The 287401-nt window shown below is 40.6% G+C and overlaps 8 protein-coding genes and 1 long non-coding RNA gene across 20 annotated transcripts in view; 6 read left to right on the top strand and 3 right to left on the bottom strand.

The window, feature by feature from the left end:
* LOC141951288 (glutathione S-transferase theta-1) overlaps positions 1-220 on the top strand; it is an 11670-nt gene extending 11450 nt beyond the window's left edge. Inside the window, exon 6 of the mRNA XM_074887338.1 lies at positions 1-220. This exon is cut by the window's left edge and continues 2006 nt beyond it. The gene's annotated coding sequence lies outside the window, so the exon portion shown is untranslated.
* A 2665-nt stretch (positions 221-2885) lies between these two features.
* DDT (D-dopachrome tautomerase) lies at positions 2886-5588 on the top strand. The gene is made up of 3 exons (XM_074887140.1): positions 2886-3073; positions 3148-3323; positions 4150-5588. The coding sequence occupies exons 1-3, from the start codon at positions 2966-2968 to the stop codon at positions 4220-4222; spliced, it is 357 nt and encodes a 118-aa protein (XP_074743241.1). The 5' UTR covers positions 2886-2965; the 3' UTR covers positions 4223-5588.
* A 2257-nt stretch (positions 5589-7845) lies between these two features.
* CABIN1 (calcineurin binding protein 1) lies at positions 7846-127780 on the top strand. Of its 4 annotated transcripts, none has more exons than XM_074886821.1 (38): positions 7846-8037; positions 9048-9185; positions 10778-10842; positions 11304-11396; positions 11727-11840; positions 12015-12149; positions 12414-12594; positions 13537-13666; positions 15382-15531; positions 16593-16876; positions 17941-18109; positions 18554-18690; positions 19082-19299; positions 21122-21200; positions 21435-21622; positions 22877-23026; positions 24221-24415; positions 25518-25754; positions 27247-27400; positions 27637-27752; positions 34655-34816; positions 36405-36611; positions 37005-37150; positions 39060-39321; positions 41407-41667; positions 42315-42466; positions 43017-43108; positions 53710-53892; positions 55982-56319; positions 62247-62360; positions 93975-94138; positions 96144-96240; positions 97479-98117; positions 98576-98650; positions 112270-112561; positions 123730-123894; positions 125662-125888; positions 126385-127780. In XM_074886821.1, the coding sequence occupies exons 3-38, from the start codon at positions 10840-10842 to the stop codon at positions 126526-126528; spliced, it is 6453 nt and encodes a 2150-aa protein (XP_074742922.1). In that variant the 5' UTR covers positions 7846-8037; positions 9048-9185; positions 10778-10839; the 3' UTR covers positions 126529-127780. The 4 variants fall into 4 exon arrangements, with proteins under 4 accessions (XP_074742922.1, XP_074742920.1, XP_074742921.1 ...); XM_074886819.1 differs by having other exon boundaries at positions 43017-43195; XM_074886820.1 differs by having other exon boundaries at positions 16593-16885.
* A 21221-nt stretch (positions 127781-149001) lies between these two features.
* LOC141951372 (T-box-containing protein TBX6L) lies at positions 149002-162626 on the top strand. The gene is made up of 10 exons (XM_074887492.1): positions 149002-149080; positions 149218-149544; positions 154095-154239; positions 155230-155332; positions 155780-155944; positions 156287-156433; positions 156943-157013; positions 158187-158278; positions 159014-159206; positions 159837-162626. The coding sequence occupies exons 2-10, from the start codon at positions 149529-149531 to the stop codon at positions 160261-160263; spliced, it is 1359 nt and encodes a 452-aa protein (XP_074743593.1). The 5' UTR covers positions 149002-149080; positions 149218-149528; the 3' UTR covers positions 160264-162626.
* Positions 162627-174787: 12161 nt separating this feature from the next.
* On the bottom strand, positions 174788-193418 carry CRKL (CRK like proto-oncogene, adaptor protein). The gene is made up of 3 exons (XM_074886867.1): positions 192557-193418; positions 188549-189011; positions 174788-179590 (listed from the first exon to the last, which is right to left on the bottom strand). The coding sequence occupies exons 1-3, from the start codon at positions 192868-192870 to the stop codon at positions 179456-179458; spliced, it is 912 nt and encodes a 303-aa protein (XP_074742968.1). The 5' UTR covers positions 192871-193418; the 3' UTR covers positions 174788-179455.
* Positions 193419-199190: 5772 nt separating this feature from the next.
* Positions 199191-217727, bottom strand: KLHL22 (kelch like family member 22). Of its 2 annotated transcripts, none has more exons than XM_074887330.1 (7): positions 217463-217727; positions 207289-207558; positions 206226-206391; positions 204304-205022; positions 203068-203260; positions 201405-201638; positions 199191-200352 (listed from the first exon to the last, which is right to left on the bottom strand). In XM_074887330.1, the coding sequence occupies exons 2-7, from the start codon at positions 207513-207515 to the stop codon at positions 199975-199977; spliced, it is 1917 nt and encodes a 638-aa protein (XP_074743431.1). In that variant the 5' UTR covers positions 207516-207558; positions 217463-217727; the 3' UTR covers positions 199191-199974. The 2 variants fall into 2 exon arrangements, with proteins under 2 accessions (XP_074743431.1, XP_074743432.1); XM_074887331.1 differs by having other exon boundaries at positions 207289-207541.
* A 138-nt stretch (positions 217728-217865) lies between these two features.
* Positions 217866-247906, top strand: MED15 (mediator complex subunit 15). 6 transcript variants are annotated; one of them, XM_074887324.1, is made up of 18 exons: positions 217866-218032; positions 224626-224713; positions 225923-225974; positions 226443-226472; positions 227693-227908; positions 228481-228743; positions 229514-229894; positions 231094-231183; positions 236097-236216; positions 241972-242114; positions 242428-242555; positions 243418-243552; positions 243951-244014; positions 244183-244249; positions 244696-244856; positions 245060-245226; positions 246094-246192; positions 246343-247906. In XM_074887324.1, exons 1-18 carry the CDS (start codon positions 217965-217967, stop codon positions 246474-246476), a joined length of 2406 nt encoding a protein of 801 aa, XP_074743425.1. In that variant the 5' UTR covers positions 217866-217964; the 3' UTR covers positions 246477-247906. The 6 variants fall into 6 exon arrangements, with proteins under 6 accessions (XP_074743425.1, XP_074743424.1, XP_074743430.1 ...); XM_074887323.1 differs by having other exon boundaries at positions 246340-247906; XM_074887326.1 differs by lacking the exon at positions 217866-218032 and adding an exon at positions 223889-223932 and having other exon boundaries at positions 246340-247906.
* Positions 247907-253026: 5120 nt separating this feature from the next.
* Positions 253027-271188, bottom strand: SMPD4 (sphingomyelin phosphodiesterase 4). Of its 3 annotated transcripts, none has more exons than XM_074886983.1 (19): positions 271009-271188; positions 270617-270703; positions 269975-270117; positions 269749-269824; positions 268776-268884; positions 268118-268170; positions 267406-267557; positions 265945-266077; positions 265236-265307; positions 261607-261696; positions 259009-259154; positions 258448-258538; positions 257322-257422; positions 256898-257061; positions 255991-256196; positions 255194-255427; positions 254326-254457; positions 254031-254159; positions 253027-253565 (listed from the first exon to the last, which is right to left on the bottom strand). In XM_074886983.1, exons 1-19 carry the CDS (start codon positions 271045-271047, stop codon positions 253239-253241), a joined length of 2484 nt encoding a protein of 827 aa, XP_074743084.1. In that variant the 5' UTR covers positions 271048-271188; the 3' UTR covers positions 253027-253238. The 3 variants fall into 3 exon arrangements, with proteins under 3 accessions (XP_074743084.1, XP_074743086.1, XP_074743085.1); XM_074886985.1 differs by having other exon boundaries at positions 255991-256082; XM_074886984.1 differs by lacking the exon at positions 261607-261696.
* Positions 271189-278357: 7169 nt separating this feature from the next.
* LOC141951297 (uncharacterized) lies at positions 278358-279751 on the top strand. The gene is made up of 2 exons (XR_012631315.1): positions 278358-279211; positions 279534-279751. It is a non-coding gene; the product is annotated as an uncharacterized LOC141951297 (long non-coding RNA).
* Positions 279752-287401: the final 7650 nt, after the last annotated feature.

Genomic DNA, 287401 nt, shown 5'->3' with positions numbered 1-287401 from the left:
TCCAAAGGCTGAGCATGTTTGAGAGTACTTGCGGCTGTGCTGTCCTATCCTGGTGGTATGTTCATCCCCCTACAAGCACTTTAATTGCCTGCTCCAAGACAGAAACAATTTTTAAAGTGTCTTTAGTTTAAAAACTCGGAGGCTGTAAACAATCTGCCATTCACATGGTGAACCATCAAGAGCGAAGGACGTCGCATATCATTAAAGATGTTTGTGAACAGCCCCGTGTCCTGTTGTAATTACTGACATCTCATACTTGAATCTTCTCTTTCCCTTTTGGAGGCTTTCTGATAAGCTGGTTTCTTGTCATAGGGGTTCTTTGGCCTTGGAATAGGAAGAGATTTTTACTATTTGAAGGAATGAAAGAGAAATAGAAAAATGGATCCTAAATGGTATCTTACCCGGAGGCAATGACTCCCAGCCATCAGGCCGTGGTGGGCTTGCACCCGCAGTTTGCAAGGTGGCTGAATGCCCCCACTGCCTTTGTTTCAGTCACAAACTTGGGATGATCTATTTACAAGATTATATCTTTCTGCAAATTTACCCTGGAATCGAAAATAACAGTTTTCCTGGGTTATTTCTTTGGCTGCTTTCCTGGATTTGAAGGGAGCATCTGTATTACTGCTTACCACTGCAGGCAGCCGCCCCCTGCCAGCCTGCCATGCCCCGTCCCTTCTCCAGTTGGGTCTCTCTCTTCACAGTCTCTCTCCTAAAAATCTTTTTCCAGCCTAATTGAAGGCTGGTTTATACACACTGCTCCTCATGCCAGGAGAGTCCTCGTTATCAGCAGTGAAGGCCAAGCAATTCCCCCAGCAAAAACATGAGCAATTCCATCAGTTTTCATTAGGATTGTCTAGAACTGTAGAAAACCGAAGTGTCACATTATATAGGGCCAATTTTCACAGCAGTGCTGTGCCTTAAACAAGATGATATTTTAATCTAGCTCGTTCGTAACCTTTTGCTGTAAATGATTACATGTAACCCTCATGGACAGTATCTCAGCTTCTGTGAAACCTCTGATCTCTAGATTAGACACCTCTGATCTGTAGATTAGACTGTCCCTGTGAGCCAGCCTACCGGGGTCACTTTTACCAACTTGGGAGCTCAAAGTCCTGATTGCAGAAGCTAGTTTGGTAATCATATATATTGGATAAAACAATACACCTCTCTGCTTGCCTTTTAATTTCTTGTAGTGCTGGTTCTGAGAAATCACTGCTCTTCCATTCTTAATCCTACCTGCACAGACAGGCACGGTGGTGTCCGTTGCAGTGACCAGAAATTACTTCCCACTGGCAGTAAGGACCTTCACAAAGCTCATCTTACCCTTCTGTCCATGAGATGTGCTTTTTTGCTCTTACGGTCTCTAATACATATCCCAGCAACGCACACTGTAAAAAGCAAGGGCCGAAAGCCAGCTGATGCAATTCAGGGAAAACAGAGAAAACCTAAAGCCCTGCATGGGTGAAGGAGAGTGCAAGACACTCATTGTCATAAAAAGGAAACCTACAGAGGGTGGAAGCAAGGACAGGTAGCTTGGGAGGAATACAGAGAAACTATCCCGGTAGCCAGGGATCAGGTTAGGAAGGTCAAAGCCCTTATTGAATTAAATCTGACAGGGATGTCAAGGGCAACAAAAGAAGCTTTTATAGGTAGATCATGATGAAAGGAAGACTAGGGAAAATGTGGGCCATCTCTGGAAGGAAAAGGGAGACTTGGTCACCTAGAATATGAAGAAGGCTGAGGTACACCATGACTTTTTTGCCTCAGTCTTCACTGGCAAGAGCTCCAGCCACACCGCCCAAGACACAGAAGGTAAAGGTGGGCACTGGGAGAAGGAAGAACCACCCACTGTAGTAGAAGATCAGGTTTGAAACCATCTAAGTAACAGTGGGATTGAGGCACCCTCAGTCAGTTTGCCAACAACACCGAGCTGTGTGGTGCGGTCACACGCTGGAGGGAAGGGATGTGCCATCCAGAGGGACCTGGACAGGCTGGAGAGGTGGGACACTGCCAACCTCATGGAGTTCAACAAGGTCAAGTTCACGGTCCTGTCCATGGGCTGGGGCAATCCCAAGCACAAAGACAGGCTGGGTGAGGAGTGGATGGAGAGTAGCCCTGCGGAGAAGGACTTGGGGGTATTGGTGGGTCGAAAACTGCCTATGAGCCAGCAATGTGCGCTCACAGCCCAGAAAGCCAACCGTGTCCTGGGCTGCATCAAGAGAAGTGTGGCCAGCAGGTCGAGGGAGGGGATTCTCCCCCTCTACTCCACTCTCGGGAGACCCCACCTGGAGTCCTGTGTCCAGCTCTGGGGGCACCAACATCAGAAGGACATGGACCTGCTCGAGTGGTCCAGAGGAGGCCACGAAGATGATCAGGGGGCTGGAGCAGCTCCCCTGTGAGGACAGGAGGAGAGAGTTGGGGGTGTCCAGCCTGGAGGAGAGAAGGCTCTGGGGAGACCTTAGAGCGGCCTCCCAATCAAGGCAGCAGCTACAGGAGAGCTGGGAGGGACACTATCAGGGAGTGTAGTGATAGGATGAGAAGTAATGGTTTTAAACTGAAAGAGGGTGGATTTAAATTAGATATAAGGAAGAAATTCTCTCCTGTGAGGGTGGTGAGGCCCTGGCACAGGTTGCCCAGAGAAGCTGTGGCTGCCCCCTCCCTGGCAGTGTTCAAGGCCAGGTTGGACGGGGCTTTGGGCAACCTGGGCTAGTGGAAGGTGTCGGTGGCCATGGCAGGGGGTTGGGACTGGATGATCTTTAAGGTCCTTTTCAGCTCAAACCATTCTGTGAGTCTGTGATTCTATGACCGTGTTGCCGCGGGCGGGCCCGGGAGCTGCAGGGACGGTGCACGGCCCAGCTGCTCCCCCCCGCCGGGGCTCGGCTGCCCAGGCCGCCCCGGGGGCGGAGCGGGGCCGGGCCGGGCGGGCCGAGGCGGTGCGGGCTGCGCTGCGCTGGGCCGTGTCGCCATGCCGTTCGTGGAGCTGGAGACCAGCCTGCCGGCCGGCCGGCTGCCGCCGGGGCTGGCCCAGGAGCTGTGCGCCGCCGCCGCCGACATCTTGGGCAAGCCGGCGGAGGTGAGCGCGGGGCCGGGGCGGCGGGGCGGCGGGGCCGGGGCCGGGGCGGCGACTGACGGTGCCTGTGCCGGCAGCGGGTGAACGTGACGGTGCGCAGCGGGCTGCCCATGGTGGTGGCGGGCTCGGCCGAGCCCTGCGCCCAGCTGCTCGTCTCCTCCATCGGCGTGGTGGGCTCGGCGGAGCAGAACCAGCGGCACAGCGCCCGCTTCTTCGACGTCCTGACGGCGCAGCTGGGCCTCGGCCCCGAGCGGTGAGTGCGGGCCCGGCCGGGGGCTCGGCTTGGCCCTGGGCTCGGCCTGGCCGGGGGCTCGGCCCGGCCCGGGGCTCTGCCGCGGCACCTCTGCGGCCCCGGGGGTTACACACCGTGGCCGCCCCGGGGGCAGGGAGAGGGAGAGCGCCTCTTCTGTCTGTCTGCTGTGGTCTGGGAATATGTGGAACGGCAGAAGAAGTACAGGAAGGTGTTCAAAGAGATGGTGGTGCGGGTTCCCATGGCCCCCGTGACATTGAGGTGTCATACAGATCCGAGAGTAGATCGCAAACACTAAGTGCTCCTGGATGCCGAATAAGGTTTAGGTCCAGATAAAACCACGGACTGGTGTGCACTTGTTAAACGCTCTGGGAAGTACTGTTCTCAGAAGATGAGCAGTTCCAGTTGCTGTAAGTGGGGCAAAACCCCGTGGGAATCGGTAGAGCTCCCCTGTGGGATCGCCACGCCAAATGCTGGAACAAGGCTGTTCCTGAAGGGAAGCCATGGCCCTCTGCCCCTCATTCCCGACTCCCCAAGGACAGTAATAGCATTTCCCTGCCTCTTGGGTCCTTCTGAAATGGACAAGTATCTCGTATAAACGGTGTTGAAATTCAGTCTGCTTTTCAGCTTGTGTGGATGAAGCCTGGCGCCTATTTGTACCCTGCCCATACACAGCTTATTTTTGCTTCTGTTAAATTAGCACTGTGAAGTGTGAGCCAGCAAGAGCTTAGTGCAGATTTTCTACCTTGTTGCAAACTGGGCAAGGATAATATTTAATCGTAAAATAATGTTTCCTGTCCACTGCATTTTTGCTCTTATACCCAAAAAGGATTGTCATCCGCTTCTACCCACTGGAGCCCTGGCAGATCGGGAAGAACAGAACAGTCATGACATTCCTGTGATCCCTTGAGCAGCCGGTTCGAACAAAGCAATGATGAAGACAACCCAGAGATGACCAGCTCCATCTATCTACTTGTTTCCTCTTATGATCAAATCTGTGTAGCTCTGCACATTCTTCTGTATGATTCACTTATGGTTTTGCATCCTTTGCACACAAAGCTGAAGAGTGGGGCAATCAGCTGTACTGATGTTACTAAAATAGTTAAAGGTCTTTGTCTCAAGCCTGTCTCATAGCCCAAAGGCTCTCCTGGTGCCAATGGCTAAGCCATTGCAGTCTGGTGATGGCCATACATGGGCCTAGACAAAGCTGTCTTTTATCAGCAAAAAGTTTAATTCCAGAATACATTTGGCTTTATTGAGGACCAGAGAGGTTCTTGCGTTCATCCAGATTTCCTCATACTTTGCAAGGCAGAACGATCCTTCTTTCTGTTTCTCTGTGGCAGCAGAAGGGCCCCAGGCTGGCTAAGAATACCTGGAAGTCAAATTCTCTTTTCAGGCTCCCCGAAAGCCCCTTCTGGAAAGAGGTGATTATTGGAATGGAAGTTGATGCATTTGTATAATTCTTTATTGAAGGCTCATGTCAGATCTTGTGCTCTGTGCTCTACCATTACCACCCCTGGTAGCTGCTCCTACAAAGTGTTACTTGTCCACAGGATTTTCATGGATGAATGTTTGTGTGGTCATGGCAGCATGTAGAGGAAGGAATTGCTTGTGAAGAATTGCACTGTGCCACAGGAAAATATTTTGAAGGTTCTACTGCCAGCTTTAATTCTTGTTGTTCACCCAGTTGTTCAAAATACTTTTCCTCACCCTGCTGTTACAGGGAGTTTTGGGATGATACAGCATCTCACTGTGTTCTGTGGCTGGTGTGTTCAGCTCGCTGTCCCTGTGGGGAAGTGTTTTGGGTTTTTAGGACCCATGTGCTCCCTTTGTTTATAACTGGAATACACATGGCATTTTATTAAAACAAAAAATAGTACTTTTTATGTATAATGTTATCTCTGCCTTCCACTGATAATGAAAACATTCATCAGTTTCCTTTCCACTTTGTGACTTGGTGAGGTTGCAGATGGGGAGTTCAGAGGAACTGAGAGCATGCCCTTGGACATGGAGGTCCATGGGAATTCAAGGCTGAAGGTTGCTTCTGCACTCCTTTGCCATTCTGATTGGAGTTTTATTTATGACTTGAGGTTTCAAGATAGTTGAAAATATTCCTTCTAATTACCATTTGAAGTTGGTTGTTCCCTATGCAGCATAAACATCTTCTCTGTTTGCAAAATCTGTCAGGGCTGTAATACCAAACACAAATTTGTGTATCAGGCTACGGGGGCTACACCTTATCTGGTTAATAAAATGTATCAAAGCCTCTTTTGATAAGTGTCAGTTTATTGACTTACAGTGTTGGGTTTTTTAGCTCTCGGTGCTTGGAGCCAGGTACCGTGGTTGCCCAGGTCCCTGTACTTTCTGAGGAGGTCTTTTCAAATAAAAGTTTTTGAAACTCAGGTAACAGACAGGTAGGTGAACTGAGTCTGAGACACGTGTAATTTAGGAGTATCATGTTGCAGGGAAGTGGGTGGACAGCCCTGGTTTGCAAAAGGGCTTGACCAACTTGAAGATGAATACTCTGAAATCCAGAAAATAATGTTGCTTTAATTCTGATCTGTAGACGGCTCATTTCCTGGAGGTCCTTCTACCTCGTGAAGGAACAAGCACAAACTCTTGCCAAAGCCTTTGTTTCCTTTAGAGAAACCCTGCTCTGCTCTGTGCCCCCATGCTCCTTTTTCTGGCTGTGTTGGCCACTGCTAGGCACTGCCACAGGCTCTGTGCCTTCCCCTCGCCCTTGGCTGCTCCCCGCATGGGCTCTTGCCTGGGAGCAACTTTCCCAGCATTGCAGAGCTGAGCAGGAAGAGTTAAGAGGAGAGGGAAAGCTTAGAAAAAGAGTATGCCATATCTGAATAAAATGGGTCCTCAGTGTGACTTTCCCACCCATTTCCATGTTGTGTCTGCATTCTGGTGTTACCTGACAAAATGTCCTAGAATAATGCGAAATCATGGCAAAAGTGCTGGCTCATCTTGAGAATTTTGTGGTTCATGGACTTTGAGCTTTCTTTTATAAGAGCAGTTAAAATATTAATCAAAGGATCATTTGGTTATGAATTGTTTATGCCTTCATCCGAGACAATTGATCCTTTTTTGGTGCTGGGTATTGTCAGCACAGAATGAGATTCTGCGAGTCCTATGAGCTTGCAGCTGGCTGTTTCCCTTCATAAACTGATGGTGGTGAATATACTTTCTATGTTCATGTTGATCTGAAGACATGGTCTATTTTTCCTCCACTGAACTTTGGAGTAGGTTCTGAACTTTAAAGTAGGTTCATAAAAGATTTTAGGGCTTGAGAAGGAGACCCTGCAAAGGGGCTATGCAGCCCCCTGAAACCCACCCTACAGCATGCACACAGAAACCAACAGAAGCAGGAAACATACCTCTGTGGCTTCTGTTCTCTAGTTGGAGAAAATCAGATACAATACCCCTATCTAGGGCCCAGCAATAATGTTATAAAATCCCTTTCCCTTGAATGCTACGTGCAGATTGTCCCTCTTCCATGGTATGGAGCCTGCCCGACATCTGCATTTAGTATCTCCCAGCTATAGTAGATGGTTTTATTATTGCACTGACTCTGTAATCTCCCAGACTTAACCCTTAACCTCCTAAGGCTGATTAATATTTCTGCTCCCAGAAATGGCCTCTGTTGGTTTGTTTGAGAACTCTGTGTAGGCATGTTTGCAAATTCAAAGGTAACAACCTGATTTTGAACACTGTGTAACCATTTCTTAGCATCAAACCTTTGAACTGTGGACAATCTTTCTGTGTATTTACTGGACAGGAGGACCAGTGAAGCCCTGAGCACGCTGAAGGACACTACTGACACAGAATCACAATAACGTGGAAGATATTCTCCAAGAAAACAGTGTGGGGCTGCTGTTCATGGCAACCCTGTTCATAGTTTGTCATGACAGAAACACGGGTATTATTTTCTCCCACAGACGGGACCCTGGAATTCATACTTCGGGGACGAAGAGGACTCTTCCTTATGGTGATTCAGTGAAGTGCTTGAGCACAAGCTTAACTTCATCAGTGTGACGTGACCTGTTGTAACAAGAGGTGGCTTTAAGCATGTGGTTATCTCCCACAGATGGAGCAAGGCCTGAGCGTGCCCTCGTGTCTGCTCCGAGGCTGCTCCAGGAGGGCTGCTGGAGGGCTGCAGATGGCACGCCTTTTCTTCACGACTCGCTGCCATATGATCGCCTTAAAATAATTTCTATGAGGAGCATTTGCCATTATAGTTTAGGGTTGGGTGGCTGCCTCCCATCGTCCTGCTGCCATCACACAGAAACGCCTCCCAGGGATGTTCCCATCTCCAGCTGGCACCACGGCAAGCTTTAGGAAAACCAGTAACTTTGGGACGATTTCCAAACCCACTGGAAAGGGTAGCCGGCGTTTATTTCAGCTTTTGCACACACACCCCGCAGAAGGACAAGCCCCCCCAGCCCCAACTGCGGCCGCGCCCGCCCCTCCGCGTCTCCCTGGCCCCAGCGCTCCCATTGGCTGTCTGAGGGACGGCGTCTCGGCCAATGAGCAGCCTCTTTATTGGCGCGCGGGGTTCCGGGGGTGCAGAGGAGGTTGCCGTGGAGACCGCCGGGGAGGTCGCGTCTCCGGGGAGCCGCCGCTCGCCTGAGGGAGCCGCTCCGGGAGTCCCGCGGCGGCCGCGCCCCGCCGGCCGGGAGCAGCGCCGGCATTCCGGGGGCGGCCCCGCGAGGTGAGTGTCCCGTCCGCCCCGGCCCCGTGGCGCGGCCCGAGGGGCTGCCGGGGCTTTGGCCCTGCCCCTGGGCAGCCCGCCGGTGGGGGCTGCGAGAGCCCGGCCCGAGGCGGCGGGGCCTCGCCTGCTTCCCTCCGCGGAGCCCGGGCAGAGGCAAGCGTGGGCTCCCTCCGGCCCCCGCCTCCTCCTGGCCCTTTGTGCCACCCTGCGGGGAGTGGAGCCTGGCAGGGAGCGGGAGAGGCGTCCCCGCTCCTCTGGGCGGAAAGGGGCCGTATTTCGGTAAAACGGCTTTTGCTAAAATGCGGCGGCGGTGATCTTTGCATTGTTAAAAACAAAACCCCAAAACAACAAAAAAAAAATCACGTATTTTCTTTAAACAAATGTGTATTTATAGTGTATGGATCCCAAGCGTAGCAACGACAACAAAAGCCAAGAAAGCTCAAGTCACTCCCTTTGTTTCTTGTTTTGAAGTTGAGAATCACACAAGCCCTGACGTTTGAATTTTTTTACATGTTTTAAACCACTAAGGTAAAAGGAGGTAGGATTTTGAAGGCAAAAGGCTTTAAAGAGATATTGTTGCCTTTTGAGGATGTGCTCACCTGTCATAGCCACAAATTTATAGCTGAGACACTTGTAACTGAAAAAATTCAAACTGGTTAAGGCTAATTATTTTTTTCCTACCGAATGGATATAGCTATGTTCTTCTTGTAGTGACATATTTAATTCTTAGATGATATGACACTTGTAACTCAGTCCAGTTAGGTTTGCAACCATGTACAGTACCTGGTTTAAAAAAAAAAAAAAGAAACCCTCCACCTGTCTGACACACCAGTATAAAAGTTGTGAGGAGGCAATATTCTTGCCCTGTTTTTCAAAAGCATTACACTGTTCTGTTCGGTTGCGCTCTCTCAACTTGTAAACACCAGAAAGGAGAGGTGCTAAATATTTGTTAGAAAATTTCTGTATAAATAAAAAGTAGAATTAAAATTGTTTCCCCGTGTTTTCTGTAGTTGCAGTTTCATTGGCAGTCCAGCCACGGAAGTAAACTCTTGACTGTAGCCTCTCCTCCTGACTTCCTCTGCTGCCTTGAGCAAGATTGTGTGGATTCAGCAAAAGACTTGAGCATATTTCTTAATACAGGCATATTTGTAAGTGAACTTAAAAACACTCGGTTTATATATGTAATTGGTTTGGGATCATACAGTCTTATTTATTTAGATGTCATAAGCATCAGTACTTTCAGTCAAAACCTGGGGCGTTCAGTATTTCTGAAAGAGATAACCATTAATCTCTGTGCATATATTTTCTCCATATGCAAAGTAGACAAGGAATCCTTGTCTTGAAAGAGATTTGAGCTTTTGTTAATGTTTGTTTAGTGACTTAAAGAGAAAAATTCTTTATTGCTGTGCAGTTGTCAGTCTGATTTAGCTGCGAGCAAGGGAAGTAAGTGGTGCATGGGCAAGCAAAATATCATTGCTGAATGAATGAACTTCCTGTCAAAGCTTTTTCTCTACATGCAGAACTAATGATGATGTATGAGTTAATTCAGCTTATAGTTCAAAACTCCCACTGCTTCCTGCTGTGGTTAATTCTGGACTTACTTTTCTATTAATGTGGTATCCAGTATTAAAGACTGTTTTTAGCCTGTCTTGCATGTGTCATCTTTTTGTTTGAGTTGATGGGAAGGTTTTTCATGTAGCAGTGAAGCTTGTCTGAAGAAGCAGCCCAGAACTCTTTCACTTTTTTTGCCTTTACTGACATAATGTTTCAGACTGTTAATAGAATATAAACTATGGGTTTAGTTATGAGGAAAAATGACTTACAGGTTATAAATATGTATTTTCCCCTTTAAACTTTTTATCAGTGGTAAAAAGTCTGAAAATGTTAGTATCCTTCCTTCAGAATGAGGAAATACTAGTTAGTAAAAGTTCAGTTTCTTTTGTTTGTGTAAATCTATTAGATCTAAGTGCATATGCATTAGAGGTTGTCTGTAGAAGTTGGTCAGCATTCTCAGAAAAGATAACTGTGTTCTAAACACTGGCTCTGTTCTAGCAGGGATAGCAGTAATGAAACCATTTTTAATTGGAGGAATTTCCAGGCACAGACAGTATTTTGAGCAATGGGTTGACTAGCTGCTATGGCCTGCTGCAGAGTCAGTCTGACACAGATAACATTCCATTTTTTTCCTTTCCTGTTCTGTAAATATCCATAAGTGCTGTGGTTTCTAGATATGAGAGAGTACTGGTTTGTGCTATAGATAAAAGGTGCAGGAAAACTTAATTTTTTGTTTTTAAAGTAACTGAAGATAAACTCATAAGCTATAATGATTCATGCTCATAAAATACCAGAATATTCAAGAAACTTTTTTGCTTTTAGCTTTTGTCGTTAAAGGGATTCATGTTAATATAATGTATGTTCATTAAATATTATACAGTAACTCAATAACCTTATAGCTGTAATTACATTGCCGATACTTGTGCTCTGCCCTCACCACTATGAGTCTTGAAAGCGATCCCAAGTAATGAATGTGCTTAACTTTGCATTTCATTCTCTGTCTCTAGTCAAAATTCACTTTAACGTTATTGTTCCTATGTGGTAGGGCAATTTATCTCTTGGCATGGGGTGGTGATGACATAGGACAGTTAATTGGTTATTGATTAAAGTATTCCCAGCCTGTTTTTTACTTCTGAATGCTTTCTTTATGGACAGAATAAATATTATAATCCTGTTTGCTTTCCAGACCTGTTTGTGTTAGGCCCTTCCTCCTAATCCTGGAGAAAGACAGTGTGAATAGCTGTGAACATGGTAAGGATTTATTGGGATGATTTTTGAGATGTTTTGGTAGAAATAAAATTGAAAATTTTCTCTTTCCCCAGGACTAAGAATAAATTGGCATAATGAGAACATTGGTTTTGGAGTGATTGTAGTTATTGGTAAACTTAAAAATTTGAAAAAATTCACTATAATGCACATGTCTGTTGTAGGGTAGTTGTTGCTTGCAAGGCACTTAAAATTTTGTTTTTTCAGCTGATTTTAGGGGGGGGAATTGTTTTGATATTTTACTATTTGCAATTAGTGATGACTAAATTCATTACAATTCTTGTAACTTTATGTAGAGGTCTCAGTATTGTCCATTTACCAACTAAAGTAAAAAAAAACCCAAACAAACAAAAAAAAGAAAAAACAAAACAAAAATGCAGTTTGCAAGGGAAGCTGGGGCACATGTAGGTATAACGTTTCTTGTCGCACCTTGACTGTCATTCCAGATTCGAATCGCAGCACTGAATGCGAGCTCCACGATTGAGGATGACTATGAAGGTACCTTCAAAAGTCATAAGACACAGACAAAGGAAGCTCAAGTAAGTAAACCCACGATTTTCTTAATGAAGTTTTATGTTGATGGGAATTTTGTCCTCTCATTGCAGGCATTGTTCAACCGTAATTTTTTGTTTTCAAGAAAGTTGTGTTGTTATCTTATCTTTTGAACCTTCCTTCAGCAAGCTAAAACTTCACTCAAAATGAGTTCTCTTAGGTCTGTAAGGCTCATGTTCTACTAGTCTGGGTGTGGACTGCTATATAGGAGAAAGTATTAAAAGTGAGAAACTACTGATATTAAATATAAGTATATTGTACTAAGTATATATAATAAAGTTGCCCTACAAAATAGATTCGAATTTTTTAAACCACAGGAAGCAGAAGCTTTTGCTTTGTACCACAAAGCTTTGGACCTTCAGAAACATGACCGATTTGAAGAGTCTGCTAAAGCTTATCATGAGCTGCTTGAGATTCGTCTTCTGCGAGAGGTCAGTGACCTTTAGAGAGTGAAACTCTAGAAACTGTTTTTATTACATTTTGTATTACTTCATTTCTTACTGGCTAATTAGAAATGTCAGTGTTAGCAATTGGCAAGTTGTTTGCTGTTCTTTTTACTTGTCTATTTCCTAATGCTCACATTGCATTTATTTTATCATTTCTAGGCAGTTCTTTCTGGTGATGAGAAAGAAGGGCTGAAGCATCCAGGCTTGATGTTAAAATATTCCACCTATAAAAACCTAGCACAACTGGCAGCACAACGGGATGACTTAGAGACAGCTATGGAGTTTTATTTGGAGGTACAGTACAGCTGAAATAAAACACTGCAACCTCAATGTTTGCAAAAACTTGCCAAAATATAGATGTACGCCTTTCAGCATACATCATTTGAATGTACATCTGAATTCTGTATACTTTCTGATGTTACATGTGATGTAACTGGTCCACCATTCAGTCCCCAAATCAGTAGTGACCCTGCTGAAAACTAAAGCAGTGCCAATCCCTGTAGACAAGTTGCTATGCATGTCTGAAATGTGAATAATATTGTTTGTTACGCTTTCTAGGCTGTAATGCTAGACTCTACTGATGTCAACCTATGGTACAAAATTGGTCGTGTGGCAATAAAACTAATCCGCCTACCTTTGGCTCGTCATGCTTTTGAAGAAGGTCTCAGGTGTAATCCTGATCACTGGCCCTGTTTAGATAACCTTATCACAGTCTTGTACACACTCAGTGACTACACAAGTAAGTACAGTACACCAAAAAAATTTCTCAAGATATGTTTAACTTCACATATCAGTAAAAAATTGTAACAGTGCAATTGTATAGGAGAAAGTGTATCTTGCATAAGCAATACATTAGGGTATGATAGAGACTTCTACATCATCATAGAGATTTTTTATTTCATGATAAAATGTGATGGTTTGTATCAATTCTGGTTACCCTAAAAATAAATGCCTGTGGTCTCTTAGATCACAGCCTCTGCAAGAAGTTTCCCTGTAGACTGTTCTCTTGCCTTTCAACATATGCTGATTTTGTCTTTCTAGTTATTTCCAGCTACATAGTTCCAGGATTTGGGTATAAAACTACAGTCTAATTAATAGCCTAGTATGATTAATTGTAGTTACAGCAGTTGATACAACTGACCCTAAAATTTTACATTTGAGTAATGTCCAGTGATGAGCTGATTCAAAGGAAGTTTAGGAGAGAAGTTGCAAGATGGCAGAAATGTTGAATCTGATCCCTTAGGCTTGTCCTACTGGAATGGCCCTAATTCTCTTCATGTAATTTCCCACACAAGCAAAAACCTGGTGGGATACATTGCTTGTTACACTAATGGAATCTGCAGTTAAGACATTTGATAACACGAAAATGGTAAACGATTGTGTTTCTGCTTTATGATTCTAATTTCTTTTGTGCAGGAATGGAGTCTTGAAAGTAAATAAACAATGTTTGCAGTACATCTTTTAAACAAAATTAATCATATTCTTCTTCTGGATATAATACTTGGGAAGACATTACAGGTTATTTTAACTGTATGCGTGTAATTATTTGACATGTTACAAAGCTGCTGGTCTCATTTATGTAAATGTTATATTTAGCTGGAGTTCTGTGGTGTATATGAAAATGGGAGCTTTGAATGAACCCAAGCAGCAATTGACCATTTGATTTCTGTTTCTCTGTCAGCATGTTTGTACTTTATCTGCAAAGCTCTGGAAAAAGACTGTCTATATAGCAAAGGATTGGTTCTGAAGGAGAAGATCTTTGAGGAGCAGCCTTGCCTCCGGAAAGATTCCTTAAGGATGTTCCTCAAATGGTGAATGTCATCTTGTAGTATATACTGCATTTGGAGCATAAATTTTGGGTTTGGGGTAGTTCAGAAAAGCTGGTGAGATACAGTGCTTTAAACTATAACAATATCTTGCTGACCTGCCTTCTAAATAATAAAGCAATGTTAAGTGTTGGTGCTGCGGACAGAATATGCTTCAGTAATTACTTCTGGAGGGAGGTAAAAGGGGCAAAAAAATCCATTTGCTACTGCAAATACCTAGATCTCTTGTGATCATCTTTTGTTTTATTTCGCTTATTTGCAGCTGATATTTCCAGCATTAATTTTAGTTTTCCTGATTAAAAAGCAAAAAAAAACCCCAACCAAACCAAAACCCCACACATGTTACTGCTTTTCCAAGCAGTTACAAATTTAGGACTTGATACAATTTTCTCATATCAGTATGTTTCAGGGAGTCTTGCTGATTTTCACTGACAAATGAGAACAGTCAGAAGACTTTGTATGTTTCACTAGTACCCGAGATGCAGAAATTCTTAGTTTATTAAGCTTTCAGACCACTGCAAATACTGAAAATACTTTGCAATATTATGTTTGAGATTTTAGTCCTTTATTATTACTTTTTTAATTGCAATATGTAAAACTTTTGCTAAAAATTTGGTATTGTGTAGCTCTGCAAAGGAGACTGTCCCTTTCTGTGTGGATTTTATAGTATGAGTGGGTAGAAGGAAAGTAGGAAAAGAAAGTAGAGACCCATGGAATTTACAGGATCTTTGCACATTCAGCATCAAAGCTGCTTCTGATACTGTAATATGTTGCTGTGATGGTCAGCAGAATTCAAGAAAGAAGTTAAATTTTTAGTTTAATTATAGTTCATTCTCACTGAATACAGTAATTGCTGCATATGCAGATAACATCAGTACCCTGTGTAAGTTGTGTGTAGTAAATGGAAGTGGAATGTGTATCCTAGCATGCATCCTTAAGTTACGCAGTAAAACAGTGAAAAACATGTTTAACATTTTAGACTACTATACTGTAACATCTAAAATGTGAAAATACTGAGTATTTAGAAGATACAGAAGAGAAAGGATAACTTAAATTTTAAGGCTGTAGGATTCTATGTATAGCAGTAACCCTTTAAAAGAAAGTCCTGTTTAGTCATAGAGACCCTGATTTATTAAGCTGCCTTAGGTCTGGCTCTTAAAATGAGTTACATGCTGAACTAAGCCAGGGCTTTTAGCCACTTGTTTTTTATTTCTGGATTGTGATATCTCTGAAAAAGTGGGTTATTTTTCACTTTCAAGAATTCATTCCTAGACTCAGACTATACAAGACAATTTTCAACTCCGAATTTTATTTATGATGACATGAATTACTCAAAACAGCACTTCAGAGTGAAAGGAATTTCTCAGCTGTACAATTTTTTTTTCTGGACCAAAAGCTTCTGTCCCAGAAACCAAAACCTCCAGCTTTCCTTTCATTTCTCAGTGTTTGGAAAACAAAATAGGACAATCTCCCTTTATCTCGTAATTTTTAAGGCAGAACAAAGGTTTCAGATGGTGAACACTTCTAATATGCATGCTATAAAGTTTGTAAAATAGTGGCATTTGAATGCTTGTTTTGACACTTTATTTTGGTTACATTATAGGAGGATATCAAATGAATCTCCCCAGGCTTTAAAAAAAAAAAAAAAAACAACAACAAACACACACTTTAATTTCTCTTCGTTTCTTATTATTTCTTAGTGACATGTCTATCCATAATGTAAATGTGAGTGAAGCTGAAACAGCAAGAATCATAGATGAAGCACTGGAGCTACGTAAGAAAAGACAAGCTTTGTTAGTGCGTGACCGAGAACCAGACCTCAGACTAGTCCAGCCAATTCCCTTTTTCACGTACGTCTTTGTATTTTCTCTTTTTAAAAAGTTTCTCTGAAGCCGCTTATGCTGACAACTGTGATGCACTTCAGATTTCTTCAGAAAACTTTTTTTTTCTTGTAAAAACAAACCAACCCCCCAGTGTTTTCATATTTTATGAATTTATAAATTGGTCTGGTGTGTTTAACGATTTTAGTATAAACCCCATATTTATCAGTTTTCAACCTTTGAATTAAAACCAGTGATGTTTTTTTTTTAAAAAAAAGGGGATTTAGCAGTCATTCTAACTGTATTATTAGATTTTTCATATATGACTACTTTGTATATGAACTTCAAAATTTTAGCTTTTTAAAAAGTGTTTTTACAATTGGGATAATGGAAACTCAGAAAAAATTACAGTTCTTTATTTGCAGCAAGATATAAGAATGCTAATAAGTTGTTATATATGTCTTTATTAGGGCATAAAGGATTGGGTTTTGGTTTGTTTTTTTTATTGCACATATTTTTATGGAATATTAATGGACTCCGCATGTAGGTCCTATTGCAGAGAAGTTGCTTCTACTTGTGGATAAGGGTGAGATTTTTTTTATTGTTGTTTGAATGCAGAACCTGAAAATGGTTCCTTTGACACTACTTCTTTTAGGGTTCAGTATAGAGTAATTTCCTCAGCAACTACTGCACAGACCTTTTTTGTTAGAGACATTTTTTGAGATTAGGTACATTATTGACTCCCATTTCCTTCCTACTGCAACCAACTCACTAGTTTCCTCTGAAAACTTTCATCTGCTGCTACATTTCTTCTTGTTTTTCTAAGTGGTGTATTCTAGAAGAAAAGCTCCTAAGGACCTCTGTTCCAGGCCGGAAAGTGGTCCATGTGACAGAAAATATAGAAAGATACTCTCCAGTTTTTCTAGTCATGGGACAGACTTTGACACTCAAACGTGTATTGCTCTCCCACTGAACAGCTGCTCTAGCTGTTGGAGAAAAACAATATTGAATGCTGTTAGGTTTGTAAATACAATTTAGAAAATAATGTGACAAGAATTAATGTTGTGATGCCACTGTGTTTCCACATGCAGGTGGAAGTGTTTAGGAGAAGCTTTACTTGCCATGTATCACCACCTTACAACGTGTGATCCTCCTCGACCCAGTCTGGGAAAGAGAATTGATCTCTCGGAATACAGAGACCCAGTTCAACATCTGATTCTTTCTCCTACCTCTACTCCTGTCAGTGTTATTCAGCCAACTCCTGTCAGCACTAATCCAGTGGTGACAGTGCCAGATCCTGTATTACCTTTTACTCCAACGACACCTAACTTTCCGAGTCACAGTCAGAATTCATTGGAACCAGGAGCTACTGTAGGTGAGCAAGGTACTTCAGTCTAAGATTCAAGATATTTCCTATTTATCTGGATATTAAAAGCACTACAGAATTCTTTGGGAAGTGCTGTCTTTAAACTGCATGTCAGTGGATTCAGAACCTTTTCAGCATATGTATGATATCTGATAGGAAAAGTGAAGTTGAGCTCTATAAAATTAAGTTCTGTTAACCCTTCACATTAGAAAAGGAAAGCCACCTAAACTGCCTGAAAATCACTGATTCCTAACTAAGGTATAGGACTGTGTTCAGGACAGTGGACTTACTTTCCTATCTAATGGAATTGAGTCAGGTTGATTATTTGTTCTGAATTGTTACTCCAGTGCAGGACTATGTAACCTCTTCTGGTTTTGTGCTGTTGACTCATACTTCAGTTTCTCAGTCTTTAAGATTAGGAGAATCATGACTCTGTTCCATTAGTGATGCATATCAAGCTTTTAATGTTGTGAAGAGTCTTGAGCTCCTTGGAATGACTGAGCTTTGACAGAAGATGATGACTGGATTATTTTTCTGCTTATGTGTAACCTTTAAGAACCTGAGAGAACCAAGGTGTCAGCTATATTTATTTGAAATCTGTAGCAAGAGGTTTGAATATTTTATACTGTAGATGTACATCTATTTATATGTCTAAAACTATCAAGGAATTACCAGTATTTTGTTGATATTCATGAGAATTTATATGTGTTTCTGGAGTTAAAGGCAGACTCCTCTGATTCCCATTTCAGAAACTTCTTGAAGACTAAAATAATGAATTCTAATGAATAATGAAATGCAGAATTTTCACTAAGTCTGCCTCTTGCCTCAGACCAGCATTTTTATGCAAAATGCCATAACCAGTTTATATTAGTGACATCTTCCTTTATTTTTTTAATTTTTTTGCACTGTCTTCAGAAGGAAACCAATGAATCTCAGGTGTTGCTGTAGAATAAAATAAAGTGTCACCCACAGATAACTTATTTTTTTTAAATAAACAAGATCATCCGCTTTTTGTTTGGCAGTTTAACCTGTCAGTATCTTTTTTGTGTGTGTGTGTTAAATTCTGTTTCTAGGTGACACATCTGCAGGTGATAAATCTAAGAAAGGTGTGAAGCGAAAGAGAATTGCAGAAGATACTGGTGAAACAGCAAAAAGGAGATCTGCTAGAGTCCGGAACACCAAGTGTAAAAAAGAGGAGAAGGTTGACTTTCAAGAGCTGTTGGTGAAATTCCTTCCTTCCAGGTACTGTACAGCAATAACTTCCATTATGAGAGTATCAAGAACTAAATAGAAGAAGCTGTTTGGATTTTGTTAGATTGATATGCCCCAATTTAAAACCACTAGACCCATGTTATTTTTGAAGCAGATGTGATGCATTGTCTTCTCATAAATTTAATAAAACTGGTTTTAGTAACAATTACTAAAAACTAATTAAAAAATAAGAAAGCTTTTATCAATGTGAAATCAATGTAGAGGACAATGCAGATGTCAAAATAGATAAGATAAACAAGGTAATCTTGGTTTGAACAAAATTTGGGAACTGGATGTAGATCTCTGAATTTTCTTCAGTTAATGTACTTCCACTGTTAAAATATGCTCAGTGTGCCATGTTTAGGGTTCACTGACTAGTGAAAGAAAGAATGAGGATTTTGTTGATACTGTTGTTTTCGCCCCCCTTTCACACAGATTAAGAAAATTAGATCCAGAGGAGGAGGAGGACCCTTTCAATAACTATGAGGTGCAGTCAGAGATCAAAGAGGAGAATTTCCAGCATGTTGGACCACATAGAATGTCATTTGATTCTACAACATTTATGGAATCTGGTGAGGATTTTGTTATAACCCTCACTCTTTCTCTGTTGTTTCTTCCATATTGTATGCTTTATTTTCTGTATTTTCCCATCATATTTAGAAGATACAGAAGTATATGTTATTTTAAATTTAGTATAATTTTATGGCATAGAAATATCTCAGTTGGTAACAGGTGTGATATTCTTGTGTCTTGGGGACTGCTTCATTACTGTGTGCAAGAGCTCTGTTGTGTGGAGTTTCCCATTTAAACAGGTTGGAATACAGTAACTTAATTCTGCATGTATGGGGCACAGGAGACCTGCTGCAAGATTAGTGCGTAAAACACTGTTGAAACTTACTTGTTTCAAGTTATAGTCTGCCTTGACCTTAAACACGTATGGCTTTGTGTTTGTCTGCTTTCCAGAAAAGCAGGACGTTCATGAATTCCTGCTGGATAACCTGAACAATGGTGGGATCTTGGAGCTGATGATGAGATATCTAAAAGTCATCAGCCAGAAGTTCCTAGTGAAGTGGCCTCCTGGCTTGTGTGAGGTGGTCCTTAGTATCTATAACAGCTGGAGAAAGCATAGTAGTAGTCTTCCCAATCCATTACTGAGGGACTCAAGTAATCAGCATATCAAGGTAACGAAGCACTTTTCCTTTTATTTCTATTTGCTGCTCTGTTGCTCTCTGTGTACCAAAAGTACCTACCTGAAATCCAGCAATTAGACGGAGGTTTTGCTTAGCTCTGTCTGGGGAGCTGCGTGTCCTAGCTGTTGCATCTTCCATGAACTGTGGTATACTGCAGCTCACGTAGTTGTTTCTTTCTGAACATATCTGGGTGATGCTATATGCAAATATACCCCATACACAAGATGTGCACATATATATGCACATATGTGTATAGTCTTAATGTAAATACTATAGATGCAAATACATTTTATTCAATTACACTGTCGTTGCTCTTTCTTTTTCTTCCCTCCCTTTGCTTCTCATACTACACAAAGTTTTGTCATCAGTTGAGTAGAGAGGCTGCTCTGTTCACACTGCCTGATTGAGGGTCAGTATTTCTGCTCTAGAGTAAATACGCTTTAGTTTAAAAATAACCTGCAATTTACAGTAAAAACAAAACAAAAACCCAAACAGAAACAACCCCAACCCCCCCAGCGTCACCATTTTATTACCTTTATAAATATGTAGTTTTCACAAATGCAAACAGAAAAAATGGTAAGTTCGTTAAATTAATGTTAAACCATCTTAGTGACCCAAGATGATGGGTCAAGATGAATTATAAAACCAGTACTTTTTGTCCACTGAGCCTGCCTATGTTATCTTTTCAATGTTAGCAGTGTATATTCATTTGGAGAGTTATTTGCCTTTGGTATGACTGCAGTTTGAAATTTTTTTTTTTTCAGATCAACAGTGTTTCTACTCTTTGCAAATGAAAAATGAGTTCTGAAAACTATGTTCTGTTGACTTAGTTTACAAAACAAAGTATTGCTATGTAGCAGATGTTAAATTTTTTTATACATCCTGTGACTTTTCTATTTCTGTATATTTTTCATATATACATACCCTTTTTTAAACAAATGTAAATATATTTATAAATTATTCCCTTGGTTCTCATTATGACTGCATAACTGCTTGCTTGTATGTAAAAATTTAAAAATTCAAGACTTTGTAGCTATACTATTAAAAATCACTGTCCTCATGCTTGTCCTTGAATTTATTTTAAACTTTATCTGCAAGTACCTTGAGTGTAATAAATTCTGTTTTTTAAGATCGTAAGGGGCTATTCTGGTAACGTGGACTTTTGAACCTTTTCACAAGCATCTGGTTTTTACAGCTGGACCTGTAGCTCTTATTCCTATGAACTTAATCAGAAAATAGTGTATTCTTCACTGCACAAAACTACCTGGCAGAGATCCATGGTGATGTGATTTTTAATATACTCCTGAACTTTATCCAGCAAGCATTAATAAGCTGATAAGACTGGAGTACATGCTCAGTCTTTTGGAGACAAATACTGGAAACAATATAGGATATAGACTTTTTTTCTCAAATATCAGTACTTCTGCTATATTCTGGAAACATGCTTTTAGCATGGTTTAGCAATTTAATATAGTTTTATTTCAGCCAGATACAAAAATAAGGATGTCACTTTTTTCTAGCATCAGGCAATGCTGTCCTGACTGACTTCTTTTATGAGCTGAGATTTTTACTTTTTTTAATGGTCCTTTTAAGTATTGTTTTGTTTTGTACCTGTTGATTTGTAAATGCTATTATATACCTCAAGACAGAGGAAGAATTAGTTATAGCTTGGGAATAGAAATCCCAAGAGGACAAGTTGAAGGTTTTCTTTGAAGTAAATTGCAAATGTAGTGGTGATTTTTTTTTTTTCATTCTTCTTATAATGTATTTTTTTCTGTATGCTTTTTTTTGATATCTTTATACTTTTTCTAAGGATATGATGTTGATGAGCCTTTCTTGCATGGAACTACAATTAGATCAATGGCTGTTGATGAAAGGGAAGAGCTCTGCAGGTGAGAACTGGGTGTTACTTTCTTCAGACTCTAAAAACACTTACAATATATGAAGAAATGTTTCCAGGAATTCATTGGATTTTTTTATTAATGAGTCTCTTTCAGATCTATATTTTCTTGGTCTGTCAATTGCTTGCCTTAAAGTAGATCAGTACTTTTGAAATACTAGTATGTGGGACTCTTTTCGTGGGGTGTTAGTACCTTTATGATAACATGTAATTAATTGATTTGCAGTTTCTCCACGAAATTGCCCTGCTGCCTCTGTGAATGGAAAGTTTGGTCCTGACTTCCCAGGAACTCATTTCTTGGGAGACCTGTTGCAGCTGTCATTTGCATCCTCACAGCGAGATTTATTTGAGGAAGGCTGGATGGAATTTGTCACTCGAGTGTATTGGCTGAAAGCTCGCTTTCTAGCACTGCAGGTTTGTTCTACATTTGGTTTAACAAATAAAACTTTTTCTAAATTAAAATCAGTGTTGTTCAGAGATACTACAGCTGATTTGAGAATTTAAGCTCATTTAAGCATGTGGATAAAATCAGCTCAAAACATGGTGATTTTGTTTTACTTTTTAATATAATTAACTATCCCTGAGGGTAGAGGTGGAAATGAAGTAGGAGGTCTCACATGCTAAGCTAATATTCAGATATATGTAATATGTAATTCTTTGTTTAAATTAGCTTGTGTTCAGCTTAAAAAAAATTTGAACCAAAGTTATTTGGAGTAGTATTGGGTAGCTGCAGAACATGGATTTTTTTTGGCACCTGGACTAGTGGATACTATCAAAGTCCCAGACAGTTCAAAATGCAGCTTCCAGCTGAAGCAGACTTTGTGTTTAATTACTCTCCCCTCTGCTTTTTCAAGGTAGCATGATTCTTCTTTTGGAGACATTTAATTTAATATGCAGATTTTGAAGCAGAGGGTTTTAAACATTTCACTAAGGGAATAATTTGAAAGAAATTTTATTTGATCCCAGACTTTTTTTCCCTTCAGGTGTTGCTTCCTCAGGACATCAAAGAGTTTGTTTATGCATCAATTATGTTTAAGTCAATTGTCAACTAATAATGTGAGTCAGTTTCATAAGTGTGAACTAATCAGTTCCTTCCATTTTTATTTTTTGTATCTAAGGATTCCTTTCTAATAAACTTACTTGAGGAAAAATGAGAGTTCCTTTACACCTACTGCCATTTTTTCTTTAGATATACAGTTATATTTTGCCTGTGCAGCTTGCATTCCATTCTTGACCACTCAACTTCAATATCTACTTCAGCTGGACAAAGCAAGTAGAATCCATTCACTTTGCAGAATATAAGAATGTTTCTTGACTCTGTTTTTATTTGCACAAATGGAAGAGTTATTTCTACTGATTTACTCTTCCATGTTCTGAAGGAAAGGGATTTTAGCAATCCAAGTTAATCTTTCAAATTTACGCGAGCAGAATTCTATTTCTCCGATTTGTTTTATCTGTTGTTAAAGTCACTGGTAAGATTTGCTGCTTTTTTTTTTTAAATTTGAGATTGTCAGTTGGATTTGTTTTTTATTTAGGAGGATGTGCAGTAGTCACACTGGCAGTGCCTGCATTGAATTTAAACATTTTCTACATGCTTTAGAAATCCTTACTGCAGACAGAACTCTAGGGGTTTTTTGTTTGTTTGTTTCCTCTCTACTGTTTCTGTAGGGAGACATGGAACAGGCCCTTGAAAACTATGATATCTGCACTGAAATGCTACAGAACTCCACTACAATGCAAGCTAAAGCTGGCAATGAATGCAGCATTGTAATACGGTTACCTAATCTACATGTTGATTCTGTTGTTTCTTTAGAAGAGGTAAGAATTGATTTGCAGGTGTATTCGCCCCACTCCATCCCTCCCAGTTTCAAAGATTATCTATGAATTAGCTCTTTTGTGATGGAACTTTACTCTATCTGTCCCAGAATTTTTCTAAGAGTGGAAGGACAGGTTTGTAGTTTAATGACAATGTCAAGGCCATCATCTCCTTTTCAAAAAGACACCTTCTGGATCTGTTGGTCCTGTACAACTTAAGATTGCTTTTATGCAAAATAAAAATATTAGAGCAGCTGCATGTAGAACACCAGATTATTAACAAATCAGCAGTTGGTTATGGGACTGGTGCCACAGCGGTTTGGCTCCTTAGACCATGGGACTCGTTATGAGAAACGTGGCCTACTGGGGGCTGAGGGACCCATCTGTCAAAGAAGGGGAAGGGCATCTTTGGCTCTGGGGAGACCTTATAGCAGCCTTCCAGGGCTTAAAGGAGGCTACAGGAAAGGTGGGGAGGGATCTATCAGGGAGTGTAGTGATAGGATGAGGGGTAGCAGTTTTAAACTGAAAGAGGGTGGATTTAAATTAGATATAAGGAAGAAATTCTTCCTTGTGAGGGTGGTGAGACACTGGCGCAGGTTGCCCAGAGAGGTTGTGGCTGCCCCCTCCCTGACAGTGTTTAAGGCCAGATTGGACCGGGCTTTGAGCAACCTGGTCTAGTGGAAGGTGTCCCTGTCCGTGGTCCCTTCCATGCCAAACCATTTTATGATTAGATTAATGTTTTATTTTCTGTTCTTAAAGATAAATTGCACCTTTGCTTTAATGAGCTCTTTACTTCAGCAGTCTGTTTTCCATGTAACCATTTGTGTACACTTAAAGGGATGTCCATCTTCTTTCTGATGCAGTTTTGGGGGATGAACTCCAACACAGGAGATGCCATCTTCACTTTGAAGTTCATCTGATAGATGCATTCTTGCAGTGTAGAAATGTGTGATTCTGGGATTTGAGGCAAAAAAGTTCTAGTCATCATAGCACTAAAGTCACGTACTATGTAATAATTAAAAATCTGTGGAATGGGTAAAGTGTTACATAGTAGGTGTTTTTTTCCTGGTTTATATTCCTGGATGTAGCTGTAGAGTTCACATAGCTTTACAGTTAAACTGCTAGGAGAAATGTCAGTAGTCAAATGTACATGAAGACAAAATGAAAGTTGGATTGTGCCATCTGTAATGTTTGCAGATTGAAAAGAACCTAAAATCTCTGGAGAGATGCCAGTCTTTGGAAGAGATCCAGCGACTGTATGAGGCTGGGGATTATAATGCAGTAGTGCATCTGCTTCGTCCAACATTATGCTTTAATGGTTATGACAGAGCAAAACATCTGGAATTTGTAACATCCATACCAGAGAGACCAGCACAGCTGCTTCTCCTACAGGTTTGTTTTGTTTCTTGAAAAAAATCTTTTATAATAAGGGATTAAGACTTATTCCTGAAAACAGGATGAAAGGATTTCTAGAGTGGGTGTTAATGGTTTATGAGTCTTATTTACAAAGCAAAATGTGGAACTAAATCTGTGAATGGTCTGACCAGCATAGCTTTATTGACATCATTAGCAATACGCCAGCTTTTGCTAACTGAGAGTGTGGCTAAAGATGTAAGATGTCTGAGGCCTACATGAAGTGGCCAGAAAAATTGTAAATTCAAATAAACTTGAATCATTTGCAGAGAGATCTTATGGATGGATTCATGCTATCTGCATGTGCTGTGAATACTTCCTGCTTTTGCTGATGTTAACTATATGGTAATTTACAACCATTCTGAAACTTAAAAGTTATCTAGCATATGAATGATTTTTACGATGTAGTGTATCTGTCCTGCATGAATGACAAACTATTGATAGCTACATCCCATATAATTGCTATAGATCTAGTCCTTTTGACACTATGAAAATAAGTGTACCAATGAGCTCAGCTACAGGAACAATTTGAGCCTGTCGGGTTCTTTGGGGAAGAAAAAATAAAAGGTTCCACAGAAAAAGATCAATACTCTTTTAACTGGACTGGACCAAATCCTACAGCCTCCATGCCAAACTTGGCAGAGTAGAAAGAAGCGGGAGGATGCTAGCCTTATAGTTGCATGTTGTTATTTATGAAGTAATAAAATGCTAGCACAAGATTATAAAGATCCAAATCCTGTTTCTGTAGGCCCTCTATTCAACTGCATGTCATGAGAATTTTAGACCTATGGCCACCCCTTTCCTGAATCTTTTTTTTTTTTTCTTGCATCTCATATTAAAGCAGGAGGATTAAGTGATGATTTTTTTGAAATTTAGATCCTACCTGTATATTTGTCATTCAGGCTCCATGCACGTCCTATTATCCTTTTTTAATGTCATGTTTAAAAGTGTTCTGCTACCATTTCATTAAAGTAACCAAAGTAACCATATATAGTGTATTGCTTTGCCCTGCTGTACATTCATGGTTTCAAATAAACCCTTCATCCTTATAATATTTTTTTTTCATATTTACATTCCCTAGGACTCCCTGCTCAAACTGAAAGATTACAAGCAATGCTTTGAACACTCAGAAGTTGCCTTGAATGAAGCAGTTCAGCAGATGATTAATACGACAACAGCCTCTGCTAAGGAAGAGTGGGTTGCTACGGTAACACAGCTGCTCACAGGAATAGATACTTCATTATCATCAGTCAACACCATCCTAAAAGACTCCTCTGTAACACCAAGCCTGGTTCGATTAACAAACAACCTGATTCAGGTAACCTGTTCACTTGCACTAAGAAAGAGGTATTGTGTGCTACAGACCTTCAGACATGATACAGCTGCTGTCTGAATTGCCACCCACTCGCAGTGATGTTTTGGGTTACATATTTGTTGGGGGAGGGTTGAGAGAAGATGAGCATTACCTTCACAGTCTTCATTTTCATTTCAGTATGTTAGAGATGCACTGAGCACACCTGTGCTAGAATCAGTAATAGCAGGTACCTTCAAACACTAAGCTGCCTAAAATAATCAAGGAACGGTAGTAAGATAACGCAAGGAACAACACTACTTTCTTACACTATTTGAAGTGGTGATAATGTGAAGACTGTTTGAGCTGGCTGTGTGCAGTTTGTAAGTTATGGCACTGATCTTGGCTGTATGTGCTCTGGGCCAGAAGGCAAGATCCCATAAGCCTGATGAACAGGGTAGAGTTGCTTGCAAGTGCAGGCCAAGCTAAGGGTTTTTCCAGTAAAAACAGAGAGGGTGATGAGAAGAGTGCAGGGAAAAAAGTGATGTATGGACTGTTTCTAGTGTTATGAATACAGCTGATTTTAGCCTTTTAAAAAAAGTACTTTCAGACCTTAAAACTATTGAATGAATATTTTTCAGTCCAGGTAACAAATGGCAGACTCTCAGTTCTGTTAAGCTAGTCTAGTTAATGTCAAAATTCACTGTGCTTGCAACTTTTACATCTGTGTTTAGTTCAGTAAAAACCAAGGACCTTCACTACTCACAAAATCATACTCTCATTGTGTAAAGTTTCATGTGTGTCTCTATGTTATGGAATGTAATGGAATTCTGGACATCAGAGTATTATCCTAAATGGTTTCTGTAGTAATAATAAATATGATTTTTCATCTACATAAATACCAACAGCAAAACTGTTGCATGTGTGAAAGAATGTGAAGAAAGTGTAGGACTTTAGAAATTTCTGGCACTGTGGCAATAAAATGGGCAGTTGTCTATGGGAAATGCTACGACAACGGTTCCATGACACGGCATTGTGTTGCTCAGAATTTATTCAGTTATATCAGTTATAGAGCATCTGTTAATGATTCTAGTTGGTCTTTAACAGTTGTTGTATGACCTGGTAAAGAATTCACGAATTTTTAACTAAGTTCTGTTTCCTTGCTGGGTTGTAGATAAATTTTTTTGTACAGTAACGAGGCCTACTAACACTAAGAATTTATGCTGCGCATTTGCTTGCTTTGAATTGTTTGTATGTGGTATTACCAGAGGAATAACTAATTGGGAAATGATGGTGCAAGAGGAGTGTCAGGGTAGGGGAAATGATCTTCTACCTTTCCCCATATGAGTTGATCTAATCTGTAGGACTTTTACTGCCACTCATTGTGAGAAGCTGAGACTCAACTTTAGATTATTTCCTTAGGATGAAATACATTACCAACTTTGGGTTGTTGGAAAGGATTCACACCTGATGTTTATTTTGTATCACTTTGCTTGTATAATGTGTGTTTCTTTATTAGATCGTAGACTGCAGCATGGCAGTCCAGGAAGAATCAAAAGAACCATACGTCTCCTCAGTGCTTCCATGGATTATCCTGCACAGGATCATCCAGTGTGAGGAAGAATCTTTTCGAACCCTTTGCTGCCAGCAGCAGCAGAACCAAGTAGAAGAAGGTGGGTTAATTAGTCACTTTTACATATTGGAGCTGAGCTCCTTGCCATCTTGCTCTGGAATGTAAATAGGAAAATACTTGTTTGTTGTCTTATCTTGCTGTCTGAAGGGAGTAGAGGGGTTTGCAAACATCACTTTCTTATTACAGAGGAAACTTATTTTGTCAGGTGAAGTGTTTGCTAGTTGGATTTAACTCATTTCTGAGCTACTTAAGTACTTACCAACCTTTTTCTTCCAGTGAGTCCTGATACCCCTATGTTGCCTTCTTCACTCATGCTGCTGAACACTGCTCATGAGTATTTGGGAAGAAGATCCTGGTGTTGCAATTCAGATGGTGCTCTTCTCAAGTTCTATGTAAGTGTTAGCATCATAGAATAATTGAGGTTGGAAGGGACCTCTGAAAGTCATCTGGCCAAGCCCCATCTCAAAGCAGAGAACAACTTCAAAGTTATATTAGATTGTTTATTGCCTTGTCTTCATGTTAAAAATACACTTTTAAATCCACTTTCCTCCTTCTCCCAGGCAAACGCATGAACATTTCAGTCAGTTTAATTTGAATAGCAAAGGCTTGTTATTGCAGACCATTGGTATGCTTTCTAAACAGGACTTCTTGTCAGACAAGAGATGCCTTTGGATAACCAACTCTGTACTATAAAAACATCTTAAATGGGAATTAGTAAATGTCTACCTTGCCCTGAAAGAGAAAGCACTGGAAAAGTGTTAAGTGATTATTCAGAGTACTTAGGAGAAATGCAGCTCTGTATCAGCCACTGATCATGATAAAACTTCAGTTGAATGACTTGAATTTTGTGGTGTTTAGCTTTGGAAGATGCATCTTCTGCTCTTTAAAAATAAACAGAGGTAATCACAGAATACGAGGTTGGAAGGGACCTCAAGGATCATCTGGTCCAACCTTTCTTGGCAAGAGCATGATCTAGACAAGCTGGCCCAGCCCCTGTCCAGCCGAATCTTAAAAGTGTCCATTGTTGGGGAATCCACCACTTCCCTGGGGAGATTATTCCAGTGGCTGATTGTTCTCATTGTGAAAAATTTTCCTCTTGTGTTCCGTTGGAATCTCCCCAGGAATAACTTGTACACATTACCCCTTGTCTTTTCTATGTGGCTCTTTGTAAAAAGGGAGTCTCCATCTTCTTTGTAGCCACCTTTTAAATACTGGAACATGGTGATAAGGTCTCCCCTCCTCAGTTTGAAGCTAACAAAAATTTCTGGTGCTTATCAGCATTCATCAAGATGACTGGTAATATAGTAATTCGTCATTGTTGTATATTCTTTCCTGTGGTAAAATCAGAGGTTGTTTGGGTTTTATTTTTGGTAATGAACATATAAAAGTGCTTGCAGCTTGTGACCTGTGGAAAGGGAATACCTGAATACTGAATCTATATCCAGTTTTATCTTCTCCTTTTGTGTCTGGTAGCTCAGCCACACCCCTGCCCTACTTGCAGCAAAGGTTTACTCTGATTTAAATTCAAAATTTTATTTTAGATATTCAAATAGCATTTTACTTGGTAAGAACACTTAATTTTCAGCTGTCTTCTGAGAATTAAGAGTAACAATTCTAAACTCACAATTGTTGAAGGTGAGCAATCACCCCAGGTCTACTAGCTAGAGAGAGAGGGAGGGAGCATGAGGAACGTCAGGAAAAATAACAGACAAAACAGAAAATCCCATCTTTTTTGCTTATCTCTCAAATGTCTTGCTGGAAGGTGAGCTGTCTGTGTGGATGGAGCATGCTTCCTGCTCCAATATTTCAGCAGTGAGCATGGCTTTTGTCCCCCAACCAGGAGGTAAGTTAGGCAGGATGGAAATGGCAAACTTTGGGCAAGAGGTGTGTGCCATCTCAGCAGTGCGTTCTGGTAGGTGTGCACTTCAGTCTTTCTTCAAACACTTAGCAAAGTTTGCTGTAGGAGCAGATAACCAACCCTGGTTCCCCACAAGGAGTGTGATGCCAGAAAGTAACCAAACCATAGCATGGAGAATGGGCCAGTTAATTCCCCAGAAATGAGTACCAAATATCTTGAGTGGAAAAACGGTGTTAAAGTGATTGCCAATAATGTTGCATAGCTCTTCTTTCTGAGAGAGACCAGTTTTCTTGTATACCATGCCTTTACTTCTGCAGAGTTCAAATATTTGTTAAGGATTTTGCAGTTAATTAGATTTAACACTCATAATTGAAGGTATTAGAAACAGAATTCTACTCAGTTATGCATAGGTGAGACAGACATGACATGACAATGAAAACTTTTGCTTCCTCCCATGTATGTTAATCAGCCTCAATTAGACTCAGGCCTACTTTTTTTTCTCCCATTCCAATAACATAAGGATAAAAGGGATTTAAAATAAAGGACTGAAGGAGGAAAGGGAAAGGGAAATACTTAGTGTCGTATGTAGCCACTTCAGATGTTTCCTGTTGAACAATGCTGAATTCGTCATGAATTCATAATGTATAATACCTCTGAAGTTATGCAAAATTTAGATACTGCTAAAGATAACCATCCTGTGCTTTGAAGGATAATCTAATCATTCATATGAAGTAAAAATGCAGAAAAGACTTTTTTTTAAAGCTTTTGTGAAGCATTGCATAACTTATTTTATTCATTGTAGGCTTTTTCGTAGGTTTTGATTTTTGTTTTGTTGTTCTACTGAACACAAATGTTGGTAGGTCAAGATACAGAAAGAACTTGGGTGGAAGTCTTTATTTGTGCTGAAAGGGGTGGAGTGATTATCCTTGACATCCCTTATCATGTTGTCAAAGATGTTATTATATGTAATTATAAAAACGGATGCAGCAGAGATGTGGATAGCTGGCAGCAAAGCTGAGCAACTCAGTACATGGACTTTTTTATTTTTATAACAAAAAATACTATAACTGTTGCTTTCAGATGAAGCTTGAAGTGTTTTAAATTCGTATAAAACAAAATTAAATTTTTAAGGATATTTTTCTGTCATCAGAGACTGTGAGACCAAGTTTCAAGTATTAGTGACCTTTAAGTGAAATAATGTGGGTATAGTCTTTGATTTTAAAAATATGCTGAAGGGTGATTTTTTTCTCAGAAAGGCAATAATCATGCTCATTTATGTTCAGTAATCAAAATGATAGTCAAAAATATTAATTGTGAGAACTCATATTAAAGAAAAGAAAAATTAAGCATAATGAATGTAAGAAGAATGACAGCATACCTAAGTATTAGAATAAAAAAGTTATGTTCTGTGGAAGTCAGGTTTCTAAAATCTGGTAATAGAAATGAACTCTTGAGTGTTTGATATAAAATTGAAAATAAATCTGAGAACAGTTTGTTTCCTGTCATAGTTCCTATTGTTCTGTGGACTTACCTAGCTGAGAAGAATAATTGTTTTCTTCTGATTTTTCTCCTCTGTTTTGCTTCTTGCACCAATATTTTATGTTGTTTCTAGGATTTGAAAGAGAAGTAGGAATAACCAACTGGTCTGATAGTGCTGTACATCATTCACAAGCTCAGAAAAACTGTAGTGTTACTTCTTTAAAACTGCTACTAAAATAACCTGGTGGGATTCCATATTGATATTGTCTCAGTGATTCTAAATAAGTAGCTCACTTTGCAGAACTGAATTTATAAGTGTGATGTAAAGTCTGCGTATTTTCAATATAGGTAGATACTATTTAACATGTGAAAAAGAGCATATTTAAATGTCAGCCGGGAAAATTCAGTTTTGAATTTTGCAGTTAAACTTGGTTGTTTGTTTTTTCCAAATAGCAGAAGTAAAGATTTGCAGGCCATCATCTGTCCTCACTTATGTATCTGGAATGCTATTGGTTGCTCCCAGACCGTGTGGTGTTACCCGGATTTGGTTCCGAAGCTATGATATATTTAGCTGTTCTGCTGTTGATAAATTTGACTTGTTTGATTATACCTGCCTTGATTTTATACCCCAGACTGAAAAAAATAGTAATTATATTGTTTTCATGTTATTAACTAAATGTAACTTCAGATATACATACAGAGTTCATCTGTTGAACAAAGATGATGAGAATGAAGAATTACTTCAGTCCTTCACTTCCCTGCATCTGAGGGCTCTCCTTTGCTCGGTTGTTCAGATGGCTGTGTGAGAAGATTTAATATGCTCCAGAAATGGGTGTCTGGGCAGTAATGCTGTAGCATTATTAGATGAAAGGAGTTACCCATCCATTGTTGACCTTTTTATGATTATTCCTTGAGGTCTAGTTGTTACACCATAAAAGAAATTTCCCATGGTTGAAGGAGAATATTTCTATGTGTGTTGCTGTTTCCTCATTTATCCTTAGCTTAGAAATGGAAGCGCGGTCAGCTTTTTGCTGTGCAGAGAACTGACAGTCGGGGGTAGCCTGGCTGTTGGCAAAACCCAGATAATACTCATTGGGCTGTGCTCTACAGGGATATTTCAGTGGCACTTTACAGATTCAGCTTGACTTCGCTGAGGTTTATTACCTTCAGCCAAGAGGAAATCATGATTAGTTCTGCATAGAGCTGCTCAGGAATCTCTTAATTTCCCTTCTCAGCACTCCCTGGAGCTTATTAGCCACAGCTCAGTGCCAGAGCCCATCTACCTCTGCATTTGAGCAGCAGTGTGTCTAGGACAGTAATTTAGACAGCTGGGAAGGATGGCACAGAGAGCCTGAGGGGTTCTGCAGGAGTCGACTCACCCTGGTAGGGCTGGAGCTAATGAACAGTGTTTGAACTGAGGCTGATTCAGTGTGGAACTATTAGATTATCTCTGCATCCTACTGTCCTCAGTCTCCCTGGTATTAGGAGCATAATGCTGATACACCTGAGTTGCCTCTGCATGGATCTGCCTTGGGGCCAGAGGGCTTATTAGCTCAGGCACTGTGCTTCATGAAAATAGATGGCCTGTTTCCAGACTCAAGCTTGCCCTCAGATGCAGTGCTCCCGAGTGATGAATCTAAATTGTGTCTGTATAGTGTGCCTGGATCCACAGCCTGGGGAGTCTGATAGTATGCCCCGTGAACCTGGATAAACTACAGATAATTGAGAGCTCTGAATGTATTTACAGCTAGATCTTTGCAAATGTCATCAGGTACTTTGAACAAAATCTTCAGTTGTCAGTCACAGAATCACCCACTTAAACTAAAATATAATATGGTATTATTGAGCACAATATTTTAGTTTTCAGAGACGAGAAGGTCTTGGATGGAAGGGTAAGGAAAGACTAAGATAAAATGGGATTAATTATTTGAAGAAAAAGGCAGCTTCAGGAATGTTAAACAAAGGTGTGGTCAAAGTCCAATAGTCAAAGTCTGAATTATTAAGAACAATTCTGGGTTACTGCCAAGAATTGAAAAGCTGAATAAGAACACAAGCGATTGTTTTGAACACTGTTCAAGTGAGAATTCTGGTACTGGTGTTAGATGTGATTTTTATACAAATCACATACTAGAAGTAGGAATATCATACTTCTGTTACAGTATCCTGTGATGCTTATATCTCCTTTTCAACTTACTTATCTACACTTCTCGTAAAGTACAAATGTTGTTTCTTACAGGAAAAGTAGTAGAAATAAGGTGTCTGCTGCGACTCAAAGATGATGGCTGTGACTCAAAATTTCATTGAAGTGCCTTCTGAGAATTGTCTTTACTCTTATTTGTCAGGGTTTTGGCTGTTAATAAATGGTACCTTGTTCCTAGCACAGATCTCTTAAGCAGAAGAGAATTAACATCATATAGTTAATCCTAGCACTTACAAACGAGCATCTTACATGTAGAATGACAGAATTTTGCGTTGTGATGATGTGCAATGTTTGTAGTGCAAGGAAAGCCAGTCATGATGAGAAGCTTCTTGTAGCATGCATCGAATGCATAAATAACTGAGTTTACAATCCTAGATGTTGAAAAATGATAAATGGTGAGAACCAGGCAGCTAAAGTACTGTAGAAGTAATGAGCTGTTATACAAATTGCAAATAGGTGAATGTTTTACATTTTCAATTTATGACTGCAAAATTTCAGTTGAGGAAACTTCTAAGTTAACCAGTGTGTTGAGGAATGGGTGTGGCTAGTTTGAAGAAGTCAGATCTTACTAAAATGAATAAATGAAAGTTGATGGTTTCTATCAAAGGAAAAATGTTAGAGGAAATTATTTATAAGTTAACAGAACTCTCCTGGTAGTATACAGCTTACTAAAACTTTAGAGGCAAACCACAGTGGAGAACTTGGTATTTTTTTGTACCCTTCAGTCTCCCAAATGACCATAGAAGCATTTCTCTTCTACCACCTCAAATGAGTTTTCTTTAGATAAAACAGGTGCACTCTGATACTGAGGACACACACACGCCATATTGCTGTTGGATGTGTAAGGTATTATGAATGTAATTTCTACTTAAATATTTCATTTTTTAATTTGCATTTCATAGTGAAACGTGTTGGAATTGAGTCTTAAACCTCAGTGATTAAGTTTTCTTTTGGTTTGGTTTTGAAGTAAAGATCCAAAACCCCACTACAAAGATTATTGACTTCGAAATATCTTCCTGAAATGTGTTCTTTTTTGGTTTGCTTTTTAAGGAAGCTTAGTGAAAATTTTCAGTGAATTACCCTTTGTCTTTTGGCATTCAGTTGCAGTTTTCTTTAATGAATGTTTTAGAGTAATAGCATCTTCCAAAATGTGCTACTGATGGGTACCTTTTCTTGTAATATTGAAGTTAAAGATAGCAACTTGCTACAGTGTTTAGTCATTTGGGATCAATCCAGCCACTTTCTTTGGTGTGTAGCCATCTGTATAGTACTATTCATACTGTGCAATTCTATATTCCTTCTAGCCAGATTTTCATTACCCATCCCTTCTTTTTCTGCAAAGTCCTCTCCTTCACCCTTTTTCCATGCGGAGGAAATTGATGTTTGTGAATTAGGGCAGAAATTCTTCTGTGCCTTTTCCTTATTCAAGGGTTGACAAACTGTAGTGTTTGTATTCACAGAAGCAACTTGGTGTGTAGTGGAAAACTTTGAATGATCTTAAGTCTGAAACATTAAGCTGATATCTCATTGATTAAAGACAAGAGTTCATGAATTAACATAGTAAAAAAAATAAAAGCACTTTATTGCAGTTACACTGCCATTGAAATTGCTCGTGTGAGACTAGATTACAGAAATATGGTTAATATGTGGTTGTAGTTGGGGAAAAGTATGTGTAGCTTCTTAATGTTGTTTTCATCATCTGCTTTCAGACAGTTAGCTTGCGGATGACTTTTTCATTGGTATTTGTGGTGTTGTAGGTTCAGGTACTACAGAAAGAACTTGTAGCATCCACTTCTGAAGATACTCATCCATACAAAGAAGAGCTGGAAACAGCCTTGGAACAGTGTTTTTATTGTTTATATGGTTTCCCTAGCAAAAAAAGCAAAGCAAGGTACCTAGAAGAACATTCAGTACAGCAGGTAAGATATGTATTATTAAATGTCAGTGGAATATCCTGAAGTGTTGAAAGATGCACCTTTGTTTGGTTTTAATGCACCTTAATATATTTTGGAGAAAGTTTATTTTTATTTCATTTTAAAATTTATGTATTTGACGTATTGTAGAAAATAAACTAATTTAAAAATATGGAAGCCTTTGTGAGTATAGAGGGTCAAATATTTGAAATGAAATGCTTGTATAGTCTTGTTCACAGTAGTCTGCCATTTTGCAACTATTGACAAATTGATTTTATTGAGCCATGACTTTCCTGTTTTCAACAGAGAAAGAAGTTCGAGTTTGAGGAAAATTAGAAAGAAAAAAAGTCAGCTTGAGAGAAGAAAACTTAACAGCCAGCCTTGCAGTTTATGAAAGTGAAAAATGTCACTGTTAAAAATTATGCAAGTAAACTATAATGTAGCTTGTTTTGAAATCTATGATGGTAAATATCTGGTAGCTGTTTATGAGAAATGTGCGAAATTCAGTTGAGTTTGGGAGAACACCTACAGACTGCCTTGGGAAAACGGTTGTAGTATTAAAGAGGGGACAGAAAAAGCAGGTCAGCAATCCTCTGCTTTGAAACATCGCTGATTTTGTTCAAAAGCCTCAGATGATTTTTGCATTTATCAAATGCAAGTTATCATAGAATTATAAATGAAAAACAGTTTCATACAAGCAAAACAGTTGTCTGGCTCCTTTGAACAGACCTTTTAAAATACACAAATACTGTTCTGTTATCACTCATTGAATATTTGTGAATTCTGTCTCTGAAACTTACCTTTTAGAAAATTAAGATGATGAGTAAATGGGAATAACTAGGGAAGAGGGAAGTATAAGATTACCCTCTGCCCAAAAAAGGAAAAGTCTGTTACATTTGGGCAATTCTGGATGAGAAAGTTCTTATTGAAATCAAATTGTTTTTTAGTAATGTGACTTCCCCAGTAGAGAAGCAAAAAAAAAAAAAAAAAAAAGGAATAAGATGAACAATGAAAGGGGAAGAATTCAGTCTGGTAGAAGAGAACTGTAATTTATTTATTTTTTTACTTTTCAAGAAGGAAAAGTGAAGGGAAAATGAGAAATAAATTCTGAAGGTACCTTTCTGTAGAGAGTTTGAAGATTTTTGAGTCTCAGAATTTTGTCTGATTCCCATTTCATTTATTTTTCTTTCTTGAACTTGAAATTGAAGGTGTAGAGCTTTTCTCCTCCATATCTTACTCATGATCTCAGTGTCCTCAGTGTCACTCAGGATGCTTGCAACTGATTCTTGTTTGTAAACAACTCTTCTGACCAACTCTTCTAAGCAAGTAGAATGGCTTTATTTTTCAGTGACATACACTGAGTTATAAGCCCAATACCTTAGTCTTTTAAATCAGTGAGCAGTATGCTGCATTTGTGAGCAGCACAAATTAATGGTGCTTTTAGTTGTTCTGTTCTTGAGAGGATTGTTTCCTGCTAGAGTAATATGTATATTCTTATGAACTAGAAAAGCTATAGAAACTCATTGTTAGTAGACTTTTGAATTTTGGAATTTGAGATCATTTTTTTTCCCCTCTCATCTACTTCCCTCCTCAGGTTGATCTAACATGGGAAGATGCTTTGTTCATGTTTGAATATTTTAAGCCTAAAACTCTTCCAGAATTTGATAGTTACAAAACCAGTACTGTGTCTGCTGATTTGGCCAATCTTTTGAAGAAGACTGCTACAATTGTTCCTCGAACAGACAAGCCTATGCTGAGCCTAGATACTGTATCTGCCTATATTGAAGGAACATGCAGCAAGGTATAGTTAATTGCTTATAAAAAAAAAATAAATGAAAGGAATAAAAATTATTACTGTTATTTTTATGTTGACTTTGAGATAGTTAGGGCAATGATTTATTCCATGATGCTGAATTTCCTCACGTAATTGCATTTAAATGAAATAAGAATGACACTACCGAAGCTTTTAGTCTTGAAATAGCAAGATGTAATATTGATTAATACGGAGTGAGTATGAGATGTTCTTTAGTGTTTGTAAATGCTCTGCGTATCTGTGGAATACTGTCACTGTCTTCAATACCTTCATATTCTATGAAGAAAAGGCTACTTTCACTACAAGGAAGAAGCAAGCATGCAGCTCATTTAATATGAATTTTTTTTTAATGTAAACCTTACCCTTTTTTTTTTTTTTCAGGCACCATCTCTTCCGGATGGTGCAGACTATTCTCCACCAGTGGTGACTGAGTTGTACTATCTTCTGGCGGACTATCATTTCAAGAATAAAGAACAGTCTAAGGCTATTAAATTTTACATGCATGACATTTGTATTTGTCCAAACAGGTCAGTATTATTGAATCCTGCTGCACATCATTCATTCTTCTCACTTCTTTCAGTACTGAAAAGCAGACAACAAAATATATTTATTTTGGTTTTAGGAGTTAAAAAAACCCAAACCACAAAGCCCGCCTGCAGTCCATTGTGGTGGGTTGATTGTATAATTAAGAGCATCTTTAAAACAATCCAACAGACAAAACAAAAACCAAAACCTGGTGTTAAATATTTGATTGTTTTGAAATTAAAACCAAAAAATGAAAGGGGAGGGGGGAAGCTAAGTTAAAATCAAGAATTACTGGGAAGGGCAAGGACAATATTACTCTTTTGCACCTTTTGTGCTTTGTTTTGGCATTTCATACATGACAAGGAATGAAAAATGTCACTGTTTCATAGCATAGCTATAGCACAAATAGCATTCTTTAATGGATTAACTGTTTAGTCTGATTTCTTTCTTAAAGTATTGATCTTGCTACTAGAGAACTACTCGGAGAATACAGGGTCAAGTAACATATTTAAGTGATATTTAAACTAAACCACCTGTTTCTTGATAATTTGCAACTTAGAAATGTCACCAAGATTAAGCTCTCATCTTAAAAATAAAGCATGTTTTAAATAACAGTCTTCTAAAATGAAATTAAATAATCTTAAAATTTACTGATTCAATATAGGGTTTACATATTAGATGTTAGCTATCATTTTAATTCTCCTTGAAGTTGATAGATCGGGGTCAATGACAAAACCCCTCATTTGATAGATTTGAGACAAGAAAATTATTTCTAAATCCAGTCACATAAGAGACAAAAGGGAAGGTGAAGGCACAGAGCAATTTTACATGTGAAATCTACAGAGGAAATAGCTGTAGTTTAATGCTATTGAATCTTCTAGTCTGGGAACTGTGATTTGCAGATTGTTAAAACTTTTGTTTGAAGCCTAATAAATTACCACCCCACCCCCCATTTTTCTGTAGCTTTGATACTTGAAAACCTAAATTCATAAATAAATGAGTGGAATGCATTTTTACTTTAATATGTGACCTTTTGCTCAGAAGAGGCTTTATGTGGTAGCATAGTATTTATACCCCAGTCATATGAGATGTTACTTATTCACATGTCTGTATTACGGTTCCTCTTCCATTCCCCTCAGGAATCTGATTATTGAGGTCACTTGACCCAGAAATGGGTTTTCAGTTGATATCAGCAAGAAATTACAAGCAGAAATCTGAGAACATTATGATTATTCCTTTGATGTTAGAATCATGGTAAAATTGAAAAATTCCAGAGCCGCTGACCCGAGATACTAATGCGAGATTGTGGAATATGGAAACTACTCTTCAGATTGTATTGTCAATGATCTAATAATCACAGGACTAGATCCTGAACAGTCCCTGCAATAAGCAATCTGTTGTTCATCAGAATTTTCCTACATGAATGCATTTTGGATTTTGTGATTTTTATGTAGAAAAATGATGATGATGATGATAAAGATCATGCACAGTTCAGTCCAACAATACAAAATGTCATAGTGGCTGTCTGCTGGCCTGCAGAAGTAAAGGGTGACAGTGTTTAAACAGGACAGTGTGGTTACTGAGAAAAGAAATCAGTGGTAGTGCTGCCATTAGAAGTATAGATATCCTATTTTTGCATGGCAAATAAACGGTGTTTCATCTGTTTTTCATGTGTGAGTTACTGGGGGCAGTGCTTTATTAGGAAACCATTTGTAATAAAATCAGTATGATTTAGCCTATATGGCCTCTGTTCCCCTGTAAGGGGAGGAGAAGATGCAGAAATCTGTTTTGAAAGAGCATATCATGAAAGGAGGAGAAGGTTGGAGATACAACAAAACGGATCTTGTCTGTGGTATTCAGTGTCATGTTTAGGGGGGAGGTTGTTCATGTGTTATGTTCTTGCTTGCATAGGTTTGATTCATGGGCTGGCATGGCTTTGGCTCGAGCAAGTCGTATTCAGGACAAGTTGAACTCTAATGAATTGAAAAGTGATGGCCCAATCTGGAAGCACTCTACTCCTGTCCTGAATTGCTTCAAGCGAGCCCTAGAGATTGACAGCTCAAATCTCTCCTTGTGGATCGAATACGGCACCATTTCCTATGCCCTACATTCTTTTGCATCCCGACAGCTTAAACAGTGGAAGTCAGAACTCCCCCCTGAAGTTGTGCAGCAGGTGGGATCTAACTGAGAGCAGTAGGAAATTTTTAAATATTTTTAAATGATGTATTCTCACATAGTAACTTTTTAAATTAAATATTTACATGCTTTATACCACATATTAGACTGTATGTTTACTTAGTAAAATTGGAAATTCTAATATTCATTCATATAAGCTGCTGGTGTCAGGCAGCATTTAGAGGGTTTTTTTCTTTCTTTTTCCTGTGTAAAATTAGATTGAGCCTGATCTTTGAATTATCTTTCAAAGGTGACACAAAATTATTGTAATCTTCTGGAAAGGGGAATTATATTTACCTTTCCTTTCTGTAAATGTCATACAATGTTTCCAGGAAAAGGTGAAATGTATACATATTTAAACAGTGAAAAGATCAGAAATTACTCTGATATCTGTGTCCATATGTCATCTCTTGTATCTAAAGACATCCTTCCCTTTTTCTGTGTTTTTGGGCTATTTAGTTAAACAAAAGATCAAAATTAGGAGATTGATAGATTTTTCATAGACTAAGCTTTTATAAATTCATTAGCTCTTTATGTGTGATGATGATGAAAAAGTTACAGTTATTATGAAGTTCATTGCCAAGCCAAAATGAGGAATTCTAAATACTCTCTGACAGCAAGGAGTTGCTAGGGGAAATGTTTTGTGTGTTGTTTTGGACCAGTAAACTCTTATTTCTGCCTTAATATTTGTAAGTCAGAATAGTTAGGTAGTCCAGAACTGGAAGCAAAATGAAAAAAAGAAGTGCTGCTCCTGAGTATCTGTTGTAATTTGTAGAAACTTCTAGTGTTTGAACTATAGAGAATGGTATTTACAGCGAGCTGATGGGTCTTGCATGTGAGCTGCCTGTATAACTGTATTAATATTGCGCTTTCCGTAGACTCTTACACAGCATTTGACCCTCTAAGAAGAGAGGTGATGTAAGCATGCAGATTAAGGGAGAACAAATGGTTTATTAAATAGGATGTTTGAAATGACAACTAACAATAGAGTTCTGTTGCTGAGGGTTATTACATCCAAGAGCTCCAAAACTAACTACTCGGGAAATGAAGGTATTATATTTTATGCCTTTGGTCTATCAAAAGTTTGGTCTTGCTGTCTTGCAACCTTTTGGCTGTGAGGGACTTGCTGAAGAATTCCAGGGATAATACTGCTGTTATTTCATATTATCAGGTACAGTACAGAGCAGCCATCTTAAATTGTGGATTAAATCAGAATCTTTATTTAGGACTGCTTTAATCTTCCTTTTTTCAAGTGAATCTATTAAAAATGCATAATTTACTAAGAAAAGCTCTATTATAATGAAAGATAAATTGGAACAATATAATCTGCCTTCCAGAGATATATGTCTTCAGGAATGTGTTTGTCATAGAAAAGCTTTATTATTCTCTTCTTACAAAATATTTAGGAAAGGGAAGGCTATGTTATAGTTCTTGAAGTGCAACAAGTGCTTAGGATACTGTTATAGCCCAACAATTTAAATTTATAAACTTCTTTTTCAAAGAGAGAAAATTACATTAATACATCTTTTGACCTAGTTTTTTATGTGATTTTTATTGGCAGTTCACTTTAATTTATGTTGGTGGTTTAATTTCTTTGAAGGGAGGGGAAAGAGTGTTCTTGCCATATTCAGCTCAAAATTAGATGCATTGCAAGCAAGATGAAATACATTTCTTCACAAATGATAGTGGTCCATAGTAGCTCTAGCAGACTTCAGTTGCAGAACAAAACAAGTAATTTATTTTTTTAAGAGTTAAGATAATTACAGCTCTGAAAGTGGTAAAATTTTTGTAGACATGTATATTGGTTTGTTATTTTTCAGGTTTATGTTTACATGCCTATTCTTACACTTCTGTCTTACTGTTTTGTTCTGGTTATTTGTGTCAGCAGTTACTGCAATGAACAAAAACCTGTGGGTCATCTGGATGTATTTGATCACTTGTATATGTTCTATGTCTTTTAGGTTGAAAAGGTTTTAAATGATGTACCTTGTTTATGCACTTTTATATGCAGGAGTGTATTTTTAGACTTTTTCATCCCAGCCACAGTGAATTCATGTATTCTCAACACTTCATTCGATCACAGATGGAAGAGCGTCGAGACAGTATGTTGGAGACAGCCAAATTGTGTTTTACGTCAGCATCTCGCTGTGAGGGAGATGGCGATGAAGAGGAGTGGCTTATTCACTACATGCTAGGAAAGATTGCAGAGAAGCAGAAACAGCCTCCTGTTGTCTATCTGCTTCATTATAAACAGGCAGGGCATTACTTGCATGAGGAGGCTGCCCGATATCCAAAGAAGATTCACTACCATAATCCACCAGAACTTGCCATGGAAGCATTGGAGGTAAAAGAAAGTTAGATACGTAGGCTTGAAACCCTTGTTCTCTACAGGTTATAGAATACCAGTTATGGTTAGTTCATATTATTAGGCATATGCACATGGTACTCTGCATCTGGGAACGTTTACATGACTAACTTGGAGAATAAAATGGTGCCTGTTATTCAGGCTGGTTTTGTTTTAAAGACAGTTCATGTATACAGTCTCAGTATTGGACAGACAGGCAGAAGTTCCTTCTGGATTTTGCTGCACACAGTTCATTAGTCAGTTTTTATTAAAATCAAACACGAATAGGTTTCACAAACATCTCACAGCTATGAAAGCATAAATTCATGCATGAGTTGGAGTAGTGGTCATAACACCTTTACTTTCACTGTGTTGGCTGGTAAAAATAGTGGATCTAGAACGTACCTAGTAGTGACTTGCTTCCAAGGAGACCAGGTCTGCTTTTTTTCACCTGTATTCCACAGGTTGCAGTTAAAAATTTTTTACAGTGTTCAGATGTTGTAATTACAAGCAACTTTCAAAGGCAGGAAAAGTCCTATTCAGGGTGTTTTACTAACTCCTGCAGTTTCTATAGAGAAGAGACTATTTGTAATAGGTTGCAGAGCTATGAATTCTCTACTGACCAAATGGACTTCGGTGTTTTCTAGGTATACTTTCGACTTCATGCTTCTATTTTGAAACTTGTGGGGAAACCAGACTCTGGAGTAGATGCAGAGATACTAGTTAGTTTCATGAAAGAAGCTTCTGAGGGACCATTTGCCAGGGGTGAGGAGAAGAACACCCCAAAAGTTGCAGAAAAGTGAGTGCTGATTTCCAGGAGTATTCTCTGAAAGTATACTTATACACTACAGTATAATAAACTATTAAAATGAAGCTGAATAAAATATAAAACAAAATGATTAGAGTTAATTCTAATGTTTGCGGTTTTCAAGTAAGAATATACGCTACTCTGAGATCTTCTCAATGATTGGCATGGTGTAGATGGGAAAGAAATAAAATAGAAAAATTTTGATCTTGTGATCCATTTTGAAACCACTGCTTTTATTTATGAATAAAATTAATTTTTTTATCAACTATTAACATGCAAAAGCAAATGGCCTTTATTTTAAAGGATAAGAGATACTAGTCCTCGTAATTAGTCTCATTAACAACTACAAAATAAAGAGTGTTTTTCTATTGGCCAGTGACAAGTGAGGAATATAACCTGTACTAAAAATCCATCATTTAGAATTTGTTAGTACGGTTTGGTTACCGTATTGGAAATGTTGTAAGAACATGTAGTCTCCTTTTGTTCTTTGTATATGTCCCTAGTATGTTAACGCTTTATTTTCTTTCCTTGCCCCTCTCAGGGAAAAAGCCTGCATGATTGATGAAGACTCTCACTCTTCAGCCGGAACAGTGCCGGGCCCTGGGACTTCCCTCCCCTCATCCTCTGGTCCAGGTCTGACATCCCCACCTTACACAGCCACTCCAGTTGACCACGATTACGTCAAATGTAAAAAACCCCGTCAGCAGGCAACGCCGGATGGTACAGTCCCTGTTCTCAATACTGCCAGCACAGGGAGGTGCTCTAATCATGGGGGGTTTGACCAGGAATGATCAAACTGCTCATTTCAAGGAGGGTGATGGGTCTGTGGTAACACGGGCAATATTGAAGTTCATTACCTTTATAAATTCAGTGCTTTAAATAGAATCAATGTACAGTCAGAGCTTTAAATAAAAAATTCAAAGTTGTCACCTGCCACCATTGGCACCTGTCACTTAGTCAAAACGGGAATGTCGATAGGAGGAGTATGTAGCTGACTGAATTTTCAGTGATTTTAAAAATTTATTTATTTATTTATTTATATCTCCAGAGCTAAATGTCTGTCTGAGATTATTAGGAGAGATGTGGGTTCAGTCTTTAGAAGACTGGACACTTGTTTCAGTGCCTGTTTGAAATGACCAGGTGAAAATTTGAACTGTGGCTGAAACAAGACAAATTGTTAAAAAGGCAAAGCAAAACAGTATTATCTTTTTTTGAAGGAGGCAGGTGGCAACTATTTTGAATATATTGTGTATCAGCACGAAGTGATTTGCATGACAGTGCAGTAGACTTCATCTTTTAATTTTTCTTTATCATTTACAATGACTGGTTAGCAGCTCATCTCTAGAATATAAAGTGATATAATAAATAATTGGCTTATAAATGCAGGAGACAGGGTGGTATCGCAGGGTTATTGAAGATTTTGCAATATACATATATAATAGAAATTAAGTTACTATTTAAGTAATCTGACATTATTATTTGGCTAGGAATTCTATTCTGATTCTACTCTTCTGGCCATTTGTTTATCCATCTGGATCTATGAGTATCAGCACTCAAGGAGGAGTAAAATACCTGCAATGTATAGCTTAGTGTTGGTAGAATATGGCAGGCCCCACAGAAATGCTGTGCTTGATATGAATTTATTTCTGAAGGGCGGGCTGCTTCCTATTACCATTTCCTGCAGAACATTAATTTGTAAGTAACTTAGTTGACATAATCTTGAAACAAATGTTCTATGCCTGGAAACTTTGCAAGGTAAATTTATTCCTTTTCCCCAACAAATAATTCTTGGTGAAACTGACAGAAGATCCTTCATCTCTTTCACTAAATTGAATAGAGAAATGTTCATTTTATTCATGCTTACATTTCAATTGGGAGTAATTCATTGGACTGTTTTGATATCGTATGTAGTGTGTTAGTGTGAATGGGTTATGTAGTGATCAGGCTCTTACATTATTAGCCTTTTGATGTCTTTTGACACAGCAAATACAAACGGAAGCAAATATTTAAATATTTCCTAAATAATATTCCCTGTGAGAAGCAGTTCTGCCTAGGACTACATCTGCTTAGGTCCTGAAGACTGTTGAAATGTTCCCAGGAGGTACATAAGTTAAGTAAATATTCTGGTATGTGTCGGTAGTACATTCACTCAAAGTAAGATACTATGGACTGTGGCATGCTAATTGCCCGATGGGAGCAAAGTTGGCTGTGTAGCTGAAGTTGGCTGCGTAGCAAAGCCTGAAGGTGCAAGCTAAGGAATGTCTACCTCTGCCAGGGCTGAAGTAGCAGTTCTTGGGTCTGCTAGCTTAGCCTAGCTAGGACTAAGCTTTGCTGCTGTCAAAGCAATTCAAAATGTCAGCTGCTGAAAGAAGCAGAGTTAGGGTGATCTTCAGGAAGGCTGTGTGTAACCATGACAAGTAGAATTGCAAAGTACTGCATCACTCATAATGTTCTGTAAGTTGCTGGCACAACTAAACTCTGGATACAGCATATTGAAGAGCCCCAGGAAACTGAAATATTTGTCTTCAGGCTGTTACAGATGGGAGGAGAGCTAACAGGCTGAGCAATGCTCAGAAGTCTTCCACTTTTATATTATTACATATACTATGCTCCTCTGCATGCATTTGCATTTTACTTGTATTAAAATATATACTCTTGAAGTAAAATGCTCTTGACATCTTACAGGTAATCGCATCAGTGAAGAAAACTGGTGCCTGCATTTCCATCGTACCATTCCTAAAAATAGCAAGAAAATACCCATCATTTGACTGCTCTTTAGATTATTTTTTTACCATTCTGACAGCAGATGAAACTCTATATTGTTGTTCACAGAACGAATAATTTGGCCTAAATTCAGCCTAGATATTTATTCTTTCTGAGGCCTGACAATACTCTTATTTACTCTTGCTCTTGTATTGATATTGTTGATCATATATGACATAAAGTACAAGCATTATAGAGAGTCTTACCTATGAAGTTCTCTTCATATGTTATCACAAGCAAACATGCTTGTTGGGATTCCTGTCATTGCTGACCTGTGAGACCTCTTTTGACCATTTTGGTGTGCTGTGCATCAAGAAAACATGAGCTGTGAGGAAAGAGAGAAGGAATTGGGATGGTTTGTCTACAGAGGAGAAGACTACGGGGAGACATGACAGCAGTGTAACCTAAATAACGTTGAAGGCTGTACAAAGAGTTAGAGGCAAAAAATCAACATTTCTGTGTCTGTGGGAGACAGAATAGTTGACGTTAGACTTAAATTGCATTTTCAATCTGGACATTAGAAAATAGTGTTAGAGTAGTATTAGGAAATACTGTTTAGCAAAAGAAGAAAAGTGAAACACTATAATACATTCCTGGGGATAGTATAACACTGCAGAATTTCAGCACCAGAAGTCTTTAAAAAGTGGTGATAACAGCCGTCTGCCAGGAATGATGGAGAGGTAATTTATCCTGACAGAAAAAGGAATGGACTGTATGAACTCTTGCAGTTCCTTCTGAGTTCTGCTGTTTTGATTAATTTTATGTTATTGTGGGGTTTTTTGTTTGTTTGGGTTTCTTTTGTGTTTGTTTGTTTGGGTTTTTTTAAACAGGATATGCCTTCTAGTGCAGCAAATTATCTCATTGCAAGCAGGAGAGAATTACTCTATAGCCAGACATCTTTTCTTGTAAATATTGGGACTCTGATCTTCAAGCATTCATCTGTAGATGGGTGAAGTTGTGAGGGCAGACTTAGTTCGGATACGTTACATTTAAATGTGTCATTATAGTTCTGTAGCTCTCCAGCATGTTTTGCTGGTGGAAAAAGAAGACCAGGATATGCAGAAATCACTGTTAAAGGTGAGATCATTGAAGAGTTTTATATCCAGTGAATGCGGTGGTATTAGTTTTAGTTTTAAGTCATATATTTAATGGAAATAGGAGAAAGGAACCAGTAAATACAGCTTGTAAAGTAACTAAACTTCTTTTTCCTTATGGCAGCTGTTAGCATATATCTCCTTTAAGGAGACAGAAGTATTGCTGAGTGGCAGCTGTTATTTGCTGGCTGACTAGCTGCTGTCATGTGTGTAAAATAGACAACTTCCTTTCTTTTTTCTTGTCCTTCCATTCAGCAACATCTTTTCCTTCCTTCTGTTAATCCTGTCTTTCCTGTCATCACCCCTGCCTGTTGCTTTTATAACCCTCCAAAATGAAAACTTGCATTTGATAGTAGAAGCCTGAGGTTTAGACTCTTCTTATTTTCCAAGAGGAAAGTACAAAACAAGAAAAAACAGGAACTCAGCAGGGACCAATGCTATCATTACCTGGGGTGTCACCATATTTACACAGCTAAATGTTCTATACCAAAACAGACATGCTCATTGACCTCCTTTATACAGGCTGGATGTATGTAGTCAGTAAAGACCAATTGCAGTACAGATTTCAAGCAGTTTAAATTTACCTAAATTTTGTGCTAAGCATTAAAGTTAGTTCAGAAAGCAGTAAAAGTATTAAAATTAAAAAAAAAAAAAAATCTGAATGAGAAAGCTGTTTCCCAAAATGTGGACTGGGAGATTGTTGTGAGGTCTTTTTTGCTGTAATATGCCTTTGTTGTGTTGATACTCAATTCCGTATTATTGTGGTGGTATGCAGATGACTTATTCAGTATCCATTGCTATTGCAGTGTTAAAATGTCATATTGTTTAAGTCTTCATCCATGTCATGTAGTATGTTGTGTGTAGTTAGACATAATCGTCCTTTTTTGTGTTTGTCTTTGCCTGATTGCTTTTGCAACCAATATTGCCCGTGCTGCCTCTAACCTTTATACAAATCTCTGTTCCCCAGGCATTCTCTTCCTGCTTTTACCTGTCACGGCTTGCTTTTAATAATTGGCAAAACCTGCATGATAAACTCACTGGGAAAGGCTACTTGCTTCATGCTGTGGGAGAAGTCTCGCTTCATAGCTTGTTGGTCTGTAATTCTGCAAATGTTACAAAGATGCAGTTTTTTGTAAACGGGGGTTTCTCAACATCCTGATGAGACAAAGGTGATCTCTGAGAAACTTTTTTGCACCAGGTTGTCACTCATGTCAAACAAATAAGCTTCTAAGATGGCATGGATGTTTCTGTGCATAAAAAGATTGTCCACATGGCATTTTGGAACGTTAAAATCTTACCCTTCAGAATTCTCTCAAATCTTTTGGTCTGCAGTACGTATCCTTTTCTGGCACGCGGTACTGGATGTTCATGGGGACTGCATACTGGACTACATGAATAATGAATCAGATCCAGTTTATTGCAGCATGCTCCATTTTTACCTTTCCCCAATTTAACCTCTCTCTGATTAGTAAAAGTATCGCACTGACATTTAGCGTGAGATTATGTGAAAAGGATTTGACTAAATAAATGGAACATTGATGAGATACTCTGTTACTCTGCATTTGAAGGCAGAAGAACAGCAATACAGGACCACAAGTTACCGAAACACATGCAGTGTTCAGTGCAGCCAGACAAAACAGACTCTCATCTTTGACTCATAAGAGAACTCCCTTTAAACATCCAGAGGACTTGCTGTCCTCAAGAAGTTAATCTGCTCCCATGCAAATATCTGCAATTCTTTTGTTTTTAATAATGTGCTTTTTGATACAAAGCTGAATGTTGTCTTCCGTTATGGGCGGAATCTGTTTCAAGAATGAGAATTCTGTGATACATCGTGTTTGAGTACAGACCAATAAAGAAAAATGCTCATACATACAAGTAAAGAGAGGAGTGGAGATATGGTGCCAGGCAGACAGGACAAAGAGAAAGAGTCTGTACCTCCACAGCCTGTGAACAACCCACCTTTATTGCATGAGACAAGATTATTTTTTTTAGTAATACGTAGTTATTCATAAGCTCTGAACTATGCAGCAGGGTTTTTCTTTACTGTAAATTAAGTTAGCAAATGTATATAGCTCTTTAGAAAAGCTCTCTGTGGCACTCATTTCTGATTTTTGACTTGTAGCTGACTATCACATTTCAGATACCTTCTTGTAATAACTGGGCATACATTTTCCTTCAGATATTTAAGACAGAAAAAGATACTATTCAGAAAAAGTGAGTTATACCCTGTTGGCTTTCTGAGCCTGTTACCTACCCGCACATGCAGATATTTCAGAGGTCTTCTCCCTGCTCCTTTTAATTTCCAAAAAGTTTCAAAGGATGGAAGGCAGACAACACAATTACTGAGCTGCATAGTAATTAATTGACAAAGGTGGAATACCTCATTCATATTGGCACCACGAAGCTGTATTTTAGCTCCCCTGAGAATAAATTATGTAAGCTTGTACCATGAGAGATGTTACCCGGTCAGCATACTTAGCAGTAAGAGCTCTGTCATGAGGATTGTATGTCTGCTAGTTCAGGTCACTTATGCTTTTAACACATCACTGTCTCTTCTCTTCCCCCTTCAGCCCTGTGAGTGGACCCAGTTGAGGTAACAAGGCTTGTTTAGGCGTATGGTCCACGGGGCTTGTGGTGCATATGGGAGAATGCTCACCCAGCGTAATGACTAATGAAGTATTGAGGCTTTTTTTTCCTGATGCGTTTTAAAATTAAATAATCATTTAGATTCCCCAAAGTTTAACACAACTTTTTCCTGTTAATTGGTAGGCATGCAGGTGTTGTGCCTGAATGTTAATGGAGCAGTGACAATGACATGCTAATGGCTTTTTCTGGTATAGAGGAATAGTGTGGAATAGGATTTTTGAAGCCAACCCCTATTTCATTCAGGATAAGATGAATCTTAAAATGCTCTTAAGCATAGAATTAAGTCAAATGGACTACAGATATTTTTCTAATATCTAAGACAGATGTGTTTCAGTAATGATAATTACTTAATTATCCAAGCAACTGACAGGATCTCACTGTGATATAGCAAAGGTCTTGGCAGTACGGATGAACGTACAAGTTCCTTCTTCCCAATGACATCTTTCCAATAACAATTAATATTAACAAGATTCTTCCTTCTGACCTCTCCATCTTGTGTCCAGAGCTGCTCTTTTTCACCTGTTGACAGAGTAGGTGATATAGTCTGACAGAAATCCCTGAAATGTCACAAGTTGAGTACATTATGAGGAATGAGTTAAAAAAACCCCAAACAACCCACAAAAAACCCCTGCCCTCAAGTACCATTTCCTTAATCTTTAGATGTAAATGTGGAATAGTTAACTTCACATCAAATAGAGATTTCAGCTCATCAGGTTGTTTGAAATCTTCTTAAAACTTAGGATTGATACAACAAAGTAATGAAACAAAATATAGTAATACCGAAGAAAGGATCTGGTATCAGGACATGTTTTTAATAGGAATTTTATTGCAGTTGCTTATGCACAGTTTAGTAGACTTTCTCCCTGTTCTCTTCATTTCCACTACAGATAATAATTTTGGGACATTAATACCCAGTTGTATTTTTATCTTAGCTTTTGAAATAATAGGAAACTTTACAGAAAGGGACCTCAAAAGAATATTTAGTCCTTGATTTATCATTTATCCCTTATAGCTGAGGGATCATTTTAGCTCTTTAGAAAAGCTTGCCTTATTGCTATTGCCAGATAGGGGAACTAAGAAAATACCTTAGGTAAACAAAATATTAAAACCAGTAATTTTTTAACGCTTTTAAATTACACTGAGTTGCATTAAATTGTCTTTAATGTAGCAGAAATTATTAAAAAGCACTGATGTTCTCCTTGGATTTGCATCTATGAAAAAGACAGGTATCAGTAACAGTTGGGAATTTGGAATTAATTCTTGTGTCTCAAAGGCTGCAGTGGTCTTTGGCATGTAGGTTGAGTAACACTACAGTCAACAGATGAAGTAAAAGCTTTATAACACAATGATTGTAAAAATATATGCTGTATGTGTGTCTAGTATATATATAAGATATATTTGAGACTTAGGCTAGAAGAGCATAGTACTTCCATGTGTGAAAAATATGCAGATTTTTTTTTAAAAAGCAGAAGTAGGATGTGACTTGGTGCAGTTGCTCTGAGTTCTGCATTATATGCTGCGGCATTTAGGTATTGACAGAGCTTTTTAATTATATTAAGGTACATCTTGGGTAACCTAACAAATTATAGCTATTTGTCTACCTGTCCTTGAAAACCTCCAGCGATTCTATAGGCTCTCTATGCAATTTTTTATCTGTATGTAACAGTTAAACTAGGGATTAGAGGGGGAAGAAAAAGGCAATTTTCTTGCTGCAATTAAGACCTATTGCCTCTTGCTCTGTACTTAGTGAATATGAAGAGCGATTATTGTATTTTTATTTTGGTTAATTGTATGTATTTGGAAATTCTCCCTCATCTTTTTGATGATAAATAAGTCCAATTCTCCCAATGTTTTTCTTATATGCCATCTCATTAATCTCTCATCATTTTTTCTCCTCTTCTCTGAATTCATTCTGGTTGTTCAGTGTATTTTTTAAAATGTGGGTCCCAAATACAGACACCATAATTAAGCTTAATTTTCATTAGAGCTCAGTAGAACAGGAAGACTCTTATGTATTTTTTCTGTGAAGTTACTGATTATACATTCATGCGTGCTAGTTGCTGAATTGCTTTTACAATAGCATGACATTTTGGCCATTTCTGGTTCAAATCACTAATTCTTTACAGGCACATGCGAATATATGTGCTGGGATACACACACACGTTTTCTACTACTCATCTTGTTAGCTTTTAGGTGCTTATAGATAGATTGATTTATTTCTGCTCAGATAATTCTGTGGAAGATGAAGGCCGCTGGCTAATAGCTTTGACCTTTTATTCTTTGTAAAGACAGGTACTACACTTTGTTTACCACTCCCTGAAACTTTACCCATCCTCTGTGACTTTTGAGAAATTAACACTAATAATTGGTGGCTGCTGCTAATTTCTGAAATACTCCAGTGTTTTTCATCAGGCCTGCTTAATTTGAAAGCATCTATCTACTGCATTCAAGAAGGATCTAAAATAATAGGAAGTTGTCTCAATAATAGTTTTTCTCTGTTTCTCTGTGTTTAAGGAGCCCAGTGTTAATATCATTAAGATTTTTTTATGTATAGTTAATGGATTGAAAGGAAAGGAGAATGAACATACATACCTAGACCTACACTCGCTTTAGTAGAAATATCAAATGAAAATAGCTGGCTAATCATAAGGAGGTATTTACACTTGTTCCCCACAGGGAAAAGCTTCCCTGTCATGTATACATTTGGAATTTAACATGCTAAATCACTGTCTATCTTTGCATGCTTAGTGTAGTTTCCTAGTGATCTCATATCACTCTCACATATTGGTCTAGCAGTTCTTGATTTACATTCTAATGCTTCATCTGTCACAACCCACACGTTAGAACTGACCTCCAGGCTGATGGCAACATTTGGAAATTTGCAATTTTTTTTTTCTTCCCTAGATGAGTAATTCAGCCTCTTTGCCACAGATGTAGAAACTTACTTTAAAAAAAAAATCAAGGGAGGTACTTGTAAATGTTTTTCCTGATGCCAACTGGGAGTTCAATAGTATCCATTTGTACCACAGAAGGTTATTAAAGCCTTATAAATGAGTCATTTAAAGCTTGACTGACCTCTCTTCAAAATCCTTCTCTTTCCATTCTTTATAATTATATTCTTTCTGTATAAAACTTGTCATCATTAACCAACTGTATAACTTCCAATTAGGAAGCAAATACTGTTCCCCCATTCTTTTTCAAGATACAGTTTTATTAAGATCTGTTCACTGAAAAGGAAGATTTTCTTTGTGTGGTAGTGAAAAGCCTACAGAGTGCATCAAATTTGGTTTAAATTTGTTGGAATCTTAATAAGCAGAACCCGATCTGCAAGCTGAAGGTTTGCAGAGGGATTTATCTTGATAAAATAAATTCATAGGAGGCCCTTAGCTCTCTCCTGAACAAGTGCAATTCAGATGGAACAGAAGAAATTTAATTAAATTATCAGCTCATCTCAAAGCAAGGGCTTTTGCTTTTGTAATTTTCTTTCTTGATCTTATCAAGAAAATTAATGAATAAGAATGCAGTGGAACTACCTAGACAATGGCTGTAATATGCCTCTTGGTTAAGCTATTCCTTAAGCAGAAACTGGAAATTAATCTCTTGGGCTACAGATTTAGAGAGAATTGCCGGTATTGGAATTTTGTGTTGGACACTGAATTATGTTGGCACAATATTACAGAAAAATGCCAATTTCACATCTCAGTGGGGATATGCATGCATCTTTCTGTTGAAGATACTGCGCTGCATTTTTCAGTCGTGGAGGGTTGCCTCTGATAACCCTTGATGTAGAAGAACTTGGGTTATATCAGGCAGGTTTCAGACATGGGTGCAAGGTTTTCACTTGCCTGTTTGTCCTGAGGTGTGAATCTTATCCCCCCGTGATAAAGTCATGATCCCATACAACTTTTCCTGTGCTGTAACAGCTATCAGCAGATTAACAACTTAGTTGTGACTGTAATGTAGTCAGCAGCCAACGTAAACTGCTCCACTCTGTCAAGGCAAAGTCACTTCTATTTTCTGTCTGCCTTGAAATCCAAGAGTTTTCCTGTCTATCTTAGACCTAGTTCTTTGATGGATTGTTTATTTGCTGTATCAAATCACCTTTCAGAACATTTGGTGAACAGCATCTAACACCTGCAGGATAGATGGCATCAGTGATCACTCCTGTAAGTCTTTGCCCTCTAATGGTACGGATTTTCCTGTCCTTCATGAGTAATTTTAACAGTATTGTTGTTCATGGTTTTCTCTTGTCAACTGAGCTTTGCTTGTGTCAGACTCCAAATTATACTGGGTGCTTTTCAAGGTAAATGGCACAGTAAAGCTGGGAAATTTTATGGGACCATACTAGCTGAAATATTGCGTCCTCAGCCTAACTGCTTTTGAAAGTTGAGCATCATTGCTTTTGAATGAAATTCCAGGATTATATTCTAGGAAGAAATGGGGTGGGGCAGGGAGCTCTATAGCATTAGGGTTAAATAATACCTTGCGAAAGAAGACTGGGGTTTTAATTTCTTAGCACAAAGAGGTGAGATGAAAATGATAAGTTGAAGTAGACAACTTAAAAGAAAATAAATACCTTTTAGACAACAGAATTGGTGGTTGTTAAGGATCCTGTATTGCACTTGTAAGAGGTTTGCAAAGCGGCTGCAGTTTTATGTGCTGTTACCAAGATGCAAGTAAGAGCTTGATGGTATGAAACGATGCATTCCTTCTTTATCTCTTTTGCAGAGAGGAGTCAGGATAGCACTGCAGCGGTGCTGTCTGACTCCAGTTCCACACAGGATATGTTTAATGAGCCTGCCAGTTCTCAGGACAGCCTGAGGAAGACTTACACAGAGAAGAGGATTTCTACTACCTGTGCTGATACACTGATGCCCAGCAAAGAGACCCTGGGATCTACAGAGGAAAAGAGTATGCCCAATTTAATAGATAATATCAGCTGGTATATTCTCATTTAAATGTTTCTTCTGGCATGCAGAAGCAGTGAAATATGCTGCATTATGACTGAGAATTTTAACTAGGTGTTACTGCTGCTTTTATGTGTGTAGCTTAAAATTGGAACTGTGCTTTGCTTTTGTGGCCATCATCCAAATTTGTACTACCTGTTAAACCTTACAAAGAAAAGAATAATGATAAACTGCTGTCTGTGCTGGCCCTTTGGCTGGCTTGCCTTCTTTTAGGTTATTATTTACTCTTTCTTCAATGTTTCAAGTCTCTAAATAATTTAAGGAGTAGTTATTTGAAGATAAACAAATAATTTTTTCTTTTCCCCAGTTAAAGATGCCCTTTTTGTTCTGGCCCAGTATCAGCTTGATACTCAGTACGTAGAAGAGCACAAGTAGTGGAATTAGATGTTTTATTCCATTGGATGCTTTATTTCAGTAGAGAAGTGGAATTGCTCTCTACCAAATTTTTCCATGTATTATAGTACTAAGTGTTCTGTATTCCACTGGAAAAATTGTTTCAAAATCCATTAGCTGGAATTTCCCTTTGATGTTTGTACAGTTGCGTGTGGCAGTGGACAGAGAGGCTGAACTTCAGTAGGGAAAGACAAACAAGACCAATGTGTAAATTTTGCTCACCTTTCTGGGTTGTGGCTCTTTGTGGGATGTTAAAATCTTTTTTTGCCAGTTCATACTATACTTTAGTCTTCTCCAATTTCATAGATCCAGAAACCATGGTATGTGGATAGCCCTGGTTCACTTCACTGATCTCACTAGAAACAACTGCCGACTAGTCATCTTTTTGTTTGCAGACTTGGATTAGCTTGGTTTCTTGTTTTTAAGAATATTTTACTTCAGTCGTGCCTAAGCTAGGGAAGTCTGTGGTGATGTTGGCATCAATATGGTGAAATAGATGCCAGTTCCTAGTTTTGTAAAGTAGTACTTACATAATCGCCAAGTTGGTAATCTCTTTGGTAGTAGACTAAAAACATGGCTCTTTCTCAAGCTTGCAGTGAGTTGTGTTATTGTCATCAGTTGTCTTTCAGAAAAACCGTGTTGACTGCATTCTTACATTACTGACGTTTATTAGAACAAATGTTGTATTTTTCCATAAAGCCATCTGTAGAGTAAAATTATAATGGATACATAGATTGTGCAAGCAAATTTTGAAAATTTTCTGTTCTGGAAAACATGTTTGACTCAAAGTTCAGCCTTATCTGAGAAAAAGTTAAAGAGCAGCTTCATACTTGAGGATGAAGTATACTATCTCTAGCTTGCTAGGAGATAAGATCTAATGTAAGAAACTCTTTATCTTGGCAAAGGCAAAGACACAGTAAACTTCCATGACTAAAAATCAAAGTTAAAAAAATTCATCTGCATGTGGCATGCATGTTTTCAGCAATAATGACTAGCTAACAGGAAACATGGAAGCTGCCATTGTCACAGATGTTTTCTGAAGTAAGATTTGGTATCCTTCTAGAAAAGATGGGTCAATTGAACTATGAGTTGCCAAGTTAATTGCAAAAATATTTGGATGGAACTGTAGATCCTATATTATGCAGAAGGCCAGGTTAGATACTGCTAATCATTCTGTCCAAGCCTAAATTGTGTTCTGGGATTGCGTTCTTCTAGGTAGATTGTTAAGAATAATATGTCTTGGCAGGACAGCTTTAGTTTTCTGTTCCTTCTTCCTTTCTTTGCAATAGAATTTTACTGAATTTACACTTTCATTTTGTTGTTGTCCTCCCTCCCCTATCTTCCAACAGTATATAAAATCCTGCATTGTGTAAGGTGTGCTGAATTCTTAGTATTGCTCAGGGAAAATCCCAGATGAGAGACAATGAAGAGATCAGTGTGTGAGTCTGTTAATGAGATGAAGATTACTTATTAAGCATCAGGAATAGTCATAATTTTTTTAGGAACCGCTCAATAATTCAGTCAGTGCTTTAATGGAGAACACAATTACCATTTGTTGTATTTAATTTTTGTCATTTTGTGTATTTTGTTTGCCATTTTGTAATTTTCATTGTCACTTTTGTCTTCTCTTAATGTTCCAGTTGCAGGAAAGTCAGAAGAGCTGCTGGAGAGCTCAGAATCTTACCATCCTGCTGAGCCTACTGGCCAAAAAATTCTGGTGGATCCTCAGTCTGCTTCTGGCAATCCTATCAAAGCCACAATCCCCCCACCCTCACAGTGGGACTGCAAAAAGAAAGCTGAACCTTGTGGAGATGCATCTGAATTTCCTCATGGTCTTCCAGCAGACCTTGAGGAACAGCGGAAGTTCCTGACAGAGCAGTGTATTGCCTCCTTCTGTCTGTGTCTCAGCCGCTTTCCCCAGCACTACAAGAGCCTCTACAGATTGGCCTATTTGTACACATACAGCAAAACACACAAGGTGAGCAGACCACTGGTACAATAACTGTCTAGCTGTGTTTATTGGGTGAATAAAAAAACTGTATTGTCATTTGTACTAATTCAAAAGTCTCAGTGTTAAAATACAGCAGGTAAGTTTGCTTAATGCAGTTTGGATTGGAACTATATTTTGGGAAGTCTTTGGCTCCTACATTGTCTGATTCACGTGTGTGAGGCCAGTTGGGTAGAAAATTTTTTATTACCGAGCTAAGAAGTTTTTTGTCATTCAGCAGAGAATTACCTTTTAGATATGTCACATAAATTAAGATGTTCTCGAAAAAATTACACCAATTATTTTACTGTGGACAATTATTTTTCAGTGGACTGAAAAGTGACTTGGAAGCAGAAATTCATCAGTGTTGGTATAAACACATCATGTGACAGATTCTCTGGGTATCTTGTGTCTTTGTAGAATTAAAGTTTTCCTACTGTCAGAGCATAGAGGTCATCTTGAGTAAGGCAAAATTTTTTGCTGTTTAGAAATCACTGAGTGAAAGTCAGTCTTTCAAATCCTACTGCTCATGAGCCAGTGATTTTGGGTTAAACAGGAATAACAATGTCTTGGTGACTGTAATAGTGTCAGTTCCTATTTGAGGTGAGGGCAAAATAACTTTCTTCTTTGCATGACCCTTGCATATTCTTCATAATAAAATTAATTTCAAAAGCCTTCTTCTATGAATTATCATTGGTTTATTTTAAAATTATTCTTTATTTTACTTGTGCATGCTTCTGTTATTATAATCATTTGTCTTTCTGAAGTATCGGTTAGTAAAATGTATATGAGTAGTAGGAAATTATCAGAGTTATTTCACTGATCAAGGTTTGAACTCACAGAGTTTGTATTTGGAATCTTGTGTTATGTCATATGCTGCACTGCATGACTTCCTGAATTCCCTTCCCCACCAGTACTGAAGCTTATGTGAATAATAGGGAAGGGAACGTAGTGGAAACAAATCATACCCCTTGCCTCACAGTAGAAAACAGCAACAGTATTGCTGCAGATTGAACAGTGGCATCTCTTACCAATCTACTGAAAGGTGATGAATATTCCATTTGGCTGTGTACAATGATTATCCAGAAAAATATTACCCTTTTTTTAAAGATAGCTTGTTTTGAAAACATTCTTGTGCTGTTTGTGTGTGACAGTTGTTAATTTTTCTATGGAGCTAATCATTAATAGGAGATGTAGATTCCTGCAATCTGTCATTACTGTTGCTGACAAATGATTTTGTATCAACATTCAACAAAAAAGGCTGCCTGTTTTCAATTTATTGGTTCAAATCGCATGTCCTTGCCTGAGGAACTACTTGCAAAATATTTTCTTCTATTTTTTTTCCTGCTGAAGCCTTCTCTTTTGCTTTTTGTATCTATCTCCCTACATAAATATCAGCTTAGTGATTTGTAATGTTTTTCTCTATGAAATATATTGTTGTCTAAATTCATCTCCTCTTGGAACTCAGAGAAATTGAATCCTGCCTGTTTGAGCCTAGTTGTTACCTGGTTGGCTTCAACTAGCATTGTTGGGTTTTACTGTCCTTTTTTATTACTTCTCTGTGTAACAAACAACTGTTTAACACTGCAAAAAAAATCTTCCTACTGATATATGTATACTACATACTTTCATGAGGTTGTAATTTTCTTTGACTCATTCAGGTTCTTTTATAGAGCAATGTCAAATGTCTGTGTTTTAATATGTCTTTATTGGGAGTTATACTCCTGAACAAACTTAAAACACAGAATGCATCTATGCATTTTCAGCAGTAACTGGAGTAAGAAGTATGCTTAGATATACTGATGATAAACCTGATTTTAAAAATGAGATAAATTACATCAGGTTGAGTTGCTGTGAGGGCAGAGTGGTTTACTGGTAAATTTTAGAAAGCTGAAATTAATTTTTAAATGCATGTAACCATCTTGGAAAATTCAGCATTTATGTACCAGTGCCAGGAATTTGTATGAAGAATTTAGACTGATGGCCAAAATTCGTGGTTGGCTGGGAAAGGAGAGGATTGGCAGGTCTCCATAGTGCATAGAAAAACAAGTTTTCCATATGCAATCTGTTTTCTCCCATTTTACAGTATTACTGGTTTTGCTGTTGTGAGATTAGTAAAAATAGTTGTTGAGTGCTTTTTTTAACATCCTTTTCAAAATCTTTCAACATTTTGTTTGGCTACATGTTCTGGGTTTTTTTCCCCTGCAAAATCCTGCTCACTATTTGGAGGCTATTTCTCTTTGTTTTATTTTGTTATCAGAGCAAATTTGTACATAGCTGTTTTTTTCTTGGAATAAATGTGCAGGAAAGTGAGGATGAATTTTCAGAAGTTACTTCATTGCCAGTTTGGGCAGTAGTTTTAGTTTCCCATTCCCCCAGTCTTTGTCTTGAAGTAAAGACTCCATCATTTGTGATTTTTACCTCAAAAATGAGTGTTGGCACAGTTTGGAAGGAGAAGGTAGGATTTGACAAGATGTTGTTTGTCAATATAACTAAAAAGTTTTGTGAGAAGTATTTGCCTTATGGCCCTTATGGATCAGTATGTAGAACTGGTCTGATGCTTTGCAACCAGCAGATTGTCAGGAAATAAAAATATTTACTTACATGTTTTTTACCTCAAAATAAAAAATACTCTGCAGATCCTCCAAGAATCTGCTCACAGATATTGTTTGTATGACTTAGGTTTTTTAAGTTTGTATCTTCTATTATGTCCATTATTAACAGAGCCCTTAATGGGGAAATTAATGTCAGGTATAACATAATGTCAGTAGCATGGCAGTTTAGTCAAGCTAGGCATAACACATGCATGTAAAAATTACAAGATTATATATATGTAGGTTTAATATATACTTAGAGGCAGACATAATCTGTAATAATAGATGTAAGCATTTCAAGTGGTAACAGTTCATTCGAAAGGCTACCCTTCAAGGTCAATGGTCTTTTTATATGATACAGTAGCACTAGGGTGTTTTTGAGACAAAGCCTCTAACAGACTATAAAAGACCATAGAGGGAAGGATTAAGGTATAGTAGGATGTTTTGTACACCTCTCAGCAACTTCAAGTTGGGTAAAGATGGCTTCTGACACCATTGAGTTAAGGGATATCCATCTCAGGTGACTCAGATTTCCACTTGGTTGACCAATAAGAGATTTTCTTTTTCCATTTTAACAATGCTGGTAAACTTTTTTGCAAATTGTTGTACCCTGTCAGTCATCTTGTCTTTGAATCTTGGGGTGATGAAGATGTGGGTGGCAACAGCTGAACTGGAAAGAGTACTTCATAATTGCCCTGAGTCAGACAGCTAAATCCAGCATTTCAGACTGGCAAGCAGTGTGCCAAGGAGAATAAATCCTTTTTGCTATGTCCTGGATCCCTTCATCCACTCCTAATAACTTCATCAGCTAAAAACTAAGCAGAGCAGACTCTGGGAAATGTAATGAGTTGAGACCTGCTCAGGCGTATTTACTGGGGATAACTGATCATGCTGATTTAAGGAGGAGGGTAGTGGAAAATCTGTAACTACATCTTTTATTCCTATTAGTTTTGATTGTGTGAAGTTACCGTGTAATTGCCCCATTTGTCTGAATGATCTTTTTTCCTCCTAGCTAGGTTACTGTCATCATCTCGTTCAATAAAAGCCTATGAATTATATGTACCAAATACATGCCTATGGATGGTCAGTGTAATGTGCACAGCAGATCACCAGAGCATGATGCTACACTTAATGATCTCTTAACATTTTCATCGTAAAACAGATTCAGGAATACATCCATAGCTAAAATTTGTTTAGATTAGGATTTTATATTTAAGCTTTATGGTGGTAGCTTTCTTAAGGTTTTTGTTTTCCTTTAATTTTTATGTGATAGTTTTAACTGTAAGATTCAGATTGTCACACATTAGGCAATTTTTTTACTTTTGTTTTCACACTTGGAATTTATTTATGTTTCTGTTGACTATGATTGGCATAAAATAAAGTATTTATGTGCCTGGATCTTGGACGTTATGATAGGCTTATTTTTGCTGGATTCTGATTTTATTCAAAACAGGATGACTTTCACAGAAGACAAGATTTTTGTAGGTTCTTTTCTGTGTTGTGATTTCTTCTGCATGTATTTCAAAGTGGTTTGCATGCTTAGGTTAATAGGATTACAGAAATAGGTATTACAAAAGAAGTACTGTAGGAAAAAGTATACAATTAAGTTTACATACTTTGCTTTCTTCAATCATAATTAAATTTGACACTCACTGATAATAATTAAATTTACTGGTTCCTCTGGTAGCCAGGAAGTACCTTGTGATATTTATGAGTGAACATGTATTTGTTCCATATCAAAAGAAACCTCTCCAAATCCCCTCAACTGTTGTACACTGTAGTCAGGAAGGTCCTGTGTAAGTACCTATATCGGCTCTCTGAATGAAGGATTTTTGACATCCGTAAATATCTGGTTAGTATTTTCAGTGTTCAGCTCCCTTGCACATGAATCTGTAATCAGCATTTTGCTAGAGGGGATGCTCCAGTTCTGGTAAGACATTGGAGATTTCTGCATGATTACTGTTACTAGGACAAAAGCATTTATGATTGAGCAGGGCTTTTAGTGTTTCACCAGAGTTTTGAAAAGAAAATAATCTGGAAGGCAGGATAAGAACTTTGCTAATACCATACCCCCCCCACCCCCCAAAAAAAAGGATATTACAACTGGAATATACTTCTTGGACGGACATGATTTAATCAAATTCATGATTCACAAAAGGGTATTTCTAGCCCACGAACACAAATCAGAGTTCAACATTCTCATTTGTCTCTAGGAACCAAACATCTTCTTGTTTCTTTTATCTGCTCTGTAGTGAAGCTGTCTCCAAAAACACCAGTCTAATGAGACTCAAATGCTACTTTCTAATACTGAAATAAATAATGAAGCAGAGCAAAACTTCCATCAGTGAAACCTTACAGTTAATAGTTGTCCCATCTGTTAGTAATGTTTTGCCTGGAGCCAACAGCTGTCCCTAGTTCTCAACTACACAAGAGATGTTCATGCATTGAACTCTTGGAGGGATAGTGCTTTTATGAATTTTTGATTGTTGTCTATCATTTAGTCTCCTACTGATACTTTGTTAACTCACTGAGTGCTATTAACCAAATTTGATGACAGGCATGGAATTTTCTAGAAAGTTTAAGTGCAGTTACATGGAGGGCAATGGCTGGGTAGAGGTAAAAGGCCTGAATTCACCACCCCACTAAAAGAAGGCTGCAGTTTAAGCCTAAAGGTTGCCTTGTCTGTTAGGCCTGGGTGTGGGCAGGTGTGCCTTGCAGGTGGTTAGCCCTAGGGAAGAGCTGAGGGGTGGCTTCCAGGGTGTGTGTGTGTGGAAACTGGAGGGATTGAGGGACAGGGGAGGCAGTGAGGGGCCTGGTGTGTGGAGGAAGGCTGCAGGATACCCAGGACAGTGAGTTCCACTGTTTGCTGAGAAACTTTATATTTTCATATAGAACTTATTTTATATTGAGCATTAAAATTCAGCTTTTAACAGAAAAATTACGGTGTTTTAAATATGCTTATAGTTCAGGTTTCTGTACGTGATAAAGGGTGGATCTCAATGAAATGAAGACAGGTTAAAAAAACCAAGAAAGCAAAACTTGATTATATTTGAGGCTGGATTCAGCAGCTGTAGGGGGCTGACTAGTCTGCTGGGGCTGATCAGTCTGGATGCTTGCTCTGAGAAACAAGCTGGCTTGTCTCTCCTGAGGGATGTCTTCTCCAAATCACATGCCTCTACAAATACTGTCAGAACAGCAACTATGTGGAAAATGAGAAATGATAATGCAGGTTAGTAAATAAAAGCAAGTGAGCGCTTTGCACTTCTACCTGTGGTGGTGTTTCTGTCCTCTGCCTGTAACTCACCGGGCCTGTTTCATCCACAGAACTTGCAGTGGGCCCGCGACGTGCTGCTGGGCAGTGGGGTCCCCTGGCAGCAGCTGAAGCACATGCCTGCACAGGGCCTCTTCTGTGAGAGGAACAAGACGAATTTCTTCAATGTAAGTTTATATAGCTGATAAACACACCCGTACTTTCTCAGCCATCGTTTTAACACCTGTTTCTCATTTGAAAGGCTTGCGAAGGGACACTACTGTGAAATTCGGCAAAGCGCATTAAATAAACCATGAGCAGCTAAAGGAAAGGCAGAATTGTATTATGTAGTTTACTGCAATTTTCCTCTTTTGAAGGGAACCACATTAGAAGGATTATTTCTGATGAGCTTGAAAACATGGGGAGAGAAGCACCAACATTTCTGTTACGCATCATTTACCGTATGCTTGATGGTTGAGCTCTCTATAAAAATTCTAATTCTGTTCATCTTAATTATCCTCTTGTTTACTGTTTCTCAACTAGACTTGTGCTTCTCATGACAAAAAAAAAAAAGTGCTAGTTTCTCTAAGAATTCTCCAGAGTTGGAAGGAGCTTTCCTGTATTCAGCTTTTGTAGCGTGGCTCAGCAGAAAGAGTTCTTCCAAGTCCCACAGTGTAGTAGCAGCAGCGTCATAAAGACTGTCCCTGTGTCTGTGACACCTTCTAGTCCACAGGGGTGTCTGTGCCTCTCGGTGACATGGGACACAGAATACTTCTGAGACTTAGATGAGCATTTATCTATCAAATGCCCTGCTGTGATTGCGACTTAACACATTGCTGTTGTCTTCAGTATCTCTGGCTTTTCTGTGGTACTTTCTAGGGTTTTGTGCCTTCTGCTCTCCTGTGATAGGATTCTGTAGCTGTTTTGTGGCTCGCAATGTGTTGTGAGAACCTGGAGATGTTGTTTGTCTTTCTGGACTATGTATCTATTACATGACTGCCTGTGATTGTGGTGACAGAATTTATGTCTCTGCCTTCCCATCCAGTACTTCTGTTTTAATATTTTAATTGTGAAATTTATTTCCATTTTACATCCGTTACCATCTATCTTAATTTTTGCTGTATGTCGTGTTAATTAACACTTCTGTGCAAACTTCTGTTGAGTATAAGGTAAGTGCTCTTCTCTGATTATAATCCCTCAAATGGGTTGAACAACTAAAGAATACTGACAGTGGTTCAAAATTGTATCATGGATCAGTTTGCAAAAAGAGCTTCTATGTCATTCCATCTTTCTCGATAGGTTTTGATTAACAAATACTGTCAGCCTGATAGGATATAGACCAAACAGTTGTGTCCTGATTGATGACTGCATGGCTTTGTTCTGGTTATTTCCCTGCAACATCTGCCTGCTTTCCTACAAGAATCCTGCAGCGTGATTAACTCTTCAAGCTGGTGAATACTTTGGCTCAGATCCAGATAATGCAAGCATTCTTGTAGGAGTTAATGAAATTACTCAACGTGCTTCAAGTCAAACGTGAACTTTGCATGATCAAGGCTGACTTGTTCATCATTGCAGTGTTAAGTGTCAAGAGTATCCTATGTTTTCATGTATGAGGAAGATGAGCAGCAGGGAACCGAGCAATGTGTATAAAGGAGTGTTTCTACTTGAAAATGTGAATTATCACATTAAGAGAGATCAGTAGTTGACCTAAATCATGTCTAGTTTTTGAGTGTTAATGCTAGATAATTTAATTTAAAGATAGATTCCACTGTATTCCTAAGTGGATGTTTCCAGCATTATTTCAAACCACAATCATTCCTTATTCTGCATATTGATCTTTTTATACTTTGAAGGATGACAAGTGCTAGTATAGATACTAGAGAGCTCTAGTATAGATACTAGACAGCTGTATAATAATTCTACTTTGTAAATCAACAAAAACTTCCCATAATTTTAGTATTGTTAATTTTCTTTAATAAGAAATTAATAACAAATAACCTTTAATAAAAGGTATATGCTAGCCCAGTGCAATATATCAACAATACTGTTAGAAAAGAGAGGTGATGTGTGAAAATTACATTCTCTGTTTGAATGTGGGTCTGCCAACAGACAGTGTTAGTCTGGAGTCCCCTATGTAGACCGCTGCTTCCAGGCTTGAGAAATTTCAGTTTGGGGACTCAACTCCTGTGTGTCTCAGATATGGTGATAGTGTAACTAGCACATGGAGTGCCTCAGACAGCAAAACAACTTGTTGAAGCCTTTGTGAATCAGTGCTAACATCCTGACTTATTCCTGCACACATGTAAGTTAGTCTTCCTGTTAACAGGTACAGTGTACGTTATGAGTTTAGCATGGTAAAATATTTTGGTGGTCTCATTTTCTACCCAACTATATTTTCAAAATCCTTTTCAAGTAACACTCTGTGTAGAACATGTGGCAGTAGTCCAGTACAGATGACACAGACATAGCACAGTGAGAAAATCCAGATCCGAGAGAGAAAGGGCTACAAGTGCCCATGAAAAAAAAGCTGTTAGTGTCATCTGACATTCCAGAATTGGACAAACCTAAATCTGTGAACAACTTGGGAAAAAATCTCTCAACACTGTGATGACCTTGTCTGGGTTAAACCTCAAGTAGTTTGTTCTCGTACGAAGCTCCTAGCCAGGCAGTGGGTAAGCAAATGTACTGCACCATCTGGGTCAGTGCTCAGAACACAGACTTGTGTGTCATCCATCGCATACAGATGGTGTTACAGCCCACTGTCCCAGCTAGTGTCTTCACATACAGAGTTGGGTGATAAAACAGAAATTAGAAAGCTCTACAAAAGTAAGTAGTTGCATCTAATCTTAGAAATTAAATGGCCAACCTTAAGATTTTCTAAGCTTATTAATGTTCTCCAGGGTTCTTTTCAACAGAAACACTTTGCCTACAGTGTTTATTTGTTTCCATGAAATGCATTTGGTTTTAGTTTTGAGAACTCTGGCCTTCGTGATACAAAAGAGTTAAATGAATGGCTAAGTGGCTTTCTGTAGACACTTTAATATAGAAATACCTTTTTCTTCTGGAGCAAGTAGCACTAGTGTTCTTAATCTCTTGTACGGAAGATTCAGGGTTGTTGAAATTATAGCTGACTCAATTTTACAAGTACAAACAACAGTGTGCAAGAGAGAAAGCTAGCAGCTCAAAGACAAGTAGGGACTGTGCCAGCCTGCTCCTCCCAGACATTTTATAAATAATGCATACTCCTAGTAGAATTATTTATGAAATGTTTATGACAGCACTGTATGAAAAGAAATAAACCTGGGTAAAGCTGTCTCCTGTTAAATTTTACTGCAGAACTGCTGGTCTGAATCTGTGTGTCACGGTCTTTTGTCTAATTTGTTAGCTGTCATTCAGATGCAACTGCAGTCTGTTTGAATTCATTTTTTACCGTCTTCAGAATGAGCAAAAAAGGCATGTTCACTTAGCCCTCATTTCTTCTCATTTCACATATTAGAATAATGTCAGGATGCACAGAACTTGCCTTTTTCAGTTCTAAGAAAAAAATGCTTACTGCATTATTGTACCTACTTGTTTCCCAAAAAGAAAAGAATGGCCCTGATTTTCTAGGACCAGAGGTTTTTGCACATTCACAGCCCTGCTAGTGATGGCAGTCATTGTATGAATGATTATTGCAGTTAGACTTAGAGGACTTTAAGCTGTGTTCCCATAAATGAATACCAAGTCTTTTTTGTTTGGCCAGCTACACATTTCTCAATAACCTACATGTACAGGTACTCTCTGGCTCTTCTCCTTTATGTGTGTGTGTGTGTAAATATATAGATTTTTTTTTTTTAAAGAGGTCTCCAGGATGGTTTCTATAGTAACTAAATTAGAAATTAATTCACCAGGAGAAAAAAAAAATCCCAAACACTGCTTTATATAGTCAGACACTTTTTTTATATATTCAGATTTCATGTCACTATTAATAAAACAAAGTTAAACTTTGTGCACAGATGATGGGTATTCATCAGTCTGTGGGTGGGTGGTGATTGTGGAAGAAGCATTTTGATGGTTGAGCTCAGTGTACCAGTAACTTCTCCATATGGTTTAATATACAGTATTTGTAGTTTCCTGGCACATCATCTGTGGTGGTAATAATCTGTTGTAATAAAGATCTTGATGTCCATCTTTGGTAACGGTTCCCACATATGAGAGCTGTGCATGCACACAATATGCTATAGTGCAGACGTCCATGTGCATGAAGTCTTGCTGCAAACTGTTAAGGATAATTGTTCTATTTTTAATTCCAAAAGAAACGCAGTATGTTTATTCTCTGCTGTATCCCTGAAGCTCTTCCTTCTGTGGTCTGAGTAAGCAGGGTCAAATTAAGGTAGCAGCATTCACTGGGAGCCAGAAGCTGAAAGATAGCAGTGATTTCACTTTAATTTGCCATTGGTCATACCAGGTGTGACTGGGCACTGGCAGGAGACCTCTGCTGTGCAGAACTACAGGTTCTGGACACTGAGCAGTTGGAGAATAAAATCTAAAGTTTGGTGCTGCAAGTTTCTGGACATAGTTCTTATTATAGCATGGTGATAACCAGTGGGTGCTTTCTCTGTTTCTCTCCCTATGTAGCAGGTTCTTTCTCTAGTTGTGTTTCAGGTTGAGAGTTACGTCTCTTTGTCTTACCAGAGGAAAGTTGATTCTGAAAAGGAGAGCAAGGGCAAGGGCAGACTCTGTTTTGGGATTCTGTACCACCAGAGCCATACAGATGAATCTGAGATGTAGGAAAGAAGGCTGTTATGACTAATATAGGGGACTATCTAAGGGGGAAAAAAGGCATCATGCCTCAGGTTTCCTGGAAGCTGGGCAGTTATATCAAGGAAGTTACATTATATGCCTCAATTGGGTTTATACCTTCCCTTAGACATATAGTACTGGTTGCTGTCAGAAATATGGCACTGAGTGTGTACATGGGATTTTCTTTTGATCTTATACTGCATTCTTTTGTTTCTCTCCCAGTTTCTGAAGTGTAACCTCAGTATTAATGATTCCCATGACTCGAATTAAAATGCAACATTTGTTACAGAATTTAATGTCCCTTTTAGAGATAACTGCCTGTATATCATCTAAGGGAAGAGGGAAGTCCATTAGGGTGGTCTGAACCTATTCTAGCCATTTGTTCTGCCTAGTCTGAGGTTGCTACTAAGGTTGACCTGATGAACCCCCAAATACCACACAGGGCCAAGGTCAGCTCTTCAAGCCTGATTATGGCAACTTGACTGAAGCCTCAGGTTCACTGTTTTCTACCATGTACTGTAAAAGCCTGAAACTGGAGGCAACAGCAGATTAAAATCACTTTCCTAGAACTTTTACTGCTCTGCTTTCCTTCCTGTCCTTGGCTGGTGATAGATCTGAGTTACTCTCCTCCTGCTCATAGTTGGTGTGTGCCTTTTCAGTTGGCAAGTGTACTTCCAGCTCCTAGACATCTGCTATGTGGAACATGAGTCTTCTGAGAAAAATAGTGCCATTTGAATCAGATTGGGGGAAAAGGGAAAGAACTTGAAGAAACTTACTGTGCATCCATGTGAGTTGAGATTGTGTCTCAGTGTGGTGAGAGTTTGAATTTAATCATGTATAGGGGCTCTAAGAGAATTAATGGTTATATTTTAGCTTGATCATGATTGGTTGCAACATTTTGAAAAAATTTTGGTCTTTTTAGTGTTTCTAACACTTCATCTGAAAAGGAGTATGAGAGGTTGCCAACTCAAGTTTAAAAAAAAAAAAATCACAAATGACACCCCAGAAATCACAGGGGTTTAGGTGTTCAATTTTGCCCTTCTTGCTTCTGAGTGGTTTGGATGCCATTTTTATGCAACCACAAGGGAACAGAAAGCATAAACGAATCATTAAAAAAAAACCTTTTTGATTCCAGCAACTAGATAACACCTGAAACGAGTTATTAGACTTAGTACCATTTAATAGGTGGTATACAAAAGAAGTGTCTAGAAAAGGTGACCTCTGCCATTAACACTGACCTTCTGTGTAGTTGCATAAAACAAAATAATAATGATACCACAGTGCCAACACATGTTAATAGTCTAATATGTTTATGCTCCTTTTTTTCTTTTTTATGCTTACGGTAGGCAGATGGGGGCATCTGATAGAGGATTGTTAAATCCCTGCTTACTTTAAAAGTTAGAATGTCTTTAATTTTTTCAGGAGATGGCCATATTGTAGCCATGAAATATCTGTGTTTTCACTGTGCAGGAAATAGGCCCTGAAAGAGCAAGCTTTCTGCTTCATGAAGGTGGTGTTTAGTAAATGCAGATTCTTACTGCCAGCCTTCTACTGGCTGTGAAGTATTCAGATGTTAGGTAAAAGACATCTCCCTGGTACATATTTTCTTCTTGTGCTAGGAAGAGCAAGCTACTTTATGAGATGATTTGACAATTTACAAACTAGGACTGTCAGCAGTGCGCAGGAGTGCTGTTAGGAGGCACTATGCTGCAGGGAATCTTTGGTGCAGAGGTGCTTGTGTGAGTTGAGGCTGAGTGGGTCATCCACTACCTCTCCTTAAGAAGAGATAATGGAGACCTTGCTGTACTGCATTGGAGATATGTTTGAGCTAAAATGCTGCCTGCCTGGCCTGCTTCCTCAGTAATTTTAACAAGTGTTTCATTGCTTTTCCTACATTCCTGAATAATGTCATTATAAAGCTATTGTTCATCTGTGTGAGGAAACCATTTCTGGTGTGGTGAAGAGATACTTGTGTGGAAAGCTGCCGAGGAATAAATAAAAAACCCTCCAGGAGTCCCTTCTGAGCCAAATGATTGTGTAATTCTATGCCTTGGTTTGTAAATACAGTCAGCTGTATAAATGGCAGTTATTTTATTGTTACAGTGTAAGCTTAAGTTTGGAAGATTGAAGAGTGAAACCAAATCAGTTTCTTCCCATCCTCTGTTCCTTGTTTTTCTTCCTTTTTGGTCTTCATTAATTTTCTCCATTTCCCTTCACTGTATCTTCTGTAGAGCAACATCATGTCACAGGTGTGGTGCTCCCAGCACCCATCACTGAATGTCCATGGAGCCACAGGATAGAGGAACTGAAAAAATCATTGTGTCACCTGCCTACAGATTCAGGAAGACATATTTGCATTGATTAAATGTAACTCATATAGACAAGGTTATTTTTGCATCAAGTCTAGAAATTTTTTTTTAATGAACGCTTACATTTTGGATAAGTTGGTTCGTTAAAATGCATAACGAGGCAATAGCCTTGCCCTTCTCTTAAACTGTGACTGACAGTAAATTTTATAAAAGTGAATGTATGGAAGAGAATTATGTTTTCTCGGACTCCATTAAATTTACTGATATTGATGTCTGTGTTTGAAACAGGCAGACGTTTTCCATGTGGAAAAAGGTAGTTTTTTCGGGAATCTGCTTTCCATGGTTTTTCTTGTCTAGCATGGTAAATGGCTTCCGCTGGGAGAAGGGGAAGTGGGAGATTGTGATACTAGTTGCCCCTACAATAAGAGCTAAAATTTCATTATTTCTTTTCTGACTTTACCCTTGATAGTTGTTCTTTTGCCAGTAGCAAGCCGTTTTCCTTCTCTGCTCCCTTTTTCTTTCACTTGTAAAGTTAATGTAATGCTGTTTTAATTGGAAGGACGCTTTTAGTAGGTACAAAGGAGTTTGTTCTCTCGTTCTGTCTCACTCTCATGTGTGCTCAGTGTTATGCAATCTTAATACCAACTCTGAAAATGAAGGTAAGCAAGGAGTTAACTGTGCAAGTGAAACTTTCTTAGTGATTGGATTAAGACCAGAAACCCAGTAAGCAATGAAGTCTTAAAGTTGCCTATAAAAAGCTAGATAACTTTTTCAACCTCTGCCCAACATGTTATTTACAGTTCTTCACTCCATCCTCTTGGAAAAACAGAACTCATCAGTGAAAAATGTCCGTCGTTCACAGAGTTTCTGTCTCAATATATACACACTGTTCTTTCTGGCTAACTTTGCAGGCTTCCAAGACCCAGCTAGTAAAGATGCCAATAAATCTAAATCCCTGGAGATAGAAGCATGGGGTTTTGAACTGTCGTTAGTGCCAGTGGATATTAAACAGCTATTTTTTTCCATTCTGTTTCCCTAGGAAAAGTTTCTTCTTTTGTTGAGTAGATTAATTGCTAGACAAAGTTAAGCTAGAGAACAAATAACCCTGAAATAAATGAAGATACGGCTTTGTAGAAGAGAGATTGTTATGGAAGTTGTAGTGTGTTACTGGACATAAACCAGTCAGTTTTAAAGCTGGATCTTAAAAGTTTAACAGCAACTATTTATCCACTCTAAACAGTATTTGAAAGGTGCAAGCTTGCTGGAATACTGTGTGATGAGTGTCCTTTTACAAATGTGTAATGAATACATCCATAATTTGATTTTTCCATCTGCCAGCAGTGTATCAGATATGAATGGGAGAGCTACCTTTAGACACTTAATGGGATTAGTTTTAAACTTAGGTTAGGTTCTTTCCTTTTAAAAAAATCTAAATAGGATCTTTTAAAACTAAATAGATTTTTAAATACAGTAGGAGAGCAGAGTTTTAAAGGTGATGACCCATCAGAGGTCATTAAAATACATGTTTTTATATTATATGTCTGCTATCGGGTTATCAGACTAGTTTTTGAAGCTTCTTACTATGAGTTAGTTATCGTAGTTTCATCATAGAAATAAATGGCAAGAATGGTTACGTCAATTACTGCTGCATAAACAAAACAAAGCAAACAAAACAAGAAAAGAGTAAATTTGGAACCTTAGAAGAAAATCTAATAAAATTGAGTCTTTTTAATTAACTGTCATTAGCATTTTCCTTTCCCCTATAAATTCCTATAGCCTCTGATTGAAAGATTTCACATCGCTTCTTCTAATATCCATGTGTAGAGTTCACAAAAGTGTTGGAACAGGCAAGTAGTGTGTATGTGTATGAAGTCATACCTCGTTGTCTTTAAGTACCCTCTCCTTTTGTTCTAAAACTGATAGCATTACTCTGAGGAACATAAATTTAATGGATGTGTAGCCAGAATCAAGACATACTCTTTCTTCAGTTTTCTTCAATGCTTATTTCTCAGGTGAAACTATGTGTGATATAACCAAGATGAAATATGTTTTTTCTTGATGAGCTGTTTCTAACAGTTGTATGTTACGAGGATTCTGTGACATTAATCAAGGCAGTTTCCTCTTCTATATGTTTAATTTTGTAGGTATTTCCAGGACTGCTTTTGAGGTAGCTATCAGCCTGTATCTGATCTTGTTCAGTACAGCACTCATCTGTTCCATATTCCAGGTATGACAGATTTTTTCATTCCTGTATCTTTCTGTGTAAAAATACCAATCTCACTCTGAAAGTTAAAGGAGCCAAATCACAATGAGTGAATACAAAACCAGCTACCATCAGACAAACAGCTCATACTACCTTTCTGAAACCTTGTGCCAATTTCATTCTGCATCTGTGATGGTTTTAATTTACCTGGTATTATGGTGATTTATTATAACTTTCATCCCTATAGAAAGAAGAAAATTTGTAGTGAAATTAACTTTATTTTATTAAAGCAGCATATTTCTTGAGTAATATTCCTGGAATTACAGTTCTTAGCAGAAGGATCTAAGTATTTTTCGTGTATATACTTTGCCTTAGTGTAAAAATGAAAACAGAAGAATGTGGGACGAGAGCAGCATGATACAAGTCTGTGTGTACATCTGTGCAAGTGGATAGCATTTATAGATAAATATTTTTAATTTAATGGCTACAGCAGGATATAATTGGCCAAATTAAAATGGTTAAGATGGAAAAGATAAGATGGCAGATGATGATAGGTAAGAATATGTTTTGTTGTGCAGTAGCTAGTGTATGATGAACAGTTCGCTAGCTGACTGCAGTATCACTGTGCAGAGCTTAGATGAAGGTATTGAAGCAGGAGTTCTCTGAGTAATAGTACTCGATCTTTGGCAAAATTCCTAAAGTTAGAGGATTAAAAATGTTGAATATTGTATAGTGTTATTGTTCCAGACTGTTTGGCTCCTGTGAAGGAGGTAGGATTTCCTGGCGTAATATGAACACTTTTGGAGTTTCCGTGATAGTTGCTATGTGAAACAGCAAGGGTTGACCACTGAAACAAGGTGACTTTCTCAGTCTCCTGAAAGGAATTAAACCAAAATATGATTGAGTGGGTGAGCGAAAGTAATGAAGTCCATAGTGGTCAGTATTTTAGCTTGCTCCTCTGAATGCTCAAATGTATTACTGTGATCCGACAAGGGAAGTTCCTATAAGAGCTTGAGTGACAAGTGGCTTATTTCCAGGCGCTTTATGACCTTTGTTCATTTCAGTTGCCTATACTTCATCTTCACCAGTTTGCTTACTCACCTGCTGTCAACAAACAGTTTCACAAATTTGGCTTTTATGAAGTTGTTTGTTTTTTCTATAGGTTAGAGGAAGCAAAATCAGAAAAAAACACAGACCTTTCACTTGAAGCACTTCCTAACAGTTGCTCAGAATGAATTATGAATTTTGATGGCTACTTGGTTTGCTGACACAGAATAAAAATCAGAATTGAAAACTCCTACCAGGTCATTTTCTATTTAAATCTTTATCTCTTCAGCTGTTCCCTGTGTGTATATTCAAAGTGTATCAGCACTTATACTATGATCTCCTGCTTAGTAGACTGGAACTAGCGTGAGTCATTAATATAATGGTGTTGTCTTAAGTATTCAGATGTTTGAGATAATTTAATGAGCTTAGTGTAACAGCTAAAATGATTTCTGTTTACACATATCTAGTTTGTTCCTCCTGATAGACTGCACTAAGTGTTTAAGAGTATGTGCTGGGGTTTGATGCTTGTTTTTTCTTAATTAATGGTATAACTATCAATTACAATATGTCAGGGTCACTGAGCTCCAGTTATTCCAGTGATACTGACTCTGAAGTGACTAAAGTATTTCCAGTGGGAAAAATTTGGACAAATCTGAAGATAGGCCAGGCTTTTATGTCTGTGTAGCTCATTCATGGAGAAGTGTGTAGCCATCCCAAACTTTGTGATACTTTAATGCTGTCTTCTGTCATGACTGATCTGCTTAATATAGCATACATATTTTATGTTTATAATCTGTGTGTGTATCACAGCTAGTGGCAGATTCAGTATGAAAAAACTTTAATAGAATCATAAATCAGATTTTAAAAAGAAGTAGGGATTACAGGCCAGTATAGTTGTATAATGAAGGTGGGACTTTTGACGTGAAGGCAGTGCAGTGATTTCAAAAGCATTTTCTTTGTAGTGTAAGAGAAAATACTCATAATAGGAATGTAACTGTTGAAATAAAATGCACGTTCCAATTACTTTGTAAGCTGAAATACTGACAGTGGGATAAACTTAATCTTTAAAAATTATATTTGGTGATACATAAAAGTGTTGTTTTCATGCCTGTAATGAAGTAGTTGTTCCAGCAGGCTTAAAAGAAAAACATCTGGCTTTGTTTGTTTGCCCTTAGTCTGACAGCTCTCTACTAAAGGTCTTACTGAAAATTACTTCCCAACAGGTTTTATGTCAGGATATTTTAATTGTCATTTTCTTTCTAATAAACAAGAAAGCAAAAGCATTTTTCTGAATTAATTATACTAAGATGAATGTTGGTTTTGGGACCAAAAAAACCCACTTTAAATCTTTTAGTTTTTCAAGTAAAACATGCAACTACATATACAGACTAATTTTTTGAAAGTTAAGCTAATTCAAAACAAAGATTGAGATTTTGGAATCTTAAGCTTTTACCAAATGTTTTTTAAAAAAACTTTTTAAAAAATATTTAAGTTGCAACAGCAAATAAGCAATATTCCATATAGCTTGTAAATAAAACACTAAGGTATAAACGTATTAGAAACTGATGAAAGTTGAAATTAACAACAGCTAGTCTTGTTTTTGGATTCAGAGTTGATGAGAATGCAAAACTACTAAACAATTAGTGTTTAATTGGCACACTTATTTCTTGTTAGTTCTTCCTTTGCATAGATCTTGAAGTAAACATACTGCATCTTCTCCGTATCTTTTATAACAAGATGTTCTTGCTGCTTTGCAAGAACAGCAAAGCAAGAAAAAATATTTGTGTATAATTTTTTCACTTTAAGTAAATGAGAATTCACCAGTTAGTGTCATACATGGGAGGAGTTACTCTTCAGACTTTGCCCCCCATAGTTCTTGTGGTCATTGTTGTATGAAGTTTGTTTTTTCATCTTAACCTTGCAGTAGTTATGCCCCAAAACAATAGTATAGAAAGAAACAAGAATTTTTTTGCCATTTCATAACTTGTCTTCAGTTCTTGCAGCACAATGGATCCATATATGTATCCCAGAAAGGAAATACAGTTTTCTCCATCAGTGGGGGGAACGCATAGGAAAATGCATCCTGAATGCTTTGCCATCAGTAAAACTGATTCTGCTGGCAGTGAATTCTTGTCTTGCAGGGATTGAACACAAGCAATAGTAAAAGGACTTTCTGAGTTTTACTCTGTGTGTGTGCATGTGTACACATTTATGTGTATTTTAGGAAAAAGGAACAGTTACAATGTTGAAGAACAAAGACTTTTTAAGGCAGGGTAAAAATGAAAGAACTATTATTTTAAAATATATTAGGCAATAAAACTAATCTTAATTAGGTAAGAAATGTTATCTTTAATAGTGGTTAACTGGCTAGAGGACTTAGTCCTACTCCTGTGACTGACTGAATTCCAAAACTAAGATATTGGTGAGAAGATAGTAAGTAGCACAATGAAATACTAATGCACTTTTCTTCCAGTGTATTCTTAGTTTATTCAAATGCCTTGTAGAAGTATGAAAGCTAAAAAATACAAAATAATACGTCTGAGTCCAGTCGCAGCTATCTCCAATCACAAAGAAAAGAGTGGAGATGAGCTTCAAGATGCATTCGTTGTACTTCACTGATGAGTGAGTGGGTTTGAACTGGAGAAAGTCTAATGGCTCTTGATCAGGAAATGTGCCTGGGTTCTCAGCATTGCTTGTTACAGAATTTCAAGTGAAGAAATTTACAAAAACCAGTTTTGACTGCTTTGGAGATCATCAGTATCTGGGTGAGAAATTTTGGAAAGTCAGTTCCCATGCTGAAATTCAGAAATACCAACCACCATGTCATAAAAGTTATGATTTCAGCTTGTGCCACCTGGCACCCAGGCACTTAGGAAGCAAAAAGATTTGAATTAGGGAAGAAAAGAGGAGACAGACAGACAGGACTTAACTGCCTTGCACATTTCATGCCCAGAGAGTTCTCGGTGTAGGATTTAGACAATCAGGCGATGTGACCCTGCTGACAAAATGTGGGAGTAAAGGGGAGAACGGTTTTAAGCAGAAGGGTGGGTTTCTTCCTTGTAAATTAATAATTGGTGAGTATTGCTCTCTTTCTGAAATCTTTGCTAGAAATCATAGACAGTGTATTCTGGGCACAGCATTACTGTGACAATGTAGGCAGGTAAACCATTCACATGTAGGCCTATTTTCTGGGTTATTTTGTCACTGTCTTTTCAATATGTCACTTTACTCCCTTCAAAATCTGACAAGTCCCTGCTTGCTTTTTGTGAATAATTGAGCCAGAAAAAAATTTCCTGCTTCTGTATGTTCTCAAATCGATAAGGTAAAGCAAAGCAAAGTGTCTTTCTTCCTGAAAACTTCCGTCTGAGAGCTGTCTCCAGCGGCAGACTGAAGCTGACAAAATGAAAGGCCCACCAGGAGATGAGTCTGAATCTGAAGTCTTTTAAGTATGTGGGCAGCAAGGTGCAGACAGCAAGATGATATACCAGAGACTTCTGTTCCAAATCTCCTTTCAGTTTCTCTTATTCCTGTTGCTACCTTTTGACATATTCCTCTCCTGTTTTTTCATTTGCATTTATTCTTTCTTCTTCTATTTGCCCGTTTAAGAACAGCAGCTTAAATGTAGTGTGTGGACAGTTAATTAGGTATTATTTGACATTTGTTTGTCTATAGACAAAGACAGCATATGGTCTGTACAAATTGCAAAAATAATAGCTTTATCCATAGAAATTCTTGTTCTTAAGAGGAGTAAGTTTGTCAGGTATAAAATGATACCAAATTGGTTAAAATATTCTTTTACAATCAAAGATGCGGTTTTCAAGCAAGACAGTAATTGTCAGAAAGGACTGACTTACCCTTACTCGTTGAATATTGAAAGAGACAGGTTTTGAAAAGGAACAAGTCCTCTGAAGGTCCAATTTGACACTTGCTGGTTTATGTTTCCCTTTGAAATTCAAAGGGAATAAAATTACCACTTAATAAACAAGAAATATAAACCTTTATATAAACAGGATAGCATCTTTGGATAACAAAATTGGTGAATATATGAAATGTGAAATTTTTTCTCATCTCCCTCCTCTTCACTCTCCTTAACCTCTGTCTTTCAGTTACCTGCTGACTACTGTGTGGGTTTAACTTCAGCGCAGGTATGTTCTTGGGTTTGGTGGTAGCAGCCCATCCTGCTGCTCAGCGTTAGTGGTCCCCTCACAGTAGTTCCAGCACTGATGGAAAAGAGAAATTTGCCTGGAAAATACTTACATAAGACCATGAAACTTGCTACTTTGGATTAGAATGGGTTTTCAAGGCAAATGTTCCAATCTGGTAGCTATTGTTATCTGACTGTTTGCAAGAAGATTAAAAATACCTGAGTTAAAGGAAGCAAATACTGGTACTGAAGGAAGAATACTTTTTAGTTCCTGTAGGACTTCCATTGCCCTGGAAACTTGAGATTACTCTTATCTCCTCAAGGGGGTAAAAAAACCCAACAACATCTATTAGTGAAAACAATGTCCTACTTCCTTAAAAACAAAAGATGGAATCTACTCTTCCTAAGTGGAAATAGAGTTCATGCTAAGATTTACAATACGTATCCTCTCAACTGAGGAAAATAATTTGAAAGTGGAACAGAATTTCAAATGTATTGACCTTAACAAACTCATATGCTGTCTTCGCAAGGAAAGCTAGCACCCTTATCTTGACAGTGCAGAGAGGTCTGGAATCTTTCTGAACATTTGTTATTCACCCCAGAACATTTCATCGAGAAATCCCAGTGTGCAAAAGTTAAAAATGCTTAAAAGTGTAAAATCACTTCCATCTGGCTCCTAGCATTGTGACACTGGAGAGCATGTGCTAGAGCTCACATCCTGTAGGTGATTCTGGCTGAGATGCTCCTCAAACTTTCTCTGGTTGTATTGATTTAAAGATACAGAAGATTTTTTTTTTTTAAAAAAGGGGGGGGAGGGGCAGCATTTGGTGAGACTCTTAAAGAAGGAAACATGCAGTGAAATATAAACTTGTCACTTCTTAATGGTCTGGAATAGTGCTTTGCTCTCCTCCTTTCCCATCATAAATAACTGAAAGACAAGTATAGGACATGGTCTTTGAGGATTAACAGTGGCACCTAGGATAATTGTTCTTTCTCAGAGATGGTTCGCTGAACTGAAAGTATTCATTATGAGTATTTATTTTTAAAGGGACAAATGTTAGGTCATCTTGTTGACTCTGGAAATGTTTCAAGTTCCCCGTAATTGCTCTGTCAGTCTTTCCCATCCATCCTTCCTTGCCAAAATGCATGAAGTCGCATTGTTTTGTGCCTATATCACCTAAATTAAGCTTAAAAAGCAGTAGATGTTAGCTGTTTCTACAGCCCTCCTTTGCACAGCGTCTCTAACAGGAAAATACTGGATCAGTTTTTACCCATAATCAGCCAGGAGGCTTTAACAGTGTCCCAAATAACTGCGCTGTGTAAAAATAATTAATGCAAAGGCCTTTGACATTACAGTGTTATGTCTGAACGAAGAATGTGGGTGCAGTGGTGCCAGCCATCTTCTGCAGCAGCCATTTCTCCAGTGAGCCTGGGGCAGGTGGCAGCAGGAGTAGGACTAGCTAGGCCAGAGGTGTAGCTTGGGGGTGTGCTTATGGGTGCTTGTGAGTAACAGTTTCTGACACAAGTGCCAAACATTTACTCCCTTTTTGTGAACACTAAACAGTTTTATCTCTTTTCTGCCACAACCCTACTGCATTCAGGGTGTCTCTTAACATATCTCCCATATCCAGAATGTGGAAGTCCCATGATATGTTGCTGGTTCCCACAGGTACAGGAGATGGCACTTACACTTCACTGAGCGTCTGTATTTTTTGCTTCAGGTAACTAAATTGGAATTTTTTTGCTCAGTAGCACCATAAGGTATGAACATGTGCATGTACAAATAGTGCAAAATTCATTCTGCTTGTGATGGTTCAGAAGCTGTAGTAATCTGCAATGCAAACCTAGGAAATTCCATAGTGATTAATAAAAATGCTGATTTAAGTGAGAAGAATTGGTAAGAAACCTTTGGAATTGGATAGAATCAAAGATAATCTGTGGTGAAAAACATATCTTTTTAAACTCTAAATTTAGAGGCAAATTTGTTTCCTTAATTTAAGTTCATAATGGACCTTTACCAAATAATGTTTCTATACAAAAGCTATAATGAATCAGACATATAGTAAATATCCCAATTAGTGATATTTTAAAAATTTGCTTGTTTGCAAAGCAGTTTGAAATCTAGTAACTAGTGTTATAATTCTTGTTTACCTTTTATATTATCATTTAAAGATGTCTGTGTTCTTGTTGCTTTTTATGGTACCATGACTGTTCACTGCAACAGCTAAGAGGTGTTAATTAGAAAACAAAATCCTTACATTGCCGTGCTTATGGCTTCAAGGTGTTTAGTTGTGCAGAACTTTTATATGACATAATTTCCAATCCAGTGAACACCCAGCCTTTGGGCTATTAACTTTATCTTTAAACATTTTATAATGTATTTAATTCCAGGTACAACAAGTACTTAATTTGCATAAATAAATGACAATACATAGGAAAAAAACTCCAGCCCAATAGAAGAGATAGGAGCTCTGCTGTTAACAGTGACTAAATGAGCAGATGAAAAAGGGCAGGTCAAAAAGAAGCCTATTTGCATGAATACATATAAAGTAAATATTCATTTCGGTTCTGTATTTAAAACACAAATCTGTGTTATGCAGTCAAAAGAGTAAAGGTTAATGGATTTTTGAAGTGGTAGTGCCAAAACTGCATTGTTAATCAGTACAGAATGGGTTATTGCCTTTGGTAGCAAGATCTAAGAGGTGATGAAGATGTCGGTTATTTTAAAGAGTGGTAATGCCCAGAGTAAAATCTTAGCTTTAAAACAAAAAAGCTGATTGTTACAGTTTAAGTGGACAGATAGACACAGGGTATTGTTGATTAATGTAATTTTATAACAGATAAATAGGATAGCTAAATTATTCTTTGGCTGTTTTTCCAAGATGCTGTTAAGCATAAATGTATCTATATAAAGTACTCAAGTAAGTAGGAAGGGGTGAGGTGTATGGGGCTTTCAGTGTGAGAAGCCTAGAACTGATGTATTAAGGGGAACATGAAGAAAAGAAAAGATGGGTTAAAAGTGCCTCAAATGATGGGAAACAGAGATAATCTTAGCAACTGACTTCTGCATAGCACGTGGAGACTCGCAGTTGTGTGGAGCAGGCTATTAAACCTGAGGTGTTAGTAAATAGGATAGATTTTGAGCACTTCAGAGTAATCCTAGCGATCAGGAGGGGAAGAACCCAAAACATAACAAACCCCTGCAACGCTTAGAAAGGCAAGGAGGATGTCGAAGCAATTGCCCCTGCTTGCAAAAGTGAAAGGAAGCAGTAAAGATAAAATGTTTAAACTTCTGTGATGAAGGTAATCAGCAGCAGAGCCCGGATGAGTGGCTGGGAAAAGGAGATAAGTTTAGCTGTGCTAAGCTCAGATTGAGAAAGATGAATCAGAGAGTTTGTGAGGCAGGTTTAGGTGGACTGAGGTTGGCAGGGGGCTGGTGCACGTTTTGGGTCTCTTAATATGGGATTGACTGAAATAATCGAAAGTAGGGAGAGGGAAGTATGGGGGAAAGGACAAGGGTAGCCCTTTGTTTTCCCCTTCAAATAGTTTGAGAAAGGGAGAAGGGTGTAATGAAAGAGGTGGCAAAGGACTGGTGAAGGAAAATGTGCCACCAGCCCCCCCCTGTACTGCAGAAGCTGGTGAGCAGTTAAAGCCTAGGACTGGGGGAGGGGACGTTGTGACAGTATAAATACGAGGAAATGGTGCGAGAGGGTGGTCCTGCCCTTTGGTGGAAGGTGCCCGGGCGGGGGCTGCAGCGCCGCAGGGAGCGGGCAGCGCCGCGCTGGGCGGGGGGCGGCCAACGGGCGGCGGGGGCCGGCGGGGCCGCGGCCCGGGCGGGGGCGGCCGTGGGCAGGATCCCGCCGCCTCTGCCCGCTCCGCGCTCCCGGGCGGGCGCAGCGCTGCGCCCAGAGGAGGGAACCGGCCACGCTCGAGAAAAATAGGTCACGAGTGGGGCCTTCGGTGACGGCGAGGTGAAGGGCACTGAGGCGGCACCCGTGGGGTTAAACTGGGTCAGGGCATATTTTGGGAAGGTTTGGCGGACAGGTGGGAGCAGATAACTGTTTCTTATTAATGCTTGCAAACCGACGGGAGCAGCTGTTTACTCACTCGCCCTAAGTGGGATGGCTGCGAGCCAGGCTCGGCAGTAATCGGGACCCACATCCGATGTCAAACACGAGCGTCCTCCGGCAGGAGAGCGAGCAAACAGCTCCGGCCCTGCACGCCGCCCCCCGCCCCCGGTTGCAAAGAAAGAGGGAGGAAAAAAAAAAAAAAAAAAAAAAAAAAATCGCCGCGGCGGCAGGAAATCTAAGGTACGCGGTTTCCAGAGGTCGGGCGAACTCCGGTGCGAGAGGAAGTGTGAGCCGAGCCGAGCCGGGGCGGGGCGGGGCGGGGGCGCAGCCGGAGCCGGCGGGGCCCGGCCCGGCCCGCGCGGTCAGGTGGGGGCGCGGGGGCGGCGCGGGGGCGCGGGCGGGCGCGCGCCGTCTCCGCGGGCCGCCGGGGAAGTCCGGCGGAGCCTTCCCGCCGCCCCGGGGATGGTGAGTGCGGGGGGGCGGCCGCCCCGCGCGGGGCGGGCAGGGAAGCTCGGGGGAAACTTCCCCCCACCTTTGTCACCTCACCGCCCCGCGGGGGGGCCGGGCCGGCGGAGGAACCGCGGCGGTGTTGCTGGGCTGCGGGGGGGATGCCGCGGGGGGAGCCGGGCGGGGTGGTGGGGGGCGGCGCGGGGCCCTCCCTGGCGCTCCGGCGGGGCCAGATGCGGTGCTGTAGTAAGTTTGCTTTCTCTCTGCCGTCAGAAGCACAAATAGCTGCCGGGTGCCCTGAACCGTGGGGCGTTTCTCGGTGTGGCGTGCCTCTGCCCCTTCCCGTTCGGCGGTGACGCGGGGCTTAAAACCCTTCCCCGAGCAGCCGGTCCTTACCCGCGGCCGCCGCGGGGAATCCCTGCCCCGGGGCCGGGCTGCCGGGGGCTGGGCGGGCTCCGGGCGCCCGCAGGGTTCGCCCGCAGCGCCGAGCAGGCAGCGCAGGCAGGCAGGAGATGGGCTCTGATGACATTAGCCGTCGTGGTTGGGAAATACTTCTTTCGTTAGTTGGGTTCGCCTTCGGTTAGAGGCTGTAACAGATCTGCTTTGCTGCACAGAGGAGAATCCTGAGAGCAATGGGGAACGGAGGAGTCGAGAGAAGTTTGGCAGGGGGGACGAAAGGGTGAGGGATTTTTGTTTCCTTCTGTCTGCATTGTTTGGGATTTCTCGGTCTCCTTCCTCCACCCCCTCAGTGGGATGAATTATTTAGCACCCTCGATTTCAATTCAGCCCTAAAGCTTGCAAGGGGAGGCTTTCATGTCTAGAAGAAAAAAGAGACGGTAGGTCTGTAAAAATCATGTCTGGCACAGAGCAACCCAGCTGTGATCTCTGGTGTGCACTCTGCTGTTCTGCGTACGACAGCCAAGCTCACAGCGGAGGTTCCCCTTCTTAACGGTGACCTAACAGAGAAGCCTGTTGTTCAGTATCTATTTTGCATGAGCTACTATGCTGTAGCAGTCGCTGCTTCATTCAGCTAAAAAGAGAGAATAAGAGGATTCCGATTTAATTAGCAGTTTGTTAAAACCAGTCAGCTTTGTCTGGTCACATGTTTATAATTTTAGAACGTATGTCTTAATTGCAGTAAATTCTGGTGTTGTGCATAAAGCAAGTGCCACATGCTGTTTGCGGCATTGGCTGTGGCAGCTTCGTGTTTCTATTTTTTTAAATTTGCTGCAGCATGTGTTTATTTGTGCAATGGCAGATTTTTGTGTGTGCTGTGGGTATTTTGCATGAAGCAGATCTAGGAGATCTAGGAATTAAAGCATATGCTGTGGTGGTTTTTATTACCCAGAGAGCTGCGAGATACGTCTTTTTTATTGGAGCATATTCAGGTTGACATCTTGAATACTCAGATATTGTTCTGGTTGTTTTCAATAATAGGAATTTTGTGTGGTTTTAGCATCTTTATCAGAGTCTGAAATACTCTAAATGTTGAGGCCTTCCTCACTCCTCCTCCCCCTCAATAATTACTCTAGTTGTTCTCAAACAAATAATTCCCATCTCACAATATCCCTGAAATCAAACACCAGCAGACTGTACCCTGTCTTCTGCCTAGCTAACTGAGTCACTGCCTGCCTTGTGCTAGATTAAGCTGTTGTAGTGTTGCTGCTGGTTGAATGTTGAAGATCCCCTGTGTATACTGTGATTTACGTTACTGTAAATAGGGTAATTGAATTATAGCTTCTCTGTACTGTCTTGTTCCTCTGGTGTTATCAAAGATCAGTCAGCTTTAGTGGGGGTGCTAGGCAGGCTGCTACCTAAATGTTTACTGGAATTAGACATTTCCACTAACTCTTATAATTGGATAAAGAACTACTTTCGTTTGTGTTTAAACCCTGTATTGCTGAGGAAGCCCAGGGAGTCTGAAAGCAAGACAGCTTTAGGTGTTGACACCCATATCCCCACCCCCCCACCCCTCAAAAAAGAAAGGTAGCTTGAATAGCAGTTAATGACAGTCTTTTTTTGTTGCATGAATCCCTGTATCAGAGGAGAAAAGATATTCTGAGGTTAGCTATGAGGTGCATAACAGTAAGAGATTTTTTTGCCTTTTATAGCAGTCAGGACTCATTCAGAGCCTCCACTTGCTGGACAGAGAAGGGAAGTGTTCTATGGACACTGCTGTAGTTGGAGGAGAAGAGATAATGAAATGAGTTATCTGTCAGCTCCTAATAACTTAATTTGAAGATCTTAATTGGTGAGGATGAAATGTGCAAACTCACGTAGAGCTTTAGTTGTTTGAAAGGAGTATGTCTTCTCCAAGGCTTGACTTCTTTTTACCACTGCATATGTCTTTTTCTGGTTCATAACTGCTAATATGGGATATTTGTTTCTTATTACCTATTTTAAACAAGCTGCTTCCTGCCCTCAGCTTCAGCTGACAAACAGTTTGAAATCCAGGATGTGTACTTCTGTCATTCCTAAGCCAGTAGGGAACCTCAGACAGAACTGTGACCTTCAAATATGAACTGTCATGTATTTGCAAACACTTACCTTTATAAAACTGGCATTAAAAAAACCCAAAAGGAATAGGGAACCCTAGTCAGATCTTACAGGATTCTGATTTGGGATTAGAAGGCTTTTCTACTAGCTCCTGCTGTCATTTTACCTTTGTCAGAACACTAGAGGAGTTTAAATTTTTGTTCAGCTCTCTGTTGCTTTTGTTCTCCTCAACATTGACGAAAGATGCAAGTATTTCTCTGTGCTTCCAGATTGTGTGCACATACCGAAATACCAGCCGGTGATGGAACATGCCATTCTTGTCACTTTCCAAAAGGCTTTTAGAATTTGATGGCTAATAGTGAACAGTTGAGTATAATTTTTTTTTTAGTGCCATTCTTGGTATGTATGGCATTTTATATTTTCTCCTGGTTGGTAGTACTTGTTTATATTCATGCTATTAAAAATGTTGACAGTCCATCAATACATTCCGATATGTAGCTCTCTTAATTTTTGTAAATATCTTCACAGTCTATTCAGTGAAGTTTGCTAGCTTTTTCCGTAATCTCCATTTATTCCTAAATAAGCTGCAAAAAACCCTAACTCTGTATATTTTGAAGGCTGTGGCTCCGAAGCTACTAAACAGGAGTCTGAGGTCATAACAACTCTAACAAAAAATTTGATGAGGCATTGCCAGTACTCAATCAGAGGTAGTCGTTACAACTACATATTGATATGTCACCTCCCAGTGACAGCATGGCTCTTTTCTGAGCGAGTTGCAGTATGTACATCACACAAATCTGTTTGGATTGCATCACCTAATTTCTTTTTCATACTTACCAGGTGAGTTGAGAGAAGCTATGCCCAACAGGTCACTGAGGAAGAATGTACTCTTTTGAAAAGATGTTATGTGGGCCCCCAAAGTTAGATGATGTGGCTGCATGATCACTCACAATACTCTAAGAGGAACTCATGTATCTGAAGGATACATCTTAGCCAAAAGGTATTGTAAGGAAAATGTTTCTAGGTAATTTTATATGAAGATGAAATTTTATATCAAGATAAAATTAAGCTGAAGGCTCTTCTCTAGTAGTGTTAAAGATTATCACTTGATTGTATTTTATGAGCTGCCATATGATACTGCTTTAGAGGATTTTCTCTTTTCAAAAACTGGGATGGAAACTAGGAGCAAGTGTTCTCTGGACCTTTTGATTTATGTTCCTTCAGGCTTAAAGATCTCTTTCAGCAGGATCTCTTAATGCCTTGTATTCTAGTGATTTGGTGCTGACAAGAAAGAACATTGAGTGCTTGATCAATGCTGTTTTCGGAAATAATAGCATTTTCCTCTGCACCACTGATCTAACCTGAGACCCTCTAGCTTTTGGTATTTTCTGAGATTCTTGAGTCTAACTTGGTGGTAGATTTGTAAAACATAAGAGGTGGATGATGATATTTTTTCTAAGCATTGTAGGAATATGCTGACATATTTTGCAAACACTGGGATTTTATAGCTTCTCGTCTTGATATTTTAGTGTGTGTGTCATTATGTAGAAGAGAGTCTAAAAGCTAAAAGACACTGTGCTGTCAGTGCAGGGATGCTAGATGTCAGCTGTGGGGTGGGAGTGGGCAGTTAAGCATTTTGTTTGCTGAAAAGCAAGGGATGTAGGATTGAAGAGCAGTTTTTGTTGGCATAAAAATTTGAGTATTTTGGTAAAAGAACTTTTTAGCACTCTAACAGCCTAGTTCAGAATACTCAAAATCAGTTGAGTCTTGTATGTGGAGACTGTCTTGCTATTAAGAGGATAATCACATTTTAAGTATGAGTAATCAGTAATTTACATCTAGAACTTGGGTATTTAAGTAGGTGAAAATGTGTTTCTTCAAATCCCATGAAATCCTTCAACCTACTGAAATAGTAAAGGGTGGGATCCTGTACTAGAAGACGTCCCTTACTGCAGTGTTTCAACATGAAGAATCTCCAAATAACTCATAATTCTACATAAACAATGTGTCGAATCTCAACAATTAGTATACCTCTTTATGTTATGAAGTTTTTGTCCTCCTTTCTAGTATCATGCACTAGATGATGGAGATGAATCAGTGTAAGCTGTTTGGAGGTAGACAACTTTAGGTACCTGTAAGGCAGGTAGGTAAGATTTAGTGTTTTTCTTATACTGCAGTTATCCACCCAACTTGAAAATTAGCTGATGTTCCTGTGAAAAATCTGTCCTCTTTTGCTTGTAGCAGCTGCCTTGCCCTTGGCCCATTTGGACATTCCACAGATTGTATCATTCTCCACATCCTTTTGAACATCTGTCTTATGTTTAACTTACTTCTCCATTTGAGCATTTTTTGCTGTTGTTATTCCCAGAGGAGTGGAAAGGCTACCTTTTGGAGAGTGGGACATTTGAGACTTATCTCCAGACTTTAACTTCTGTCCCTGCATTAGATTGCTAGGTATTTCTAATCTCTCTTCTTCATACCCAGCTTTGTTACGCTGTACTATTCTTGTGTTCTTTTAAGGAAGGAGTCTTGTCAGAATAACATTAGTAATACGCTGTGCCAGGTTCACTGTTTTTGGGTGTTACAACATGTAGGCAAAGATAATAGCTGATAGTTCTGTGTTCTGAAGCAATTTTTGATTTTCTTAAAATTAGGCTGAGGTAACCCTCCCTCCACCAAATAGAATCTAATACCGGCTAAAGTGCATATACTCTAACTAGCTGTTTACTTTGTAACCTCTGGGGAGATGGGGATAGTCGCTAGCAACAGAAATGTAGGGATCTAGGTAAAAAATGTCACGATCCTGTGACTTTCCCTTTTCTGGGAACCAAGGGCCTCTCCCAGCTTCTCCCAGTTCTTTTTCTGGTTCTGCAGCAACTCCTCTAGGAATAAGACTGAGTAGTGGGGCTCGACCTCAGCGTGCCACTGATAGAGACAAGAACTGCCTTGCAGACTTGCCAGTTGGCATTTATCTCCCCGAACATTTGTCATCTTTTATGACTTAGTCATCATCCTTTGCATTCAAGGGAGGTAGTCGTTTGTAGTGTGTAGCTCATCTCATCCTAAGGTGGAGCCTGTAATAGCTGAGGTGCGCCACATCCCCTAAATGCCTTTTTCTCTCTGTAAAAGGTTTCTGGGTGATATCATTAAATGTGTGTGTCTATATCGTACACATGTGGAGTTAGAATAAATGGATCGCACCTGCTGTTGAAAAATGAGAGTTTGCTCATGTCTGGGGGAGGCTAATGCAAGAGCCTGTCCGCTCCCGGGTGGATGGATGGACTGTACCAAGCTTGTTTTGTTAGCTTTGAGTACCATTGGCATCTGATGTCAGGCAGTCTGGTTGTAGCAGGTACACAGAAAAGATCTAAGCAGAAAAATCCCCTTAAAACAATGAAAGGCTGTCTGTTAGGCAAAAGCAGAACACCTGTCACTCTCTAGATGTGCCCTGCTAACCATTTATTTTAGTGGTGAATAAATCTTCCTGCGTCTGGCTCCTGAGAATGCCTAAGGAAATGCAGAATCCTGGTAAAGAGTTTTCCTATCAAGGGTTTAGCATTCTTTCATTAGCTTTCTGTATCAAGTTATTTGCTTATTAGAAGATCTAGAAGCATTCTGTATTCTTTGGATTTCTGTGCTTTATATCCTCCCAAAGAAAAAATTCCAGGCTCTTTCAGACAGGGACAGAACATAAACCAAAGTACTGCGGTAAAAGATACTGAAGTAACAAAGGCACGATCAGAAATTGCAACATTGGTGAGCAGACACCTTTCCCAGTGTTTTCTTTTGAGTAGATCAAGTGCCCAGCTAAGTCTCTGGATGTCTTCTGCATCTCTTTGGTAAGCCTCTTTCTCTCCTTTTTAAACCCTGGATTGGCTGCAAGGCACAGTGAATGAAATTTACTGGTGATAATTTAATTCCTTTCCTGATCACTCCCTTTTTCTCTCTTTCCTAAACTACAGCTGGTAAAAGGGAGCAACTTCTGGAGGAAGGATAATAAATGTACTTCAGTAATTTGTCAAAAATCTTTTTATCAGCTTGAGGAATTGTCCAGCTGTCCAAAGGGAACCTTTTTTAATGTTGGAAACAGGGAAGAAAAAAAAAAAAAAATCAGTGTTCCACTGCTGTATATTCAAATCTGCCTTTGCTTTAGCACCCCAGATTTGCAGAGTAGAGAAATGAGGGGCTAGACAAGAGGGAATCTAAGGATTGTTTCTTAGAGTACTCTGGGGAAGGATACTCCACTGGCACTAACCTGGAGGAGTAGTGTGGGGAGCAGTCTTCTTCATCCAGGGGATGATGCATTATGCACACACCTCCTGTATTTCCTGGCTTTTCAAGTGGGTGATGTCTGCCTGAGGCGTGCTGTTGCAGAGCTCCGGAGGGAAGGCAGCTGTGTCACTGCTTGAACAGGATTGCACCTTCAAAACGGGTTTTAAGAGAACAGCCTATCCTTCCTCCTCGCTTTCTTCTCTGCCTTTCCATTGTAGCCATGGAGTAAAGTAGATTCTTTCCCTTTTTTTATAGTCTGGTTAGCTGTTTCCCTTTAAAAAGAGGCAGTGTGACTTTCTGTTGACATCGTTGTAAAATCACATGGTACATGGGAACCATCTGAGTAAAAACTCCTCAAGCCTCCTGAGTGAACAAAAACCTCCAGATTCTGCCTGGCAAACAGCCAAACCCAATGTTTTGCAAAGGCTGTCTGTAGACCTCAGTTTCTGTTTCACTAATTCCACCTGAACTTGTAACTCATCATCTTAACAAGGGATTTCTGGTTTTATATAATAGCTTATGCAGCAAGGAAATGACTCCCTTTCCCTCACTCGTGTGTGTATGTCACTGACTCGTGCTCACACATAATAGTCTCTCCAAGTGGGTATGGCTTGGGTGTTCTTTTCATAGGGTTAAAACCAATTTAATGTCAAGTCAACTGTAAAATGGTTGTTCTAGAAATTGAAAAATCTGAAATTTAAGACTCTGAAAAATGTTGTATTTTGAAGAGAGAAATAAGAGGTGAAAATTGTCCATTATGTTTCTTTATCAGCCTATGATAATTGGAGTATGTGGAGCATATCAATATTTTTCATGCTGCTCTCTTGCTAAAATAATGCTGCAGAATTCCGCAGTTCTTCCAGAAAGCATACATGCTGCTTTTCACCTGCAAGTGCGTGTGTATTTAAAAAAAGAGGAAAAAAAGAAATAGATAATATTTACCTTGTAGACCAGGAATTGTAATCCTTCTTGGTTCTGACTTATTGAAAGGAAGTTGCTGCAGTTTTGCCTTATTTCTGTTTCATTTTCCAGGCTTGATAAAATGTCATTCATTTATTATCATACTATTTTTATATTCTGTTACTGTACTATGTGAAGAAGGCTACCAGTAGACAAGAGGAGTGCTGCTTAAATACTCTGAAAAAGTTCGTAAGATTTTTCTGAATTTGGCTAAGTTACAAAAAGCAGGGGCTGCTTTTTTTCCTTGATGACATAAGTCCTTGCAGCTAATAATTTTAATATTCTGAATATAGCTGCTTTCATTTCTTAATACTTTTGTACCCACTTGCATTCCTGTTCACAGAGGTGGAATTGTTCCACTACATAGTGAATAGCAGTGTGGATGAAATGAGGAACTGAGGAAGAAAAATAATAGAATTGTCTGGAGAAAAGAAGAAAAGCCAAAATCAGGTGACAGAGTAAAATAATAAGAGATATGGGAGCATGTCAAGACTGGATGAGAAAAGGTGGTTTAGTAATTTGCTAAATGGGGGAGGGGGCAGTGGTTTTAATGGTTACACTCAGAACTAGCAGGAAGTCATGAGTCAAGCAAACATGCTTACTGACTTGAACTCGAGATAGAGGGATGCTTGCAGAGAGGAGCAGGGATATTCAGGGATCTGTGCTATACTTCCTTAGCTGAAAAGAGTGAGGTTTCAAATTCTGTGTGTTGAAACTGTTCAGCTTGAACCATATTCCTTTCCTTTTCAGGCTCCCAGTACAAGACATTATGTTGACCTAAGTAACTGTGAAGAGGGGACACAAGTAAAGCTAGCAGTACTTCAGTATGTTGTGCTTAACCCTGTAGTAAAACAGAGACTTAAAAAAAAAAAAAAAAGTGTAGGAAAGTGTGACCTTTCCAAGGATTATGCAATTATGTTTAGTTCAACTTCTGATTTTAAAATACTGTGTAGGTGGTTGTGTTACTAATCGGTGGCTTCCCTGCACCACTTTATTAGTTGGCTTGTTAGTTTTGTCATATTTTCTAACAATGGTTAAATTAGATTTGTTTTTACTAAAGGCTTTTCTTGGTGGGACATTACTGAGACTAATAAATGAAGTGTTTGGTTTTGCTTTGGTCACTTGAAGGCAGCAGTGGAATTGAGTTTGTTGTATGTGGTGCAGCTTGCACTTCTGGAACCCCTTGGAAAAAAAGGAAAGAAAAAAAAGAGGGAATGGAGTTATAAGTAATTGGAGGTCTTTATTTGTAGCAGTAGGGTTTTTCATGTGTTTGCTTGTTATATGTGAATCAGATCATCTGAAGTATGACTAGCATTTCTCCATTTTGTTAAGAAGAGAAACCATGGAACATTGAGAGAGTAGAGTTTGATCTCTGCTTAGAAAATGGCTTACTCTGAAGCTTTGCAGTGTCAGCAGCAGCCATCCCCAGAGAAGTTTGGGTTTTGTTGAGAACTGTCAGCCTTTTCTCCTCAAGAGGCATTCCTAAACCCTAGGGAATCCCCTCCCATAAAGTTCTGGAGTAAGCATCGTGGAGGAATAATAAGCACTTCCTTCCTTTCTATTTTAGTGACTGAACTAGAAAGTATCCACTATCGCTGTTGCTCGTGCTCACAAAGCCCTGTGCAGCATGGTCCTCTTTTCTTCACCCTCCTCCTCGAGTCTTCAGTTCTTCTTCAAGGGGAGGTTGTGCAGAAAGTTTTAAGCTGAAAAAAATTTTAAAAGTGTCACCAGGAATATGGTATACTGACTTCATTATTCAGTTTCATATTTAATGTAAAATTCAGTATTATCTGCAGAATTTTCATGTACTCCTGGATTTATTTTTTTTCCAGCAGTGCGTATCAGGCTTGCTTCCCCCGCCCCCAGCTCTTACAGAGTGTTTGTTTAGCCAGGAAGGCATGGAGAGCAGCTTGATGTTTTGGATCTTGAGAGGCATTTTGGAGTTGTTGGAAGCGTCTCACTCCTTCCTCTAGTTCCGTGTAAACAGCTTTGCTGGCTGTTGCCGAAGGGAGGAGAACCTTTCAGCTGCAGGAACGGTGGCCAGCAAACAGGAGCAGCGCATTGGATGTAAAATCCTTCTGGTGGCCAGAGCTGGAGACATTTCATCAAGTGGCCTGAGTAGTGATAACCAGTATCAAACCTTTCAAAGACCTGCAAATGTTTGTCACAAGGATCTGCACTCCTCTGTGTGTGTGCTTTCAAGAGAGGTACTTTGTTAACAAATCTGAATTTTCAAATGATGATATAAAAACTTTAATTTTAGTCAAACTGAATAACTTTTTCCAGTCTTCTCTCCAGTTATTTTATTACAAGCTTTGCATTTGTATCTTTCTTAAGTTTTGTTTAAAAAGCTGAATGCTGGGCTTTCTTTTTAAGAAAAGGTTGCAGTATATGATCTGAATTCAGAAATATTCTTCCTGAAGGTTATTGATACTTAGGAAGGAAAAATTCATGCCTGATGGGCTTAGTTAAAACTTCTCTTTGGGAGAGGTTTCAGTAAGACTGTTTCTTTAGTCTCTGACTCAAATTACGGTCTTAAAAAGAATTCAACATCACTTATGAAATAAATTCTGATAAACTCAGTTTAACATCAGTGTTTTGCATATTGCTTAATAAAATCATAGTGGGTGGAATGAAGATTGTTGTGATGGCAGGTTTCTTTCTGCTTTTGGCTTGAGGCTGCATGGGTAACAGGCAGGTATGTAACACAGGACAGTAATGTTATATATTGCTGTTTTGCATTTGTAAAACTGCAAGTCAACACATGAAAAGTTAGTGACTGTCCTTTTAACATCAGACCTTCTTTTGTAATTGCAATGATAAAGTAAACTTAAACACTCCTAATGTGAGTTTTAATTTCAGCTTTTCCAATGTGCCCCCTTGTAGAAAGAGCAGCATTCCCCAAAATACGCAACTTTGTTTCTATCAGATGGACTTTGTCACTTTCAGGGCTTTCTAGGTGCAATTAGCATATTCTGTCATTGCAAATGATTTTACTGCATTATTGTAATTTCCAGGGTAGCATTAAAATGTATACGCAGGACATGTGAGAAGGAGCTGCAGAATTATTTTCAACCGATTCCAGATACAGTATCTGAAAGCTCATTCCAAATGATCTGCCTGATTCAAATGAAGGATGAGATAATGCTGAAAAAGACCAGGAACCTACACATTGGCTGTCTTCCATTCCTACAGTATGCATCTAAGTTGACCATAAATTGGCTAAGTAGGTTGTTGCAATGTGGTGCCATTATGAGGCATTCAGTTGTTTTAGGATTTGGCAGAAACCCAGTTTACGTATGTGCAGAGAAGCAAAAAATATCAGCTCCAGAATGTGTGTGTTTCATCTGTAGCCTGAAAGGAAAGTCATTGTATAGTTTGGGGGGAAGAAAAAGCTTCTCGATTTAAATAAAGTATGTGCTGTTCTAAGGAGCTGTTACCTACGAGATCTGTGTGTGCTTGAGAGCTTCTGAGCTGCATGAGCAGATAAGATCTTTGCCACTGTACTTGTGGATGTTGGTAGCTGAGGATAGGAGGAAGCGACGGTTGTGCCTCGGGGGTCTGTCATAGTACAGTTTTAGGTGCTTTCTGGAAAAGGGAAGCTATGAAAAGTTTGAAAGAAAGCTTCAGGGAGCGAAGAAGAAATATGGCTTTCTTTGTGATCACTAGGGAGTAAGAGTAGAGAGCATGAGGAAAAGCAAGAGTAAGAAAATTTGGCAGAACAGTCTGTGCATTATATCTAGTTGAAGTCACTGTTTCCTATTTAAAACCTGATATTTGTGTGTTGTTTTTTCCCAAGTTCCTATACATCCTATGGAGTAGAACTGCTGATTCTCTGGAGACATGTAGGAGGAGGGTCCGTTGTAGATAGGCCGGTTATGTATCTGCTTCTTCTGTGTTCAGATGTCATTTGTGATTGCAGTAATCATTTTTTTTCCTTCCACCTTACATTAAGTTCTGAAGAATTTTGCTCACACTGGAAGTAAAGCTAAAAATATCAAAGCAAGACCTTGAAAGAAGGATAAAAGAGTAGATATTCGTATATCCTGCTCTCTGAACAGGTTTGGAAAGCAAAATTCTTTTTCAGTCAGGTACTCCTATCAACGAGACTATTCTTTCCTGCATTGACATAAAATGGTATAACATGACCAGAGGATTTTCATCTTAAAAAGCTGCTACAAGGAAAAGTTTTAGAACGAAATCGAGCATGAGGGAAGGGTTTGCTCTGATGTAACAGCAGTTTTTGTGAACGGTCATAATAAAAGTTACATACTAACATAAAAGCATAGTCATATTTGCATTGCATTTTTTCAGATGTGGTGACTAGTGCGTTGACAGCATCCATACTAAACACCTGGAAAAAAATCTCCTTAGACTTACTAGACATTGCAAAATCTGAGCTGAGTAACCATAATTAAATTATATTTTCTATCAGTCTTCAGCCTTGCTCCCCAAAGATTCTCTTGTCCCAGAAATTTAATTAGAAGGCTTAGAATGTATGCTCAACTATTTGAATTAGCCACTGGAAAATGGATACTGCTGAGGAATCTGATTCTTTCTATCAGTCTGGTTAGTGCCATGGTGAACACTGATGATATCAAGGCAGTAACCAAGTTCCTAAGACATTTAGTAACAGATTATTTGAAGATATAAACTTTCTGTGGCTGCACAAGAGTAGCAGCTTTCAGGCCAGGAAAACTTATTTTAAGTTACTCCTTGTTTTTTATAGTAGTTGAGCTTTGGCTTAGGAAGGCGTGTTCACAGACATTTAAGAAAAATGCACAATATAATTTAGGCTTTGCTTGCTTTTTTTCTGGGAATAGTTCAGAAGCATATTTAGAAAGTGTGCTGTGGCTTCTGCAAGCCTCCCTCTTTTGCTACTGTCAGGAACCAATTGTCTTTAAAGTCAGTCCAGATCTCCCTGTCTGAAGGACCACAGCATTTGTCTGTCCATTATTTCCCTGACCCTCAGTGAAATTCAGTGTGCTGCAGAATCTGACCTGTATTTTAAGATTTCTGTCCTTTTCAGTTGGATCCCTCTTTAGAGGTTTCCTCTTTTCCTTTTTCTGCAGGGAATCTGGCGCATCCCCGTGGATGAGATCGACCGCCCGGGCAGTTTTGCATCTCATATGAACCGCTCTATTGTCTTACTGCTAAATGTGCTGTCACAACTAAAGGATTACAACACCTTGCTGAAAGTCTCATCTATGCTACAGAGGACCCCGGATCAGGGAAAGTACGATGTATTTATTTTAATCCATTACTTTGTAAAGCTTTAAATATATTTTGTTCACTGTGTAACTATTTTATTTAGAGACATTCTTAGTTTAGGGAAAAAGTCTTTAGACAGATTTTCTTGGGAATATAGTGGAATGATGGTTAATTTTTCTCAGGATTATAATTCCATAATAGAGTCTAGAATTTATCTGCATTTCTCTGGAAACTCAAAGCAGCCATACAGCTGCCTTAACAGACTTGCAGAGGTTTTCTATCATGTGGAGGGATTCACTGGTGGAACAGAGCATCCTTACTTCTGCACCCCTCTGCTGGCCTCTTACATAAGAACTGTGTCCAGTGAGGGAGGTCACAGCTCAGGCATCCTGCCTTCCTGTAATCCTTGACAGACAGAACAATGGTTATGTGCTTATTGGCAGCTGATGCTATTTAAAAAGCTTATCCTATTTAGGGGTGATCTAATTTTAATTGCATTAGCCTTATTTAAGAAAAAAGAAACCATTTAATGTGAGCTATATACAGATTCATATCAATGGGAAGACCAAAATAAACAGCTAAGGAAAACATTGAAGCAATTGAGGTAAAATTCTAGTAGTTTGCCGAGTGGGAAATGTTGACATTAGTCTCTGGCAAATTCTTAACAAATTGAACTGAACGATCGATGGCAATAAGTTGGAGGCATTGAAGGTTTCTTCATGTGTTTCTGAGTGTGAGTGCATGTGAATTTGCATAGACTGTAGTATGTCTGGGAATATGTCACCACATGTTCAGCAAACTTGAAGCCAAAAATACTTTGACTTTTAGCATATCACAAGTACTGGACCATAGAAGGTTTAAATTCTGTCCTAAGCAAACCCACAGTTGTACTAAAAATACTATGTTATTTATAAGTCTAGACTGAATTTAACAAACAAGTAATTTGACATGTTGGATCAGCCGGTGCCAGCCCCGGTGAACTGCAATCATTACAGGAACTTATAAATGCAAATATTCTGGGTGTGTCTGGTACATGCATGTAACAACCCTGTTTTTAAAAATAGGGTGTTTTTAGATGAACTTTAGTTATTACTGAAATAATGAGGAGTCAGGTTTTTGTATCTTTTGTCTGAAAAGCAAACCATAAAATTACTAATGTAATGCTGTAGAGAGAAAATAAATGTATTAAGAACATTGGCTTTTTGACTGAAATAGTACCCTTCAAAATTATTTACTTAATTTTTAGCCCCCTCATTAAAACCAGCCAATTCTGAAATAGAAATTCAGTTTTCCATCAAACTCAATTAGGTGGGATTGATGACTGGAGATGGTTTTATTGAAAGTGGACTAAAGCATTGTCTCAGAATACACTGAAGTTACAGTGCTCTAGTAAATTAAATGAAGCTGTAGAGTGATTAAGTTTTACACCTACAATTGGGGTTTTTTATAATACTAAATGGGAAAAAGGTATTGGCACACCAGTGTTTTAGCTCTTAAAAAACCTGGCTTCAAAGGCAACTGATACGACCAATGAGAAAGGATTTGCCAATGTCCTTAATCTCACATGTGTGGTTTATCCAGAACATGAAAATCACCTGACGGTTCAAGATAGCTTTGTGTGACTAATACCCTTTTTCAAGAAAAGGTCTGAACAAAAAGTTGATATTTGAGGGGCACAGAAAGCTAGATATAAGAAAGCTAGTTCTGGTTGTCTTGGTTTGCTCTGGGTTTGGGTTTGGTTTTTTTTTTAATTTCTCCCCTTCCCTCTGTTTGTAGACAGTGCTATCTTTTGTTTCATGCATGTCATCTTTGATGATTGTGGAGAGGGGAGAATTGGAGGGAAACATAGGTAAAGTGTTATATTTCAATATGCAACTGTGTATGTTTTGTTTGCTTTCTTCTAACTTGTTTTAAAGCTGTTGTGGTGAGGTTTTTTTGTTGGTATTTTTTTAAATGTCCTGGTTCTTGCTTTTAAAGCCCTATAAGGTTTTGGCAGTTAGCTTAATTTCTGTTATCTTACTGTGACACAGGAAGTACTTGCGTGATGCAGATCGCCAGGTTCTGGCCCAACAAGCCTTTGTGCTTACAGTAAAAGTGTTGGAGGACACTCTCAACGATCTGACACAGGTAAGGCAGCAGTATGTTTAATGGCTATTGATTTAGTAATTAGATTTTTCTAGGTTCAGTTTACTCATTCCTCAGTTTACTCCTCCTCCTGAGACTGAAGAGCTACATTATCATCACTTATTTCTAATACCTTTTTTTTATATGCAACTACACAGAAAACTTTCTTCCAGTATTGTTGTTTTTCATCTTTGAGATCGGGTAACAAATACAGTTGTTGAGAATGGATTGCAGTAAGTTTGGTTTGACTGTCCCTTAAATTTCAAATTATGGTAGTTACATGGAGTATAAGAACAGCTGCATTTTAGGTGGGGTCTACTGGAAATTTCTTTTTAAAATTAACTAAGATTCCTCTTGCAAAACAAACCCAGACAACTAGATATTGCATGCCTAGCCATTTTTAACTGCTAGTCCTTGACAGCACCACACCTGTTATTATGTTTAATTGTAGTTTAGAAATTAAAAAACTCATATAGAGACTAATCGGTTTCCAGGTTAAGATAACTGGAAATAAAAAGTTTATTTGGTAAACACATTCAAGGAAGAACTTGTTCCTGAGGGTTTTCCAAGTTAACAGTTATTTGTTAACAGTTCAACAAACGAAATGAAAACATCCTTAAGAACAGTGGAACTCTGTGTATAAAATAGTTTGTTCATAAATCTGGATGGAAGAGTTGTATCATTAGCAATCTTTGAAAGAAGAGATGACATACTGAGGTTTTCTACCTTTGGACCATCACCAAAGTAAAAGTACAAAAATTAAAATACTATAGCAGAGTTTAGCATACCTCTTGATCTACTAACCAAAAGAAGGTTATGTAAGAGCAACCAAAGGGAAGATTCTTAAATTTGAGGTTGATCTGCAGCTGCCAAAAGAAATAGGTTCAGTTTTGACTTCAATACTTCAGAAGAATATTTTGTGCTATTAAAACCTTGGATTTAATTTAGTTGGATCCCACAGTATAGACTGAAGGAGTGGGGGGAAAAAAACTATTGCAGCTTTGGTTCAACCTGTGCTGTTGATTTTTCTGTGGTGTTTTCACTGATTAAAATACTTTAATGGTAAGACTTGTGGCTTGGATCAATATTCAGGAACAAAGAAGAATGAACATAGAATAAATGTATTTTCTTCAGCAGAGGCAGTAATGTAAAGGTACTCACAGTCAGTATTCATGTGGTCATAGCTGTGCTCAAACACTTTCTGATTTCAATAATAGAGAAGAATGACTTCTTTTACTAAGGTTTCAGAAGATCAGAGTTCCAAGTCTTCTAACCTTGCTTCAGGAAGGATGACAACAGACGTCTCTAATAAAACTAGTGCTGAAGAGGGGAAAGATGTCCTTCCCAAAAAGCCAGTTTTATCAGATGGAGTAGTACATAGTACTGAAAATGGAGTAAAGGAAGTGACCCAGGGACAAATTCCCAATGCTATGGATATATTGGAACAAGAGGACAAGAATGACAAGGAAATTAAAGAGCTCCCTGGGCCTGGTTCAGTTGAGCCTATGGATCTTGATGGATATTCCAATGACCCTGAAAAAATGGATTCTTCATGTAAACGCAGTGAGCCAGACCGTCTTCAGTCTGGCAGGAACTCAAAGGAGAGAGCTCCAGAGAGCCGGACTCCAGAACTTTCTTTGGAAGAGCTAAGTATCAGCTCAAAACATCAGCAGGCAGCTAAAGGAGTAGTTCAAGCAGTACCTACAGAAGAACCTGTCCAGAGATCAAGCCGGAAGAGGAAATTACTTGAGGATGTGGAGTCTGGGAAAACACTTCTGCTTGATGCTTATCGAGTATGGCAGCAAGGTCAGAAAGTTATGGCCTATGACCTGGGTAAAATCGAGAAGATCATGTCTGAAACGTACATGCTGATTAAACAGGTAAAGTATTTTATCAGTAATTGTAATTTCTCTGTGACCTCAGACATGATTATAGAGTAACAATAACTGCCAAACTAAGCAGTGTAAAATTGGTCCTATATCTGTCCAAAAGTTGGGGAGATAAATATCTCTCAGAGGACCACTCTCTTGACAAGACCACTACTGGATGTGGGGGGCGGGAAGTAGGACCCTCCATGTTTTGGAACTGTATTTCTGAAATCAGTTAAGAGCTATAATACCAATTATGTGGGGTTTGTTCATGCTAAATGTTAGTTTGAATTGAGAGTCGTGTATCTTTGAATATATACTCCTGAATAACTGAAGATAACTGTTCTGCTGTAGAAGTGCTGCTTCTCCCCCTTACTCCTATGCTCTACATCCCCATTTGATCTGAATTTAATTATACTTATGGATGAGCTAAGTAATTATGACTTCATTAGTTGTGATTCTCTGTTCAGGTGGACGAAGAAGCAGCACTTGAACAGGCAGTCAAGTTTTGCCAGGTGCATATGGGAGCATCAGCACAGAAACAGGTAAGCTTGGTGAGGTCCCTGGCTGCTTGTAGGCAGCTTTTATTACTTAGGCTGATACAATCAAGTCTATCTCTGAGTATTTGCAGCAGTTGGAAATATCTACTTTCCTAGTATTGTTGTCATCTAAGATAAGTTGGGCCGCATTAGTGTAGGGAGCTCATCGCTTTTGTTAGGGTCATTGCTACTGTTTGTGTCAGACTTGAAGGACAGTTTGCGTGCCCAGAAGCTTTCAGGGAAACCCCAGTCAATCTTCAAAATGAAATATTTATGGCACGCTACAGTTTTCTTAATGTCCACATCATTCCTCAGGATTTCATGGATGATAATTCTCTCTGATCCATAAGGGCTAACAACCTCATCAACTCTTCCCTTGCTAACATTGCACTCTACTCCAGGGGTACCAAATATTTTTTCTCTCAACTTGCGTAGTTGAGAATCTAGTTTTAACTCTTATATTACCCAGTTTGGTTTTTAGCTTGTAGTTTCTGGGTTTATCCAGTGAACAATTATAGAGCTTTAAATGGATGGTTATTTATCAGTCCTTAATGTGAAAGCAAAGCCAAGAAGTAAAGTGGATGAATGACATGTTTAGTGGTCATTCATTTTGCCAGCAAACCATCAGTTGAAAGCTCCAAAGTATTTTCTAGTTTTGTACTTCCTGTAATTTTTGCCACCAGCACACAATGAAGCAGTTATTCAGCAGATTTTGACTAGAAGATAAAATACATTTTGAAGGAAAAAAATCTATGTTCCTAGTTAATAGTCTGTGTTTTAATACTGCTCAGGGCTTGGTGCGTGTTTTGTGTTTTGAAAACATTGTGTTATTGATTGCTAGCTCTCAAAAAGTAATTAAAATAGTTTTTGTTCAAAAGTACTTGGAAAAAATCTGTTGTTATGCAACTTACAAGCCTTCTGTTGCCTTTGAGTTTGTCACAAGTGGTGGTCTGTATCCATGCCTAAGTTTGTAAAACAGGAGATACCTCTAGGGTTTTCTGTACGAGAAAGGTAGATAACTGTATGTTGAAACATGTTCAGTACTAATTTAAAGTCGAGCTCTTTCAGAAATGTGTTGAACAAACTTGTTTTATAAGCTGCAGAAATTTATTCTGGTTTTCTGCGGTTGTCTCTTCTGTCCTTCAAGTATCTCTTCTCCTATTATTTCATCTTCCCATCATCTCCTGTAACTTCATCTTCCTGTCATGTGTCTTACCCAGTAGAAGTGTACAAGGAGAAGTACATGCTGTGACTAGACTGGAGATATCCGCACACTGCATTTCAACTTGTCACTTACCAGGAAAAAAGCATTATGGTTGCAGGGAGGGGGAGAATTGCCTGCTTCTCCATCACTTGATTCTTTCCCTAGGCACTAATGTTCATAAAAACTGAAGGACAGTAAAAGTCTTTCAGAATTTCTCTTCATCCTCCAAATTTGTTTGAGGCTTTTCTTCTGTAAAATACGCCTATCTCTGCTTTGCAAAAGTATAAGCTTTTGAGGAGGTACATCTCTGATGTTAACAAGTTAAATATTGTCTCAATGTGAAAAGGATTTGAATACCTATCTCACCTGTTCTTCAAATTAAAGGCATTTCTTAAACCTCCAGATAATTATTCTAGCTTCTGAAGCGAACCTGGTATATATCACCAGAACACTGCCTCTGTTCTCTAGATCTTTTAAACCTAACCTCGAATAATGCACATTGCCTGGTCCTCACTTCAGTGTGTTTACATGAGTGACAAATGCCTCTCAGAACTAAAGGGTGACTGTGTTGGAGATGCTGGATAATAGGTAGAAGAACTTACAAGGTGAACCTTCTGTACCGTATATAGAGGTAAGAGGTGTTCCCTTTAGGTTTTTCTGCCTAGTTGAGCTGAAGAAAGTTGAGGCTGTGGGTCAACTCCTGTAACAAGGTTTAGTGCTGTCTACTCTGCAACTTCAGGAAAAGCAGAGATTTGTGTCTTCTGTGGAAGGTTCCAGATACTATTTTTTTTTGTTTGTTCCCATTTAAGATATGTGCCTTCCAGTGGAGCTTGAACCTTGTGTTTTCATGAGCTATTCTCTTGAATCTGTGGGTACTTGTTCTCCTCATCTCGTTTTGATGAATGTTGTTTTACTGGTGATTATGGCTTGTCTGGGAGGGTGGAGGAAGTTCAGACCCTCATGGCAGACTGTTACACAGCATTTGTGCTAGACAAGAGTGCCTTCACACTAAATTTCTTCCTGAAATGGTGTTAGTTTTAGTTGTCAGGAGGTGTGCCAACCTGTGTTTTTTCCCTGTGCTGTGTAGAAAGTCTGAGTCTTGAGTATCCATAAAAGTTTCCAGTTGTTAATACTGAGATAAAAATTATCTAAGAATGTGTTTAGTTAAAATGTGTGTTTGTACAGTGCATCTCCTAGCGGAGTGACAGAAAAGGATGTAAAAGGAGTTTTTCGTTATTAGATTTTCAGGGAACTAACGTTCTCTAATTTGTGTCCCTCAGGAAGTCAGTAACATTTTTTCATTGAACTATAGCAATGAACAGAAATGTCAAGAGACGTATTCTAGTGGAAGTGTTTCTTTGCTCATAGTCTGGTATTTAAGATTTTAATTTTTATTAAAAAACAAATCTTGGCTCAGCCTGTTAAGAATTTTTTCATTTATCTTGGGGGGAGGGGAATAGATGTCATCACACTGTGATTTATGACTTCAAAATAAAAAGAATTTGCTAATAAGCTTCTTTAAAAAGTAATGTTACTGCTTGCTTTTTGGATGTATTCACCTTTTTAAAAACCACTCGACAAGCTCAGATATATCAGCCAAGTTCCTTGCTGGGCTTTGTTGAAGATTCTGGGAATGTGATTGCTATGCCAGCTCTTCCGGCAAAGTCAACAGTTACTCAGGCCCGTGGCAAAACATCAGAATGGTGAAGAACCTGCACACAAACCTGAAAGTAGATATAGTAGGTGAGCTGGTATTAACTGCACTGGAAGTTATGAGATTTCCTGTTAAATCACTTGAAATAAAACCTATCTCTTAACGTGATGCGCTTTGAAGTTTGTAAACATTGGCTTTTCGGAAGCAGTCCCAGCTAATGAGATTATTACAAACTGCAGTCTCATTTTCATCTGTTTCTAGCAGGATCTTGTAAGCTGTGTGAAGCTGCCCTACTACTAGTGTAACATTATGAATTAGTGTGGAGACACAGGAATAGCCACTCTTGTAGACATCTGTCTGTTTTCAACAGACTGAATCCTGTTTTATTTAAAATTGGCAAGTATTTGCCTTCTGTAAACAAATGATGTCATGTATAGAGCTGCTGCAGCCCAGAGAAGTGCTTTGTTTTGGATAGTTTGAGTAGGTTTAGAGGGCCTGTGGTTCTTCAGTCACTTATCCCAAGAAATTGACAGTCAAAAAAAAAAAAAAAGTGGACACAAAATCCACCTTGATATATGTCTTTCTCTGCTGGCTGTTATATTTTACGGTTCCAGGCAGTATATTATTTCTTTACGGAAGTTTTCATTTGCTACTAAAATTAGGAATTATTTGAATTATGGCTTTTCAACTTTCTTCCAGACCAGTCAGAGTTTTTAACCTAAATATTTAACAACTCCATTGAAGTCTTTTTATATGCCTCTTCAGGCATAAACAGAAAACAATACAGCAATCAGTAAGCGGAATTTGACAAAGTGGGTTGTTATACTTCTGTGATGAGATCTAATCTTTTTAATAGCTTGGCAATGCTGTGGTCCTTTCAGTTGATTTCAGAAATCCTCTGCAGTGCTCAGGACTGATGGGATGTTAACATGTATTGAGCCAGTGAGACTCTAGCATCTTCTACAGTCAGCTAAATACCTGGGGAAGTGGCTTAGAAAAGTTGGCTCCCAGCTTTGAAGAAGACAGAAAAAGATGGTGGTACAAAACCTTGCTACGATAAGTTCCTGTGCTCCTGGAGAACTGTTGAAATTGAAGTATTCTCGATTGAAATACGACACATCAGCAAAGAAATTGATGTAGATATTTTGTCATGAGATCTTGCATAGGGTGGTGACATACCCTGCTCGTGACAGGGGCAGAAGGTTGTGTTTCAGAAGGGGGTTCTTTATACATGTGGCTGCTGTTCATAGTTCGGGTGTGGCTTAATGTCTTTACAGGGTGCTTAACAGTGTGCTTGTGCTTAGGCTGTACTACCTCTAGCAGAAAGGTGTACCTGCGTGTACTCCATATGGACTTGGATAAAATGCTATCGCAGTAGAGCTCTACAGTGGTGAGGAACCTTACCAGTTAAACAAAATCAGTCAAGCATCACCTTATCAATTAAACATCTTCTCAATCTTAATTGAATTTAACTCTTACTTTCAGGTGTAATTGATGTTTTCCCGTAGCGAACACAATTTTGCTTTACCAAATCTTGATAATGAGGGCTTTGAGTTTTTAATGTCTAATGCAGAAGCAGCTGAAGACCTGTAACAGTCATTCAAGAGGCAACCAAAGAGAGACTTGTGAGTTTGAAAAAGCTGCTAGTAAATACAACATAAATTAATCCATGTATATTACAGGGGGGAGATTTTAACTTATTGAACAATTTGTGCTGTGTTTGTATTAAACTAGGTTCAGTGTTACTGCAATAAGTATTTACTGTTAAACCATAACGGTGAAGTAAAATCTGAGCTTGTAACACTATCTAAGCTGAAAGTGAAATGCGGGAGGGGAAGACTAAAACATGTGCAGTTTTTTGTTTTTAATAACAAGGAAAATCCTTTATGGTGTGTGGGAACAGAGTAGTGTAAATGGACGAGATTCCAGTAATTGATATAAAAATGTATTCACTGTTAGTTGCTGGGAGATTTCTTTCAGTATTCCAAAACAACAACAGTAATAATTTTAAGAAGTGATGTATTTGTCAGCTTCATCACGCTTTGGTTCAAAATCTAAAAAGTGGTGATGCAACATTCTTAAACACTGATAGTAATGCTGCTGTTTCTTTCTTATCATATCCTCAGAGTTAAGAGGACAAGGGCAATATTGTCTGATCAGTTTTCAGTGTTACAGAAGATTGTCCATCAAACACTATGAGAATAAATACCATTTTATCTGTTACAACAGTGTAATCATCAGCCCTTCAGAGATTTTGTTTTGCTGCTTGTTGCGTATCTAACTGCTCTTGTAGAATGCATGCTGAGGATTTAACAAAGTATCTTCTCAAATACTCACGTTTTCTAGTATTGCCTATTGACCCTTTAGCCTGTTGCACTGTTTTTAAAAATAAGAGACTAAAGTTCTGGACACTACTTAAATTTAGTTCAGACTATGGCAGCTTTTGAAGAAGTGTCTATGACCACCGGTAATGACCCATCAGGCGTGGGGTTGTGACTCCAAAGACATTTAATTGCTTATGCTAGTATTTAACGTCATGAAGTGAGTAGTCCTGTAACTGGAAAAGGTGAGAGAGTGGTAGCCCATCTCATCTGATGGGCTTTTTTGTAACTGAGGGAAGAAAGTAAGTAGTTCTGTTCGAACTTATGAGCTGTGATGGTGTTGGAGTTTTCTGAATTTTTTTTGTTGTTTAAAGTAACATCCTCTGGAAGAGATGATAGTGAATCATAGCATAAGAACATAGCATCATTGAATCAGCACTTTAAAGTGAGAATTGCTGCTAGAAGAAGTAAGCCTGCTTCCTTGGTGGCTGCTCCTACCTGTGCTATGGTATGTGTTCCTCTGTGCTGGCACAGGCATTTGTATGGCCGGGCAGCACACTGCATGGGAGAACAGGTGTGGCTGAAAGTCATTCCTCTTTTTGTCCTTTCCCATTTAAGTTCTTAATTGTGAGCAAGGTTTTTCATATACACACATCAAATGGGCTGAAGTTGCTATCCAGCAGTGGTCACTGTGTCATTAGTAGTTAAGTTACTAAAGTTACACTAAAGATTAATTCGCCTAAAGATTAATTCACTTTGTGGTCACGCAGCATTTTGAAGGATGGTTGTTCTTTTCTTTGATTTTCTCAGTCTGAGAATGTTATCAAAAAGATTTGCAGAGATCCTGAAAGCAGTCAGCTATTGCTCTGAGTTATAAGATATATTTTTAGTTCTTGCCAACTATGATTTTCATATGAAATTAATGGTCCCTGGAAATGGAATACCAAGGAGGCCTTGTTGAGGGAGAATGAAAGATTAAGAGGCAGACTAGTTTGACCTTGACATAGCATTATACTTAAATGTGGGGTCCTAAGGACCAAGGAGGGGGTGTGCTGGCAGAAAGCAGTTGTGAGTTTCTAGATAATTAGAGAATTTCTAATAAGCCTTTTCACTGACTGCCTAAAATTGATCATATTAAATTCTTCATTTTATATATAACAATGATGTCTGTGATGCTGTTAAGGATGTGTCAGCATGGGAAAGTTATTGCAGCACAAGCTAGGATAGAGCTTTGTAGTGCACAGAATATTCTATTAGTGCATGTGGAGATACTTCAGTCTAAGAACACATCTGCCTTTTTTTTCTTGACTTGCAATATGAAAAGGTATTTTTATTACTGTGGGCTTAATATTGAATGCCTTAATACTGAAATTACAGCTTTCACCAGTGTTGAAACTGTCATGACAGGTAGCCTAAAGAAGACAGGTAAAACTTTGCGATTGTGTATTAGGGTGTACTGTGTATCACCAATCCTGAGAACTGAATCTATATAAAACAAATAGCTTAAAACATTGCAGACATCAACATTGCACGCAGGGCTGGATTTAACATCTCTAAAAATACAAGAGCGTTCAAAGGCAAAGTTCCAAAATGCCACTAAGTCTCTGGTCCTGTGTTGTGACCCTTGAGAATGTGGGGCTGTATGTAGAAAGTCCTAGTAATGGGTAGCGTTGTAGCAGCTGAAATTTCTATTGGCTCCTCACAGTATAGTATATCATCTAAATGTCATGAGAAGGGACTATTTCAACATTGCTGAGTTATTTAAGACTCACTGCTGCCTTAGCCAAAAAAATCCTTGCTCTGGGACCAACTCCATCCCTGAAGAGTGAGGGAGAGAAAAGAAATTTTCAACCACCCTTTCCTGCTCCAGCTGCCAAACTTCGAGCTCTCCCTGCACCATTCTGACTGATGAAATCCTCCCTTTCCCCTTGGCTTCACTCGCCTCTTCCAAAGTAACACATCCATGACCACCTTCTCCCCCTGTCTGGTTCCAAACTCAGAGGGTACTCCTTGTTTCCTTCTCTAACCTGCAGTCAAAACTCCTTGGCAGCTTTCAGTGTCAGCTCTAATTAAACATGATGCTTCATGAAGAAGCTGCCACTAGAATCAAAACAAGTAAATTTTATTATAAACACAAAGGCACAGTCAGGTTATGCAAATCAGCCATGCCTTTCAGGCTCCTGGCGGGCTGCCAGCGTGATCCCTGATTTTATAAAGTTTTGCTGCTTCTGTAATATAAAAGCAGTATTTGTTGAGGAAAGGCACTGTTTTATAGCTGCTACTCTAGTTCCAAAACAGGTGACTGAGGTCTTTTCTCCTTTCGCCAGTGTTTAAATCGTCCCAGTGCTGGCAATGAGTTATCTTAAACCACAACCTAGTCCTGGAGAATTTTAGGGGATCATAGGTGATGGGCTTGCTGTATGGGAAGTCTGCAGCTGGAACTGCACACCACCTCAGAAGTGCTCAGACTGACTCTGGAGCATCAGTCTAGTGATGTTACAGTCTCTATGTTGGACCTTACAGTGAATGTGACATTTTATTTGGAACAGAAGAAAATTATCTTCTGTGAGTGAAGCTAGAGGGCACTTCAGTGGTTTTTTTCCCCTTCTGCCATGAAATGCAGTCAGCACTGTGGTGACACGGTCTTTTAGGCTTTTGTCTTCAAGCAGAAAACTTGAGAGTGACTTGTTTGAACTGCCTTGAATGTCTAGAGCATTTTCTTCTCGAATTCTCACTTTAAAAAAACCCCCAAAACAACACAAAACAACAAAGCACCAAGCTGTTCTCTTCAAGAAACAGCTAAAAGCCTTCTGTAAAGGCACTTTGCTGGGGATGGGAGGAGATAAGTAAAATATTAAATAATTAGAAAATAATCATCTCTAGTTCTACCTCATGTGTTTTCCCCCCCTTTTTGTTCCACCCACATGCTGCTAATTTTCATCTTCCTGCACATCAAGACGTCAGAGACTGCTTACAGAAAAAGTTGTTTTTCCTGAGTTGTCTGTATGCTTTATTAATACAGCAAAGATGACATGAAAGGAGGGGGAAGAAGGAGGTGGGGATAGAGGGGACAAAAGGACGAGCTCTTTCATGGTCTCACCCCTACCAAAGGGTGACCATTTTGTTCACTGTTGCATTTGCCAGTTGCCATGGCATCCCCCTCTCACTCTATCCTGGAGGTGTATTCTTGATATAATTAACAGCTCTCCTCCTTCTGTCTCCTGCAGAAAGCAATCATTAAGTGAACATGAAGGAAAGAAAAGTCACTTTTTATCTTTTACTTCGTCTATCAATGTTTTTCATTCTACTACCCTATCTCTCTTGGTCCAATAATGATGTTTTTGTGTATGGAAGCATTGCTGGAATATGGCTGCCTGTGTAGAGCAGGACATTAAGCCCCTGCATGTGTTTGTGTAAATGGAGGATTTTGTTAGGCTAGAGGGCAGTTCAGTCATATGTATGTAAACCTTTCTTTTCTGTATATAAAACTGTAATCTTAGGAATTACGGGGTTCTTCAGAATCTGTATCATGGATATTGCTGCTAGTTCTAATGTACCTTGAAGAAAACTTCCAGATGAGATTTTTTTTTTCAAATATTGCAGCAGAGAAATTGAGAAAAAATATGAATAGGCATAGTTTAATTAAAACACAATATTGAACACAAGTTGGAGTGGTAATATTGTGGAATGTGGCCAGCATATTGTTCAGCCAGTTTGTGACAGCTTCCAGGCTTTGTGGTGATGGGCTGGTATTCTTTTAAAAAGGTGCACCTTTTGTTAAGGTGGATTCTGACTTCAGTCCCACTAGGGTGCTAAACTCAGGCATTTAAAAAAACAACAAGAAAATGTTATGTAACAGTTGCAGTGCCAGCATCTTTCATTAGGAAACTTCTGTTGGGAAGACTGTTGCTTTCCTTTTCTAGGGAACATTTGATTGTTACTTTTTCCCACAGCCCCAGAGCAGTGAGACATTCCAGAAGTAGTATCAGTAAGGTTCCTGTAGGATTTCCTTGTTTTTCAAAATGTGTTTCATTTGTTCAAATGTGGTAAAAATAAATCCTTGGTCAGGTTGTGTGGTTTCCAACTTTGCAGATAGTCTATGAAGTAAAGTTTTTCTCATGTTTTATCTTAATGCTCAGTTTCTTTTTGCTGCTGCTGTTGTCTCGCTACTGAAGTGCCTCACTAGGAAACTATAGGGAGCTATTTTTTCCACTAACATCTGTGAAAAAATTCTGCACTTTTGCTGCTACTTTTCTTGGTGGTAGGTTGTCCCAGTGCTGGCTTTCCTGCATTTTCTTTACTTTTTTTATGTTAGCTTTCAACACGGGAAGGGTTTGTCCAAAGCCTCTGTGAAGCTGAATGAACTCTTTGAAAAGAGGAATATGCTACTTACTCATTTAAATTTCAGCTTTATATAGACTTCATAACAAAGAACATTTTTGCTAAGTATTTTAAAGAAGAGCAGGTAAGATAGTGGATATTTATGGAAGTAATGGTCTGTTTTTCTCACCATCTATGACATGTCATTTCGATATTAATAACCCTTAAATGATTCTTCTATCCACTTTGATGGTATAGTAGTCAAGGCAAAAGTAGTACTGCGTACGCTTCTCTTCAGTACCTCATCTTGTTTTTAAAAAAACGGAAGGAAGTCCAATCTTGACTAGATGAACCTGTAATTACAATGAAAGATAGGAAGAAAGCAGATAAGAGTTTTCATCTTATTTCAGTAATATGCACTTGTTCTGTAAGTAGCGTCCTCATCAATGTAAGAAAAGATTCCTTTTCTCTTGATGACTAAAGCCACTTCATAATAAAGCTACTGTATTTCAAATGCAGTGGTGGTAATAGAGATGCTCAGTATGGTGAGGTCGATTGGAGAGGGGGAAGGAGAATTTCTGTAGTTTTGACTTAGAGCCACAACAAAGTAAAAACTAAGAAAAAAATCTACTAATGAGAAACCACAGAAAACACTGGTAAAGGATTGTCACTGCTTCTCAGTTTCCTAATGTATATTTGTGGAAAATAATCTTTAGTGTGTCTTACTGCTAGTATAGCAGTAGACATAGATAAACATAAAGTGCTTGTGGCAAATCCAAGACTCCCTGTAATGAATTTTTTGGGGTTTATTTTTCAGATGAAGTGTTACAGAGTCTTGTGTTTTCCTGGAGGCAATCGCCTGCAGGACGATGAAATGTGCCCCTGTAAGTTTGGAGTAGTATAGTTAGTGACATTGCCCCTACCTGGGTTTTGTGAGTAGCATCACTTGCTGATCAGAGGTGCTAGGAGTTACTGCCCCTACATTAAAACCAAAATCTCTTAAAGAAAAGAACATGCAGCTCACTGTGGTGCTTGTCTTAGCTTTCTGCTTACAGCTTTTGGGTGGTCTTCAGTTTCTGGGTCCAGCAAAACATACGAAGCAGGGTAAAATCCCTTAGGGCCTCTTGAGTTGCAGAATACACAGTAGCCATGGGTGGGGGTTTTTTAATGCCTTGACTTCTATTTTAAAGATAGCTTTCTCCTTTTTCTTCCACTCCCACACCCGCTTTTGAGAAAAGAAAGTCATTGAGAGGGGTTTGGGTTTTTTTCTTCTTTCAAGGTCTCTTTCATTGGGTTGAAAAGAACCTGTCTATTTACAGAAGCCTTAGATGACTCCTCACCAGGTCACATCTGGAAGGTTCCCTTTAAGGTTGCCTTTCTTTGGTATAAGGCTGCACTTTTTGATTACACATTAGAACTTTTAGTCATGATTTTACTGAGGCAGAAACATCATGTTAGTTTCAGCTTTATTCTTTCGTGCAAATAAAATGTTACTCCCTGTGAGCCAGGTTGATTCTATGCAAACTAACCTTACCCAAACCACAACTTCCTCTGGAGGAACCAATTCAAAATAAAAACTGATTTATTTTTCTTGTCCCTGATACAATATCTTCATTCTGAGAGAAATTAAATATTAATTTGGTTCCATCTGTGTATACCAATGAGGGTTGTTTCAGTGTCAATCTTTTCTCTCTATGTGCTTGATCATCTACAACTTACAGGATGGCCTTTCTCTTTTCAATGTTTGTCACTGCCTCCATTGCCTAGTTACATGCGTGTTGGCCAACCACTGGAATTCTACCTGGCAACCAGTTTCCAGTGGCATTCCTCAGACTTATACCAGGGCATCATCCTCTCTGATGCCTTGGATGATGGAATGGAGTGACCCTTAGTGAGTTTGAGTGACACCAACTTGGAGGGCATGGTCAGTATGCTAGAGAGCAGGGCTACCTACTGTTCAAAGGAACTTCAGTAGACTGGAATATTGCATTGACAGGAACTACCTTGAATGTTTGTCAGAGTCCTGCACCTGGGGTAGAATGCCCCCTGTGCAACATAACTGGCTGGGGAACAGCTCTGCCAAAAAAAGATTTGAAGCCCTGGACAAGTTGAACACAGGTCAGTGGTGTGCCCTTATGGCAATGAAGTCATAGAGAGCTGGGTTGCCTCATCCTGGAGAGAAGACTAATGGAGGGTGGAGATACGGAATTACTATCTTCAGCAGAGGGGCAGGAACCTGATGAGAGGCACCATTTAAAGCTGCAGCAAAGAGAAATTTGGATGAAGTGATAGGAAAAAAATGTTCACTGTGAAGTTGGTAAAGCACTAGAACAGGGGCCCGGGTTGGTGGTGGAATCTCCATCGTTGGCGATATTTGGAACTGGGCTCGACACAGGCCCTCAGTAAGCTGATCTAACTTTGAAGTCAGCTCTGCTTTGAGCAGGAAGTTGGACTAGAGACCTCCAGAGGTCCCTTCCAGCAGGAATTACTCCATGATGTTGTACTCCTCTCGCTAATTTTTCTTCTGAGTACCGTCCAAATATTGCTGAGTTACTTTCCAAACGTCCTCTCTCTGTTTCTGGAAATAGCTGTGCATTTTTATAGAAATACAGTTTGAGATGCAGATATATTTTTAACAACTATGTACCTAACTAGTAGTACCTTCATGTATTTCTGCTGAAAAAATTTTGGCTATAATACAAGCACAGAAATGTGAGGTTCTACATAATGTATTATGTAAGTTAATGAAGTGCATGGGTGTGAAGGGTTTTCCCTCTAAATCACAGCTGAAACCATTTCCTCTACTGATCTCACTTCTGGCTTAATGCTTTCTTCTGCAGTTTAATTTCCCTCAGGTTTGTGTGATCCCATTTGTGCGTCTTGAGACCTTTAGTTCTAGAACTGATGCTTTAAACATCAGAAACTTGCTGGTTTCAGAGGTAGAATAGACCTTTTCTGATCCAATAAGGTAATTGTTGTGAATATAGCTGCTATATTTTATTTGGCAGGTTTTAATCATATGCTCTTTAGAGCTTGATTAATCAAATTCAGGAACTTCAAAAATACATTCCACCAATTATTTTTAAAAAAATGTGATTGTGTGCTTTCCGCCTTTTGAATTTTAAATACGTATTTTCTCCAGCTGAAATTTACTCTGTTCTCTCAGTGAAATTCCGCTGACTCTTCTGGTATTTTAATAAATCTTTGGTCATCGAGGACATTAGGGCCCAATTTGATTTTACATTTGACAGCAGAATTCTGTAAACACTCATACTCTTATCACCATGGTTAAAATGAGTTTTTCTTCATGGTAGGGGTATGAGACAGACCATTAAACAAAGGTTCCATTCAACTGTATCTTTTACAGTCCAATAAGTCTCCATTAAATTAAGATTGTAAAGAGCATGAAATAAATGCATTCTGTAGCCTCACAGGCAAGAATACTTTGTTTGATTGCTGATAAAAATTACAGAGAAGATACTCGTTTTATGGGTACTTTTGTTCCCTTCTTTGGTGAATTTGTGTCACGCTCTACCTTCTGTCTATATAATCAATGACACTGCGTTAAATTCTTAGCTCTGGCTTTGGAGGAGGGCATCGCTCTCGGTGCCACTGTTACTTCTGCAAAGGCAACGGGACACCAGTGTTACTCAGTTCTGCAGTTATTGGGAATTTACGATTTGGAGTTTGGCTGATCACTTTGCAAACAAAACATTTTTCTGCTTTCTCCATTTCTTCTCACATCATTCACTAAGAATAATTTCTTTTAATAATTTGCAAATACTCTTAAAGCACTGCAGATCTGTTTGTTCAGGTCAAGGGTTTGTCAACATTTTTAAATGAAAGAAATCTGTTCATAGGAGTTTGTAATTCATGCTGAGTAACGGTTCAGGAAAGTATGTTATGATGTGATGGATTTCTTAAAGCATTGTAAGTGTGAATTGAATAAATGTTCAAGGAGAAATGTTTATTTATAATAGTGATTGGTTTTATATTCACTTTAGAGTGTTTTCTGTCTACAAAAAGTTGTATTGCTTGCAGTTGTCACTGAAGCAGGTAGCTTATGCAGAATTACTTGCACGTATTTTTCTCACTATCTCTGCCTGCCCTTTTTTGTTTCATGTAGTCCACAGGAGAAGCACCCACAACTCCAAAGCATACAAAGGACAACAGAGAGAGCTTCTTCCCAGTAACACCAGCCACACTGCATCCTACCCCGGTGAATCCAGACACTGTGACTCCTGAAAATCTCCTGAGACTGAATGATCTGCATTCCAAATCCAAACCAGCCTCTTCCTCTTCATCCTCCTCCTCCTCAGCGTCTTCAGTACCTCCATCCCAGGAGTCACACAGGGACACTGAGCACCTCCGGAGTCAAAATGCTGAGACTGCTCCCAGCATGAGTGATCTCACACGTGGTAAGTCTCAGGGAGACAACGGTTTGGCCCTCTCTAATCAGTTTGTCAAGGCCATGTGGTGAGTCAGTGCCTGAGTTCTGATTCTGTCCCTTTTTCTGCTCACTAGACCACATTTAAAAGGCTACACAAACAGAGATTTTTGTCTTGGTCCTGAATTGGGCACATCTAAGTAATTAATACATATTTTAATTACTAGGCTAAATTAAAAGAATGGTCATTGTCTATGTAGCTTGCATGTGAAATCATGGAATAGCAGCCTAAAAATAGTTTTAAATAGAGAATTTAAGTCTCTAGTAGCATAAAAAAGCCCAACCATTTGTTTTAGTCTCTTCAGAGAGGTGAAGATCTAGTTCTTTAAAATACCTTAAATCTTTAAAAAAATCAGAAGTAATTATAATTGAAATAAACTGGTGGACAGCCTACATCTGACTTACAAGTGCCTGATTAACATAATTAGATGCATAGATATCACTGCCCTGTATATGTGTGTGGAGATACATAACACTGAAAATTCCAAGCTTCTACATGGTTCATTAAGTTAGTGTATCATGACTATTACTTTTCACATTTGAGAAAAGAAGCATCTGGCGGGACTGGAATGTTGGGAATACATTATTTATAGCCCTAGTATGTTTATGTGCAATGTTAGAGTACAGAAGAGAATCAAAGAAACACGTGCTATAGCACGATCATGTGGTTTGTTTTGGACTGTGTTATGTACCTGGTCCTATACGGTTTGTCTAGGTGAGGAACGAATTATATGAGAATACTGTCTTTACTGCTGTCATGGCAGGCTGGCTTGTTAGCAGTAGTCAGAATCACTGTGCAAAGGCAGTACTGATCCACTTTGGGGAATGAAGTAGGATTAAACCCAATTTCAGACTTGCTTTGGGTGCCCAAAAGAGATGATTGTGCTTATGTGTGGGACACTGTGCGTGTTAAGGTGGCAGAGCACCTGCCATAGCCTGTACTTTCTTGCAACCTTAGCAGGAACACTGTCTGAAAAAGCATCTGCTGCTGCTTGTGCTCGCTCCATCTGTTCACAAGCTTGGGCCCTAACACTACTCACCAAATGCCATAGACAAATTCATAGGAGCCTAGATAAAGTTATGAATGAACCATATACATAACAGGTATTGTGGAAAGTGACAGATGAGGGAGGATACAGTGGAAATAGTGCCCAGATTTGTAAGACTTAATGGTGCATATAATGTTAATTAATAATGGATAGAGTGTGATCTAGTCTGGATGTTTTGTTAATCTGGTATTGTGACTTCCTGAAATTTTTGTCTGTATACTTACGGTATTTTATTTCTTTCCATATGTAATCAGCCTTGGCATCTGAATGCATGTAGTATTCTGAATTCATGAGCAACAAAGAGCAAATTAGAGTGAAATCAGTTTTCCCACTTTGCTAATCTCTAAGTACAGGACAAAACTGAAATTTAACATCCAATATTATCAGTTGCATTATAATAATATAATTTTCCTTTTTCAGAAATCCAGAGAGAGATTGTCTTAAGAGGGGAAGAAAGGAAAGGGGAGTGATAAGGGAAGGAATGGATTAGTCAATGTGTAAACCATGTTTGTTACTGTCCTTATGAAGCTAAAGAATGGAGTTGCATGCTGTCGTAAGATATCTTGGGAGGCTTGTTCAACAGGGAGTAATCCGGGTTTGTGCCTAGATAACAGGAGAAAAAAAAGGAATCCTCTGTGAAGCTGCTGTACACTTACTAAGGAGACTGGTAGGAATGACAGTGCAGATAAGAACTCACGCGTTCTTTTGGTTTTCAAACAAAACTCACAAGCATTGCTGACGTGCTTTCCTCTCTGCAATTTCCCAAGCCACGTTGCAGTGATTGGAACGTTTATTTTAATCTTTTGACTTCCCAGGCTTTGTTAGGGTTGTAAAGTTACATATTGTTCTTTCTTCTTTCATGCTTTCTATACATCGTCTTGGTTGAGGGACGTGGAAGGGTTAGCTGCCAGAACTACACCCCTGAAACTGTGTCTGAAGATCGAGAGGTTCTCTGTGCAGAGCTCTCATTCCAGTGCTGAATGCATGCGTTGTATCTGGCTTTCTGGCTCTCAGACCTATCTGACAGGTCATTTCTCTAGCTGAGAAAGACACCAATTACTGCTGTGTCCTTTATTTTTCTTTTTAATTCTCCTACCTCTGCATCCACCTCCTCTAAAAAGGATTATTTATAATTCTGTTACAACCCTTTTTAATCTGCCTTCTATTAGCTCTGTTTCTGTAGAAACTCCTCCCATTTTTAATCTGTTGTCATCTTCTTTGTCTCTTGTCACCTCCTCCTGTATCTGTTTGTTCATGTGAAAGTATTCCACATCAGACAATATTAGCTGCTATCATTTTCTGTGACTTCATCCAGAAAAAGGAACAGCTTTCCAAGCAATGTTGATGCTGTGCCACTCATTTCTTATGTAAATATTTTAGTGAGATTTTGTCTAGTACATGACTAACTGGTACAGAATACAGCGTAATGAAGTCCAGCAGCAAAGTGATGATAGTGGTAGTTTCAGCACAAGAGCTTCCTATGTTTAGGCATAAATGTACATTGGACTATTAGCCTTTGTGACTCAGCCTAAAATTTTCTCTGAGAAAACTAAAACAGGGCAGTTAAGATAAACCTTCTCCAGCCTGTCACACTGTTCCGGTATTATACTGTTCTAAATTGTTGAAGAATCTTAACATTTTCTTCTTTTTCACTATTCATATTTTAATAATGATTCTTAGGAGGAATGAACAGGAAAATGTTCACATCTGAGTTTTGATACCAAGAGAAGGTTTTTACACTTGGAATTTTTTTAAAGTTATGTGTTTTGCTTAAAGCCAAATGGGAATATAAAATCAGAGTAGAAGAGTAACACCCACCCACCCCCACCCCTACCCTTAAATTTTTGTTCATTTAAGGCCTAAGCATTTCCACATCAAAACAAGGCCATGATGTAGTTGTCCAAACTTTGAAATTCAGAGCTAAGGAAGACAATTCCTTCTGAATTGTGCAGGGAAGTTGCACTCCATAAGCCGTGTGAATATCCTGCTATAATTTCAAATGTTCGTTATCTAGGCAAAACATCTGATATGTGACCTTAGGTTGATACTGAGTTCTCAGAAGACTGAGGCAGTTTACATGAGGGAGAGGGAAATACTGCAAACAATGTCAACTCTCTAATTTTGCATTGACAGGATCTGTCTTCATATTAAATCAGTGCATGGCACAAGGGTTCACCTTGATTCCTCACAGTTTCTGGATATCCAGGCATCAGTGGACACCCACAATCCCTGTTTGTGAGTGAAATAATGGAGATTGTAGATTGCCATCCCTAGTTGAGTTTAGCCACGTACTGATATCAGTGTCTTCTGATCTTGCTTGTCAGAAATTTCTAAAGACAAAACACTGATTTTTAAGAGCCTGTAATTTGGTGTACTGAAAACTTTCTGCTTACACAAAGTGCCTGAAGTATTTAGCCCTGTTGGCTATGCCTTATTTTAACTATGGATTTCAATTCAAACCTTCAGGTACTTTTTAGACAACTGGAAGTGGTAACATTCAACCTTCTTAATTGCAATTTTCTGCTGAATTAAAAATCATACTTTAGAGCACAGAGTTCTTCTCAACAGATGGCTCAAAAAAAGCTGAAACACAGAAAAAGACTGGCCAAAGACCTGTGGCCTCATGTAAGCCACCTTCATTTTGCAGTTACCTGGTATGAGGGTTCTCTTTTAAATGCATGTGTTCTTCTACTCTGTTTTCTTGTGTCACTTGTAGGCAACTTACTTTCATTACTTTCTCTTTCATTTCCCACGTTGACTTACTGTGTTTTTTGGCAGCTGTCTTCCTCAGTCCCAAGGCTGAGTTCCTCCAAGGCTTTGAAAACTCTTCTTTAAATACTTATAACCCCATGCCTTTTGTACCATCCTAGGGTAGAAGCTCCTATCCACCTGTTAGTGACTGCAAAGTCACTAATAGAAGTCTGCCAGGCTGCCTTCAGCTAGCTCTGCATTTGCTCTTTCTGATCTCTTGCTGCTTCAGCCTCCTTGGCTTCGTATTCTGCCTTCCCCTTGTCTGATCCTTGCTTTTCATGAAGCTTTTTCTTTTTCACAATGGGTGCACTCTGAAAACAACTTCACTGCTGAATGTCGGCAGGGGGTTTCCTGTTTGTGAATGACTTTTTAATTCCTTTTTGCTCAGTGCTCAGACAATTCCAGTCAGTCCTGTCTTTTCCTCTTCCCTTTGGAAGTACGCTCATTTGCTTTGTTATCGCAACAGATTCATTCCAGAAGAGTTTTTCGGTACACTTAATGTCTGTTTGTGATCTTTACCCTTCATATTTCTTAAGTTTTATTTATTCAATGCAACAGTGTGCAGAAAATCCTTTGAAATTAAATCTGTCAGTGTTTTTATGTACCCATGTTAGATCAGTAAGAACAAATAGGACAGGAGCAGCAGCTTCCCAACTGTGCCCTGTGAGGTGATGGTGTGTAGCCAGGGGTTTAGTGCAGTCTGGGCAGGTCTGTGGTCCAAGAGGCTCTCTAGCCCTGTGCACACTTGGATCCCCCTGAAAATCCCAGGGAGTCACTGGGCTATGAATATCTTACACTAATGGAACACATTTTCTGGAGACCTTTTGTAGAAGAACATGGTAATGATGCTATATTGTTACAATATGTTTCAGTTTCACTAGTTTTAGATTACTGCCAGCAGCATAAAATTTACATATATTCCTGCACAAATGAAGACTAAAGAGAGATCTAGTTGTAAGCCTACTGCACAGGTGTTACGTTACTTACAAAGTTCTTAGAAAATTGTGGGGTGTCATTATATTTTAAGAGATTTTTTCTAACAGCTGCTTTTGCTCATTTGCATTGTGCTTAGCTGGCTGTCAGACTAAAGAGGGATGAAATACTGACAGAGAAGGAAAGGTCTTACGTGTTTCATTAGATAACTAGTGCATAAAATTCTGAAGCAGTAGACCGCAAATGGGTGACTTACTATCCACGGGTGCTACTGTGTGATGCGCTCCAAATGATGTGTGCTTGCCAAGTTGGATGTTTTAACAGATATCAATTAGCTGTATTTTTATAATGCCATTTGAAAGTTCATGTAGTTGAATATCTAACCGTTGTCTTTCATCTAGGCCCATACTTTTTTCTTTTAATTGAAGTTTTGCTTTGTTTTAAAGAGAGAGAGAGAATGTCAGTATTGAACTTCAGGGCTTTTCTTTCCCGACATGCACGCCAGCTCTCTGCACCTCTAGAAAACTTGTTAGTGACAGGAGATGTTTCTGGACACGGAATCCACTCTCTCTGCTGTTAGACTGGCCCTGGCGTGGCTGTTACAGGGACCTGGTAGCTTGGGAATGAGTGTGGGCCAGGGACTATTTCCAGGGAGCTCTTTAAGAGCAGCCACCTGTTTTAAGTTTTAATCACATTAATGTTGTTCAGTGACAGCTGACCTTGGCATTAGGAAGCATTTTGGGGTATGTCTCATATAATTGTACAGTAGACTCTCTGTTCAGGACCCTAGCGATAAATATAGCAGTATGCCATGCTATTACAGTGTGAACTTCTGTTCACCAGACTGCTTGAATTTCTTTCATTTCAGGGGGCAATAGAAGTGTTCTGCAGCTTTTCGCCTCCAAAATTACTCTGACGCTTAATTTTTAACACATGGCTTTGTGTGTCAGCTTTGAATGTAATTTCCTGAATTTGGCATTTCAAGTAAAATACTTTTTTCTACAGCTATGACTTGGTAGTGGTTTTTTAGAAATAAATTTAATGGCAGAATATTTGGAATGAATTTAGAGAAAGAAAATGTGTAAGGGAAGGCTACCAAGTATACCTACCGCATCTTGTGATGAGCTGAGTAGTCCCACTGCCTGCTGTGGTGTAGTACCTCATGGCACATACAGTTCGAGGGCTGATGCCCCCATTATTTCTGTAGGTCAGCATCCTTAACCAGACTCTGTTGAGCTGAACCAACCTGTGTTCCAGTGCAGTCTTTCCATTGACTTAGTAGCACAGTGTATGAGGAAACTCTGAGCTCCTTCAAATTCAAGCTTTCCATGGCCTTTGCAACTGCTGTATGGGGAAAAAAGCTGTATTAATTCCCAGCACACTGGAGGGTGAGGCGGATGGAATACAGAAAATTAATTGTTTTCACATTAGCATTATTCTTTGGAAATGTGGTAAGGTATTTACTCCACTGTGTCAGGGAGAAAAGAATCAGACCCATTTCCATCACTGTGAAAAAATATAGTATCTACCTTCTATGCTGAATGAGTAACAGTCAGTTCTGTGAACAATTGCATGTGCTGTGGGTGGCCATTAAAATACAAAGTAAACCAGTTGTTACTGGGACTAGTAAAATAAGTATTTCCTAGTGTCTGTAGGCATACTGAATTCAATCCCTTACTCTTTTGAAGTGGTTGGGAGGCAAGGTAATACAGATTTGCTAAACCATAGTAGTGTATTTTCAGGCTTTTTGTCTCGACACACAGAACTGCTGGGGAAGTTGTTGCAGAGGGATGAAGGCAAGTGGTGCAAGTGCTTTATTTAAGCACTTGAAGCTGTTGTCTGTTCATTTCTCCAAGCATTTGCTTTTGAAATCATGTTAGTATTCTGTCCTGGAGTTCAAAGCTCAGCTCCTTCCTTTTTCCTGTAATGAAATGATATTTTTTGCATGCACTGTAAGTTGCTTGTATTCTTTAACATATCTGTGTTATAATACTTCAAACTGCTTCCATCAGAAACTGGAAAACATTTTTTTCAAGGTGCTAGTCACATTTTCTGAGCTTGTCTTTCAATTGTTGTGTAATAGGTTTAGTGCACAACTAAAGGCTTTTTTGAAATTCCACATAAAATGTTTTATAACACTGTAATGTTAAATGTCTCTTATACCTGACAGCATGACAAAATCAAATGATTAAGTGTACAGTGCAGTGCAGAGAGACCAGAGCAGCTGTTTACTGGTTACAGTACTACTGCTTTTAAACTTTCTCCACATCTGCAAATTGCCAAGTGAATATTTTTGACAGTGTTATTTTTCATTTTATACACATCTGAATAGCAAAGTAAATTGTCTCAGTATAAAAACAGTTGCTGGAGTTGTATAATCTATATGTTTATAGTGTGTGAATATATGTATGTAGTGTATATATTCTATGTATAAAGAGAGACCGAGAGAGAATATTAACTGTGATGAAGTCATGAACCCAGGCGCCCGCTATAGGCATCTGCAAACACTGGTTACCCTGGCAACAAGTGGAAAGAGGTTGGAGAGGAAAGCTGGAGTAGGTTGTTGCATTGAATTGTTTTCAGCTTGTTTCTTCCTCACTAAAGCAGGGAGATGTTGAAAGGTATGATGTGCCTCTTTCTATGTGTATACTATTTTATATGTATTTAGACAGTTGTTGGGAAAGGGAAGGCTAAAAAAAAATACTTGTAATTCAGCTCAATTGGAGGTGAACTTTTCAATATAAATAATCATATGCACTGTAAATCTGTGGGTTTTTTCTGTGTGCTTAATTTTTGTGTGTTGTGTCGTAAGGTGAGAGTGCTAAATGGATCTCCAGAGTACAGTACCTGTCCCATGTTCAGCCTGGAGACAAGTAACTATTGCATATTACGTCTTCAGAAACTGATTTTATTTTAAACTGTGTTTGTAGAGCTAATGTTTGAAAACCTGCCAGGACAGTACAAGTACTGGGATTACCAAAAGATTTGTTAACTGATACTAAATCTGAGCTGCTGAACACCTTCAGAATGTTCAGTACTTGTATTCTTGTGCTCTTGCACTTGTGCAGAATATTGTGGCTCATGAGTTAGTGGAGTCTTTACCTCCCTGGGGAAAGTTTTTATTAGAAAAACTAGGACATTATGTTCAGGGCTATAACAGCATCTTCCACCAGACAAATATCAAGATATTCTCTTCAGAAATCTGTTTTAACCAAATAATAGGAGATCCAACTGTGTGTGTGTTCTTGATTATCCTTCTCTCTTTTGCCCTTTCTCGTCTGTAATGAAAGATATAATAAATATCTGTGCACTGTATTAAAGTATAAATAGTATAAATTATGATATATATGCCTGAAACAACCAATTCTTGTCATTTTCAAGAATTTAAAAAAATATTTTGTTCATTAACTTTATTTTTAACTTGGAAATAATGTCACTCAAGTGACTATTAAAAAAAAAAAAAAAATTGCACAGTCCTAAAAGAATACAGGGTATGACCCAGTCAGGGGATGGAATTCAGTCACTGTGTATTTAACACCTCTGACAGCAAGGGATTGATTAACAGACAGTGGTTCTTGATTTCTCATGTACTGAAAGACGCAGCCTAATAGAATATTATCAAGTGTTGTTTCCAGAAGTGCAGTGATAGAAATACACACTTAGTGTGCCAGACTCCTGCCTTTTCATTTCCATTCACTTCTGCATTGAAAAGGGCTAACACATAATTTTATTCAAAATAAATCTAATTTTACTACACTATAAAACTGGATCTTCAAAACTTAACAAAAACAAATATAATATGGAAGATGGAGATGCATATGAGTATGCTGATTGCTCGTAAAAGAACATAGACTGAGACCAGTCTTTTAGCATCTTCCTAGAAATAGGCTGCTCAAAAGAGCTTTTGTCAGTGGGGCATAATTTAGTTAAAATAAAGCACAGCAAATCAGCTTAAGCAATGATATATCTTATAATTAAACAAAGATCATAATCAGCATAAGAGGTAGAGTTTTGTCATTAAACAATAATGCAAATCAGAGCTCTTATTCTGAATGGTGAACTAATAAGTCCCTAATGTAATTTAGCAGCTGAGTACATACAAAACTGTTCTCAGATAGCAGTATAGTTGAGGCTGTAGGATTTGCAGTTTATTTGTATATAGTATTGTATCAGCTAAAATAATTACTGTTTTGTATTCTTGATTGGTAGATGGATAAGAAAGATCTGTTAGTACTTACCCTAGATACTTAAGACTGTGATTCTGGAGTGTTGGAGTAAGTTAAAAAGTAGTTGACTTTTTAACTGTCTGGTAGGGTAATCTTCTGAAATCATCATTTTCATCTTGCTTTTCCTCAAATGTTGATGTAATGTTTCTTCCTATCTTTTAATCAAGTGTTTTGTAGCCATTTCAGTGTGGGAGTCTTCTGGATTTAGACTACAGCTTATCATCAGACTCTAGCAGTGTAATGGGATATGTGTATATTGGCTTCAGGCCATGTTAGGGCTGATCTTTCTTCGTACAGTCTCCTGTACTTTTTCAGCATGTGGTTAAATCATATGTGTATCTGGTATAAAGGGCAGGCCAATAGACAAAACTATCCTTCAGCTATCCTCTGCTTTTTAAACAGGGAAACAATGAATTATGATTTTCCTAGTCAAGATTCCTGTTGTTAAGTACTTCATTCTGTGTTTGGTTTTAAGCTGATTTGGTCTATTAATACAATAAATGTATAGATGCAATTATTACTTTCCTACTTCCAATGCTGTATTTTGAAGTATCCATAGAGAAATGTGCAAGAGAGTGCTGAAAATAAGAACTACATTCTTCTGCATTAGTCCTTTCCATTTTGTGCTTGATAGTGAGTGGAACATCACAGAACAGAAGCTGCCTGTGATTTGTGCTGTAGTGTGTGACCTTTCCTTTTTGGGAACTATTGGAGAATTCTCTACAAGCAAACTCATTTATCCTAAGGCTTATATTGGCTATCAGCTACAAGTTTAGATGATGGGTTGGGTTCTTTACCAATGAAAATTAGTGGATGAAAGAACTTGCAGTCTGCTTTGGTAAGCCTTTCTTTGTACAAATTAATCAAGAACCCTAGAAAATCTAATTCATTAAAAAAGTTGCATCTTTTAAACTGTATTGATCTGACTTTTACCAAGCTGGTAAGCTGTAATGTTGTCTTAAGCTTTTTCTGCAAGGGGAACTCTTGTAGAGGAGAATATTACCATGGTAAATTCCAAGCTCTTATCTACATTGATGAAGATGGAGAAGTGTTTTCAACACTTGAGGGGGTGGGAGTATTTTTCCAATGAAGAAAAGTTGAAATATATATTCCTTTTTAAGACATCACACTGTCAAAATCCAAAATTAATTTAGAGCATGGACACATAAAGAATTTTAGAGCAAGTTAGACTGTGAATATACATTGCATCTGCTGGTCTGTGATAGCTGCCTTTGCACACCTTAGCCTGTGTAGATATAAGATGATTCAATTAGACTAAACAACCCTTTGTTTTTGAAGGATGTCTTCATTTTTATCAGAGAATAAGAGCTTGTTTGTGTGTCCATAGCCTTGAAAGGTTTGCCACTGTTTCAGTCTGCCCTTCCCAGAAAGGGCACCAGTAGCTCTCAGTAGTTCAGTGACAATTACTCCCGTTACATACAATAGGCAGTTCAGTGTGTAAGAAAACTGGTTTAACACTGCATTAATTTAAATGCAGATACAGCTGGTATGTAATAAAGAGATTGTACACACACATACATGGATTCTGAATTACAAGCATCCCAAGTTCTGGAATAGCAGAAGGTTGGAATTTTAGACTAATGTATTTATAGAGAGACAGTGGACATACCAGTGAAAAGTGGGCATTTAGTATAACTTGGTATTGGCTTCGTAAAAAACATATTTGTCCCCGTTAGTGGATGTTCACAGTGATTAATCTTACTTGCCAGTAAGCTGCACTTCACTGTGGCATGTACCTGTGGTGGTAGATCAGAGGGACCCATTGATCACAGCTGGCTCATCATTAAGGGTGATGGATTTTGCTCTGCATGTATGGCAGGTGTTTCAACCCTCACATCTCCAAAGGAGGATGGTCAGTTGCACGTGTTTTTCTTGCAGATGTGCAGAGATAACAAAATGTTATACACAAGAATTTTTTTCTTTCGCTTTTTAAATGACATTTACTTTTTTTTAAGAGTTTTAATTGATGGCAACAAGTATCAAAAAGTTGATATTGCCATCTTAGCTTGTCAGTATTTAATTTCACTTAGTCATGTTACAGTTTAGAAATAGCAAGGGTTAAAAAAATTTCTACCAGTTGGTAAAACAGCAAAAGGATTGAGGCTTAGGAGAGAGATCAGGATGTTTCTTAATCTGTGAATTATGTTTCATTACTAAAGAGGAAGAAGAGCTTGAAGTGCCTTTGGAGGGGCTTGGATTTCAGCAACAGGAGTCACGGCTTTGTCAGCAGATGAAAATGGCTACTGTTGCACCATCACCAGAGCCTGTTTGCTGGCAAGTGGAATCAGTGACCAGCACAAATTCAGGACATGTTTGTACACAAGGTAGGAGCTTTCTGTGCTGCAAAGAATTCTGAAAATGGGTGGTTACCTGTAGGGATTGATTGATCGATTGGATAGTTGTGATTCATATTCCTGACTTTCTCTGCCTGCCTTCCAGTCAAGTATTGAAGAGTTTAGAGGCATTCCTGGCAATGTCCCAGCTTCCTGGGAAAGTGCCTTGTCGTCCCTTAATGGTTATTCTTTTTGGTGCATGACTTGCATGCTAAATACCGCAGCAGCAAAGCCAAATAAAAAAACCTCCCAGTACAGGCTATCATGCTATGTAGTTTGTGCATCCTTTAAAGTGGAATTTTTCTTTTAATTGAAATCTTATATGGGGCAATATGACAACACTTTGGATTACACTGTTGGAATATTTAGCAGAAGGAAACAATTTTTCACAAAACCTGACTCAGGCTGAGTAAACGTTAAAACCAGCATTACATCAGTTAATGCTTTCTATCCCTCCCCTGCCCCCTTCCCAAGGAGTTGGTGTTTTAATTGAAAAAAATGTGAAACTTGGTATTTCAGGTGGGCATAACCTCGGTATTAACGTTTGGGGTATCTCATTTTTCCTTGTTTGTGAGAGGCAGATTATCCTGTGATTACTGCAACGTTTCTGGTACTCTACTCTGAAATGATTGGCTGCCCGTGGAGATGGGTCACTGACCTTGTTGAAAAGCTGTGCCTTATCTGTTGTGACAGTGCTTACATTCTTGTGTACAGTTGAGAACATACAATTCAGTTTTACATCCCTTAGTAGTTAGTTCTACTGCTGGTTGTTTTTCAGGATAGCATCAGGAAGCTGGCATTTTATTTTGCTGTGTTTAAGTGGCCATGTCAGTTCCAGAAATCTGCAAGAGATGGATTTGACAAGACTGAATCTGAAAAAATATATTTGAACACCTGTCATTATTATCAATCTGAGACAGACTCTGGTGTTTTCATTCATAAAACTTTTTTTAAAAAGTTTTGATTCCATGTGAAGCAGCATTATTAATAAGAAATCAAGAAATATTTTTTAACAGATTCTCAGTTTCTAATATGAAAGCATTGTCTTCTACTCATCATTGTTGCGTATATATTATTTTGCAATGTGATAATGCCTAGGGAAGGGCTGGACCCCTCTTTACTTCATGAGATGAGCCCTATCTGAGCAAGTTTGTATTGTAAAGAGCACAAGCTGAGACACTTGGGAAATATGTGGAAAGGATGCTAATGAGTGTGGGAGACAGTGGCATGAGCACACCAAGGAGGTTTTTATGGCAGTATTTGAAGAGAATAGTGAGGAAATTTTGTCGGGTGTTACCATATATTTTTCTTAATTTGTTGAGGACTTGCTGTCTCAATAATTAAAGAGGCAGCACTATCGTGGAGGAAATTAAGACTCGTAAGTAAAGCTAAGTAGGTTTAGTTGCATTACAGAATGGAGAGGCAGTTAGAGAATGCGAAGATAAGACGATTGCATCTGAAACATCAAGTGGGAAAATGGTGTTTGTAGCAGCCTTCTAACTAGATGTGTCAGTGCTACACTGCCAGTTGTCATGCTTGGTCAGATTGAGGTTCTGCTGCATTTTTTTAAATTGTCACTTGTTTCCAGTTGTTATAGAGTCTTGAGGCACCTTCTTCTGTTTCTGAGCCCTAAAGCAAGGCTTGAAGAAAGACCTTTTGAGCCAGCCATATGTCTAACAATGAACTGTTCCCTCTTCCTTGACATCTGAAAGCCTAGATAGCTTCCTAACATGTTTTTTCTTACGATTTTCTGTTTAGCCTCCAGTTCCAAGCCTGAACTCAGCTCCAGTTCACAGACTTTGGGAAGTCAGCAGAACAAGACAGATGGCACCCGAGTAAAAACTCGCATTCTGCCCAACATGCCAAAGCTTTTCATACCTTCATCTGTCACCAAATTTCCACCTGAGATCACTGTCACTCCACCCACTCCCACCCTCCTTTCTCCAAAGGGCAGCATTTCAGAAGAGACCAAGCAAAAATTAAAGGTAATAAAAGGGAAACAGTAATTTTCTAGATTATTGTTTTTGTCTTAATTCTCCCCTCAATAGAATACTTGTATGAAAGGAGCAACAGTTCCTGTCCCCAGTTCATAACCAGAGATAGTGTAAGTAGTGGAAGAAGATGCTAGCTGTTCTCAGCAGGAGCCAGTTTTTAAGGACTGGTGAAATATTGGCCATGGGTGAAATAGCTATCCTAGTCTTTATCCCTTTTCTGAGGGAATTAGAAAGAATTACAGAAATGGGTGAGAGAGTGAGTGCAGCCATTGCAATTCTTAGGTTAGTGGAAGCTACCAGAATATTAACTGTGGGGAAGCCTACTGGTAGATGTTACGTTGTTTCACGTTAGGATGCCGTATCTTTTATAGAAGTAAGAGAGCTATTGAATGTGAAGGAATAGCAACCAGTTGGCTTTTACCCCTGTGACCATGGGTTTATCCTGACTATTTAGCAATATATTCTCTCTCTCTCTTTTTGGGATCAGTCTGCTATTTTGTCTGCTCAGTCTGCAGCGAATGTAAAGAAGGAGAGCCTTTGTCAGCCAGCTTTGGAAATCTTAGAGACCTCAAGCCAGGAGTCCTCACTGGAAAGTGATACTGATGAAGATGATGACTACATGGACATATGAATGAATTCTGGCCATCATCAACACCAACCATATAACCATTCTTCTTGTTGCCAGCATCTCTGGCAGTTGAAACATCTTCGTTGGCATTACTCTCCATTTAATTGGCATCATTGTGTTCTTCACTTTCATTACCTTTGTTATCACCACTACCACTTGTATTGCCTTCAAAATCTTTGCCATTCTCCCCATCATGGTGCTTGACGGAAAGAATGATTGTTTACCAGGCAGTTGATTAATTTGGACCACGCTGTCACCTTTAACTTCAGTAAACGCAAGGATGTTTTGAGCTGCAATTCATATCTCTCTGCTGTTTCTGCTTCTTCAAACCAGAGCCTTGGGAGTCACTCCAGTAACTCTTTTCTATAGCATTTTCTTCCTTTTAGTTGTCTTTTTGCATTTTCCCCACTAGTTAAGTTTTTCTCCCAGTAATTCAACAACCTAATGTCTGTAGCCATGCCACGATTAGTCCAACAGGTACTTTTAAGGTGAATGGAGTAGGAAAAAATTGCTGAGCTGGTAGAGATTTTAGTTGCATCAGGAAAGTCTGTGGCTTTGTTGTGGGGCAAGAAGGGTGAGCTGAATGTCTGTCAGCTCCTTGGCACTGCTGGGTGCTTTGTTAGAATGTGACTCAGTGACAGTAGGCAAAGAACCAGCTTTTCCAGGCAGACAGAGAGGTTGGCCTCCTGTTTGTGCTCATTTCACACCAATGTACGAGGTTCAACAAAAATTACCTACCTGAATGTTGGCTTAAAGAACTGATCTTTCCAGAAATGTCTTACGGTCCTTTCTCTTCTAATGCCTTGGACAAGCATTTTGAAATGGGGGCTAGATGATATTTTTATGGTGGTATTGAAAAAACTTGAAAGATTTCAGTACCATTTCAGCAATGTCTGTTTTTTACAGAATGACACGAAAAGGTGTTTTTTATCTATCTGCAGAGGGACTGCTCACAGTTATTTATATGAGAAAATAATGGTAACAAAGATCCTTTTTTTTCTACTGAATGTTGACTTTGTAAAATAATGAATGCAAACCATGCAAAAAAAGTACATGTCACACACTATATATATACACGCGTGCGCCCACACACATATATATATGTGTATGTACATATATATATGTATGTATATGAAAAAAGAAAATGCGTACAGCTTGCAATGTCGGATTTCTTTGTGTTTGGGGGAGGTGGTTTTCTGTAAAATGCAGAGCTTTGTATAAACTTTTGGGTTTTTTCTAATAAAGTTGAAATGTACTGTTGTCTCTGTTCGTCTGAGAGGACAAGGTACCATGGTTCTGGAAAATGTACTAGTCCTCCCTTCTGTTTATTTCTTGGATAAGAAAGTAGTGGAGGAAGGGGAGTGGGGGGAAGCCTCTTCCTTTTCTGAAGACTGCCAGAGCTCTCTGGATGGGTTTGGTCTTGTGTGACCCAGAACCTGGGTCAGCCAGTGTTGCCAAGTTTGCCTGCAAGGGGTTCACTGCCCCATTGAGACGTGAGCTGAATTCTTTTTCACCTATTTGTGTATCTTTGAATGCTGATGAACAACATAAGGTGGAAGAAAACACACAGTGAACGGGATCACATAGAATATTTGACTGTACAAATTAGCATTTAATTCACTATTACAGTGATCGCTCTCATTCAATGTAAGAATGGCAAATGACCATGGATAAAAAAGAAGCAGCATCAAACTTTGTATTGCAAGTTTATTCTCGTAATCTGGGTTGTTTGTTTTGAAAAAACTGTAATTTATAAGCAAGTGAGCACGTCCATCTTGGGTGTATTAGCGACTGTTTGTGTAACTTGAGCTGGATGCAACTGATGTGGGAAAGATCAGGTAACAATGGTAAAAGCAAATGGGTATTTACAATAGTAATATGGTTTCAGTGTATGCTCTTTCATTTGGTGTAAGTTGTTATAAATGCAATGTATAGCATATTGTATAGTCATTGGTAATAGCATACAGTAGTTTTAGATAATCAGGTATGATCTTTATTTTTTTAGAAGATAACACAGGAAAAAAGACATCTGCTTCTTATGAGAAATGGAACACAACTCGGAGGATGTAGTTCTGAATAGGGCTGTTTCACCCCAATACAATAGACTTCGTAGGCTTTTTGGCTAATGTATATACTTAAATGTGTGGCTAACACTTAAATTCTTAGGTCCACGCTTCTAGCATGGTTTGATGTATGAAGACAGAGCATTTGGTTTTCTCAATTGAATCAGGTCACTGAAAATGGCTGTTTTTCTTTATTATTATTATGGATTTCTTGGCATTAGGCATTTTGCCTTTTTTTTTTTTTCCCCTCCACAACTTGCTAAAATGCCTGGTCTTGAGCTTTCTTTTGACTTCTAGTACTGCTTTTTGAGAAGGATTTAATTTTTTGCTGGTTAAGGAGAGTTAAAACAGTAAGTGAAACTGTTCCTGTCAGCAAAGAGAGGTGAACTTTGCTGATTTGCTCTAAACTCATTTTAAATCTTCAAACTACACAACTGTGCAAGTTGTTTTATCCTGTTCAGAACTTCTGCCTGTTTTTCCTTTTTTTATTTTTAATCTGTGATCTCTTATTCCCATTATGCTCTCACATAGCTCAAGGAATTTTTCTGAAACTCAAGGAGTTACTGAGCCTGAACTACACAGGCCACCTCCTTCAAATCCTCTCCTTCTGCTAATGACTAAATGGTGCGTTGCTCAGCTGTGGACCATCTTCCACAACGCCTATTACTGCTGATGTACACTAAAGCAGCCATTCTTCTGTTTGTGTGAAATTGTCTCTCTGTAAGTATGGTTTATGGAGTTCTCCAACTCAAGGAGCCATATTCTGGAGCGAAGATGCAGACATCACTGCACTGATGTATAATGTTTGTCTGAAGCACCATCCCTAAAGGTACTTGGAGCAAGAACTTAAAATCCTTTCAAAGAGAAGTATTCACTTAATATGGCATCTTCTGAAGCCTGGCAGTATAATTTTGTGGAATTTTCAAGAAAAAAAATCATGATAAAACTGTAGTTTGAGTTTACTTGAAGCAATTTCTTTGATTTCAGTCTAATCCTTTTTGTAATAATTTGAAATCCAAGTATAGGCAAGGTCCAACTTACCAAGTTGTGTATCAAATGTAAATGCAATATCTGACTTCTCCATGTGAAGCTATAGGGACTGTAATGTCTGGTGCCTAAAGTAAACTTAAAGGTAAGGTCTGCAACCAAGTGGGGTGAGGGGGAGGCTTCTTTTTGGTTTTGGGGTTTTTTTTGCCAGTAATTAAAAAGCAAATCCTTTTTAGCTACTGAAAAGCCAAACTGTTAAGACTTCCAGGCAATTAGCAAAAACATTTTTGTTCCAAAGCAAATGGAAAAAGAAATTACTTTGAATCAGATGTTGAGAGTAATTTGTGGATAGTTGATACACTTTCTGTGTTGTTATTGGGCATTGTTTTTACACATGGTAAGATAGCTTTCACTGGTTACCATTGTTAAGGTTATATAGTACTGGGATTTGGCTGTGTTTAATGCAATTTCATTTCCTGACACAAGGATTATATAATTATTTATAGTTAAGACCATTGAGAATTTATCTCTCCAAGGAATTTATCTCTGAGAATTGAGAATGTATCATTTGTGGTTTACTAAATTAATTTTGTTGGGCATAGCTGTCATTAGTGGCTTCTGCCCACTGTCCCAAAACTTCTTCAAAAGCTAGTAATGTTTCATTTCACAACCAAAATACCGAATCAAGGAAGATACCGAGCATCTTCTTTAATTTTATCATGTACTAGGGTTTGTCAGTTGTTGTCTCTTGGTTGGTTTTTTTGGAATGAGATTTCCTCATGAATAATGAAATTAATGTCTTTTGCAGCCAAAATAAACACCATATGGTCAGGGAGAAAGGGACCAGGGAAAGATGAGGAGGGCATGGCAGCTGAAGCTGATTAGGAGACAAAATGGACTGAATGGAAATAGAGGGGCCAGGTGAGAGTAGACTAAGTCATCCAGGGTGGGATCACACCAGTGTTAGATTCAGTACTGTGCTTTTGGCAGTGGTGTTATTTCAATGAAGGGGAAAAATCTGGTGTGTGTAGCTTGTGTGTACAGTGTTACACACTGAGCATAGCTCATTTCTGTTCCTGCAGATGCTTGTCATATTTTTTAAAGAAAAAGGTGGCAGGGTAATATGTTGAGGTCCTCAGAAGAAAAAGCAGCAGACATAAAATTTGTGATCTCTTAGTCATGTGAAGCTGTGGTGAAGAAGTTTTGTTCTTGCAGTTGAAGATGGGAAGAACTTCAGTGTAGGTGTTGAGTGTTAATTGCCATCTTTCTCTTTCTTCTAGCTGATGACTAGGAATCCACTACTGCTAAGCTTTGAAGCATGTATTGGGATTTTGGGAGTAACTTTGGCGTACTGTACCACAGGCTGTATGAGCCCAACTTATGCCTTTGTGAGAACTTCCCTGTGGGACTCTGAGCTGTTGTTGCAGGGCACGGTTCAACGGGTAGCATTGCGAGGGGTAACAGACCAGCACCTGAGGTTTGTTGGCTTCTGGAAGACAACTTATCTTCACTTGAATGGCTCTTTCACATTAATACTTAGAGACTCCAGGCTAATCTCTCCAGACATTTAAAGACACACATGTCCTTGGATTTTTGTTCCTGCTGCTGTTTATCTAATGCATGTATGAGGATGACACCCCATCAGCAAGTGCTTGTTAGCCAACTCTGTTCCACAGTCTTCAAAGCTGTCTTAGAGCTCACCAACCCCCATGTAGCTCCATTCACATAATGTGGGTATCTTGCTGCCTATGGATTTCTTTTGGCCACAGCTGACCCTTAAAAAAGAGCTGGGGCCTTAAGAGACTGTATATGGAACATGCATGTTTGTTTAATTCCCCTTGATACTGCCCACAAGCCATTTATACCAAGCACATGAGCTGTTTGCCATGTCTTTAGGAGTTCAGTGCTTGCAGAGGCTCCGATGCAGGCTCAGATTGCAACTTTCCAGTGCTCTGATGCAGCAGCACAGTACCTGTGGATGTCAAAGGGCTTTTCTGTAGATTATCTCAAAAAAAAAGTCTATCCTATGGATGGATTTATCCCTCATAAAATGTCATGTATGCATAAGAACAAGACGTGGCAGGTCTGGCTGGAGCGCAGTCTGAGCTGTGAGTGCATCTCTGTATAGCCATGTGCCCAAAGTTCATCCTGTGTCATTTGGGAGCTACACTGTCTGCTCTGGTAGCGCTAGAGGGGGCCCTAGGACAGGGAAGAAAAAGAAAAAAAAAAAAGGGGGGAAAAAACCAACCCCCACCCCACACCAAACCCTAAAATGGATAATCAGGATCTACCTTTACACTTCTGAAAGACTAAATTACATTGCTGTTTTGGACCTCACTTCTAAGAGCCTTTTCATGACACAGTCTAATTCAAAGCAGAAGGAATGAGAATCCTCATAGTCTCTTTACAGGATTCTGTCCCACATTCCTGGCCATAGCGGAAAAAAAAAAAGAGCTCACTTTGTTACCATTAATACTGCCACTTAGCAGAACAGATCCACTATATACTTGGTTTTCACACAAAATCTGTTTGCCCATAACGATGTTTTTCCCTTTTTTTAAATCCCCAATAAAAAGCCCACTGGGTGTCTTCCATTTTCTTAATGTGCAGCATATTATAATGGGGGAGAGAAAGAGTATCTTTTGACAACTAATCTTGAGTAAAAGGACTCAGATAATGCTTTCAGCTTCATCAGTGTAAACCCTGATTAATTCTGGTTCATTGTGGTGGCATGGGGTTTGTACTGGTGTAACTTGAGCCCAAGAGAAGGCGATAAACATGCAACTCCTGGATCTGTAGTGTTTTGAGATAGTTTTGTTAAAGTAAAATTCTAATGAGGGATGAAAACGTGTATGGAGACAATGAAAGAAATATGTAGCTTTCAAGCTTGAAAAAAATCTTGTACAACAGTCTCTGTTATCTAAAGTAGTCAGGAGGTAAGACAAAGTACTGTAGTCATCTTACAATGATGCTGAGGCCACGAACTGACTGCAGAATCAGAAAAACAAAGTCACTTCTACCAAGGGGAAAAGTAAAATCAGTTCTGCCTGCATTTAAGATTTATCTGTGCAATTAAATGATTGTGTATATAGCTTGGTACAAAAGCATTCAATTATATAATCCCAGTGGGAGGAACACTTCACAGTGTCTCTCTAAGTACATTGTCTTATTGAAGGAAACTGCCTATCTAAAACCAAGTCAACATATATGGTAAAAAGTAGCTTTTGCTCTCAGATTAGACACTGATACCCCTTCTCAATTTTTATTTCTTAGCCTATTTTTTTCTCTCTCCTGTTTCAGAGACCCTGCAAACAGTGAATTCCACTATAAATTGAATATAAACAAAGTTCATATATGGTATAAGCGTATGAGAACCACATTGGAATGGTATTCATTTAATTTCAGTTAGAGTGATATTATTGTAACTATAAGTAAAGGGCCACGTAGCAGACCAAAGGCACTTTAGTCATAGTGCTTCCTGTGTGAACACTTAAGTGTTATGTATGACTACACTTAGCTTAAGAACCTGTGTACGTATTCACGTACTTTCTTTTTACTTCTCTGAGGTGTTTGTCAGATACCCAGAGCTGTTCACAAGAAACAATATGCAACTGAGTTTTATTTGCAAATATGCGTTGCATGAACTATTATCTAATATAGCACTGAACACATACTGTTCAGTAATAATTAGTAACGGATGTTGTACGAGCAGAAAAGCTTCATACTTTAGAAGTGTTCTTTGATTCCTTGTAATGCAAGTCACACCAGAGATTTAATTTCCTTAAGATACACACTAAAATATATGAAGAGTTACATTTTCTCTTCTAAATGCATAGGTATACATGAAATGTAACTCCTTCAATAAGATAGCAATGATCATTTTCTTTTCCCCTTAAGAGATGGCACTAGACGTATTCTCAAAGAATAGTTTAAGTTGTTAATTGAGCCAACATATAAAACCACCATGCTATATGAATGTCAGAAAGCAGTCGTTTGAATATGGAAATTTGTCACTTAGGGATGTCTAGACTTTATATTAGATTTCCATTAAGTTAGAGTGGCTTAGAAAAAAAAATAAAATTTAGAAATTCATAGTGGAAGTTACTGAGCTTACAACATCAATTTGCAACGCTATGCCCTCAAGAATCAATGCAAGTTCAAACAAATAACAGTGCTGCTATGACTTTCCTAATAGACAGCACTGCTAGAAATGCTTCCCATACTTACTAAGTAAATGGGCTTTCCTGGGAGCAAAACAAAGAGTCTGACGTGTTGTCTCACAGCAAGTAGCAGTGGTACAAGATGATTTTTCACTTTGGCTTTCTTGAACATAGTAACAGCCCAGGATTGCACATCACAAATTATTGCTGCAAAAAGAAGTGGGAGTTTCTTGTTGATGACCTGTGTCCACTGATCCCCTGGCTTTGCTAGCATGAAGAAGCCTTTAAATTCTGCCAGTGTAGTCAGAACTAGCCATTGGCATCTAGGCAGCGCTGTCAGCAATTCTCCTGTGAGAAGACAGAGATGTGGGTCTTTCCATAGAAGTCAAACAAGCCCAGTGCATTTACTGGTACACTCTTGGATGCCCCATGATGCTTTTCATTGTCTCTAAAATCAATCTTCCAATGAACTGAGCAAAGATTCTCCTACAATGGCAAGTTTTACCACACCCGTACTTCTCTTTGGAAGTTGTTAATACAGCGGGTTTTCTTAATGTAAGAAGAAAAACGAGAAAGCAGTGCAGGATTGCTAGAAAGCCTGCAGCCTCAGAGTCATTTTAATCCCTCGATGTCATCCATTGCCTCCCCCTCTGCCACGAACATGTCCCTATTCAGCGGGGATGGCAGGTGCTCAGCCCCCTCTGGGTGCCGCAGCCCTCTCTCTGCAGGAGCAGAGCAGCACCCAGGCCCAGCCCCTGGACATGTGTGTTGGCAGCTGTTAAGAGGCAGCCACAAGGTCCTTGAACAACTGCACATAATTCAGATGACTGCGTGGAGATGTTACCAACTAAATTAATGAGTTCACTTTTGGACAATTGATAATTCAATTAAAATGGAAGCGAGAGTAAATAGTATGTGCTTATACACACTCCTGCTGCGTTTCTTTTTTTAATAAGATTAACTTCTTGCAATTTCAGTGAAACTCAGAAATATTTACATTACCATTCTAATGCTCGGTTTGTGTGTATGGTCACATGTCAGTAATGACAACTCAAATACAAAGACAGCACAGTGTAGCAACTGTCATGTTATCTGGTACTATGAAAACAAATGGAAAAATAGCTGTAAAGAATATGAAAATATAGAAATGTTATTTCCAAGTGCGGAGTGTCTGCTGAGGAAGAGGGAGAGAGGAAAAGCACAGTGTTTCTCCTAAAATATGTGCCTGATTCAACAAGGTACCTAAACATAAATATAAATGACTACCATTGATTTCAATGAAGATAGTGAATAGCTATATTTCACCGTAGGCTTACACAGTATACAATCTCTTCAGTGACCTAAAGTATTTCTGCAACTAAAATTTCCATCGAAAAGAGGTGCTTTAAAATAAATAAACTTAACTTCCTCAGTATTTGCAAACTCAAAACTTCACTGTTAACCACTGAAAAATGCAAAAGGTCAAAGGAAGGTGAAGTATCTCTGCTGGTAAAAATTTCAGCCCAAATTAAATTTGTGGGAAACTGAGTCACTATAAAGAATAGGCTTGGGTATGGTAGGGTGTGCAAATAAAATGACAATATAACATGAGGTTTTGATAACAACTCAATCAGAGTAAACAGGAACAAACTATAGTTTTAAAGTTGTGCTACATTAATTTGAGAGCAGTACTAAGGAAGCCAAAATTCCCTAATTCTCCCTGAAATTATGATGGATATGGCATATAGATGAACTTTGGAGAGCAACTGGCTTTATCTACATAAGTTCCAGGAAGGGAGCTCATAAAATGAAGTTCTGCTTAGTGATACCTGTCCTTGTGTGATCCCGGGGTAAGGCGTTTGTAAAGAATATGTTTAACAGCTTTTCTCCCCTATCCTCAGTGGTTGATATTGTTCCAGGAATCCTGGTGGCTTTCAGAACAGTAGCAGCAGAATTGGTGATATTTACTGAATGTGATGGACTGGAAGCTGGCTCATTCTTGGTGGGTTCTGTATCTGGGATTTGTCAGTGTTTTTACACACCTATTTAATAATCACACCATTGTTTTATTGGTTAAATCAGAAGGGTTAAAAGTACTGAATTATGTATCGGAGTTTTTCAATTAACCATTTATCTTCCATTTCTTACCCATAAAATGGAAACAGCTTGTCCAAAAACCACCCCACCGCCCCAGCGGTCACTGAATTTGAAGCTAGGACATTTTCATGTATATTACATTGTTTATAATTTTATCTTCTAACCAATTTTAGTTAAAATTATGGCTTTTTTTCATTTTGAGTGAATGGATATTAATATCCACTAGGAATCACTCCTATAGTTGAGTTAAATGAGCAATACAGAAGGTCACCTGAGTTTTTGTCATGGTGTGTAACACAGAGCTTCCCATGAGCAGAGTTCTGGAGAAGACTAAGAAGTGTCTGCTCATGTAAGTGTAGAACATGCTCAGGTTTTTGGAGAGTCCTTAGCTCTGATTGCTGAGAAATTGGGATAATTCAGTGCAGCAAAACAAGGGTTTTTTTCTAACAAAAACTTACTTGGATTTTTCAGTTTTTCCCCATTCCCCAGTTGAAATTTCCTGTGTCTTGTAACCATTTAACAATATGTTACTAACCATCCATTATGTCCTGCCTTAGTCTCTTTTAGATGAAAGAGCCATGCAAAAAAAGAATTCGCCAACCCCTGTGACTGAATTTGAGCGATAATGTCAATAGAATTAACACATTGCCATTGTTGAATGGTCTCCTGTGGCTATATAAACATCAAGGTAACACATTTCTAAAGCAGAAGATATTGCTGCCGTGATACTGTTGTTTGATAATATTTCCTTACTGCCAAAATACTGATGGAGATTTATTATTTTGCCTGGTGGAGGATGATGTTGGAAAAAAAATACTGATTTTTCTGCATTTCTTTTTGATGAATTCTGGTTTATTTGCTGAAGAAAATCTATTATATTGTTGGGCTAAACATGAAGTGAGAGTCCAAGTACACTGAGGTTTATTTAAGATGACCTGTTATTGGCAAGTACATTTAAATGACATCTCTCTTAAGGGCCTAATTCCATTTCAGAAGACCACCTTCTGGGAAAGCTGGGGCAGAACTGCCTTCAGGAAACCCAGGATTCTTCAGCCTAGGGAGAGCTTGCTTGAGAATAATAGTCTCCTCAACTGGCTTCAGCCATTAGCATAACTTTCATCTCTGGGAACAGAAATAGACTGAGGCTTAAATGCTTTTGGTATGTTGCTGAGTAAAATGTTAGTAAGATGCAAGTTTCAGGTTTAACTTTGAGGATGGCAAACAAATCATGAGGCCAGGCTAGTCAGAAAACTTTTTAACTGTGATAAATCCCACTGTAGGCTCATTGCCACTGTCTCACCTAATGAAAGAGGGAAATAACTAATGTGGATGTTGCACAGAAACTGTAATTCCTTCTGTCACAGAACCATTGACAATGGCTGTGCTACAGAAGCCAGAGCTGGTCAGTTAGGACATGCAGGTAACAGTTATGATTTTTTTTTTTTATCATGAGTTTCCTGATCCTGGTTGCAAATAGAAAAAGAACCTGTATTTCTGCAGGTATATTTTCATTTGTATTTGGGTAAGCAAAAATTCAGGCAGTAAGTGCTAAACCAGAACCTGACAAGTTCCCTTCCTAAATACCCCTTGTTATGTGAGTTTTACTTCTCTGCAGTCACCTTTAAACAATGGGTCAGTGGGTTTGCTGCATTTCTACTAATCAGAGACCATGATCCAGGTATTGACAGGTGGGAAGTCAATCTCAAGGTTGACCTCACTAGGCAAAGGCAGACCTATTCCTCTCCAGATTCCATGAGACATACCCACTGCCTCTACCACAGCTAGATCAGTTCTGGAAAAAATGTTTGCAAAGCTGAATCTGGCACTTTCTTAACATTAGGGCTGAAACAGAAGAGAGGGATGTATTGTCCATCCCAGTTGGCTGGTTGTTGCAAGAACAGCTCTAGGTTGGATTTCTCAAAGGAGAAGACCTCAGCACAAGGAATGTTCTGTTTCTGGACTGCTCCTGGGTAACATGGGATAGCAAAGTTGTGATGGAAGGAGGGAGGAGCTGCCAGTGGCAGGTGTTTGTCAGGACACGGAAAAATGACTTGGTGTATCATGAACTCTGTGCAGGAGTTAAATAAGCTAAGTGAACATGGTTTGTGTAAACCAAAGTCCTTTTTTCTCCCTTGAGGGCTGTTTGAAGCTCTCTGAAAGCAGAGGGGAGAACAGCTAGTAAACTTTGTGCTTCAGAATTGCAGAGAAACTGCTTCTTTCATCCCTGGATCAATCTTTTGTCAGCCCTAGCACAATGGTTGATGGCTTTAGCGCATCTCCACTGTCACCCGGAGGCACTTCTTAGGAAATGAAACCCACTGGGTCAATAACTTGACACCTTTCCCCATCACTCTGGCCTAGGCTAGGAGTGGGGAAGAGGAGTGCTCTACCAGGCTCAGCAATATTTAGATTGCAGTCACATCTCCCTTGGGAGTCAGTAGCTGGTCTTTTATGAATTATTCCTGTGGAAATACAGAATTCTATTTTTGTAAATCCTCAGCTGGGTACAAAAGCTGATGGCAGGGTGCCTGAGCCCAGCAACAGGATACCAATGTCAGAAGCATGCACAGCCTGTTGCATTTTTTATTTTCTTCACTGTATCTTACCTTTCATGTTTTCCCTTTTCTTTGTACCCTTACTTTTCCATACATTTTTCCCCCACCTACCCACTTTCTCTCTCTCTCTTTTTTTTTTTTTTTTTTTTGGCAAGTACACAGGATCTCCTGAGTTATGGAGCCCTTCTGCACTTCTTCTCCAGGGTTCTTCAGGAAACCTGTCTGCAGATGGCTCACAGCACTAGTGCCAAAATGAGCACCAGCCTTGCAACAGCTGCAGCTTTGACCAGCGGCAAATAACACCAGTGACAATGCCAGGTGGGAGAAAATGGTCCATTGTCTGAGTCAGCTAATATGCTCATGATTTTATCACCTCAGACTGTAGTTGTGTGTGTGTATATATATATATACTGTGAGACCTAAATATCTAGCAGAAAATCTTGTGGGGAAAATTCAGCATGATTGCCGTAGTTTATTTATTGTTAACTTACACAAGTCTCCATCAAGATTCTGAACAAAAGGCAGGCCTAACCACTGCCCAGGATTGTGGTCAAGGTTCGAACCTGAGCATGAAAGATTCTTTTTGCATTTCACTTGATTTTTACTTTGACTCCCTTCTGGATGATCAGTGTTTCAGCTCTGGAGCCCTCTTAAAATACTTTGGCAACTTTGAAATGTATCAGTGTACGGTGTGAGCAAATTATCTCAGAGGACAGGCAGAACTACTGTCCCAAGAGACAAATGAGGATGAAGGGAGTGGGTAGAGAGGAAGACTTGATGTGTTGGGTTAGCTGTCCAGCATGTTCTGTTGACAGTTGCACTTTTTTGCTTTGTGGAGCACTGAGTAAGTTCTAGTATCAACCCTGAAGTGACAACGCTTAGTTCTGCTCTCTTCTGCTCTGCAGAAGCATGATCCCTCCTTGCAACTACTAGCTTCAGGTCTGGACCCGCACTCTGTTTCCCCAGTGCTGATGAATGTCATACCTTTGGACAGTGCCCACTACAAGTGAGAAGCTGTTGAGAAAGCTGATCCCCCTTTCCCCAGATGTTTCATCCAGATTCTCTAGCTCTTAGGAGATGCTGGAAGAAAGAAACGGTCTCTTTCCAGAGAATTAAGATCACCAGTAAAGCTCTGAAGCAGTGTGATCATGTAAGAGAAGCCTGGACATTTCCCTCTGCTTGGATCTGTGTCAGATGTGTAGTGCTGTAATCCACAGTCCATAAGTAAGCCCTGGTTACGTTGCACTGGGAAGCAGTCTGTTCATATGCCAGTAGAACGTACGTTCTCCTTCATGGTCCCAGAATTCATTTAGTATTCATTTGAAGAATCATAGGAATAGGAGATGAGCAGGTATCTCAGAGCCTTCTTTGCTGCTCATGCAAAGGCAGGATTATTCTCTGCAATACCACTGGTTTGTGCAAAAATAATTTAAAAGTCTAGTACAATAAGGACTTTGCCTGTTATTCTGTGAACAGGCTGCCCTTGCACAGCCGGTATGTTTTTTCCTGGCTACTCAAATTGCATCTTGCTCATTTTCATCCCTACTAATGAAGATAATTATATCCCTTTGTAGCATATTAATTCCTCTGTCATCTGTATGTTTACACCCTGCAGACATGTTCATTTCTTCTTTGTGCACAGAGCTATCAATCAATGAAGCTTTACTTACCAGCTCTTCTCATCTTTTCTGATGTTCAGTTCATCCAGTCTCCCTCCAATTCCCCAGTAGCTTTGATAATGAGGCAATAAGAATTGCATGTAGTTTTACCAGTTTGTTTTACAGCAGACTAGCAGAAAGAAGCCCTGCCACTTCCCTGCTCAAACTATATGCTATTTTCACATATGCATCCTGTGTTTATATTTGGCTGCTTTTGTTTCCTTGTTGGAAATAAAAGCATCACACTGCAGAAAACTGTATGAACTATCTCTCTATATTGTAGCCTCCTTAATATTACCATGTTTTTTATAGGTGGATATGGCTGAATATCACTGTCTTCAAAAGAAGAATTTAAGTGATACTAAGCAACTCTTAGGGGAAAATCTGGAGAGGGGGCACGGAACTGCAGAAGTCAGCAATTCCTCCCTTAAACAACTCCTTGACAATATGATGTGAAGGGAGAAAGAGTAGTTCCATCCTGGAGAGGAAATACAAGACAAAGAGGTTAGAAAGACATAATGAGGGACCATGAATGGGCTTAGATTTCAAATTTTTGCCCAGGTTTCTGATTATCTAAACCAGTCCTCACAAGCTGCTGTCATAACTTCTCCACTCTGTCCTATAGAGCACAAGCGCTCTTTAAATCTGGTAGGCTCCCTCTGGCCCATGAGCATTAGTTGAAAATGAAGTAGAATGCTAGCAACTTCTCCAAAACCATAACTGAGTGCAGGGATGCAAGCAGGTTTGATACCATTGCCCAGTCCTCCTGATTGTTTATGTTGTCTTTGGCTCCAGATCATTTTGCACTTGGTGTGCAAATACCAGCCCAGGTTCCATGTTGTGCTGAACAGCATGGACACCTGCACCTTACTCTGGAGCACGATAGCTGCCTTTATATTCCTATAAGTGATCTTTATGGCCGTGGCAGCCTATCACAATTCCAAGGTGACCTTTTTAATCTCCTTTTTTTTACTCCATCCATCTTTGACTTTGCATGTGACAAAGGAACATCTCTCAATGCAAAATGTGCATAAGCAGGGAGAGAGAGATGGGCAGTTTGGACTCTAACACCGTTAAGTTAGAGTATATATACAAATTAAGTTAAGTTACAGTATGTATACAGTTATTATAATTGATATTTTTTCCTATTTTAGACATAATAAAAACTGCCAGAATTCTGCAATGGAATTTTGCCACAGCTTTGTCCAGTAGAAACCTTTGGAACCTCAGACCATTGCAGTGGGTTGTTCCCCGGAGTGCAGTAGTATTCTCAACATTTCTTCTTCTGAGATTGCTTCAGGTTAGCTATTGATCACCCAGAATTCATGTGGCAGGAACATCGTGGAGAGGTAGGAAAATTAAATGCTGAACTGTCCTGTCATAACCAGTCCTTAACAAATACATGTGAAACATATCTAAAGACTTGTTTGATCTTGCTGCCTGTTTTTGCCTCCTAATAATTTTTTTTAATCCAGTCTCCTGGTTTCATTCCGACTTGGCAGAAGTGTTGAAGTCACACAGATGAGTCAGGTCCTATGGGTTTCTTGAAAATGCTCTGTCTGAGGGAATGGCTGCAATGTGAGTTAACATAATAGTAGACAACTGAGAATCCAAACAGGAAAGCTCCTTTTTAAATGCCTCAGTCAGGAGAAAAGCATCAGTTGAAGCTCAGGATGGGCCACAAGGTGCATGTTGTAGTAATGCACAAGTGTGAGCATTCTTTGCACCCTGTGATGATCTGGCTGTTTTGGTTTTTTGCCTTATTAAGAGGAAGAAACTGAGCAGCACCAAGCAGTAAAGCAAGCTAGCAGCGAGGAGGAGGAGTGCTATGAGCTCCTTGGCAGTAAATCCAAACTTGCATTGCAGGCAGACTTAATTCTCACTGAATCTGGCCCCGGCAGTAGCTCCCTGCAGAAGCTTAAACCAGTAACTGCAGTATTAGGGGGTGGCAAAACCAGTGACATCATTGTTGATAACCATCTAATCTGTGCACACAAGGATTGCTTGCTCTCAAATACGACTTCAGTTTCCTCCTGCGCACTCCCCAGCACTCTTCTTAGCAGAATTTAAATATTTCTGTTGAATTTACATTATATTGTTGTTTGTATCTACATATGGTTGGCAGGCATAGATTAGGTTGTAAAGTGCCAGTCATTTAAAAACAGTTTTGCCATCACAAAAGCAAAGATTGTGTTTTTAAGAATGGTACCTATTATGTGTGTGCTAGTGGTCGTTAGGTTAGAGAGGAGAAGAAATCTAAGTAATTTATGCCTAAATCCTCAGTCCAAGTGGATCTTGTCTGTATAACTGTTCGAATAGCTCAAAGCCATGTGTCGTCCCTTGGTTTCTCAAGGAATTGCAACCGATGTATTTAAATCATTCAAGTGCCTGATGTTCTTAACAACTTAGAAGCATTTGTCCACTATAGTAGGGCTAATTTTTAATTTATTTTTCTAAACACATCTACCCAAAATGATGCTAGGCTTTTATATTCACAGCAGGGAGCATTGTGAGGTTTAAATATCCCTTTAATCACTAAGGATGTAATAAAAACAAGAAGAGTTCTTTGAGCTACAGAGTGTTACCCAGGGAAAAATCTACTCTGGAGCTTACAAATGTGAGCTGAAGAGACAAACTGGGCAATAAAATCCACAACTATGGACCAAACCGGCTAAAAGTTGGTCTGTGGCTGCCCATCAGGAGCTGAGACTTGGAGGGGGGGAAAAGGCCATTCAGCACCTCTAGAGCCATAAGAGTCAGGTCATAAACATTTCACAATCTGCTGGGTAGGGGGGAGGGAGCCGTGGGTCTGTGATCCTGCCTGGAGCTTGTACCCTGGCCCATGACTGCAACAGAATGAGTATGAGGAATTTGCCTATAGGAGAAGAATGGAGGAAAAAATCTAGAGGGATTAGGGACTGCAGGAAAAAGTGCTAGCTGTGATTGATTATGTCAATTCATGTATGTTTATGATAGCCTGATCCCACTACTGCTTTGAGGAATGCATGAAAACTGACAGATGCTTTTTTTTTAATTGGTGATGTTGAAGGATTCTGACCTGGATACTGTTACTGTGGACTCCAGTATCGTTTTGCTAGAAGGGGATGAACAAGTTGGGTAACAAAAAGTAGAGCTCAGAGTTTATCCAAGGACTTTCTGCTTAAAATGAATATATATTTCCAGCTCTTTGTTACTGACTTCAGACTTTCCTACAGATTATGTATGTCCCATCATAATGCTCTATCTCAGCTTTCGAAAACTGTCTTGCGTGATGTACTGCATGAATCTGTCTTGGCGTTCATTTTTATGGGAGATCCTATAAATAGCTCAGCTCAGACTCTACAGGTTAGTTAGACATCCTGTGGGTTTAGTTCCCTTCTTCCTCTGAGATATATGTGCAGTTGTATGTATCCTATGGCTATATAATTTTTTGGTAGTTATTTTTGATGTTGGAGGAACTGCGCTCTACTCAACTTTGTAGAGCTCACAACAGTTTTTATTTTTAAAATCCAAAACCTTTAAATCTTAACAATTTTCATTTGCTCTTTGAAGATAGTTCCTTTGGGTGGGAATTATACTGTTTATTGGTTTCCTGTTTTGATTAGAACCTTACTGTGATGAAGTATATGGAAACTTCCTTATGAAACTGATAGAATAAATCTGTCTTAGCAAAACAGAGTAACTCGCAAATTGACTTGCATGATTGAAGTCTGGCTTTTTACCTGTTTCATGGCTTTACAAATGCTTGTGCACCAACAAAAATAATCTTTTGCAGAAGTCTAAGTAGCATGACACTGTATCTGCAATCTCCAAAGTCCAAAAAGTTTCAATAAAAGCTGCTGGGTTTGAGCTGCTGCTTTTTCCTGAAAACGTCAGCTTTTTTAACTGAGATTGCTGAAGCATTGTCAGCTGGGCTTCTGTTCAGCAAAATCCATTCTGCTCAGGACTTTTTTCTGGTCTCAATTCATGGTTAAGTAAACTGCCAGCAATTTTTAAGCTCTGCATGATGCTCCTCTTTGCATATGAGTGTGTGCGCATGTGTGTAAGTATAAAAGTATTTATGTATGAGTGTTAAGCTGGAGCTATTTGCTGTCTGTTTTCTAAGGCTGATCCTTTGTGGCTCCTGATGGAGACCAGCGGGTTCTGGCAGGGTTGCTGCGTCCCCAGGTGCGGGGAGGAAGAGAGATGCAGGAGAGGAAAGGCAGCACTTGCATCGTGCTGCTTCGTGGCCCTTTGCTGTGTTGCAAAGCTGCTCTTGCCGCTGTGAAGTCCTTTCAGTATGTATTTTTTGTGGATTTGAGTGGGACAGAGTGCTGAGCTGTGTCTGGGAAACACAATGTGTTAGCAGGAAAACAGTGCACCTAACATCAGGAGTCTGTGAAAACTTGAAAGAGCTCTAGACAGAAATATTTTGCATTTGACTCTGGACTGTAGCCTTTGAGGCCAAACTCAGCCTTCAGTGTTAAGTGGCTGCTAAGTATTTCCCTTCTTGTCTCAATGCTAACTGCTGGGAGAAGGGTGCATATTCCAGGAGGGCTGGGGAGGGCGGATATGATAAAGGGGAGACAGAAGAGCATCCTCTTTTTCTTCAGTTGGGGAGCATAGCTTTGTGGCCAGATACCTCAGTCCACAACCCTGCAAGAGAAAAAGCCTTGTGTTAAACTTAAAATGTACAACTTTTCATTTACATGAGCCACTTTCACATGTTCCCTTACAAAACAGATCCCATCACTGCTGAAATATAAAAAAATCCTTCAGGGTGGGGCGAAGTCTTGTGGCCATTCCCCGCAGCACACTGCGCCTGGGCCTGGGGATCCTGTGGTGAATTAGCGTGGAGCTGTTACCAACAGGCCCTCTCCAACCGACTGTTTTGTTTTGCCAAATGTGATTTTTGCTTTTTGAGAACACAGGGAAGGTTTGGGGTGATACAGTTTGGGGCTCAGCATGGGGTTTTCAGCCCTACAGAGGTCTGCCTTCTGCAGGGCCCCAGGGTAGGAACGTCTGCATAGCAATGCACATTTAACATGCCTGAAAACACCAGACAACTTTTTCCAGGAAAAAGCAATCAAACCAAACTGTGAAAAGGGGGGAAAAAGGTGCCACTTCCCACCATCAGAAGAAAAATGCTGTGTTACATGAGCTGCCATAAGGAACAGGGTAGGAACTGTTCCTTATGCTACCACATGATAGGAAATTATATGTACAACTTCTTCAGAGGATCTCAAAACACTTTGCAGGCTTTTACCATTCCTGTAGCCACCCACAGACTTGCTCATAAAGCTGCCCAAATTCAGGCTGTGCCCATGCTGCCAGAGCTCAGCCGCTCTGTCCTGACCGACCCTGCTCCGTTCGCTCGGTCAGCTCAGTGCTGTCTGAGGAGTTGCACTTGTATTCCCTTTTTTTGTGTATGAGATGTCAGTCACTAACAAGGACGAGGAGTCACATGCTTCGAGGCTGGCACAGTCATAGGAGCAATAGTTTCATCAGGCTTTTTCTCTGGAAAAACAGCTTTTCCCCATGGCCCTGTGTGAATAATCAGGCCCCGTTTGCTCCACAGCGAGCTGAGCCTGTATTTAAGGGGCAGGTTCCTGGATTCTGAAACTGTCTGGAGAGTTTGAGGCCACATCATGTTTTTAATTAAGTATGAAAATAAGTAGCTATCACTATAGGGCTATCTATTTATTTTATTTTGGGTCCTGTTAATGACACACTGTCTTTCCACATTTTCAGTATTCATCCCGTGCAGATGGCAGAGTATCCTACATAAAGAGTTGCCAAGATGCTCTGGGACTGTGGCCTGTGTGTGCCAGGTGGGAATCTGCTAAATGAGTCACATTTAAATGGCAGTAAGGCTATCTTCATGTTTCAGAGGAGAGTATCTCTTAAATGCAGTTTACACTTCCCCATGTTACTTTTTCTCACTTGTGAAAACTCAGGCAGACAACACTTCTTCACTTAAGCCCAGTTTTATTAAAGCTGATATGATAACGCTTTCTCACAACAGTGTTCACAGAGGGAAGCCTGCAGGGGTTGGATGACTGGCTCTGCACCCAAGTCCTGATACACATGAGCAATAATCCAAGACTGGTTCCTTCAAAAGATTTTCTGTTGCATTTCAGCAGTCTCCCAGGCAGTAACTTTACGCCTTGCACTTGAGCTTGCTCTCAGGGCAGAATGCTGTCCTGGACGTTCTGCCTGGGCTGAGGTGGTGGTGCATCCTGTGCCGACTCAGGTGCTGCTAGCCAAAGCCTCCTGCTAGCCAACACACGCTGTCTGCTCTCCCGCAGTGTGAGCCCCAGACACCAGCCAGGGGGGGCGAGGGGATCGCTTCCTCTGGGAGAGCTCCCGGTTCAGGAGGTAGGAATGGGGGAGGGTGCCTGGGCAGACCGGTTCCCTGCAGGGTCCTCTTGGGTATTAAGGGTTAAAGCTTCACTTAAGGCGGAGAAGTGCCAGAAAACATTTGCCTTACTGCAAAACCCAGAGGGGAATGTTTCTTTCTAATCATCTCCTCAAAGAGATGCAAAGCAAAAGCTCTTGACCTCTGCTTTTGTCATCACACATCCCCTCCCTTCTGCACTGCCCTACCTGTCTCCTGCAGCATAGCAGGAGAGCCTACTGTTAGAGCTAGGCACAGCAGGATTTTTACCTGCTGCTGTAAATGAGCTTGGAGCAGAGCTGTGTATGTCACTGATTTACACGTGCCAGATCCACTCTCTCTCCCATCCCCTTCCACACCCCCAGCCGGCAGTTTGCCGGCGAATTGTTGGACACTAGGACACTGGGCTCTGACTGCCCAGCAAACTGCCTGAGGGCGCTCCATGGACAGACAGCCAGGAGGGTAATGTGCTAAGTTCCCTCTTTGCTAGTGATGGATTTCCTGGGGATTGCTCCTGTTAGCCAGGCTTTCCAGCAATAGTAACAAATTAACTTTTTTTTTTTTTTTTACTTGTAAAACATTTCCAGTGCAACTAGAATGGCTGGGAGAAAGCTAGTTGTTAACTAGTCATGGGTAATTAATGACTCCACCTTCTCCATCAATCAGCTGGGAACAGCCAAAAGGATTTGAGTGCTTGTAGCAAATGTGTGTTCTCTAGACGTGCTGATAGCAGTGTGCAAATGAAGTGGCAGCAGGAGACCATCTCATACCCTTTCCTGGAAGAAGCAGTAAGTCATGATACACATCCCACGCTCTTGTCAGGTGAAGAGTCTGAAACTCCCAGTGCTGCTGCTGCTGTTGTGCAGTTTCTGTGTGGGATGTTGATCCATCTTTCAGCTAGCTTGAATCTGACCCAATTTTTGTTCTATTTTTCCTTTTCAGATTCTGATTATGGTTGTCTTTTCTGCTTTCTACAATTAAAACACTAGCATTAGAAATGCAGGACATGGTGGGGAGGTAGATTTGATGCTGGCTTTCCTTTTGTAGCAGAGCAGAAAAGCATTTCAGCATCCTGTTTTGTTTGTGTCTGGTAGTGGCTGTGCAAGTACAAGCAGAGGAGATTTGACCTTGATACCATTTTTAGCTGATCTTTTCCATTCTGATTTGTTTTTCCACATATGTAATAAATAATCTCCAGTTGAGCTACAAATTGATGTTTTTCCACTACATTGATAGTCCACTCCTCTGTGGTACTGCAACTCCCCAGCTCTGTATGTCCCTAAATTAGCTGAAGAAGAAGAGGCTGTGGTCTTCCGTATTACACAGTAGTTTTAAAGGGATGTCAGGAAGGCTGGATGTGGTCCTTCAGAGGTGCCAGGAGCCAATGGACCATCTGCTATAAAATCCTCCTCAGGACGTCTCAAACTCTCCAACCCCTTTCTTTTAAACGTTATTCCTTGCCACACTAAGCATTGGCTTTTCTCTCCCTGCCTAGTACTGGGATGCCTAAAACTCAATATACTGTCAAAAGAGAGTCAGTCCCTCATCTAATTAAACTCCTTTGTCCTCTGCATGTCCTTGCATTGCCTGCTCCAAAAGGCAGTAAAAGCAGAACTAAAGAGATGTTGTTCAGGTATAGGAACTGACTAAATACGTTCAGAGTATGCTTTGCATGTCAGACTAAAAATCAGATGTCCCAATAACATCACTGACAAAATAAAAAAAATGTTGATTTTATTGGGAGCAAAACTAGACCATGAATCAGATGCAGCCTTGTAACAAGCTCCGAAATGAACAGAGCTCCTAAATTTTCTGCGCAGGATCCAGCACTGGCCCATTGAGACTGATATCCTGGTTTTGACCTCCACTTTTAGAACATCTTCGACCTGTAAATGTTAGTATAGCCATTTCATGGAAGCCCCTTCTTCACCGAGGTGTAGTGGCTTTTTTGTGCCTTGAAGCATGAGACTTGATTGCTCTCTCTTAGCACTTGTAAGCACTTACAAGTACAAAAGCTAATGGTCACACTTGCAGAATAAACTAATTAAGGGAAAATGCTCATGTACTTCAGTTTCTGCTCAGCCTTCCTTCAGTAAGACCAATGCCTTGAACAAGGCCTAAAACCAGTGCCTGATCCACCATGACTCTTGCGTCGCTTGAACTACCCTGGAAGGTGCCAGCGGAAGGAGTTTGGTGCAAGGAAAATGGTATGTTAGCATGGCTGTGTCATTAAACAATTGCAGCTTTCACTAGTGAAGCTCAGCTGAAAAGATTCTGCATGTAGAGCAGCCTCAGTCCTGACCTTCAGAACAGATGTGGTACAGCGGTGAGGACCCTGTCCTAGAAAAACAGTGCAGCAGGAAAATTAACTGTGCAGTTAAGGGCTGCAGACGTTGGGTAGGTAAGTAACGTATCATCAAATGTGTTTCTGTTAGCGGAGAAGGCATCTGTTGGTGAATGAATGTGTTGCTGCAGCATCCCAGTTGTGAGAGCAAACTTTGCCACAGCCCGTTAATCACCCACTTGGGAAGGAACAAGCTTGGTACAGTCCTGATTCTGATATCAGAAATAAAGAGTAAAATGATTCTATGCTCTGGAGATTAAAATTATATCAAATCTATGGAATAGCCAGAAGGAAATTTTTCCTGCTTGCTGTTTAAAGAATTTTTTAATCTTATAGGTAAGTCTTCAACTGATGTTTTTGGTCTTGTGTCTATTTGTTTAAAAGTGCATTAGCAGTAAATCAAGGTGCATTTCCCCTGTAGGGTTTCCTGTATGTCAAAGCCATGTTAATTCTCTTTGATTTTCTTCCCTTAGCCCCAGCCATTGCTGCAGATCCTTCCTCTCTTTGTCCCTTTGGACATCAAAGGATCACAAGGGGACAGCCCTGGCGAGAAGCTCCTCCCTGCTCATTAGCCTCCATAAAACAGGAACTCACCTTGGCTAGCTGTGCTTGGAGTCCCATCCTCATCCCCGTCACTCTTGACACTGGATCTCAGAAGGAAGGGCCTTTGCTTGCTTCAGGAAATCAGACCTGCTTTTGAACTGGACTATTTTGGCTCCCCTTGTAAGAACTCTGGTGGCTCTCTCAGCCCTGCAAGCTCCTAGACTCCACAGTACATGGAAAAATGCAAGCTTTACCAGGTAAGTAAAGGACTCCCTCCTTTTCCCTCTTTCGTGGAAAGATCCTAGACTTATGCCAAGAGCATGCAATCCTTTTAGAAAGAGAACAAGTGCTCCTGAGGGGTTACCAGCATTTATAGTGGTGCGTGTGTGGCTGGAGAGGATTTAAAAAATATTTTTTTTTTGTAGGAATAGATGAGAAATTGTGGTTTTGAGTGTTCTTTGTGAGCCTTGGAAGGTCTTTTGTAAGGTAGCAAAAGCTACTCAATTGTGCCCAAAACTCCCTTATCTGTATCACCTTGTGCAGTGTGATTGTTCACTGAAGGCTAGAGGTGTTATTTGTGTATTGTCTGCAAAGTACACTGAGTTCCCTTCAGGTTGAAGGTCACAGAAGGTTTGGAAATATTTATTATATTGCTAATAATAGTTCTGATACAAACTCCCTCTTTTCTTTTGGTTTTTCTCTGCCCTTTGAAAGTGTAAACCCCAAGCAGGCATACGACACCTTTACCAGGCTCGTGCTCAAACACAGGATTTTTGTGATTTCCTTAGGGTTTTATTTATGTTTTTCTTGATCAGTCTGTCTCATAACATGCTGTTAACCTCTTCTGCGTGGGGTGTGATCAGACTAGGCACAATGACAGACATGCATTGGGAAACTAAGGGCCAGTCCAGAGGCCCTGCATTTGTCAGTATAACTGAAACCCAAAGTTAGTCTTGGGTTTTACTCTACAGCAGAAAGAAACAACCATTTACCTAGTTTAGGTATTCGGTTCCAAAATACACGTTGGAGGTGGCTGGGTATTCTCAGCTTCCTTTCTCTACCTCTGCAAGGTGTTAGTTCATTCATAAACAAAATACATGTGCAATGACTCAGATAATTTCCACCTTCACTCTTGTTTTGGGTTTTTATAGAGCAGTCCATATTATGTTAATCTGATTCATCCTGATTTCTGCCACTTCAAGAGAATTTTGAGTTGAAAAGCAAAATAACAACAACAACAAAATATAGACTGTATTACATATGGTATTTTATCAAGTTAATTATTTATCAAGATTCCAACTGTTGCAGAAGTCACCTCATTTTCTTACTGAGTTGTTTCTGGTGTATGACCCCACACAGCAGAACTATTAAATATTCTAGGTGATGACTGGGTGCATTTGAGAGGTAAAGCCATCGCATTTGTAGAAACACTGTACTTCTGTTATTGCAAAAAAGCTTTCTGGTTTGTGAAATGAGGTTCCCTCCAGAGCGTCGCGGTGTTTCAACTGACGTCTACAAGATCAGAGAACATGGGGGTTTTTTTGGTTGTTTGCAAGATTAATTTCTCAGATAGCTTTATATATTCACGTGCATTTCTTCCCCGTGGACAGTGGCTGGCTGTTAGTTGTTGGACTTCTTCACTCAGAAGGTAACAGAAACAAATGTAATAATAACTGATACTAGTAAAGGTAAGAAGCATTCCTTTGGCCTTGTTGGAGTTTTCCTGGTATTGCAAACTCTATCCCAAACATTTTGGAAAGCCTGCAACAAATTTTCTGACATCATAACATTGTCTCAGTAATTGACAATTAACTGAGGGACTGCTTTAGGTGAGTGGATTATACTCCAGCATCTTCTAGCCAGAGATCTTATCCCCCCTGCAAGCATTACTGAATTGACTCTCATTTCTTTTTATTTCCCTTCCATCTCCAAGATAGGAAAAAGATATCTACAGCCTATTCTCTGTACACAAACTGAAGGACAGACCACTTGTATTTGTATAAGGACTTTAAAATCAAACATGGAATAGATTGAAGATCTCTTAATTTTCAGTGCCTTTATCATAGCAGCTATCTTCCTTTTCAACCTCATCTTGGCATAAAGAATATGTTTTAAAATGTGCCACATGCAGTGTTACCATGACAATGATAATAATAATACCTTTAAAATAGCTTAGAACTAAAATTCTTAGAAAATGTTTAAATATCTTTCAAATAATACTTAAAATAAAAACTAGGTTACATAGAAGGGGAAACAATAGAAGTACAGCTTTAGCAAGTTCAGTTCAGTGCTCGGACGCCCTGCCACAAACCTCTTTGTGCTGTAGTTCCAGCATGCAGGCCTCTTTGTGGGGGAGATGAGCGTGTGAGTCTTGGCATTAGTTACATAGGCACAAACTAGGAGTTAATCTGAAGTGCCTTGCAAGCCACAGCCTCTGGCTCTGCAAAGAAAATCCAAAGTGGGTCCTACATATGGACCCACCACTGCAGAATCCCGCTGAAGCCGATTGCACACGACTGTGTAGTCAGCTGTGTGGATCCGTCAGCAAGCTCATACCATTGCTAGGGTCCAGGTCCCCATGCCAACTGTTCATGTCCTGTTTTTCAGTCTGTGCACACAAAACCTGCAGGGTGAAGGACGTTAACTACGTTTTAAAATCTTTGCTGCAGTGTTTACGGCATGTGCAGCTCCTTCCCTGCCTCCTGTAGCATCTCACTCCTACGGGTACATTGTGGACTCATTTTGGTAAAAAACAGATTATAACATCTGCCTTTGATTTTTAATTCAGTATTGAACTCCATTCACTTCAGTTCCTCCTGATTTCGTTGGAAGTCTCCCCTCAATAAGGACTCTTGAGATCTGCCTTGTAGTCTCATTTAATGGCAATGGAATTTGCTTACAAAAATGTTAATTGTAAAATTCATTTGGGGAAGGAGTGAGCATCTGTCTAGCTAATCAAAATCTGTTTGCATGTATTTGTGACTGGATGACTCCTGTGGGAAATCAGCCGGATTTTATTGTAACTCCTTTTGATACATGTGCTGCACTGAGCTACCGAATGCATCGTCTCATGGCAGCTTTCATGTCTTTGCAAGAGGATATGGGGGAAGCTTTAGTAAGAAGATGTTAACAGGGTAATCTTGGTGAGCAAACTAGGTGTCACTTCTTAGCCAGTTCATTAATGTTGGATCAAAGCAGAAAAAAGGGTAGAGGATATTTTTTTTAAATGCCTAAGCACCTTTACAAACTGACAAAATTACATTTAAATGTTTTTTGTTTCCTAATACTGTAGGAAGAACCCCTTAGACTCACATGGGGTTGTTTTTGTGGAAAGATGGAACTTTCTGAAAAAGCCAATTTCTCTGGAAATAGCTGTCTACTTTTCATGCTTATTCTTTTGAAGACATTACTCGGGAAAGCTGTAACAAGGTGAAAATTCCCTTATTTCTGATATGCTCTGAATGAGATCGGATCAGGCTGAGAGACAGAAAAATCTCCCTTTTAAACAAATAGCCGTCCGTGGCTGATGCTGTGTCACCCAGCAGAAGTGGCCTGGCAGCACTGACCCGAGGACGCACGGCTGCTGTGAGTGCCCCCGCGTCAAGCAGCCTTATCAATACCTCGGGCAGACCACAGGCAGTGTTTGTAAAGCTTTACTGGGTGTGAGATCAGTCCACCAGTAGCTATACCAGGTCATGTTTTGACCTAGAATGAAACTAGGGTTTTTTTGCCTGGGCTTTTCAGTTTGGCAGCAGCAATGTTGTGTGTGTTACAATATAGCTGAATGCCTATAGGAGGTTTTTAATCCAAACAGCTTTACAGAGATGCTGGGTACCATCAACACCAAAGACAGTTCCTCCAGAATAGTTCCCCTTTCCTCTTCCCCATGACCATAGTTAGTCCTCTGCCTGTGCAGGCATATTGCAGGCAGCTCCTCTGATGTGCGATGGTGTGTTACTGAAGAGGCACCTTCCACCGCCGTCACAGGCTCCTCAGTGGTCTCCATCTCCAAGTCCAGTTCAGACCAGCTGTCCTCCTTTCAGAATATTTCATGGTCCGGCTCTTGTCACCTCCCTTTCTTGCCTTCACTTGCATTTGGGTCTCCTGTCCACCCTTTCTTTGTCCTCTGGAGAGATTTTTCACCTCTGCTACCACCTATCTGTCGTTTTCTCCCATTACCCTCTGGTACACTTCCTTCCAATCCTTTCAGCTTTCATTTTATTCTCTTGGTAAAATATTTTGGGTAACCCTGATCATACCAGAACAGGAATGAAAATGGACCACTATGAGTTTTGGAACAAAGGAAGTCAGGTTGAGTTTGTACAACACACAAATCTTTAATCTTTACTTATCAGCTGAAAACAAACCTGTTGGAAAAGCCTTTATGCCTTCTGAGCCTGCTAAGTAATCAAAAACCTTGGAAGAAGAATAACGGATTTTCTTTAAGAGGTTTATTGTGACACAGACTCTCTAGTTCTCGGCAGCACCTGGGACCTTCATGGGTGAAATCCCAGCACTGGGCTCCCTGAGCTGAACCAGCGCAGAGCACTGCGCGGTGGTGTGGGGCTGAGACGTACCGTGGCCAGACGGGAGGAGCGAGGGCCAGATGTATGGATCCCGTCTGTTACAACAGCGTGTGAAATTCCGTAGCTCCCTGTACTGGAAGGGAGCTGGCACTGGTGGGGGGTACTGGGAGGGCCGATGTGGGTGCTGCTTCTCAGGGCCCTGTCCCTGAGCAGGAGAGGCTGCTTCATGCCAGCTCCCCTCCTGCCTGTCTGAAGTTACCGTGTTCTCTCTCTCCCGGTAGACGTGAAAGCACCGTGTGAGGCACTTCCCTCCCCCAGCCTGGAGCCCCACCTTCAGAGCTCCATTGTCGTCACCCTTGAGGACATGGGTCTCTGGATGAAGTTTCATCAGATAGGAACTGAGATGATCATCACCAAATCCGGCAGGTGAGGGGGGCAGGACAGTTGCCCTCACCACACCCCTCCAAGCAGTTGTCAAAATCTCCAAGTGCTCATTTTTGAATGGTGGCCCTTAAACTAGTTTTGTAGCCAATTATGTGCATTTCCCTGCCCCTGGCAGAAGAATTCCACTCTCAGGATATCTTAGAATGCCAAACTGTGAAGTGTAAAAGGTCACTGTGGGGCTGATGTGCTGAGAAAACTTCTGTACTCTTATCTCACCACTTAACACTGATCTTCCTGTTGCTGGAGGTTGCTCTGGAAAGTGCCCTGGGCTTCCTTTGCCTTGGTCACAAGGCAGCAGCAGTTGAGCAGTAAATACCTGGTTTTGGGTGTGCATTTGCAGAAAAAAACATGGCATAGAATAGTAACAATCTGTGGTGCAGACTGCTCTGAAGTTTAAATGAGTCATGCATTGTGGAGCTTGCAGTGAAAGAATATGAAATTGTGAAATTGTAATGTATTGTGTCAAAGCTGCAGTGAGCTGAAATAATCCCTTTGGGTAGGGAGGTAGGTGTCAAAGCTTTTTTGCAGAGTCAGAAGATGAAAGTGGTGGCAGGGAGTACTGGAACGGAAAGCTAGCTGTGCTCTTACATGAGAGCACATTTTCTACCCACACCAGAAAATGCTCTAATCTATCCTCCAGGTCTGTGATACTGCAGAAGGCTAGGAACTATGTGCAAATTCCAAATATTTTCTTTTAAGTTTCCCACTGTTGTGTTATAGGAATCAGAACAAAAAAAGCAGTAACAATGTCAGGCCTTCAGTGACTGCTGCCCTGTTAGTGCCTCTTCCACCTAAACCCATAGGACTAGACAGTACATCAGTAGGATAGAAAAATGTTCAATAGCTGGCTTGTAGAAATATTGCTACCAGAACTTTGCACAATAGTGAGTAAACATGACATGCTGCTTTATCATGAGACAATATCCACTTTTTAGAGAAATTCTTATACTATATATTTCATTTCTCCTTCAGACGAATGTTTCCACACTGCAAAATCAAAGTCTCTGGCTTAATCCCGTATGCCAAGTACCTCATGCTGGTAGATTTTGTGCCAATGGACAACTTCAGGTACAAGGTAGGCATTTTAAATTATAGAAGTTATGCTGTCCTTCCATCTTTGTTTGAAATAGATTAATCTTTATGCTTCACTGCCCAGGCTGATAAATAAATTGTCTTTGGACAAAGTTCAGAAGTAATTGGTGGGTTTTATGCCTCTCTGGAGTTATTTGTCAGTTTTCCTTGGTGAGCAGCTGAAAAGGTAACTAATTTTCATTGTAAGGGATAAGTTTTAATCATGATTAATGTCAGACTTTTCTGACAGCCGTTGGGAGAAAGGGAGGAAAAATGAGGCCTAAACCTAGAGTTATTTTGGTAACATGATCATGGCTCAAGAGCAAATCTGCTACTTGTGCGTCAGAGGAGTCCACTAAATTGACAGTGAAGCAAAGTTCCTGGAGCTTTCCTGTATTGAAAATAGTGTGGGTTTTTTTTAAGCTCTAGATTTCTGTCTTTCTCTTCCCAGTGGAACAAAGATCAGTGGGAAGTTGCTGGAAAAGCAGAGCCCCAGCTCCCTTGTCGCACCTACATCCACCCGGATTCCCCAGCTCCTGGCAACCACTGGATGAAAGAATCTGTCTCCTTCCAAAAACTGAAGCTCACCAACAACACTCTGGATCAACATGGGCATGTAGGTTGTAGCTGGCCTTTGTGCTGCGCTCTTTTGGAATTCATTGCAGATGGATGTTATGGGAAATAAGTAAGATTTGTGAGAAATTAGATCATGTGGAAATTAAAACATATCCAAGTGCCCTTTCTTCCTTCCTCAGCCCAGCCCTTGTGCCCTCTTAACTACCTGCTAGGGAAGGCGTTAGTCTGTCCTGTCATGATAGAGGCGTGGGGGAGACGCCAGTCCCAGGCAGGCATCCCTGGTTTGAAATGGATGTCCTGGAAGTCTCCACAGGAGACTTTGCACAGTATGTTGGCCGTGGTTGCACATGGAAACTTTCTCCTTTGTCTGTCTCTGTGCCAGATCATCCTCCACTCCATGCACCGTTACAAGCCTCGCTTCCACATAGTGCAGGCAGATGACCTCTTCAGTGCCCGCTGGAGCATCTTCCAAGTCTTCAGCTTCCCTGAGACTGTCTTCACCTCTGTTACTGCCTACCAGAATGAGCAGGTACAGTGTGCAAGTACTGCTCTTGGACACATTGCTGAATACTGTCTTTAGAAGCCTTGTAGAGGAAGGTGTCTCCTTCCAAGCTACTCACCCTGGGCGCCTGTGATGGACAGTGGGAAGAAATAGGCACGTTATGGTTCCTATGGAAAACATCTACTCTGGGATGAGATGAATCATGCACCTTAATTGTATTAAGTGTGCTGCCAGTGATTAACAGAACCCTAAATATAGTAAAAAGTATGGTCAGAAGTCCAGATATAGATACTGACCCTGTATATTTCTCTAGTCAGATGAATCCCACCCAAATTCCTGTTGACCCCGGCAAAGCTGCTTCTCTCTGTATGTCAGTTCCTAATCAATAACAGGAACTGCTGGGAGAGTTCAGATACTGTGGCAAGGGCATGCCCAAAGCCCTCAGCCAAGCTGTTGTGATAAATACTGAGGTGAAGGTCTTGAAACAGTAAAGAACCCAACCAGTCACCGTGATACTGAATCTTGTTCCTTTTAAGATTACAAAGCTCAAGATCGACAACAATCCATTTGCGAAAGGTTTCCGTGAGCATGGGAAGAACGCTCGGAGGTAAACTGTTCTTTCATCTGAATTTATTTATAACTGGAGTTCACTTGTGAATTTTACCCAAAGCCATTGAGCAAAACTATACCAGCTAGCTCTGCAGAGCTTGCTGCGTTGTGCACACTGCATTTGCCTATATCTGGGAACAACAATGTCCCCCTGTGCAGCCTCCTCCCAGGAGACTTGGGGAGTGGGAAGGAGATACAGGATTTCCTACAGAAATGTGAGATGTGACAAATTTGAGACCTGTATTCCCTTGCAAGTTGGAGCTAGGCTGGAGTCGGACATGTGAATAGCAGTGATAAGAGGAGTCCACAGTGGATCACTGTGTCTCTTTGAGATCAGCTTGATTCTGACATTTGAAGGCTCCCTCATTTCCTTTCGCTGTGTGTGGAAAAGTGCCTCTTCCAACAGATTTTTGTCTGCAAGAGAGAAGATGGATACCAATACTAGCAAGATCTTCTGTCTGGTCTGAGGGCAGCCAGGATGAGATGAAAAAAAAAAGCTTAAATGCAACCATAGATTGGCAATAGAGAAGGAAAAAGTGTTTTTTTCCAAGCAGAAAATGTTATAAAAATATCTGAGATTTTGTTTTGTGTTATTTTATGCCTGAAAAAAAATCTCATTTCCTGATGAAAAAGGCCAGAACTGACTCTTTTTTATTTAAACTTTGAAAATGTCATGGATTTTCTTTCTCCTCCTAATAGGATAATTTCTGCCTAAGCTTAGACTCATTTTCCATTTAGGAAAAAGCTGCTTTCAAGCAAAAGACCCACCCTACTATACATGTACCTGTGTGCACAGTATGTATATCCAATATCGGACTGCACTTACAAACTCAGTGCCAAAACCTCTGGTGCTGAGTTTCCATGTTGACTGTGCCTTTTGTACAAACATGGAGCAACCCCTTTTCCGATTTCTCCCGAGTGCCCTGCGGCCGAGGGCTCTCGCTGGAAGCGCACACCAACGCAGGTGACATGGCGAACCCTGTAATGTGACTATGGCAAGCGTATTCCCGAGGGCCTGTCAGGGTGCTTTGCTAGGGGAGGTGTAAGTCACAGAATGTCAGAGAGGTTCATCCCATCTTTTTGTCTTCCAGGGCTTGTCCAGCATGCCTTGCATATTTATCTAGGCAAAAAACTTACATACAAGCTACCCCCAAGTCTTGTTTCTTTCCAGGGAAGGACGAGCCAAATGCCAGAAGCCTAGTCCAGACAAGGGCCAGAAGAGGAAGCTGCCCGAGGAAAAGGAGTCCAGTGCTGAGGAACGTGGTAATATTGATCACGACAAACCCAGAGAATGATTTTCAAACAGTGCCCGGGCCACAGAAAGGAAAATGAACAGCAACATATATTCCCCTCTCTGGGGAGAGTGGCCTGGGTGGAGTTCCTAAAGATGCTGTGTATGGCTTTGAGTCTGACTCTCTGGGAATGATCCACAGGAGATTGCTCACAAGTCGCTTGTCATTGGTGACTGCTCGTCAGCTCTCTCATCAGCCTCCCAGCCTGACTGTGCTTTGTGGCCACGTATGATCATAAGCTGTGCTTTCATAACATTTCAATAGCGATATGAGCTTGCAGTATCACCCGTTGCTTTCTTCTTGGTTCTCATCAGTGCAGTTGTGCCAGCAGTGCTGTTTGTGCAGCTGGTTTGTGATGCAGATGCAGGAACTGATACCATTTAAAAAAAAAAAAAAATCTTTGCTCTTTCTATTAGGTTGTTTTTTAAGCTTGATCATTCCTTGTTCCAGTTCACAGCGCTGCTTCTAGTAGCACAAGGCAGTAGCACAGCTAAGGAGAGAGGACAGGGCAGGACCACAGTGTAAGGTCAGAAAAAAGCTGAAAAGGGCTAGTCCCTTAAGACAGTATGACTGCAGAAGAGGTATTAATGTGTTTCCTTCCACCATCCTGCAATTAATGCAGCTGCCAATAGACCTTTGTGAGCTCTGGCGCTCTCTTCCCCCTTCTCATTTTTTTCCATTCTTTCTTTTCCCTGCTGTGAGTCAGATTTTGAGAAAGATGAGACTATAGATGTAAAGGAAGAGAGTAACCCTGTCGTGGTCAGCAGTGGATACCCCTTCTGGGTCTCGGAGCAGAATGGCAGCCACGCTTTTCCTGCAGCATCGCCAGTGCCAGCTGACCAGAGGGAGGGTCTGGCCAGAGAGCAGCAAGTGCCTACACCATCCTACCAGACATATCGGTGAGTCCCACCTCCTGGTGCGCATGTCCAAAGCCACCCTTTAATTGTTGGGATTCTTCTTCTACTGGGTATTTCCTAAGAAAAACAGCCTGTGGGAGTAAGGAAGAATGCCTCTCTGTTGGACAGCATACCTGGGTGATAGGTGCTAGATTAGCATGGAGATAGCTCCACAACAAAGCCTTTCTGTGTTACTTCGAACCCACTGATTCTGGGCATACGAATCTCTTAGTAATGCTCTTTATTTCCCTGTCCTAAAATGCTCTCCCAGCCAGCTCTGTGTACTGCAGAGCTTGCCTGTCCTTTGGAGGAAGTGTGTTGGAGGAGTGGCAAGACTCCAGTGTTTTTTCCCTCCTTATCACTGCAAATTCAGGCATTAGTTATAGTGAGCTCAGACTAGAACTGAGCCAGAACTAGGGTAGTCTGGGCTTACCTTCTCTGGCATTTAGTTTTTCTGTGTGAGTGACAGCAAGGCTTGGTCTAAAATCTGCACTAGCAGTAAGATGAAGCAATAGACAAGGGGAAGAGGGCATGCTAAGAGCTCGCCCTGGCTTTCCCCAGGGTATCTGTGTGGGTTTTCAGTGGTTTTCCGCTGCGGTAGGTTTGACTCTTCTCTCTGCCCTCGGGGCTCAGGTTCCACGAAGCTGGGGACAGCCAGCAGCTTCCCACCCGCGATGCCACAACCTTGAATGATTTCCGGGCAAGGTGCCACCCTTTGGATCTCGCCACGGTGCCCGAGCATGACTCCAAACAGCTCCCAGAGGGCTTCACCAACCTGCCTCCACTCCCCCCGCCTCTGCCTCCTCCCCAGGACTACACAGGAGTGGTGAACATGGCTCTAGACTCTGTCGGGAAACCCGGGGCCCGAGCACCCATGTACAGTCCCTACGGCACCGAGCAAGGCCTCGGCCAGTGGATGGTGCCTTCCCATAGCCAGTACAGGGCAATGAGCTACTCGGCCTTCTCCACAGAGTACAACACACAGGGGGCTCCAGGACACGCCCATGGGACCATGGCGGAGTGGAGCCAGTACCCTCTGTTCCCCTATGCCTGCTGGTGAACAGCGACTACACTTCCCAGTGAAAAAACTGAAAGAAAATTGTAAATGAGATCGAATTTGCTCTGGGGCGTTGACCTTTTGAAGACTTGCCTACACCAGGCAAAGAGATACTGCTGCAAACGGTAGCATGGGACACCTTCACTTCCTTGTCTCCTTGCACAACAACCCTCACCGTATTTCACAAGCAGTGGCTAAACTGGTGGCTGCCCTGGCCATGTCAGTGTGGGTATGACTGAATCAATGTGTTCTACAGTGGTTTTTTTCCCAGCAGGAGTAGAAATCCACAGGAGCTGTGAGAGCAGTATTTAAAGAGCTGCCAAACTCTCAGTCCCAGACTGCTTGCATCTTGCATTTGGCAGTTTCTAGAATCCCTTCCTCCCAGGACTTCTGTGCAAGGAGATAGGGGCTGAGGAGTTTCAGTAAGCCATCCAGGTGGCCAAGAAGCTGTAGAGAATTATTGCAAAGACAAGCAAAACAAGCAATCCCAGTGCCCCCTTGAGCAGTTTCCTCACTTAGTATAGTCAGACTAAAGCTAGAGTCTTGCCTTTCTTCCAGCAGCATACAAGAGTAAAATACACAGCAACACGTGTGTGTCTGGAGCGCAGCAGTGGGTCATGCAGGCAGGGGAGTTGTCTCGTGCAGGAGAAGCAGCAGCAAAGCTGTGTGTTGTATCTGCGTGTCCCCCGTGCCCATCCTGCTTCTGTCACCCCTAGATTCGAGGTTAGTGAAACACTCTTCTTTCTGCCGGTGGTGGAGGGACGCTGTTCACTGAATGTGGGGGGCTGCTCTGGGGGGTTTCCAAAGGCCTGTGGTTGTCAGAAACGGGGCCACGAACAGCAGTGCTGGCTGTGTCACTGCGACCTCTTCCTTTCGAGGGAAAGGAAATCTATCACTGCGAACTTCCTCTTTTCTTCCACCCCTTGCCACCCCTGGGGAATATAATTTATAGTTGTGGTTACTTTGCTATGCTCTGAGCGAGTGTTGTCCATAGCCAGTTCTCGCCAGCCAGGCATTGCTCCTCAGGCATGTACTTTAACGAATACCCTGTGGCACTGAGCTGTGTGCTGCACTGCTGGTGTGCTCGGCGCCTCCCAGGCTGGTCAGCAAAGTCATCTTGCCGCTGTTTGGAAGCCTGTAAGGATCAGCTTCCATGTTTAGTTATCAAAGCAGTTTCACCTCCCTTACCTCTGTGGTCCCATTATGGGGAGGAGCTGTTCTGCCAGTGAGCAGCCTACGCACTGCCTTGCAAAGTGGATTTCTTTTTATCTTCACGTTAGAAGGGGGAAGCATTCCTCTTTGCCCAGGTGGCAGAACGGCCCTGGCAATGAGGCCTTGTTTGAGACAGGCTCTTTGCTTCTCAGGGAGGATAGACATGCTCCTAGGTGTTATTTAGGGAATGTTTTCTTGTAACACTTTAAATAAACTGCCGTGTGGCCTGTAGCCATCAATAAGCAGTGAGGTGTGTCATTGTGTCATTTAGTGTGTATGCCAGATGGTTTTCTCTGTGTGCAGATGTGTGTAGCAAGATGTTGTCTCTGAGCAGACCTGGGCGGGTTTGTGGCCCCCGGTATGTCAGGACCTGGTGTGTGGGTACACCAGGAAAGGCTGTGCGCTGGTCTCTTCGGGTACCAGGTCGGCACTGTGCGTGTGCGTAGCGTAAAGGTGTTGAGCCGTGTTTATTGCTGTTAAAATGACTTTGAAAAGTAGCCCTACAAATTCGTGAAACTCGACTACAATGACTACTTCCTTATTTAAATAGTATTTGTTAACTGCTTTTGTACCACAATTATGATGCGTACAGAGCAGCCAAGGACTTCCCCTCGGCTTCACAGGATGGGTGTGAGATGTGCAGAGTTTAAATAAAGGTCAGACTTCACCACGGTATATGTACATGATATCCTATTAGCCTCTCCTCTGATAGCACCCTGGCCAGGAGCGATTTATACCTATTGTGCATGACACGCATGTGGATGCAAGTGACTCACTAAGAAGAAATCTAGTTAGGGGAAAATATGTGGAGGAGATTGGTTTTAACCCCAGAATATTATGATTTCCTGCTGTCCAAATGCCAGCTGCATGAAGGTAGGTCAGCTGTAAAAGGCTGTCCTCTGTGGATGAGAAAAATACTCTGTTTCTGACCATTAGTAGGTGATTTTGCCACCACTGTCTTCCACATCTTGGAAATCAGACGAGGAGGCTGGCTAGGGAGTTCAGTGCCGTGAGCCCTGCGTGCAGGGACCCTGGGGGTGGTACTTTCTGCCAGGCAGCCCTGGTACCCTGCCATGATCACTGCAAGTGCCATGCTAACAAGAAAAGAGAAAGTAATACATCCCCTCCACAGGCTACTTGGTTAGATCTGTTTCTTTATCTTTGAAGCTGGGTTGTATTTCCCTCTACATAGGGTGCTAATGGGGATGAAAACCATGCTGTGGTGAGTATGAGTAACTGAGGAGAACTGGGCAGCACAGGGAGACTCCTGTGCAAATATGGATGCGATGCTTTTTTCAAACCTTCAGAGTAGCATTGCAAGTGCTGCTGCCCCATGGGCCTGTCAGTAGAGCTGGTTTGGCAGACAGCTCTGCACTGGGGTAAAAGACTCAGCCTTGTGCCTAGGACAAGCCATTAATTACTCATCAGCCTTCTGTTGCAACAGGACTCCTTGCCCTTCTTTGGTGAATCATTCAGCTTATTAGAAAAGCACCTTTACTTTCCTTGCTCGCCTGTCTCTGGTTAGAGACTGTGGCTTGGCTGGTTTGTGAAGCCTTTGGAAATTTTGCCCGTAGGTGTGCGCTCTGGACTGCTGCCGCCTCCTCCCTTTGCAGTTCCCACTGGCTTGTTTTCTTCAGCTGTGGCATTTAAAAGTCTGTATGAGCTCGACTGAAATGCTGTTTTTGCACGCATGTGAGATAATGTAATGCCTCTCTGACAGCTTCAATAAAAGGAAATGAGACATGCGGAAGGCAGGCCATTAAGAGCAATAAAATAAACTCTAAAGTGTGTTTTTTGTGCATCTCTTCCAAGCACACCAGTGGCTCCACTTTAGTCATGTTACCTGGGGCCAGTTTGAACATGCATGACACGCTGTTGATCTCAGATCTTGGCGTTCATTGTTCTCTGCAGCGTATTCAGTGAGCCCCAGGTTATCAGCGCGCATTGCTAAATGTGACTCAGTCTCAGACTAATTCTTTGCAGCAAATTGTTTATTTTCTCTGTGTTTTCTGCTCTTCTCCTGCAGAGGAGTTACATAAGGATGAGGGCAAATGGACTATAAATGGGATCTAGGTAAATTTCCTATGGGAAATAAAGATCCTGATTTATTTTGGTTTCTCCTACTGGTTTTTGCAGCCTTAAGCCTTGTCTGACACTGCTTCGGTGTGGATAGGAATGGCAAAAAAATGCTTTATTGCCAATGCTGCAGTTCTTCCACAGAGAGCCGCATCCTGGTGAGCAGCTGCAGGCTGGGAAGAGGCACCTGTGATGCTGCTTACCTGCAGTGCAGCACCTCTCCCCAGCCTCTCAAAAGATACGGCAAGTCCTCCTAGGGGTGCACGGTCCCCTCTCGCCTGGCCCAGAATGTGGCCTCTGCTCTTGTCCCCACTCAGTCACAGCCTCTGGCTCAGCAGGAGAAGCTACCAACTGGTTTCAGTAAGAGCTGATTTCCAGGCACTGGAGGGAGAGAGATGTGCTCAGCTCTCTGTCTGGTGCCACCAGATCGGCCTCCTTGGCCCGGCCGAGCCCGGCGGGAGAGCTGCTCGCTGGCACCTTCTGCGTTGGCAGCGAGTCCTTGTCTGGGTGGCGTGGGGCAGGGTCTGCATGTCTCTGTGGGGGCTTACAGGGCCCTGGGAGGTTCCTTGCCTGCGGAGAGGCGTGAGGATAGCCTGGGGGGAGCCGTGTTTCTGTGCTGGAATCACCTCATAGCTGGACAGCCAGCCTGAGCCCGACTCATTGCTTCCTTTGGGTTGACCCAACCGCCCAGCGTGGGGCTGTCTGTTGTTTGGTCCCTGGTGAGCCTCCCAGGAGATTCCTGCAGTGCATTTCCTTGGTTAGCATATGTACTGGGTCACCTTAAGCAAATCCAAGCAAGCAACGCAACCCCCCCTCCAGGAATAATAACACTCTTCAAGTCAAATGGGTTTTTATTGCAGAGCTGAAAAGCCACTTAATTCGCGAGCCCCAGGTTGGGATCCCATACAGAGCCTCCTAGCAGGGGGGACGCAGCATTTGGCTGACAACAACAAACAGCAGCCGTCACCTGCCGTGTGGGGCTGGGCCGGCACAGAGCCAAATACCTCCTGCCTGGGAGCTGCAGCAGCTGCCAGCCCCCCCCCCGCCCCGCTCATCAGCAGCCAAATGTGCAGGGTGCAGGTGTCTTCACTTACCTGCTTCCCCGCCCTCAGCCTGGATTTACTTTGTAAATGGCCAAGAGCAAAGAGAGAGGGGGTAAAACTGTCCAAGGCCAGCTGGAGAAGGAAGGACAAAGGGTTTCCCCAAAGCATGGGGTGGGGGTGGCCTGTTGGACTTTCCCCCTCTGCCCTGAGTGATGCCCACCCAGAGGCTGGCGGGGCTCGGGGCACGGCTTTGCCGAGGTTTTGTGGCGGCTGTGCGGGGTGCCCGTTTTTGCCTGTTTCTCTAGGGCTCGGCTCTGGGTTCCCCTGGCTGTGAGAAGCAGGCGTGCTGCTGGCCTGGCTCCTGGCAGCTCCAGGTAAGCTGGTTTCACCGTTGGGCTTTGCAGAGATGTAGTAAGGTTTAAATGTGGCTTCTAGACATTACAGCAAACCTGAGCAGGAGAAACCCAGGGAGAGGTAACGCAGCTGCTTGCGGGCTCACAGGACAAAGTGAAGCAAGTTGGGAAAGCGTTTCTCCTCCGCAGGCCATGCTCCCCGCAGCACACGGCGTGTACTGCCCAGAACAAACGCTGAAGTAAGTGTTCAAGACCTGGACGTGAGCAGCAGCGTCAGACAAAATTTGAACCAAGAGTGAAGCAATCCTTCAATGGGGGGGTGAGGAGAGACGCTGCAGCCGTGATGAACAGTGTTGCTGCTCAGCTTGATTTGTTGTTGTTCCCTTTTGTTTTTCCAAGTCATGTGAGTTTGTTTTATGGCATGAAGTACTTTGCTGTAGGGTGCTGGATTGCCTCTGACACTTCTGTAATGCTCCATTTTTTTTCTTTGAATGTGCAGGTGTACAACTGTGGTGTTCCTGCCCAGACAGCACCCTGCTTGGTGAGTGTAATGGATGGATTTAATTTCCATCTCCTACAGTTCTTTGGGGACATGCTGAGGTTTTTATTTCTTCCTCTCCTATTTTTACTAAAGACAGAAAATTTTGTGCCTCATAAAGGAGAGTGGGAGTGGGTAGCTAGCGACACAGGACAGGCACACCATCAGTCATGCAGCCAGGCATAAAACATTGCTCAGTTTTGATATCTCTGCCTCTTATTGTAAAAATAAGACTGTACATGTAAAACACAGCAGCTGTTCACAGGAGAGACCTCCTGCGTGCTGGCACTGTCACTCTAGCTCCCATCTGTGGGGTCACAAAGCACCAGCACCTGGGATCTCTGTGTAACATCCTCTCTGGGAGATGATGCGTTAAGGGTAAATCTGTGTGGAAATACTGGTGCAGAGTAGAATGGGATGAGTCAGGCCTGATCTCTGTCACACTGCCGGGTCCGTCCCCATGCTGGCTCTGTTTGCACTGAGCAGCCAGCCCTCTGCTCACCCACAGTCTGGTTTTGGCTCTGTTTTTAGAAGGGGTTCTGTGGAGACAGAGCTGTCCAGAGCAGCTCAGGCATCACCCAGCAGCATTCAGGTGAGGGGGAAATGAGAATTGTTGCAGATCCAGTAAGTGTAAGTCAGCCCTCCCACATCCTTCAGGGCATCTCCAGTCATGGTTCTCCAGGGATAAAAGCAGTGAACGATTGAGCAGTGGAGGGGATGTGATCAAAACTGCACTGTTTACCAAAGGGATATGCTGAGCATTGCACTGACATAGGCTGAATGACACTAATGTGCTCCCTGTAGAGCCCCTGGGGACACAAGGGCATTTTGAAAATCATGGATGAGAAAGCTAGGCCAGGACAGCATGGTTTTTGACTCATCAGGCTGGGCTGGCAGTCTCTGAGTGGAGCTGTGCCACATGTTTCTCATCCCTTGCTTCATCCTGCCCGTATGTCAGTTAATGGCCCTGTCCTGCCTCCATCCTCAGGGACTAATTGCCTCATACTTGAGCAAATGTGCTTGGTGTTTAAAAGGAGTCTATCGGATTTGTTCGTATTCCTGAAAGCCTCACAGGGCCCTGTTTCCTTTGAAGTGTAAAAGCATCTGTCTGCCTCTGCTTCTCCAGCAGTCTCCTGCTCCATTTGCATCTCCCCTCCAGCTCGCAGGGGCAGCCCGGGAAATCCACCCCTGGCCCCATGCAGCGCTCCGGATTTGGGCTCAGAGGGCTCCCTGCCACAGGAAGATGGAGCTTGAAGACAAAAGTGCAAAGCTTCAGTCTAGGTGGGGGGTTGAGCTCCGCTTGCAGCTTGGAGTGCTCAGGATGGAGCTATTTCTGAAGGCTAGTTTCCAGTACTCCAGACTTTGGGAATGCTCTTGCTGCGCATTTGTCTGCAGTGGGTGCATTGATTAGGAAGGAGAGGAGAGGAGACAGCCCCTGGCTTCTTCCCACCGTGATACTTGGCACTCTCATGCCGGACAGCACTGGTCAGTAAGGAAATAAAGTCAGACCTGCGCTGCTTTGGATAATCCACCATCCAGGAGCTGAAATGCCCAGGGGTGACCAGAACCTGTAATGGTTCTCTGATGTACTTTTGAACAAATACTGTTGAAATGCAACTGAGTCCCTGCTTTGTGCGTGGACAATTTGGCCTGTGATTCTCCCTATCCCACCTCTCATGGACAATGGGACTGACCCTGGACAGGCTGCTTGGCCCCACCGGGGCATTTTCACATAAGCATGACCTTACAGGAGTGACCATATTTCTGGAGCCAGGACTAAAAGCTCTGTCACTCCTTGGTTATCCCCGGGATGGTGGTGAGAGGACAGTACGGATAAATCCAGGCCTGAATTGCAGGGGCTGCCTGTAGTCGCTGCCGTCCAGCACCTCCCAGATGGTGCATTGGGTTTCCTATTTCAATGGGGCCTCGGCAGAGCAGCGGTGGCACCTCGCTGTTGGAGGCAGTAAATGGGCTCCCATCTGGTTTTAATGATCAGTAGCACTTTGGTGCTTGTTTATTCCCATGTTTTATGCTTCAGCAATAAAATACTGCTTCAGTTTGTTCAATCCATCCTGGTGCTGGATGGAGATGAGTTTGCAGCCTCCGACAAAGAGGTCCCAGCGGTACGCAGGATGTTGGTTATTTTAGACAGCTGGGCAGGATCAGATGATATAGTGGCAATTAGTTTGAAATACAAATGTCAACGGACAGTAGAGCAAGTAGGGAGGGCAGGTCATTATGTGCCTAGCAAAGAAATCTTGTCCTTGGATTAGAGGAGACTTTTGGTTATGGAGCTGGAGCTGTCTGCCCTTCTGTCCCCCACAGGGCAGCACGGAGCTCTGCTGTGAAATCTGAATGAAGTTAGTCCCAACTTTAAAACTGGGTACTAGAGGAAATTTTAGTCCCAAAGTGCTGCCCATGGCAGTCACTCAGCTGCAGCGTTGTGTTTTAACCTTCCCACCCTGTCGCAACACTAAAATGGTGGCGGGGATAGCAGAAGTGCTGGCAGGGCCACGTCTCGCTGTGGGCATAGACCAGCTCTGCTGATTACCAGCACTGCAGTGCTCGGGGCAGCTACAGCGGGACTGGGACTTGTTTTACAAAATTCTCTGGAGTGAATACAGTCTAACATTAAATTAATCTAAGGAGGAAGCTGTTTGTAAGGGGCCTTTAGGGATTTCTGATGTTGCTCCCTCTGCCTAGCATGCTTGTGTTACCTGCCCGGCATGTCTGGGAGCAGAGACCCTGTCCGCCGGCAGCTCTGGCACTGAGGCGTTTGTCCTCCGAAGGGACAAGCAGTAACACTTTGCACAGTTGGTATCTGGGGATCTTGAATCATTTTTGCAAATGCTATTTAAGCTTTTCAGCACGTCTAAACGTGACTCTGTCCCGCGGGGTAGGTGGGGACACTAAGGCAAAGAGAGATTAAAGACAATAAACCACAGAAGGAAGAAATGGGCTCTTTGTCTCCCTTCTGACTTTTATGGGGACCTGGAAACCTTTTGCTTTCCCATCTCCCATTTGTCTTCTACCCTAATGATAGAGGAACAGTCTCCTCCACTTTATTTCCCAACGGTATACTCCTTGAAGGATCTTTAGCTCTTACCTCTAAAGAGCATTGATTTTCAGCAAAGAGATCCTTTTACCCAACTGTTTGTCGAGGCTTGGAGCTATAGGTGGCAACTAAAGAGAGAAGGACTTCGACAAACTAATTAACCCCCTTCTGAGTCGTTCAGGGTCCATTCCCTTGGTGCCACTGATGTTGCATTCGTGCTAATTTCCCCTGGAAGGTCTAATGTAGGGGGAGCAGTTAAAAGAAACTTTTCTTGGGCTGCTTTTATGTATCAGAAGGAAGGAAGGTAGGCAGGTGCTGCTCTGTGTGGTTATTGCTTTCCCCAAGGTTGTCCACCCAGCTACTGCTGGAGTCAGGACTGGGCTCCCTGGTGTAGGTTTCAGGCTGACGCCCATTTGGAGCACACCACTGAGGGTCCCAGCAATGTGTGAAGCAAAAACAGTCCTTCAAAACCTGCCAGGTACCCTCTGCAACAGAGCTCCGGGTTACACCAAATGCGTTGCCTCCAGCTTCCCAAACAAACACGGGGCGTCAGTGTGGAGGGAAGAGACTTCTACAGAGCTGAGCGTGTTTTGCCATCACCATGTCAAGGACTGTCTGCTCCTCCCGAGGGTGAGGGAGCCTGCTCTCTGGCTTTCAATTGCAAATGAAGCAAAGGGCGAAGTGGTTACAAAGAAACCTCCCTGGCCCAGAGCTGGGTCCAGAGTCTTGGCCCTTGACTCACCCTGATGGTGTAAAAGCTCGCAGAATTCCCGCAGAGCTGTGTCACGGTGCCCTGGAAAGAAGAAGCCCTGATCTCTATGGATGCTTCTTGCAGCCTTGTGCCACTGGAGCCGAGTGGGGGGCTCCAGGTGACGGGAGACAAGTGAAGGCAAGCAGGCATTGGGCTGCCATGTCCATCTTCATGCTACTCCCAGCCCAAAACGGGGGACAGTGGGGAGAAATAATGCTGGGATTCCTGGGATTTGGGGTTGGGACAGCCTGTGAGCTGTGGTGCAAACTCCTCGAGTCCAGACCATAAAGTACTTCACAGGGCCGTCCCAATTGCCTGGCCTATTAGTTTTATGGAGGGGGATATTGTAAAGATGCAGTTGATCTCTTTTTACCATGGTAATGAAAATGTAACCATAGTGGGGAAGAGAACCTGGCAGGGAAGCAGCGGGAGCCCGTGTTTGGGCACTGGGAGCCACCTCCCTGCGGGGTCCCGGGGTCCCCGGGCATCTGTCCACTTCCCCCCTGGCTGAGCAGGGCTGGCTGCCGTGGGTGGGTGCGCTTTGGTGGGGGGAGCCTTCGCCCCTCGCCTCAGCTGGGGGATCCTCCCGGGCACCCCAGCGGAGGAGGAGGATGGAGCTGGGTGGCTGCACAGGCAGGGGCACAGTGCCACCCAGTGACTGCGTGTGACCTGCGAGGGGACAGCTGGGGCAGAGCTGTGGCAGCCTGCAGTGGGTTTGCTGCAAAGGTTTTGAGGCCTGGAAACTGCAGTGAGGGTGTCTCAAGGTGATGGAGAATATGGGAAAACCCAAAAAACCAGCCGTGTTGTTGCTTTGTGATTAAAGGGCACAAGGGGTGAAGCTCCTGTGCTGTCATGGTGTGTCTGGAGCGAGGGTTTCGTGTGACTGGTCTTGTTCAGGTGCTGATAGAGGCTGAGGCTAGGGCAAGTTGGGGCTGAAGCAGCTCACGTTTCAGGAGGGACCCTGGCAGCAAAACAAGTGAAGGAGGAGGTGGTTACCCAGGACGAGCTGCTCCCTGGGGGGAGGATGTGTCTTTGCATTGGGAAGTGCTAGAGGGCTCCTGGGGCAGGGTGGCCAGTCCCAGAGAGACGAGGCTGCCGCAGGGGCTGCCTTGGAGCTGCTCAGCCTCTGCCAGGCTGGGGCTGGACTGGAAGGGATCCCTCGTGACAAGGTGTCTTGGGCATTAGATGACAGCCACGCGTGGTGGCTTTCTGACTGGCACCACAAGGTTACCGCAGGACCTTTCCTCCTTTCTGCCCAAACCCTGCCTACATTCCTCGCTGGGTCGAGCCCTGTGTTAGGTTCCCAGGCAAGCATCAACAGGCAGCTTGAATAGTGGGGGAAAGGGAAAGGAGCCAGGTACAGTGGGGTGCGGTGTCAGCAGCTCCCGAGGTGTCTCCCTGCGCTGTAAATCGTCACCCCAGCAATGCCCTGACATGTTTCCAGCAGGGACTGTCTCATGGAGCAGGCACAGACTCTGGCTCTATTTTGGGTGATGACTACAGAGCCCACAGAGCACTTGGCAGCAGGGAGGGGTGTTAAATCAGCCTGGTCTTCTCCAGGTACGTTGTCTCCTCCCTCCACTCCCCTCCATTTTCCATGGCTGTACAATACCGTGCTGCCACTGAGCTGCGGGACTGCAATGAGCAGATGAAACCAGGGCACTGCCACGAGGGAGGCACAAGCCCTGCATGCTTGACAGATGAAAGTCCTACATCTTTACTGCCCTGTCAAGGACTGTGCATGCTTTCTGCTCTTAGGCCGCTCTCCAACATGTCTTTATTTTTGTCTATTTAAATTTAGGCCAGCGTTGATACCACAGCACCTTGTCCCGCTAGTTGGAGAGCTGTTTCCATCCCATCACCTACCTCTGCCTTGAGCAGCTGGTCACTAGTGACGGTGAAGGTGGGTCACTCAGCCTCATACAGGCTGGAGCTGCTACTGAGTACTGGAAGTAACCTTTATGTTGCTACTGGGCTACATCCTGCAGTTTGGGACGATTTCGGCCAGAGGTTTCCAATAGTGCTGATATCCTGCATGTGTTGGTCAGACCTGTCTTGGCCCATTCAGCAGAATCCCAGACCAGACCCCATTTTAGCCTTTCCGTTTCAGACTCCCCCTGATATATCCCATGTCCAGGCCAAGGTGCTATTTCTTGCAGGGAAATTATCTTTGTTAATTTTAGATCTAGTTCTCCAAAGTGCTGAGTAGCCACAGCTATTCCAGGTAGTCAGGGGCAGCGGGAGGTATTCCATCTGTGAAGGACATGGCACTTTCTTACGTTAAGAAGAGCAAGGCTGATGAATTACATTTCCTTTGTGCCATGCAGTGCATTAGGCTGGATGCTCAGCAGGAAGCCAGCCCAGTGCTGTGCGTGTATCGGTCGTCGCTGCAGACTCGGAGCCAGATCACCAGCTGCGATACCTGGAAAGAGAAGAGCTGTTTCTCTTCAAGGTCAGTGGGTTAATGATATCACTGGTCACAAGATGAGGGCAAAAAAGAGACAGTCCAAGATTATAGAAATGGATTCAGCATGTAGAAGTCCCAATGAGAGTCCCCTGAACTACCTTATAATCCAGATCAAATTAGTGAAGTAATATAAAGTACATTTTTAAAAAGTCTAGAAATATGTGGGGCCATTACTTCACAGTAATGAAAAATGGGCAAGTTTAGTTTTTGTATTTTTAATGACAAGTTCAGGCTAGTGACAGTGTGCTCTTAAGACATGACTGGGTTTGTCACTTCTGTCAGGAGCATCCCCGGGGGTCTTGTTGTCTGGCTTGGCTGCTGAGAGATGGTGGGCTGAACAGGAGTCGAGTGCCAAGAGTTTCAAACCAGCTCCTGTTGTTCACTTATGTCAGTCCCTTCTGTCTTTTCAAAATAGCATCCTCTCCTCTGACTCACCGCTCCCCCCGAGTCAGTCAAGTCTCGGGTGCAGGGGCAGCTGGGGGAAGGCAAAGCAGCACATCCAGCGCTGCCTTTCTGCCCCCGCCACCCTCTGACATGCAAGTGAGAGCTCTCCTTGCCCCGGGGTCTGGAGAGGATTCATTAGATAGCGCAGATTGGGAAACACAGTACGGTGGAGGGGTGGTAACAGTCCCCAGGATCCTTGCTTTCCCTTGTACTTTAGTGCTTAATTTCTAGACCAAATGCAAGATTAGAAGTGAAGGATTTTTCAGTGCTGACTTTCAGCTGCCCTTGTTGGACCAGCCAGGACATACAAAGCAGGAGCTGGTTCCCTGCGGATACCCCAGATTTAGCTCTGATCCTGATTGTCTGGTGTGCCAGAGGCGGGTTAGACTAATAACTCGTGCAGGGAGGGTTCTGGTTACAAAATGCCTGGAATGAAGTGAGCAGGTGCTGGGAAGGTTATCTGAGGAGAGCACTGCGTTAATTCCCTCGCTCCCCCTGCCTGCCTCCGAAGCAGTGTGGATGGCATCTTCCGCAGGTGAGGCTGTGTCTCGCACACGAGGGGCTGCTGGGTTCCCCCGGTGAGCAGCCATCACCGCACTGAGCTTTTGGCTCCCACAGGTTGTGCCAGGCTGGAGCAGGAGCCCCCGCAAAGCGGAGATGGGTCCGAGACACAGGGGTGGGCACTGGGTTCCCAGGCTGCTCCCGTGGAGCGTGGTCCAGCTGGAGCAGTGCATTGATGACCTGACTCAGGTGGGCACACAACAGTCTGTGTTAACAAGTTACAATAATTGGTGCAACCCTGGCTGTAGGCAAGCTCTTAGGACTCAAATTTCGGAGCAGGAGGCTCACTCTGGGACAGCTGTGATGGTTTCTCTCCCCGCTGGCTGCCTGTCCCTCTTGGACTCGCCATCCTGCTGCAGGAGGGCTCAGCTGTTTGCACAGCGACTGCCAGAGTTTGCAGCTCAGAGCATTAAGGTAACCTGAAATTGGAACTGCTTTACCTTACCACACTGAGCTGTGACTTGTGGTTCAACAGCTGCTATGGGAGCAGCTGATCTGCCCTCTAAAAAAAGGCAGAGGGGACAGTGTAAGGGACAGAAACCGCTGTAGCTGCTCCAAGGTGAGCTGTCCCTGCTGGTGAATACAAACCTGGAGCTTTCCTACATGCACAATCCACACTATTGTAAATCATGGAGAAAATGACAAGGAAATGTGTTCCTTTGCTGTGGCAGCTCTTTATTTGAGTGTATTTAGGCATATTCTCTACTGGTGTAAGCTCGAACAGGCATACCGCTGGTTGAATCTAAAGGGGTGTTTGTTATTGCGCTGGTTTAGAAATAAAACCTTTTAATTAAATGAGGGTGACAAACTGGTAAACTCAGCTCATCCCAGCTGGCCTGCACTTAAAAATTAAGGCTTATGCTGCCTGTTGTTGGACTGACCTAACTAAAGTAGTTCAGATTTAAATTAGTGAAAGCCTGTATGCAGGTAAGCCAGAAATAAACCCAGCCTGAGATACTGCTTGTTTCTCGTTGACTCTTTGCTGAGTAAACTTGGCATTGCTGGAGCTTTACGTAGCTGCTGTGCTGGGCACTCTGGTACAAAACCCGAGTCCTGACTGCAGGGAGGGGAGAGCTGTGCCAGCCCCTGGAGAAGTTGAGTGCTAAGAGCGGTGGTCCCCAGTGGGGAACGTACCTGTGAGGTGGGAGGCTGGTCAGAGGGAGGACAGGATCGGTGCTGGGCAGAGCCGAGCGTGTACTGCTGGGGGTCCCTGCGGGGGCAGGCAGGCACCAGCCTGCATTTTCAAAGGCACAGAGAGCACAGTCCCTTGCATCCCCTGCGGAACTTGTGTCCTCTGAGAACTGGAAAGCGCCCCAGTAAAGCAACCCAGCAACCCGCTGCGGGGTCAGCCGGTAGAAAGGAGTTATTGCTGGACACGTAATGCAGGTGGTTGTAGCCTCACATCAACACCACATGGTGCAGATTGATCCTTGGTGCCATGTGATGCATTTTGAGGCACAAAGTTCTTCTGTACAGAACATAAGTATTTTAATCTTCCCTAAGCCCCTGGCTATGAAATCACTTCGTCTCCTGCTGCCCGACAGAAGTGGGTGTAGATGCTGCAGTTTAGGGTCAGAGGAGCCTGGCTGTTACCAGAACAACACCCGGGCCAGGCCCCTGGCTCATGCGGTGGCAGCTTGGGGCCCGCCCTGTGTTACAAAGGGTGCGCAGCACCCACACGTGTTGGCAGGGGAGGGATCTCAACCCAGATGGGGACAGTGCTGCTGCTGCAGCACCCCTGCTCCTAGCGGGGTTCGTGGGAAGCAGACGGCTGTGGCACAGGGGACACTTGGCTTTGCTACGTAAATAGTAAAGCAAGAGGTCCTGGTGCTGTCACGAGAAGCGGCTGCAGCAGCAGGCTGGCACTCCTGGCTTCTGCCAAGAGCTAAAGGCTGACAATGTGGGCAGAAAGGGGATTAGCCAGCCTAGTGCACACACCTTGCCTCTTCCCACACTTGTATTTGAACTACTACAGTTTTTCTCTGAAATGTAACTTGCCAAATGTGAATACTTGATAAGACACTATGCAGAGTTGGCTATGAATGTTTATTAACAGCGCATGGAAATCTGTACTCCAGAGAAGACAAACATGAGGCTGTGAACATACCTACAGAGTCCAGGGAAACAACGCAAGCTTTTCAGACTTCTCCTTTGCAGCAGTTGAGTGGCTGATGTTCCTCTGAAGTTTTTCTCCTACACAAGATCATCTCAAGTTTCAACACATTGTTAATGATTTAACTGAATGATCCCAAATATTAAAAACCCTTAAGTTCTACTTAGTGCTATTCTTGACGTGGATTGACTGTAAAAAGGCAAAAGACGACCTCCTCTTTCGACTTGCAGAAGCAGGTATTTATGCCACGCTAGGCTGACACCTTTCAGCAGTGGCTAGAATGCCGGCTGTTCATCCTCCAGTACCTGCACAGGTTACGCCTTATTTACTCAAAGAATAATAAGCTAAATTCAAACCGTACGCATAAACCAGTCATTCTTACAAGCGCAGTCAAGGGTATCACAGTAAAAGGTGGTCAGGATTTGTACAGAGACGTTTAGAAGCCTCGGCAAAACAGCAGCATTAAATACAGTGAGAGGAGGAGCACCGGAGTGTCGGGTGTGAGGGCGGAGGCGACAGTGATAATCTGTGTAAGCAGAGATGCATCTTTTTCAGGTGAACCTCCAGCGCACAGCAGTGTAGTCTGAGAAGAGGCACGAGGATGGAACAGGAGAGTAGCATTCAGCCTGGCAACAGCATTTTCTCCTGCTTAATTCTTCCTTTGATTCCAGTCGGCACTCTCATTCACCCACGGGACAGGGCATTGGATTGACAGAGTAAGGACTTAAATACTCTGCTAATATCGTCAAGGTTTTAAGACTAAAGACAACAAATAGTACTGTAAGTTGAGGCAAGTTTTATTTAGACTGTACAAACAGGGCACTGGGAAAAAAAACAGTGGCTTGATGTTGGGACCAGTTCTATGAACTAAGTGGAGTAAGAAATTAAAAAGGCACTAATCTTAAGAAAAGACACTCCATATATTCTAAGAATATAATTCATTTAATACTGTTAATCTTATAGCACAAAAAATAAAACAAGCTATAATCCCCAAAATAAACTTTAAAAGCTTACACTTAATATTATTGCCTGAAGATCATGGTCTTTAAATTACATATTGTGTTTTAAAGTTTACACAGTGAAGACTGTCTCAAATACAAGGCCACCTTTCCCACTGCAATAATTGTATCCTTATCCCACAACACACTTTCATTTAACACAAGTAAACAGAAAATGACAACTCTACGAGAATGCTTTCACTGGTCCCAAAAGGCAGTCTTTTAGGCAGGTCTCACTTTCAGATGCAGGTATTGAGGAAAATGCTTGAAAATTTGACTAGAAAACAAAGGCAGCCCACTCGTTCCCAGGATGTTAATACAATATAAAAAATTACTTTACAGGCACATGAAATGGCACAAAGAATGCTGTTTTTCCCTTTACAAAAATAATGCTCAGGCTCTTCAGAGCCACAACCCAAACAGGATATTCCCTTTTGTTTATTCTTTCCCAATTTGTAAACAATCGTGAATTAAATTAGCGCTTATCCAGTGATGGACACTGATTCAAACAGTTTTCATTAAACTTTCAGACTGGTCAGAGGCTTCAATGTCTATATACACATGTACACAACAGGAGGAAGTCAAACAGTAAGCCTTTCACGATAGTTAACTATTGTGGCACCAGGTAATTAAACCAGCTCTTAGTTCAAAAGCAAGAACAAATTTAATGGTGCATAGATTGAAGCCATCACTTGTAGGCTCTCATGATTCAGATTTAAGTATACATTACACACCCAAGCCCATTTACACTGATAGGTTATCACTCAAATTGAAGAGGCTTCATAAAGCAACAGACAGCACACACGTAAGCAAGCAACAAGCGACTGAGAATCCGGAGTCCTTCAAGGAGAAACACACACTGATCAAATGCAGTCTTTATATGAAAATACTTGTTTTATAGTAAAATAGCAAAGACATGTTTTGAAGCAAGGTTACAGGCTGGTCAGTATGCTACATTTAAACCACATTTAACATACCTGAACCACACCACTGCTACTCAGAGAAACACTGTTCATCCGTGGCCTAAAACCAGGTTCACAGGAATTTAAGAATTCTTGTCTTTGCATCAGATGCCACTACACACAAATTTTGCATAGTTTTGAAGGTAAAATATTTTGCTTTTTGGCAGTATCAGAACATAATTAAACCTAAAACAACGCTTGTGTTCAATGAGGGGATGAGTCAAGACATTTATTTCAGTGAAGAAAATCCAGGTTAAAAGCTGTGTTCAAGATCTCAAATCTCACAGTATTTATTTACCATGCAAAGGAAGAATTCCACAGTCAGTCTTCTGAAGAGCTGCCTGTAACTAGGTCAGGTCTGAAATAAGATTTCTCTGCAGCAGACTGAGTTGAGTGCAGTTTCTGTATTCAAAAGATGACTTTCAGTAGTACAATCTATGTAGTAAACTTACGGGTATAGTTGGGGCACAGAAAAAGTGTGACCTTCTTCAGTTAAGAGAGCTGCATAGCTTTTCTTTGCAAGACAAAATGTCAATGCCTATTGTCAAGAATTACTCTTACAGCACCAAACACTTCAGTCAATGCTACTCTACTTCACAGTTAATTTGGTAGTAAAATGCTCTACAAGAATTTCTAGACTGTCAGCCACTTGATCAGTACTACAGAAAATAGCTAATAGATGAACGGACAGACTTCTTTAAAAAAACCCAGCATTTTGAATGTCTTGTTGCAAATGCCGTTTTTGCATTTCTTCAGTGCCTTCCAATCAAGGATCTCACGGCACTTTCACGTGAGCTAAGAACAACGTGCTTTTATTAGGATCAAGCGACACAAATCAACAAGAAAACATGCTGGAACTTAAGACATCAACTTTCATATAATTTGACATTTATAAGAACTGGTGAGATTCTGCGGATATCTGAAGTTTCTCATTTTGCTACAACCGACAGCCTTTAAAAGTTGAAAAATGGGGGCTGCTGTTTTCCTGTCAGCTTCTGCAACAGATATTTTTCTTTAACCAGGCTGTCTGAAAAGGGAGGTCTTGTAGTTGTAGTCTTTGCAGACATGTACTCTGTTAATTCAGTGTTCCATTATTTTTAAGAGAGCATTCCAGTTCACCTACAACACACATTTAAAGGCGGCACAGGATACCGCTGTACCTAAGCTTTCATATCCTCTACACAGGTTAAGGACTTTAACCTGTATGGCATGAATTGTACTTATTTAGCTGCAGCCACACAGTTCCCTACTCTAAGTACAATTACAGCAGTATAGCTTATGTACAGAAAAAGGGAAAGAAGCTATACTGATAACAGACACCTTTGTGGCCTCCTCCAGCCTGAGCATTAATTTAGCACATGGGGGAACCCAGGCAGCTGACTCAAATTAACCATTTTCTAGAGGATGCTGGGAGGGGAAGGGATCTGGGGCATATATAAACCAGAGCCAACTCATCCGGAAGGGTAAGAAAAGATGGCAGCATGCAGAGGACTTGGGATGCAAGCAAGGAAAAAGAGGGAGGAAAAAAAGAAGATGAAAGCAGCTCTGGAAAAGAAGCACAGCAACATGGAGACACGCTAGAGAAAAGGTACTGTGTTTGAAAAGGAGCTTTCAACAAGCTGGGGCTGGCATAGCTAGGAAACTTTGGAGAGATAAGGGAGCCTGCAGAGAAACAGGTGTAAGAGGTGTATGTTTAAATAAGAGGATTTTATCAGTATTTATCAAGTTCTTCTGTCCCACTCCTTTCCTACCTCTCCACACTATGGCAATCTGATCAATCTGTCTACCAAGTAACAGCTTGGTGACAAGCACTTCTAGACTAGTCAAACTACACTTTCAACACTGCAGAAAAGCTGTATGCAGACCAGGCCAAAGTGTTTCCCTTTAAAGCTCACTTTCTACAGTTAGTGCTTGCAAAAATCAACAGAAATGCATTAGGTATGTCAAAAACAGATTACAAGTATCAACCCCTCCTAAGTTTCCTTATAAATAAATGCCTCAGCTTCAATGCAGCTCAATCAATGGTTATTTGCATTTAACACACACTGTTTCAGGAAGGTCAACAACAAGCTCAAGAGTTAACAGAAAAGAGCAGCTTCTAATACAACTGCTTAGAATACATAAGCTTCAATTATTGTCCTTTAAAGAGACCATCATTTTAAATGTACTACCTTAGGACAGGTTCTCTTAAAACTAAGTCTCCTTCAGTCCTAAAATTGCATTTTTGTTGTTGCTTTTTGTTGGACAGTAATGCACGAGTTGCTTGTTTGATCTAAGATTAGGGCTCTTCCTACTGAGCAAGCCAGAAAAAAAAAAATCCATGGAAGTCTCAACAGGAAAGGTTTTCTTCCCATACTTCTCTGCTAGGTACTGGTTCAGTCTTCTCCAACTTAAGGCCCAATAGAGTTTTAAAAGTGAAACTAAATGACGCAACTATGGTATGAAGGTCAGGCAGTGACTTCAGTTGTATGTATTCCAAATGTATATTAAAAGAACCGTCAAACTGCAGCAAGCTGGAAAATGGGCAACGCTAGCAATGTGCCATTAAGTCATCATCCCACCTCAAACAATGCTAATGATAGCCAGGAAAATGAAGCAGCAGTGTAAATCGGGCAGAGGGAATCATTCGTTCTCATCTGGGTTTTGAGGGTCAAATATTTTGACATGCGTGAATGGGAAAAGCCCTTTTCGCCCGTTGACTTCTCCTTCCCACTGACCGTTTATATTCATCCTTGTAACCTTCACAATATCTCCAACCTGCATAATTAAAAAAAAATCAATTATCACACATGGAAATCTCATGTCTGATACAAATACAAATCAAATTAAGAGGAACAACAAATACAAGCTCATTATAGGGAAAAAACCCCAACCCTCTTCTTGGCATAAGGTTCAATTTAAAAGTTACTTTTCCTTAACTAAAATACCAGCATTTTGCTGCTAAACATGATAATGTTGTCTACACGCTTTTTCAGACTCTTAACTAAATGTATATTTACATATTCAGACAAATTGCTGAACTACACCTTCTCCTATAGGAAAGCTTACAACTTCACACAACAACATATTTAGCTGAGATGATATAAATTAACATCACTAAAGCTACCATCAGTAATGAGATGCAACATCCATTCAGAAGAGCACAGTGCTTACAGTGCTTTTAGCATCAGCTGGCTTATTTCAAAAGAAATCTAGTTCTTCAAAGAGAGATTCCTATGGCAAAGAAACCACTACTTGAAGTTGCAGTTCTGATTATCAGTCTAAGAAGCTTCTGTAGTTTCTAAAATAATGGTACACTTCCAAATCAAGCAAAAGTGATCTCAAACTTTTTTATTTTTTAAAAGTATTACATGTACAGATTCTAGCTTTATTTGTTGTTTTCACCTCTACTTCCTGCCAAAGAATTTTAAATAGGAACAATGACATGTCGGGCCTTTCCTACCATAACTATGTCTCTTCCTATTTGGCAGTGAAAGATGAGAAAAGCTAAACTACGATCAAGCAAAAAACATCAGCCCAAATAATAAGTTATACTCTTATCATTGTTCAATGGCTATATTTAATTTGGATTAGGATCATTTACAAACCAAAATATCCAATTTGACAAGTAGCATTTAACACTAGTTAAATAGTCAGTTCTCCCTTAAACGCTTCAGAATAGCTGAACATGTGGTCTGCTGCAGCCGCTCTAACTTTACACCTCCCTTCCTGTTTACTTAATGTACTCTGTGGTAACTATAGTAAATATTAGAAAAGTGACATTAGCACCTAATAACTAATTTCACAAAAAGTAGAGCCAGCCTATAACCAATAGCCAACAGTTCATAAGTTTCTTCCCCAAACTAGGTCAAATCTCTTCGTAGTTGAGTCTCAGTTACCAAGCTACCTCTGTGAAATCCAAAAGGTAACCAGCTTTAATCTTTTTTAAGGAAAAACTAGATTTTTGTCCTGATACAGTATGTATAACAGTTTGTCTACATTAACTAAGCAGTATTAAAATTTAGAACTGATGCAGATAGTTTAAGGACCTTGGCCAAGGGCCTTAGATTAAAACTTTTTAAACTTTTCAGGTAAGACCTGTATATTTTCTGTTAAAGAAAAAAAACCCCTGAGTTTACAAAACAGTGTGCATGTGACTATATGATCTGAAGCCTGTTTAAACCAGTTACCATTACCCCAAAAGATATTTTTTGAAGATCACTCAGAAGCAAGAATCCTTAAGTGAAGTTTAAGATACTATAATAAACTCCTTAGCAGTCAGTGTTCTCTCTCTTAAAATAAAATTTCTCAACCTTTGAAACTCTTTTTAGAGATTTAAGCTTTATGTTGCATATTAGAATGAAATTAGACATTTAAGAAAAATGTGTTGCTCCATCTCCCCTACTTTTTCCCCACTACTACTGCTGTCCATGTCCTATCTGCTCCCCCAAATTGAGACTGTCCCACTTGAAACACTTGTAATCTTGTGCTTTTAAGAGAGGAGGAAACCATCTGAACTCCCGTAAGTTCCCGGGATATAACTGAAATCATATTACTTTCTTAAATGGACATCTTTACACTGTTTCTAAACTCAAACATGAAGTCAGCATATACTATTAAGTAGTTACACACTGCCCATGATAGTTAGCACATACAGCATTAATTTGACTGTTTTTCATCTCTTCACAGGCTACTGCAGCATGCTTTAATTGTGTATTTGCTAAAAGGCACAATTTGTCAGACTTTTCACTGAATAGAAAGGCTAGAGAAAGCTTTATATAGTAACAAGATGACCTAAAGAGGAACCTAACAAATGTCTCTTTAGGAAAATGCTGATAACATCTATAAATACTCAGTGTTACATTGAAGTTTTAGACCCAAATTCAAGAAGATGCAGCCATCATCGTGACAGTTAAAACCTATAAGAAACTGCATTTGCACCACACCATAAAACCAATACACTCTCAAACACTTTAATCTTATCCATGGAAGAAAAAAAATAAGTATCTGTAGTACACTGGTTCAAAAACATGGACCTGCATTTTCTGAGAGTCTGACAATTTAATTCTGCTCACGTGCTGTACAGATCAAGCCATTATTCATTTTGAAGCTCTAGCAAAAGGTATCCTTCAATTTGACTCAATGATTTCTACAACATGAATAGGTTTGGAAGTCTTGCTTCAGCTGAGTGAAAAAAAAGATTTACAGTAAGTCCACTGCATCGCAACAAACTGCCACATAAATTAACAATGTAAAATGTTCCTTAGACTGCTGGGTGGGCAAAGTTGCTACAAATCAGTATCTGCCATTAAAGAGTGCTAGCTGACAAAAGCTACTCCCATACACCAAGAACAACTGGAATAGTAAATTGATTTGCAATAACTTTATATTATTTTTGAGTGGATTTTTTTAAATGAAAGCTTCTGAATATCCTCTTGTGCTTTTTTGTTTAAAAAAAAAAAAAGCAGTTCCCCTGAGAAGATTAAATGAAGCATCATGTTGAAACAAGATTTTTAGAGAAGGAACCTTTATGTCATGATAGAATAATTCATGGATCTTACATTAAAGATCTCCATTTTGACAACGTCTAGAAGAATCTGGTTAAGTAGTCCCTCTATTTTTTCTACTAAAAGCAATATTTGGTAAATGCTTTTTAAAGCATCTATAATATGGTCAGCTGAGGTGTGATCTCCCACTAAAATGATTTAACACACCATTTTTTTCGGAGAACATTTTAAGCCAGTCAGAAGGATTGTCTTATGATTAGGCACAGGACAGAGTCAGGAGACCCCGTTCTATTCTCATCTCTGCCACAAACTTCCTGTATGACTCTGGACAGCTCACGGTCCTTATCTATAAATTAGGATAATGCTTCCTTAGTCTCAGCATCCCTCAGATGTTTGTAAAGCAATTGTAAAGCATGCCAGCATCGCTGGATGGAAGTATCAACTGCTGAAATGAGTAATACTTCTGAAATGCAGCCATTTGGTTCCACCCAAATGATAAAAATCAGAACGTATTTTAGATAGCATCCTCTCATTATGTCCCTGTTACAGCATGAATTCAAAGCCCTGGGGAAATGCAAGCTGTGGAACATGCCAGTCAGGAAGGTTACTTCATTCCCTCTAGACTCTTCCATACCTGCATACACTGCAAAAGGTTTCCTGCATGCCGTTTTAGTCACACAGTCAACCAATTAAACATTCTACAGGTATTACAATTGTATGTTAATAGTTCAGTGGCTGATAGAGTTCTGTAATGTAAGTTTAAGGGGATAAAAATGCATTAGAAGTCTAAATCATTTTAGCCCACTGAGTCAAAAGCTATAAAAAACATATTGCTCTCTGGAATTTATGGGGTGTTGAATCTCAGTCATTATTCTAATTAGTGTCACAGCTCCCCTTCTTTGGTAACACTTGCATTAGTACCAAAACTGAAGCAATTGTTCAGACCAGCTGCCTGTTCTGAAGAATAAACAAGGCTCAACACTAAGAAGTAACTTGATAACCCACTGTCCCCAAAAGGTATAAAGCTGAGCTACACAAAAAAGGCAGAATTCAGTCACACTGCAAGCAGGACAAAGTGACACTGAAGTAGCTGGTGCTTTACGTATTGAAAGATTCAAGAAACCAACAGGCTGAAAGCACAGCTTAATTATCTTTCACTTCTAATGTTGTGTGCCAGAAGAATAATGATGCCCAAACCAGAGAATCAAGTAGTTCAGAGGAAAGACCTTCAACCATTCTTGAAGCATGAAAGCAGGTCAGAGGGCAGCACAGAAATGTTCAAGTCCTAGATGCAATTAATCTAGCCTCATCTAGGAACAGAGTAAAACAATAGTTTTCATTTCAAGTATAGCTAGGACAACTGCCAGAGTTGGGGTTGCAGCACCCCAGATAAAGTGCTACTTTTCATTAAATGATGGTAGCCTGTCTCCACATGATTAAGCCAGTTGTCATGATTGTACACAATTTGGAGAGCTCAAAACTCCCACAGACCATCATTCCCGAGCCACGCTGAATCTCACTGTAGCACAGGATCTTGTCTAGGTTGTCCATGTTGCTTTCAGTTTCACCTGAAAAACTGCAAACAGTTCTGAGGGTGAATGTATATTCAATTGTGAGGCACTCAGCACTATCATGATGGGAACCATCAACAACTTTGGAAAAGGAAGTCACAAAGATTAAGACTGCACACAAATCTCCAAAGTAATTGTCAGCTGTATTTTCAAAGGTAGCATACTCAAAAGTTGGTGTATGTCAGCACAGACACAGGAATCCTGCTGCCAATGTCACTTTCAATTGAATCGTTATCAGAACTAAAGCTCCCTGATCAACACTTCACACTGTACAAGTATAGGCTCAATATTTTGATTAAAATCTACACCTTGTGGGTCAGATGCATTTCAATGTTTAATACAGCATTACTAAGTTTCCTTGGCTTAAGAAGAGCACAATGCTTGTTGTCTAGTGAAAGAAGTAGTCTAATTTCCTAATTAAGAAAGTTCTACTAGCAGCACATTTTGGCCTACTTGTCTCAACTTTCCTTTGAAGAAGAAAAAAGTTAACTGTAACCTAATTGTAACAAGCTCAAGAGAAATACTGTAAGTCAGTTATATAATTATGGTGCATGGACATTTATTTCACAACATTTCAGTGACAGGTTAACTCTGTACTAGCAAACATACATGTATATGATTGATATATCATGAACAAATAAACGACTTAATACTAAAATGCTGGCATGGGCCTAGAAAAAGCCATCATTAGTATAAAAACTTTGCTATAATAATATAGTGAAGGTCTTGATAAAAAAAAAAATCTTCAGATTCCATAACACTCATGTTAACTCTGGAGATTAACTCTAGGACTACTACTGTCTTCAAAATGGTTTATGATGCTTGTTACAGTATTTGTAATATATTTAAGAACCATTTTTTAAACACATAGCAGATGTAAGTCTAGTGGCTGCTGGTGGTCTCCTGTTTTCTGGTTCCTTATGCCATTTCATTCCATTTCATAAGTGAATTTGGAATTTGTTGTTCACATGCTGAATCAACCTTCAAACAATTCACTAATTTTTAAGGGAATTACACACCATTAGTTCATCTACTGCCTATGCTGAATATAAAGAAGGCTACTTTGGATCCAAACAAGAAGTACCCAACTTCCAAGGCATAAGCTCCTTTAAGGTAAAACATACCAGGTCTTAGTTTACTGGGCACTGCTCACATGCTGGTTAGAGCATGCCAGTTTAAAACAAGGCTACATTAGCATATTATAGATAACAGGCTGGCTATAGAACTACAGGTTGTTAAATGCTGAGCAACTTTAAGGTAGACTTTGCTGCTCTCTATCATACTAACAGTGCCAAAGAATCTCTGCTCTTACAAAATTCATCACCTTCTTAAAGTGCTACCTTGTGTAACCTTCAAACACAGGACCACCCTCCTAGTTTTCCCACAGAAAAGCAGGCTTGAAGAACAGCAGTACATCGCCTGTAATGCAGAGTTCTATAGGCAATAAATACAGGACGCTGTATTCCTGCCCTTCATATTCCTTCCTCTAGAGCACCAGAAAGGAAGGAAATTGCTTCTTGGCTAGAAGACCACAAGTAAAGAAACAGATCTGGCTCCCTGGTGGTTTGGGTTTTTTTTTTTTTTCCAAATGCAGTATCCAGGAAAATACTACACACATTAGTAGTAAAGTTAGTTAGTTGTGGTGAGAAAATGCAGACTTCAATTATTTCATTAAAAACATTAAATCTGAACTGCCAAGGTAACTAACTCAACTGACAACAGTATATGTAAATCTTAGAAATATATATATATTTATCATAAGCTTTACTGATTGTTCAGTACTGGTGCCACACGATGCCCGAAGTTATATTTAATCCAACTGTATGCTTTGAGATAGTAGCTATACTTAAAACTTTTATTTTAGCCTATAAACAGATGACTATTTATTATTTTAGAGAATAAAAGTATATAATGCAGTAGGACCAAGTCAACATTTAGACATTAGTCACTTCAATAATACCAATATGAATGCTAAATAATTTTAGCCCAGCAAGGCCCAAATTGCAATAAATGCTGTATTAACTAGTACTCTTACAGGAACATTGTAGCTGCCCTTAAACTGTCACATTTTAAATACTATTTAAACACTCTGTCATTATCCAACCAAACAGATCTTGTTCCAGATTGTCAGTAGAACATTCAGTTGTTTTACAAGTATACCTTCCTTACAAAACAACCTTCTCTGTAACAGGCTATGAATCTGTATCTTTTCTTAAAGAAAACTTCTGACAGTTCATGTAAACAGTAGTGTGCAACAGAAAAACTGGACTTGGATGCAGAGAGCTTGTCCCCTTTTCAAGCTGAACCCAGGAGAACGACATCCCTCCACTTAAAAGGAAGTCAAGCAGATTACTACGCAATAGCTTTATTTACTCCAGATGGTATTCTCTTCCTTTTAAGTACTGTCTGTGTGCTGACCACACAAAGCTAGAGCCAGAAAACAGATATATTGCTCTCATATTGTTTTATCAGTTTAAATGAGATTGCACAATCAGGCATTGCGTAATTATACTAACAATGTGTTCTACCTGTACAAGCTGAACTGCAATTTAGAGTACACCTATACTAAGGTGGAGTACTGTCAAATACTATTATTCTGAAAGAACACCATTAACTTTCTTCCAAAACATTCCCCTAATCTGTTCTTTCTCTACCACTAGCTACTTTCAGTGCTCTTACAAAATAGAAGCTTCAAATGGTCCCGATTATTTACTGACATCTAGAACCCTGACAAAGTTGGGATTAAATACATCATCAGGTCCCAGTAGGTGTTAGGCAATCTGAAGGAAGATCATGAAAACATGACTTTTTTCTTTGAGTGGTACATGTGACAAAAAAGTATTGCTATAATGAGGTTGCTAAAGTTCCCTATGCATGGATAGATATGGAGGAGCTGTAATCACTGATTTTGATGAAAATGTAGACCAGTTCCCAGAATTCTGCTTCTGAAACCTCCTGAGAAGCCAGTGTGGCTAAGGTGCACTTGCAAAGAAAAAGACTACCATAGGAAGAAAAAATAAGCCAGTGGTGGGAGACACAAAGACAGGAGTCAGTAAGTGATTAGAATTCAGTGGAAAAGAATCTCTCAAACAGAACTTCATCAATTTGAAGGTTCAAAATAATTCAAACCTCTATGTTGGTCAGAGAATTAATCCTACTGATATGCTAGAGTAAGTAAAATGATGGGAGTAGCTAGGTCACTAAAGAGCAAGTCAGAAAGATCTGAGAGGGCCATCCTTCCAAGTTCTACTACCCTGCACCAAAGCAAGTTCCCTGAAGTAATCTGGTGACACATCAATAACATAACAAAATCAATCGCTTGCCTTGCTTTGTTTTCGGAAGCATGAGTAGTGCTGGCAGGAATCTTCTGTACAGTGCAGTTGGCAGTGAATTTACACTTTGCTCTATGATAATTTTCATACACTGTTCACAAATAACAAGCTGCTAGATTTCATAACTCAAGGAAAATCAAGTGATACATATTTAACTTAACCCCGTAAGAGTAATTACCTGTAGAGGTTTTATAACACTGGAGGAAAAACACTTAGGGCAACTCTTACAAATAACTGGAAGTCACAAATATAACCTTTCAAATTTCAGTCAGAAGTATTAGCTATAGGTAACAGCTTTAACTTGCAAAGTAACTGAGCAAAAGCAACAGGAAAAGTTCAAAAGTATTTTTAAAACCACTGTTAATTTACTTGCTAAAATGCTGTTGCTTCCTTTGCTTCTTTCCTTGCATTTGCTCCTTGAAGTACTGTAGCACACTCAAGTTTCATCTTGGAGACTACCACTTCTTCCAGGTGAAACATTTTTGAACTGAGTTAACTAGCCTTCAGTATAATCCAAATATAAAATTAACAGTCTCAGCATTCTGGATATAGCTTTAAAAACGTCTTTCATCATTTATGCCAGTTAAATTAGAATTGTGATATGAATTCTTTACTATTTAAAGAATAAAGCTCTAAAGTCTTAAAGACGTGCCTAATAAAAATAAAATTAAAAATGCTTTGGCAAGCACAGGAACTTATTAAAGGTTCAACATCTTTAGAGGATACACTACAGTCTTTCATCTAACCCCCACAATCCCGCTTTAGGTCTTAAGGTTTCTCAAATTCCACTTTTGAAAGCCAAAGTAAAAGGGACTAGAGTACTTTCTGGCCAGATTGCAGCTCTCAGCACCAGACACTCAAGTGCACGTCACACTACAGACTACGTTTATGAGCAATCCTTACCTTTCTCTGAAGAATGCTACTGCCAGTTCTCAACCTGGAATACTGCAGTGATTAATGAAACATCTCTTTCCTTCCCCAAGATTAGGTGGACAAGCAGTCATCCTCTCACTAGCACTTACTTCCACAGCAGCATGTATACACTCCACTACCCTTGTAACATATTTGCGCTGCTGAACAGGCAAGAACAGAGGGTAAATACAGGTCCTGAAGTAACTTGGTCACTTTTCTCAGAGGAAGTGGTAGAGATGAAGCAATTTTTGTAGATCTTTCTTCAGAATATAGCCTAACTTCTTCTTAGTCCCTTGACATAGATAAGCAGGCTCCATATGAACCCATCCACACCAACTTTGCCACTAGCAATTCTTAGTTTCTTACTTTACAAAAGAATTGAAAACCATAAGACTTTTGAGAGGAAAAACTTACCTCTAATGCCAGCGCAGTCTTGTCATAAGCACAGGGTACTCTCTTTTGGATAGCTTTGGCATAGACTGGTCCGTTCTGTGTTGATGGCAGAGGATTGATCACTGCTCCAGGTGTACTGGATACTGAGGGAAGGGGGCTGGCGGTTTGAGGCTGAGCATAAGCGTGGGCAGGTTCTGGAATACCATAACTGTTGGAATTCCTGTTTCCATGCTTCCCATGAGAAGATCTGACTAGCTTTTCTACATAAGGAACAGGAATCATCCCAATACGACCATCCTTGTTTCTGGCACTCCACCACTGTTCTTCTGGCTTCTCTACAATTACCAGTATCTCGCCCTTTTTAAATGGAAGATCCTCAGCATCATTGCCAGGAAAGTCATAGAGAGTCCGAACATACTCCACATTTTCTTCTGCAGTGGACATAGCAGGGGCAGATCCAGATCCCATTGGTGGGCTTGGATACCTAAGTTTAAAAAAGATTTGGTATAAGCAATAGCTATTATTGTGGATTTCCAGTAACAAAACTAAGTACCAGTTTTACAGTAGACACACTAATTAGAGAATTATTTATTCAGCATTGTAACAAAAGTATTGCCTTGGTAGCACTGTGAGGCATTTCAGGAATAACTTGTTCTCTCAAGTAATTACTTAAATACCCAAATAGGAAACCCAATAAAAACCTATCACAGATGCAGAAATTTGGGAGAAATAATGCAAAATCGTCATCCACTTGTTTTGGATTGTTGTGAGGATCTTAGGGTAGAATAAAATTAATTCTACAGCTTAAGTTACAAGAGTCATGATACATAAAAACAAATGAAAATTATTTAGGTGACTTGTGGTAGAAGGGCAATACATAAAATCAAGATAAAATTATCTGGGTGATTTGGGGTGGCGGGGCCCTTTGATGAGCTAAATAATCCTCTTCAGTTCATCACATCTATATTTTTAACTTCAGCATCCACTTCTTCGGGGAGCATAGTGGAAAAAGGCAGCAAAAGACGAGGGTATGATAAACACAGTTTTCTAACTCAAAGCTAGAAGTCCAGTGTTATCTTCCTGATCGGTAGTAACAGCATCTTTCCAACTGAATCCTACTACTTACATGCAGAATTCTGGGGACAGCCAGTCACATTTATACTGAAAACTTCTTTATTTAAGAAAAGAGATAGGCAGATCCAGTGTTTTTAGGAGACAACACTTTTCCCCTCTTTTCTGGAAAGTAATATGGAATTAAGCTCCCTAATCTTACTTTTACAACTTCAGCTCTCAAAGGGCTGTTATAATATAACAGAGAAATTATTAGTTTCAAAGTACTTATCTTTACTGTTTATTTAAATACCAAATAACCTGAAAGTGACATCTTCATAAAAGACAGTATGAAACACTTGTATCCATTGTTAAGAATGGAGTAAGAAATGAAAAAGCTAACCATCTAGAAATATTTCTTTGCATTATTAACCATAACATTACCTTTAATTTAGTCACATAATTGTTTATTACTATGCCCATCATCTGTCCAGTACAGTCACTTCATTGTCTGTGATATGATTGTTCATCAAATGAGACCATTTTCACTGCAATCTGTTTTCATCATAAATTTTATACACTTTATTCAAAGCATCTGTCAGAAATCTTAACGTATCTAGGCCACAGCAGATACTTATTATCTAAGCTACGATATCAAGAATGCATGTCATTAGCCTACTTCAATTCTCTTTTGCTACTGGCAAAATAAGATGGAAGTCAAATCCCTATGATTTCTGCAAGATATGCCAGAAGCCCTAAACAGAAAGATAAATGCTTCTTTAAGGCACCCTGCTGCAGGTAAAGCCAGGGGAGAGAGGGAACCCTTTAGAGAGCAGTCACTCTGCATTAGCAAGAGCTCAGAGATGGTCAATGGTGGTCAGAGCTCACTATTGACACAAAACAAATAGAGCGCTTAGAAGCAGTCAGTTTTCAACTGTTTTACAAGTTTAAAATGTCATCTCTGAGCTAGAAGTGTTGTATGGCTATATACAAGAAACTACTTAATCCTACCACGAAAGCCACCTTTCATACTGTACTTTATGAAATGAATCAACAGCCTTCAAAAGCATAAGCACCTGAGTGCGATGTTCCCCTGAAAATGCCCAAGAAATAAGAATTAGCAATAACAGTTCTGAAGCACATACCTGTCCACCCCTACTCTAAATTCAGTCCATTAACTAAAAATAAATTAAAAAAAAGGAAACGCTACCTCTCATACTCCCTCTTGCAGCAGGAAGTCTCCTTCAAACAGAATTTCAAACCGTGAACCATGTCATTGATTTTTCTAAATGAGTTTAGAACAAAAATCATGCTAAGGAAAATCACCTAGTTGACCTCATTTGTTGCTTTATAAAAAAGCTTGTCAGTTCACAGTAGGCTAAGTCCCATCTGTCTCTGTATGCCGAGAGAACAATATGCAATCAAAACCTTGAAAATACGGTGGAACTAAAATGTTCATAAAATGTTTCACATAAGACTCCTAACAAATACCAAGCAAGCAAGTGGAATCTGGTATGTTTTCAAGTGTTTTGAGAAAGCCAAGTCAGTCATTGCCATAAATGATTAAGAACAAGATTTTACATCCAGAAAGGCACAACAGTATCCAGGTTAAAGAGAATAGAGATAAGCATAAAGATTGCTTCAGTGTAGACTTTTTTTCCTCCCAACTGTCCACAAATTTAGTCATGCACATAACTCTGGGCAGCTCCATTTAAGCATTCCTGCAATGGTGAAAGTGATTTTTTTTTTTTCACCTACCCATCTCTCTAGCCACAGCACCATCACTACCCAGAAGACTTCTCAGCAACTTTAAGAGTTCTTGAAGCTAGTGCTTTCTGTCACATTCCACCCCATCACCTGACAGCTTTATAGAAAGGCTTTGACTACTTGAGTTTTTCAACTTGACAAGCTATTTGTCAACCTTTGACAACTTACTGATTAAGAACTGGCCTATGCCAAGATTAAATTGTGACTATAAACCTCAAAGTTATTATTCCCTCCTAAGAATTTGCTAATCTGCAAAACACAGTAACATTTTAAACTGCAGAATTTTAAGTGAACTAATTTGGCTTTCTTTTTTTAATGTGTCACTATTTTTCTAGCTTTTATTTCACTTCATTCTATCCAAGAAGCCCAAAAGCTTTGAAATAAGATACTGGGATAGGCTTTATTAATTGAAAATAAGGAATATGTTCTAGAGTCTTAATAAGCAGTTTACTGATGAAAGTTGCAGGTATGTCCCATGTTAGAAACAGGACAAAGAATGAGCTCATAGCCAAGTCACATTTTCCCATCCTCCTAGAATAGCATTTCTCAACGTAGTGCATGCAGTATGCAGATGAACAGTGCCATAACCAAACTGTGAGAAATAAATGTTTTACATTTTTTGAGGGGTGGAAATGCCACTCTAGAAGTTTGAAAAATGCTGTCCTTGAATGTATTAGAGCTGACTTAACAGGGTGAAGCAGTCTAATGACATAAAGGCCTGTTCTACTGTAATCAGTGTGGATGCAGGGGCAGCCAGCAACTTAAGCTCAGAGGCTGTACTTCAATCACTGAGGAGACTTGTGAACCAGCTTCTCAACCACCCTAGGAACAGAAGGACAATACCAGAAGGAAAGGTTGACACAAAGCACGACCACACCCTCCTGCAAGGCAATTACAGCCAGTGGTAGAAATGTACACGGTACCTTTACATATGCCTACATGCACTGTAAGGACAGGCCCCGTGCATTATATGGATGATTTGACTGAAAGGGCAATCTGTAATGGTCACAGAGATCCAGAGGGCTAAGAAGGCCCACTGTTAGAAACAGCTTCAAGCAAGGGCCATAACAAATGCTTCCTCAGTATCCATAGCATGGCCCTACATCCAATGCTAAAATCCTGGAGCTACTATGCTGGACTAAGACACCCCCCTCCTTGCGCCACCTCAAGCAAAGATGGCAGTGGGTGGGGCGAGGGGAGGGTGGCACTCACCTGGGCGCAGGCTCGATGAGGGTGGTGGTGTCCAGGTAGTGGATCTTGTAGAACTCCAGCAGGGCGGGCAGGTGCTCAAACTCCTGGTCGCCGATCTTAAAACGGCGGTTGGGCAAGGAGTTAATGATGTAGTGGGAAACCCGGGAGTTCTCGGACACCGAGAGCACGTAGTCCCCCGGGCAGGTGGACGAGTCCCGCACCAGGAACATGCCATGCCGCTGCCCTTGCAACCGCGTCTGCGCCTCCGCCCGGGACACCGGGCCCACGTACCAGCTGGAGCGGTCCGACGAATCGAAACGAGCGGCGGAGGACATGACTCCGGGCGGGGAAGGGGAAGGGAGGGGGGGGAAGGAAGGTGAAGAGCCCAAAGGCCCAGGCGGAGGAAGAGACCCGCAGAAGGGAAGGCCTGGGCAAGGAGGCCTGGGAGGCGGAGCGGGCGGGGGGCTAGGAGGAAGCGGCTAGTACCCAGCCCAGAAGATAGGAAGCCCAGGGAAAGGGGGATAAGGGAGTAGGAAGCTCCGTGCCTCTGGAGGCGAAGGACGGAGGAGCGGCTAGGGTGGGGCTGGCCAGACGCGGCGGTCAGGGCCCCCGAGTCTCCCTCAGCGGCGGGGTGTGCAGGGCATCCTTCCCGCCTCTCTCTCAGGCCTGCGGCGGGCCCGGCTGGGCGGGTGGCGAAGAGCAGCGGCGGCTGACAAGGACAGGCGGCCCGGGAAGGCGGCGAGGGTAGCCTGCTACGGTGCCTCAGCGCCGGGCGCGGGCGGGGGGGAAGGGGGGGACAGGGGAGGCAGAAGCGCCAGGCTCCCGCTTTCTCCTACGGGTTCCCTCCCCTCTCGGAGCCGAGCTCCAAAATGGCGGCGGCGCCGGGCGGTAGGAGTTCTCCGGAGACACCGCCCCGCGCAGGCGCGCTGCGGCTCGCGCCGGGGGGGGGGAACGTGGGGCTGCGCGGGGGAGGGGCGGGCGAAGGGAGCGCGGGACCGTGCCCGCCTCGGAGAGCGGGCGGCGGCGGAACGGAGCGGGGGGCTCGGCGCCCCAGCCCCGCCAGAGCGGAGGGAGGGCCATCCTTCCCCCGTCCCTCCGGGCTGGAGTCATTCAAACCTTCCCCCGCGCAGCGGGGCACCCCCGGTGAGGGGGTGAACGGGCGCGAACGGCCCCGGTGGTGCGTTGAATGAGGTGGGTGTGAGGCCCCCGCGCGTCCTGCAGCCCCTTAGAGCGGGGCGGCCCTCCCCACGCACCGCCTCCCTGGCGTGCGGCCGGCGCGCTTTACCACACCTCACTCCCCAAAAACTGCCCGTTCCTTGGGCTAAAGACATCTGGGGGGGTACCTGCCGATATACCTTGGCCATCTCCCCACCTCTCTCAGCACAGCCGCCCTCCTGGGTGCTGCCCAGCCCCTGGCTTTCCCTGCTTTGCCATGGCACCCCGCGGCACGCCAGCTTCCCTTCCCTCCAGGGTGCCTCCTGCCCGGGCTGCCGTGGGTCTCCCTCCCCTCCACACCTCCTAGTTCAGTGCGATGCTCCGCACCCTGACCACAGGTGGTTTGGAGACAGAGATCACCTTCCCCGAGGTTATGTTGATTTCATTAGCTGATTATTTTGTTAAGGAACAAAGTAGACTGCTGTGATAATCTCCTCTCGTCTCGAGAGAACTTCCAATATGCTCTAAGAGATGGTTTCCTGTCTCTTTATAGCCTTGTTCCCAGATAACCGGGTCAAAGCCCTGTCTTGAGGCGCAGGCGGGAGGGAAGATGGTGTTGCAGCTGCCGAAGAGGAAGGAAACCCCGGAAAGGACTCAGCAGGCCTCTGGGGCAGGGGCTGAGCGCTTGCCCATGGCACATGGTGCAGTGTGAGCCGTTTGAATTTTAGAGGGAGGTTGGTGTGCGGTGACCTCAGCCAAGCAGCGTGGGCCTGTGCATGATCTGACTCACGTTTAGGAGGGCTGGCAGGGGCCATCAGCATGTCCAGCTGCAATAGGCAAGGGTGCAACAAAATAACCGTACTAATTCCCCAGAAGCACTAGAAACCTTTGAAAGTAGTGTGACTTTAGCTCAGTCTCATGACTTTGTTTAATTTGTGCTTTTGATTTCATTTTTTTTTGTTTTGGTTTGGGGCTGGCAATCTGAAATGAAGCAGCACTTGAAAGCAAACAACAGTTAAAATGGAGACATAGATTTAAGATGACTGTCTTGAAGTACCTAACTGGACTGTTGTGCCGTCTTATTCCAGCTTTGCTGTTTTTCTTTCATGCTCTGCCTTTTCTGAAAGCTCAGTCACAACGTGGTCATTTTTTCTCTCTTTGTTCTTCTTCCTACATTGGCAACTAGTGCCAGCTGAGGTGTTTGGGTTGGAACATATGGGCTGTGTCTCTGTAGACATTTAGCAGAGTTCAAATGATCTAAAATGGAAGAATCATCCACTGTCATTCTTATGTTTTAGACAAAAGCATCCAGGAGAGTCTCATAACATCACTAACACAAAAGGATCTTAAAGCAGGCCCTGAATACACGTACAGGTATCACTTTAGCAGCTGCTGAAATACAGCCATCTCCTGAGTGGAAAACAACAGCTGTTTAGTCATGTACAGCAATACTAGCAAAACAGTAGACCCAGAGATGAATAACACCATCTGAAAATTCACATCTGTGCAAAAATATTTCATCCATTGCTAGTGCTACTGGTTTAAGTGCTTGTATCTGCTAATAAGAGTCAGCTTTGAACACATGTAGATAGGCTACAATAGATTATGAAGGTGTTCTCTTGTCATTTGAACAGGTTTGGATAGTTTTCTGTTTGGCCAAAATATAGATTAAAAGATAGTACTTGGACTTACAATAACATGCTAAATAATGTTTAAAAATAATTACAAAAGCCACAGGTTAGCAGCAAAATTAGTAACACATAGTATATAAAAAGGAAATAAAAATTCCTATTCCTGCATTTTATTGAATTATTATTTTTGTCATAATATAAATCGAATGTAATATGTCTAATACATAGTGATTCTGCCTCCATTTCTTATGGATAATACTAAAATCTCAAAAGAGTTGAAACATGTCAGGAATAAACAGTATTTCATTATAAAGCAGTTTTTGTGCAGTACTGCATGGGGCAGGAGAACCAGCACACCCACCTTCCCATCCAGGGAGGATTCGAAGGCATGGAGAGGTTTTCGGTTTGGAAGCAACTGCCACAATTAGCTGTTCTGAACTTGTATTCATGCAGGCTGTGTGCATCCTTCAAGTAATTCCCTCCCTCAGTTTCAATAACTGTGGTTGAACTAGGCCAGATCTTCTAGGTAAAAGATCCCATGTTCTAGTTACATATGAGAAAAAGGTGACTTGTTCAAGATCATTTATGTTACTGGACAAGACTGGGCTTCAACTCCCTAGACTACAGACAACCATCTCAGGTGTATGACATCCCTACAAGCGCATTTGGTTTAGGAAGAATGGAGAAATGTATGGTACCACTTTACCTTTTTCTTACATATATTTATGCTCTTTGTCTTACCTGTTGGCAGCTTCCACCCTCAGAGCATGGCCAAAGAGTTGTAGCACAATGGAGGAGGTGGGGAGCTCTTAAAGTGCATCAGCTGCTGATGAAATAAAAACTCAGTTGGCAGAATATTCCCTCGAGAAGGTGCCGTCCCTCTTTCCCTGTGCCCAGCTGCTCCTTCTTCCTTTTGCCAGAAGCTTCTGACCCCATCAGTTGGGCTGAATGCCAAATAAATTGTACATGTGGCTGGTCTCTTAAGTAAGAAGTAAATTTCTGTCAAGGGTATACAATGAGAATCCTTATTTGTTTCAAATCAAGTACTGGGTAAGCTTCCAATTTAAAATTAACCACCCTAATTTAAACCATGAGGAAATGGGGAAGGCTATGTTGGATTTGGAGATAGGCAGCTGGAAAAGAAATACAGTAGTGAAAGCAGTCATGAAACAAAAACTGAAGCAATCACAATCACTTCTCCAAATGTGGAGGCTTGAAATACTTCAGGATACAAGTCCACTAATTACAAATCTAGCAAATATGCCTATACAGCTTTACCTCTGTGCTGGCAGGAAATAGGAAAATAGATTATCAAGAAACCTAGTTGTTATTCTTCTGGACTTCCTAATGTATCAGCGGTTTAAGTGTTGGTATTTTGATCACTTATTTCTGGAAGAGTTGTTTGGCTATTCTCTTACAGACCAGAAATAACCTAAAGCTTTCTTAGTTCATTGTCCATCTGTCCACAATGCCTTGTGCTATACTCTCTCTGGGGAATTGCTGTAAAAAATGAATGCTTTTTACTCTAAGATATAAGACATATTTAGGAGATCATAGAATTTATAGATTAAAAAAAATGGAGTCAACCTAAAATCCCTATGAGTAAATGTTTTTCTTGAGATAACACGTTTAAGTGGGCTGTTGAAGGCTGAGTTCCTGAAGCATCACTCTTCATAGGAAAACTGATCAATAATAATTATAGCTCTGCGTATCAATCTGTAATCTCTCCTGGAATTTCTTTATATAGGCAACTGTAGTAAACAAGAAGAACAAAGTGCTTTATATCTGCTGAGTTAGATAAAATTGCCAATTTTAAAGCAAACCAATTTTATTATTGTTTAGCATATATGTTAGTTTTAAAAGGTACATGCTGGACTAAAATGAGCTACTGCTAAATGATTAGGATGGTATGAGCTAAGCTAAACTCTTGGTTTTTTACCTAACCAAAATACATGCAAGTAAGATAGTGCATACCATAAATTTTAACAGTCACATTACACGGGGTGAAAGCAACAGAAAGTTTTGTTTATATCAAATCAAAATACATAATATCTGCCCTTAGGTTTAGTCCATGTAATTTAGGGGTATTCTACCAGTAACTAAAAAACCCATAAAAAATAATGCAGCACTTCTCTCTAAAGTAGATGATCTACTTTAAGGAAAAGTAATTTCCTTGTAACTGCATCCTAAGCTTTATATTGATTTGCTTGGCACAGCATCCAACTGCAACATTTGATAAATAATCCAGCCACAAACTTGCATATATTAATACATGGAAAAACGGATCACCTGACTATGTAAAAATCAGTATTCAAACACAGGAGTGATAGGGTAGAAGCTGGACACCACCACCACCCCCCCACCCCCCCACCCCCCCCATGAGTTTTCTCAAGATGTTTCTTTAGCTTAATAATTACTCATGGATGTCTTATATTCTCCTATGTAATCTAAGAATTAGCCTATCAGTTTCGTTATTTGTAATAGTAAGTAATACCCTCTAGTGGTATACACAGGAAAAGAAGCCAAAGAATGATTATTTTTTTTATCGTGAAAGAAGCTAAATAACATTTTCACTTCTATAACAGGGTATCAGAGATCTGTTGAGAAGTGCTAGTTAAAATGGAAAATGCACTGCAAGCATTAGACTTGAGTTAGATATCTGGGTTTAGTTAGAACAGCTGGGTCTAGAATATGACCTGGACCACTAGAAGTCTTGAATCACTTGTTGTTAGCAGACAGAACAAATTGCCACTGCAACACTTGCAGTCTGGAAGTAGTTCTAGTGATGTCCAGGGCAGAGAGAGCTGTCCTTACATCTGACAGCTACAATTAATTCCTACACGTTAATTCTGCAGGCAAAATAGGAATACTCGTCAGCCTCCTATATTGCTGTGTAATACAGTATTTCCAGACTCCATGTGCAGTTCCGAGTTCATTATCAAAAAAAGATTTTCTGAAGAAACTCATAATCAGGGTTTCCTGCAGTTACCAGGTCTTTTGTTTTATTTGCCAGTTGGCAAAGGTTCAGAGATTGAGGTGAAAACTGACAGTGCTGGAAAAAAAAAATCCAACAAATGCCCCTCTTACCAAGAAAAAGCTGTTGAGTTTATTAAAAGAAGCATGCAAATACTCTTGAATCTTTTTCAGAAGCCCAGTCTACTAGAGTCATCTAGGTCCATTTTGAAATCATCTTTGTTTCCATAAACAAAACATTCCTAAGTAATGGTAATATCCAGGAATTTCTTCCATGTCTCTGAAGTAGCATCTCAATGTGCACTATTTGTCACGATGTGATGACACGTGACTAGTATTGGATCATTCTGATTGTTACTTTGGTTTTGCCCTTCTCCTGCAACCCCATTACTGCTACAAGATCCAAAAGCTTTTGGTAGTTTATCATCATTTTCTGGTGGCACTGATTACTTACTGCCCCTCCAAGAGGAAGGATCCTATACTATTCAGCTATCACACTGGTTCAGACTTTAGATCAGCTTCTGAACTAGTGCTAAGCAAGTCGGTAGTCAGAAGCCAATTATTTTAAGGCCTCATGAAGGAAGGATTTACTATGCCTTATCTTTCTGAGCTGTAGTAATTCTGTATTATGTTCCTGGCATTAGTTCAGCTACTGCAGGGTCCTGGACCACTGTAATCTTAAATACCTGTAGTTATCTCCTTATTACTTTTTTTGTTATGCTATGGCAAACCAATCTCTGCTGTCTTTATCCTCTTCTAAAGCATATAATAAAAGAATGAAAAAAATTGCCCATCCCCCAAGCTGGTGTAACTTCACTGATACTAAGATAGTACTATAGGATCTAATTAAGCTCACTAATTTTCAGATTCCATGGTTAATAAAACTGAGACAGTAGTTAAAAAGAAAAAAGTTCTGACAAGGATTTATTAATTTATGCTTGTGAACAAATGTGTCTGACAGTTGAACCATGAGATTGCCATACTTTGTACAGAGAGTTTTTTCTAGAAATCTTCTTTCCACTGTGTTGAGAGAACTTGCAGTATAGAAGTTCAGGAGTGGGTGTCAGTTCACAGACTCTAACCCAGTTACAAAGATGGCTGCATGCCCAGATGAGACGAAGGTTCAGACTTTCTTGCTATCATTCCTGTTTCTGTATGTTCAATCTTGCTGAAAAACCCATCAAGCTGTCTGACACCTGGCACAGGAGGGAGACACTAGGTGTTACCTTCCTGTGTTAAGCTGGCTAGGAAGTTCTATTACCAAAATGAAAAGGAAAAAAAAAATCTCAAAAAGCTATTTCAAGCTAAAAGCTGGAAGGAAAGAAGCTAGTCAAGCTGAGCCTTCTGTGCCTTTTTTTCTGTCCATGCTGAAGATTGAGAAGAGTCTCCTGCAAAGCAAAAGAACCTCTATACTTTAACTGGGGGAAAATGGCAGTTCTGTGGTTACTTGAAAAATGCTGCTTTCTGGCAGGTGGGCAGATACTGACTGTAAGTGGCATTTGTGCAGAACACTTGCAGATGGGCAGATACTGATTGTGAATGGCATTTTGTGCAGAACACTTATTTTTCAAACCTTTAAATACTGATTTATGTATATAAGAAAGACATATAAAATCTCTAAGTATTTTCTCCAAGCCTTAATTTCCTCATCCACTGGCAAAAAATAAATATTAAAGTTTTCTAATCTTCACTTGAATTGTCAAATTCCTCCCAGTCTGATACACTCATAACTTCCGATGGAAAGTCAAGGTGATACTTCACGCGGTCTGCATGCCATTCTGAGAACCATTTCTCTGTTTCCATTAAAATAGCCCTGGGCAAAGTGAGGACGCAGGCAGCCATCCCAGAAATATCATCCTCCAGCTGTGGTCCTTCCTCCCAACAGTCTCTCTCTGCATCGTAAATGTGGACATAGTCCATGCGGATTCCTCTGTTGTGGGATCTGCCTCCCAGGACATAGATCCTGTTGTCTAAGACCGCAATACCTGGCTCTCCATGTCCTGCAGGAAGTGGACATACATTTGTCCACTGATCAGTGCTTGGCCTATAGCAGGCAACCTGTGAAAAAAAGAAAGAGATTAGCCAAAATCAAACTTGTATCTCAGTGACAGAGGCTGGCCATATGGCAAACTATTTAGGAAGCCATGCAATATCATCAGCCTTTTGACAGGGTGTTGATAATGGAGAGAGCGTATCACTATGTAGTAGAATACAGTACTTGGCAGAAAACTGTACATAGTTGTCATATAGCTCTGAATCACAACTTCTGACCCTGCTGCTGGAGTAACAGCTGTATGTCATTGAAAAAAAGTACACAAAAGTGAAAGAGATGGGGACACATAGTAATATAAGCTCAGACATAATGCATCTGTTTGCATTAGGAAAAAATGTGCTGGAACATACAAATATGACAAACCTGCTAAGCTTTCTCTGCACCATATGTTGGGAAGTTTTAGATTTCATTGGGTACCTACTTGGCTAACTGCTTTTATTTGTAAGCACCTTTTTATCATTCAGATACTTTTCAGCTAGATTTAATTCTGCGATCTTCATTGGCTTTATAAGAGCAGTTACTTTTTGTGTCTTCTTTTCATGTCTTTAGCAGTTCTAGAAGCTGGAATAAGACTCAAGAGAATTCTCTCCAGCCATCACTTATCATCACATACTGTTCATTTAAGTGCATTATACAATTACCATCCGACATAGCCTTAACAAATCTGTCCTGTGATTACACACTGGTAATTCAAAAGTCCTCCATTTATAAAAAAATGCATGTGAAAAGACAACGTAAAGTAAATTTAGTTGATGTGCTACTTACTGGATTTGTGCACGCCAATGAATGTTATCCATCAAAGATGTTTTAAAATTGATAAGAACTCCAAGTACTAGAGCTTTAATGCTTTGTGGGTTAGACAATGCATTCAAGACAGACAGTGGTAAATAAATCACTGCAAGTTCTGCAATTGAGTGGGGGAGAGCTGGTGCAGTAGCTGTTGCTGGGCAGACGGTTTTATTTGCATACTTAGCAGGAGAAAGACACTACGTCAGAGTACAAGCATCCATAAGAAACAGACTCTTCCAAGAAAGACACGGGTATGACATGCTCTCACCTGGTGAACATCCCTTCTGTAGCCAGAATCATTGTTGCTTCCTCCAATTACGTAGAGCTTTCCCAGCAGTGCAGCCATCCCATGCCAAGCGCGTCTCACTGGACCATCTGCTAAAACGTCCCAGCGGTCAGTTTTTGGGTCATAACATTGTAGCTCCTTCAAATAGTCTTCTCCTCTCCTCCCGCAAGTAATATACATCTTCCCATCCAGTGCTGCTCCAGCATGTGCATATACCTGTATCACCACATGGGAAAGCAGGAGGTTGAGGTCTGGATTTATTTATTTCTCCCAGTTTCAAAGTATAGAATAGACATTAAGGGAGTGACATTCTTCATGAGTTATGCAGGTATCAACATCTGGAAGGATATTCTTATAGACAATTCCTTTTTAAGTGATTATGCTAAAAGTGTGAATTTCTGAATGAAATACACTAGAATTTCTAAAACTTCCCGAACCGCAGTGGGTTCTCATTCTTTATTGTTCCTTGATTAGAAGATCATTCATACTATTACTTTTCTCCCTAGTCTACTTGGAAGCCTTTCTGTTGGAGATTTTTCTTATACAGTGTTATCAGGAATGCAAGATATCCTACTTAGTAGCACTCAATTGGATCTTGAGGCTTTTTATAGTCTCAGCATTGACATACATTTATTATTTGTGACCTCATGCAAGCTGTTTATCCTCTTCTACTTCTGCATCCCTTCTGTAAAATGGCAGTAATGTTTATATTTTTAAGGTGTCCTGAGATTCTCAATTGAGAGGCATTATGGAATCACGAATATTAATTTGTGCTCATCGCTTGACCCAAAGCTTTTAAAAGGCATCGTAGAAATCAGCATAGTTTCTTGAAAGATTACTCAGGATTTAGTTTTCTTCCCTAACCAAGATTCATCAAGCAGTTGTTTCTATTTATCTTCCAACATTGCAACACTTTTAACCTGAAAATGGAAATTCTCGTCTTTTTTCAGCAGTATTAGAACTTAAAACAAACTTTTCCACTCATAACCCCAATTCCCATGTCATTACACCATTTCCTGGTTCCTGGGGTCATGACTGCTAGTTTGGCAATTGCTGTTCTAGAAGGATAAATGGCACTGATGACAAAAGACAGCTATTCACTCACATATTTCAAATGAGTAATGGTCTTAACGTTAGCTGACTGAGATGTGATTCTGCATCACATAAATTATTGTCACCAGAACTTGTTACCCAGCCCCAGTTCTGTGTCCAGGAAATAAGTAATCTATAGAAACTAATGTACCTTCTTACTGGGGCATTATCTCTTCTGATCAGGAGTAAAGCATGTTGTCAGGACTGTGAGAAGCTTGTACTACTGTGGCTCATAGTTTACCTGCCTAGAAGCAACGGGAACTTCCTGTTCCCAGAGGTTATGCATTTAATTTTAAATGGTTTTAAGAATTAACACAACAAAGGTACAGGGGAAACCTAGAACAAAACAGGAAAAATAAGCATTTAATCTCAAAATGTAATTTACATATATTGTTATTCTCCTTTCCTGATATTCATTTATCCCATATACAGAGGCTACTGTTTCCCATTTGAGTATCAGCAAATTTAAAGCTACACATGAGAAATGCATCTAAAAAGATTAAATTGGGAATTGGGGAACTGCAATAGTGTGTGTGGCTAACGCACTCCTTACCTCCTTCTTCAGAGGTGTCACATATTCCCAAGTGTTGCTTTTAGGGTCATACCTCTCCACTTCCCTCAGGTCTTCATGGTAATCTCGGCCTGCGACGGCATATATATAGTTGTCCACAACACAAACACTGAGGTCAGCGTGCTCTTGCTGTAGGGACTGGATCTGGAACCATTTGTTGTGTCGCGGATCATACCTTGTAAAAGAATAGGATCAAAGAAAATTATTCATACAGCCACAGAATCATTGCTGGAATACCAGACAGCACCACAGATGTGGGTTACTGTGCTGTCTTTGGCTGAAATTGAGCTCAGCTGTAAGTAGAGTGAAATTTGGCCTTGTCAGCATTTTATTATTAGCAAAGTTGTTTTATTCTATTTTTAGAAGATGTATTTTAGCTGACCTAATCATACTATAAAAGCCTAGGTTTTCCATTATCTTATACACTGCTGTCAGGTTATATATCAAAATCTCTGCTTGCACAAAGCCATTCTACAAAGTAAAACAGTCTAAAAATAGCACAAAGACTAAATCTGGATCTTAAAGAGTCCAAGAAGGGCATAAATATGTGGTGGGTTTTTTGATTCTTTTCCCCACATACCTGCTGCTCAAAGTGAACCTCATGATTCACTTTCAGATCAAAATATCTATCTGGTCTGGAAATTTCAGTTACAGAGAAAAGTGGTTGTAAAGTGAAACTCTGCATGCCATAAAATAAGGGCAGCTCAGCTAAAACTAGTAAAGATGACCACAATATAAAGATAAAAGTGTTTATATCAGTTTTTGCAACATAATACACACAAATTCTTGAAAATCAACAATAAAACCACTTTTTTTGGTAGTTAAATCCCTTTGTATTGGGACCAAAACTACACACAGAGAACTTCCAGAAAATCCTAGTTCAAGAGCATCTAGACAATCTAGGGTTCTAGGTTCATTACTGCTTCCCACACCTTTAATAATTCCCCCCTCCAACAAGGCAGAAACTAGCCCATGTAATAGTAAATGAGTAGCTGTTTCTACCCTATCAGGCTTGGCTTTGTCCCATAAGCACTGCTGGAAGCTTCCTGTTACTATGAGGCTCATTTCTTTATTTCTTGTATTTTCTTTTCAGTGAGGCCCCTGCTCAGTTCCTAATCTTGCAGCTAGCAAGCGTACAGACTGCGCTACTGGCTTACTGACTCAGAGATGGGCAACAGGGTGGTAATAAAAATAATAGCAGGATTATCCTTATCTTACCTCCAACACCTTGATTCTGCTCGAAAACCACTTACATTGTTGTCTCCGCCAATTAAATACACAAAATTATTGAGAACAGCAATCCCTTGGTTGGACATTCTGGGGGCTAATGCGGCTGTAAAGTGCCTCCACTCTCCCAACAAGGGGTTCAGATACTTGGCTTGATCACTGAGGACAATGGATGGAGTAGAATGCATCCCTCCAAATCCCACTACACACTGGAACTCTGATCTCAGCTGTGTCTGGGAGCTCTGAAGCATTGGCTGAAGACATTCATTCTTGTGGTACATTAATGCATCTGCAACTGTATCTTTTAAAGGACAGGGACTTAATTTGTCATGAAGCCTTTGCAGGATCTGGGGTTCCATCAGAGGAAAACGAACTGTCTCAAGTAGCTTAAGGGGCTCCATCAGGGAGACCTGATCTGTCTCCAGTTGCTCTGGAGAATAATGATAAAAAAGTGCCCCATCATAAACTTCAAACTCATAGTTAACCTCCAAACGGTTGCTGCTGAGAAGGGAGTAGACCTTCTGCAAGGGTAGCTGTCGGTACACTTGTGTCCTTGAGAAAGCTGCAAAATTCTTCAAAATGTAGGAGTCCAGCTGATCACTCAAATGTCTCAAGTCATAATGGTCAGCTAGTCTGTATACGTCCAGGATGTTCTCTTCATCTACCCAGGACATGAGAAAATCACAACAGAACTTAATGACTTCTGGAATCTGCAAGAGAGAGATATTTTTCATTTCAGACACCACTTGCCTCACACTCAAGAGACAGGTGACAGAAGGCTGGGATGACTGTAAGAAAGTTGTCCACAAGACGACTGCTCTCCTCACAGTCTGATCACCATGTTCACTTGCTCCCAATTCACCTTTCTCCTGAGAAAAAGAACTCAACATGGGTAGGTAGGTGGATATAATATAGATCTTCTAGCCACACTGTAGTGCAAGCCTACGAGTTTGGCTTCAGGTGCAGCAGCAATGTGTCTTCCAAGTCACATGGGACACTGGACAGCCAGGCTGCCTGGTTTGCTAGCATGGCACCAAGCTGCAGGCTGCCTGGGAGGCAATCATGGAAACAGAAGGCACGGAGGACATGGTGAAAGCCAGGTTTACAGTCACTCTGTAATTGTTCTTTCAGAGCACTATAGACATGCTGTATCAGAACTGTATCTGTAACAAATATGTCTGCATCACTCAAGAACACAGGAAGTCATTTGAAAGGAAAATTAATATTTAGTACTCTGAATAAAATTTGAGGTTGTATCTGTCAGGAGGGACTACTGGCAAATAAAGAACTAACTGCTGTCCAAGAACCCCTCTGCTAACAAAGTGGTGCTAAGTGTGTAGAAACCAACCAAAGCAAGCACTCAAAGTTTAAGATTTAGTTCCAAAGTCTTGTGCAGCCATTAGCTGCAGGGGAAGTTAGAGAAAAAAAAAATTGTCTTAAAGGCACATGAATGCTGCACTTAGTGCAGAAACCATAGTGGTAGCATTTCCTGTAGTGACGGGGTCAGGGGAGGTTATGTGCCTGTGGACTCAATCTGGGGAAGACTGTGAGCAGCACAACAATTGCTGAGCAGCAAGCCCTGTCCTTTACCATAGGCCACAGGTATTCTTTTTCAGGAAAGCTTTCATAAGCAGATCAGTGGAAGTGAGTGCTATATAAAATAGTCCTCTAGATGAAATAGTAAATGATTATAAAACCACTGGCACAAATGAGATGTGCAAATACTCATTCATTGTTTCTACCCTTCCACAGTTAGTTCCAGTGGTTACAGCACCCAAAGAAATTCTTCTCATCAGTCCCATGCTCTTATTCACCCCCTAACCCTCCATCTAACCAGATATCCATGTTTTCTGTTTCTTTCATTGTTGCTTTTGTTTCTTGCTTCTTTGTTGTCACATCTCCCAGTACCTCACCTGAAGCTGACAGGCTGCAGCTAAGGTTTCCTGTACACTGTTCACACTGAGTTCCAGCTCAGAAGTGTAAATGAAGTTCAAGATTTTACACATTGCATTGTAGGAGATGCCATGAATATGAACTTCTTCTTGTTCCATCTCTCTCAGTCCTCCTGCAAACATTCCTCTGTAAAAAAGACAATGGCACATGCTATGGCAGATTTGCAGTTTCCTTATCTTATGTTGTCCTGGGGACATAAAAAATATTTAGATAGATAAAAACCTAGCCAGACACTTTTATGGGATTACCTCTTCTCTAAGCCAATGATACAAAGAATACAGGCCTTCAGGACCTAAGAAAGTAATACTCTTCATTCTGCAGGAAAACAGTAGGGGCCATCTGAAAGGTATGATTCACAGCTGAAGGACATAAATACAGACCCAGTACATATGGATAGTCAATTGGGCAGAGGCAGGTACTCTGGGTGTGGGGGAAGAGGAAAAACAGAGGAACTTGGGACTGCAGGATTTTTTTCTAAGCTAGAGCAGTTCTTCCTCCAGTTAGAAGTTTGTGTGGATTGCGATTTGTTTGTTTGCTCTATGAAAATAAAGTCAGTTCAAGAAACTGCTAGTCAAACCGACCAGGGGAGTGCCTGGTTTAACAGACAGTGAGTCACACTATAGGCATGTAACAGAGGAGTGACCCACTTCCAGTGACTTTTGGTGTATTGTGAAATGATCACCACAATGGGCAAAGTCTTACAATGGTAAGGATATGTTAAAAACCACCCAGAGTGCATTTATGCAGAAGACACCTGTTCAGATAGTCTCTCCTCTTTATATACCTCCAGGTACCACAGGCAGTGAATTTAGGGGAGGTAAGCTCAGTGTACAGGAACAAGAGCTTTATTTCTGTAAAGAAATAACGGAGATGAATAAAGCCATACTATTTTGAAACACATTCAGCTCCATCTTATGGGTCTAATTTTACATCCAGAAGCAGTGTGCCAAGACAGAAGATTTGGATGGTGCAGGTTTGAGTAACATTCAGACACATGCTTGTTACTGCCGTACTGAAGTGTACCTGAAATAGTCACAGGATGCAGCTAGAAGTATGCGATGAGCCTCAATAGGTTTCTCTTCCACTACCAGAACTACATCGAAGAGGATGCTGCTGTCTCGGAGAGATACCAAGCCACTGAGCAAGGCCTGAGAGTGCTCTGCACTGCGGTATGTGTTGCTGGTGCGCTGCTGAAGGGAGGGCTCGAGTTGAGCTTTGTGTGGCTGAGTCAGCTCCTGATCCTCCGCCATCCCAGGCAGAAATGCTCAGCCACCAGCTGTAGCAGAATGAAATCTGTGAGACAACAGAATCAGCAAAGGTTTGTGCCTTTTGCTTTACGAACGGTCCTCTGACCCCCGCCTGTCACAGAAAATAAAGCAAACCAACTCTTCAGTCAATGGAGAGACAGTTCTACCCTGAAGAAATTATTCAGAATGATGATACTGGAAATAGACAGGTGTACATCAGCACACCACACAGAGTGGCAAAACACGGTTTTTCAAACAAGTATTCTGATTCTTGGGTTTTCAGTCCAAGAGTCAGAGTATGTAGCATGTGGGGATATCTTCCTTTCTTAGCAAGCTTTCACTTCCCAACCCATTACCAGAACCCCTTGTTTCTTTTGCATTTCTGCATCATTTATAACAAAGAATAAACATAATTTTCGCCAAATTCCAAATTGCCTAATATCCTCAGATAACTTGGCTGCAATATAAACTGCACCTTTCTGTCTTGATATTTTACCACAGAATCTGAGAGCTCTCCTCTCCCCCCATCTTTGCTTTTTCATTTTCCTTAGCTGAGCACATTTCCAACTGTCGTTCTATAAAATACTGTATGAAACTGTAGGCTTCAAAGTGAATTTCTTTATTGTGACAACTACAAGCTAGCATGCACAACTGCTTTCCACTTCACCGTGATTCCCTCCAGAGAGAGGGTATTTCCTCCGGTGTAGGCACTGCAGAGAGCTATCCTGTACCTTTTTCTAGGGCTGCCACTGTAGGAAGGTCCCCTATGACACATGGGGAAACACCTGTAAAAAGCTAGCTGGAAGTGATTGTGTTTCATGCCTATGGTTAAGCTGTCAAAATCTCATGAGTCCTCTTCTACCATCCTGTAATTTACCCATTCCATTGTCTTTGAAGAATGTCAGAAGTTGTAGCAGTTAGAGCTCAGACTCCATCCAGTTGTCAGAGCGCATTAAAAAAACCCACATTAACAAAAGGAAATAACTTAGCTGATACGACTGCTTAAGATACAGTGATAATAGCCTCTCCTCTGGCAGCCTGGGAAATAGCTTAGTGGCACAAGGGATAGTCACAAGGGGTTATCAGCAGTCAGAGAAGCAAAAGCAGAACAAACCCAGCAAATCCAAACAAACAATGAAGAATGGAACCATTGTTTAATTGTGCCAGCCATAGACAGCGAATGCAGCATTGGAAATCTCTCCAAGTACTGCAAGGTATTCTGTGTATGGTCAGTGAGGAAGGAGCTATCTGGATGACACCAAGAAACAGGAAAATGTTTATTGAAGTCACCCTACACTGTCCAAACCAAAAGGAAGCTAGGTGGCATTGCATGGTAAATAGGATGAAAAAAACCCTGAAAAAGCATATTAATGGTTGTCTGCTCTTTGCCAGCAAAACCAAGACAACCAACTCTGAAACGGAACTCTGATGAGACAGCCTTCTAGGAAGCACATTCATGTTGACTACATGGGGGAAACTATCCATCATCAACTGAAGAGATGAGTAATGGATTATTTTTCATGACAGGTAGATGCCTTTCCTAGAAATAAAGTGACTGCTTTTGAAGCAGACAAAACATTACTGTATCATTTGATTTGCTCCCAGGGAGTACTAAAAATGATGGATTGAAGCAAGGGAGATAATATAGGAAAAAAGGCAAGTGAAGGAGTGAGTATTACTAGATGTTAATCAGAAATTTCCCATTTCAGTAGAAGGGAATAAATGCAGCAAAAACAAAGTAGCGTGAGATGTGGTCCAAATGTGGAACAGATTCAGATAAACCACATTAACTGTGTTAATGTGGTTTAATGTGGTTAACACTCCAGAGTTAATGTGGTTAATGCTCCAAAAAAGGCTGCATCTTTTCAGCTACTTAGAGGGCTGTATCAAAAGAAGCCTCTATGAGAGTAAAATCATTGTATCAAAAGCAGAAGTAAATGTAACAGATGAAATATTTTCTGAATTCAGACTTTTGTTGGGTAGGGGAAACAGCATGACCTTTGATACAACCTTAGAGCGTGTCATATAGTGTAGCCATTCGTGGAAGAGAGCCTAGCGAGAAATAAGTGAGATATATTAAAACTACACAGGCCATTGAACCCATGTAACAAGTGTTAGCAAAGAAATGTATTGTAGGGGAAGTGGTTTCCAGAAAGACAGAGAGAGATACATGCAGAGTAGACTGGGAAACCTGTATAATCATCCCAAGCCTTTATTTAAATCTACCTTTAATGAATATAATTGTAGACAGTCACTCTTCAGAATACATGCTGTATCCAAATAATCTTAAAACGGAACAGAAAGGAGGTGAAGCTTTCAGCAAGTAAAGCCCCAAAAGGGATCCAACCTTACAAACACAGTAACTGGAACCAGGAAGACCAAATGGTATTATGAGAGTAAATAAAAAAAAAAAAAAAAAAAAAAGAGAAGAGAAATAATTCAGGGATTCTGAAGTCTGTATGAGCATTAGTATCTGCAGAGGTTTCAGTGACAAATGGGGCTGTCTTGCACAGCTGCAGGGAGTTTATCTCACTCTAGTTCTACTAGATGTGGACTTGAATGGACACAACTGTTAGCCATAGCTGAACAAACCAGCCCTTCTAGCAGACCTCAGTGTGGTCAAACATAGATGCTGGGAGTGCAGCTGAACCATCGTCCACAGATGCTTCTTGGCTAGCCAACAGCCTAGCCAAGAGGTATTTGCTACATTCTATTTTTTCAATTCTGGCAGTCCCTACTTCTTGTTCTTAACTCTTGCCCCTGGATTGTATCTTGGCTGTGAGCTGGACTGCCCTCAAGGTGGTCACTCATGAATGTACATCAACACAAGAGCTGCCTTGTGTGTTTGGAGCACAGAGCCACTATGATATGAAAATTCACCACTCTATAGATACCTGCAAATATTTTGCCATCCACAGTTCTTTGCTGCTAACCAGTTTTGGGTGTGTAGGTTGAATACTGATGCTACTGTGGAAAAAAGGTGGAATACTACTGAGCAGGAACAGTGTATGTGGTCTAAAACTTGTCATAAGCTCTTTTTATACCTGGATACATGAAGTTTCTTAATTACACTGTGGCTACTGAGAGAATCTATATCCTGTCATGTATATCTCCCTACTCTTCTAAATTGGGCTTCAAGGCTAATAAATATGAATGCCGACTGTCATAGTTTTAACCAGTGGTAACACACTACTCTAAAAAAATTCTCACTGCTATATCAATTGTTGCCTGCTTATAAAATGAAAGGTGAGCATTTATGGTTAATCCACAATGTATGACTGACATAGGTGGTTAAGTCTTCTTATTTGAGCTATAAGCCAAGGAAAGCCTCTTAGCTTGTACCTAGGTAGTCTTAGGAACAGGTAGACTTTAAGACAAGGAAGGCTTAGTAGGGGATGGCCAGAAGATTCACTTAGCTGATTACTGAGTGCCCTCAGCTTTGTAATAGCTGTACAAGGAGCAGCTGGGGTTGGGTGGGTAGGAAGTTAAAAGAGTGGTTGTTGCAGAGGTTAGTAGAGTTGTGTTGTGGGCTTCTTTGAAAGAGAAGTGGGATGGTTTTGGCATTCAGGGTTTTTCTGGATTAAATGTGGTATGCTTGGTGAGCAGACAGTTTAGTGTATTTTCCTGAATATTGTTCTAAATTCTGACCACAAATTTGCTGGGGAGGGGTACTGATGTTGGCATAGCACCTTGCTTCTCAGGCTGTGTGGTCCAAATATGACCTTTCTACTGTGTGCTTTGTGCCTCTCTTACAGTCTAAAAATCTAGTACTCCAAATGGTGGAAGTGAGCTATTTTATGTGGGTGGGGGGACCAACTATTATCTAGGAATTGTTATGCCTTTTAAGTGTCCATCAATCTTAAAAATAGCAAGGAACCTTATTGAATAACCTCTGTATATTTTAAGCTGAAAATAATTTAACCCCATCTCCTCAGAATTGTATTTTGCTTAATCTTTATTGTCCTGTAAAATAAAAAAGCTACATATAGTAGAAGCAGTACAGCTCTGGAGAGGCAGAACAGGTTTGTTCACTTCTTGTATGCTGCAGAAAATGTCCTATTTACTGTTTTTCCTTCCTGGCCACTCACAAACTTTGTTGGCTTTTAGGGCTTGAGACACTATTTTCACAGGCTGGCATATCTGTCCCTGTAAATGAAGGAGCTGTAGGCAGGCCCTTGGTAGCTAATATAAATGCACAGTCCCTTGAACCATGCAGCTAAGCTCCCTCTATCCTGAGCCTCTCTACCAGAAGGGGGCTTAGAGGATGTTCTTGAGGCCTCTCTGTTCTCCTACTTCTGCTATTGAGAAACTTGCTCTATGACTAAGCCAAGTTCCTAGAAATCTGAGTGATGCTTCCCCCCGCCCGCCCCGTATAAGTTTCTCAGTACTGGTCTGCAGTTAACAGTGGGATTCAGTGGCTGAGTATTGCAGGACTGACCCTAAGGTGGAAGAGATGAGGAACTCTTTGTTTGCTGTGCTTCATTAATAGTAATAAAGATAAAAAGTATTGTCTTATGTGCTGTGGTATGCTGTCTGTACAAGGGAAGGCAAGTCCTTGTTCTAACCACTTTGAAACTGCAGAGAAAATCAGACTAGAGGTTTTCTTAGCTGTCTGCACAAGGTATTTGAGACTGCAGTTATGTTGGTTTGCATTTGTCTTTTAGAGGACATGGGTTAATGTAGTAATTAATTTTAGGGTATTATAATTGAGGGCCCAGTACATAAAGAGGCGTATGAGGTCAGTAATTGTATGTGCATTTATATAGGCAATGCTCATGTAGGAAGACGTGCACTATTGGGTCACTTCAAATCTAGCAGCTAAAAAAACAAACAAAAAAAATCCCCCATAAAGAGCAAAACTCTCAGAGGTACCTAGAAAGTCATGACTGCTCTTTTCCAATAAAATTAAATTTTCTATATTCTGTACCTGGATTCCATTTAGGAACCAGGAGAAAGCAGCCATGCCTTGCAGTGGTAGACACGGAGGGAGCATGAAGGAAATCTAGTATTTCCTACTTCCTGTACTATACTCAAAGTTCACTGTATCACTAGAGGTCTCTTGTAATAAGCTATAGACACAATGGAAGCTACAGTCTCAGTGGCTTGCAGAGAGCTCCGTGTGATTGTCTTGTATTCAACCCCCATTACCACAACATGCTTCTGCAGATTACTTGTATGAAAAATTACAAGTCTTAGGCTTCTGATTATTCAACTGAAGTAATTGCTTATCTGTATATGAAAAGACTTGTGGTTCAGTTTTTTAACAAAATCCCCTCTCTGATCAATGACTTGCTTTTGCAGCAAAGATACGTGGTTTATGACTGCGGAGGTTGCACTTGGACAGGAGGAACTGAGGGAATGGATTGTGCCCTGATCATTCAAAGGGCAAAACGGTGAGAGACTGGTGTGCTGGCTTGCTCTTGTGTTCGCTGAAAATCCTCACCCTTTTAAGAACACAGGGTATAGGGATGGAGTAGCTCAACAAGAACAGGGAAAGGAAAAGTTAAAGGTGTGGTAAAATAGATGTGGTAGAAGAGAATGCAGCGTCTGTCCTACCTGAATTTTAAAGTGCAGCGCAATTGTTACACCTAGGTGTTTGAGTGCTGCTCCAGTAAAGAACATTCTGAGGAGTGGGAATTCATACAACTTTCAGCATATGTTTCCTGAGATTGAGAACTGTCTTGCTTCCCTAAGAATCTGTGTTGTACCTGGGAGCACTTCCAAGCAGCTGGGTCAGGGCATATGTCCTGAATGTATTCTGCACTATTACTGGTATTGCATGGTATGATATACACCTAGACAAGTACCCACCCCTTCTATGACTAGCATCCACGTCATACAGTGATGCTTACTCACATGTGGTATGTAGGTGGGTTTTATGGGGTTTTTTTGTACAGTTGTGCTGACAGCCTTGATTGTCTACTGCAGAGAAATGGCTGGATACAGGAAGGATTATCTAAGTTAGTTTCTATGGAAACTCGGACACTTTTGTATTGAAGAGCTTGTGGCTGTCAGTTACATCTCTACAAAGAGGTGTTTTATGCAGATAGTGATATTTTCTTGTGCATCAGCTGTGCCCAAAATAAACTAGAGCTTGCTGGTGTCGGGTATCCAAATCTGTTTAGCTTACTGCCATATGGACAGGTGGTTCAAGCTTGGTGGGAGTCCCACACTTTCTTAGAATTGTGGAATAATTTAGGCTGGAAAGAAACTTGGGAGGTCTCTAGTCCTATCTCCTGCTCGAAGCAGGAAAAACTTCAAAATTGGGTCAGGATGCCGAGAGCCTTGTCTAGTCAAGTGCAGAATCTCCCATCCTCATCAATAATCAGAAAACTGAGAGCTTAATCATCAAATTTGTTTTTTACTTTATCCTGTCTGAATTTTTTTTTCTGCAATTTGTCACATTTGTGCCTCATCCTCAACACTGTGAACCACAAAGAAGAGTATGGTTCTATGTTTTCCTGTACCCATTAAATAGCTTTAAAAATGGCAACTGGCTCTCCCCTTAGCCTTTTCTTCTCTGTATTGAACAAACGCAGCCTTCTTGCCTTGCACGTGCTCCTATCTCCTTGGCTGTGCTCCTGCCCTGTATGGTGGTCCTCCACTGAACTCACAGGTTTTTCTTTCAGTATGGAGCTTAAAGCTGGGCACAGTATTCAGGTTTTGTGAGCTGCTAAGTGCTGAACAGAGTGGCAAATAATAATTTACCATGACCTACTGGCTATGCTCTGGCTAACAGAGCCCAGTATGAAGCCAGCCCCTATTGGAGGAATCCTATTCAACTTGCTGGTCATGAGGACTCCCAGGCTCTCTTCTTGAAAAGCTGACTTCTAGCCAGGCTTGTCTCCAACCTGCTCTGATACATGGAGTTACTCTGACCCAGGTGCATGACTTCACTTTTGCTATTGAAATGTACGTGGTTCATCTTGGTCTGTTCTTAAAGCTTGCCAATGCCCCTCAGTTGCAGCTCTGTCCTCTTTCTTGCAGGCCATCTTCTTCATAGCTTTTTTCTAATACAGAGCAACCAGTGTGGCATGCTGATTGTGATCCAAATAGATTAGGCCCTTAAAAGTCTTAGCACATTGGAAGAAGTTTAAAATCTGTGCCCTAAGGCTTCCCACACTTTCATCTCTCCCAAGGGAGTAACAAGGATTAGGATCTAAGCCAGGCTTCAGCTGAAAGCCTGACAAGAAGATACAAGACTAGAGCAAAATGCTAGTTATGCTGACTCGCAGGGGTTGCAAATGCAAATAGGCAGAACCTTGGCTATGTACCAGAACTTTAACAGGGCAGAGGGCACACGAACAAATAGATCAACTAGTCAGGGAGTGTGCAGAATGGGGAGGCTGCTGGGTGCCTGCCAAAACAGTTCAGAAAACAGATGCGATGCCACAAACAACGTAAATTGAAAAGCAAAACTATCATTCCTTCTAACTGGAGTGCAAATACTGGAATAATTCACCAACTACATCCTAATTTGTAATGGGCACTTGTAAGACTGTTTGCTACATAGGAGACAATTGAGTATACCATTATGTGTAGACAAGACTTAAGCCAGTTTCATGCTTTTTGAAGAAAAAGGGAAGAGGGGTGAAGGAAAAACAGGAGTTTTACTCAGCCATGTTTCTTTCAGAATTATCCCTCTACACATTCACAACTGTGCAAAAAAAAAAAGTCATCTTCCTGAAACATCACTTCACTTGAGGAACCTTCTACAACTATGGGAAACAACCCAAACAACTCCTTTTGACCAAGGTCCCCACAAAAGGAAAGAAACTAAGACATCTAGTAGTATATAATATTGCAACATTAGTTTTGAAGAGTCATCAACACTTTTGCTAGGTCTATACAGACCACCTCTAAGTTGCTAATGGAAATATGCAAGTACATCACTCAGGGCTGAATTTCTGAGCCATTTTCAGTTTCTAGCATTAGTAGTATACTTGAAGTGTGGGAGGAAACCAAAAGGTGTGGTTTGGGAAACTGCTTTTGCAAATTATGCTGTCTCACAAATTTTGGCATTCACTCCTTTCAGAAGTAAACACCTGTTGTTTGTTTTTTCCAAGCCTATTACAACTTCTTTGTAAGACATATTGAGAATAAACCATCTCATATTTAATATGTATATGGCAAAACTCCCATGAAATGCATTTATGTTTAAATATATAAATTTTAAAATATTTTCTTCCCCATGAACAGTAGCATAACCTAAAGATTGTGACCCTTCTATCTTGAATATTTTGCCTTATCCATGAGTAATTTGCAACTTGCCCAAATTAATAGAATTATGAATTTTTCAGTAGTGCATTTTTGGGAGGTGGCCTGTGGCCCAAATGCTACCAAGAAATTGTAATAAGGAGAACAAAAATTCAATGCAGTGCTAAAATGCTTTCCCTTATGGCTTCATCATCTTTTTAAGAGTTTGATTATTTTCTCATTCCTAATCTTGAACTGAGATTTGGTTTTCACCTGAGTATTTCAATAGTCATGTTCTCATTTGGATGGAGTGGCTGCTTGTGTTTGAAGGAAGGAGTGTTAACCAACTGTATTCAGGCAGGGTGTACCTGCTGCTTACCCTAAAAACAAGTGGCCTACCATTGAGGCTCCAGCTTTTTCCAGAATCAGGAGGTAGTGTTTAGTTCTACGTTGAGATAGATCTGGTAAACCTGTGAGGAATATGTTCTTTTGCCAGAATTGTTTTAATGATACCAAGAACTTAAAAGGCCCCTAAAAAATGCTGAAGTCTTTTCCACAATGAGAACAACACTTTTTTTTTTTTTAATGAAGCTTCTATAGGATCAAGCTTTCTAAGTAATAACTATGCCAAAATTGAGTTTATAAATTAGCCAATGGTACATGTTCTATGAATCTTGAGAGACTCAGCTAGCAAGACTTGAACCTGTTTTGTTGAACTGTTAAACCACATCACGAATTTTTAATAGTCTAAAATACAAGGAGGAAAAAAAATTAGGAAGTAAGTAATCCTGTGCCAAATACAATAATTAAATGACCTGGAAGAGAGCAAAGGCATCTTCCTGCATGCTCCAGCTCCTATTTCTGTATCAAACATGAATTCACTCATATTATTCACCACATTAATTTTGTTCCTGCAGGGATCTGTGGGGTTCCCCCTGCCCTGTAACTTATACATTTCCCCATCAGAAACACAGAATGAACAGTTTTCTCTGCAGGGAAAGGCTACCTGGAGTTGCACAACATTAAAAGAGACAGCCTGACTCTAGACTAACGCTGTGATGAAGAGATGAACGCCAGTTAAGGCATGCTTATGGTTTTACTTTCTCTTCCCCTGATGAAAATGCCTTTGCAGGTCCCGACACCCAGTATCTTCCCACTTGCTCATCCCACCTCCCATGAGGGCAGCCCAAGCGAGGCAGCCCTTGCACCACTGTGCAGGGACGTGGGTCTTGGCCTCGACCAGGGCCTCCTCAGGGGCTTCATGCAGACAGCAGGGCCTTGGCTTCAGCCCTGGCCTGCCCGGGGCGGCCTCGGAGGCTTCACGGGGGCGGCAGGACCTTGGCAAGGGGCTGCCTTGGCCTGGCTGGGAGGAGGGCGGCCGTGCGGCTGGCAGGGGCCTGGCAGACCCGGCTGCGGTGGCTGTTGCGCTGCACCCCGATCCCGCTCCGGCCGGCGCACCCGGCGGCCCCTCGCCCGTGCCCCACCCCCGCCCCCCCGTGCCCCCGCCCCTGGGCATCCCTGCGGCTAGCACGGGAAGCGGGACAGCGCCTCACCGCCTCGGGCCTCGTCGCGGGGCGGGGGGGCCGAGCCGGGACAGGCTCCCGCACACGGCCCCGGGGCTCGCTCGGACCCCGGGGGGAACAGGTAACGCCGCTGCCAGGGCCGGCTAGGGGGCGCCGCCTCCCCGGGAGCACCGGGCGGCCCAGCCGGGGGCCTGCGCTCCCTCTCCCCCCGCCGCCGCCCCAGCCACCTACCGAGAGCGGCGGCGGCGGCGGCCTCCGCCAGCGGCTTCCGCCTTCATGTGCGACCCGGAAACCACGGCGAGCGCGCGTGACGCGCCCGCCCGGCGAGGGAGGGGCGGCGGCGGCCGGAACCGGGGCGGGCGGCGGGGGCGAGAGCGCCCAGCGTCACCCGGGCTCCGGCTGCGCTGCGGTGTCCCTGGGCGCGGGCGTGCCCCGTCGAGCACCGGGGTCTGGGGCGGCGGGCGGGCGGGTGCCGCCGGTGCGGATGTCCGCGCCGCTGCCGCCAGCGGTGTGCCTGCGGCGGGACTACATTTCCCAGCGAGCCCCGCGCCGAGCCGGAAGCTCTCGCGAGAGTTGGCCGGGCTCGGGCCGGGACTTCCTCTCCCGCAGGCTCGCAGCGTGCCGGAAGTAGGTGCGCGGCATTTCCGCGGTGGCGTGCGGCCGAGCGGCGGCGGCGGCGAGCGCGGCGGCGGCGGGGCGGTAGCGGCGCTCGGCGCTTGCGGTGGCGGCAGGGATGGACGTGACTGGGCCTGAGACCGACTGGCGCAGCACCAACTTCCGGCAGAAGCTCGTCAGCCAGATGTGAGTGCGGGCCGCGGCCTCAGCGCTGAGTAGGCCGCAGGCGGGCCTCGGCCTCTGCCAGAGGGGCTTCAGCGGCTTCCGCTGCCCCCAGGGCCGCCCTCGCCCGGGTGGCTCTGTTCCACCTGTCTCCGCTCCTCTGCGAGTCCTCCCCGGTCTTCCCCTTGCTGCCCGGGTTTGTCCGCGGTCCTCGGTTACCGCTCCTCCGGGCCCTTTTGCCGTCCCCCTGTGAGGGGGCCTCGTTGCCAGGATTTGCTCAGAGCCTACGCGGGGGGGGAGCCTGGCCTATTCTTTCACTTAATTTCTTCGATCCTCCTTCCCTTTCACTTTCCTCTTCCCCAGGAATACCAGCTTCCTGTCCTGCTTGACAGCATCTGCTTTAGGGCTTCGATTTTGGCAGTGTCCGTAGTGTTGCCGAGTTTGACATATTCTGTCCTATGAAAGCCCCTGTTACTGTCTTGCATCTGACTTTTTTTGGCTGGCAAAAACGAAATTAAAATGTCGGTGACGTAATATTTTGGTTATTCTGGACAGGGATTTGCTTTTCTCACTTCTAGAGCATGCATCATCTATTAGTATCTATCTGGTACTTAAAAGGCTGTTAAAGTTCACCTTGTTGCCTCGTCAGTTGTCCTTTGTGAAACAATTGCTTTACTTGAATTACTTTGTTGCTCTGCATGATTTTTTTCTTTTACGTAAGGCTCTTTTACCCTATGAAAGGACAGTGTTCAATGCTTCTAATATATTGAAATCATTATTTATGTGTGCTTAAAAAACTTGATTTGCCTTGTTGCTTATAAGAATCAATGTTTAAAAACACTTTTTTTTTATGAGATGTAAACAGTATGCTGTTTGACTGCATGTGGTTTTACTGCCTAGCTGGGCTTTATTATAAAGGTGCTGTTTCAGAATTAAACTGTTATGCTATTCATTAAAGAAAAACACAATGCGTGTCTATCAAAGCAGTGCAAACTTTCTTGGTGATCAGAACTGATGTTTTACTTTCTAAACTTTGCGCAAAGTCATTAATCCTGTTAGATTAATCCCTTGCTTTTTCTTCTCCTCCTCTTCTACTGTTCATCAAAACACGCAAACAAGTGCCCTTGAATGCTGTGTAGATAAGAGTAAGCAGATACAAACCTTAACAGAATAGACCTTTGTTTTTGTGTTTGCCCTGCGAACTGTAACTGTTTTTTCTCTGAGCAGTACACAATGCCGATAGATGTTTCAGTGGATGCATATAGCAAGCGATAAAAAAAATTACTCCTACTGACCAATAAAATCTTTAAGGTCAATGCTATATGAAGAGATGCCAGTAATCTTAAACTTTTAATTCTTGTTGTGAAAAAGTAGAACTAAAATATCTTCAGTTTATTGTCTCTTATGTATTGATGTTCCTTCCTTGCACTCCATGCAGGTTTACAGTATACATCATATGTTCGTATTCACTATCTTGTTTAAAAAGCAAGCAGACTTTTTATTGGGATAAGTGTAGAATGGCTGCAGTGGATTTTTATTTTTTTTTAAAGTGATTAATATGTGCTAGGTATCTGAAAACAACTTGGCTTGGTTTCATGTTGGTACTTGGAATAAAGTGAAGCTAGCCAGAAGCAGAATTTATAATAGATAGGTTTGTTGAATGAGAAATAGAAGCAATATATTCCCCACCCATGGCAGCAGGGTTGGAGCTAGATGATCTTTAAGGTCCCTTCCAACCAAAATCATTTTATGAGTCTATATTGGCTAAAAAGACTTGAGTTCTGTATGCAACAAGTTCCTATTTCTTTCCATAAGCTTCCAGTTTTGCCATTAGTGAGGCTTGTGTAGTAGGTGGAAGAGGGGGGTAATTAAAATAAATATCTGGTGAATCATCTGAAAGTTTTCTTAATTTGTGGGAAGGTTGTTCCTAACAGTTATGAAAACACACTGTCTTATATGCATGTATATTTTCCAGTTCATCATGCAAATAATAAGTGTTATTTATTTATCAAGATGAATATTAACACTTGGTCTTAAAAAAGTTAGCTGAAATGTATGGAACTGTTTACATAACTCATTTTGAGTGCTTTGTTATAGCTTCTGGATACAGAAATCTTAATTTGTTGCTAATTTACACTCGGGTTTCTTTTACAACACTGAATTTAAATTTTGAGGGGGTGTTTTTCTTTTGAAAGAGTGACATGTGAGTGAATGTTTCAGGAGTGCTGTGTGGAACAGGTATCCTAGTGAATGTGTCAGTGGTCAATGTGTACGATTTAATTATCAGAATTTGAGAGAATACTGCATTTGATGATGCAAGGTGGCCCCTTCAGTATTCGGTTCTTGTGTGGCTGCAGGCCCAAGCAGGACTTTCATACTGTTACAAGATGGAGGAAAGCATGAGCTCAGATGACTGTGGCCAGGGAGTAGGTTTGGCTTTTCCCAGGTTGTTCCAGGAGACAGTGGTGATGTAGGGGGTGTGAGTATCTTCTTGTGCTTGCAAAACACCCCTTTATTCTGGCCCTTACAGGGAGTAGGTGCATACTGGTGCCTTGGGAGTCTCCTTTGTAAAGGGCTTTCCTTAATATGTTTTTAAACGTTGGTATTGCCTGAAGGACAAATACGAACTGGGTTGTGTGGTGGTAAACTCAGTATGTGGTTGAGTACAGCTGCTGCCCCAAGCTACTTCTAGGCTATGTTAGAAGTGAATCATCCTGAGTGTAGAAGAGGGATGTAACTTCAGTTGTGTGATGGTCCATTAATTTTGTGTTCAGCTTTTTGCCTGAAGTTTTGATATGTATGTTCTCACGTGAGATTGAATAGGGTTTAGCTAATGGTTCAGGTGGATGAGCAGAAAGAGCATGTGTGAACAGAAATAAGGATGGAAATGTGGAGAGTGGATGAAAGGAGATAGAGGTGGATACTGTGGAGCAAGCAGGCGGGAGATTAGTGAATCAGCTAGTTTTTTGAGGGAGGGGAAAAAAAGAAAGATCATCTGCATTACTGCTCTCTGTGAAACCAGTTCATAAAGGAGCCATAATTTTATTCCAGCCTAGGTTGTCTGATGAGAATTTAGGCAAAAAAGGCCAAGGCAGCAGATGTTTCTCCCTTCCTGGGACTGTAGAAAGTGAGGGCTTAGTTTTATAAATGCTTTTTTTGACACAACTGTGAACTGAAGAACTACTGCCTATGCAGTACCTCTTCATTCCAAGTGTTTGGGTTGCGATACAGTCAATCCGATAAGGAAATTTCTAAAAGTTAAAAATAACTCGGGAGAAAGTGGTTATTTTTAACCTTGGTTGTTCTTCAGTGCTGATAGCACAGCCACACGGAGAGTTGTACTGGCATAACTTGGAAGGGGCGGCTTCTTACCTGGTCACCTCTGCTGGAGGGTATCACCTCTGGTGGAGGATATGCTTGTGAAGCTGTGAAGGGGTGATTCTGTGTGTAGTGGGAAGGGGTTTTTTCATTACTGCAGAACTACAAAGACAGGTCATGCTAGGACAAGGCCTTAGGGAGGCTGGATGGTCTTTTACTTTTCCCTCTATAGCTGAAGGGACCGAGGTCCTTCAGGCTTTTATGTGTTCTGCTCAGCCACTGTGAATAAAGTACTATGGGTGATTCCTGTTTGGGGTCTTCTGCTGGTCTGTGGTGTTATGGGGGCATTCCAGCAGTGAGGGCTGCTATTGATGAAATTTGTTTATGTCTGATCTGTAACTAACAGAAATGCTGTGTGGGACAGTGCCACGCGCACAAGATCGAGCCATGAAAGTTTAATGTATTTGCTTGTGTTTACTTGAAGGTTTTTAAACCTTGTAATGTGGATAGATGTGGCTAACTGCTTACCAGCATGCTGCTTTTTTTCCTGCTGTTGTTTTAAGCAAGAAAGGTGCTTTGAGCTGAGCATTATAGTGACTAAATAGTCTATTTCATGAAGCAGCATTTGGTGATGTTACCTGGCTTAATGTGGTGTTGGCCCTGAAACTCATTGCCCTTTTATTTCTTTGGATCAACTGATTCATGCAGTCATGGGGTGAACTGGGTAGGGGAGCTGGTATAGTTCTGAAGGAGAACGTGTTTTGCAAGATTTTTCAACTAGACCAGCTGGCCTGAGTGAGAGGTTGCATGTTGTTGGGCTGGAAACAAGCTGCTTGGGAATGGAGGGGGAAGTCCTCCTGCAGCTGGTGTTCATGTTGAATGCTTCTTCTAGTGAAACTGCAACTTTGAGTGTTCTACATGAGATGAAAAAGTCAGTTTTAGTGCACATTTTATGATGCATTGAGTAAGTGATTATGAGGCAGATAAAGACTGAATTGGCTGGTACCATCTAGTTTTCAGAGTTTTGTTGAGTTTGGTGTTCTGCAAGGATACGATACATTATTTGGTATCCTTAACTCTATGCTAAAGCTATGGGGGTGTTTTTAGTGACTTTCCCCGTCTTTTAACATAAATATTTTTATATTGATTGCAGATGAATATGTGAACAAAGAACAAGTTGTGTGTTTTTTTCCTTCCTCCTAGTCTAAATCTTTATTGGAATGATAACAGATATCACATGCAGTGCTTGGAATGGCATTATTGGTAATGCAGATGTAGTCATTATAAAATGTTTTCATGTCCTATAACATCCAAAGGAAATGGTAGATACATATAAAAGTAGATAATCTCTTTTCTGTGATTTTTTTTCCAAGTTCCTGGTACCACATTGATCACTGTCCGTATCACAACCACTTAGTACTACCTACATGTTGCTTCTTTTACTTGCTCCACATAATTTTTTTCTTGTCTTTCTGCCTGGTCAGTTCTTGGTGCTCTCAAAATGAGAGGCATTATCAGTGTACTGTGGGACTGTGAAGTTGAAGGATGAGTGGTGTGGATTTGGAGGCAGCCTTTCTGAAAGGGAAAGCGTTAAAAAAGGGAGGTCTTGATAAAGAATTGGATATAGCTTCTTCTGCACCAGAGCTCCTTTGTAAGCAGCTCACTTTAAGGCTTGTTTGCGCATGGAGGAATAGTTATTCTGCATTATGTTCAGATTCCTCTTCAGTTTAAGTAACCTACATGCATAAACAGCATTTTTTTAGTGCCTGCCAGACCACACAAACAAGCTACCATGAGAGAGCCTTACAGCAAGGTAGCTGTGTTCTACTGTCTTCTACTTCGCAGGCTACAGCCAGTTAGCTGTATGCTGTTCGGCTACCAGTTTGCAAGGCAGGGGTGTGAGTTGTGGCAGCTTAAGCTCCTGCATTTTAAGGCTATAGCGTCTGCTCTTCTCACTTCTGTGACTGTGTTACTGAGTTAGGTCAGGAAATGGACCCAGCTTACTCCTCATATAAGCACTATTCCTGCTGCATGGGAGGTGGTAGAAATTCAGGGGGAAGAAGACGGTGGTCCCCCTTCAGACTGGCTGGAACTTTTCCGGGATCGCTACCCTGACATGCATTTAGTGTAGCATAGCTGCTCATCCAACAGCAGTTACTGAGAAATAATTTGTTGAGATGTTAATTACAGGTGAAAGTATTTCATGGTAACTTGTTTGTGGAATTTAAAGACTATAGCTGCTAGGCTGCTTTAAAATAGAACAGGTTTTGCAGTGAAGTGAAATGTTTCCAAGAATGAGAATGCCTGCAGGGTCTGAATAGGGCTGTTCACCTGACTGAACTCCTTGGTTTAGGATGTCTTTATCTTGTTGCATGTTTCACAGTTGAATTGCTTGCTACTTCTTGATGTACTGAGACTGCCCCTTCTTTTCCACCTATGTCCTCCTAAGTGTGTGGTCTTCTGTGTTGTGTGTGCATTTTTTTTGTTATTTCTTTTTTTTTCCTTTTCATCTTGCATGTTCAATATCCCATCCAGAGGGCAGATCAAGATCCAGTTTACTAGAGGTGTGATGGAAAAAGGACAGGAAGTCCCCACGATTCTGTCTGGTAAATGGGAAAGAACAGTAAGGGAATTGAAAGCTTTTTATTACCAAACCTGTTATTTTCTTCCCTTCAACATTCCATCAACAGGGCCTTCTTTTCATCTTATTGCTTCACCTGCTGCTTTCATGCTGATTGTCCCATCCCTGCCCTGCACATCGATGCACCTCTGCTCTTCTCTGCCCCTGATCAATGCTCCCACTAACTGGTCAGGCCTCTATGCCTTTAGGCAATCTTTTTTTTTTTTTTAGAATTTTTATTCTTCCACCTTATGTTTAGAGGATTCTTTTGCAAATGCCTGATGCTAGGCAGGCTCAAGCCCATTGTTTGCCAAACATGGATTACATTAATCCTATCATTCAGCTTTCCTCAAATTAACAGGTCCTGGTATTTTGTCAGATTAATACATCTGGTGGTAAAATATTGACTTGCTTAGCAGTTGTTCTTGAATTTCTGAAAAGAATGTTTGTGTTGCCTTTTAGAAATTAGTTGGCTTTTTTCTCTGTTATTTGAAGAAATTTTAAAGGGTGGCAATTTTAAGTAATGTATGTGGTGTGTTTTGGTTTGCGTGTGTGGTTTGTTTTTTTTTTTTTTAATCCATACATGAGAGAGTGTTAAAAAGATGGTTTACAGACCTTCCTAACTACAGAAAGTATTTTCTGATCTTCTCAATATCCAGCCTTGTTTTTTCTTTTTCAGTGATGATGCTATGAGGAAGGCTGGTGTTGCCCATAATAAATCCAGCAAAGATATGGAGAGCCATGTGTTTATGAAGGCCAAAACAAGGGTAAGGCATCTGTTTGTTTCCAGAAGTTACTGGGGCATCAAAAGAAGTTCAGAACAACCCATGGAAATAGCAAACCTGATGCACTTAGTTCACTCTCTCTGCTTAGAGCACACAGTTATGCAAAATTTTTGATTTATATGTGCTTCTTTTACCCTGAGTGGAAGTGAGGTATTTTGCATCCAGTATATGCATCAAACTGGACTTCAGTCCAAGACAGCTTTGCTGATGCTGCAGTGTTAATGCATATATGGGACCACACTTATTTCTTATCTGAAGACTTGTGTGTAGTGAATTGTGTAGAATTTCCTTTATCTACAGTGTAGCACCATTCCATATGGCCAGCTTGGTGGTCAGGAGAGACTGAGATATCAATGAAAAGGCTGTGTCAAGAGTAAGACCAGGGGAAGTGCTGTGGTCTCTCTGAAAGTCTGGTTATCATGTACAATTCTAGACTCTACCAAAATGTAAACTTCTTTCCTGGAGCTATGTTATGAGAACTTGGTTACTTTGTAACTGTCTCCAAACAAGCCATGTTTGGGATAGAACTTGCCTGGTGAAAATTTTAGAATGATGTCACAAATTTGTGCCTGCTGATGGCATCCTCACTGGTGAGTTGGGAGTTTCATCGGCAGGAAGGGTATCTCAGACCTGTGCAGTTTCTCTTGCACATTATGAAGCACACCAATAAAATGCTGCGAAGATTATTTGCCTTTTCACTTCTGACACTTCTATCAATTGTTAGTCTTTAAAGTTGTTAACTTATTTGTATTTGTAATACTAACTTAGCTTAAAAAATGTTCTTGTAGTATGAATGTGACAAAGTTCAAGGACTAAAGTCAGTGTACTAAGTAAGCAGGTTCAATCCTGAAGAAAAAGGAATTTGAGTGGATAAGAAGGGGAAAATGGATGTATTGGTTTATAATTATGTTCACATATTGTGACCGTACTAGTGTGACTGTCACGGAGGTTCTTTCCAGTGAATTTTATGGTTTCTTGGCCTTCTTATACCATCAACCACAATGACCTATTAGTAAAAATATTCTCACTTAGGTAATGAACAGACTGTTCCCAGGAAGTGAACTGGTCTGAAAAGCCCACAGACATTGTAAAGTAAAATCTGTTATGCTGAGGAAGAATACTGAAGAACCATAAAGCCATGGTTGCAATGTTTTTGTTTCCTATGCTAAAATGTTCATTTTTCAACTTTAGGAGGAATATCTTTCTCTTGTGGCCAGACTTATTATCCATTTTCGAGATATTCGTAAGTAATTGTTTGGATTTATTTTTTTTTCTCATAATGGGATTGGTCATCCCATCCTCCCACAAAAAAGGAAATTTTAGGATTTGTATGTGTGGTTCTGCACGTAACTCTTCACAAGTTGCCTTAAAAATTTTCCTGTAATATATATGCTTAATTTCTAAATATTGTTTCTTTTACACATCCATTTGTAATTGAAAAGTGCTTGAGAAATTATTTAAACTTACTACTTTTTTTCACTACTAGTTTTTTTGCTGTATTTTTGCTTTCTTTCTGTTGTTTATGTAGCGTTCTGGTTACCAAATTGGCTTAGGTTAATGTATTTTGTTAGAACTACTCTAGACAGTGACTTTTTTTTTCTATTTTTTAAATTATTATGTGAATATATTTCTTGTAGAGATTATATCTGAAGGGCCAAATTTATGTGTGATAAGATTAACAAAGGCAATTAATTTTGTTCTTCCTTTGCAGACAATAAGAAATCTCAAGCCTCAGTCAGTGGTAAGAGCTCCTTTTTTTTTTTTTTTCCTTTGTTTTTGTTGTGTCTGTGCCCTGTTGTCCGTCTGTCCCTGTGTGTGTGTGTCCCCAGTTTCTAGGTAGAACAGCTTAGAAATCAGGGTTGTGGTTTACTAAGAATAAGAAGGTTGTGGGTTCCCTAGCTGGAATGTTAAATGCTGCTGAAGGAAAAGATAGGTAGTGTGATAGCCTTGGAGTTGTTCAGTGATGAAGGTGATGGGGTTGGACAGTGTTTTGGGTGTAACACAGGAGACTTGTTTGTTTCTCTGTTTGTACTTTGGTTAGCTCAACATTAAAATTCTTGAAAGAACAAGAGTGATAATCTGCTGAGCAGTCCGAGTTTTTCCCTGTTACAAGCTTTGGGTTCCTCAGGGTGTTTGTGGGGCATACACGCTCTGCCATTTGACTGAGGTTAGATCTGATCATGTCTTCTGTCTCTGTGCTAATTCTTACAGCAGCATATGTTAGGAACATAGTATGATCCTCTATTTTTATCCCTCTGTAGGCTAAATATGCAATTCTGTGATTGATTAACATCCAGCCTAGACAGTTGGAAATTACAAGTATTCTTAAGAAAAAGGCGGTGTTATGTTCTATACCTGAGTAATATTGCTTTTGCACCCCATGTTGTGCGCTCTTGAATTGCTATTCCTTCTTTGACTTCACTTTTCTGTGTGCCCAGGATTCAGATTATGACAATTGTCTTGAAATGAAAGGCACTGAATTTATCCGTTGCATAATAAATGTGATGTTATGGGGGGAACTGTATAGCAAAGTTATTTCCTCTGCTGCTTCTCTGTGTTGATGTTGGGAGGCAGAGACTAATAGGATCCACAGTGAGACTCTTGGTTTTTGAGGTAACAAGCTGGGTGGGTATCCTCATGGAGTTTTGTGGGCAGCTTGTTTTGACTTGCATATAAATTCAGAGGTGGCTAATAAGTTCCTTTTCTCTAATGTATTTAGAATCTATTTGGAACTTGGCAAACCTGAAGCACCTTAAATAATCTCCACTCTATTTACAGAGAGTCAGAGACATGCCAGAAGCCTCTTGCCTCACAGGCAGAGCAGTGAATGTTAGATTCTCAGAGTACTGGATGTAGTCATGGTCTGAATCCGACAGATCAGAGAGTGGAGGATGGAGAACAGAGGATTTTCAGGAGGCAATTGCATGGCTATCTGCATATTGGTAACTATTTTCTTTGTAGATCCGATGAATGCCCTGCAGAATCTAACTGGGGGTCCCCCAGCAGGGGCACCTGGAATGGGCATGGCTTCCCGAGCTCAAGGAGCACCGATGAGTGGCATGAGTGGCCTTGGCCCAATGGGACAACAGATGAGTCTCCCAGGGCAGCAGCAGCCTCCTGGAACCTCGGGAATGGCCCCTCATGGTATGCCTGGTGTCTCTACAGCTACTCAGCAGAGTAAGTGTTCACTTTGCTTCAACCACTGAAATTGCTGGATCAGCTTTTCAGTACATAACACTTTTCCACAAGAAAAGGGTGCTGAAGAGGTTTCATATTTCTGGCTAAATCAGCCAAGTGAACTGCAGGAAGAATTGATTTCAAATTCTGCTACCTAATGGGATAAATGTCTTCCTTAGGGTAGTGAGGAACAGTGTTGTATAAGCAAATGCTTCTTTCATCCTATAAGATGACAACTTCCAAACTTTTTGTAGAGCTCACCTAAGGTTTTCTGCAGGTATGGTGCTTCCTGCTGATCACCTCTGTGCATATTTATTCCTGCACATTTTTGCATTCTTTGCCTAGGTTGCTGACTCAACCTAGGCAGTGAGAAATAGAGCCTGGTAGTAGGAAGTGTCATTAATTCTTCTGTAAATGTGCCTAATCCCTTTGAGGAAGCAAAAGTATATACTGCTAACGAAGAACATTGATGTACTTTAGGGATTATCTTCAATTATTATGAGTTATACTGGGTAACTGTCTCTTGCACTGTTTGGGTCTCATGTTTTAAGTACAGTCTACCTTCTTTTTAGCCCAACTTCAGCTTCAGCAGATAGCTCAGCAGCAACAGCAGCAGCAGCAACAATTCCAGCAGCAGCAGGTGGCTTTGCAGCAGCAGCAATTCCAGGCCCAACAGTCAGCCATGCAACAACAGTTTCAGGTCCAGCAGCAGCAGGCAGCAGCAGCTGCGGCAGCCCAACAGCAGCAGCAGCAACAACAGCAGTTGCAAGCCGTCCAGCAGCAGCAACAGCACATGCTGAAACTGCAGATGCAGCAGCAACAAAACCAACAGCAGGTGATGACAATGGCAGTTGAGGTGATCTGTGTTCGGTTACTTGTCAAGTGATGCTTGGCTTGCATGGAAGTACTGAATATCAGCTTTGTGTGTCGTTAAGGCGTTTCCACTTTAGGTTGGCAAGTTAATTGGCAACAATATATTATATCCCATAGTAAAAGCTTAACAGTCATTTGGTTGTTTTCTTCTGTCATAGCAATAGAGAATTAAAACCTTTGTCTCTTTATAAACATCAGGATAGTCTTTCATTCTGACAAGAACAGGGGTGTGGGAAAGAACTAAAAGCACTTGTATTACTCTAGAAATAGTGGCTGTTTTGTCATTGTGTGAATTACACATTGCCACTTTAAAAGATGTGTGCCAAGCACATCGTATATATGTATTATCCTTAGGCACAAAAGCAGAAGAGGAAACTTCAGCTGTTGTACTCTTATTCAGTTTCTGGTAAATGGTGGTGCTGATGCAGACTGGTTACATTTGAAGAAGTGCTTTTGAACTCGCTTGTACAGGAGAAGCTGATGGACTTCAGCTTTGCTTTTGAAAACTGTTTTAGTAGCAAGACAAGCTTGTAATATTGAAGCCACAGGCCACACACTATGTAGAGTTGAGATACATGAAGAGTGAGTGTATAAAAAGGTTGGGCTTTCCCTTTGGACTTAAAACCTCAGCCTGGGTATTAGGATTCTGTTTGCTCTTGGTTTATGCTATAAAAATAAGGCTGCTATTGCATTGCTGGAAGCTTTAGCATCCTGGGTTTTCCTGCTTTTTAGATGCAGCAGCAACAGCAGCAGCAGCAACTACAGCGAATTGCCCAAATGCAGCAGCTGCAGGCAGCACAGGCTATGCAGGCACAACAGCAGCAGCAACAGCAGCAGCAGCAACAGCAACAAATACCACAACAACAGATACAGCAGCAGCCACCTCAACAAGTAATGCAACAGCAGATGCAACAGATGCAGCAACAGCAGCAGCAACAGCAGCAGCAGCAGCAACAACAACAACAGGTTGCTCAGGCACAACAGTCTCAGCTTCCACCACAATCCCAGCCTCAACCCCAGCCCATGGTATCTCAGCCACAGGCAATCTCAGGACAAATTCCTAGTCAGGTTATGCCTGTTACTCTTACGCCACAGCAATTAAAAGCAATGCAGGTAAGGGCTAGTGACCAGCTGATTGTTGGTTCATTATAATCTTCTAGAGAAATAAAAAAAAATTCTTTGACTTTTGTTAATAATGAAGTAGGAGAAAACTCAGCTTATTAAGAGATCTGTAGTTAGCATGTTATAAGTATGGAGAGTTTAAAAGTTTGTCTGGGCCTTTCAGTAAAGAACAGTTTTGTGTCTTAACAGTAGGACTTCTGGAAATCTGTGTAAATCATTTATGCGGCTAATATTTAAAAATAATTTTTTGTCTTACTCTTGAATGGACAAGTGAAAAAAGAAACAGAAAAAGAAACAAGCTCTGGTTAAAGAAAAATTACTTCCATGATATTTGCTGTTCTAGAACATGAGCAAGTGCTTTGAAGTGCCTACTGCATGTGACTGGAGCCAGTGTTGGCTCTCTAGCGTGCTGGCTTTGCTTCTGCTGCCATGTTTAGAGGTTTTGGTCAAAGTTTAAGACACTGGTAGTTCCTGCCTTGAAAAGAATGTGGAAAAGACAATAGTTTTACTCTGTTGAACCTCTTGCTGGGTCATCCTCTTAATGGTGCAGCTTTTTGAACTGGTGCAGCACAGTAATTTTTTTCTGGGCTCCGTATATGCTGTTGAGCAAAAGCTCAGGTGTAATCCCAAGACTTGCTTTTCTTTGGGCCTTGCTGGGGTTGAGTGGAGTGTCAGCCACACTTGAGAAATTATTGACATGACACTTGAGAAATTGTTGACCCCACATGAACGAGTTGACTTTGCTCTCCTACCAGCTCAGCTAGGAGTAGTTAGGTGTCATGCACATCACACTGATGGTTGTAGTGATGTATAAACATTTGAAATGCTGGTCATTGGTAGCTGCATAATACAGTGTGCTTGAGGGAAATTGACACAGATGTGGTTAACTGTGTTTGCCAGAAAGTTGAAGTATCTAGTAATGTCATAGGAAGACCTGATTGTACAGGGAAGAGTTGCAAGAAGAAATCAAATCTTGGGTGCACAGTCTCTGAGAAGACTGTTCTAAATGTTAGAAACATGGGAACTTCTTTTCATAAAGAAAACTCAAAACCTCTAGGAAGAAGTATGTATGTGAGGCTGATCTTGTCTCCACACCCCTTTTTATGAGTATAGTAAATATAGTTGAAACAGAAGTGTCATACCCTAGTCAGGTAGGTATATTTACTCAGTTCTTTCTTTTCATACTCAAGGTAAGAGCTCAGCTGGTCCAGCAGCAGCAGGCAGCGGCAGCAGTGCAAGCAGCTCAGGCCCAAGCTGCTCAGATGGGAGCTTCAGGGCAGGTAAGGGCCCAGGAGCCAGTATCACTAGTTATAGGCCTGTAGCAAGTGCATGCTAGAGATGAGCATGGAGATGGGTTTCTGGTTGGCTTTCTGATGAGGGGTCTGACATCGGTCATCCCTGACAAAGGGGATATGGGCTTTTATGCTGTTTCTCCTTTGCGTGGAGTCAGAGGCAGGATTTCGTTGACAACCTCTCTGTGCATGCTCTCTGTCCTGAGTAGGTAAGATTGTTGCCTGTACTGACACAGGAATGCACATCAATAAGACGACCTACTGTGGTCACGCTACAAGTCTGACTGTTGGTACCTGGAGTGTATCACCTCTTTTTTTTGTTAAACTTTCTTAGGTGACTGCTTTGTGGTGTAAACTGATTTCTGTACTGTGAATCTTTGCCTGCTATCTTTACTCACATGTGATTTACCTTCCATCTCCATGTATCAACTATAAAAAAAATAGTATAGACAATGAAATCTCTCTGCACTCCCCTCTCATTCCTTTCATCTTTCATTCTTTTTCTGAGTGAAATGGGCGGTAGATATAGATTGCTCTTGTTCTGGATGTGAATTGTGAAGAAAAAATGGCATGTGTCACAAGTGCAGAGTTACATTTAAAAAAAAAAAAGTGCTGGGTGAAAGCTTATTGTCTAACACAGTTTTCTTATCCTGCAATACACTTGTAGCCCCAGTGATTGTTCCTTGATGTGTGTCTGGTATGAAGGAGACATGGGGAAAAAAAATTGGGAATGGCTTGAGCTGAACCTCTCATCCCATTTTCCACAAGAATATGAAATAGTCTTTCGTGGCTTACCTCTGTAGTGTTTCATATTGAGGCATTTTACAGACATGGGTAAGTACAATTATCACCACTTTGTAGATGGAGAGACTGAGGCAGACAGATGAAATGGGGTTGACTAGGATTAATGGCAGAGCTCTTTTCGTATACCCAGACGTTCCATGTCTGCATGCACCATTTTCCCTTCAGTGCACAAGTAATACTATAGATTCAGTAAGACATTTGGAAGCTTTTTACGTGGACTGTGATAACAATTGGTTCCTCAACATAACATGTCCCAGACTTGTATCAGGAATAGTCTCTTGTACCATCATAACTTTCGTGTGGCCTACATCCTTGTTGGTGGCTAAGTTCTGTTTCTGTATTGGTCCTTTTGCTTGTGTCAACATAACACAGGATGTAAAAGCTGAGCAGTGGTAAGTACAGTTGATACAGTACTGGCAGCAATGCAGAATTCTCTTTCTACAGTTGAACTGTCAATTAAACCTTTGGTTTGTTTCTTAAATAATTTCCAGGTGGGAGCTGCAGGGACTCTAGGCTGACTGGAAGGAGACTCTGACTTTTTTTCTTTTTACTAACTTAATGGTGCTCTTTTCAACTCCTAACCAGATGGATTGTGCATATGTAGACTTAACTTAATTCTTGCCCTATTTAGTGAATTCATATGCCAGTGGCTTAACAGCACAGTGCATTTGAAAAGTTTCAAATGATAAGGTGGTTGACAGCAGGTTTTGTATTGCAGCTTTATTCAGATGTGTAGTAAATTCAGGGACTGCTCATTATCTATCACAGATGGAGTTTAGAAAATTCCCATACAGGCTTTACTCCATTTATGTTCATGCTATTGCAATATGAGTCTACTAAAATTCACTTAACTCTGTGAAGTCCAATAATTAAATGGGTTTCTTGCACTTGTGTATATATTTTCTCTACATAATACTTAGTTTTAAGATTGTGGCTGTGTACAATATTACAACGCAGCTTCAGTGTTGAGAGTGTATATGGATTTTTTTTATTTTTAAGAAGTTTGTTTTAAGAGTAGATTTTGCTTTGTATTTAGTACGTTTTTCACTAGCACCAGCATTTTTAATAAATCTGCCTTGACTTCTTAATTTGGTTCAGGAAAGCTTTTGTTGTAAACAAACCCTGTCCTAATCTCTGCTTGTTACATTTAAACTTAATCTCTAGGGGCTTTCGAGCTGGGAATTTTGGTTGATGTGGCTGTGTTTTTCCTTTTCCGTAAAGTTTCTGTTCATCCTTTCTACATAAGAGTAAAAGCAATCCCAGGTTTAAACATGGATCCATGTGAGTTTTGAAGTTGTCTGAAGTTGTAAAGACACCATGCAGGTCAGTGTTACCTTGCTTGGGTGTCTAGTCCTCATTGAGTATGTAACTCACAGGTGAAGCTGGTAAATAATCAAAGTAGTGTCCTAGTGACCAGAGTGCTACACAAGTGCTTGTAACACCAAGAGAAGATCTGTAATCAGCTGGAGTTGTGTTAATAATCACTGTTCTGGTTCAACTCCTTCAGGTGCTCAGAATGCAGATTGGTTGTTGCTCTTTGAAAATCAGAGCTGCCTTTAGTGGAGTGACAGTAGTACAAGTACTTACACTCACCAGAAGCTGTATATTTACAGAATTCTGAATCTTTGGATTTTAGATGAAAGAAAATTACAGGTTCAGGATTCATATTGTTATATTCCACTTCATTTTTATCAAGTAAAGGGGTTTTGTATCTTACAGTGAAGGGAGACTGTCTTCCTCTGCTTGATGTCTGTTTTTGTGGGGTAAAATTCTCAATTCTGTAAATTGAGATAAATCAGTTTCACTTGTGGAGGAGGATTTGCCTTCAGTTTAAATCTTTTTCAAAAGTACTTGAACACTTCTGGTTGTCTTCTGTTTTTAGACTGACAAGAACAACTCCTTTGTGGATATACTGCTTTGCATAAAACAGATGCAATCTTTGGAACCCCCTTTCCCAACTGCTTTGTCAAAGGGTGACAAGTTTCATAAATGTGAATCAGCTGGAGAATGGGAAAAATAGATTACTTTGAGAGTGGAATTGGTGTCATTTTATATATACACACTTCCTTTTCAAAACACATATTTCAAAAAACAGAAAATCAAACCCAAAATTGTGTGCATACATGTTTGACCAACCACAATACAACAAACAGCTGAAAGCCTTTGAATCGGAGTTTGTCATGCTGGTGTTCAGTAGTTTGCCAGACACTTAAACTGTGAATGTGCTTCTAATTTCCTTGACCTCTGAGGAAGTAATCTAAATCTTCACACTTTGGTGGTGTGGCATGAGAAACAGGACTAAGATGGGACATGTGGGTCACCATAACATCCCTGGGATTTCACACGCTCCAGAGATCCATGTGAATTCACGAGGGTCTAAGATGGGGTGATTGTGCCTGGAAGGATATGTTTTGTTTTTTTCCTAGCAATTTCCTTTTTCTTTTTTGGTTTTTTTTTTGTTTGTTTGTTTTTTTGTTAGGGTTGTGTTGCTTCACCAGCTCTCATGTTGATACTGTAGCTCTTCACTGCACTTTGTAGCATCCACCTGTGCTTTGTGCCAGTGCTGGGTTGTTGTGTTTGCTTGTGGTGGCTGTTGCATGCTGTGTGTGTACATGTGCATGTGTGTGTGATGTCTGAAGCGCTCTCATTTGTTTCCCTTTTGAAATCCTGTCTCTGACCATCCTTCTTTGCCTGGATGGAAAGGGACTGCATTGCTCTGATGTTGTGAACTAACAGCTGTGCTGAATTTGACACTATTTCCTTTATCAGTTATTGCTTTCCTTTTTCAGTCTTGCTATGTTGTATTTAATTTTATTTATTTTTAACAATTGTAAGCACATGCATTCTCTGACTCTCTAGAGACATGTTGCTGGCTGCTTCAGTCCATTTACATAGAACACTAAGCAAGAATGCCCCAAGTCACTTACTGAAAGGAGACTTCATTAACTGTTAGGTTAGTTAGGGCCTGTGTAGGTTCCTTGGTAATAAGGATGCTGGAAGAAAAAATAGCCCAGAGAACTTTACTGTAGATCTTTGAAGAACCAAACAGAAGTTCTTTTACTGATAAGTGAGTCTGCCAAAGTTACCCAAATACTACCTCAAAAATATGCTGTATTTGCTGTAAATTCTCAGCGTATATGGTGTAATATCAAATATTAAGTAACAGAGGGCTATACAGATGTATCTGATTAAATCTGTCTGAAAGGCACTTCTAGACACTGCAGAGTAGCATAGTCCTAAGACTATTTTAAAATACAAATTCTAATGCTAACCTTCTTCATTGGTGCTAAATGTTTGTACTTTAGGGTATGCTCAGTCTATACATGGAGAATCAAATAGTGCATGAATAAGCTTGAGGCAGATTGTGGACTCAGAATATTTCAGCACAGCTTAGTAATAGAGGAATGGGTATTTGTCAAAATGATGGAAATTACAAGGATATATTTGATTTATTCTGTGGGTTATAAAAGGAAGGAAATGGCTTTTTCAAACCGAGAAATCTGTTTTGTTGTCTTTGGCATTGTTATACTGTCATAGGTTAGGTTGGTCTGAAATTTTGCTCACTGTAGAGCATTCCTACTGACAGTTGCTGCTGAACTGTCTGCCAAATTCTTTTATAATGAAAGGTGGCATATGCAAATACTGCTAAATCCTTTGAGTCCACAGTGGGGGAAAGCACATCAGAAGCCTGTGACATTATATAGCTTCTTACATGGAGCATTGTTGACAACAATCTTAGAATACTTGTTTCCAAGAATTCTAGAAATTCAAGATGTCAGGCAAAATTTAGGAAAAGCCCTTCATGCAAATGCAAAGCAGAGTCGACCTTGACCCATGAATCTGAATCTACATATCATCTCTGTCAAGATACCTAGAATTCAATAGATGCTTTCTAAAAATGAACAGAAAGGGCATAAAAAGGAGTTTGATTTATAAGCTAGCATGTTAGGTTAACCTTTAGAGAAAAGCTCACTAACCTTCCCTTCATGCTCCCCCTCCCCCTAATTCCTGGAGGTTGCATGTGCTTCTCATCCTGCCAGTGCACTGCATTTCTTGTTTTGCGATTACTTTTGTCTGTTGTCCCTCTGTCCTCAAAGATGATCACCGCACCTATGGCCCGAGGTGGGATGCAAATAAGACCACGGTTCCCGCCTACCACCGCTGTGTCTGCTACGCCGCCAAGCTCCATTCCTTTGGGCGGACAGCAAATGCCACAGGTATTTACTGAGTCAAAGCACATTGTGTCAGGAATTGTGCAAAGCATTCAATACGTGATTGTATAGCACTTGCTTTCAAGCAAGGGGAAGTTCACTTTTTCATCAAACAACTTGCTGGTGTAACTCAGGGTATTGGACTGTTTAGGTTTTTTATGGATCCTTTTTAATTTTAAATAAAAGGTTTTCTGAGAGCTTGGGATATCAAATAAAGCATTTTTAAAGTGACATAGATCTTTATTTTGACATTTAAAATGTTTCCATGTTCATAATTGATTCAAGTCTCAAATTAGAACTTTGTGGTTTCTGTTTAGTCTCTGTCCATACTCCAGGAGTGTGCATTTATGAGAGTGTTGCAAGTCAGTGCTGCAGTGTACTGCCTGAGTTGTGTCTGGGACCTCACTTATGTGTTCATGCTCTGTACAGGTGCTTCTTTCATTAATAGTAAACTTGGCTCACTTCAGTTTGAGTACCTTGGCATGATATAAGGGACCAAGAAAAAAAGGAACTGTGCTTTTCTTTCACAGTTGTGTAGGATGAACTGCCAGAGGGATTCCACTTGCGCCTGCATCAGAGAAGAACCTGTGTAGGGAGGCTGGCAGCACCTATCCAGCTGTTGCTGGAAGATACGTGAGGTCAGAGTACTGCATCTGCCTGGTGCAGGTTCAGATCTGCTAAAGACCTCACAAACATGTTTTGCAAGCAAAGTGTGTCATTTTGCGGGAGCAGGAATGGGGAGAACTGGAATGAAATAGTATTGAGCTTTTACCACTAAGTCATAAAACAAGGGACTGCTCTGCTCTGCAGAAGTTTGCTGAGCCCTGTGTGATTGGTGTTGGTTTAAATACATACCATATTATAATGGTGGAATAGCATTCAATTGGAATTTTCTGTCTGTTATTCATGAACCACGTCTTGTTCTTCTCAATGCTAATTTTCAAATTTAATACCAGGTGCAGTTTTAGTTTTTAATACTGCTGCATTTTGTTCATAGGTTTAATGAAAATTTCTTCACTCTTTGCATTTTTGTTTCCTTTGCAAGCTTGTCGTGGGGCTGTGGAATGTCTGAAACTGCTTCCTAGTGCTGCTGCATCAAGTTTAATAGGCACAGCCTTTTCTTCTCAGGAATTTGCTATGGCAGATACAATGACCAGAAAGATTCTGCAGACCTAGGCAAACACATCTGTTGCTGTTTCTGATTTAAGATGGATGGTCATTTCAATCCAGGTCATTGCTTATATGTTAACTGAAATAAAACCCAGGCATAGCTGTTGAGTCAAAGGAGAATTTATGTTGAGCTTTATTCACTGTAGCAGTTTATATATACTGAGACCATCATTTGCCATATGAAGTATTCACAATGTTTGGTTTGACAATGAGGCCTTCCGATAGATAGTTAAGTATTAGATTGGTTTATATTTAATACTTGAGTCATAACAAAAGACCTTTAGTTTAAGCATTCAGTGCCATAGGCTGGTCATGTCTGTGGTTATTGAAAAGCTTTGATTTCTGACACCAAGTGAATTGGTCATCAAGGAGTGCTCTTGGTAGCATGCCAAAGACTGTGAAAATGATGTAAAAGACTGAACAACTAGAGGAGGCAGAAGAATAAAGGAAATTTCTTTATGAATGGTGATTGGAGTGAAAATGGCTCCTAAGCAGGTGGTAGGATGAGTGAGTGAGTCATGGTTTAATGGTGGTTGGAAGCATGTTTTTAAAGCCAGTTTAACATGCCATATACTTGGCAGCTCTCAATGAGCATGAACCTCGAGTGCTGTCTGCCAAAACATTTTGTTCAGGTTCTAGGTAGATTAGAAACTAGAAGTGTTGTCATTTAGGCCTCTTAATTTTGTAAAATGCTTAAATAGTTCTGTCTGTTGGATATGTTATAACTTCCTTGTCATCAAAGCCCTTGCATCGGTTCACAATAGGAGCAAAGGGCTGTAGCATATATCTGGTTATTAATTACTCATTTAAGAGTCTGCCATCTCCTTGACTACAGTATCAAATGTCTTTTACACTTGGTGATAGGTAGGTTCAGAGTGTCTTTTCTCTTTAGAAAAGAATCTTGGTATTGCACTGAAGAATCTCTTTCAACAGAAGGACCAGATGTGATATCAGTACTGTGTGGCTGTTTATTTTTACCCCATATGGCAAAAATGTCAGCCTGTCCTTTCTATCACAGGGCTCAGTTGATTCTGCAGTGGGTTTTTTTGCTTGGTTAGCCTTTTTTTGCTGTTACGGTCCTTTCAATCAAAAGAATGTATTTACTGATATGGCATAGCATTCCACTCTCCCGGTCTTTTGAATTGCCAGAGAATTAGAACTGACTTTTTTTTTTTCTTAGCTGAAGTTAGTTTGTGCCTGAATAGTTTCCAAGCATAAATTACAACCCATGTTAGTGTCACTTTTTGAACAGCTGAAAGAAGTTTCATATACCATATTTAGATTGGCTGAAGAAACCTGCTGATCCTGAGATTTTAAAAGATTAAACTAATCTAATACTTACCTAAAGCAAAAGCTAACTAATGTGCTAATACCAGTCATTCTCCTGTGTTTCTAGTGTCAAAACCTTCAAGTTCTGTCTACAGTTTTATTGCAGTCTGCAATGGTACGAACTTCCAATTTATTGTAGGCACAAAATCTTCAGCAAACTGAAAATGTAGGAAAAAAAGTAAAACTGAGTTAATATTAAATAAAGCGAGGGATAGTGTCCTGACTGGGAATATGGAAACCTGTATCTGAGGTTATTTAAAGCTCTGCAGAATTTCCATTTTGTCATGTAAAGCAGCGTAATGGTGAACCTTAAACCCAGTTTGCAACAGAGTAGGCAAAGCTCTGCTTACTGGCTTAACACTGAATCTATAAGTACAGTAGTGTAAATGCTTTCTAGAGTTTTCCTTTAGACTTAAAAGTGTTTCTACTGTTCCTCATTATTACCCATCACTTCCTTGTTGCAGTCTCCTTTTCCTTGCCATTAACTTCTGCATATTGTACACTCTTGCTACTGGGAGCTTCTGAAAAACTCTCGCTAGCCTTCTCTACTGAGTGCTGTTCCTTGCCTGAGACTCAGCAAAGTGGAGGTAGGCCTCACAGCTAAGTTTATCTTCCAGCATGGTGTGCTCTAAACACTAAGAATAGCTTTCATTTAGTGGATACTAAGTGCAAACTTTTGTCATGAAAGCCTAAATATCTTTTGGGCAAGACTTTAGAAAATTAGGTCTTGGTGTCGTGATCAGGTCACTGTAGACTCACAGAGTAAATTCATGTTCAGTGGGCTGTAATAGCTGTCCATGAATATGCTTGTAGATGCATAAACTCTCATCCTGCAGTGAAAAAATATGTAGTTGTATTTCCTTATATATGTGGAAGATGAAGGGTAAATGAGGAGCTAAATGCACTTAATGGAGCTTAATCTTTAGACTTGTTCTATAGAAGGACATCTGAAATTATTACCTAGCAACTAACTGCTTACAACGAAAACTAAGGCAGTAAGTTCAGAACTGCATACCTCTGAGTGCATGTTTTTGAAAATCTCGCAATTTTGCTTAATATTAGAGTTTAGCCTTTGGTATTCTGCAATGAAGCTGGTGAGAGCAAACTTGTTGCAAGAAGGAAAGCTGTTAGCCTCTGCATGTACTTAAAGGAGAAGGGGTAATGCAGAAAAAATGTAATTCATTCTATGCTTGTGCACAGTAGATGCTGTATGTTCTTTTCTTTGCTTTTCTGCAACATTTGTAAATTAATGTGAAGGGACCTTGGTGTTGAAGTAGATACAGAAGCTTAAATCTGGCAAAAAAACTAATGAAATCTTTCTTCCTTCCCAAAACACAAGGATTTAAGTTTTCAGAAGTAATTTTTATATAACCAACTTGAGACACTTAAAAGGGGCCTGATTTTCAGGAAGTGGTGAACCACTCAAAAGTGGTCTTAGTTTGACTTGATGAAAAATGGGTGCAGCATCCATATGGGTAAGTTCTAAATCACTTGCTGTTTAATAGAATGTTAAATAGAATTGTAAAAAAATCAGGGAGTGCTTTTTGCAGTGTTCGTTCTAGCTTCCTTCCAAACAGCAGTTTGGAAGGCTTGGTTTCTGTGGGAGGCAGACTATGCTTTTCAATCTCAGAAATGCTTTTCCAACTGTTGAGGAGACACATGCTGTTAAAGAATCCACCCACTATGAAAAACAGTAAGCACAGTCTCAGTATTCGTTGATTATGGAGAAAAGGAAGATATAATAGCTGATTTAAAACATCATTTCAACCTTACCTGTTTGTAGATATTATCTTTATAGGAGAGGTTGCGAAGGTGATGGGATTATTGAAGATTTAAAAAAAAAAAAAAGATCATAGCATATCAGGCTGCATTTGATTTTAAACTATGCTTTAATGGATAATAAACTAGTATCTTCAATTTAGTAGTATTACATTTGCACCTAGCTGGGAATTTTTTAAGCCCTTTTTTTTTCCCTTTTTTTAGTGGAACGTGACCTCTTGCATAGCTGTAATGTGATACTCCAAGCAAAGCATTTCCTGTCATATTCAGTGTGTACATGCAAAAGTAGACTGTGCAATACTTATTTTTTAATGTGCTAAATAACATGTCCTCTGGAAACAGTTGGATGATTTAGATGGATATTTAACAAGTGAGGGACAACACCAAATTACAGTGCCCATGAAGTATCTGGGACTTGTGGGTTTACTGGGACCTTTGCTTAAAAATGGTTTAGACCGAGGTAAACAGAGTTGTTAATTCATAAAGATGTTAATCAGTTACTTACAGAATGGATGCATGGGTTGCTGAGTCACAGTATGTGGCCTCTGCAGGCTAATGCAATTTATCTTTGTATGCATTTATAGCCTCGGGTCATAAGAACTCTGCATGTGCCTCAAACATGATCACTTAATATCTGCATTACTATACCATGCTCCTGGCCATGATGCAGGGCTTTTTTGTTTAATTTTAAGTAGTCAAGGGGAAAAATGTCCTTTAGAACCAATGTGAGAAGTTGCACTAATTTGAGCATCATTTGGCTCTGGCATTTTAGAGTGTACAGAATAAACTTAGTTGTTACCCAGAGTTTGGTGCTGTTCTGGAAATGCTCTTACTCCTCTTTTTGTCCTTTAGGCACACCTCATCATTCTCCAAAGGTTAGAAAGCTGCTGCATTTTTTTTTTTTTCCTTCCACCCAGCCATGCAGTTTGGAGTGTTTCTATATCCACCCAGATTTTCAAAGATGTTTAAACAAGATATTGGTAGTTTGGTTTAATTTTTTTTTTCTTCCTTCCTCCTAAAGGAAACCAGTTGGGAAGCTACAGTCAAGTCTGACAGACCTTTGAAGACTGTAATTAAATGTCAGAATAAGGAAGGGGTTTTATGGCTATTCTCAAGTTAGAACTGTCTTTTCTTTCTGCTCTTCCTTACTCTAGTTCTAATAAAGTACAGGTTTTTCAGATGGCACTTCTGACATTTGAACTGCAGCATGATGGTGTGGGAAATGAAAAACAATTATTATACAGTTATTCAAATTATGTGCCGTTTTAATGGTTATTTCTAGTAAAGTTGATATGAAGTACTGCCCTGAGAGCCTCAAGAGTGATACAGGTGGGACTGTCATTATGGGGGAGAACAGGAGACTAACCCTTTCATTCCTTGTAGGCCTGAGGATATGCTTCTCTCTGTAGGTAAAGCCTTTTAGTTAGGTTCCCATCCTCTGCTCCCTTTTGTTGTTATTGATCTTCCTTTTTCCATATTTCAGGTCAGCCAGAACAATATTACTATGATGTCATCCCCATCTCCTGTCCAACAAGCCCAAACACCCCAGTCAATGCCTCCGCCGCCACAGCCACAGCCATCTCCTCAGCCAGGCCAGCCAACTTCTCAGCCAAATTCAAATGTCAGGTGAGCTAGACTGCAGCTTTTGAGGACCTTTGTAAGTGCCCTACGGGTGAGGTTTTCAGAAGCTTTCAATATATCTTACACTGTTTCCATTGAAGTGAATGAATTTTAGTATCAGCTTCAGTGAGAGCACAGGTGGGATTGTGCTGAACACACTCTGAAAACCCCTATTGTAAATGAAGAAGCTGAGTGTGAAACCCTCACTGGCAGAGCTACAGAGTGCCATAACAATGCTTACTAAAAGCGTATCTGCTCACAGGCTGATCATGCTTCCTTGTCAGATTTTGGCAGGCTTGATTTTATGTTTATTTTTCAGCTCTGGCCCAGCTCCATCACCCAGCAGCTTTCTCCCCAGTCCATCTCCACAACCATCCCAGAGCCCTGCAGCTGCACGAACACCTCAGAACTTTAGTGTCCCATCCCCAGGTCCTTTAAACACTCCAGGTAAATGATCTGAGAACTATACTGCAGACTGTGAGTTGGGGTATGTTTTGTTAACTACAATAGTTCTCAGGAAACCTGTTATTGTTTGGCACGATGTAAACTTTAAAGAGCTCTACAAAGCAGCCAGCACTGCAAATATTGAACATGTCACATGCACCACAGAACACAACAACATGGATATCTCAAATCAAAATCAATTAAGGTCTCTTGTCATCACTGAACTATGTAATGTTTTTTTTTGAACTTCCCCAGTCTTTTGAAAAAAGAACGATACTTAATTTAATGGGGAAAGTTTATAGAGACATAATGATTCCTTAGTACCATGCGGGAAGGAACCCTTAGCAACAGCAAGCAATTGTAAACGATGTAAAGGACTTAATCACAGGTGGCAGGCTCCAAAACACCTTCCTAGGTATACTCTGACAGTTGTGCTCTTCTCTCTCCCAGATGTAATTAGCAGTTTCTGATACTGTGAATGGAAGTAACATACTGGCTCCTCTGCAGTTTGGAAAGCACTGACTTAAGGAAAACTACAACAAATTCAGTGTGTTGATTTAGCGTTTAAGGCACCAGAATGAAGCAAAATGAGGACCTAGAAATTGGGTATATGAAACTTTGGATCTTTTCAGAAAAAAAGTGTATTAAATTGCTGTTCTGTCCTCAGAAAACATTATTTCTACACAAACACTAGAGGGTTGGACAAGCAATAAATTGTGGAGGGTGTCCAATTGTGGATTTGGATATTTGACATGAGCTATGCTTTGAGAGCGTCACATTTCAGATCTAGGTTGTGAAATGTCAGAATGCTGTTCTACAGTATCTTTTATCATCCCTGTGACATGGAGTGTTTACTTATTGCCAGGAAATCCAAATTCTGTCATGAGTCCAGCCAGTTCTAGCCAGTCAGAGGAGCAACAATATCTGGAGAAACTCAAACAGCTGTCAAAATACATTGAGCCACTCCGGAGGATGATCAATAAAATAGATAAAAATGAAGGTGAGGTTCCCTATATTTAGTCATGCATTTCTCTGTCAACTGTCTCTTCTGATGAAAGAAGCAGTACCTTGCCTTTTGTGATCGTTTCTATTCCAGGGGTTAAAAATGACAGTGAAAGTTAGTTGTTCTTTCTTGCCTATAACTGTAAAGATTTCACTGTGAAGAGTGGGTAAAATCTTCATCCTTAAATTCCCATCAGTTTTCTGTTACTTTGGATATTTTTGAGACACGTAAAGCTTATACAATGGATATACTTACGGTTAGAGGAAGGATCTTTGATCCTCACTACTTTCCTCAGTATTGGCTCATGTTTTCACTTTTAACAGTGTACTGAATTTCTGTCTGCAAGTATGGAAACTATTCTTGTAGTCATGTTTGTGTCTCTGATGTTATTTCAGATAGGAAGAAGGACCTGAGTAAAATGAAGAGTCTCTTAGATATCCTGACTGACCCTTCAAAACGGTAACTCTTTTTCCTTTGGGCTGGACATCAGGTTCCCCAGCTCTTCCAGAAATTTGTTGTTTAGCATGCAGCCATGTTGGCATTGCAGCTGTCTGTGGGGCTCAGACAGCAGAAACACTTCAGCTGAGGTGACTGTTTTGTGGTGATTAAATTTCTCCTTTTCTGCAGGTGCCCTCTGAAGACACTGCAGAAATGTGAAATTGCTCTGGAGAAGCTGAAAAATGATATGGCTGTGGTACGTAATGCTTTGCACTAGCAAGAGATAAGCAATTAATTCCAAAAGGTCTTATGATTTGGCAAGATAATATTTTGCATTTCTTCTTGCTCATGCTGTTAAGACTTCAAGTAAGGTTGGACAAAATAAGAAAACAGGAAATAATGAGCAAACATTTACTTCATGTAAGTCACCTGTGTATCTTTTAACTGAACTTTCAAGTTCTTGTGCTTTGTGCAAAGACTTGAGTAATTCTATGAACATTTGCAGCTGATTTCAGGACAGACTTCCTAAATGAAAGCTGTGGACGGCTTTTTTTTTTTTCCTTAATGTTACTGTATGCAGTTTTGAGAATCCTTTGCAGTTCATGCATTGGAAGTTTACCGCTATAAAATTTTGCAGAATCAATAGTAGAGATTTCTTTTTTGGTGATGATTAAAAGAAAAGGGGCTTCTCTTGTGTTTTAGCCTACTCCTCCGCCTCCCCCAGTGCCCCCCACCAAACAGCAGTACTTGTGTCAGCCACTTTTGGATGCTGTTTTGGCCAACATCCGTTCACCAGTCTTCAACCATTCCCTTTACCGTACGTTTATGCCAGCTATGACTGCAATTCATGGACCACCGATCACGTATGTATCATTGACCTGCTTCTGTCTTAATAATTTTTCCTTAATTTATGAATTTATGATTTGTAGCAACTACTAAAAGAACAGATGGGTTTATGGACGGGTGTGAGTTATATCTTTCCTTTTTACACCTGTAAAATAATTTACAAATGTGGTGTTGGCATAGTATTTTCACCTAATCTTTTTGTCAACTGTATTTTACATAGGGCCCCAGTTGCTTCCCCTCGAAAACGGAAATATGAAGAGGATGAAAGACAGACCATACCAAATGTCTTACAAGGGGAAGTTGCAAGATTAAATCCTAAATTTCTGGTGAACCTGGACCCTTCCCACTGCAGTAATAATGGCACAGTTCATCTCATATGCAAGCTAGGTAAGCAAGAAGAAACTAAACGTTGAATTCAGAAAGTGCTGAGCTTGACTGTAGAAATTTGGAGAATTTTTTGCTAAGTCTTGAATCTTGCCAACCTGTGACTTCTGCATGAAGTCTGTACTTATCAGATTCATAGCACTGCTTAATCATGACATTCCACTCAGCCTGCTTCAGGGTACACCTGGAGATTTCATTCACACTGATCCTTTCTTTGCACTCAAGTTGCAATTTAGAGTCTAGAAAATGACTTGTTGCTAGCATCAGTCTTGATTCCTGATTTGACCTGTACTGATATGGGAGAATTGTTCTGCCTCCAATAAATAGGATGGAGCAAGAGAAATGTTAATTTTTGGGAGGGTCTATTTCAATTTGTACTAATGATCACTGACAATGGTGTATGTTCTAGAAAGAAAGTCAGATTGCATCTTTTTTTTGTCCCAGATGAATAATCATGAAGCGTTACAGTCCATTAACTTGTTTTGCTCTTGGATTCCAGTGGGAAAGTAGATTACGCCTCCCCTTAGTTTGAGAAATCTGAACTGGTTTTGTCCTGAATATTAGTATGTAAGGCACTTAATTTTCAAAAATGAAGTGTCTAACTTAGTGAAGTTCAGCTGATGAAATGGTGAGATTGGCAAGGTGCAGAAATGTGTAAGAGATGGAGCTATGTTTGCCAGGCTTTACTTCCAAGAATTTAAGAGTGTTGTTAAAGTGAGCAATGAGATTGCCTTCCAATAAAAATGGACATGTACACCTTGGTTCCTCCTTGGGGTTCAGAGGCTAGAAACCAAGCTGAATTGTTCACAAAAAACCCCTCCGTCCAGCAAGCAATGCTTTGTTCTGATGGGAAGTGTGTTTGCATTCTAGATGACAAGAATCTTCCAAACGTCCCACCACTACAGCTCAGCGTTCCAGCAGACTATCCAGATCAGAGCCCTCTGTGGATAAAAAACCCTAGACAGTATGGTATGAGGATGCTATCATGACATTTGTTGGGCATGTGTTTGTTCTAATAGCGAGGACACCTAGTATTACTCCTTTTAAATTATTTTTAAAATGTTATTTGTTTTATTTTTACTATAACTCTGTTTATCTGTTATCTTTTTTTTCCAGCAGCCAATCCCTTTTTGCAGTCAGTGTATCGGTACATGACTTCAAAACTATTGCAACTTCCAGACAAGCATTCAGTCACGGCACTCTTAAACACCTGGGCACAAAGTATTCGTCAGGCCTGCCTCTCTGCTGCATAACATCTCACTTTCTAAGTTGTGAAGCAAGAAAGAAGGTCTTGACAGCTGGCCTCTTCCACATGCTACTGGAAAATCACAGGCATTTTGGGGAGGGTACTTCAGAAGAAAGAAGCCTTATGTTGTTTTGTTTCTAGGTGTCAGGTTCAGTAGAGAACCTGATGTTAGACTTAGCTTTCATGCTTTTTATCTTCTGCCTCTGTGGACTTTTGCCAGCATTTTCAGATATACAAAATGTGTATATATGGTTCTTGAGACTGTATTAGGATGAGTTTTTATTGTCTTCTTAGAGAAGAAATTTATTTGTGGACTTCCATCAGGGAGTCTGGTATAAGAGGGAATAGGGAGAGAATGTCCTAATTTGCTTCAAAGTTTGCTCAGTGCCAGTATTCCTTTCACGCTGTATGTTTTGTGACCTGATACTGCCCCAGAAATAAATTAGCTGCGACTAGAATGTGCTTGCAAACTTCTCAGTGGTTGCAGGAATCTTTTTGCCTATTGGCTTTGCCCAGAGATGGCATAAATTACAGCTTTTTAAGGCATCCCTCAAATATGAGAGACAAATCTGGATAATTATACTTGGGGGGTGGGGAACCAAATAGAGAAAAGAAGTATTTTCTAGCTTATTTTAAACACTACTTTATATAAATTGTTTTTGGTTAGCATGGACTACATGTCCAAAAGAGTGAGGTGATGAGAAAGAAGAGCTATTAATGTGCACGCTGACTACAGAGGTATAAACTCTGTAAGTGTGTGTGTAAAGGTAGTGGGGGGAAACCCAACAGTATAAAGGCCTAGTAACACAAATCAATCCAGCAGGCTTGTAGCTACATTTCTTCTTTTACTGAGAGTCTCTCTGAGGCATCTGGTTTACTTTGGGAGTTGATGCAGTTCAGTGAAAATGCATCTATGCTACATCAGTTTGTTTAAAAAGAAAAGAACCAACATAGCTCAGGAGTAGAACTGACTAACAACTGAACTGATATTTTGTGCCTTGAGCAATGATAGGCACTCACGTCAGTCATCAGCTGCCTTATTGTTGGGCACTTCTAATGAAAGCACTTGCCATGAGTAACTAATTTCATGCATAGTGTGGTTTTATTTTCCCCATGCTTATAAGTTGCTCACGTTTTCCTGGTGCAGAAGAATTTCAGATTTCAGATGTTCCTGTTATATTCTGCTCCATCTCCCTGTATTGTGCAGCAAACCTTAAAGAGTAGCTGGCTCTCTTACAGTAGTGTCAAGAAATTGCTATGATCTTCGTAAATCTGTGTGGTGTCATCAGTTTTAGGATGTTTTTAAATGTGGGTACTTAGTAAGCACTGACTGAGGCAGCAGAATGCTATCAATATTTTGTACATGAACTAATGCTTTATCTGTTTGTTTCTATTGTAATAAATTTATTATTATTCCTGTGTTGGATGCTAACATTATACTGCTCTTCCCATGTTGATCCTTAGAAACCAGTTCTGTTGTGTCCGTTGGATGATGGTTACTTTGTTCTATGATAAGTGACAACTTGTACACTTTGAAGGTTAGGGGAGGAAATCATAAATAGCTCTTCATCCCATGCAACAGTATCTTTACTGTCCTCGTAGTGAACTGGAAGATGTGGTCAAGAGGTTAGTGATGGTATCACAAACAAAAGATGTAGTGTTTTAACCAATACTGTTACATAGCTGACGCTTTCCCTAGGGCAAAAGACCCAGCAGCACCAACAGTTTGTAATATGTAATTAAGTCATAACCCAAGAAATGAGGATAGAACCAGGTGGGGGTTTTAAATATATTGCCAAGGTCTAACACCGAGATATGTATAGCGTTTATTTCTTAACAATTTGGTTAAAACTTACCTGGAAATAGATGCTAAACATGCATGTCCCTCAGGTTTACAATAACTTTGCAGTTTTCAGAGCTATCACTATAGTACCTTTCGGTTTTCCTTCAAACAAGATGTAATGAGATGTTAGACTAAGGGGTGGGGTAGGCATCCTGACATACAGCCACTTCTCAGTTGGGAAATAAATCATAGAAACTGGAAGTGGGTCGTGTACCCACAGCATGTCAAACTAACAGCTGTGTATCAATGTAGCTGCCTGTCTTTTCTCTGCCTGCCTTTTCTGTTGATGGGCAAACTGTCATAAGCTGCTTATAGATCTTGCTAAAATAAAAAATGCAAGCTTATTCCCAGATCCTTGGAAAGGTACACCAAAGTGGGAGTACATTGGTAATAATGCTTGGGTACTTTACCAGCTGTTGGGGCATTAAAAGTGAATTCAGAAAACGCCTGCTATGAAAAATTCAGGGCTTCATGACTTTCAGAAATGCACAGATCTGTTATGAAAACAGAAATATGCAAGTCTGATTCTTTTCTTGAACAAATGGCATACAAAATGAATTCATAATCTGCTTTTACTTGAAATGAGGTGACAATAGCAATTGAAGAATCTATCATGAAACTTCAATGTAAATGTTTAAAGCAGTAATAAGGAAATGAGAATAAAGAGTAAGAGTGTTGAATTAAAGCGCAGTTAATGAAGATGGCCTCTTTGAGTAGCCTGAGTTTTCCTCTGTCTCAACAAAGCTATTCACTAGTGTTTGTTTCAGTGGTGGCAAAACTGCCTTTTTTGTAACAAGCACTGGTGTGGCAGTCAGACAGCAGAGGGGACTGCAGCAAATCAGTGTTACTGGGGTTGCCTGAAACCATCTCTTTTTCAGTTAGGAGAGATACTGGGTTAGGATTACTGCCCTGCTGGTGTCCTCAGTGATTGTGTGACAGACTGTCCTGTCTGGCTGATGAGACTTTAAACTTCAGCGAGAACTTTCTTCCCGAAAGTCTGGTTTTGTATCTTTGCTGTATGAGCTACCCTGATCTTGTCCAGCATGGCCAGGCCCTGGGTGCATCAGCAGCTGCTGAGCACAACACATCCTGCCTTTTGGTTCCCCAGGGATGCTCGCCCTTGCTAGGCTCTTGAGACTGGGTGCTTAAGGGCAGAACGTGGGGAAGACATTCTTGCAGGCACTCCTTTTGGGAATTACTGTGCTAATGAACACATCTTCCTGTTTTGAAGCACCATGCCTTTGTTTTTTGGACTCATCCTTTTCCTAGTATGCTACTGAAAATATTTATGCCTTAATATTAATGGAGTATAGTTGTCTTATAGGGTATGGTGATGCTTAAATTTAGAAAAGTGTTTTTCTCCATCTTCCAAAACTATTGATTCCTGATAGAATGTAATGTTAAAACTGCTCTGACCTGGTTCATTCTGCACAAAGGAAAAGGGATTTTCACTTGTAGATCATTTTTTATGGGCCAAATCTGACCATAAAAGGCATGAAGTGTACTAGAGAGCTAATACAGTTAATACTGACAGTGTGACCTAATAAAACTGATTTGCATATCAGTGGACTAAATTAAAAATTCTTTGATTCTATTCTGATAAATGCTACCTTCTAAAGAGGCTTGTATTACAGTATCTCCTCTCTCTGTTTCTCACCTGTATGAGATCTGTGAGGGGTTTTTTTGAGAATATCATCTCCTATGGATGTCGCCTTAAAGCACCAAACATTTGAGAGGAGCTATAAGAAGCAGGGCAGTTCCTGTCATTTGAGTGTTCTGTATAAATATTTGAGAAAGTCCTGTGACTGCAGAGCTGATTATGGGAGTAGTCTGGAGTGGCAGTTTAAGCAAATAAGTTTGCAAAGCCAAGGCCCTTGAGTATCAAATTACCCAAATCAGACTTGCAGCAGGGCAATTACAGCATCACAGCAGGACAATGACTACTAAGTAGGAAATATCTTCTTGTATGCTTGTGTGGAACATAGTGAGATTCAACCCTTGTGCAGCTCTAATGCTCAAGCAAATTGGTGGATTTGTTAGCAAAAACTGGTTATTGCAGGCTTACTTTCATGATATTGAAGACTTTGGTTTCTACAGCATGTTTATTTACATTTAGCTTATGAAACCTCATTTCACTTCGATTAGTTCTCTCTCCCACGTGCCCCACTGTGGCATATTTTTAGTGAGCACAAAATGGTTGTCATTTTCCTGATTGAGTTGCCTTTGGAAGCTGATCTGATCAGAATTCCTCTTTGTGCATCTCTTGATGTATTGCCCCAAAGAACATTTAGTGTTGTTAAAAAAAGTAGCTCAGAGAATGGAAATTGCAGGAAGGGGTGAGAGTGAACACGGGGACAGAAACATGCAGCTGGGCCCCCTATTTGCCATACTCTGAGGGCAGAAACAAGCTGATGGGGAAATGGAGCCCCTTAGTCCCAGGGCAATAAGGATGTTTTGAAATCACAAAATAAACTATGAAACACCTGCTTTTTCTTGTTTAGTAGCCTAGGTTGGGCCATTTTGTTAATAAGACACTTGACTGAGATCTCCGCCCTTGATTAGAGATGGTTTGAGGAATGGATTTTTTGCAGTTGCTGAATGTGTTCTCTGCAGAAACCTGACATACCTTTTACTGAGGAACTTTCTTTTTAATCAAATGTTTTGACTCCTGTGTCGCCATGGAGGGTAAGTACTGTGATGATAAGCTGGGGATATAACATGAAGGTAGCTAACATGGAGATGCACATGAGTTCATTTAAAAAACAAAGTCAACCTTTTATATAGTAGCATCATGGAAGTTGCTAGATAGCATATAGACTTGCTTCTAGAGGACAGCACTAAATATTCCTACCACAAATTCCACCCCCAACATTCTCAGCACTGTATTTATGTTTCATATTAGCCAACAGCAGAGCTTGTAAAAAAAAAACCAACCAACCAAACAAAAAACTCCACAAAAAGCTATGACCTGGGAGGTGGTAACCTAGAAGTGGCCTCCCTTACTCTCTAGAACTTGGAAAAAAAACCATAATTTTTGCCTTGTGTGTGTGAACAAAATCCTAATTATAGCTTATGCTGAGTGAAGTGCCTGGCAGCATATCTCACAGCAGCTTGGTGTGAGGAATAAAATGTCTTGCTAAAAATGCTGTACTGCAGCAGCAGGCAGTACAGAAATACTGCATTCCTCTTTCCTTTTCCCTTGTGCTTCCAAGTGGTTTCAGTAAAGCATATGATTTTGTGTGCAGATCTGGTTTGTTAAAATGTAGCTGAAGCTAGTGCTGAGAACATAGTGCATTACATTGCTAGGGACACACCTCTAGCTTTGCCTGGCCTGCTGTTGCTGTTTAGAAGAAACTGTGTTTCTAACGTCTAAATGACCCTCAGCTACTCCATTTTTCTGTATAAGCTGACCACAGTGCTCTTGCTTAAAGTACAGCTCTGAGTTACTGAGTGTAGGTCATCAATGGCCCTGGGTCAAGATACACTGCAAAGGGTTTTCAAGACTTCATGCAACTCAGTCTTCAGTTGTGAGCAGATGACACGGTAACGGGTGATCTGTCACAGCTTTGAATTCATCCTGTCTGCAGCAACAGGAAAATGTAGCATACCTTTTAGTAGCAATCCCATGTTCATTTTGAGTTTAATGAATGAGATTAAGGAATATCTTCCTTAAAGTGGGAAAATACTTTTTTTAAAAAAAAAAAACCAACTGTCATTTAAGGAAGCACAGAGAGTGATAGTTGCTGCTGAGGAGCAGCTGTTGCTGTCCCCCCTCCCAGGACCACCCTCCATTCCTCTCACGGTCCCTTGCAGGGGGGCAGAGCTCTGCCCGCCCAGCACTGTGCTGCCCAGCGCCTCCACCGTGGGTGCGGGGGCTGCGGGCAGCTCCCTCCCCCAGTCCCAGTGGCACAAGCCGGGGTCAAGGCAGCAGTGGGGCTGAGCTCTGGTGTCAGATGCTGCCATCAATGTGTTAAATGCCTGTGTGGGTGCTCTTGGATTTGTTTAGTAAATGGTTTCTCTCCTGCGACCCTGCTGTGCACAGTCCTTAATGCTTTATGGGAGTACTGCTGCTGCAGCACAGCTGCTTGAGAGGGGAACTGATGGATTCCTTAAACATTGATGGAAGAAAATAGGATTTCTTGCCCTTTTCATGTTAGGGGAGAGGACAACAAAGTATTTGTTGAACTCCCAGAGAAGAATGCTCCTATGTGCTGGCCAAAACTGTCCCGGTAGAGCTACAGTAAGGTTACAGGGGAAACAGCAGTAACTTCTGTTTTTACAACCAAGCGTTAATACCCCCTTGAGCACAGTGCCTCTCAAAGAGGTGCAAACACATGGAGAAGTGGTTTATGGAGGTAGAAGACATAAACCTGCCTGGGTTGGGGAGGGCTCAAGGCAGGGAAGAGGAGGTTTAAGCCCAGCACTGGGCTATGAGATGCCAGTCTTACTGCCTTGTCCCATCTTCTGGGGTTTTTTTCCTATCACTGCAACTTCCTATAAATTTCTTGATGCACTGCTCTTTCTGTTGCCTTAACTGCTTTGCCTGTAAGCATAATCTGTTAAGTCCTACAGCTAATTCTTGCTTTAGAACAGTGTAAGAGGCTTCAAATGCAGTTACTGCCAAATCAAAAATATTTCTGCATATGGCAGGGTTCATTTCAGTATTATAAATACTGATAGCTCATTCTTCCCCCCTCAAAAAAAAGTCATTCACTAGATTCTATGGGAACACTTTTATAAAAATAAAATATACATTGATTCTCTCCATTCCACAAGACCACATCATTGTTTATAAAACTCAATTAACTTTCATATTAAAAAATACTTTAGGAAGATCTGATATGGTACTTCAAACATTTTAGTCATTGAATCCCAGGCTCCTCCTTAAAACATTTATTTTTACAAATGTAAGCCAAGAGAAGGAAATTAGTGTTCATGTGGCTTCCATCCTTCAGAGAAAAAAGTCATTATTATGGCATAGAGAAAATATGCAATCAGGATAATGAATGTGCAGCCCACTGGCCCAATGTAAAACCAGGATGCCATGAAGTAGATCATCAGCAAAGAAATGAGAGTCCTGTAGCTAGCCAGGAACCTCAGACTGATTCTTGGTCCCCAGTTCTGGCTTGTTCTGTCCTTCACCATGGGAGTATACCTGGTTTTCTGTACGAGGTGGGGGTTGGTAAGATGATAGCGACAAAGTCGGCCAACAAAATCTTCCCTGGAGCAAAGCACATCCATCTGATCAGCAAACTGAGGTAAGAAAAATTTAAACATTAGTATTCTACTGCAACTGCTGTCATAAAATAAGTGTAACTTACTTTACAATTTTCTTCATTTACAGGATGTGGATTATAGGAAATAGAGGCAGGGAAAAATCAAAATGCACTTTTAAATAGTAGAACTGCTTTAGCAGAGACTTGCCTTGTATCTATCAAACCTACAGAAAGGATTTGCTTTCCCTGGTTTAGAAACATTCATTCTGAATGATACTCCATTGTTCACCAGGCACAAAGAATACATTTTAAATGTTATTTATTAATGATTTGTGTAGGAAAAGCAGAACTACAGGTAGAGAAGCAGGCCTGATACTACTAGGAAATACCCATCTAGACCACAGTAAAGGAGATAGAGCAAGAACAAGTGTCATACGTGCAAGTGCAGTGAAGAACAGAAATTTGCAAAGGAAAATATAAAAGGAGGCAGTGCTGTACTTACTCTTTCGTTAAGCACCGAGGATAAACGAAATAGGAGGCGGACAAGAGTGGCATTTTCATAGCTTCGGATGGGCTGAAGCTCAGTATCTCCTTGATACTGCACCTCAAATCTACGTAGGCCGTTTATGATCTAGAAACAGGAAAATAAACCCTTTATCTTGCAGCTCCCATCTGAAACACCTTTATACAGGCACCTCTCTTAGCCCCAAATAAGTTGCTTTTCTCTTGATGCAGAAGGACAACCTGTTTTTTCAAGAACAATCTAGGGTAGCGATATGGAATCTTTCTTCTCTCACCTGGTACCTGCCAAGGGGTGTAAGAATGAGGCCATCCTCGCTTTCAATGCAGTCTGGAAGCTGTTTTTTTCCATTCTCGTCTTGAGCGGTCCCACACTTCATCATCATCTGGGTCAGCTGGGCTTCATTCAGCTACTCAAGAATAACACAGTTCTAAAGCATGTGTTTGATCTACCCCTTCCATTTCATTTATTTCTTCCTTCACAAACTCCTTAGCACTGGAAACCTTTGACAGCCAGCACAGATACCAAGAACTGCTTAACAGCACCTCAGTTAGATATTAAAAGCTGATAAAAGTCTCCAGATTTCTTTATCTGTGCTTGTCAAATCTGAGAGGTGTTCTGTTTTATATGTCCCTTACTCCTCAAGAGCTGTCCAATAGCTGTCTTCTAGGTCAACTCTGTATGAGGGAGTGTGACTGACAGAGAAATTAATGTTCTTTTAAGTTTAACCAAAGAAACAGACTACTACTAGTTCATCTATTCATCTATAGCTGCAGTTGTATGTTGTATTTTTATTGCTCTTTACATTTATAAGATACTGGACTGTTTTAGAATTTAAGCCATGACTTGCCTGTTTGTAAACATGAGACAGGTTTGGTATAAACTACACAGTCCAAAAGAGTGGTCACTTGAAACAAAGTAGACCTGATATTCAGAAATTCAGAGCATCTAGTTCCATCTATATTGAAAGGGGTTTTGAACTGGTCAGGTAGAGTCAAGCCTAGAAGACATTTACAACAAAATTTGCTAGTAGGGTCTCTGGATGGCTTTGTGACCCCACAAAGTACAAGAGAGACAAAAGTACATTTGAGGAATCCTGACTCGTTTGCACTGCCACATAAAGTTCCTAGAAAGATACTACGTACCTTGAAGATTTGGCACAAGTATTCCAGTGCCTTCTCTAAATATTCGTCTGTTTTTTTGATGCTGTCTTGCCCGATTTCATCAAGGTCATTGCCTGTGTAGGAACCATTCATTTCAGATGGTGTAAATCTAAACCATGAAAAGAAGGATTGGCTAGCCATTGTCTCTGCAGAGTGGTCTGATATGGATTTTGCTGTCTGCTGCGCCTGACAAATTAACTGAGCCAGTTTTAACACCTAAAACAAAAAGAAATTGTGTGGGACAAACATAAGGAACTGCTAAGCATCAATACATGGATAAAACTGTGCCTTGACAGCTGGTAGTGAGAGCAAATGCAGCAAACTTGATCTCTTGGCTCATATAGATTTCTGCTAAGACTGTTGTTTGCATTTCCAATAGTGCAAAGGTAGTTCTTTGCTGTTGAAGCACTTGAGTGCTTCTTCATTTTTTCAGCTGCTTTTTTTTTCCTCCTGCTATTTTTATCTGACTGGCTGATAGGTACTAATCAATACAATGAATCAGAAGTTCACAATAAGCATGTTTGGGAGGAAATGCTCACAATATACTACTCCAAGGCAGCAAGCTGTTAAATTAACTACTTATTTAGCAAATAGCAAGCAGATTTTTACAGCTAAGCTGGATTGAGACCCCTGAGGTTCTAGATATCACCATCAGTAAACTTAACTATACAGTAGTGCAGTAAAGTTGTCCACTCTTAACTTATCATAATATGGATGCTCAGCACCAAGAAAACACCTGTCAAAGTAAAAAGACACGTGACAAAAAACTTGTTGCTTACCAAATTTCTGACTTCTGTGCCAAACATCTGTTTATACTGGAAGTCCTGTCCTTCCAGGCTGTAAACATGACTCTTCACCTTAAACGAGGCATCTGTAATAGTTGGAGGCCATGATGAGAAGAAGCTCCCACCAAATGGAGGGGTCATAAAAAGTCGGTGTTGACGATGGGGAATAACAAGTTCTGGCTCCAGGAATAACTGTTCTCCTAGAATTTTAGAAGAGTAGTGAAGATTGTTACATAATACTCCTGTTTTCGCCTGGGGAAGGTCTAGCTACAAAGCATCTTAAGTCAGTTGGGCAACTTGCTTTTAGGTAGGCAGGTAGTTCTAGGGGGAAAGAGGCCTTAATTACCTTTTTTTCATTTAATCCTCTCTGCCCACAGCAGAACATGTCAGAGTGCATTTAAATGCAGACCATACAGACAGCATTTTAAGCCTTTAACTTTTTTTCAACAAAGGCAGTACAGAACCATGACACTTAAGACACTGATACTTGTCAAATCTTGCCTCTCCCAACTTTACTGTATCCTGATTATCCTGAAGTGCATACAAGACTAAGTGACTCTGTTTTGCTAAGCATAGATACCTTTAGAGGTATAAGAAGTTTTAATCCTGAGCTAAATAATCAAGTGTAAGAAAAACTGACTTTATTGTATACACCCAATATCACGTGTTTTACTCTTTCAAAGAAAAATTGTGGAATGAAATCTTGATGATGGTGGTTAGAACTATAGGCATATTAAACCAACACGACAAACATTAGTGAAGACACAGACTTTCGAATGGCAAAACAGCGTGCAAAATGGGAGAGTCGGTCTATTCACCTCAGTGCTTCAGAGGTAAGATGTACCCATTGTAAAGAAAGATTTGAGACAGAGCAGCATAAGATGTTAAAATACCCATTTACCTTTCAGGATCATTTCAGCTAGATTGGGCTGAGCAAAGACCTTGGCTACTCGGAACACCATGAGAGCATTTTTTGGACTGACCAAGTCTGTTCGAAGAGCTCTGTTCAGAAATCCTACAAACAGCTTAGTATACATGAGTAGGTTTTCTTGAATGAAGGCAGCCCTGTCAAAGTAAGTACAGGATTTGTGAGTACAGCTATTTAAATAATTGTCACCAAACGAGTCATTAAGGGAATGTTTTATACTGTCTCTGGAAAGATGGTCTATTTCCACTGAGCTGGAATACTCCTCTCAGAACAAAAGCTTGTGTTGTAACAAATAATCTCAGATCTTGTACCGGAAGCTGAAATTCTGCTGTTTTACTCAGGATCTGCATAAACTTGAGGCTTTGTTCAGATTACTCACAGTTGCTTTCCTCCTTACCATTTCTCTGACACGCTGCGAGGCAAGGGCTCTGCACTTTGAGGTGGCTTTTCTGGAGCATACCTCCAAGGCTGCAAGTAACTTAACCACATCTCAAGAACCTAAGCAAAACCACACACAGAAAAACACATGAGTATCAGTACTTTTTGGAAAGGAAGACAGAAAGGGGTTTTTTTTCTTTCTTTTAAACCTAGTGAATATTATCTTAATGATACCCCGAAGTTTTTAGGAATAAAGCTCTCTCTAGTAATCTGAGTATCTTTGAAAAAGAACTGAAAACACTAAGTGCATGTTCGTTAGGACTAATCTGGACTTTCTGTAATACCCAAATGAGATGGCACTCAAACTGCTTCTCCAAAAAAATACAACTTAGTTGGTGGCCTCACTTAAGGTGCATTTAACAGCTCTGATAGTGTTCACCAAATCCCTACTGAAGTAAGTAAACAAGATAACTACATTAATATAATTTCAGCTCTTGTCTTCTGCATAGACATACCCACCACCCTGAGGAAACACAGTGGAGTCCTGATTGCACCGAAGCCAAGACTAGGTTTGCCATGGCCTCTGTAAACATTTCTTCAGACATTCTGCCTTACACATGTACCTCAAACACTGCGATATAGCTAACTATAGGTCTAGTGAGCAAGTTGTAGCCATGCTAGATTTTCTACATTTTTAAAACTCCTACATTAATTACCAAGAGTCACTGTCAGATGTATTTCTTTCCCTGCTTGCAGGAGGTAATATTTGCAGTATCTTGCTATCGTAAATAAATATCGTATTACTTTTGTTTATGACCTATCATATTAGATAAGATATTAAGAAATTTGGACCTATAAGAATGTATCTGTCTTAAGAGTAACACCTACTTTTTTCAATCAACAGCCATTTTCAGTGTCAGAAAAATCAGCCAACAACCCGTAGTAATTCTCACCAAGTTCTATTCAACTTCCTTCTTATGTCTAATTAGCACTCTTTCTCTAATGTTAAATGTACACGTTATATAAAGAATTTCACTGCTCTAGGAAAAAAAAAAGATTTAAAGACCAAGAAATAGCTGCTAAACAGCAATAACTAATTACTAGTTCTGTTGAGTACAGACTTAGAAAGAGAAGTGGGTACATACTGCTCTGAAAGAGGCATCCAGAGGCCAGTGGCCAAAACAGTGTTGCAGAAAGATATAAAGTTTCTCCTGGACAAACCGAGGAATTACAACCCTGCAAACAGATTCAAAAACAATTACATGTATAAATCAGCAACAAATTTTAAAAACAAAAAAACCCTACCCAACCAACCAACAACCCAACACACTTCTACAAATGCAAATACAGAAAGGACTGACCCAAACTTGTTCTTTCTTAACTGAAGCTACTTCTGGCCATTGAATTTCAACTCAAATACATAAATATAAAATTCTCCACTAACCTTGGCCAGAATCCTCTGGTAGCATTTTCTTTTCTCTGACTTGTGCCAAGATATAGACTAGTGTAATTGCAAGACATCCCCCCTCCTGAAGCTGCCCCCACATCTAGTGGATGTGAGAAACAATCCATTACCTCTCATGTGCTTTTAATAATGTACTTCTGTATTTAGCCATCAAAACAACCTAATTCAACCTCTCAGTGAAAGTGGAGTTCTTCAGGGAGAAGGTCTAGATGTTTCAGAGACCAGCTGCTCCTGTACTTACCTTTTAAACTCCTCTAGTGGGCTGGCTGTGTGGGAGTGGGCTGAAGGGGAGAGAGGCTCTGGTTTCAGACTGTTGCTGAAAGCATGCAGATGTTTCACAAGCAGCCTTACCACTAGCACATGCTCTTCAGTGGGCTTAAATGACTCCTAGATTCAAAGCAAAAGACAGGAAGATAATGAGTATCATATGCTAAATGTCCAGGAGATAATTCAGGAAAATTATATTCTCAGATCGAAATACAAGAAATGCTCTCTTCCTTCTAGGTTCTTCACCGTAGCTTGGTGCCACCTGGTTTTAGATAGACTTGCTCCCAGGACAAGTTGCATCAATCTTCTGCCACCAGTTCACTAAGAAACAGTAGCATATTTTTGATAACGTGATTGTAAGAAAAAGTATCTACAGTACTCTAACGCACTGAATTTCAGGCTAGCATTAAGGAACAGAATAACTTGTAGATTTCTACTTACCCCTTTCTGAAAAAAGAATATTCAGCCTTTCATTATGGTTATAAGTTCATTGCTGTGGACAGCACAACAGATCCTTTGTTTATGCTCTTGGCTGGCTTTACTGAGTTCTCCTTCCTATGCTGGTACTCATCTGCCTTATAAGAAAGAATAATCCTAGAAAGAGTTATGGTAAGAATAAGAACTGCTTCAAGTCCTGTATGATCCTGTTGCTTCTAGCATCATTATGGGTGGGAGTAGCACAAGGAGTGATGGTGACCCACAGTGATGTTACTAACAGAACGAGTGAGTGTATGATATAGCAGGGAGATGAATGAAGTGAAAAAGAGCTAGTTCTCCTGGGTGCCCAGCACCAGAGCTGGTCTGCTCCAGAATCTGGGGACAAAGCACCAAATAATCTCAGTCCATTACTGAAGGCAGATTTTAAGATATCATTTGTATTCTAAGTTTCTCATGTTTCTCAAAAGTTGAGAAGAATGTACGTGAAACGAAAGGTAGAGCTGCAAGTATAATGGAAGATGCTGGAAGATGTATTATGCAATAGCTGCAAGATGTTTCCAGGATGCCAAATGCAGCTATGCTGAGGTAAGACACTGAATATGACTCTAGGGGACTGGCAGGCATTTTTATACAAAAAGCTTTTACTTCTTAAATCCATTCAACAGTATTTCCAGTGCAGGGGGCGGGGACGAGGGTGGGTGTGTGTGTGTCCTTTCTCTGCAATGCCTGAGGCAAAGCAGATGGGTTTTTATAATCTCTTAACATTTTTACTACACTGTAAAATTAACTTCAGGAAAAGATTCAAGGACTGATAATAGATACGTAGTACAGCCAGATCAGAGACTCTTCTAAGAGAGAGGATAACCTGTTACCAGTTCTAATGAAGGCTGGTCTTGTCTTCTTGGCAGCTCCTGGTAAGTCAGCGTGTTTTCTACAGTTGTGAGGAGAGTTTATATAAGAGGGTAGAACTCTGAGAAGTTACTTGGTCCTAGGAGTTCAGATCAGGATTTCCAAAAGCAAGTAGAAAGGTTGAATACTTTGCTATAGGCCTTGAAAGGGTGTAATTTTTAAAAAATTCTAGGCTCCCCTTGAAGGTACCATTTGAACTTACACAACCACCAGTACCACTGTTTCAATATATCATTCCAGGTGATGCTAGTAGTTTTTACACTTAGCAATTCTTGTAATTTCCTTTTAGCCTGGATCAGCACCATTACAAACATTATTGGTTTAAAAACTATTTTTCCTCACAAGTGTTTTCATTGTCAAACCTTAGCTTACAGGATAGATGTATGCCATTCTTTTCTTAACACAGGAATTAGATAAACATAATAGTAAAAAAGATTTAAAGACAAATAGTAGTTCCTGTTTTCCTTTCTAAGCAGTACCTTGAGATATCATAGCACTTTATTAAAAAAAATAAAGAATTAAACAGCAGGGAAATTCCATGTAGTGCTAAAGAGCTTTATAGTGTAATAGAGCTTTATAGTACATATGCTCAGCCCTCCCCTTTCCCAAAATGAAGACCCAATGAATAAAGGGCTGAAGTAGGGAAAGAGGAATCAGCAATCTGTTCCAACAGGAATGTTTCTGCATGCACATTTCCTGAACAATCTGCAAATGTACCACTCGTGTGCTTTTGAAAAAAAGTAAAGTTCAGATTGCCACTACAGATTTTGTGCTATCCAATCACACTTCACTGGCTAAAAATCCCTACCTTGCCTTAATTTTAGGTGACAGCCATGCAAATTCTGATCTTCTCTTCCATGCAAGGTTTGCTTAAATGACTGTTGTATGAGGGGCAGAAATCTGCCATTGGTGGAGCCAGTTTTGGTGTCAAAAAATGTCAGCATAGCTGATAAGCCTCTTTTTAGAAGGCATTACAAGAATGCATCTCTAAAAATGGAGTTCCCAATTAGTCCTCATAATATGCTAGATTTTAACTATTTTCTCCATGGTAATACCTCTCAGTATCTGTTTTCACTGAAAATTTAGTAAATCTCACTGTTCTCAATCAAGATGTAAAACCACACCTTAGGAAAAAGCTGCTGTACAGCTAGCACCACTACAGTTTGCAGATTATATGATGGAACAAGATTTTTAAAAAGGAAACAAAATGAAAAGATGATAATACTTGGTATGCGTGGAGGGCCTGGTAGCTGGATTGGGCAGGACTACCGTGGTGTTTACTGGAGATACTGAGTCGGTAGTGGAGAACCTCCAGCTGAGACAACAGAAACAAAAAGGAAGGGGGGGGAGGGAAAAAAGGAGAGAAGAGAGCAAGAGAAAAAAAAAGTGAGAATGAGCCCAAGGAAGAAGGGTGGGGGGATGGGAAATGAACATCACAAATACAGTCAGGGACAACATATCACAATAACAACTGCAGCCACAGTATCCTCTTCTTTCTAGTCTTCAGTAGATTAATTCCACAGTATTTCATACCCTTTTATCAACTGGGAGGAGGTGTCAAAAAAAGTATGGCTCTAAGTGGCTGTGGCTGTTCTCTTTGCTACCCTCAGAGCAAGTACTGGTAAGGGATATGGAGCTTTTGCCAAATAAACTCCCCATTTCAGAAGTTAATTGAACTGCAGCAACAAGGATTTACACACTGTTATGGTGTTTTATTAAATAATGAAGTAAAAGTGTTCAATATTCAAAATGCAATTTTTTTTAGTATTATTCTGAAAACTTTGTCATTTCTTCTTGTGCTGCTGGAGAAGCAGGGTTTGTATACTGGGAAGAAACTCAAACTGGTACTTTCTTCTTCCCAAGGAACAGGAAGAAAAAAAGTATGGCTTTTCATAATCACTGTGAGCCCATCCAGTAAGTTTCCAGTTTGGAGAAATCCTCTGTCTAGTTAAAGGCTGTTTAGGAAGGATGCAGGTCTTGTGAATTTCTTCAAAAGAGGAAATTACTTTTACTATTAGGGAAATGTCACATATATATGAAAAGGCAAAAGACATACCTAACATACAGTGTTATATGCTGATGCAAAAGGCATCTTGCCTTAACACTGAAATCTCTGCAGCCTCAGCCAGATCCCTTCTTGGATGAATAAGGTAAAGAGTATTTTTTGATGGTGTGATGGTGAAGAGGATACTGTAGCAACAGTGACACAGATGTATGAAATTCATGAAAAAACATAAAACGAAAAATGTACACTATACAGATCCCAATGACTACTGTCAGGCATCTAAACTAACTCTCCAGATCACACCTCTGCTGCCTTCAACAGCCCTTACCCAATCTCCTCTAGTGCCAGTTTGGTATCTTTTGGTTTTACACTCTTAGAGTGGTAAGATTGTTACTGCAAGCTCCCCAACAGCTCAAACACATCATCTGCTTCATAATCGACTTCCCTGCCACAGGAATCGGCAAGAGCCTGTAGTCTAATGGGTGTTTCACATGCAGTGCTGGGGTCTGTGGCACCTGGCATTGGAAGGTCAGGAAGCATTACGTAAAGTTTTATCAAACAACTTCTTTTTAAGGGTTCATTGTTATTATAGCAGAAGGGAATAGGAAAAGAGATGCTGCACGCTTGGGCTCCAGGTCATCCGAGGAGAAAAAGCAAATAGACAATGTAGAAAAATGGGAAAATAGTTAAATTAATAGGGAAAACAATGAAACTCAGCATAGCAAATGGTGTCAACCTCTGGTTCACACCAGACCCAGAAAGAATTCAAAGCAGTAAAGCAGAAAAGAAGTACATCTTCTCAAAAGAAATTATTTACTATTCATTCCCATTCCACTGTCTTCTACTTGTAGAGAAGTCTGTGATGACATTAACAAGGTTTAAGGAAAAATCTATCATTCCTTGAGGCACTTCACAGAAAAGTTACATATCTGGGATCTGGCTTGGCCCGTCAAAGCAAACAAGTCTGAGTGCTGGACAAAGAAAAAGCAAGTTCTGTGGACCCTCATCCTACCTTCCAACACAGGTATGTAGCCATTTCAAGTCACTGATGGTCAAACAGGTCTTGATCCAGAGATGAATGGTCACTAATTACCCCTCCTTCCACACACACAGAAGGCTAAATGGAATCAAGTGAACCTGCCTAATTATTAATAATTTTAAGAATAATGTTAAGGCTGATCTTGGGTTTCCAGTCAAGCCCTTTAACCCTTATGTTAAAATGGAACTTGCATTTCTGCATATTCTACTTCCTCCTTTGAGGAACTATGAAGCAGACTATTCTCCTTCAGCCCACCCTGAGACCAGTCTACAAAGCTGAGTTTAAGCACCACAGGCTTATGAACAGTCCTGTTCCCAACTGATCTGAAACCTTTCCTCAGTCCTGCAGGAGGGATCCTTCATCCGTTTATGGATGTCATAAGGAATTCCAGGCCCCTATTCAGGTGTTCTAACCCCCAAAGACTTTTTTACATGCCCATGATTACTTCCCATCAAAGATGAAGCTACACTACCACCAGGGAGTTATAAGCTCAAGTTGTGGCTCAACACAGCTTGTAGAGGACCCTGAAATGATGATTTCAGAGAACTTTAAGCTCTACCTAGGCACTACTCCACCATAACATTGATAGTCATTGTCTATAACTGCTGCTCCCTAGTGTTAGAAGAGAGCATCTGAAATACAGAGGGTGAACAGAGGAGAGAAGTTTAAAGCAATCATTATTTCTGGCCTAATCACAGCGCTTGATGCACAGAGACTAGACAGACAGACAGACCAAAGGTACTTCAAGCAAAGCCTTTCCATCACAGGTGCACAGCCATGCTGCTAGGAGTCCCAAGTGGAGACTTTGCAACATTACTAAGTTTGCATTTTGACCTCAAGAATAAAGAACAAAACCCATCACACTTCAGCTCTCCAATGTCTTTCCCTAGCAAAATATAAATGTTTGTTATTTTATAGCCTGTGGAGTGAAGGATTAGAATTTCTCAATCAACTCTCATATTGCTCTTTCACACAGGAACAAATCCTGAGTAGCTCTTTATATTTCTCTCCCCTTCTATGAAAGTCCCACTGTGACCCAGAGGGAATTCAGAGGATCAACATTTTCTCCTTCAAATTCCCTTTACATTTATAATGCCTTTGATCTTAGTCCCCCCAACACTTACTTAGTTTTTACATGCAGTAGTTTGTTAATGAACAGGCCACCACAAACTGCTTAGAACAGTGAGCAAGAACATCTGAGCAGGAGCTTGTAAGATATTCTGAACTCTGTAGCTACAGAACTGCTTCTCAAACCATTATGGTGAAAAGCATATTTTGGTATATGAAACAACAGAAACGACTTATTCACTTAACTCTGAAGGACAGTTCAGCAAGATTTCCTTTTTTAATTTGGATTTATGCTAAAAGACAGTTACAGATCTTAGAAATTACTAATTGGTATTTCAGTAACAGTTGCTATCACTGCTGGAAATCAATTTTATCTATTTTTAGCAGCCATGTTGCCCCAGTGGGACTTAGCACTATGGTTTTATAGTAGCATCTTCCCTGTCATTAGTAGTTTGATTACTGGTGTTCAGATTGTTGTGACCATCCCACAAACTCATCTTTTACAAAAAACAAAACAAAAACAACACAACTTCTGCAATGAAGGCAAATCTGGATGACACACTTATTCACAACATTCTTCATAACTGGATTAGCAATTTTGACACACTCATGTAGAGACTTTGGTAAGTTATTTCTTTCCTTTGGACCAATATACCAAAATTTCTCCACAGAATAGGAGATTTACCCCAAGATAAGAGGTCAACTGTCAGGTGATGCTCATGAATGAAGTACAAACTATTACCTTGACATGAGGGGACTGCATTTTCTGATACATTTCCAGTGAATAATGATGAAGCCACATTTCAACAAAGATCTGCAAAACAAGTATTTTCTCAGCTAGGAAAGAGAAATAATTCAGGACTTGTCAGTCACAAGCTAGGTACAGGGAACACCATGGTATATCATTTGAAAACTAAGCTGTACTTGTAAATAGACCGGCACCTATTCAGAGATGTTTCAGGTTATCATCATGTCAATGCCAATGACTGAGCTGGCATACTGTTAGCACCTGCTAAGCATTAATAATTCAGTTCAGCAACATGGTAGGAACTTGTTTCAGAACAACTGTTAAGTCCAGATTCTCCTTTCCTTTCCCTTGATGGTGAACGGAACCAATTTCTCTGTGATTAACCTTTGCTTAGAGCATAGAATTTATGTAAGATTCAAGAAAAAAAAAAGAAAGTGATGTTTAGAAACTTTTCTGGAAAAAATTACTCAAACGTTTGAGATCAGTTGCTAGATATGCAGTCTAAAAAAAAAAGATACTAAGTGCCTTTCTAAATTACAACTTAACAGTTTCACAGTGGTTCTTTGTTTCAGTAACTGTACTGCTCAATTCCAAAAACATGCTAAAGCAAAATGGCATAACTGTCTCTGGTTTAAAAAGAAGGGATTCCTCAGTTAGCAGCAAGAAATGTTGCAGGGTGTTTTCTTCCTTAAATCCAACTTACCTGAAGCAGTGTTTCTGATCTCCAGATCTCCTGGGAAGCTGGGTCAGCATTCACAGAAGGCTGATGGGCAACGTGCCGTTTCAGCAAGCTGGTGTGATGCATGCCGTAGGAAGTGAAAGGCACTGCTGGAGACCTTTAAAGACAAATGAAAGGACATACTGAAGTCAGTAAGCCTCAGTACAGGGAAATAGATCGTTGCTTTTTATCATTGGTTTATAAACTGCAAAATAGTCTTTAAGTAAAACTGCATAGTTGATTATATACAGTTCAAACTTCTGTGATGTGTTATAATCACTAGTCACTCTTACTATAAACAAACACTACATCACTATTCATACTGCATTGAACCAGCTTTACACAGATCTGACGATAAGTTCAATGACACGTGGTTTTTCACTTTCTCCTTCAGTTTGTTTTCTTTCACTCTGCCTTCCACATTCATAATTCACCTGATCTGTATTTTACCGGGTATATGCTAAGGCTCAACAGACCATGGAAATTAATATTTGAAATGTATTTAAAATGCAGTTATCTAAAATATAATGGCTATCTGTTTTTACATTTGTATAAAACTGCTAAAATTGGTAACATTTTATAAATTCGAGTAGCAAAACCAATTTTGAAAACATGGACTTACACACACGTAGCCATTACAAAGAACAAAAGACTGGGTGCTTGTATTGGAGAATTCTCACTTCACCTTTGTGAGTTTGTTTTTATGCCATTATCACACAGACATATAGAACTTCAGTGAGTGTCAATAATCTTTCATCCTCTTCCTTCCAGTTGTGGCTAAATAGCTTGATCTATTACCACACAAAAACTCACTTGAAATGCAGTCACTCATTATAGGATCTGATTACTAATATGTGTCTTGGCTTTTTATATCAGGAAGTTATAAACTAAGAAACCTATGAGCACTATCAGTCTGCAACAAAGCCACAGACACGGTCCTGACACAGCAATTTCAAAGAACCACAAAATAGGTAATGAGAGCATTAAACAATTAAGGATGGCAACCTCAGAACTGAAACAAAACGACCAACTGCCAAGTTGGCTGGCTTTATAGCAGCATCAACAAAAGATGCAAGTTTCCTTGTGGCAGTGGTTATCACATACCATATGTATCTGAAGATAGTGAAAACTATTGTCAAGTACAGTCAGATCTGTCCTACTCCAGTTGCAGGGCACAAAACACAACTGGAGTTGTTGAACTGATGAATTTTTGCTGCCTGTACGTGCCTTTTCTGCTCAAATAATAGCTACCTTTCAGACTTTCAAATGAAACCTTTATGGTAAAATTAAGTGAACGTAGATCTATTTATTTGTTGTAATTATATAGTAAGTACATACAGATCATAAAGAGCAGAGGTGTTTTCTACTTGTTAGAGATTTTGTTCCACCAAGCTGTATTTTGTAAGCACTGTTCCTGCAATTTGCCTCTGGCACTACAGTCATTACCTGGGAGTTGGGGAAGGGATGGCTCCCCCAGGATTTGAAGAAGGTGGAGGAAGGACACTTCCTTCTGTGGGTAAGAAACACTTCAGGTATGTGTCCACCAAGGTGAAATAAGCACTGTTGGAAGGGCTGAGGTGATGGGTGATGGGTGAGTTCTGAAACAGATGCACAGGATACACCTGGAGTTATATACTGTCACTTTAAGCCACTGCTAGGGAGTGTCTGCTACACAGCTGGACCCATTTAGTATAAATAAGCAGAAGCCCAGTGGTTATAAGGAGTGAATTGACAACAAAGACACTTTGGAGCAAAGGTAAACTAACTAACTGTAAGAGAACTGTTGCTGTAGTAGTGAATGTAGCCAAGTAGAGTGCAGTGTTATATAGCACAGGTACCAACAGGAAGAGGAACCAAATAACCAGACACCATAGTACAAAGCTGTGGTTATGACTGTATAAACAGTGTTACTGGGTAGGGAACCCATCTGGAATCCATTGTCTGCTCTATGTTGGCATGTTGTTGGACAGACTGCTCACTGGTATATCTAAGGTGGGTATTTTGTTTATTATCCAGTCTTACATCATCAACTCAACCAAAGTAGTAACAAATTCTGAAAGTACAGATAAAACTGCTGGACAGCATCTCAGCAGGCTCTTAAAGCATTGTGAAGAAAGGTTAATATTATTTCAAGGGAAAAATTGCAAAAGGTACTTACCTTCTGTGTAATCAAACTAATTGCAAAGTAAAACATGTAATATTCAAATGGATCTAGAAGAACGGAGTCAAGGATCAGATAATAAAAACAGGTACAACTGTTAGATATCTGAGGATGCTGACTAGACATTAAATTATTATTTTGTCAATGCTAAATTAACTTGCTAGAGCTTAACAGCAAATTCAGCTTTGCCTTCTTGCTTTCCAACTGACTCAAACATTGGTAATGGAGGTCTTCTCTATGTGACAAAGTGTGTTTGCATTGCTCTTAGCACATGTGACTATCTCAAACTGAAACCAGTGCAGCAGAATCTAGTCTGCTTCCAACTAGTACACTAGCTGCAAAGTTAACATGCCCTTTTTCTATCATATTACATAAACTATGAGTAGTTACGAAAACAAAAATTGTGAAATACAGACTCTATTGAAATCACTGGGAATTCTGTTGTTGACTGAATAAGGCCAGAAATTCCCCCACAAGGGTTTATAAGAGGCCAAATTTATCTTTCGTTGGAATCTAAACATTTCTAATCAGCCCAAACTCTTTGGCACAACTGTGATTTACCATAGACATGTAATAAATATACAGCAGAAATGCTTGTAATCTCTCAGTTTTAGATATTTAAAAGGAATTAAATATCCAACTGTTAAAAGGATACTAAGAGCTAAGTTCAAACCTAAACCACCAGCTGAAGGAAACTGGACTTTGTTGTGGTATAAAGAGCATTCTGGTAGGACTTGCTCTTGTATTGAAGCCTTCACAGGGCCCTGAAAGACAGAGTAATGAAATATTAGTCTGGCTACTCAGCATAATTGCAGAGTATGTTTTCAGACAGTGAAGTCCTGCTGCATACCAGCATTCTGGGATGGTATCTACATTCAGCTCAGTGGGATTTTACTGCATTGCAGTAGTTCCTTGGGCAAATGCATACTTTTAGGTAACTGCCAACTTGCTCATTGAAAATGAGTATTCAGTATAATTAAAAAAACCTTCACCAAGACTTTTCCAGTTGCAGTGGGAGCAGAAGACTGGTGTTTGCCTGATGGCTGATGGTTTTGTTAGGGCAACTGAGCTGTGGACCAGGAACTACTATATACTTAAATGATGTTTCCTTTTGCTAGACTATAGCACCATCTGAATCAATTTCTAGGTAGCAGGCAGCAATGAAAGAAACAGTGGAACAACTCTGCAGATAACTATTTTTTGTTTGAAATCTCATACTTCATATCCAGGATAGTAGTTAGTCTTCAAACACGTGGGCACACAGCACAGCCAGGGAAGACACTGCTGTGTGACGAGCTTGGAAAACTATTTTCAATCCTGCAATTACTGGTTAACCAAGATAAAGCACACAACTTGCTCTGGGGACAGGGTAAGAATGACAATGCAGCTTTCTTGGCTGAACAGCACAAATATCTAACTGCTGATGACAACCACACCACCTCCTACAAAGTTTATAGCTGGGAACTCTCCTCCTCTAGCAACTGTTTAAAGAAAAAGGTATGCTCTAAACCTGGAGCACTGAGGCTATACCTTGGCCTGCATTGAACCGTACATATAAAGTGCGTGAAGAGTTCCAATAGCTGCAACAACAGCTATATTGCCTTCTTACAAATTTTTCAGTTACTCACTGGAAGAGATGAGACTGGAAAATCATATCTGTACTCCTCTGCTTGGAGCTTGTAAACCAGCTTCATCATTGGGCCACTGCAAACAAGCATCAGAAAGAAAATCCATGGTAAGTACCCTCTCCTGTCTCACTTTTGTGAACTTACGTTTGCACAATGAAAGAAGGTCAAACACTGGTTATTTGTTCACCATATGTTTTTTAATCTGTGCTGAAATGAATCCGTTTACCTGGGATCCAGGAAAGCCAAAGCAACAGAATATTCAGTAGGATTTGTTCTTCCTTGCAAACAGCGAAGATTCCAGCCTACAATGATGCCATCCAGGCTACCAAAAATGCTCTCCACCAGCCATGGGAAGATGCCATGTAGTTCCTTTAGGGGAAACAGACACAAATAGTTAATGTGTACAATTCCTCACTTGGACAACCTCTATTGCACACACTAGAATGCACAACGATACTGTCTGCCAGCTATTTATGACTGCTTCCAGATTATCACTGGGCAGAGCTTCCATTTGGAAGAATGTATTATAGTATTGCAATTACAGGAAATCTGCCCTGATTTCTGATCCTACTAAAGTCGCAACGATACTCATGAGCATCACATGCAATTATTTGTCACATTTTAAGAACTAGTTTACCTTGTAAACTGAGGCCAAAAGTTATTAATGAAGTGCAGTCAACTGAAACGATCTTTTAATGACTAGAAAAGGTTTTTAACTCTTAGGAAATACTGGGTTCCCACTGTTTCACCTGGGTCCTCAAAACTCTTGATAAGAGAAATAGGAACAAAAAAATGAGTAATATGAAAAAAGCAAATTCCCCTGAAGTATGGTGGGCAGTGACTTTCTGAAAAGGCAGCGACTGCTCACCTTGGCAGGAAACTCCTCAATCACCGTCTCGAGATCGTGGCACCTCTGAACAAACGGTTTGTTTACACAATCTGCCTTCAAAGTGGCCTGTTACAAATCATAAGGAATATCAGATCACCACTGCCAGAGAGGACAATATTTATCACAGTCATGACGTAAACATCTCCTAATTACACCGCTCTTCCGGTACAGCATTTCTCTTGATACGGCTGAAGTTACCCCGACCAACCTGGTAACCTCACAGGTACGTAACAAAGCCGACAGTTAGCCAGAAACCGCAAGTCCAACCGAAACGCGACGGCTCTTGCCGCTCCCCGCCCGGCTCGGCTCGGTTCGGCCTCGCGGGCTCGGCGCGGCGCCTCCCCGGTGCCCGCCCGCTGCTCCCCACCCACCAGCAGGAAGCTGGGCTGCTGCAGGTGCGGGCCGGCCATGCCGCCTCTCCCCGCGACCGGCGGGCCGCCTGATTCCGGGCCGCGCTGCAGGAAGAGGAGCGGGAACGGCCGTTAACGCTCCCCACAGAACCGCGACACCGACTCCCCGCCGACCGCCGCCTCCCGCGCTGGGCGCCGGCGCAGCCGTTCTGCGTCACCACGGTCGCCCGGCGCGCCGCGGTGACGACACCCCCTGCGGCTGCCGCGCCTCGCGGAGGGGCGCGTGCCGCTGTTGCTATGGTGACGGGCCCAGGGCGGTTCCCTTCCAACATGGCGGGCCGAGGGGCTTCGGCCCCTTCCCCAGAGTCCATGTGGGGGGCTCCGGGAGTTTCTTTTGCGGACGTATCTGGAGAGCTGTTAAAAATTAACGGTCTCGCAAGACAAAGGGGACCGCAGTCAGACAAGCCCACAGCAGCTCGGGCTTTGGCGGTGGTGAAGCCGAAGCCATCGTTTCCTCAGATACTGGTGTTTGGAGAGAGCATTTGTGAGCAAAGTAAAAGCAGTGTGGGCAAAGGCAAACCTCATTGATGATCCGTGTTTCCTGACTCTTCAAAAGGGCAGTTTTCATCCAAACTGTGGGTGAAATAAAACCGGTGTATTAGAAGAACATCACGATACTGTGGAGGAAAAGTAGGATTTTTTTAACTAGAAGTTTATTAAATGGCCAGAAAACTACATCAGAAAATGAGGCAGCTGTGACATGAGGCTCTTGGAAATGAGACCTGCATACATCAGTTGAGCTATAGGAAACAGTGATTACACATTTCAAGTTAAGAGAATTGACAAGGGAAGCTGAAGTCACCTGGAAAAATAGATGGTTATAGAGGTAAGGATAATCAGTTCGCAGTGTATAAGGAGAGTGAAAGAAATCCTTGTGATAGTAATATCCCACTGGTAGATACACAAAATTAAAACGCTAATAATGCAGAAGAGTGTTTGATACATGCTTACGATTCATATTTAGAAGGAGACAAGGTGATATATTTAATTGCAAAGCCCCAGTAATTTCTGTGCAAGAAAAATAAATGGGCAGAAAAACTATCTGCTGCTTATTTTTTAAAAAATTGGGGATTTTGAGGAAATTCCATAAAACCAGAGGAATGCTTATGTTGTGCCAGTACTCAGAATTCCAGTCAGAGGTCTAGAAAAGAATAAATAATTTTATAAAATACCAAAGACAGATATATAGTTAACACCAGTAAACATGACTACAGAAAATAATCCTGCTCAGGATTAGATTTCTTTTTTTTTAAACAAATTTCACAAACAAAAGTTTGGTTTTGTTTGTGACAAGATTTACAGGTGTTGTCAGAAAAGATCAGTGTGGGTAAAATGTAGATTTTCTTGATCGTTTTGATTTTTTTTCGGCGAGGAGGTGCAAGAATAGTTGACTGAAATGGTCTGGTTATATTTGTGTAGGAGGTAAAACAAAATGATGTGGCCTCATACTCCAGTGCTGTCATTAATACTGAAACAAACTGTGAGAAGCTGTTAGAACAATGGAGGAATTCCTTTTGTGACATCAGCTCTGACCCTACAAGGTGACTTTATTCAGCCAGTTTAATAGGATTATTTACCAGTGTAAAATTATTCAATATTTACATAAATGTTTACAGGATCAGAATTTAAAATGGCACATTATTTCTTGGTATTGACATGTGCTTCTACTCCAGTCTGCTTTTGCCGAACGGAATCTCAAAACTGCTTTTTGATCTTGGTGGTGAGTAGGAGGAGGGAAGGCAGCAACTCCAGTGGCAGGAGAGTGATCCAGTTCTGTCTGCTGAAAAGACAAATTAACAGTTTTTCAGACAGCTTCATTTGAAATTCTGCCAGGCAATTAATTTATTTATTCCTTTCCTTTTTATATTATGTACATTTTTTTTAAAAACAAAAGTCCAGTATTTTGAATGCAGCAAGCTGCTAACAGATGACAAGAATAGTTCTTCGACACGTACAAAAGTGTGATGGAATAGAACGGTATGAACTGTATTTGCTGTGATGTGTTCTGGGTGGGACGCTGGCCATGTTTTAAAGAGTGCATTTGCAGATGGAGACTCTGGCTGTGAATGAACACTTTTCCTTGAAGGGTCGGTCCCTCCTCCAGGTGGGGATAAAGAGCTATTTTAGCTCCAGAAAAAGCTGTTGGGACTTAATGGCAAAGCTTCTGCGGTGTGTTTACTTAGCTATAAAAGTTATGGGTATGATTGCCAGAAGTTAAGGAAACAGTGGACCTGATGTATTTTCGGTAGGTGATAGAACTGGAGAAGGAAAACAGCCATAAATAAATGATTGGGTGAATAAGTGGAAACAGAACAATGGAGGTGCTTGGTAGGGATGGCTCAGTAACACTTGTGCAAGTTAATTAAATAGCTGCATGGAAGAAATGTATCAAATTATTTTAAGAACTATGGGAACTGCTGAGGAGAACTGTGGAATGACAGTCGATTTATATTTATAGGTCTGTTCTGGAGCCTACTGAAACCAATGGTATAGGTCCATTATCACTCTTACATATAGCATTTTCAAATGTATATACCAGGATTGTATATGTATTTTTTCCCATTCTGCAGATGGAGAGACAGAGGCCAAGAAGAGTTGTGTCACCTGCTGATATGCCACTTACCTAGGTTTCCTTTTTTCCTTTCTTCCAACCTATAGCTGTCTTGAAGGCATGGCAACAAGAAGGGCTTTTGTTTTGTTGGTATGTTTTTCCTGAGAGGAATATTCCTGAGCTAGTTGGAGGTTGAGCTGTTTTCTAAAAGTATGAATTCCATTCAGTAATCTGCTTTGGTGCTTGCTCTATGTTATCATTCATTGTGTGAGAGGTTTCTGTTAGGCAAAGAAGGGGCTAACTTCAGCCATACTAACACTTCTAGGTAGCTTCAAAAGTAAGCCAGCGTTTTGTCACCTTGCTGTAATCACTACAGCATTACAGTTTCAATCAAACTCTACAGAGGTAATTAAGTTCATACAATTGACATAAAAATGAATGCCTCAGTAGAGCACAAGCAATTTGTGCATACTTGAGTGAGCTAATACAACACTCTACCAGAAAATCCACTAGGAAAAGAGACTCTAAATCCTCTGATGGCAGCTTGCACCATTACTGATAATCAGGTTAAACATTTGGGATATATAAGAAAATAGACTTGTGTGGTTCTGGTGCTTGCAATACTGTCTCTGGAGCTCATACAACCTTGTTTTCTGAAAGCAGTACTAAAAAACTTCAAATTAAATCGTATGGGGCCTCCACTGCATTTTACAGACTTCAGTGGGGAGTTTGGGTACAGGAGTATTACATCAACGCTTTAGTAAGTGGTGTACCTACTTCAAAATGAAGCAGTGTTTGTAGTGAAAGATGCCATTTTTTATAGCCAATGATATCAGAGGGACAAACAGACAAACTTTTGGGCACTCTAGCTTCTCTTGAAGTCTGACTCAGATGCAGCAATCCACAAGTCCAAGCTGGAAACAAGTTACTGTAACTTTAGCCTGATTATTTTAATCAATGAATCTGAGAGAAAAAGATAAGTTAGAAGTAATCTAATTTAAAGAAACAGCATAGGTTTCTGATAAATTAGACAGACCTTATTGCTTGTGCAGGATTAATTTCTCTTCCTGTAAGAATAGGTTAGAGTGTCATAATAGTGAAGAACTGTCAAATGTGTTCTTTTGGCTGGAGAATTGTTTGGGTGTTCATATGTCAGGGTGGATGAAATGATTAGAAAACATAGAGTCTGTTCAGCTGTGAAGGGAGCAAAACCAGACTACCAGTTAATAAGAATTCAGCTGGAACAGACCCTGGAGTCATATAGGTGAGGAGAAAAGGGGAATTTTCAGAACTGTGATAATGTTTCTGGTCCAACTGAAGCAACTTCTCTTTCCAAAGCTGTTCAGCTCATGCAGACATCGATGTTATGCTGTCGCTAACATGCAAAGACCTGCTAAGGCTGTAAGTCAAGGTTTCACATGGATAAAGATGAGATTTCCTTTGTAGTCTGAGAAAACATTAACCCATTCATTGTATGTAAGGGCTTCTCTTCTGAATGAAGCGTCAGCAGGCTCGCAGGATGTGTTTAACCATTGCAGGGCAATGTATCCGCATGTCTGCCTACTTTTAGTGTATAGATCTTTGAGCAGTCTATTGTATGTTTAATTTATTTAGCCAGGACAAAAATTTTAAATATTTATCTTCTCTCTCAGGGTAAATAAATACATATCTAGTACCAGGATCTTACAGAAAACTATAGATTCTCAAAGGATAGGACTTTCTACAGATTCATCTTAGGATTATAAAAATTCATCCTTAAGAAATATAAGGCTATTGAACTTGTGCACTACTGATGCCAGGATACTCTCAGGCAGAAATGGAAGGCTTCATAGAAACGTTGCTCTAGCTTATCTCTTACGTTGCAGTTCTTTTATTAGATCAGAGAGCATTTTCTTTGTCTTTTAATATAAAGTAAAAATTTGCAGTAACTCTTGGTTTGAAAAAAAATCCAGAAACGGGACAGTGGTGCATTGGAATGGGTATCTGCTGAAATGTGTAATCTCAAGGGCTTGGTGGAAAGCAACAGGACTGCAGGGAAAACTGTTCTTTGAAGTCTTGCATCATATACAAGAGGGAGAGAAAAAAAGCACAGTTTTTTTACATATCAGTTAACTTCTATTGGGGTATATGCATTAATTTCTGCTAATGATTACTGCAAATTTGTTACATTTTTGCCTAGCTTCTGCAAACAGAGATTGCTTAAGATGTTGCATGACAGCATGGTAACAGTAGTTCCAACTCCAGCTTGCCTCCCACAGTCTTAAGAGTACCTTAAATCAGTGGTTCTCAGCCTGTGGTCTGCGGATCCCTGGGGCACTGCGATGTTGTCACAGGGGGTCCGCGAAGGCTGAAAGCAGGGGTGGGGAACGTCCAGCCCAGAAACATTTGGTCTGGCCTGTGGCAAGCACTGCACCTCCTTTTCCCACAGCCCCCTCCCCTCAATGCTCCTCTCATACTCCAGCCCCCTGCCCGCCACGCCTGCGCCCTGATGCGCTAGTATATTCAGTGCTAGTATGGTTGGTGGGACCCGCTTTAACTGGGTGGTTTTTCTCTTAAAGACATTTTCTTAACCCAACGGCCCTCTTTAGGGCCACAACAGGGCTGAAGTCTGTTCCTCCAAGTGGTGGCCCTGGACCCATAAATGAAAATATATGGTGACTGAACACAGACAAACAAGAGGGGAGGTGAGAAGAATTGTAAAAACTTTTCATCAAATTTTAATGTAGAAATTGGCATCAAATTTGGAATTAGCACGTTAAAATACCATAAAATGGGCCATTTGAGCAAGAAGAGTGTTGATGCTATTATTTTAAATTCATAGGCAGTCATTGCAATAAAGATATTATAATAGGAGCATGTGCATTAACAGAACATTAATTCTCTCCAAATTTGAAGACCCTTCATGAGAAAATGGAAATAAGTATTTGATGCAGTCTAGTGCTTTAAATCTTGAATTAAGTCTTGGTGGTCTGTGGCCACAAAAGATATTTAAAGGGGGTCTGTGGTGAAAAAAAGGTTGAGAACCCCTGCCTAAAGAATAGCCTGATTTAATAAGCGGTGTATGTTGTGCCTTTTTATGTGTACTTTGAGTTTTGCAACTTTAGCAGTCCCATTTTGAAAATGATCTTCTCCATACAAAGTGCTAGAAATTTGTTTTTAATTAAAACTGGATTTCTTTCATAATCACATGAATCCAGAAGCCTGAGGCATAAGTAATCTCAAAATTTCAAGACTTGCAATAAAATATGAGTACTGGTGACAGTGTATAAACATAATGCATTATGCAGGGAGCTAAAGCAACTCTTGGATCAAGAGTCTGAGGAAGTATGAATACACTACTACTGAAACTACTTTCTGAGTTTTGCTTTATTAATATAGGGGTTGAGGTCTGGGATTTGGACTTCGAGAAGTAAAGCAACATTTAATGTACCACTTTCCATTCTAGTTGCTGGTGATCCATATTCTGATTTTCAGTTTAGCAAGCTTAGCCTGGGGGGAAAACCACTTCGTTCTATTTGTGCGAAGCTTTTTCCTGTTGATTTTGAAGGAAAGGGTGCTTCAAGCTGATAACTATGGTTTCATTCTGTTTCTAGATATTTCCCCATATTTCTAAAGTGAGATCTTGATGCAGTAAGATAAGCATGAATTAGCTCAGCATTTACTAATACTTGAAGTGTGCAATTAGAGCTCTGTTTGCTATTTATACTTTGCCAAATTGACGTTCCTTTTTCTCAGTTCACCAGGTTTCTGCAAAATGCCATTGACCACAGTGTCACCTTTTCTTATTTGAGTTGCAGTTCTATACTCAGGGCTAGACGTGGGCACTGTGAAGAAGGGGGATTGCCTTTATATGGATATTGTGCATACTGCACCGTATAGCCCTAAAGGGAGGAGTGGGCTCCCTATGAAATGCTCCTCTAACTGTGGACTTTGTTACAGAGCCCCAGATCCACCTCTACATTCTGTGCATTTCCAGCTGTAGAGTCTGGGCCTTACAGAGAGAATCTGACGTATGTCAGGTAATCATTGTTCTCAGAACAAATGCCTTATTGTGTTCCCACACATTTCCTAGTGTCTTCCTAACTACATGATATGATATTTAACAGTGTGGTGGAGAAGCATCTGTCCCTCCACAGCAGAGACAGTGATATTCCTTGCTAGTCTGTGCTGGCTACAAACAAATGTGATTGCTCTTTCTGTGTGCCTGAAAGGCAGCTTCTCCGTCTACAGGATTTGTTGTAGGTGAGTTTTCCCAAGGATCCTATATAGCCATCACCATGGCAAGATGTCCTTGGATTAGTTTAGTATCCATGTCCTTTTATAACCCCAGTACTCCAAAAACCCCTAAACAAGTAAATGCACCTCTAAGCTGCTTAATAAAAGGAAATATAATAAAGAATAAATAATAGCCTTAGGAAGGGAGGCAGTTCAGAGCCGTAATATGGATGCACTAAGCTGTAGCTGGTTGGTTTTGTGACTGATACAGTATTTCATGTTATTTTTATCCTTCCAGTTAAAACCAGATACTGCTGTTCTTAAAGAGCAGTGAATCTATTTAATGATACCTTTAATAATCTCCTCTTTCCTTTTGAAAGCAGTATTTGGGAAACAGAATGTCTCTCCCACTAATGGCTGTCTGCCAACTGGCTTTCATCTTTGTCCTTTCTGATTCTGCAGTCATTTACCCATGTGAAGCATTTGCTCTTAGATCATGCAGTTTTTAGCTCTTGGCAGTCAAGATGAGAGAAATCAGTGTAAATTGCTGGGGTGAGTGACCAGAAGGTGACAGTCAATAACCTTGGATATTGGGTGCTTCAGTCTGAGAGCAAGATGAAGCATGAGTGAATGGAAAACTGCACAGAGCTCATGAAGGAGGATCGGCTACAGAACCTCAGAAAATAATATTAAAAAGAGCAAATAAAGAAGATCCTCTGAGGTAGAAAGGAATTATTTCTTGAGACTCATGTAAGAAGCTTCTGTGAATACTGAACAGGACTCTGGGTCTGCAGAAACCAGCAGAAGAACCTGGGTTGACCTCAATACTGGGAGATCATTGTCTTCAAAGCTATTTGCCTGTGGACATTTTAAGATAAGGACTAAGGAAGCTATGTATTCTCTGACAGAAGTTTCTTTAAGTGAAAGCATCTGCTATTGAGCAGCTTAAGGAAGGAGAGCCTTGAAATGGCTCCTGGAATTCATTTGCTTACACAGTGGTGTAGATCAACACCACTGTGGTTTGGGACTAGGCTCCCTGATACATGAAGGAGAGACACTTTATTTTGACTCTACCAGATCCAAGTGCTCCAAGTCAGGTGAGCATTCATGAGGGCTTTTCAAGAAGGTGTTGATTCTAGATTTTTTAAAAATTCTTGTGCAGCATCCCAGAGAGAAACATTATATATTGCACACCTTGGAATAAAATTACAGAAGTTGGCATTACTGCTGGTCAGCTGAAAGGACGGATGGAAAGGACTATGAGCAGATTCTCTTCATCCTGAGACATCTTTCTACTAGAAGAATATAGATTCAGTTACTATAGACTTCCAGTGAAATATTTGGAGTATATTTGTATTTGACCTGGAAATTAAAATCTGTCATAGATAATTGCTTCATGTAAGTTTGAATATTGCCTTTGAGCTTGGACTCTGAATCCCTTTGAGTTTGTGAGGTGGCTGCTGTTGATTTGACTTGGTCTCCCCTCAGGTGCTCTCTAGAAAATTCAGCAGTGCATTTCAGAACTTCTTCTGGTGTTGATTCACCTTTCAAAGCTTTACACAGGTTTACTCCCCACTCTCTTTTCTTTATTTGACCTAGCTGTGTGGGAGACCACAGATTTGCATGTAGATGTTTACAGAAAATGGCCTGGACATTTGTATTCAGTTAAAAACACTTTTAAAGATAGTTTGGACTGATATGATCTTTAATTTCTTTTCAGAAGCTGACACTTTCTTGTTCCCTGAAAATGGAAGATGGATGTGTTTCTTTGCAGTACAAGAGAAATTACGTTTTGAAGCTGCTTTGCTAGTGGTGCATTTTGAATGCATCAGATTTCCCATTATTCATTATTTGCTGCTTTAATTTTTTATTTTTATTTTTTCTTGTTTCAAATGCCCAAGTCTGTAAGAAATATTGTCACAATAAAATTTCACAGTCATATGAGAGTGGTACTTGCATAACGTTAGAACGGAATTAAGAGTTTCTGCTTTGGAATGCAGAGCCAAGCATTCAACAGCATTTGGAATGTTGAGATGAAAAAAAATGTCTTGGAACAGGCTGTTCTCATCCTGAACCAGATTTCTTGGTGTATTTCCAGAAGTAGTGAACATAACTGTGAAATGGGACCCAGAAGAAAAATTTGGGACCCAGTAGGACGTGACCTCTTCTTCTGTTGCTTTGCTCCTGGTGGTGGTAGAGCCAGCCTAAAGCAAACTGCCTGCCAGGGGCACCAGGTTCATGCCTGACATGTCTGAAAGCAAGACACAGAGCTAGCTGGAGCAGATAAATTACCAACCAACAATTCATCTTATCCACGTGAAGTTCTCAATTGTCAGATTTCCCAGGCTGAAGTTTATTTTGTACCATGAGACTGATTTAAAATAAACCCTGCAGTTCTTCATTGAGTGTCAACCTGTACTAAATGCAGGGAGGTCAGTGGGATCATATCATATGCAGGATGGTATCTGAGGGCTTACAGGAATATTATAAAAATGGGACATCACATTGTTCTGTTCTCCAAAACACTAAAACTTTATAATCTTGCATCTGAATATAAAATATTGAATAGTGGATGTCACAAAAGGTGCCTTCAAGCTTGGAGAATAAGTAAAATGTTTGCCTGAGGGGAAACATAAATTTTTATTCCCACTTTGGTGGGAACCGAATGTGATTTGTAGGATTACTGTTGGTTAAACTAAAATATACTTTATTGCATAAAGATGAAGGGATTCAGATGAATGTCATGTGCAGTGTTATTTCTGTTGTGCAGTATAAATATATGGCTGTTAGCTATCAACATCTCCTGTTCTAGGAAGCTCAGAGACAGAGTGAGAGTAGGAATTGTGTCTGGACTGGGCTATCATTCAAGAATATGTATCCTTCATATTCAGAAGTTTAGGAATTGTTGAACAAGCCATAATGGAGAAAAAGATGTTGGCAACCTTAGGTATCTAAGGTGATGTTAGCTTGAAGTTATTGAAGTGCTGTTCCCCAAAGCTATGAGAGGACTTGTAGACAAAACAAACGGTCAGCTCAATTTCATCCTGCCAATATTTATGCTCTCTAGTTTGCATGGAAAAGCCGCTGAACCAAATCTGCTTCCTCTGACTGCCTTACACTTTGCATCTTATCTGAACATCTCCAAGGGTATGTCAGCTTTCTGTGAACAAGGGATCACAGAGTGTTTAAGCATGTGCCTAAATCAAGTATGTAAGAATCTCACAGAAGGCAATAAGCATGTGTTTAAATGCTTTGCTGGATTGCCACTAGTCATGTAGCTTTTCAGAGCCTGAGTTTCCCCTTTCTGTAATGAAGGCTTTCCTACTTCACAAGAGTGTAGTGAGGAGAAATATTAAACACTGGAAGATTGCTCTTTCACTCAGGTGACTGTATATCGTAAACACCTTCAAAAGAGCTCTTCTAGACTTCTAAATAGGCAATTTCCATCAGCCTCTAAATCTTATTTACATAAATTCTTCTGCAAGTGATGAAACAGCAGGCCATACAGTATGCTTTGAGGAATCAAAAGTAAGGTCAGTCAATAAATGATCCCAAAATCAGTGCTACATATGAATTTGCTCATTTTCTTAGATAAAAGGACATGCTTGATGCATGAAACCTTTGCTTTGTTTTAGTTTTGTAAATAATCATGAAGGGAAGAGTAAAAAGTTCACCGATATAGAAAACAAGACTTCTGTGTAGGTAAAGACAAAGGTTTTTTTGATTGTCTGGCTTTAAAAGTGGATTTGAATTTTGTTCCCTGTCTGTGAAACTGTGGTATGTGTTTCTAAGACCTCTACAGGGAGGAACGCGGTGCCTTTTTGATATGTACACTGCATTTTAATCTTTGAACTCTTAGTTGTTAGCTTTTTGACTGTGGAAAGAGAGCTGTGTGTTGTCTTACAGATCGAGTGAGGAAGAAGGTTTCCTCCGTGGTTTTATTCTGAATTCTGCCACTGACTTGCTCTATAGCCATAAGTTAATCACTCATATCTTTCTGTGGGTAAGTCATTTCTATCTCTCTCAGCCTCTGCTTTGCTAAGGATAGCAAGGTTTACGTGACTGTCCTGTGTACACTGAGGCAAACGGGGATTCTGCTACTGGGTTGTTGCATTCTACTCCCCTCACCTGAGAGAGTCACCTGAGCACCAGACACTGGTGTAGCTTCGTATATATTTGAAGAATAGAGGACAGCATTTATTGTGCTTGGGTAGGAGAGACTTTGCTTAGTGCTGTTGTTCATGAGACAGAGGTAAGAGAAACAGGCTGATTGAAGAGGCAAGTAGGGACACACAGGTGAGAAAGCTTGATGGCGTGATTCAGTCCTGGTACTTATATAGGTTTTGGGGCTAGAAGAGCGTTAGGACTGAGATCAAGGAAACTGTTAGCTCCTGTTTGATGGATGCAGTGTCCAGGATAACTTGCTTTGTGCCATTCTTTTTTTACCGTAAATCTGGTCTCAAAAGAACCCTCTAAGACTTAGTTTGAAGTTTTAGAAGGCAGGCATTCTTTATTGCAGTGCCGGATGCACGGGGGATCATTCCACCTAACATGCATGCTGAAAGACAAGGGCACACTTATTGTATACGATAAAAGAAATGAATATTTATGTGATTTCCAAGAAGTACACACCTATTTCCAGAGAATCTAATGCATATGTTAAGACATTGCGCAAGCATACTAAAATTTGGGGAAGAGTCCCTGAGGGGCTTCTGCAGGTGTCTGCTGGTTTATCTGCCCTGTCTGGGATGTACTCACAGAATCACAGAATCATCCAGGTTGGAAAAGACCAAGATCATCTAGTCCAACCATTAACCTCACACTGGCTGTTCCCAACTCCACCAGATCCCTCAGTGCTATTTCAACCTGACTCTTAAACCCCTCCAGGGATGGGGACTCCACCACTGCCCTGGGATATTAATCAGGACCTTCTCGGAAGTGTTTTGGCCTTTGTTGTCTGACTCTCATGGAGTCATGCGCTGTCTCCTGTTCTAGTACAGATGTGCACTGCTTCACATGAACCAACCCGCGCACCCCAACGAGAGCTTCTGTATGATGCACGTGTCTTACCAAGCAAGCAGGTGCTACTAGAGAAGCTGTGATCCTCACACAAGCCCAAGTATGGCGATACCACCTGCTTGACCAGTTCTTCCAGCTGTAGGTAGCCTTCACTGGGGCCAGTAGGCTCATGGACACTCTGCAGAATTAACTGCATCACTCATCACAGTTGCAAAAATTATGTCCTTGGGTGTGTTCTTGTCTGAGGCCCCTTACAGCAGTTAGCATCAACTGCTTGCAGGCATCAGCTAGCAGGCATCACTTTGTACACAAAAAGGCGTAACTAGACCAACCCACAGGTTTCTGAGTGTTGGTCAGCTGCAAAGGTTAAAAAATCAGCACCATCAATGCCAGAAGAGCTATGTCTGGACCTAGAGCAGTATCAGTCGGTCTTCTCCAGACCTACCAGTTGTTCTGTGCAGCACAGGGTCAGAATGATGGGATGTCAACAATGCTACTGAAGCAATGCTTAAGGAATAGCCTGGGGAAGATCCCTTAGCCCACCTCCTGTAGGTGTCCCCATCTCCCAATTTATTAACTAAATTGAATATTAGTTTCTAAATGCACTGAGGCACTGATGGATCATGCATAGATGTTTCTCATAATACACCCCACTTGACAGGACAGAGTACTTACCAAGGCATTACTAGAGAACAGCAGTAGCTCTGCCATTGGGGACTGCTGGGTCCATCCCCATCTAAACTGCACCAAGTTTCGTGGTGTATCCTGTTGCATAAGACTCAGTGCAGGCACAGATTTAGGGTTAGGAATCCAAGAAAGAGAAATCCTAGATGTACAGTGAGAGAGGGGCACTCAAAAGGAGTTGCCAGAATATTTGGAAGGCTGTTGGTAGGGTTTCCTCAACACTGTGTGACCTGGGGATGTGGTTGATACCCTGGTTTAGAGCTCAGTCTAGGTTTAGAGTCAAGATTATGGCTGAGAACGAGAAATTCAAGCCATATAGCAAGAGTGGAATTCAAAGGGGATGGATGCGAGAGTAAAGTGAGAGCTTCTACAAGGGCTCTCCCCTGAGTGGTCCTTTGCCTGGGGGACTGGAGTGCCACATGGATAAGTGCCAGCCTAGGGGAAGGTGAGGGATAGACACGAGTGGCTCTTAGGCTGGGACAGTGGGGTTACAGAATCGTAGAATTGTTTAGGTTGGAAGAGACCTTTGAGATCATCGAGTCCAACCATTAACCTAGCACTGCTTTCTCAGGGCTCTGTACAGGTCTCTGTACCCCTCTGGCTCCTTCTGAGCTGTATTTCCTGTGCTAAGTGTGGATGGTGTGCATGCCAGCACCCAGCTGGGCACCATGGTACACTGCAAGTGTAACTGGAACCAGAGGTATATGGTGCCTGCACAGCAGCCCTCAATGTCCTGGCAGGGGGTCCACCCAAACTGGAAGGATTAGGGTTGTCACTGCTAGAGAGGCAAAGAACATGCCATGACTATTTTCCCTAGCACAACCAGGGTTAACACAATACAACCTCAACACCCACTCATTTTTCTTGGGACAGAGATACTCTTCTATGTAAACAGAGATTAAGTTCAGTGCATCCTTGTAAAGGACCCTGCTATCAAATTGTGTTTAGAATTGCACAGAGGTCCAGGGAGAGGGCAGGGTTCCCAGTTTCACTAATGAACTTTGTTTTCAAGCCTGTATCTTTTTTTTTTTTTTTAAACTCGTCTTTTACTTCCCAGAAATGTGTTCTGCCTTTCAACCTTTAGTATTCATATCTCATATATCTAGCATGCTGAGAGATTCCAGCTCCACGCTTCTTTACTTCCTGTCCTTGATAGTTTAACCTCTAGACATTTACACTGGTTCACCACCATCCTTGAGCTGTAGCTTTGTGATTCCTTGCCTGTTGCTAGCCATTTCATATCGTTCTCTGCTGTTCGCAGGTGTTGGATTTGACATTCCTACTACTTCTAGTAAAAGGAAGTGACTAAACACCAAGGAACACAAGGAGATGACTTTGTTTGACAGCAGATTGCATGAATGTTGCTGTATATTGATAGAGAGTGCAGAGCTGCTGGAGTGCTAGGTCTTCAGCATATGTAAAGCTGTGGTCATATGCATTCCTCCTTGTTAGGGAGTTCCTGGCAGTGTTTTGAAAAGCTAGCCCCTTGACACGAATCTCTGCTTTGTTTACGTTCTGGCTAGAGCAGAATTAAGTCAGCCTTGAAGAGAATCACAAGTTCACTAGTTATCTTTTAAATACTTCTATTTCTTTTAAATAATTTTACTGTTACTGACACTTTATGGCTGATCAGAGATGCCAAATTACAACCCCAAGAAAAACAAAACGTCTGTTCTCTTACAAGAACAATATTTGCAGGATGAGAATTCATGCTGTACTGTCGCAAATGAACAGGCATCAGCTTGGAGGAAGGAGGAGACTGAGGGCTAGTTCCAACTTTTGGGCTCATTAATGTAGACACCCACCCTCTGCAGCAAGCAGTCACCATTAATCCTCACTTTGCTGAGTCACTGAAGAACCAGCAATGTAACTGCTTAGACTCAGAAGCAAGTTTCGTCTTTAATTTCATGTGTAAGCTGGTTATTAGGGATAGTAGCTCTTAACTGTAGTCTGAACTAAGTATTATTCTCTGTTATGTTCTCTGTTGGAAATGATTTCCAGTCCATCATGTGTTTTTAGTGAGACAGATATGTTGTCACTGCTTCTGTTGTGATTGTCAGTTCAGCAGTTAACACCTGTAATCTCAGTTGACTTCAAGTGTCAACATAAATATAACTGGGATAGGAATTTGCTTTTGAGTTTCTAGTGGGTCATGGGAAATGAAGTTTATAATTTGTAAGCTGTGACTTGAGATGGTTCTGTGTTTATGTTGAACTCTTCTATCATGGCATATTTGCATTTATCAGGAGATCGCCTTTAACTGGCCAACACATCCATGAGGCATGAGCTAAACACTTGCTGTAGGTGCAGGGTTATGGCTGAACGGATAAAGCCTGTGTTTTGGGGTAAGAGTAAGTGGTTACTCAGGTCTCCCTTTTTTTTTTTTCTTGTTATAAATCCCTTTTTAGTTCATATTCCAGCAATCCTGCTGGGCTGTGACTGTACTTCAGCTTGTTTTTCAGAAAAGCCCCTGAGTTGCCTAAAGGGTCCTTCACAGGACAGGCAGCTTTTTCAGTCTCAGCAGGTTTCTTTCTCTCTGATTGTTCATTTAGAGTAACAGTCCCAAAGCCTTTATTCCAGGTCCTTGCATGGGCCCCTCCCTGGGACTTCAGGTATCAAGATGCTGCAGACAGGAGGGTGTTAAAGAGGAGATGATTAGCAGTGGTTTTCAGTAGAAGTATTAGTTCTGCCTGCTTTGAGAGTGCCTCTTTCCCAGTAACCTTATCGCCCTGGACTCACAGGAGGTGCAGCAGTAGGTGACAGGCCTGACAGCACAGAGTCCTCTCAAATGGTGAAGAGGCAATGTTTCTTCCAGGTCAAATACAGCTACTTTGACAAGTCCCATTTTTCTAAAGTGGAGACTCACTACTGTTATTCCACTGCTGGAATAACAACAGTCTAGGGGTCCTAAGGTGAAGAGCCTGAAGGGATGCAGCACAGTGAAGATACGGACTGCTTCTCTGTGAGTTCAGGCATACCCAGGTCACTGGAACACGACCATTGGTGCTGGCAAACTCACCAGCACATTCCTAATAATGAGTTTGACCTGTTCCAACCAGCAGTTTCCTCCAACAACTCCTGGGTGTGGGTTGGCAGCTAGGGAAATCAAGGAACTAGTCTCAAAAGGCAGACTGCTGCAGCCATCCAGTTTTAGGACTAACCAATTTACTAGCCTGGACATGGCTGCTCTCGACCAGCTGACCTCCATGTGCCCAGTTAATGTTCTAGTATAGATGTTGTCATAGAGGCCAAAACGAACCAAGTCTCGGCTCATGTTCAAGCAGGGTGTGATGCTGATGCCTGATAGTCTTTGGGTCTTTTAAGTGGGTCACTCCCACTCTTTTCTCATCGCCAGATCCAGAAGCTGGTCTAATAAGACCTAGAGGAACCACAAGATTGCCTTTGAGGCTTGCAAAAGGAGGCATTTCAAATACAATTTTGCAGATACTAAGGCAACAGTTAATTGTTAGGGATAGTTCATTGTTGCGTAATACTTAACTTGCTTTATTGTGATGCTATGGCTTTTGGAATTGTAACAGCATTAAAAAGCAGATAAAAATCAGGCCGTTTCCTTAATTTTCAAATAATAAGTTCGTATGTATTCAGTGTTTTGCATTTACGGGAAAAATCACTACACATTTATTGCTATAATCTTCCTGCTACAGTCTTCCCTGAGCATCCAATGCCAGCTGCTGTCAGAGGCAGGATACTGAGCTATGGGCTCATAGTTTGACTCACCCGTCTAGTTTTGTGTTTTTGTATAAAGATAGTCAACATCTAAGACTATTGTATAGAAAGGGTGGAAACTGAATGGAAGCAAATGAGACAAATGAACTATAATTGTTTCAGATAAAATAGTATATATGACCATCAAAGCAGGACAGG

This window comes from Strix uralensis, chromosome 17 (genome assembly GCF_047716275.1).
Source record: "Strix uralensis isolate ZFMK-TIS-50842 chromosome 17, bStrUra1, whole genome shotgun sequence".
Lineage (NCBI taxonomy): Eukaryota > Metazoa > Chordata > Aves > Strigiformes > Strigidae > Strix > Strix uralensis.
The sequence above is the reverse complement of the archived record's forward strand: the minus strand, read 5'-3'. Positions and strand labels throughout refer to the sequence as shown.

Bases quoted from the DNA above. Each gene is read 5' to 3' on its own strand.
- DDT (XM_074887140.1), top strand. From the start codon at position 2,966: ATGCCGTTCGTGGAGCTGGAGACCAGCCTGCCGGCCGGCCGGCTGCCG. The intron at 3,074-3,147 runs GTGAGCGCGGGG...CTGTGCCGGCAG, and splicing joins TCTTGGGCAAGCCGGCGGAG to CGGGTGAACGTGACGGTGCG. The intron at 3,324-4,149 runs GTGAGTGCGGGC...ATACCCAAAAAG, and splicing joins CTGGGCCTCGGCCCCGAGCG to GATTGTCATCCGCTTCTACC.
- CABIN1 (XM_074886817.1), top strand. The intron at 11,397-11,726 runs GTAAGTAAACCC...TTTAAACCACAG, and splicing joins CACAGACAAAGGAAGCTCAA to GAAGCAGAAGCTTTTGCTTT. The intron at 16,886-17,940 runs GTACTTCAGTCT...TTCTGTTTCTAG, and splicing joins AGCTACTGTAGGTGAGCAAG to GTGACACATCTGCAGGTGAT.
- LOC141951372 (XM_074887492.1), top strand. The intron at 155,333-155,779 runs GTAGGCATTTTA...TTCTCTTCCCAG, and splicing joins TGGACAACTTCAGGTACAAG to TGGAACAAAGATCAGTGGGA. The intron at 159,207-159,836 runs GTGAGTCCCACC...CTCGGGGCTCAG, and splicing joins CCATCCTACCAGACATATCG to GTTCCACGAAGCTGGGGACA.
- CRKL (XM_074886867.1), bottom strand. From the start codon at position 192,870: ATGTCCTCCGCCGCTCGTTTCGATTCGTCGGACCGCTCCAGCTGGTAC. The intron at 189,012-192,556 runs GTGAGTGCCACC...TTTTAAACTTAG, and splicing joins CTCATCGAGCCTGCGCCCAG to GTATCCAAGCCCACCAATGG. The intron at 179,591-188,548 runs GTAAGTTTTTCC...TTAATTATGCAG, and splicing joins AGACTGCGCTGGCATTAGAG to GTTGGAGATATTGTGAAGGT.
- KLHL22 (XM_074887330.1), bottom strand. From the start codon at position 207,515: ATGGCGGAGGATCAGGAGCTGACTCAGCCACACAAAGCTCAACTCGAG. The intron at 206,392-207,288 runs GTACACTTCAGT...TCTTTTTTACAG, and splicing joins GCATCCTGTGACTATTTCAG to AGGAATGTTTGCAGGAGGAC. The intron at 201,639-203,067 runs GTAAGGAGTGCG...GTGGTGATACAG, and splicing joins TGACACCTCTGAAGAAGGAG to GTATATGCACATGCTGGAGC.
- MED15 (XM_074887323.1), top strand. From the start codon at position 217,965: ATGGACGTGACTGGGCCTGAGACCGACTGGCGCAGCACCAACTTCCGG. The intron at 228,744-229,513 runs GTGATGACAATG...CCTGCTTTTTAG, and splicing joins AGCAACAAAACCAACAGCAG to ATGCAGCAGCAACAGCAGCA. The intron at 229,895-231,093 runs GTAAGGGCTAGT...TTCATACTCAAG, and splicing joins AGCAATTAAAAGCAATGCAG to GTAAGAGCTCAGCTGGTCCA.
- SMPD4 (XM_074886983.1), bottom strand. From the start codon at position 271,047: ATGGCCGGCCCGCACCTGCAGCAGCCCAGCTTCCTGCTG. The intron at 267,558-268,117 runs GTAAGTACCTTT...CATCTGTTTCAG, and splicing joins TTAGTTTGATTACACAGAAG to AACTCACCCATCACCCATCA. The intron at 257,423-258,447 runs GTATGTACCCAC...GGTTTTGCTTAG, and splicing joins TGGATGCCTCTTTCAGAGCA to GTTCTTGAGATGTGGTTAAG.